Here is a 263,129-nt window from a genome sequence, read left to right as displayed (position 1 = left end):
CTTCTTCTTCTTCTTCTTCTTCTTCTTCTTCTTCTTCTTCTTCTAACCTAACCTAACCTAACTTCTAACACAACTTCTTCTAACCTAACCTAACCTCTTCTTCAACCAACTTCTTCTAACCTAACCTAACCTAACTTCTTCTTCTTCTTCTTCTAACTTCTAAGCCTTCTTCTTCTTCTTCTAGCCTAACACAAACACAACCTTCTTCTAACTTCTTCTTCTTCTTCTTAACCTAACCTAACCTAACTTCTTCTTCTTCTTCTTCTAACTTCTTCTTCTTCTTCTTCTAACTTCAACCTAGCCTAACAACACAACTTCTTCTTCTTCTTCTTCTTCTTCTTCTTCTTCTTCTTCTTCTTCTTCTTCTAACCTAACCTCTTCTTCAACCTAACCTAACCTAACCTAACCTAACCTAACCTAACCTAACCTAACCTAACTTCTTCAACCTAACTAGCTTCCTTAACCTAACCTAACTTCTCTTCAACCTTCTTCAACCTTCTTCTTCTTCTTCTAACCTAACCTAACCTAACTTCTTCTAACCTAACTAACCTAACTAACACTAACTTCTTAACCTAACTTCTTCACAACTAAACTAACCTAACTTCTCAACCTCTTCTTCTTCTTCTTCTAACCTAGCTTCTTCTTCTTCTTCTTCAACCACTTCTTCTCAACCTCAACTTAACTTCTTCTTCTTCTTCTTCTTCTTCTTCTTCTTCTAACTTCTAACCTAACCTAACTAACTTCTTCTTCTTCTTCTTCTAACTAACTAACTTCTTCTTCTTCTTCAACTTCTAACTTCTTCAACCTAACTTCAACCTAAACTTCTTCTTCTTCTAACTTCACAACCTAGCCTTCTTCTTCTAACCTAACCTAACTTCTTCTTCTTAACCTAACCTAACCTAACCTAACTTCTTCTTAACCTAACCTAAGCCTAACTTCTTAACCTAACCTAACCTAACCTAACCTTAACCTAACCTAACTAACCTTCTTCTTCAACCTAACCTAACCTTCTTCTTCTTCTTCTTCTTCTTCTTCAACTTAACTACAAACACAACCTAATCTTCTTCTTCTTCTTCTTCTTCTTCTTCTTCTTCTTCTTCTTCTTTCTTCTTCTTCTTCTTCTTCTTCTTCTTCTTTCTTTCTTTCTTCTTCTTCTTCTTCTTTCTTCTTCTTCTTCTTTTTTCTTCTTCTTCTTCTTCTTCTTTCTTTCTTTCTTCTTCTTCTTCTTTCTTCTTCTTCTTCTTCTTCTTCTTCTTCTCTAACCTAACCTAACCTAACCTAACCTAACCTAACCTAACCTAACCTAACCTAACCTAACCTAACCTAACCTAACCTAACCTAACCTAACTTCTTAACCTAACCTAACCTAACCTAACCTAACCTAACCTAACCTAACCTAACCTAACCTAACCTAACTAACCTAACCTAACCTAACCTAACCTAACCTAACCTAACCTAACCTAACCTAACCTAACCTAACCTAACTAACCTAACCTAACCTAACCTAACCTAACTTCTTCTTACTAACCTAACCTAACCTTAACCTAACCTAACCTAACCTAACCTAACCTAACCTAACCTAACCTAACCTAACCTAACCTAACCTAACCTAACTTCTTCTAACCTAACCTAACCTAACCTAACCTAACCTAACCTAACCTAACCTAACTTCTTCTTAACCTAACCTAACCTAACCTAACCTAACCTAACCTAACCTAACCTAACCTAACCTAACCTAACCTAACCAACCTAACCTAACCTAACCTAACCTAACCTAACTTCTTCTAACTTCTTCAACTTCTTCTAACTAGCTTCTTCTTCAACCTAACCTAACCTAACTAACCTAACCTAACCTAACTTCTTAACTAACCTAACTAACCTAACCTAACCTAACCTAACCTAACCTAACCTAACCTAACCTAACCTAACCTAACCTAACCTAACCTAACTTCTAACCTAACCTAACCTAACCTAACTTCAACTAACTAACCTAACCTAACCTAACCTAACCTAACCTAACCTAACCTAACCTAACCTAACCTAACCTAACCTAACCTAACCTAACCTAACCTAACCTAACCTAACCTAACCTAACCTAACCTAACCTAACCTAACCTAACCTAACCTAACCTAACCTAACCAACCTAACCTAACCTAACCTAACCTAACCTAACCTAACCTAACCTAACCTAACTAACCTAACCTAACCTAACCTAACCTAACCTAACCTAACAACCTAACTTCAACCTAACTTCTAACCTAACCTAACCTAACCTAACCTTCTTCTAACCTAACCTAACCTAACCTAACCTAACCTAACCTAACAACCTAACCTAACCTAACCTAACACTAACCTAACCTAACCTAACCTAACCTAACCTAACTTCTAACCTAACCTAACTTCTAACCTTAACTTAACCTAACCTAACCTAACCTAACTTCTAACCTTCTAACCTAACCTAACCTACTTCTAACCTCTTCAACCTAACTAACTAACTTCTAACCTAACTTCTTCTTAACCTAACCTTAACCTAACCTAACTTCTAACTAACCTAACCTAACCTTCTTCTTCCTAACCTAACCTAACCTAACCTAACCTAACCTAACCTAACCTAACCTAACCTAACCTAACCTAACCTAACCTAACCTAACTAACCTAACCTAACCTAACCTAACTACCTAACCTAACCTAACCTAACCTAACCTAACCTAACCTAACCTAACCTAACCTAACAACCTAACCTAACTTCTAACCTAACCTAACCTAACCACAACCAACCTAACCTAACCTAACTTCTAACTTAACTTCAACCTTCAACCTAACTTCTTCTTCAACTTCTAACTTCTAACTTTTCTTCTTCTTCTTCTTCTTCTTAACCTAACCTAACAACTTCTAACCTAACCTAACCTAACCTAACCTAACCTAACCTAACCTAACCTAACCTAACCTAACCTAACCTAACCTAACCTAACCTAACCTAACCTAACCTAACCTAACCTAACCTAACCTAACCTAACCTAACCTAACCTAACCTAACCTAACCTAACCTAACCTAACCTAACCTAACCTAACCTAACCTAACCTAACCTAACCTAACCTAACCTAACCTAACCTAACCTAACCTAACCTAACCTAACCTAACCTAACCTAACCTAACCTAACCTAACCTAACCTAACCTAACCTAACCTAACACAACCTAACCTAACCTAACTTAACCTAACCTAACCTAACCTAACCTAACCTAACCTAACCTAACCTAACCTAACCTAACCTAACCTAACCTAACCTAACCCTAACCTAACTAACCTAACCTAACCTAACCTAACCTAACCTAACCTAACCTAACCTCTTCTAACCTAACTTAACCTAACCTAACTTCTAACCTCAACCTAACTTCTAACCTAACCTAACCCTAACCTAACTTCAACCTAACCTAACCTAACCAACCTAACTTCTTCAACCTAACTTCAACTTCTAACTTCAACTTAACCTAACCAACCTTCTTCTAACTTCTAACCTAACTTCAACTTCTAACTTCTTCTAACTTCAACCTAACCTAACTTCTAACCTAACCTAACCTAACCTAACCTAACCTAACCTAACCTAACTTCAACCTAACTTCAACTTCTTCTAACTTCTTCTAACTTCTAACCTCTTCTTCTTCAACCTAACCTAACCTAACCTTCCTAACCTAACCTAACCTAACTTCTTCTAACCTAACCTAACCTAACCTAACTTCTAACCTAACCTAACCTAACCTAACCTAACTTCTAACTTCTTCTTCTTCTTAACTTCTAACCTTCAACCTAACCTAACCTAACCTAACTTAACCTAACCTAACCTAACCTAACCTAACCTAACCTAACCTAACCTTCAACCTAACCTAACTTCTTCTTCTACTTCTTCTTCTTCTTCTTCTTCTAACTTCTAACTTCAACCTAACCTAACTTCTTCTAACTTAACCTAACCTAACCTAACTTCAACCTAACCTAACCTCTTCTTCAACTTCAACCTAACCTAACCTAACCTAACCTAACCTAACCTAACTTCTAACTTCTAACCTAACCTAACTTCTTCTTCAACCTAACCAACCTAACCTAACTTAACCTAACTTAACTTCTTAACCTAACCTAACTTCTAACCTAACCTAACCTAACCTAACCTAACCTAACCTAACCTAACCTAACCTAACCTAACCTAACCTAACCTAACCTAACCTAACCTAACCTAACCTAACCTAACCTAACCTAACCTAACCTAACCTAACCTAACCTAACCTAACCTAACCTAACCTAACCTAACCTAACCTAACCTAACCTAACCTAACCTAACCTAACCTAACCTAACCTAACCTAACCTAACCTAACCTAACCTAACCTAACCTAACCTAACCTAACCTAACCTAACCTAACCTAACCTAACCTAACCTAACCTAACCTAACCTAACCTAACCTAACCTAACCTAACCTAACCTAACCTAACCTAACCTAACCTAACCTAACCTAACCTAACCTAACCTAACCTAACCTAACCTAACCTAACCTAACCTAACCTAACCTAACCTAACCTAACCTAACCTAACCTAACCTAACCTAACCTAACCTAACCTAACCTAACCTAACCCAACCTAACCTAACCTAACCTAACCTAACCTAACCTAACCTAACCTAACCTAACCTAACCTAACCTAACCTAACCTAACCTAACCTAACCTAACCTAACCTAACCTAACCTAACCTAACCTAACCTAACCTAACCTAACCTAACCTAACCTAACCTAACCTAACCACAACACAACCTAACCTAACTCAACCTAACCTAACCTAACCTAACCTAACCTAACCTAACCTAACCTAACCTAACCTAACCTAACCTAACCTAACCTAACCTAACCTAACCTAACCTAACCTAACCCAACCTAACCTAACCTAACCTAACCTAACCTAACCTAACCTAACCTAACCAACCTAACCTAACCTAACCTAACCTAACCTAACCTAACCTAACCTAACCTAACCTAACCTAACCTAACCTAACCTAACCTAACCTAACCTAACCTAACCTAACCTAACCTAACCTAACCTAACCTAACCTAACCTAACCTAACCTAACCTAACCTAACCTAACCTAACCCTAACTTCTAACCTAACCTCTAACCAACCTAACCTAACCTAACCTAACCTAACCTAACCTAACCTAACCTAACCTAACCTAACCTAACCTAACTAACTAACCTAACCTAACCTAACCTAACCTAACCTAACCTAACCTAACCTAACCTAACCTAACCTAACCTAACCTAACCTAACCTAACCTAACCTAACCTAACCTAACCTAACCTAACCTAACCTAACCTAACCTAACCTAACCTAACCTAACCTAACCTAACCTAACTTCCAACCTAACCTAACCTAACCTAACCTAACCTAACCTAACTTCTAACTTCTAACCTAACCTAACCTAACCTAACCTAACCTAACCTAACCTAACCTAACCTAACCTAACCTAACCCTAACCTAACCTAACCTAACCTAACCTAACCTAACCTAACCTAACCTAACCTAACCTAACCTAACCTAACCTAACCTAACCTAACCTAACCTAACCTAACCTAACCTAACCTAACCTAACCTAACCTAAACTAACCTAACCTAACCTAACCTAACCTAACCTAACCTAACCTAACCTAACCTAACCTAACCTAACCTAACCTAACCTAACCTAACCTAACCTAACCTAACCTAACCTAACCTAACCTAACCTAACCTAACCTAACCTAACCTAACCTAACCTAACCTAACCTAACCTAACCTAACCTAACCTAACCTAACCTAACCTAACCTAACCTAACCTAACCTAACCTAACCTAACCTAACCTAACCTAACCTAACCTAACCTAACCTAACCTAACCTAACCTAACCTTTTTTTTTTTTTTTTTTTTTTTTTTTTTTTTGACGCAGGGGAATGCATTTACGCATCTCACCCCCGGGCTGAGGAGGCCCATTGGGGGGTGGTATGTGGGACTCCCTCCTCCCATATCCCCCCTCTGCTAGTCAGAGGGAGTGGGAGGAGAATACCCACTAAACCCCTGCGGCGTTTCCGTCCAAGCCGTTATAGGGGGGTGCAATGAGCTCGCTAGCACGTCATCACGGCACCCCCCCGGCAGTCCTGGACCGGTTAGGGAACCGGACTTCACACCATTTGTGTAGGGAGAGTCAGCAAACGCATAACTGGACTCTCCCCCCTTCCCAAGTAAGCCTTTTATGCAGGTCCTCTACCCGCGGCTCTACTGGGGCATGACACGGTTTACGGTAGCAAACCGCCTGCGCCTTCTGCCTATTCTTCTGCGACGGTTTGGAAGCGCGTTGGGGTCTTCCTCCCGCTCTCGCTCATCAGCCTCTTTCTGCAACATAACTGTGTTGCAGAAGAGGTCCACTGCATCCCAAGATCTCTCGCTGCTCAGCATGGCCGTCACGACACTGTGCAGCGAGAGATCATTCGTCCCTATAGTTGCCGTCAACGCATTCCGCTCCACGACCCAGCGGTTACAGTCCATCAATGTGTGCCGGGCCGTGTCATCCGCCTCACCGCACTGATGACAGACCGGGGTGGGCTCCCGACCTATCATGTGCAGGTAGTGACCGAAACACCCGTGTCCGGTCAACATCTGCACTAGTCTAAACCCCACTCTGCCATGAGTGCGGTCCAACCATCCGTCCAATGACGGGAGAACCGCCCCTATTGTGAAAAGTTTATAGAATCCTGGGAATCGAACGCACCTTCACGGCGTGACAGACGACTGTTCTCCAACGACGCCATTACATAACACAACCTAACCTAACCTAACCTAACCTAACCTAACCTAACCTAACCTAACCTAACCTAACCTAACCTAACCTAACCTAACCTAACCTAACCTAACCTAACCTAACCTAACCTAACCTAACCTAACCTAACCTAACCTAACCTAACCTAACCTAACCTAACCTAACCTAACCTAACCTAACCTAACCTAACCTAACCTAACCTAACCTAACCTAACCTAACCTAACCTAACCTAACCTAACCTAACCTAACCTAACCTAACCTAACCTAACCTAACCTAACCTAACCTAACCTAACCTAACCTAACCTAACCTAACCTAACCTAACCTAACCTAACCTAACCTAACCTAACTCGAAACTAACCTAACTCGAAACTAACCTAACTCGAAACTAACCTAACTCGAAACTAACCTAACTCGAAACTAACCTAACTCGAAACTAACCTAACTCGAAACTAACCTAACTCGAAACTAACCTAACTCGAAACTAACCTAACTCGAAACTAACCTAACTCGAAACTAACCTAACTCGAAACTAACCTAACTCGAAACTAACCTAACTCCGAACCTTACCTAACCAGTGTAATTGTAAAATCACCACATGATTCGGAGAAAAATCTTAACAGCGCCATTTAACTCGTGTCATTTTTAATGAGTAGTGCCATCTATCGGTTTTTTTTTTTTTTTTTTTTTTTTTTTTTTTTTTTTTTTTTTTTTTTTTTTTTTTTGTACTAAACGTAAAGACGTGCTAATGGTTAATTTAACTAGGGACCTACAATGCAAGGAAATTCGCGAACCTAATTTGAATCTATGTCACAGTTTAATTTGTTTTTTATTTAGGAACGAACGATACCTTCCATACTAGTTAGTTAGATACCTTCCTTCCTTTGGGTTACGATTTCATTGGAGTTATTTCGTACAGTTTGTACTTTGTAAACGTACTCAGGATGGGGAGTCGTAGCACTAGCAGAATAAAACAGAACCAGTAGAAATCTGAACACAGTTTTATTATTCACCAAGTTGCTGGTACAAAATTCAAGATAAAAGAGAGAGACACCCCCGGTTGCGACCCCTTTTATTAACAATCATAAACCCCCTCCACGAATCGTTTACATGCTTAAAAAAAAAAAAAAAAAAACCAAAAAAAAACCAAAAAAAAAAAAACCAAAACTCTAATACAATCAATTACACACATTACACATCATGAAATATTATTAAATAATTAATGACAATGTGAATATATTACTGTATGAGAATAAATCGGCTAAATGAAATAATTGCCAAAATACAAGTTATTTGGAAGAGATCTCAGTGGCGCCATCTTCACGACGCTGTAGTGACGTAACCTGACAGTTGCGATACCTCGTAATAGATGGCGCTGTAGTGGCAGGTATTGTTATGATCGGTTCATGTAGGTCTTATTATACTGGTTTGGCTGTCGGCAAGGAGGATGACGCTAACACTCGGCCTTCCTGCCACGGCCGTGGTCCACCGCGGCCTGCTGCTGGAGCCCTCGCGTTGTTGGCGGATGAGGTCGAACCGCCGGCGCCGTTTGCTTCAGGAGCCTGGAATGTAGAAATAACCAGCCAAGTATATTGTTATATTACATGACTTCATATTTTAGAATAATCATAATCTATAGAATAGACTATTATTTATTTGGAATTTCAAGTTGTTTTAATCCATTTTCATTTTATTTTGACCTAATAAAAATGTTTGTAATGATAGCTTCACACAGATAATAAACGTATTTTATAATGATTATCATTGTATGTTATTCTATATAACCCTTTTTTACACATAACCCTTTCCGACCGGTTTGATATAATCCTGCAAATTATTTTAAAAAACTCTTGACAGAAAGTAAATTGTATTTTCGGGCTCAAACCTATACCGATGGAATCTGCAGACACCTGCGACACGTAATAATAGTAAATACCTTAGGTTGGCCGGGTCAGTCGGTCGCAGGACATGGTTGAAGATGGCGCCGTATTTTGGTGAGAGTAGTGACCCACGTAAGTTTATAATTTCGTATATTTTTGGTGACAAACATTTTATTTAATGCATGATTTTTACTGTTAAAAAGCTACTGGTTTTATTAAGTATGAATTAAGACTAAAATTAAGTGATTTCGTGTTATTAATATGATCGTAAAAAAGAAGTGCACGAATTTGTAGGTTCGGCCGTAGCCCGTAAACCGTTTGCCATAAATATCTGCACGTTTATGTATATTCGGCCTTTGGGCGTAAAATGAATTTCGAACAAATAATCAAATATTTTCACTGTTTATTACAAATTCCGGTTTGTAATTCAAGATTTATATTATTTAGGGCGTCCATTAAGTGACGAATAAATCCTTGAAATTTTGGGCAACGGTGAAATATCAGATCTTACTGAAGATTTTGACGAGGGCCCTGAAGAATCACCTTATTTGCTTTTTGAATGGCGTGACAACGAAAGTTAATAATCAGATAAGATTACGGACCATTAAATTTGGAGGTTGACCCGCTGTTTTTTGAACCTTCGTCTTCAAATACTTTAACTGATTTAAAAATACACGATCCGTCAATTGTTTCTGAGATGCAATGATACATCCGACCAACATGATGCTGCGTCTCCCGCGAGGTCATCTAGAGACCGCACAAAATCGAGAAAAGGTAATAAAATCCATTTTTTACACAGCACCGTACCAGCACCTTTTATAAAAACAAAAAATGGACGCTGAAAGTTATAATTCATTGTATGGATTTAGCTTTGGTGAATGCATGGAGAGCATACGTACAAAATTGATTGCGACGCCATGGGCCTCCCTAGACGCAAAGTAAGTATACTAGATTTCCGCTTGGAAATCTTTGCAATGCTCATTAAAGCACCAAGAAAATGGCGTAGCGAATAGAGAAGCATGTCCGAGTGACGTTTCACATGGTAAAATACCTGTGAGGCCCAGAAAGTATCAGAGCTCGCCAGCCTCTTGCATCTATTATATTTGATAATTATTAATCATTTGCCTTCTGACGATATGAAATCCCCCAAAGCCTGCATTCCCCATTCGAATCCTGGTCCAGTCGAGCTAATACACGTTGCATCAACGTTGCAACAATTTGTACCTTTGCATTACTCTCAAAAATAAATGTTTTAAGATTTACATACGAAGTAAGATAGTTGGAATGAGTTTTTTTTTGTCAATTGTTTTTTTTTTAATAATTGTTTTGTAATCGTTGTATTATGTAAAAACGAATAAGAGATGATTATAAAAAAAGTTTTAGTATGTAAAATAAGGTATTTAGTCATTTTTTTACATGCCCTTCCGAATTTGCACGTTTGTGCATTTACATATAGGTCCTGAACGTCACTTTCCTGCATGCGATTTTTTTATTTATTAAAGGCAATAAAAAAATTTATATTATTTTTTACGAGTATTTGACGACCATTGAAAACTGTTCTCTTGCATTTTTTATGAGATTTTAGAAAATAATTTTCTCGGTCGTAAAGGGATATGGCATAAAGCATCATAATTTGCTTTTACTTTGATTAAATCAAGTACCAAGTTAAAGAAAACGAACTGTTATTTTTTTCAAATGAATCACACAGTCAAGTGTTACACAGTATGTATATTCGATGTGTTTATGGAATCTTTATCTATTACACGTGAATACATACTCTAGTATCCACACACAAAGATTGTTTGGAAAAAAAAACTTACGGGGTCGTCACACAGATATTATCACATAGTTTTTACTACACAGTTAGTATCAAACACACAGTCTCTGTTGCTGCACACAGTTATTATCTCTCACACAGTTTATCTCACAGAGTCGGTAGTAGCCATCACACAGATCAGGGCATATACTTTCTATAATTTCCACACAGTTAATTTACTACTTAGACTTGGGTTACTTGTATGTTTTTTTTTGTCTGTTAATAAAGACCGTCTACCGTCAAATAATATCTACCCTTTATCACAATAACGATTTTTGTGAATTTGTTGTTGTCTAGCTACGTTAAATGTACTGTACCTACCCTCTTATAATGCTTATAAATAAAATTAAGAATGTATGACAGAAAACGGTAAACAATAAGAATAAAGGTTGTCTATATGTTGATAAAATAAATAAATAATAAATAAATAAATAAATTCTTTATTTGCAATGGAATGGATGTTAAATTTTTTTTTTAGGGTTCCGTACCTTAAAGAGGAAAAACGGAACCCTTATAGGATCACTCGCGTGTCTGTCTGTCCCTCTGTCACAGCCGATTTCTCCGAAACTACTAGACCGATTTACTTGAAATTTGGCACACGTATGTAAACAAGTGGCCCAAAGACGGACATGTAATATAATTAAATGAAATTAAACGAAATTTAATCATAGGGGCCACTTTTGGGGGGTAAAATTGAAAATTAAGAATCAAAGTTATTAGAACTATATTGTGCTACATATCAAATGAAAGAGCATTTTATAAGCATCTCAAATATATTTTTTTTATAGTTTTTATTTTGGTAATTTAGAAGTAATTTAAGAAAATAAGCAAAAAATGACAATTCCCCCCCCCTTATCTCCGAAACTACTTAGCGTAAAATTTTCAAAAAAATACACGAGATAGCCCTCTACCTGTAGATTACAGGAAAACCTATTAGAAATCTACAGTCAAGCGTAAGTCGGACTTAAGAGAAAAAAACTCAAATTGAGATTTTTCACTCACTGCCGCTGCAAGTACTTACTAAATGTTTTGAAATTTTGTGAGCGCCATGGACAGGTAGAAAGAAATTCATTTCTGTTTAGAAATTATTAAAAATTTTAAGCATTTGCCAAAATGACTTAAGTTCCTACTAAAAAAGAAGCGCTTACGACTGTTTAGAACTGCACTGACCATAATATTGCCCTAATTGAACACAAACAGTAGTTGTTAACAAAACTCGCTCTAGCGGGACTGTAGTCCAATTAGGAGTGCCACAAGGCTCAATTTTAGGTCCATTCCTGTTTTTGGTTTATATAAATGATTTGCCATGTATAGTGAAAAACTTTTGTGAAATAGTACTTTTTGCTGATGATACATCACTGCTTTTTAATGTTGACCGAAAATCTACGGATTACAATGTAATTAATAGCACGTTAGCTGATGTACTGCAGTGGTTTACTGTCAACAATTTACTTCTTAATTCTAAGAAAACCAAATGTATTCGATTTTCTCTGCCGAATGTTAAACCAATCGATACAAAAATACTTTTGAATGATGAATGCTTAGAGATGGTAGATACAACACTGTTTCTTGGTTTAACATTGGACAAAAATCTACAATGGAGTCCTCATATAAAGAAACTAGCAAGCAAATTAAGTTCAGCCGCATACGCCGTTAGGAGAATCAGGCAACTGACTAATGTTGAGACAGCTCGCCTAGTGTATCATAGTTATTTTCACAGTGTAATGTCATACGGTATTCTGGTTTGGGGCAAAGCAGCTGACATACAGACTATCTTTGTATTACAAAAGAGAGCCATTCGTTCTATTTACAACTTAGGAACACGTGAATCAGTAAGAGAACTCTTCAAAGAAATTAATATCTTAACTGTAGCTTCCCAATACATTTATGATAGTATAATTTATGTTGTTAAGAATTTAGACTGTTTCACTAAGAATTCTGATATCCATAATTATAACACTAGAAACAAAAATAAGCTTGCCATAAAGAAGTTTCGTGTCCGTAAAGTACAGAAGTCATTTGTTGGGCAATGCATTCATTTTTATAATAAGTTACCTGACACTGCTTTGAGATTACCCCTCCCAGCTCTTAAGAACTACTTAAAAAAATCATTGATGTTAAAGGCTTATTACAGAGTCGAGGACTATTTGACAGACAAACATGCATGGCCCGAACCAGAAACTACAAAAAACGAATAGCAATTAAAATAATTGTATTATGTATAGAGGACACAGTTCAGATAAGAAAGCACATCAAATATTTTATATTTTATGTTGTGTAGGTAAATTACATATTTAATGATATTGAGATTCATATTATCTTTTTCTTCTATGACAATTTGATATGTTTTCTCTGAAGAAGAACGACGTATTATTAAGCAATAATATAATTTATTGAAATTGATTTCCATAGAGTACCTAGTCTGTTCATATTCTTTGATGAATACTTTTGCATGTTAAATTGTATGTTGTTATTTAATGCATGTTAATTATAAGATGTATTTTAAGGGGCTACTAAAGGAGCGACTGACAGCTCATAGGCCACGCTTGTCAATTACCTCAGCCCCGCAAGCACGCACACATAGAAGCGCCGAAATGCGTTCCGCGGAGCAATAGCCCAGCTAAAGCTCCATCTAGCTTCATAAATGTAAACTACAACTATCGGCAGTCAGCCAAAGAAAAATATTTCGGCAAAATGACATTGACAATTTCACGCTTCACAGATGGCGTTGTAACTAATATTGTATTCAATTCATTCGCCCAATGTCAAATAACAAAACGAATGGTTCTTAATGTTTCTATCAAAGCTACTATACGTTACTATAGCTTATGGAGTTTTTTCTACACTCCATATTATGCGCCTTAGGAGATTTATAGAGACAGCTATAATATCTATATTAACGAATTATTCTTGGGTATAGGTTTAAGTAGTTTATTTAACCCCTCTTACAAATAACATTTCCTTGCTACCTAGGTATCTAAATCGCGTTGTATTTTTTTTATTGTTTTGCAATACTTACTTTACTTACCCTTTGGAATATACCATACGTTCTGCAACACTGCTAGCCCCGTGATGTAGGTAAGTGCGTTTTCACATTATCCTATCCGATATCACATGTAGGACCGATATCCCATATACTCGTATTTACGCCGTCATCTTTAAATTTTTCCTTGTACTTCTTTCCTACATATATCCGATGTTAGATTGGATAATGTGAAAACGCACTACGTACCTACAGCGAGTCACTAGTCACTAGCCCCGCAATTCCCGTTTACTTTGTACATTTGGATCACGTCTCTGATTTGGATAAAAATTGGTAGGCTGATAGTCCATGATGCTGAGCAAGATTCACTAGGTTTCCCAAAATGTCCTAGATTGATTGTATGAAACTTTCCTTTTTTGTTACCGAAAATGCATAGAAATCTGGTAACAACAAAGGAAGGTTCTTGCTCAGCATCATGGACTCTATCAGCCTACCAATTTTTATCCAAATCGGAGACGTGATCCAACTGTACAAACTTAATGGGAATTGCACAGCCGGCCTCTTCACCATTTTTTAGTTCTATTGTTCACACCCGTGGCGCAGCAGCTACCAGATCTTGCTATGCCACTATGCGAATACAGGTGATGCTATACGGAAACGGTCTAAGGAAACTTCTAGATTTGAAATTAATGAAAATTGGCGTAATTTACAGATTTTGCAAGAAAAAAACACTTCATTTTAATAACTGTCAAAATAAATTTTCTGAACTTTTTGCTGATACGGAATTAATATGAAATTGAGTCTCACTCAATTGTTCTAAAATGATCAATGGACTCTATTGTCAAATTAAAGGTGACAGCTAGTAACTAGAGTTGCCAAAAGCAACTGAGTAGCTACTGACGCCACGGCCAACTCATTTATTTACTTTACATATTTTTATCAGACTTAATAAAATTTTAATTCAAAATGTTCATGTTTCTCGAACAGTTGTCCCTTATGTTTTATTTCTGAATGGTATATAGTACCTACATTACGATACAAGTGCAGAAACTCGTGTCGAATTTTTGACAGCTTGTTTAGGATTTCCTCTTCGCACGTGTATCGTACGATGTTTTTCAGTGCCTACCCTACATATGACCCTTTGAAATTTCGACCTGACAGAAATAGCCTGGTATGCGAACTTGTTCTGAAAAACACCATACATGTAAGAACTGAAATAGTAGGTATATTATTAACATTTGGCATTTTCGCGAGAATAATCAGCAAAAATATTTTTTCTAAGGTAGATAAAATTTATGGTTTTCCTACTCAGAATCACGAGCCCTTTCGATCTGGGGCAAAAAACAAGAGATAAAAAAATGGTCCCGAAATTTTCTATTATTTCGCATACTTTTCACTTTGTAACCGCAGCACAAAGTGTTTGAAAAATGGTAACGAAGTGGGAAAAATTAAGTTTTTTTTGCAAATTCAACAAGCTGCAAATTCCACTTCATGCCAATTGAAATTTAAGAAAATTCATCTTTAGGTATGCAAATTCGTCATTTTAACACAACATGCTGCAAATACTTTTTTTTTTGCAAATGCAACATTTCAGAAATTCAACTTCTGGCTGGACACCACCTCAACTCACTGGCACCTCAGATACTACGCGAAGACCAATCAACATAGACTTACATTAGATTATAATTATATTGTCTTCGGTTAGGACGATAGTTATTTATTACTCATGAAATAAAACTAGCTTTTAATGTCGTCGTCGGAAAACATCAGGATATATTTATAAGTAAATTAATTATACGCGATTTAATCTCTTTTCATTCTTAGAAAGAACGTTGAGTTTGCGGTCCCTTCATTGTTACACGGATCCGAATTAGGGTCCATGTAATGAACGTCCGTGTACCCGTGTTACGTCGTATTTCCAAATTCATGGAATTTAATTTTGAAATGAATATTGCTAATCACAACAATAAATTGCTGTAATATTTAAAAAAAAAGATGATAATTGCTTATTAATAACAATAAATATGGCAGGGATGGAACTTGGCAGGAAGAAGAAGTAATAGCTTGTATAATTAATTAATTATGCAATCATGCGCTTATTGTTTTGATTTTTTAATGTAAGGTACAGCGGGGCAAATCTCGACTGGGGACAAATGTAACTGATCCATTTTTTTCATGTTTTACAATGCTTGAATTATTAATTAGAGTGTCCACTGGGGGCGATACGGGATTTTGTCACTAAAATACCGGTTGAAAATAAGAATTTTCTGAATTCGAACGCGTGAGACTCAAAAGCCGGCCCGCTTATATATGGTAGGCGTGTGCAGTGGATCTATGTAGAACTCATCATCATGTATGTAATAAATAAACGTTTCTTAGAAATAAACAGATTTTTTTTTATCATAATATAAAATGGATCAGTTACAATTTCCCCCCAGTCAAGATTTGCCTCTCTGTACCTTACCTGGTACTATGATTATAACAGATATACCCATTTTAGACTAGCGGTCCCGTATGGTATCACTTAAATTCATTTGATTGAATTGATTGAAGTTTGTGTGTCTTGTAATTCGATAAAAGCTACTAACATTACGTACACTTTGTTTTATTGTAAATTATTAATTTTCTGTATTTACATTCCAATTAGGGAACAAATCAAATTATTTTATTGAATATTTTTCGATTTGTTTTTTTTTTCAAGTAGTCACACTAGTTCACACTACTATATATAAATTATAAATTTAAATAGATATCATACACGAAAGAAAAAACGACAGGGCCCACCAGGGGCCACTGGTGGCTGAGCCGGGAATCGAACCCGGGTTTTCAGCTTACGCGGCTAACGTTCTTACCGCTAGACCACTCGCCCGCCCCCGGGTGGCGCCCCCGGCTATATTTAAATTTTATTTAAATTTATAATTTCTTTATTTACATTAATTATCGCCTAGCCAACTTACTCCGAAGATGGGGTAGGTTAACTAAGAGTCTGGAGTTTAGAAAATCGAATAGATACGTGTTATAATTGCAAATAAATACTTGCGTCAAAAATAAAGGGTTTAGAGACCCGAATAGTTCTTCTATCTGTAACAACAATTATTTTCATTAAATTGATTCAAACATCAAAGATACTTATGAGCTGAAGCCAAAAGTTAGTCAACTATCCCCGGTCTCCCCTAACCTACTTTTTAGGGTTCCGTAGTCAACTAGGAACCCTTATAGTTTCGCCATGTCTGTCTGTCCGTCCGTCCGTCCGCGGATAATCTCAGTAACCGTTAGCACTAGAAAGCTGAAATTTGGTACCAATATGTATATCAATCACGCCAACAAAGTGCAAAAATAAAAAATGGAAAAAAAATGTTTTATTAGGGTACCCCCCCTACATGTAAAGTGGGGGCTGATATTTTTTTTATTCCAACCCCAACGTGTGATATATTGTTGGATAGGTATTTAAAAATAAATTAGGGTTTACTAAGATCGTTTTTTGATAATATTAATATTTTCGGAAATAATCGCTCCTAAAGGAAAAAAAGTGCGTCCCCCCCCCCTCTAACTTTTGAACCATATGTTTAAAAAATATGAAAAAAATCACAAAAGTACAACTTTATAAAGACTTTCTAGGAAAATTATTTTGAACTTGATAGGTTCAGTAGTTTTTGAGAAAAATACGAAAAACTACGGAACCTTACATTGAGCGTGGCCCGACACGCTCTTGGCCGGTTTTTATTAAATGTAGTCTAACATGTCTACCTATTACATATTATTATGTTGAAAAGGTCTGTTTGTTAATAAATAATTATAACAGATTTTTATAGTATTTTCTTACTTTTACCAGGGGCGGCTCACTCCGCGCTTTTATCGCCGCGCTACAAGTACATGTCGGCGGACGCGAATTCGCGGCGACGATTCAGTGGTGACGACTTTCGCGCCGCGCAATAAAATTCAATGTCGCCTGCTCGCGTGCGGTCCGTTTGTTAACACTTTCGCTACCAAGAACCCGACTGTCGGGCACACCGCTCGTAGAAGCGTAGCCGATTACATGGGTTTCCCCGTATGTAGCGAAAATGTCGTAGCGCCGCGTAGAGCCCGGTTTCGAAAGTGTGTAGGTAAAAAATTAGAATGGCGGCATTTTGTGGACATCAAAGGAGTGAGCCTTCTGTACTTGTACTATTATATATTCTGTGCTTTTACCTCTGTGTGAGGCTAGCGGTCTCATATGGTACCAGCAATCATTACAAAAACCGAAGGTCACACATTTTTTTACTGAAATATTGTTACCTTTAGTCAAATAAACCATAGATATATTTAAAGAACTACAAACATTGGATTTAACAAAAAACACTCACTCAATGGGGCTAAGTATCTTGATTGTGTACACTTATGAGGACACCGTGAATCAATATACATTTTAAATAAAGAATAACGATTAAATGGCGGTATGGTCTCAGTCGTTGGAGGTATACATACAGTACCTGTACAAGATAAAATATACTACTGTGTATAATGTATAATACAAACTATGCCAAGCATAACCAAATAAGGATGTAATTCTGAAAATAAGTGATTGAAATAAACAATTTGGTAGTTATGTTGTTTTATTTTATATGTGTTCAAGGAGATGAAGAATACAGGTATGCTATGTGCAAATTTCTTTTTTGATGATTTTTAATTGCAAGAATCCATTTGGCCTCAATGGTCTGGAATCCAATTAAAATCGTAGGCAAGCTCGGGTGCCAAGTAAATGATATAATAAGATTAGGAATAATAGGAATGCATCCTTAAAATTAACGTAACTAAGAAAACACCGTGTAGAATATTCATAATTATGTCTTGAGAGAATCTGTATCTCTCTCAGTTTTTCTCACTCAGAAGGTGGATCTTCAACACGTCTCGGGTAGTCCGGCGGTTCCTCTTTCTGCAGCCAAGATGAAAGCGAAACCTTGTCCTGATTGTTGACATTTAACTGAAAGTTTAAAGAAATTTAGTAGGTAAGGTAGTAAAATCACGTTTTTAAAACAAAGATGTCAAATCAGGAAAACAGCTGAACATAAAAAAATCTCTTTAATCGAACTGAAAGAGAGAGAGGCTTTATAACAACAAAAATAGAGTGTGAAATTATTGAAGAATTCGATACGACTGGACGATAATTTCAAGAACAGAGGATTGAGGCCCAAATTAATAAGTAGTTATGACTTATGAATGCTAATTGTTACCAGAACTGGTTTCAGACAATACGTATGTTGTCCCATAAACATAGTAAAAAATCTAGGTATTAGGAACCCTTTTACTCAAAAACTGTCCGTAGTTGAAGCTGTAGACAGATCCTTAGTCATTAACATATTATCTTCATTAATTTTCACAGCTAGGTAGTACCTATCTAGTACGTATAGAGTACCTATCTCTGCTGACATTAGAATCCCCTTAGTCAAAGTCCAATCCATCAGAAAGGTATTAATTTTATTTATTATTTTAAGCCAAGCTCAGTTTAGTCAAGACTAATTTAAAACTGTAAATTAAACATAAACGCACTGGCTAGCTCAAACTAACGTACAAGGTAAATCAACCGATGATTATTTTATTTTACATTTTGTCAGAGTTTCGTTTCCTTTCAACCCCTTATTTGCCAAGTCTGGCATAGAAACATGAGTAGTTTCATGCGTTCTGCCTACCTCTTTATGGGATACAGGCTGATTGTATGTATATTTGTAAATATTATTTTATGTAAACTTTATTGCACAATTCATTAAAAAAGTACAAAATTCGAACTTATTTACTGACAAGTTTTATGTGATAGATCAGTAAAAAACCTGAAGCTGTAAAAACAACCTAACAAAACCATCATATTTAGAATAAAACTGATGTAATATAAAACAAAATTAAAGTTTTTGAAATATAGAACGTTAACTAAGGTTTTTTTAGCAAAGTTATTTTTTAATCTTTAGTATAGTATGATTTAGGGAGTGTACAAGTTTGTAATGGGGTGGCAACGCGCATGTGACACTCTTTGAGTTGCAGGCGTCCATAGGTTACGGTAACCGCTTTCCATCAGGCGGACCGTATGCTTGTTTGCCACCGACATAGTATAAAAAAATAAATAAAAAAACCTAGATTATTTAGTTAAAAAGGTACAAATTTTGTTTAGTTTTTTTTTATATTGTGAGATGTGTATCATAACCTAGAGGAACTACACTGTTCAGTTTTATAAATAGTGGCTAAAAATTAGTGGAAATTAATATATGAAATAAAAGTTTATCCTAATACAGACTTAGGTATATACCTACGCTTACTTTGTACCTTATGCTCGTTTAGCATGTCGTGTACTGGATATAATGAACTAATAAATATTATGCATTATTTGTATAAAATCCTTTAACTGATGGTATCTGAAATAAAAACTTAGGTACACAGTAAATATAGACTAACTTAAAAATAACCAAATAATCCACCAAAATGAATTCCCACGGGAAGTACGAGTAATTAGTCAACTATGCCTATTACATCAATATTACTCGCTAAATTCTATGGCCAAGGAATGGACCAAGCCTAGGGTTTCCTAGTACTATCGAAGAGGACCTTTTTTATATATTATCTGAAGTAACTCTCTAACTTCACCATACCAGTCCAGTCTACTACATATTAGTAATGATCAATCCTTCTAAGTAGTACTAGTACCTATCAAATACCAGAAGTGATGTTATGCCTTATCGTATACTCCTTATGCTAAGAAATGAAGATGGTTACACGTCGTCCTGTAGAAACAAACCCATTCGTTGTTTGTGAAATTTCTTAAAAATATTTATTAACATGTAAATATTTGTCTCTTAACTATTTAAAAACGCACTATAGAATAAATAGCTTTTTGGTTTTTCACCGAGCAAGTTGCCCAGAGATTCCTTGTACTTACTTACTTACTTTTACAGACATGATTTATGTTTTAGTTATGAAGATGACGGTTAATGCAGTACAAGGATATTTTCCATACCATCTTCGATTCCTATTTCTATATACCTCTATATAGAAAAAAATGGAGTAGGTATATATAATTGGTCGCTTATCTACCTAACAAATAAATAAAAAGTGGTAACGGTTCGGGAATCAGCAGATATCACATACGTCAGTATACCACAGGTCGATATTCAAGTCTCTACACTTTTTATTGCATTTTTCTAAACACTCTCTCATCCGTCACTATCCGATGACATCACGGCGCTTTTTAGTGGCAAGGACGAACCTGTTTAGTCGGACCTGATTACAGTCTTCTAATCACATGTAAAAGCTACCACATAAGTACCATTCTTTAACACATGAGCTTCTTCTACTCCATGCTTTTAACATTGTGCTTAAAACTATAAACTTAAAACTATACATACATACATACAACATACATACAATCACGCCTGTATCCCATGAAGGGGTAGGCAGAGCACATAAAACTACTCAACTCCTCTACTTAAAACTATGTGTATATTAAAAGACGTAGTACCTTGAAGTTTCTGGGCCTTATAGTATTGTTCGAAAATAAATGAATATTCTATTTCGGAACACCTGAACCTTGCAAAAAAAATTTACCGGATTATCAAATGAAAGTAAGAAAACTAATTAACGTTTGCCTCCTAGATAGTTATGATTACCAAGACCTGTTCTCTGTCAAAAGAAAAAGGTACCCGTTCTAAATGTCTGCTTGTGTATTCGTGTAGTCCCGGCAGTGCTAAGTTGCCGAGGTACCGAACCCGTCCTTTACAGAATGATTTACATTCCTCACTGTTATAAAATTAAAAACGCATCCATTCTACTGTACGTAGAAAGCAAACTGGACTGTACTTAGAATCCGTGAATCCGGACATATTAAACTTGGGTACCCGGACCTTGATAACACGGACCTAGCCACAAATCCGGATTTATATAACACTACATAAAAGCGAGCCAGGCACCTCATACACGAAACGCACATGCGACTGCGATCGATACTGAAGAAATAATAAACTTTAATGTTTAGAGACACATGAAATGATGACGACCGGTCTGGCCTAGCGCGTAGTGACCCTGCTACGCCGCGGTCCCGGGTTCGAATCCCGATAAGGGCATTTATTTGTGTAATGAACACAGATATTTGTTCCTGAGTCATGGATGTTTTCTATGTATATATTTATATAATTAAGTATATCGTCGTCGCCTAGCACCCATAGTACAAGCTTTGCTTAGTTTGGGGCCAGGTTGATCTGTGTAAGGTATCCCCCAATATTTATTATTTATTTATTTATTTACATACACACAAACGCATAAATGAGCAAATCCCTAACATGAGCTATGTGTCACTGAAGGGCTCCTAATCGGATCATCATCAGCAGTCCTTTCATCAATCTCTTAACACGAGCTATGCGTTTTTGAGGAGTTCCGTTCTGATCATCATCAGTTCCACTTCGTCAAATGTAAGTCCTTGTCCTTATTCATAATCCAAAACATTAGAGAGACTTTGGTGATAATACAAAAGTCACTACAAGTGTGCCGTTCAAGTTTGAGAAGTTCCCTTGATCTTTTATGGATTGGTATCCAAAAGAGATCACCAAAACTCCAGCATGATCGAAATCTGACTTGAAACCTCAAAGTGCTTAAAAAACTTAACTCGTTAAATTCGTCGTTGAAGAGTTCCGCTCTGATCATCATAAACTGTTCCACTTCACCATATGTGACTGTTTTGAATGGAAATGCATGATGTTCTAATAAAACACAAAAATCACTATATATTATGCGCCTTTCAGACTTTAGGAGTTTTCTCGATTTCTCCAGAATCCAATTATCAGAGCTTTCAATAATATGTACATACACTAAAAAAAAATCGAAACCTGTCTACTTAGTAACAAACATCAAACATTACACACGAATTGATAAATGATAACCTCCTCGAATTTGGAAGTTGGTTAAAAACACAAGTTTTTAAAATTGATAATTAAAACTAGGTACCTTATATTATTTAAATTACCTTTTACAATTTTTTTATACCACGTCGGCGGCAGGTAAGAGGAAAAGAGGTCACCGGAAACTATGGACACCTGCAACTCAAGGGGTGTCACATGCGCGTTGCCGACCCATTAGAAACTAAGTACACTCCTTTTTTGAAGAATCCATACTGTAGTTCATCGGAAATACCAAAACTATGCTTTATTTCGTGCTACCCTAATAAGGAATTCTGGTAGTGATCGCATACATCGATAAGACCGCCTGTTGCTGCCTTTATTTTCAATGTAATTCTGTTATTAAATTTGTAAACCTGTTATCTTTGTGGGGCAATAAAGAAGATTAACTTATTTACTTACTTAAAAAGTAAAGTAGTGTGTAAGTGCGTTTTCACATTATCCGATCCGATATCGGATGTAGGAAAGATTTCAAAATAAAAAAATCAAAGATGGTGGCGTAAATATACGGGACATGGGATGGGTCCGACATCCGATATCGGAACGGATGATGTGAAAACGCACTAAGAGAAACTATGTAAGAGACATAGAGTCATCGAGTATTTTGCCGAACACGCAGAAAATAGACGGGCCGAACCGCACCAGAAAGGTTCCTTTTGTGCCTATGTTTGGTATGAAACCCTAAAAAAGAGAAAGCCAATTCTTAGGTTTATTATACAGTTCTGGATTAAGCTTGAGTCTAGCTATATATAAACAATAATAATAACATTTGTCGGACACTATCCCGGTGAGTCACTCGGGCACATTGCACAGACATGACCTCATAACTAGGATAATTCACCAGCAGTTAGTATTTTCCATACAATCTTGTGGACCGCGAAGTACCGTACTACAAGTAGGTACTTACCTGCGCCAGTTCTCGAAAATGGTCGAGATACTTGGTTGATTCGACGATCATCGTCGTTTTGGCGAACGATCTCATAGGCAAAAGTGAGCGGCACTCGCTAGGGGTGAGATGCAGAAGGCGGTACTAATGTACACGGCGCGTAGGTCGGTCACCTTGGGCCCTGCCTGCCCCGCTGCTGGATGTATTTAAAAAATAACCATGTACCTGGGAGTCTGTCTTTTCCCTTTCTTATACCATTGTTTTTGTATCTTTTGTATTTTTAGCATAAGCTACAGAAAATATTTTGACATACCAACGTCAACGAGTTTTAATCACAGACAACCGCAGAACAGAAAGATCACTGCACAGACCATACAGGTTGTTTGATAGCGAAGTACGTACTAAGTAGAAAATATCAAAGAATTATAGCAGAGAACGACATAATTACTTATGTTTTAATAGCCAAGCAGAAACGGCAGATTTAACATTTTAAAATTGTACTGAAACACATCCAACTTATCAGTACGTATAAAACCATGAGTCGTTTATGTAAATGGCCTTGGAGATGATGAAATGAGAAAATGAGCCAAATAAATATCTGTAAGTACTCCTCACACTAATAAATACCCTTGGCGGGATTCGAACAAGGGACATCAGCTTTAGCAGGCCGGCAGGGCCAGTCCAATCCAATATGTACAAGGATTTCACTCCAGAGTTGTGGGTTCAAATCCCGTTGCGTGGCCAACCAACTTAAACATTGTAATTTTTTTTATTGCAATATCTATTCTTATTCTTCAATGAATGTATTTTTTTATTTTTGTTTTATTTTATTTCACTTATAATTGTGTAAATTATGTACAACACACAAAACAACATTGTATACATTAGGTTAGGCTCCCTCAGAAAAGGTTTTCTTCTTTTAAAGATGAATTAATATTAATTTCTTTATTTTATAATTTATTTGGTATAATAAGAAAGAAAAAAAAAACAAAAAGTAGAAATTTCGAAATAAAATGGAAAAAAATCACCTAGAAGTTAGCATATTTAGCTGATGGCTGGTACCACAGGGCCACGGACACATTATCGTTCCTGTCGAAATTTCATAGCATCTTGTAACTCAAATAGTATAGAGTTTGACGTAGCTTTGGCAATACGCACACATGCGTATATATAATAAATATACAAAATGAACGTAGTTTATGGAAAAGGATCTAACCCACAAACATTGCCAATAGAATTTAAACTTTCTGACAATAACAATAGTCATTCATTTCAATGGCAATTTTATGGAGATAAATCCTTTTCGCTAAACTACGTCCAAATTTTCGTAATTATAAATTGTCAAAACGCTGCGCGATTTGACATAGGTCTTGCCTCCTCGAGGCCCGCCGGCCGTCTGACATTTTTGACAATAAGGACACATGTATACGATTGACGTATGAAAGAAAGAGAAACGAAACCGCATAAAATGGCCGTTTTCTGTTGAATTCATGATATCGTAAATGATGATAAATCTTTGTATATACGATAATAAAAAATATTTCCTTCTACGAGAGACTAGATAATTTGGAAACCTTCACTTTAAAGTAGGTTAGACTGATTAAAGTTGCATATTTTTTTCACAATGTTAGTTAAACGAAAAATTAAGGCCTTACTTTGGATTAAATTTCTATCGAGAAAATTGTAAGCATTCGTGTTTCGAGCTGTACAAAAATTTCAATCATATAGTCAAGATATACATATCCAAAAATCAGATCTCTAGGTTTCCGGGGCTAAGCACACCAGTGAATCTAAAATCCTAATATTTATCGATGCATGGCCAATCTATTGGGTTGGTAAGAAAGTAATGAGCGAATCATAACCAATATTGTAATTTTTATTTAATTTATTATTTTAATCATTTATCAAAAATATAACGGCCTTCGTTATCTACTACTTGTCTCCATCGTTCTGGTAAAGAATGAATAGCATCGGCGAAGAAGTTCTTAGGTTTAGATTCAAAAAACTCAGCTATGTACTGTCGTAGATGGGCTTGATCATCGAACTTTTTTTCATTCAAGGCATTGTTTAGCGATCTGAACAATGCGTAATCCGTAGGTGCCAAGTTTGGAGAGTACGGTGGATGAGGTATCACTTTCCAACCTAGCTCCAATAGCTTTAGCCGAGTCACTTTTGCAATGTGTGGGCGAGCATTGTCGTGTAAGAAAAAACTTTAGCATGCTGTGGACGATTCTGACAGATGTTTTGGTTTAAATTTTCAAGCTGATTACAGTATACTGATGCGGTAACAGTCATTCCACTTGGTATGAGTTCCCAGTGAATAATACCATGAATATCCCACCAAACGGACAGCATAACTTTTTTCGGGTGAGGCTCTGTTTTTGGTGCCTCTATTCCTTTTTCGTTTGGAGCTAGCCACTGACGTTTGCGTGTGTGATTTATATATAAGACCCATTTTTCATATCCAGTGATAAGATGGTCCAACCAGTTGAATGTGCGGCGAAAAGACAGAAGTTGTATGCAGATATCGGCACGGCGGTTTAGTTGATGTCTATGAAGTTCGTGCGGTATCCAAACACTGTATTTGTAGTTTTTTCCCAACTAGTGTAAATGTGTTTCTATGGTGACATGAGAGCAGCCTAACTAGGTAGCAAGAGTACTACTCGTTAGCCTCGGATCTCCTTCAATTAAGGTTTTTAATTTGGCTACATCAATCTTCACCGGTCGACCAGACTTAGGTTGATCTGATAATGAAAAGTCGCCACTACGAAACCGCTGGAACCATCGTTTCACCGTGGCCTCAGACACAACTTCAGGAGCAACACGCTGACATATATTACGCACTGCTTCGGCGGCTGAATGGCCAGACTGAAATTCATATAGTAAGCAATGCCTTACATGCACTTTTAATTCGTCCATTTTCTTCCTTATATTAGCTCGGCGACAGCTAGTGAATGACTGACGAGAAACTGTGCGACTTGCCCTTTATATACTTTCGACCATAGAAGATTCTAGAACTCTCTCAAAAATTTTATGTGGAATTCAATCGATCGCTCATTACTTTCTTACCAACCCAATAGTATACGTTGCCATCACATGTCGTCAGGCGCTCATGACCTTTTTGTATGGAAATGTCGAAATCCCACTCGCACTTTACCGATTTTCATAGAAAGTTGTGTTTTATTATAGTTTTGAAGGAGGTTTCTTGTTTTTAACCACCAACGCAAAAATATTATAATAATAATAGGTTTGACGCTTGACATGTCTGTCTGGCATCATAGCTCCCGAACGAATCAATCGATTTTGATTTAGTTTTTAATGTTTAAGGTGAATTCGTCGAGAGTTTTTTTTTGTACCACGTAGGTGGCAAACATGCATACGGTCCGCCTGATGGAAAGCGGTGACTGTTATATATGGACGCCTACCACTCAAGGAGTGGCACATGTGCGTTGCCGACTCGACTCATTAGAAACTTGTACAAACCTGTACTTAGAAGGGGCCTGGGTGCCGACGACTCAAAGGACCGAAGGAAGGAGGGGGAAGGAAGGAAGGAGTACCGCACCCTCGTTGAGCTCTGGCTGCCTTACTCACCGGGAGGAACACAACAATGAGTAAAGTCTAGTGCTACTTGATTGCGGTCTTTTGTAAAGCGGAGGTATTAGACTCTGCTCTACCTTAGAGTATATTCAATTTAGTATTAGAGTTATCAGCCAAGAAATTTAAATGCAGCGCCATCTATTATTAGTTTCGACAACTTTTCATGTGACTTTCCATGCCTAAAGGTTCGCACAAGTCTCAAGTCGCGTAAATTACTTAGTAAATTTTGCCGAGAGACGGCGCTAAATACAATAATACTCATTAGAGTACCTGTTAGCGACGTGCTCAAACGGTTTATTTTAATTTGTTTTTAGGGTTGTTATTAAGTAATATTACTTTATGGTTGAAATTTGGAGGTAGATATACGTGTGACGCAGCGACAAGGTTGTAACGGTTTCTTTTCCGACCGCTCGTCAGTCGGCTTGTCTATCCGCGCGCGACACACGTACATACTGCTCTCATTTAAATATAACGTGGTGTCTGTAACTTTACGGAATTAAACTTTCTTTTCGTGTCCAGTACTGTGTGCTTTCATTGTGGAACACCCTCACCATCAACAGTGGTCACTTCGACCGGATTTATGTTCCATACTCCGCCTACGAAGATGGTTAATACTCGCAGTACAACGCGCAAGGAACGCGAAAGAAAGGCAGAAGAGGATAGACAGCGTCAGCTGCAAGTACCTTCGCAGCCAACTGAAGGAAATACAAACCAGAACAATGACGAAATGAAGATTAACGTCCCCGCGTTCAAACTGTCGGGTAGCAGCGTAAAATCAGAGCGCCGCCTGGCGCCACGTACGGCCGCTTCGCTAACGGGGCCGAAGTCCAAGTCGTCATCGTCGTCTGTCCTGGCTCGAAGAAAACAGCTGGAACTAGAAGCCGCTCAAGAAAAAGCGCGTATCCAAATGGCCCTCATCGACAAGAAGCTCGAGGCTGATTTAGCTAACCTAAGAGATGAGGAACAAGAAAACTACAGTCCACATGATGATCTGCACACTGACAAACAGAGTGAAGTGGAGAAGTGGCTAGAACAGAGCCAACGCGAGCTGGAATCCGCCGCGCAGCAAGTCCCCGATCATGGTACACAGCCGGACCTGCCGTGCCCGCCGCCGGTCGTTGACCCCGGCACCTCTAATGGAGCGATCCATATGCTCGCAAGTGCACTACAAAATCTAACCGCAAGTACAGCTAAACAAAGTACAGACAAAAACCTGCTAAGCCGATTATGTACTCCCAGAGACCTGCCTAGCTACTCTGGCGACCCTTTGGACTGGCTACAATTTAAGCAGGCCTATCAAGAGTCTACAGAAGTGTGCGGATTCAGCCCGAAGGAGAATCTATGGAGACTGAGAAAATGTCTACACGGAACTGCCCGAGAAGCAGTTTCAGCTTTAATGGTTACTGCCACGTCGCCTGACATTGTGATGAAAACCTTGGAACTGGTATGTGGAAATCCAGAGAGCATCTTAACTCGCATCATGCAAGGATTACGGAAACTACCATCTATGTCAAACGAGTACAGTAAAGACATCGTATCATTCTCAGTCAAAGTTCAGAACTTCATCGCAGCCGTACATGCAGTCGGCCGCAAAGAATACCTACACGACGTAAACATGGCAAATATAATTTTATCTAAATTACCTACGGTCATTATATCGAAATGGTCTGACTACAGTTTCCCTATAATAGAAGAAGGCAAGAAACCACGCTTGGAGATACTCGGAGACTTCTTAAACATCGAAGCAATCAAAATAACTACTACAGCGAACATTCACGTCACTGACCAACGGAATAGTTATCAAAATCACTCTAGAAACAAAAGTGATAATAATAACACAAACCGCCAGCAAACGGTATTACTACAATCGGCGGCGCCCAGTGACAACAAGTGTTTATTTTGCCGCGGTGCTAATCACGAGTTAACTAAATGCAAGATGTTTAAAAAGGCGTTAAGGAAGGACCGGTGGCGTCACGTGAAACGCCACGGAATTTGCTACAAGTGCCTGGTGTCCCGCCACGACCGCGAGACGTGCCCCGCGCCCGCGTGCGACAAGGACGGGTGCGGCGAGGCGCATCATCAACTATTACATTATGTGCAAAGTCGCGATAACGATAAAGATGCAACTGTGGAATCTTCACGTACACCGGAAACAGCTGAGTCGGGCCCTACCACGGAAACGGTATCCTTTATAAACTTAAATACCCAAAAAGTGTTCCTAAAAGTAGTGCCGATAAAAATACGCGGACCTAACGGTGTGTTTACGACAGGTGCATTTTTAGATGACGGAAGTAGTATCAGTCTTATCAGTAAATCGTTCGCCGAGCGCGCCGGCCTGCGCGGGCGCACCGAGACTATGCGAGTGAACGGTGCATGGAAAGATAGCCAGTTAGAGTGTACTGCTACAGTTATATCTATTGATGTATCTAGTTATAATGGTAACGATGTATTTAATATAGATTTCCGTGCTGTAGATAATTTAGACATTCCTAAGCAGGACTTTAGGTCCATTGATTGTAATAAATTTGCCCACTTACAAAAATTAAAGGACGAATGGTCCCCTAATGTAATTTCTAGTGTACCTGAGGTTTTAATTGGGCAGGATAATTATAATTTAATTAAGCCGTTAGAAATATGTGAGGGTAAACCCTTTGAGCCGTTCGCTACACGTACTGTCTTAGGTTGGTCCATACATGGGAAGGTGCGCGGGCCGCACGGCCGAGCGACCCGCCCCGCTCACAACCTGCTGCTGGTGGCGGCGAGCGGCGGCGGCGCGCCCAGCGCGAGCGCAGCCGACGGCGCGCTCCAAGACCTTCATGAGGAGGTAAGACGTTATTTTTCCATCGACTCCTTAGGTGTGTGTAACAAACCTCGTCAGAACAGCGATGATATTCGCGCTTTAGCTCAGCTAGACCGCACGGCGACCTTCGCTGCCGGCAGGTGGCAAGTGGGCCTGCCGTGGCGCGACGAGAATAGCGTGATGCCTGACAGTTATCCTAACGCTCTAAACAGGTTAAAGGGAGTTGAAAAGAAAATGGCGGCGAACAGTGAGTATGCCCAAAAGTACACGGATCGAGTAAATCATTTGTTCCAAAATGATTTTGCACGAGAGGTCATTGACCCACAGTCCACGTCCCCTCACACATGGTATTTGCCACACCATGCTGTGAATAATTTAAACAAAAAAAAACTACGTCTTGTTTTTGACTGCGCAGCAAAAAGTAAAGGTATGTCCTTGAATGATTACCTACTGCAAGGCCCCGACCTACTCGCGTCCCTATTCGGCATCATGGTACGATTCAGAGAGAATAGGTACGCTGTGGCCGGGGATTTGCGTGACATGTTCCTAAGGGTCAAAATACGACCCGAGGACCAGGACGCACTCAGGTTTTTATGGAGGACGGACTCTAAACAGCCAGTCAAAACATATGCTATGACGTCACTAGTGTTCGGCGCTAATTCGTCCCCTTTTATCGCCCAGTACGTCAAAAATAGGAATGCACAGCGTTTCGCGTCCACAATGCCTGCTGCAGTTGCCGCCGTCTGCGAGCAACACTACATGGACGATTACTTGGACAGTTTGCCAGACGAAGCCGCGGCCATACAAATGGTAAAAGATGTTACTTTTATTCACAAACAGGGCGGGTTCGACATGTGTAACTGGACGAGTAACAGTAAGGCAGTATTGGACAGCGTGCCAAAAGAAGCCTTAGGCAGTGCAGCCTTAAGGTTCAAATTAGATCGGCAGCCTGAAGGTGAGAGAACGCTTGGTCTTATCTGGTTCCCCGCTACAGACGAGTTTGGGTTCGATCTGTCGCTCAAACGTATACCTAGCGATATTATTAGCGGTAAACAAGTACCTACCAAAAGGATCATGCTTCGCGTAATTATGTCGATCTTCGATGTGTTTGGTTTCTTATCACCATTCACAATTCAAGGTAAGATAATGTTACAGTCTTTATGGCAGTTATCCATTAATTGGGACGAAAATATTCCAAACAATATTTTCGTCAAATGGACCGAGTGGATTAAACTTTTAAGAGAAATGCATCATGTACGTATACCTAGATGTTATTTGAGTCCTGTAGGCACGAGCGGTTTAGGTATAGGTGTAGGTATAGGTAACCTATCAGCTGGGTCGCCGGTCAGTGCTACGACGCGCGTAGCAGATGACCCCTCTCCCGCGCGCCCCGCAGTCGCCGCGCAGCCGGCGCCTACTACGCCGCCACCTACCTGTCAGGGCTACGCGGCCAGTGCTACGCCGAGTATGCGGGCACCGACTACGAATATGGATTATGGTAATAATTTACAAATGCATATTTTTTGCGATGCGTCCACTAAAGCTATGTGTGCTGTTGCTTACTGGCGCTGGATTTATAATAATGAAATATACGTGGCCTTCATAGCAAGTAAGTGCAGAGTCGTACCAGTGAAACCTTTGTTGACTATTCCTCGCGCAGAGCTACAGTCAGCTCTTTTAGCAGCGAGACTTGCGGACAGTCTACAAAAGGATCACAGATTACCGGTGCAGCGCCGTTATTTCTGGAGCGACTCAACCACATTTCTTTACTGGGTTAAGAATGACGCGCGCAATTATAAAACTTTCGTAGCGAACCGGTTGGGGGCTATTGATGAGCTCACGCATAGCAATGAATGGCGGTACGTACCTACCAAAATGAACGTTGCGGATATCGCAACCCGCGATACTTACGATGACACTCTTTTCCAAAGCGAGTGGTTAAAGGGACCTTCGTTCTTGAGGAGTGACGAGTCATCTTGGCCGCATAACATCGTCAGCCCCGTATCTGATGAACCTGAAAGATCAGAAATAATAAATGTAATTAGCGACTTACCTGCTACATACTTACCTGTATTTAATCCGGAGCGTTTCTCTTCGTGGTTGCGGCTGGTGAAGAGCACATATCATGTGTTAGTATTCGTGCACAATAGTCGTAAGCAAACTTATGAAGACTCTGAGCTTATGCGTCGGGCCGAGCTGCTTCTGCTGCGACAGGTCCAGGAAGAATGCTTCGGCGCAAGGAGCTGGCTGCAATCAGAAAAGGTATGAGTCTCGATAAGAATAGCCGAATACTTACCTGGTCACCTTACCTGGATGATTGTGGGGTCCTTCGCTGCGGCGGCCGTATTAATGCCGCACAGGGTGTCACTGCCGAAACCAAGTGTCCGATTATACTGGACGGGCGGCACCATGTGACGCGATTGCTCGTGAAGCATTATCACGTGAGGGCTGCACATGATTATCAGGAGACAGTAGTGAATAATCTTAGGGAAAAATATGCAATCACGAGGATAAGACCAACGGTTAAACATGTAGCAGCGAGATGCATGTATTGTAAAATTCGCAAGGCGCAACCGCATGTACCTGTAATGGGTGAGTTACCTCCAGGTCGAATGGCGCATCACCAGAGGCCATTCACGCATTGCGGCCTTGACCTGTTTGGCCCGATGGAGGTGGTGGTCGGCCGAGGACGCCAAAAGAGGTACGGTGTCATATTTACCTGCCTTACTGTAAGGGCGATCCATTTGGAGATCGTGCATTCTCTCACGACCGACTCCCTTATTATGGCGTTACGACGCATGGCGTCGCGTCGAGGATGGCCAGACTGTTTCTACTCGGATAATGGTACTAACCTACGGGGAGCCGATTCCGAGCTGAAACGATCTGTCCAGGAACTCGATAACAAAGCAGTCAATGACTTTGCATTGACTAATGGTTCAAGTTGGAAGTTTATTCCTCCCGCGAGTCCACATTGGGCTGGAGCGTGGGAACGCCTCATACGCAGTGTTAAGAGGAGCCTTAGCGTTGTCCTGAAGGAGCGGGCGCCGAAGGACGAGGTCCTCAGCACCTTCATGGCTGAGGTCGAGAATATCGTCAACAGCCGCCCGCTAACCCACGTCTCCGTGGAACCGGGCAGCGATGGTGCTCTGACACCCAACCACTTCCTTCTCCACTCTTCTCCTAATACCCCCGCTTTAGGTGCCTTCGACGACTCCGATTTGTTTCTTCGGAAGCAGTGGCGAAAGAGCCAACGACTGGCCGACATGTATTGGCAGAGGTGGGTAAAAGAATACTTGCCGGAGCTACTCCCTAGATGGAAGTGGAACAGCGAGCAAACTCCACTCAAGGTAGGAGACCTAGTTCTAGTAGTTGACCCAGGAGCACCACGCAATGTGTGGCCGAAGGCAGTCGTCCAGCAGGTGTTCCCAGGTAGGGATGGTCGGATCAGACTGGTTGAAGTAAAAACCAAATCCGGTGTCTTCAAACGGCCTGCGGCGCGCGTCGCTAGAATCCCTTTGGTTAATGAGTGCTGAGCCAGCACTGGGGTGGGGCGTGTTAGCGACGTGCTCAAACGGTTTATTTTAATTTGTTTTTAGGGTTGTTATTAAGTAATATTACTTTATGGTTGAAATTTGGAGGTAGATATACGTGTGACGCAGCGACAAGGTTGTAACGGTTTCTTTTCCGACCGCTCGTCAGTCGGCTTGTCTATCCGCGCGCGACACACGTACATACTGCTCTCATTTAAATATAACGTGGTGTCTGTAACTTTACGGAATTAAACTTTCTTTTCGTGTCCAGTACTGTGTGCTTTCATTGTGGAACACCCTCACCATCAACAGTACCTATACTTCTAGTCAAAGACATATATAACTCCGTATAGACAGATAAAGTCTAAGAATAAAACGTACTTACCTCAGTACCACACAGAAGAAGGGCTCAGCTAGGGTCGTCGTGTATGTAACTAACTATGTAATGGAATCTACGGAGGCTAATTTAACCATCTTCCAAGGATCGTAGCGTAATGATAATTGGCAGCTGTATGTAGTTCTGATGACAGTACAATAATATGGTACTGTTGAACTGATCTGATGATGGAGCCGGAAGATATGAACTGGAACTACATGATGGAACATCGTATCATAGCTGTTTTTGGGTTTCTTAGAAAAGTCTTGTAATGAACTTTGACTACGATTAGGTTTCAAGGTCTGATGATGGAGCCGGAAAATATGAACTGGAACTACATGATGGAACATCGTATCATAGCTGTTTTTGGGTTTCTTAGAAAAGTCTTGTAATGAACTTTGACCACGATTAGGTTTCAAGGTCTGATGATGGAGCCAGAAGATATGAACTGGAACTACATGATGGAACATCGTATCATAGCAGTTTTTGGGTTTCTTAGAAAAGTCTTGAAATGAACTTTGACTACGATAAGGTTTCAAGGTCTGATGATGAAGCCGGAAGATATGAACTGGAACTACATGATGTAACATCGTATCATAGCTGTTTTTGCGTTTCTTAGAAAAGTCTTGTGATGAACTTTGACTACGATTAGGTTTCAAGGTCTGATGATGGAGCCGGAAGATATGAACTGGAACTACATGATAGAACATCGTATCATAGTAGTTTTTGGGTTTCTTAGAAAAGTCTTGTAATGAACTTTGACTACGATTAGGTTTCAAGGTCTGATGATGGAGCCGGAAGATATGAACTGGAACTACTAAAAAGATCAACGTAGTATTTAAAATAAGTTGGGATAGGGTTTTCTTGAGACCCTTAAGAGCAAATAAAGGGGGGCTCAGGGGCGATCGAAGCCCCCCACAAAAAAGACAGATCAACGTAGTATTTAAAATAAGTTGGGTTAAGGTTTTCTTGTGACCCTCCAGAGGAAATAAAGGGGGGGCTCGGGGGCGAAGCCCCCCGCAAAAAAGAAAGATCAACGTAGTATTTAAAATAAGTTGGGTTAGGGTTTTCTTGTGACCGTTCAGAGTAAATAAAGGGGGGGGGGCTCGGGGGCGAAGCCTCCCGCAAAAAAGAAAGATCAACGTAGTATTTAAAATAAGTTGGGATAGGGTTTTCTTGTGACCCTTAAGAGCAAGTAAAGAGGGGCTCGGGGGGCGAAGCTCCCCACAAAAAAAGATCAACATAGTATTTAAAATAAGTTGGGATAGGGTTTTCTTGAGACCCTTAAGAGGAAATAAAGGGGGGCTCGGGGGGCGAAGCCCTCCGCATAAAATAAACATCAACGTAGTATTTAAAGTAAGTTGGGATAGGGTTTTCTTGTGACCCTGAAGAGCATGAATAAGGGGGCTCGGGGGCGAAGCTCCCGCATAAAAGAAAGATCAACGTAGTATTTAAAATAAGTTGGGATAGGGTTTTCTTGAGACCCTTAAGAGCATATAAAGGAGGGCTCGGGGGCGAAGCCCCGCATAAAAGAAAGATCAACATAGTAGAGAATGCCTTAAAGCATGATTCCGCCTTTTGTACTGCAAGATTTTCTTTTATCACTGCTTCCAGTAGTTCCACAGGTGGTAAATGATCTTTATTACTAGATTCACCTACTTTTATCAATTTTAAAGCACTAGTGGATAAAATGCGTTTTTACCCGCTGGTATTAAAGGACAAAACACGTGTTTCCGAGCTAGTGAGGAGAAAAATTCAATGTTGGCTGCTCGCGTGCGGTCCGTTTGTTAATGTAGGTAAGAATTTAGAATAGCGTCATTTTGTGAACATCAAAGGAGTGAGCCTTCTGTACTTGTACTATTATACATATATTCTGTGACAAAACTAACAACATGTGTTCCAAGTACAACATTCGAAATGCCGGAAAGTTAGTAGGTATCGACCGTAAATTGGCGAAATCCAATTTACGGTCAAATTAACACATGTGATGGACCCTGCCGTCTATAATAAATTGCCGCAATATGTGGTTGAAGCGCCTAGTGTACCTATCGCTTAAAAAATTGGCTGGTCGAGCACCCATTCTACACTTATGACAATTTTTTTATTAAATACCTAATTAGAAAAATATTTTTGTGCATTTTTTATGTGAATATTGCCTAACTTTTTGTAATTTCAATCTTCTGTCTATTTATTCTCTAAGTATTATTGTTGTATGAATATTATTTTTTCAAATCTTGACGTGTAAAATGGCGTTGAATGAATAAATGAATATGAGTATGAGTAGTATGGTTATTTTAACCACTGAAAGTTTGTACGGAACCCTCGGTGGGCGAGTCCGACTCGCACTTGGCCGGTTTTTTTTTCATAACTATTAGTATGACTATTAATGAACTACGAAACGGAAATTATTTACCAGATTAGGTTTGGTATCAGACCAAACATTTATGTAATAAATTATAGTTTAATGAACTACGAAACAGAAATTATTTATCAGATTAGGTTTGGTATCAGACCAAACCTTTATTTAATAAATTATATTTTAATTTAAAAACGAAAGGAAAACTCGTCTTAAAACGATTTATGGTTTACCGGAAAAAGAATGTTCATTGATGTACCTTCTTGTTAGATGTACCCATAATAAAGGAAGGAAGGAAGTCTATTAAAGGTATCAGAATATATTTTATGACTTCTGTTATACAGACAATTTTAACAACCTTCTCAATCTGCATAAGTACACTAAGCATCATTAGTAATTAGCTTGCAAGCACATTTATACATGCAGAAGTTACCATGTGATAATTTTTAGCATTTCAAGAAATATAAACATGATAAACCTTTTTATTTTATTTTAATATTGTTGAGTGCCAGGCACTAATATGATTGACTATTTTGCTCTTATCATTGTCGTTGCTTAATTCTAGAGCGGCTCAGTAAGTAAACCCAAAACTGCCCCAAGAGCAGGAAACAGAGTTTCATTTATTATGCAATATGCATCAAATCTTAGAACTTAAGCCATCTGTATTTAAATTAAAATATTCGCTCTGAGGCGTTATGTTGTAGATTTAAAAAGCAATGAATTAATAACTTACTAGAAGTATTATTTTTAAATCAGCCCGGTATATTCACAATATGCAGGTAGGGACCTGCTTTTTAAACATGATGAAATTGTATTGCACAGTAGGCGACATCGTATTGCCAACGTCGTATTTATGGCATCTGACGACAGTTTTTACGGTTTCTACCCTCTACTCAATGGTTTATTTGAGGGTAATCTTAAAAAATAACCGAAGGGTAATCATTTTGTTGTTGAATACAACAATGTAAACAAATTATAATTAAATTTTAACTTCTGATTAGCAGAAACGTCTGCAATCGATGCCGTTAGGCTTAGAATAAATTTAAAAGTGGAAAATGTCTGCCTTGGGTGAGACTTGAACTCACGGCCTCTGGATCGATACTCCAGCGCTCTGCCAACTGAGCCACCAAGACTTCAACCAAGTCAGCGAAATTTTCCACTACTAAGGTCAATGGGACCCGCCGTGAGTTCAAGTCTCACCCAAGGCAGACATTTTCCACTTTTAAATTAAAATTAAAATTAATCTGTGTTTATATACCTACCCTTGATCTACAACCAAAAAATAATCACCAAACAACTGTGAGGGATGCAAACAAATGTCCTTAATATTCAAATGTTTTACATAAATATAACTCTCTAAAATGTACCGAAGCCGCTTTTATCATTAACACATCCCTCGCGGCTTGAGGTAGGTAGATCGATCCTCAAAAAGTGAAAATACATACACATTGGGCTTGATACTTTTCAGCTTCGACCAGAGCTGTAATGTTTACAATGAAGAGCATCTTTCGTAAGTATTTTAGTGCTCGGAAATTGTAATAAGCAGTGGTTTTATTAGATAAATCAAATTGAATGAGGAAACTCATTTATAATTCTCTAATTCGCTTGAATTACACTTTATTCTGATAATAAACATTAAGTACACATACTTAACTGTTGTTAATTTATTATCCGATATTAAAAAATCATAATGGTAATATTACAATGATTCAATATCACTTATAAAAAGTATTCGAATTAGATATCAAACAGAAAATCGCCCATTTAAAAGCGATATTATAATTGACTGAATTTCTATTTGGTCGACATTTTATGCAATAAATTTTTTTATACAGAAGGAAAAGTGACGCTGTCAGTCACATGTAACAGTATTGACGTACATAGACGTACATTTGTGTGGCTGAACGCATCAACCATAAAAAAAGTCGTAACTAAAATGTATGCACTGTCAGGCTCAAGGCACTACTAGCGCAAGAGAGTTATCATTTATAACATATGTTTAAATGGCTTACAGTTTAAAATCATTATATTATTGTGACGTGAGGTAGGTATACACCTACTTCACTTCCCACTTTAGAGACAAGCTAGCGTACCCACTGTATTAATTTGTTATTTATGTGGGTAGTAAGCTATTGCATTAACTTATTAAAAGTGAGAAAGTCTCATTTTTTACCGTACTATGGGCTAGGTGTGTGCAAAATTTCTTATTTCATTTCAATTACATTTCATCCTAAGTTGGGCCATAAAAAACCAAATAAAAATAAAAGTTAAAATTTACGGGTGCTATGGAAAAAGAAAACGATACTTTGAATACTTATGTATAGGCCCTTTGTTTCGTTGTGTTATGCGTTTTCCGATTAAGACCTTTGTGTTGGTTCACGACTAACCGTCGGGCGCCATCGGTGTTTGAAATGCGAACAGATTTTCCTTCGTCACGACCAACCCCCCAGGATGATTTATTCCTTCGTGTTGGTTCACGACCAACCCCCAGGATGATTTATTCCTTCGTGTTGGTTCACGACCAACCGCCAGGATAATTTACTCCTTTGTGTTAGTTCTCGCCTAACCTCTAGGATATGTGGGTATGTCCCTCAATTTGCGGGATTGCACAACGATTGTTAAAATAAAATACATATTTTTAATGCACCACGTGAAAAAAGATAATCTCAAAGCTAACACCATAGGACGAAACGAGATCGTTATTAAAAGTGCAATGTGGTCTTGTGCCGAATCTTTCCGTAACTAGACCGACGTGTGGACGCTACCACGCACAAGTAAAGAATGAGCAATGGAACGCCAACTGCCAACGGGGCGGCAACCGGAAATGACCGGAAGTTGGTTTGACAGTTTTAATCAAAACAGTTAAGTACTCTTAAAATATGTGCGATGCTACCAGTACAATGGGAAACTACATGGTTAATATAAATTTATATCTGAATAATTTTTAAGAAAAAAAAACCGTCGCCATTCGGGTTCTGGTGAAAGCTACTTGCGAATGTTGGATTATGTAGAAATGTGTAAGTATTTTTTAAAACTGCTTTTAATGCTTTAATTATTAGATGGCAACACAAATGAATATACGTATAACGTTAGGTTGTCTATTGTTTGCCCGACAGTCATTTAACATAATATTCATTTGCCCGAATCTAACTTGCCTGAATTTCATTTGCCCGAATGATTTGTTTACCATAAAAATCATATGACATACTCGTTGTTTATCCGAATATTACCTTCCATAATCATACAATGCCATACTATTTGTTAGCCATATTATTAAGTGCAATAATATGGTTTCATAGAATATTCAAACGCCATAAGCAATTTTTGCCATATTAATTGTTGCCCATATTATTACCTAACCTAACCTACTTTCTGATAGCAATTTCATTTTCCAGGGGTCACAGTTCTAACCTAACCTAACCTACTTTTCCAGCAGTTTCATTCTCCAGGGGGTCACAGTTCTAACCTAACCTAACCTACTTTCTGATAGCAGTTTCATTTTCCAGGGGTCGCAGTTCTAACCTAACCTAACCTACTGTCTGATAGTATTTTCATTTTCCGGGGGGTCACAGTTCTAACCTAACCTAACCTACTTTTCAAGCAGTTTCCTTTTCCAGGGGTTCACAGTTCTAACCTAACCTAACCTACTTTCTGATAGCAGTTTCATTTTCCAGGGGGTCACAGTTCTAACCTAACCTAACCTACTTTCTGATAGCAGTTTCATTCTCTAGTCCTTCTAGTACCTATTATAGTAGTTTTCGATTCTGCCAAAGCACATTATGGAAATTGACTTTTCTGGACGCTAATTTGTATGACAAATGATGGTATGGAATGTGGTAATTACGGATTTCGATGATTCTGACAAATTACATTATGGAAACTGACTTTATGGGAAACAAAGTTTCTGGCACTAGATTAATATAGTAAACAATGATTATGGCATAAGATGTTATGAGAAACAATATTATGATTGTTGAATAGGATGGCAAATAAAATTATGGCAAATGAAATTCTGGCAAATGGGGGTATCCCATAACGTTAAGGTTTGAGGAGTTTCCTCAATTCCTCATGAATCCGATTATATTATAAGAAATCGAATCTTGACAAACTTTGACATGAAAACTCAATATGCTTAACAAACATAACTAAATAAATGTCACTGTTCTGAACTTAAATGCATGCTTTTCTTACAAAAATACCAAAGTCACTATGAGATAATACTTAGAGAATAAATAGACAGAAGATTGAAATTACAAAAAGTTAGGCAATATTCACATAAAAAATGCACAAATATATTTTTCCTCTCACTAGCTCGGACACACGTGTTTTGTCCTTTAATACCAGCGGGTAAAAACGCATTTTATCCACTAGTGGGTAAAGTAATTTGACCTTGAATAAAGTCAAATTAACTGCTTTAAAATTGATAAGACTAGGTGAATATAGTAATAAAGATGATTTACCACCTGTGGAACTACTGGAAGCAGTGATAAACGCATTTTTTGCGTTGTAGTTTCCTCGCTATAGTGAGAGGAAAAGTTTTGTGTTACACTCGGGTGCAAATGTATTTTACTTCTCGTGTGTTACAAAACTCGCAAGTTCAGGATTCTATTCTCGAACCACTCGCTTCGCTCGTGGTTCAACTATAGAATCCTTTCACTTGCTCGTTTTTCAATTCCACACTCGGCGTTAAAATACAACTTTGCCCCCTTGTAGGTATGTAGGTGCCAAATTTGGATTTTCCAGCACCAGCGGTTTGGACTGTGCCTTGATCTTTAAGCCAGTCAGTTACTCAGGACTTTGCCGATTATATATATATATAGATAACATGAAAATAGTCCATGATATCAAAAAATATTATATGACTTTTTTATTGGGAATTTCATGAGCATTATTTCTTTAATTGACAACCAGTAAATATACACTTTCTCCCAAAAATTAGAAAAAACTGAATTTTGGGACATATGTCATGGTACGGGGGGAGGGGGAGGTTGCATCAGATGGGGGGATGGGACGCTAGTGTGCACAATGCACCTTACCCTACTGTATCAAACCGCATTTTTTTTATTTGGATTTAATTATTTATTAAACACATCAGCTTGATCGAATCATTGATAGATATCAAAAAGTAACTAGTGACTGGTTGCAAAAAGTTGTTTTAAAAAAAAATGTAAATTTTTATTTTAAGTGCTAGTTTTACGAATAAAATTTTCTTTTTATGTGAAAATACATTTAAAAAATACACAAAAACAATTGCGAAATTTGCTTGACGTCATATAACATTAAATGTTATCTTTATTTAGCCCTCAGAAATGCGTAGTTGAAATCTTGCGGTTTCCTCGTGTCGTGTTACACCGCGTATAATCCAAGCAACATCGTAACTACACAACTAACCAGAAGTTAGAGTTGCCTTCATGAGCCTGAATTCGATTTGAATTATCTTTTATCTTGCGTTTTACAGTTTCCACATGTGAACATTGATTAGTTGAAGTTGGTTAAGTTATTGGATTTATAATTCAATACTAAATCTAATCAAAAACATTATTATTAAAACATTAGTACCTATATATACCTACAAGTTCTATCAGCGAACATGTTGAAAGCACTACTGGCAGCTATTTGTACCTGGTTACTATGTATGTATAAATAGATAAAACAAACTTCTTGATGGTTTTTGTGTTAATCATAGTATAACCACTATTTATTTTTAGAGTCATAGTCCAACTAGGAATACATACCGATTTTACAATTCTTGTCAAAAAAATTTCATGATCAAACCATGTTCATCATCCTCATCCTTGTGTTATCCCGGCATTCTGCACAGCACGTGACGCGTGGTGTGTGTCCGCAGGTGCGAGCGTGCTGGTCCTTGTGACGCGTGGTGTGTGTCCGCAGGTGCGAGCGTGCTGGTCCTTGTGACGCGTGGTGTGTGTCCGCAGGTGCGAGTGTGCTGGTCCTTGTGACGCGTGGTGTGTGTCCGCAGGTGCGAGCGTGCTGGTCCTTGTGACGCGTGGTGTGTGTCCGCAGGTGCGAGCGTGCTGGTCCTTGTGACGCGTGGTGTGTGTCCGCAGGTGCGAGTGTGCTGGTCCTTGTGACGCGTGGTGTGTGTCCGCAGGTGCGAGTGTGCTGGTCCTTGTGACGCGTGGTGTGTGTCCGCAGGTGCGCGCGTGCTGGTCCTTGTGACGCGTGGTGTGTGTCCGCAGGTGCGAGTGTGCTGGTCCTTGTGACGCGTGGTGTGTGTCCGCAGGTGCGAGCGTGCTGGTCCTTGTGACGCGTGGTGTGTGTCCGCAGGTGCGAGCGTGCTGGTCCTTGTGACGCGTGGTGTGTGTCCGCAGGTGCGAGCGTGCTGGTCCTTGTGACGCGTGGTGTGTGTCCGCAGGTGCGAGCGTGCTGGTCCTTGTGACGCGTGGTGTGTGTCCGCAGGTGCGAGCGTGCTGGTCCTTGTGACGCGTGGTGTGTGTCCGCAGGTGCGAGCGTGCTGGTCCTTGTGACGCGTGGTGTGTGTCCGCAGGTGCGAGTGTGCTGGTCCTTGTGACGCGTGGTGTGTGTCCGCAGGTGCGAGTGTGCTGGTCCTTGTGACGCGTGGTGTGTGTCCGCAGGTGCGCGCGTGCTGGTCCTTGTGACGCGTGGTGTGTGTCCGCAGGTGCGAGTGTGCTGGTCCTTGTGACGCGTGGTGTGTGTCCGCAGGTGCGCGCGTGCTGGTCCTTGTGACGCGTGGTGTGTGTCCGCAGGTGCGAGTGTGCTGGTCCTTGTGACGCGTGGTGTGTGTCCGCAGGTGCGAGTGTGCTGGTCCTTGTGACGCGTGGTGTGTATCCGCAGGTGCGAGTGTGCTGGTCCTTGTGACGCGTGGTGTGTATCCGCAGGTGCGAGTGTGCTGGTCCTTGTGACGCGTGGTGTGTGTCCGCAGGTGCGAGTGTGCTGGTCCTTGTGACGCGTGGTGTGTATCCGCAGGTGCGAGTGTGCTGGTCCTTGTGACGCGTGGTGTGTATCCGCAGGTGTGAGTGTGCTGGTCCTTGTGACGCGTGGTGTGTATCCGCAGGTGTGAGTGTGCTGGTCCTTGTGACGCGTGGTGTGTATCCGCAGGTGTGAGTGTGCTGGTCCTTGTGACGCGTGGTGTGTGTCCGCAGGTGCGAGTGTGCTGGTCCTTGTGACGCGTGGTGTGTATCCGCAGGTGCGAGTGTGCTGGTCCTTGTGACGCGTGGTGTGTGTCCGCAGGTGCGAGTGTGCTGGTCCTTGTGACGCGTGGTGTGTGTCCGCAGGTGCGAGTGTGCTGGTCCTTGTGACGCGTGGTGTGTATCCGCAGGTGCGAGTGTGCTGGTCCTTGTGACGCGTGGTGTGTATCCGCAGGTGTGAGTGTGCTGGTCCTTGTGACGCGTGGTGTGTGTCCGCAGGTGCGAGTGTGCTGGTCCTTGTGACGCGTGGTGTGTATCCGCAGGTGCGAGTGTGCTGGTCCTTGTGACGCGTGGTGTGTGTCCGCAGGTGCGAGTGTGCTGGTCCTTGTTACGCGTGGTGTGTGTCCGCAGGTGCGAGTGTGCTGGTCCTTGTGACGCGTGGTGTGTGTCCGCAGGTGCGAGTGTGCTGGTCCTTGTGACGCGTGGTGTGTGTCCGCAGGTGCGAGTGTGCTGGTCCTTGTGACGCGTGGTGTGTGTCCGCAGGTGCGAGTGTGCTGGTCCTTGTGACGCGTGGTGTGTGTCCGCAGGTGCGAGTGTGCTGGTCCTTGTGACGCGTGGTGTGTGTCCGCAGGTGCGAGTGTGCTGGTCCTTGTGACGCGTGGTGTGTGTCCGCAGGTGCGAGTGTGCTGGTCCTTGTGACGCGTGGTGTGTGTCCGCAGGTGCGAGTGTGCTGGTCCTTGTGACGCGTGGTGTGTGTCCGCAGGTGCGAGTGTGCTGGTCCTTGTGACGCGTGGTGTGTGTCCGCAGGTGCGAGTGTGCTGGTCCTTGTGACGCGTGGTGTGTGTCCGCAGGTGCGAGTGTGCTGGTCCTTGTGACGCGTGGTGTGTGTCCGCAGGTGCGAGTGTGCTGAGCGCACCGCCGGCTTCGCCGCGGCGTCGCTCGCGCGGGCGCACCAAACTGTACACCGTGTTCGACCCCATATTCGGAACCGTAACCCCCTCTTCAGACATAAAAGACTTTGCAGATTATGTGTTCGGGTAATTTAGTTATTACTAGATATTCATTATTATATACTACCTACGGAGACGAGAAAATGATTCAGTATAACTTTATACTTAGCGGTTTTTTTATTTTATTTATTTACTCAAAAAAGGTTACACGAGAGAGTAGAAAAAGATTGTTATAAAAATACACAGAATTTAGTGAAAATAGAATTGAAAACTCATCCAATTTTTTCTGGAATTTTGTGAAATCTTCAACTTCCAATAGTGGTATACCTACAGTAAATAGGTACCTATACCACTACAGACTATGCATTACAATACAAAGGTGTGTCAGCCTCGGACGGAGACAGTACCTATTCTGCCGTCCTATCACTAAAACCGCTCGAAGCTGCATATTACCAGTTTTCATTTGGAGAAATATTCTAAATCAGGAAAGAATTCCCCATCGAATGGTCTTGGAATTATATTTTTATCATTTTTAGTTACCGAGATACAGAGTCGACATACCTCGCTAAGTGCACTATTTTATAACCCTTTCCAATAGTATAAAACCGCAAACCCACATTTGTCTTCTATAACTTATATTAAAGCGCTTAGCGGTTGTTTATCTTCATATTTTTATTACACGATACATAACTAAAACAACGTTACTTGACATAAGCTTCATAAATTCCCATTAAAGCCGTTTAATTCCGTTATTACATTTCATAACATTTACTTTTTTAAATAAAATACTACGCTTAAACATGGCTAAAGTCCTTTAACCGTGTATTTAAAGACTTTCATTGTAATTTCGGTTACAAATACATCACTAAAACCTAGTTACTGCGCTTTACGGTGAATTTATTACTAAAAAATATTCATAATGCGACAATGAAACAGGACAAACCAGCAAAGCTACGCTAAAACCCTGGTAGTTGTAAAAGTATACAGCAGGTTGTGCGAAGGCTGTAGTGACCGATGAATGAACATTTTCTCCTTAAAATGTTAAGAAACCGAAGGTAAGTGTTGAATATCTTTCTTTTAAAGTTTTTCTCGGTTGTCTATTGTTTGCCCGACAGTCATTTAACATAATATTCATATGCCCGAATCTAACTTGCCTGAATTTCATTTGCCCGAATGATTTGTTTACCATAAAATTTGTATGACATACTGGTTGTTTATCTGAACATTACCTTCCATAATCATACAATGCCATACTATTTGTTAGCCATATTATTAAGTGCAATAATATGGTTTAATATAATATTCAAACGCCATAAGCAATTATTGCCCATATTATTACCTAACCTACTTTCTGATAGCAGTTTCATTTTCCAGGGGGTCACAGTTCTAACCTAACCTAACCTACTTTTCAAGCAGTTTCATTTTGGTTACCTATCAAAAAGTCGAAAATTGTAATGATTTGTCGAATATTAGTAGCCCGAAAACGCTTCCCATTTTATTAATTGCCCTAAGTTTTTTTTGCCCGAAAGTACTTTTCCCCTATTATTATTTTCCCCATTCTTATTTCGCTGTAATTTTGTTTCGCTTAAGATTCGAATCAACACTTATTAAAATGCCTAAGAATCATTTGACAACTACTTTTTGTCGCGTAAAGTTTCTAATCCGAAATATTATTTAGCCGCCATATCAAAAGTTCGAAATTCGAATTAACACTTATTAAAAATTCCTAAGTATCATTTGACAGCTATTTTGTATGGCGTATTATAGTTTTATTTAGTATATCAAAAGTTCAGTAAATCCTTAATTTTCTAACAAAAGTTTGTTGCCGACCCGGTCGCAGTTCTTACTTGGCTTAAGAATCCTTGCCATAAGGGTTTATGGCAAAGGTTTGTTTCTGTATGATCGCAGTTCTAACCTAACCTAACCCACTTTTCTAGCACAAGTTTGTTTCTGTATGGTCGCAGTTCTAACCTAACCTAACCCACTTTTCTAGCAGAAGTTTGTTTCTGTATGGTCGCAGTTCTAACCTAACCTAACCCACTTTTCTAGCACAAGTTTGTTTCTATATGGTCGCAGTTCTAACCTAACCTAACCCACTTTTCTAGCACAAGTTTGTTTCTGTATGGTCGCAGTTCTAACCTAACCCACTTTTCTAGCACAAGTTTGTTTCTGTATGGTCGCAGTTCTAACCTAAACTAACCCACTTTTCTAGCAAATGTTTGTTTCCGTGACGTAACCTAACCAATTTTTTTTGTATTTTTTGTACAATAATATTAGGGAAAATGACATTTCGATGTCGCGTTAGCATCAGATTTATGAAAAGGTGGTTAACGAAACGGTTGTCAAATGATAAGATTGGCAACCGTTCTTCTGGTTATTGAGTTTCTATAAAACGATATTAGGGAAAATGACATTTCGATGTTACATAGCATGGGATTTATGAAAAGGTGGTTAACAAATCGGTTGTCAAATGATAAAGTTGGCAACCGTTCTTCTGGATATTGAATTTCGGGAAAACGATAATGTGGGATAGCAAACTAGTGGCATATTAAAAGTATGGTAAACAATGTATTTGGATTATAAAAATTCTGTCAACCGTTTTCGGACAAGTGATAATCGGACAAAGGATTTTCGAAACATCGATAGGTTACCCTAATTTGGATGACAAATGATGGTATGGAATGTGGTAATTACTGATGTCGATGATTCTGACAAATGACATTATGGAAACTGACTTCATGGGAAACAAAGTTTCTGGCACTTGATTAATGTAGTAAACAATGATTATGGCATAAGATGTTATGAGAAACAATATTATGATTGTTGAATAGGGTGGCAAATAAAATTATGGCAAATGAAATTCTGGCAAATGGGGTTATCCCGTTTTTCTCAAGCACAACTTGCGTTTTGCTTACGTATTATCACACGTTTGCCGCGACAAGTAAACCTAGCTCGTAAGTTATTCTACCAAATATTCGATCCCGAGCCCAGTTAAAACTATTGTGTACAAATAAAGCGTAAACAAAAAAGTCAATTGCAAAGAAATTACATTGTACCATTCTATTGCTATGTAGACAATTAGACATTGCCATAGCCACATACATTTTGTAAGCATTTATTTAACTTACAATGTTTTAGTACGGTTGTCTATTGTTTGCCCGACAGTCATTTAACATAATATTCATTTGCCCGAATCTAACTTGCCTGAATTTCATTTGCCCGAATGATTTGTTTACCATAAAAATCATATGACATACTCGTTGTTTATCCGAATATTACCTTCCATAATCATACAATGCCATACTATTTGTTAGCCATATTATTAAGTGCAATAATATGGTTTCATAGAATATTCAAACGCCATAAGCAATTATTGCCATATTAATTGTTGCCCATATTATTACCTAACCTAACCTACTTTCTGATAGCAGTTTCATTTTCCAGGGGTCACAGTTCTAACCTAACCTAACCTACTTTTCCAGCAGTTTCATTCTCCAGGGGGTCACAGTTCTAACCTAACCTAACCTACTTTCTGATAGCAGTTTCATTTTCCAGGGGGTCGCAGTTCTAACCTAACCTAACCTACTGTCTGATAGTATTTTCATTTTCCGGGGGGTCACAGTTCTAACCTAACCTACTTTTCAAGCAGTTTTCTTTTCCAGAGGTTCACAGTTCTAACCTAACCTAACCTACTTTCTGATAGCAGTTTCATTTTCCAGGGGGTCACAGTTCTAACCTAACCTACTTTCTGATAGCAGTTTCATTCTCTATATAGTCCTTCTAGTACCTATTATAGTAGTTTTCGATTCTGCCAAAGCACATTATGGAAATTGACTTTTCTGGACGCTAATTTGTATGACAAATGATGGTATGGAATGTGGTAATTACGGATTTCGATGATTCTGACAAATGACATTATGGAAACTGACTTTATGGGAAACAAAGTTTCTGGCACTAGATTAATATAGTAAACAATGATTATGGCATAAGATGTTATGAGAAACAATATTATGATTGTTGAATAGGATGGCAAATAAAATTATGGCAAATGAAATTCTGGCAAATGGGGGTATCCCGTTTTGGTACCTATGTATGTATGGATTACTTGCGCAACATTATATTACCGTCAAGCTGATTTAATAATGCCCACTTTACAGTCAAAAATCAAACTAATAAATGTTATTTCTTTTAGGCTTGCTACGAACTCCAGAATACAAACGATAATAGAGATCTGCGAATTAAATAAATACCGTAAAACCGACCACAAGTCATCGCACCAGCAGCAAGTTTAATAAATGTAGAACAGAAGGGGATTGCTAAACTCGATCTTTACCAAGGAACATTCTATCGCTTTGTATTGTTTCAAGAATTTTTAAGATTGATACCTCAGAATTCTTTGCCTAACTTAGCCACGTCGAACGTTTCTGCTTTAATTTTCAATGCTGACTAAAATACATCGATTTTAAAACTTCCTTTTACTGGTCCAAGCTAAAACCGTTGCTGACGATCATCGAATTTGGTTTATCCTTCGTTGTAACAGACTCGATCAACGTTTATTTCTTTAATCATTCGTAAAATGCTTCTCATTTTGATATAAGGAAAGAAGATTATTAACCACTCCGTCGCAGCCGCATTGAAACTACACATGTAAAATGACAATATATGTATTATCCAAAATAAAGCTTTATCTTGATTTATCCGCTCCAATTCATACAAACAACAGAGAAACAGACTTAAATTCAACCTAGTTAATACAATTTTACGCTACGATGCACCTGATTTACCAGAAATTGGTAACAAAGATCCCTATATTGATTCTAGTTTAAAGACCAATTCATTCAGACCCTTCAAATCCAGAAGTTTTACATACAGAAAAGGAGGACAGACCCACACATAAGTACATATGTATAACCATTATCGATGTAGAACCACCGTCGATATAGAGCACTCCACTCGTAATATTAATATTAATAATATTCTTCTTTCGTCAAATAAATCCAAACTGTCGAAAGCTAAACGCTCAAAAAAAGAAAGAATAAATTTTAAGAAGAACGGAATCAAGCGGAAAGGGAGAAAATTATTATGTCAAACAATCTTAAATGCATTTTGAATTTTTGAAGTATAAAATAAATATAGATTGCTATTTTCACTTGCTTGGCGCATAATAAATGAAATCCGTGTTTATTTTCGTAAGAACTGCCAATGTCAACCGTTTTTAACATTATATAGTTCGGTGATAAAAACATTATTTAAAGTAATAGTGTACCTATTATAGTAATAATACGAATAACTTTGTATATCCAAGAGCGACACCTTTCGCCGTGTCGGTATAGCGAATTGATTTGTTGCAATGTAAAGAGCGAATTTTATTGTTACATATTAATGTTATGTTAGTTTTCACTGATGTTAGAATATTATGTTAGGTTTAAATATGTTAATTTGTAACATAACTTATAACGAGGTTTTTTATGCATGCAAATAAATGGTTACAATATCATATAGTTGTCTTTTATTCATTTAACAAATTGAATTGCTCTTGAAACTTAGTGCAGGTACTGCAGGTAAATGGGATATTGCTAAAATGATAAACTCCTTTTAAAAAGAATGACAATGCTAAACCCTAGTAATCGTCGCTGGTTTGTCATATAGCGGGCTTTTAGATTAGGAATGCATACAAATGATTTCGATATTAGTACTCATTGCATAGCTTAAAAACGGTTACAGCATTTTTTTAGAGCATATACGATAGTATGAAATTGTTTAGTATCTTTGCCGTTATTAAGCTATGTTTTTATATTACATAATTATACAATGGTCAGTTACGATTACTATAAACACGTAGATTTACTTTGCCGTTATTAAGCCATGTTTTATGTATCATTCAATTCTAAAAAACGGCTAAAGTATACTTAACCGTGTTTTAAGAGTAAAATCATACATATTTTAGGAATTATTTGCATAACTTAAACACAAAATGGCGAATTTCTAATAAATTAAACAATATTTTATTAAATTGATTTTAAATAATGTTAGCGTGAATTTAGTTTTAATTTTAGAATAAAAGAAATCTGGACTAAATCGACACATTTCCTAGAGATATGGGTTTTTATGTTTTTTGCTCATATCTCAAAACTATCATTTGTGGGTTCGATGGGTTTTAATGATAGGACGGCAGTATTTTTGACATACAACTAGGGAACAAATCAATTATTTTATTGAATATTTTTTGATTTGTTTTTTTAGGGTTCCGTACCAAAAAGGTACAAAAGGAACCCTTATGGCGCCGCTCTGTCCATCTGTCTGTCTGTCTGTCTGTCCGTCTGTCACATTGCTAAATATCTCGAGAACTACTTATGCTATATTCAAATTCATGCTATCGATTTGAAATTTGGAATAGTTATGAACATTGTTAACCTCTACAAATTGAAGGTATAATTTTTTTAAAATTAAATATAGAAAATGGCAAAAATGAAAAGGGGGGGGGGGGGGGGGGGCAAACTGTAAATGTCAAGTTACTAGATCAAGTGGCGTATCGTTAGAAAGACTAAAGAGCTCAAATTGTACATATCAAAACTATTTTTTATATATTTTTTTGTAGTGGAAAAAAAAAGAATTTTGAAGGCAAATGTAAAAAATACCGTCGCCCCCTTATCTCCGAAATTTACCGACGAAAAGTTATGAAAAATTTACGAAACATTGATTTTCTGCTAAATATTACAGGAAAAATAAAATCATGTCTGTATTTTGGAAACTTTTTTTTAATTAACAAAAAACTTTTCAGATTTTAAATTTCAATTTACCCACCTTTCCATATATACATCCGTATATCGTTCTTGAAAAGAACACAAAATATTACGTAAAATATCTTCTTTCAAATAAAATAAAAACTATCGAAATCTGTTAACATTATAAAGAACTAGCTTTTACCCGCGGCTTCGCCCGCGTAATAAAAGTATTCATTAAGATTTTGATTTGGATCCGTAGGGACCGTAGGTTTCTCTGTAGGTATATTTATCTGCGATTATTTCGATTGCACATAATACTTTTGCTTGCAATGATTGTAGAAATATTACACATCGACCACAGCGTAGGTAATTCTATATACGCTGGGAAAACCTTTATAAACATCCCACATAGCCCGTATTATATGGTAGGCAGGAATATTCTGTCAGACCGTCAATACGCCTACCGGGCGGGACGTGCCACTACTGACCTGGTTCGAGAAGTTGTGTGGCGCGTGCTGAGCGCGCGCGAAGCTGGCCTGCGCGTGGCGCTATTGTGCTGCGACCTCTCGCGCGCGTTCGACACCGCCGATCACGCTCTCATCGCCGACAAACTCCAGTTCCACGGGATTCGCGGTCCAGTTCTCTCCTTGCTCTCCTCATTTATGTCCAATAGAATTCAATGAATTGAATGAATTGAATTGAATGGTGGGCGACTCAGGGCGTGTAACCTCCGCGGAGCTGGTGAATGTCCTCGGGGTGCCGCAGGGATCGTGTCTCTCGAACACTCTATTCAGCCTCCTACTGAACGACCTCCCTGCGGCGGTCGATGGCGTCGAAATTTATATGTACGCGGATGACGTGGCTGCGGTGGTCGAGGCTCCATCGGACGCCATTCTCGAAACCAAAATGAACCAGGTCATTCGGAAGCTCGAGGACTGGTTCTCCGCGAACGGCCTCGCGTTAAACCGAGACAAGACCTGCTTCATGACATTTGACTTGAACGGCAAGAGTCAGAAGTCCATCAACGTGAGAGCTGGCGACACGGTATTACAGCAAGTACGATCGACGAAGCTGCTGGGCTTCCTGGTCGACAGTTCTCTCACCTGGGACGGACACATCACGGAGAAAAAAGTCTCGTCCATGATACCTGAATAGTGTAATCTGAACGAGAAAATCTAGTAAATTCTGGGACAATTGTTCACATAGTATAAATAACTAAACTAGTCTGTTTAAATGCGTTGAGCTTAGTGAACTAGTTATCTTGTAATTGCTACACATTAAAATAGCGTGTATTACTAGAATATTTAGTAATCATAACACGTGGACCGTACAAATAAATAATATTTTCTTGCAGAGCATAAATGAAATGTGACCTTGACAATATATTCTTGTAAAGGTAATATATACATTACGTATCATAAAATAAAAATATTGTAAGGGTCACACAGTCAAATTGTGTGTATTACTAGATTATTCAGTATTTATAACAAATGGAGTGTCTAAATAAACAAAATAATGTAAACTCCACAAGAAATTCTTGTAAAGGTTATAAAACTTTAGTTAGGCCAATAATAGGTATCGTTAAGAATACAAGTCATCTGATATATATTACATTCTCTTCATTTATGTAAACTTCATTAAATGGTTGATAGAACAAGAAAGTTAGTTACAGCAACTGCATTTATGGTACTCTCTAATAAATATACAATTGCGTTAACGTGTTATATTTTTATCGGTACCTATGAATTTGTCTGTGCACTGTATAGACAACTAACATTTCTTGTAAATGTAAAAAAAGGTTTGTTGTCTATACAAGGTGGTTCAGTAGGATTAAAGACCGAGCCACGCCAGATACGTGTACGTAGACGTGTGCGTGGCGTGCGCGCTGTAAAGTACGAATCTTCAAAAGAGATGATACACCGCTAGACACACACGGGTAACACGTCACACAAGCGGTGTAATCTCTAATGAGGATTCGTCATTTACACCGCGTACGCTACGCGCACGTCTACGTACACGTATCTGGCGTGGCTCAGCCTTTAATCCTACTGTACCACCTTGTATAGACAACAAACCTTTTCTTACATTTACAAGAAATGTTAGTTGTCTATACAGTGCACAGACAAATTCATAGGTACCTACCGATAAAAATGCAGGTTGCTAGGACCAGTTCCAAGAGACAGAAGCCTAGAGTTGAAACTGGGATCCGGAAACCTGGGTCACCCAGCATATGGAATGGATGCTATGAGCGGTGAAAATTGGTGAATCTGAAAGTAAATAAAATAATTATATAATTTGTTAAAAAATATATTTCAACGATCCTTAGTGCAAGACTTTGTTCATATATTCGTCAGTGTTAATAGAACCGTCCTTCATTTCGTCCAAAATTTATATTTTGCAGAATTTTTCCACTTTTGTTCCACAGTATGGCATGGGTCACAGGAAACTTGCAACCATTGTAAATCATCTGAAAAAGACATTAAAATTTCTATGAATAAATTTTACAATAAGTAATATTCTACGTCCACTTCAGATATATATAAAGACTGTCCACGATAAAAAGTTTTCATATATAACATGGTAAATCTTTTGATACAATGAGAATTTATAAGCAGCATGTTTGTCAAATAATTTGTAGATATCAAACTACATTATAAAAATACAAACAAATTATAAACTTTAGGTGGCCTATGAATTTTAGCAGTATGTATCTCATGATAACAATATTTTTTTGTACAGTGTCTTCTTGCAGTCTTTAAGTACAACAGTTTTAATGACAAAAATATTTTTTTAATGTTTAATTATAATAGCCAAAATATACCCTATTACATACTGATTTTACGATAGTAATCATTTTTCTGATTGTAATCAGATTAAGAAAGTACTGAGATTTTCTAACTTTGCTGAATTCGACTTTTTGACACTTTTTGGCTCTCCATACAAAAACAACTGTCAGTGCTTGGAGTAGAAAGTCTTCCTGACTCCCAAAAGTCGAAATGAGTTTCAAAAAGTATTTTTTTGTCTGCTAAGATGTCATTCTAATGTGTGTAAAACAGCTTATAAAAATATAAGTATTTATAAAATTGTGCCAGGAAGCGTGTGAAGTTTGTTAAAAAACACTGTACAAGAAATGAAATGCTTGATGGTATACATTCGGCGAAACCTCAGACACACTAAAGCATTATAAGGAATAGCTTTAATTATTATATAGTTTTATGTATACAGATTTATCAAAATATAATATTGCTTCAAAATGTGCATTCAGGAAGAAAGATTTATCATGTTATGTATGACCACTTTTTATCGTGGACAGTCCTTATTAGTTCAGTATTTAGATTTTGCCCACGTAATGTCGTATGAATTTGTGTACAATGTAAAATGAATACAACATTAAATGCCTTTTTACTCACCATTCTAATTATCTACTAAGTTCTACATGTACGGTACATGACTCACCTGCTTTTGCCAACTCTGCCATCTCCCATCCTTGCAAGAGTTTTTGCACCTCTTCATCCATTTCCTAAAATGGTAACTACCAAACGAATGGATAATACGTAGTGAGTACGTTTAACGATAAATAATATAACCTATTGCGATTCGCGTCCACGCGTGATCTCTCATGACACGTAAATGGCCGCCGACCACGCCGCAAGCGCTTTGACATTGCGTTTCGTTACACAAGCAAAACATTTATTTATGCGGACAATATTTTTGTTATAACAATTATTTTTCGGTGTATATTACGAGAATATCATTGTTATTTTTTACAAGAGGCGCAAAGTAAAATCAACTATACTGCTATAGCATTCACTAAGATATACAATGGTACTTAAACATGGCGTTTCGTTACAAAAACGAAACATATATTTATACTAACTAAGTGCCGAGGTGTGGGCCCGCGGGGCTGATTCCGTGCGTGTACTAAGAATGCAGAAAAAAGCAATACGTGCCATTCTTAAAGTACCTTCCGATACCTCATGTAGGAACCTCTTCGAAGACCTAGGGGTCCTGACATTGCCAGGGGAACTTATCTACCAAGTCGCACTATTCACTTACACTAATTTACATCTCTTCAAAACACGCGGCACAAATGAGAGTCATGCGCTCCGTAGTAACAAATTTAGTTACCGTCTTGTCACCCCCAAACACAAACTGTCTAAGTCAGAGCGCTCGCCTTACATTATGGGGCCGTCCGTTTATAACAGACTACCCGCAGCGGTCAGAGATGCAGCCTCCACTGGTATATTTAAATGTAGACTGCGAATGTGGTTACTAACCTTGTCCTTGTACAGCATCGAGGAGTTTTTTAACCTACCCTATACATAAATTTATATAAATAATGTGACAATAAGTTATTACCTATTTATTTTTGTAAGGTTACTATTGTACCTGCTTATGATTATTGTAATGTGTATTGAAATGACCTGTAACTTTGCCGTTATTAATAAAGTTCTGTATCTGTATCTGTATCTGTATTTGTATTTCGACACTATGATCGGTGGGTAAAAAGTACTTTTTTCTATTATCCCTTACAATTTTTTACATTTTGCTTATACTTATCGCAAACGTAATCTTCAAGCAAGCAAACAACGATCGTCTTAGAGCACATTGATTGTAAGAGACCGCCGACCGATTATCCGTATCCCGCTAACGATACCCATATTATCCGTATCCGTATCCGTATCGCTATCGCTATCGCTATCGCTATCGCTATCGCTATCGCTATCGCTATCGCTATCACTATCGCTATCGCTATCGCTATCGCTATCGCTATCGCTATCGCTGTCGCTATCGCTATCGCTATCCCTATCACTATCGCTATCCCTATCGCTATCCCTATCGCTATCCCTATCGCTATCCCTATCGCTTTCCCTATCGCTATCCCTATCGCTATCCCTATCCCTATCCCTATCCCTTTCCCTATCCCTATCCCTTATCAAGATGTTTAATGATATAACACTTTAAGTTCTCGCGCTTTGTACACATATTTAAAGTCACATACAGGTCGAACGCGATTAACATTATTTTTACCTTTTTTCCCAACGTTTCGGCCAGGTTGCACTGGCCGTGGTCGCGGAAGACTGACGTCCCAGCAAAATGTCACCGGAGATGTAAACAACACAAAACTACCCGATATTAATTTATATAAATGTTCGGGGTAGACAAATAAATATAATCTACCCGCTTTTAGTTAATGTTTATTTCCCACCATGTTTATTTTAAAGGTAAACATAATGTTAATTAATCGCGTTCGACCTGTATGTGACTTTAAATATATGTTTAATGATTTCTTATCAAGTGCTAAAATATAAAGTTTCATGGTTTTATCATTTAAAATTAAGAAATCCCATACAAACTTTCAACCTCTTTTTCAACCCCTTCATCCCTTTTTTTCGAAATAAAAAGTAGCCTATGTTCTGTCTCAGGGTCTAAAGATTGTCTGTTCCAAATTTCATCAAAATCGGTTGCGTGGTTTAAGCGGGAAAGCGTAACAGACAGACAGACAGACAGACAGACAGACAGACAGACAGACAGACAGACAGACAGACAGACAGACAGACAGACAGACAGACAGAGTTACTTTCGCATTTATAATATTAAGTATGGAATAAGTATGGATTAGTATGGATTATCCCTGAAAAACGCGCAAATTAGTTAACGAATTCACCGAGAGATGGCGTTGCACACAATAATACTCATCATTAGTACATATTGTACACAGTCTTTGAAAGTTTTGAGATATGATGAAGTTGGAGGGTTGAATGGAGGTTAAGTAAAACTGGTAATTATGGATGATGTGTGTTGTATTGCCAATAATCAATACAGAAGAGAGAGACAAGTAAAACTAAACATACCTTATAATATATAGTAAATTATTGCTTACATGCTATTTTATTCACATACGTGCGTCACATGTATGTTGCAGACAGTAACGTTAAGTTACTGTTAGTGTTAATTAGGGATATACTACATCTCCCCGTAAAGTTACTCTTCTCCCCCACAAAGGAAGAAAAAAAAAGTGACATACGTGTATGAATTTACATTTTTTTTACTTATTTATTTTCAAATAACATAAACTGTAACACCAACAAAGCATGCAGCGAACGCAGACCTACTAGCGTCCAAGACGCCGAGCGGAGACACCGGTTTAGTTACCAAAAAACCCGCTAGATGGCGCTGACCGCATCCCATAGAATTCGTACATCGCGGTGTTAAGATTTTTCCCGATTTGGTTAGGCTCGCCGGTTGAAACTTGATATGTATCGAATCATAGATAGCGACAATATTTACCTATAGTCCCCTGCTTCCCTCGTGGAACTACGCACTATGGGAAAATAACGTCTGACAAACGTGCTTCCGCTGCAGTTCTCACTCTCGCTCTAACTGGTTGGGGAAGGTTGGTATTTTTAAAATCGGGACTTAATCGCGTATAACTACATATTAAACTGACCTCCAACGTTTCAAGGACGGCGTTGTCCCCGTGGTCTCGGAGAAGACTGGCTTGAAATGACATCAACACCTTCTGACAGCCGCGCGAGTTTTTCGAACTACCCGCACTTGGTTTTGATTATCAACTTGAACTGTTTGCGCACTAGGGATGTTACTCTGTCGACATACAACACTGACGATATTCGATTTAACGACTGTCGATATTATTTTCCACTTACACTTATTAATGACAGGATTTCATGTGGATGTGATCCTAAAACCTTCGTTCCGATTGAAATTGCGATGTTTTTTGATTTCAATGACTTCACGCACTTTTCTACTGTAGAAAGAATTCAGGGTCACACAGATCATGCGCTCTATTCACCAGCGATGAGACAACTGACTGCAGGTGGCGCGGGTGATGGTGAGACAGGGCATTCAAATACCTGTCAGTGTGCGTAGGCTTTCTGTAAACAGTGTGAGTTAGGGTTCCGTCCATTCGACCAATCACTTTCACGTCTAAGAACGGCAAACTGCGCTGTGATTCTAATTCGTACGTAAACTTAGTCCTTGGATGAATAGAATTAAGATATTGGAGAAGTTGCTTCACCTGCTGCTTACCACCCTTCATAATACAGAAAACATCATCCACATATCGCTTCCACAACTTCACTGCCCAAGGCTGCAGATCTACACTGGCCTCGATATGCTCCATCCAGATGTTTGCCAGAACCGGTGCCACTGGACTACCCATGGCAACCCCATCAATCTGGAGGTAATATTTTCCGCAATACAAAAAGTAGCTCCCTTCCAAGCAGTTCCTCAGCAACACCATTATTGTCTCCGACATGCCACTATCGCTCAGTTTCCTTCTGACAACTTCTAGACATTCTTTAACGGGAACATTGGTGAAAAGTGACTCCACATCAAAACTCACCATTATCTCATCTAGTTCCAGCGTTACTTCCTTGAGGATGTCTATAAAGTGACGAGAGTCCTTCACGAAAGACGACGTACCACCCACAAGCGGCTGCAACACCGATCCAAGTGATCCAACATGCTTTGCAAGATCGTAAGTGGGAGAAGAAATCTGACTCACGATAGGCCGCAACGGCACGTTTGTCTTATGTACTTTTGGCAAACCATACAACTTAGGCGGTAGCACAATCTTCGGTTTGTACAAACGATTGAAAACGTCTTCCTCGAAAATCTCTCTGCAGTCTCTGATGACAGCCCTAATGCGACGAGTAACCCTAGCAGTAGGGTTGTACGAAACAGGTTTGTACACAAGATCGTCATCCAGCAAGTGTCGTATTTTACCATCATAAGCCGCTGTGTCCATCACTACACGATTTTAAAAATAATTATGTGTAATAATCGTGAAAGTTTAAATCAGTACTAGCTTTTACCCGCGGCTTCGCCCGCGTAATAAAAGTATTCTTATAGAAACGTTTACAAAAAATAAGATTTTCATTTGGATCCGTAGGTTTCTTTGTAGGTACATCTGTCCGCGATTATTTCGATTAAGGTAAAGCGGGGCAATTCTCGACTGGGGCATTGTAACTGATCTATTGGCTGTACGGTCAGCCAAGAAAGTGGTTTACCACTTTTCGATTCTATTGATCGAAAAGTGGTAAACCACTTTTTTGGCTGACTGTACCTTATACATATTACTATTGTTTTAAAAGAAATTCTTGCAATGATTGTAGAATTGTTACACAGCGACCACAGCGTAGGTAGTAGGTACGAATATGTATGTATTTTACCTATATAAACATTTATACTGGGGAAACTTCATACAAACCACATAGCCAGTATCTCGACGCTATGGTCGGTAGGGTAAAAAGTACTTCCTTGCATTATCGCTTACAATTTTTTCCATTTTGCTTATACTTATTGCAAACGTAAACATATAAAAGGCAAGCAAACAACGATCTTCTTACAGCACATTGAATTTAATAGTTATTACGGATGCAGGATACTCGCCGATGCCTACTTACTAATCCCTTCCCACTGAGCCACCTGCATTTTACACTGCCTAGATATCGATTGCCGCCCGATTATTCCGACCCCAATCCATATTCTTATCCCCGTCCCTATCTCTATCCTTGTCCCCGTCCCCGTCCCCGTCCCGTCCCTGTCCCCGTCCCCGTCCCTCCCCTATCCCTATCCCCGTCCCCGTCCCTCCCCTATCCCTATCCCCGTCCCCTAATTCTATCCCTATCCCTATCCCTATCCCCGTCCCTCCCCTATCCCTATCCCTATCCCTGTCCCTGTCCCTGTCCCTGTCCAATTGTCCATGTCCCTGTCCCTGTCCCTGTCCCTGTCCCTGTCCCTGTCCCTGTCCCTGTCCCTGTCCCTGTCCCTGTCCCTGTCCCTGTCCCTGTCCCTGTCCCTATCCCTATCCCGTTCCTGTCCCTGTCCCTGTCCCTGTCCCTGTCCCTGTCCCTGTCCCTGTCCCTGTCCCTGTCCCTGTCCATGTCCCTGTCCCTGTCCCTGTCCCTGTCCCTGTCCCTGTCCCTATCCCTAACCCTATCCCGTTCCTGTCCCTGTCCCTGTCCCTGTACCTGTCCCTGTCCTTGCCCCTGTCAACTTATCATGCTAGGAGGTGAACTTTGAAAAATCCATTCTCAGTGCTCCTCTAAGGAACTTCCGTGTCAATTTGAAATCTCTTGAACCAGAAGTAAAGATAAAAACTAAACCTATACTTATGGCTATTTTGGATATTTTAACCCCATTGCACAACAACAGGGGAGAAAATTTCTTTTCCACCTCATTAGATTTTAAAATCGTTGTGTTTATCGTGATCAGCGACCCGATAAACCATAAAAACGATACCCATATTGTGTTTTTGACTTTACCCCCATTGCACCCCTTTATCCGGGTCAAATTTTCAAATAACCTGAAACATGTATTTAGTCATATGTCTTTAGGACTCCTCCTGTGAAGTTTCGAATAAAATAGTCAAACTAATCTTGTTTCCCCATACAAACTTTGAACCCCCATTTCACCCTTTTAAGAGGAGAATTTAGAAAAATCCTTTCTTAGTGCTAAATCTCTAAGACCAGCGGTTTCGGCTGTGCGTTGATATGTCAGTCAGTCAGTCAGTTTCTTCTTTTATATATATTATTTTTTTGATATTTAAACCCCATTGCACCACAACAGGGGAGAAGGTATTTCACTTCCGCCTCGTTAGATTTTAAAAACGTTGTGTTTATCGTGATCAGCGACCCAATAAACCGTAAAAACGATACCCATATTAGTTTTTTGACTTTATCACCCCCTTTTCACCCTTTTAGGGGTTAAATTTTCAAAAAACCTGAAACACGTCTTTAGTCATATGTTTTTAGGATCCCTCCTGTGAAGTTTCGAATAAAACAGTGAAACTAACATTGTTACCCTATACAAACTTTGAACCCCCATTTGACCCCTTAGGAGGCGAATTTTGAAAAATATTTTTTTAGTGCTCTTCTACACTATATGAGGAATCTACGTGCCAAATTTGACATCTCTAGGACCAGCGGTTTCGGCTGTGCGTTGATATGTCAGTCAGTCAGTCAATATCTTCTTTTATATATTTTTTTGATATTTAAACCCCATTGTACCACAACAGGGGAGAAGGTATTTCACTTCCGCCTCGTTAGATTTTAAAAACGTTTTATTTATCGTGATCAGCGACCCAATAAACCGTAAAAACGATACCCATATTAGTTTTTTGACTTTATCACCCCCTTTTCACCCTTTTAGGGGTTAAATTTTCAAAAAACCTGAAACACGTCTTTAGTCATATGTTTTTAGGATCCCTCCTGTGAAGTTTCGAATAAAACAGTGAAACTAACATTGTTACTCCATACAAACTTTGAACCCCCATTTGACCCCCTTAGGAGGCGAATTTTGAAAAATATTTTTTTAGTGCTCCTCTACACTATATGAGGAACCTACGCGCCAAATTTGACATCTCTAGGACCAGCGGTTTCGGCTGTGCGTTGATATGTCAGTCAGTCAATCAATATCTTCTTTTATATATTTTTTTGATATTTAAACCCCATTGTACCACAACAGGGGAGAAGGTATTTCACTTCCGCCTCGTTAGATTTTAAAAACGTTTTATTTATCGTGATCAGCGACCCGATAAACCATAAAAACGATACCCATATTGATTTTTTGACTTTATCACCCCCTTTTCACCCTTTTAGGGGTTAAATTTTCAAAAAACCTGAAACACGTATTCAGTCATATGTCTTAAGGAATCTTCCTGTGAAGTTTCGAATAAAATAGTCAAACTAATCTTGTTTCCCCGTACAAACTTTGAACCCCCATTTGACCCCCTTAGGAGGTGAATTTTGGAAAATCCTTTCTTAGTGCTCCTCTACACTATATAAGGAACCTACGTGCCAAATTTGAAATCTCTAGGACCAGCGGTTTCGGCTGTGCGTTGATATGTCAGTCAGTCAGTCAGTCAGTCAGCTTCTTCTTTTATATATTTAGATTTAACATAAACTTATTTTTATTTCAAATACATCTTAGTGTTATTCTTATGAGTTATATATATCTGATCATTTTTTGAAATCTTAACATTAGGTAACATATCTTCTATAACCTCATAAGGTCCATTATAATATAAATATAATCTAATTTATTGCCTACTTGATTTTTCAAAAGTACTAAGTCTCCTGGTTTATATTGAACAGAATTCATTTTCTTATCATACATTAATTTTCTACTAAATTTACTAGACATTAAATTATTTCTAGCTTCTGATTGAGCTCTTTGTAACCTATACTTAAATTCTTTAGGATAACTATCATACAACTAGGGAACAAATCAAATTATTTTATTGAATATTTTTTGATTTGTTCTTTTTTCAAGTAGTCACACTACTATATATAAATTATAAATAGTTAATTATTATAGTGGGCCTTGTCGTTTTTTCTTTCGTGTATGATATCTATTTAAATTTACGATAACTATCATAATTATAGAGAGGGTCGACAGAAGAAATTAAATTATTGGGCAAACGGCAGTGTTTGCCGAAAACTAATTCGAACGGCGTATATTGTGCCTCGGTATGCACGGTGGTGTTATATGAGAAACACCAATAACTTAACCAAGTGCTCCAATCGGTGCGATTGAATCCTAAGGTATGCACCTAGATTTTTGTGTGTTTTCAAGCGCTCCTATGGTTTCGTGGTTGTGGGATGCTAGCAGGTATGCAGGTAAGGATGGTAGTACTTACAGGAAAGATACGCAGATTCTATTTACAGATGTATTTACATTAAAGATATGTACATTATACTACAATATTTATAATTATTTATATGCAACGAGAAATTGAGAAACGCGATTTTAGCTCTCAGTTGAAGTAACCGTTTTTCGTCGTTGCCACGGCAGCGGTGGTGGAGTATCGCGCAGGCGCGCGGTCAAACGCGAGCCAAGCAGGCCGCCACATGGTGATAAGCAGTGGAGTGGAGTGTAGCCAGAGTGTAGCTTATTAACACCTAATAATTTACAAATATCGCTAAATACACTAGACATAAATTCGGTACCTTGATCCGTTATAATGTCGCTTGGAATGCCATATCTTAAAACGAAATTATTTACAAAAGCTTTACTTATAGATTCAGTGTAACGGGTATGCTTCTACGAACTTAGTCAGTTCACACTGAATTTGACCTAATATTTTTTAACGTTTGACCTAATATTTTTTAAATCATCACTATTCATCGGTAAACGACTCAATGCGTCTGCAGCTGCATTGTTTCGTCCCGGAATGATATCAATGTCAAAATTAAATTCCTCTAAATATAACCTAAGTTTGGTTAATCTACTTGAAGGATCAGTCATTCCGAAAAGATAAATCCCAACTCAGTTCTTCTGGCGTAAAAAGAGTTGAGATCCCTGTAATACCAAGTCGGTTAATTTATTCAGTCCCTACTTAAAGGACCTTCTGCCACAAGTTATTACGTAGTTTACCTATAGCTAACCTAATAACATAATTATTACTTATAGCGATCATATACCAACCGTACTTGTAGATTACAGGAAAACCTATTAGAAATCTACAGTCAAGCGTAAGTAAGTAAGTAAATATTCTTTATTGCACCATTTTACATATTATAAATATACAGAATGTTGAGTAAGTCGGACTTAAGTGAAAAAAACTCAGATTACGAATTTCACTCACTGCCGCTGCAAGTAGTTACCTACTAAACGTCTTAAAATTTTGTAAGCGCGTTGAACAGGTATAAAGAAAGTCATTTCTGTTTCGTTTGTTCTAGAAATTGTAAAAAAAAATTTCATTTGCCAAAATGACTTAAGTTCCTACTAAAAAGGAGGCGCTTAATATAAATTTACTGCGCCTTTTATAAATTTACTGACCGAAATTTTGCCCAAATAGGTCCAAAAAAAGGTGTATATATACGAAAACAAAAAAATTGAGCCACCAAAAACCAAAATCTGAATTCTATTTTGCTCTATCTTATCGTTTCCGAAATATACGCAAAATCTTGAAACTACGAAATTTAGTGTACTTTGCCATCACATGTATTCAGGCGCTCATGACCTTTTTGTATGGAGGTGTCGAAATCCGACTCGCACTTGACCAATTTTCATAGAAAGTTGTGTTTTATTATAGTTTTGAAGGAGGTTTCTTGTTTTTAACCACTAACGCAAAAACGACGGAGTGTTATAATAATAATAGGTTTGACGCTTGACATGTCTGTCTGTGGCATCATAGTTCCCGAACGAATCAATCGATTTTGATTTAGTTTTTAATGTTTAAGGTGAATTCGTCGAGAGTTTTTTTTGTACCACGTAGGTGGCAAACAGGCATACGGTCCGCCTGATGGAAAGCGGTCACTGTAACCTATGGACGCCTGCCACTCAAGGAGTGGCACATCTGCGTTGCCGACAACTAACAGCGTATGTATCTAAAAAATTACAATAAAAACACAAAACCAATTACAGGTTTTCACCTATAGCTACATAATAAATTATGAAAGAAAAAATGTATGCCCAATTTAATCATACAGTCAGCAGCAGATATACCTGAGCGGGCAGGGTGTCCAAGAAAACCTACACTCTTCAATCGTCACAAAAATAGTGACGTCTAAGTTGTCATTTTCACGTAGACTTTCAGTTCGTCACATATATCTTAACACCTGAGTTTTTCTTTAACACATACACTCTTATTTAATCACAATGACAATAACGGTTAGAATGTCAGTGGTAACTAAGCAGTCGAATACAAGCCGCTGTCATTAATACCTGCACGCCCTGTCAATCACGCACGTCAGCAGCCAGAGTGCCACCAGTTGCTAAGCAGTTGTTATTTCAGTGGTAACTAAGCATCAACATTTTATGTGATTAACCTGGATTAACCAAAAAATACTGCAGCCGTTTATTAGCTGCTGCGGTATGCTAGCGAGTTGATGAAATAATTTTAATTGAGCGTAGTGCGTGTATATTGCGTAATATAATTATTTATTTATTTTCGAGCTCGTGGACGATAGCCTAGTTGCTTATGCTCCAACTTAATTTAAAAAAATTCCCAAAATGTCAAAATTGACAAATTATATGATAAATACTTTTACATATTATTTTACAATTTTCATCAATTAAAAACGGTTCACAAAAGTTATTGTGCTGTAAATAGCAATATTTCGAATATTTATTTATTTATTGCTTTCCAGAAGTTAGTTGAAAATTGCAGGAAATCAAGAAATAGATAGTTGCAGTCAAAAGAAAGTAAGGACAAAGCTTTATTTAAATAATGTATTTTATAGTAATCTAAATCAAAATGCAATTTGAATTATCTCTTTTCGTTTCTGTTTCAGTATTGATAGCTCGCCAAGGCACCGAAAACTAAATGCAGTGATAATTTTATTGGTGACAAAAAGTGAAAGGAATAGTTCCCGTCATAGCTGTTATCAACAAACAATATTTCCTATAATCTTCACAAAACATTAAACTATTTGCCATAATGCATACTTTGCAATTGGCAGGAGGTACCAATGCTTAGCATGATAATCAAGAAACTTTTCAAAGAATTTGATGAATAAAATTGGCCTATAAATTTATTGTTTTATTCCCCATTAAGAATATACGATATTTTAAAAAATCCAAGCTGAGTGTGGGATTAAGTAATGCTCGATAAATTAGCCGTAAATCGTTTGACAACTTTTGTCTCATTCTGATAATAGTGCCATCTGAATCTGTCGTGCTGATATATATGTAAGGTACAGCGGGGCAAATTTCGACTGGGGGGGCAATTGTAACTGATCCATTTTTTTATTATTACACTATGATGTTGAGCTCTACATGTATCCATTTGTTAAGAATCTCATAACTTCACAAATTATTGATAAGGCAGTGTTAAATATCTCATAATTTTATTTTACCCAAAGATTGATATATTGTTGTAAGTTGGCAACCCGAACGGCGGGCTGTCAGTTAGTTTTTTCGCGTGAATAAGTGAACTTTGTTTCTGTGACGCTTCGTAAAATAATAATAAATAGCACGAAGAACCCGCTTTGGAGTATTAATTATTATGTCGGTAAAACACTGAAGACGCCTACCGCCTACCATATAATAACCGATGGACACTCTATTTACTAATAATGCAAACATTGTAAAACATGGACCAGTTACATTAACCCCTCAGTCGAGATTTGTCCCGCTGTACCTTATCTGTTTGTGGTAAAACATTTTTAAACTAATAAAAATAAAATAATCTGAAAGTAAAACTTCCGTCTTAGTGCGTTTTCACATTATCCGATCCGATATCGAATGTAGGACCGATACCGATATATTTCAGCCGTATATTTAAGCCATACATCTGATATCGGTAATATTTTACGTAGCATATTTTGCCTATTCTGGAATGTACGTTCAAGATAATTTAGAATTATCGTTAAAACTTATGCAAAAAAAAACTCAAAACAAATAAAAAAACGAAATAAAAATAAAACCAAAAAAAAACTATTATCTTTACGCGTGTCTCCGCCGAGACTTGAACCAGTGACCTCAGGATTGAAAAGCAAACGAACTTTAAATGAGGCCATAACGTGCCTTGACAACTGTCCCGAAATTCGGCATCATTTAGCTTTCTCTATGTGTCAGGCGTTTCGATGTTCATGCTGAAAAGTAAATTAAATACTTACGTTAGTAAATTGCACCTGTCAAATTATTGAAGAGAAAAACGTGAGACTGATGTATGGGATGACAAGACTGCACTGCTTTCGATGGCTGTCAAAACGCTTGCCCGGAACTATTATTCATTCAATATTTGGCCATATTTGTATGCGCTAAACGTCTATTTTGCCAGATTGTTCAGGTATATTTGACACGTTAACCGCTTAGATACCAATGGTTTTTTGACAGCTCAGGTAAGAATGACTTGTTGTAAGTATAGCAATTAATGAATAGCGACTGTTAAGATATTTGTGCCATGCTGAGCGCTCACAAATAAATGCTAATATGACAGTCAACAACTTTTTGACAATTTAAACGCTAACCGCTCTTTGAGCACCCTGGGTGTATAGCAACTTCTGCTGCTGACTGTACATATCCAAATTCCCATAGCATGACAGTATACGTAGGTAAAAGGTTATTTTATATTCATACTTATTCATAAGACTACTTGTTTCGAAATAAATAATAATAAAAAAAACAATCTAGTAATTTTGCTCTTCTTGGCAGGGGCTCAAATAACGAGGAGCCAACTTTATACCTTCACTGTTGCAGCCGTTACGCGGTTCTGCGGGATGACAACGAAAATGACAACGACAACGATTACGACGATACCGAGGCGACCACAAACAGCGGCGAGGACCTGCGCCCCTCCAAGTCCAACATCGCCGCGAACGTGGGCTTCGAGCAGTACTGGCCCAAGGGCGAGTGGGTGTACAGGTGAGTCCACATCTCCGCGCACGTGGCTTCGAGCAGTGCTGGCCCATTGGCGAGTGGGTGTACAGGTGAGTCTACATCTCCGCGCACGTGGCTGCGAGCAGCGCTGGCCCCGGGGCGAGTGGGTGTACAGGTGAGTCCACATCTCCGCGCACGTGGCTTCGAGCAGTGCTGGCCCATTGGCGAGTGGGTGTACAGGTGAGTCTACATCTCCGCGCACGTGGCTGCGAGCAGCGCTGGCCCCGGGGCGAGTGGGTGTACAGGTGAGTCCACATCTCCGCGCACGTGGCTGCGAGCAGCGCTGGCCCCGGGGCGAGTGATGTACAGGTGAGTCCACATCTCCGCGCACGGGGCTGCGAGCAGCGCTGGTCCCGGGGCGAGTGGTGTACAGGCGAGTCCACATCTCCGCGCACGGGGCTGCGAGCAGTGCTTGCCCATTGGCGAGTGGGTGTACAGGCGAGTTCACATCTCCGCGCACGTGGCTGCGAGCAGCGCTGGCCCCGGGGCGAGTGATGTACAGGTGAGTCCACATCTCCGCGCACGGGGCTGCGAGCAGTGCTTGCCCATTGGCGAGTGGGTGTACAGGCGAGTCCACATCTCCGCGCACGTGGCTGCGAACAGTGCTGGCCCATTGGCGAGTGGGTGTACAGGCGAGTCCACATCTTCGCGCACGTGGCTGCGAACAGTGCTGGCCCATTGGCGAGTGGGTGTACAGGCGAGTCTACATCTCCGCGCACAGGGCTGCGAACAGTGCTGGCCCATTGGCGAGTGGGTGTACAGGCGAGTCCACATCTCCGCAAGTGCTGGCCCATTGGCGAGTGGGTGTACAGGCGAGTCCACATCTCCGCGCACGTGGCTGCGAGCAGTCGAATCATAGTGTCTCTCTCAAATTCATGGCACTATCTCTCTAGCTTAGACCTTTTTCGGTTGTCAAAAAATCTACCTATGATTATTATCTTATGGTGGACAATAACGAGTGTGTTTGCTCCCTTGGTATCTGGTGTGGTGGACAATAACGAGTGTCTTTGGTCGGCAGGAAAGCGGAGTTGGACTTCTGCAACAGCACCGGCAGCTGCGGGGAAATGGTCAAGGAGTGAGTACTGCTGACTGCTGGTCACGCGTCACGCGCCGCGCTCGAGCTGGTGCGGTAGTTGGCAAGGAGTGGGTGCTGCTGACTGCTGGTCACGCGTCACGCGCCGCGGTCGAGCCGGTGCGGTAGTTGGCAAGGAGTGGGTGCTGCTGACTGCTGGTCACGCGTCACGCGCCGCGCTCGAGCCGGTGCGGTAGTTGGCAAGGAGTGGGTGCTGCTGACTGCTGGTCACGCGTCACGCGCCGCGCTCGAGCCGGTGCGGTAGTTGGCAAGGAGTGGGTGCTGCTGACTGCTGGTCACGCGTCACGCGCCGCGCTCGAGCCGGTGCGGTAGTTGGCAAGGAGTGGGTGCTGCTGACTGCTGGTCACGCGTCACGCGCCGCGCTCGAGCCGGTGCGGTAGTTGGCAAGGAGTGGGTGCTGCTGACTGCTGGTCACGCGTCACGCGCCGCGCTCGAGCCGGTGCGGTAGTTGGCAAGGAGTGGGTGCTGCTGACTGCTGGTCACGCGTCACGCGCCGCGCTCGAGCCGGTGCGGTAGTTGGCAAGGAGTGGGTGCTGCTGACTGCTGGTCACGCGTCACGCGCCGCGCTCGAGCCGGTGCGGTAGTTGGCAAGGAGTGGGTGCTGCTGACTGCTGGTCACGCGTCACGCGCCGCGCTCGAGCCGGTGCGGTAGTTGGCAAGGAGTGGGTGCTGCTGACTGCTGGTCACGCGTCACGCGCCGCGGTCGAGCCGGTGCGGTAGTTGGCAAGGAGTGGGTGCTGCTGACTGCTGGTCACGCGTCACGCGCCGCGCTCGAGCCGGTGCGGTAGTTGGCAAGGAGTGGGTGCTGCTGACTGCTGGTCACGCGTCACGCGCCGCGCTCGAGCCGGTGCGGTAGTTGGCAAGGAGTGGGTGCTGCTGACTGCTGGTCACGCGTCACGCGCCGCGCTCGAGCCGGTGCGGTAGTTGGCAAGGAGTGGGTGCTGCTGACTGCTGGTCACGCGTCACGCGCCGCGGTCGAGCCGGTGCGGTAGTTGGAAAGGAGTGAGTAGTTGTGCCTCGGATGCTCATGCTGGTCGCGCGTATTACAGCAATGTTGATTCGTGCACGAAGCCAGCCTAATATAGTCGATAATGAACGGCTCCAACGTTCAGAAATGGTTTCGGCCATGTGTTTCACAAAATTTGACATTTGGGGTGCGAAAACTCCATCTACTGAAATTACGAGTGGAGTAAAGGTTGTGTGTTGCATTTCGCAGGCGTTGTTGTATTTCCTTTGTTTTTCGGTTTCGGCTGTTTTCAAGACGGATGAGACGGGTTGTGAGATGTAAGAAGGAGCGTCGGTGTCAACAACACGGATGTCAAAAAGCGCCTCCCTCTGAGCGTCCCACACCCCACGGCAGGATAGGTCTGCGCGTAGTCCGCAATCTTTTTCTGAGATGATGGGTTCTTTGGTTACGTTGCCCCAGGCATGCTGGCATAATTCGCAGAAGAGGTCTCTGATTTCATTGTGTCGCCTTGTGATAAGGCCGCCTGTTTTGCAACAGAGCGCATGGTCAATATCGAAGTGGTTACTGCCGCAGCCATCGCACGACAGCAGGCCTAGCACATGATGGCCGCGAGAGTATGTCGCCGCGAGATAGACTACCTGTCCTTATGTCATTAATACAATTAGGCAAAGACGTGTCATCTATCTCGCGGCGACATACTCCCGCGGCCATCATGTGCTAGGCCTACTGTGGCATGGCATTAGGGGATCTGTGGTATCGTATGGATAAAGCATCTCTAAACTCCAATGGAGATAGGTCGAAGTGGTCTTTTTTTGTGGGAATAACTGAGAGCCAATTTGAGCATTTTGTCTTCATTTTGGATGCGATGGACCTTTCGATTGCCCGTTTCTTATTGACAGGAAATTTTTTCAAGGTGTTTTCTAAAAGGTTGTCTTCGAGGGCTTCTTGTTTTTTGCGGCAGTCTTTGCGAGCGTCACTAAGAGATATTATATGGTCAAGTAGAGCAATCGGTTGTTTCTCTATTAGAGCATCTGTGAGAACCTTACAACCTTTTTTTGAAGTTTCATGGTTTAAATTAGTGGCATTAAAAGGGTCAGTAATCGCTAAACCACCTTTGTTCACGGGTGTCACGTTAAGCGTCGCATAAACTAGGGTAGAATAAAAAAACTAGAGAGAAGAAAAAAACTCCGATAGAAAAATTTTACAAACTATATTTTAAATAAAAAAACCTATCTATTTATCCAGGATCGTGGGTAGGTATTTCCTGAGCTGGCCGGTTACAATAAAAGAAGAAACAAGCCCTTGTTAGGGGTCACTTCCCTGCACTACGCCGCCGAAGTCGTACTGGGCGTGGCCGTCATCAGAAGCCGTTCCGGACCGCCAGTCTTCTTTCCGGAACCTTCCGGAACGTGTGCAGGCGCGCGCGCATCCAAATTGTGGGTCCAGTTAACGACCCCAGACTTGTTCCCTGGAATTCCGGTAAAATGGCCGTTTCAAGAAAAGTCCAATTTCGAACAAGTGACTGCGACATCCGGAACTTTGGCCAAATTAAAAGTGCTAATGAGATGTAGGCTGGTTTAGTGAACCCCAAAGCGTTAAAAAAGGTAATCAATGATGTGGCAGTCACAAGTTAAATCATCATTTTTTTTTTTTAACAAAAAGGAAGTAATTTTTATTTAACTAAAAGTACTTTTGCTAATAAAAAAAACTTTTAAAAACATTATTAATGTAGATTAACTACAGATTGGTTTCTATTTATATGCATTTAAATTAAAATTAAGCGAAAATTCCACAAGGATGATTAAGATTTTTATAAAGCGGGTAGAACCATATTTCTAGAAAGATCGAGAAGCTTGTTAATTCCAACATTGTTTCTAAGGAAAACATATTGTTACTAAGCGGATAGAGAAAGATGAACCCAGAAAGAAATAAATGAATAATGATTGAATGAAGAAAATGATTCCTTATTAAGACTATGAACTATGGAAGAAACCTTAAATCTAGTTCTACAAAATATTCAAAACACTCACCCTATTTGGGGAAAAACTGGCACTTAACACATTTAATTGTAGTAAAAATTAAAAATTAAAATAAATTTGTCACTCCATGTCGTCTGACGTTATGAGAGTTTTAGGTAACTTGACCTTTCGCTGTCGGAGCCGTGGTAGGGAATGCGAGCGCGAATGCGCCTCATACGTTGACCAGCGCCTATCGCTTATCTGGAGCGGTGACGTAGTCTTTTGTATTCGCATCTAGTTTTAACTAATAACAAATGCAATCGTCAATTCTGTTTGTACGTATATTTATTTTACATTGTTTTTTATTTTTTAAGTTTTAAAATATTTTATTTAGAAGAATGTATGTAAAAATGTATTATAGTAGTTTATAGTTATATTTTGGTTAATTATTTATTTTTATTTAATAGGATTTTTGTTAGAGATAACGGTAAACCGTTACATACCCCTCTTTTTAGGTTAGGGTTTTTTCTGGGAAAACCCGCTATTTCTGTCGTCTGCTCAATATATACACAACTATCAAACATACCTCCATCTCATCATACTCCTCCACTTCATTCATTCTTCACACAAGCAGATAAGCAATAAACATTTCTATTTATGTTTTCGCGTCCTAACAGACTGAGTATTATACTTTTACGATTGTATACATACTCTTATGTATATATTAATGGTTCTTCACTTAGTTTAATCATCAACCTCAGTTAAAATTATTAATGGTGTAATCGAATCCATCAAATTAATGTCTCTGTAAAAAACTTGCTAACCAATTTATTTTGTAGGTAATAACCTTTTCAAACCGGTAGGGGTTTGTAATGTTTAATAGTGATAGAATATTAGGATATTTCGGAAGTACACTAGCGTTTACAAGCACGTGTTATGAGATTGATAATTAAATTTAGACAATTAATACAGAAATTATTGATAGATGATTATTGCAGTCCAGTTAAACTTTGTAATTAGTCAATTTAAAATCTTTAATATGCCAGTCACCTAAATTGTTCCCTTGCATGTCTTCTAGTTCATATACTAAATTAGATTTCTTAGCTACGATTTTACACTGGACATACTTAGGAGCTAGTTTCTTGGAAAACATGTTGCTTTTGTCACTAAGGTAAAACGTTTTCTTCCAAACTACATCGCCAACTTTGAAATGGTGATCCCTACGGCGTAGATTATAGTGTTCACTATTCCTAGTATGGGATTGAACTAGAGAGGATTGGACTTTGTCGAATATTTTTCGCAAATGACCTATATTCTCGGCATATTCATCTCTAGGGGCAAAAATTATTTCGTCGTCCAGTTCAACATCGATATAGTGTAAACCGCTAGTGACTAATTCTCGGCCATGGACAAGAAATGCAGGACTATACTTTGTCACCTCATTTACAGCTGTGTTCATAGCGAATTGAATTTTAGGTAGATTGATGTCCCAGAACCTATGATCATTTTCTATATAAGATGACACTGCTGTAACGATAACTTTATTGTAACGTTCAACGGTGTTAACTTGTGGGCTATATTTAGGCGTGAATCTTACATTAGGCACATTATAATCACTAAACAACTTCTTTAATACATTACTCGTGAATTGTTTACCATTGTCCATGAGAACAGTACTGGGAATGCCATGAACTAAAAAAACTTTTTCCTCGATTAGTTTTGCTATAATCTCGGAAGTTGCGCGTCTAATGGGAAATAAAAGAGAATACTTTGAAAAACAGCATGTCACAACGAATATAAAAGTATTCTGTTGTCTAGAAGGAGGTAGAGGACCTATGAGATCCATGCTTAACATTTGAAAAGGGCGTGAGCAGTCTTTAGGACGGCCCATGACGCCAAGAGTAGCATGAGTAGCATGCTTATGAGCACAACAGATATCGCAACTTGAAACGAATTTAACTACATCGCGATGCATATCGGGCCAAAAATAATTTAAAGAAAGCCGTTTATGCGTTTTATATATTCCTAAGTGGGCAGCGGTAGGTTCCGAATGATATTTAAGTATAGTATTGAGTCTAAATTCTAGAGGAATAACTTCTTTCCATTCGAACTCTCGTGTTAGCGGATTTAAGCTTTTTTAAACCTAAATAGTTTGCCGTTGCTTACTTTGTAGTTTAAAAATGAAGTAGGAGTATTTTGACAACCGTTGTGTATGTTTAAATACCATGAGTCACTCGTAGAATAAAACATGTCACCACTTACTGGAATCTCGTCAATATCGGCAATAGTAACAGAACGTGAGAGACTGTCTGGTACCACATTTTCCGAACCGCGACGATGTTTGATCTCAAAGTTAAATGAGGACATGCGCACTCCCCAACGAGCTAAGCGACCCGTAGGGTTATTTAAATTTAGGAACCACTTTAAGGACGAGTGATCGGTGTACACCACGAACTTTTGGCCGTTCTCTAAGTAGCATCTCCAGTGTTCGATCGCCGTAAGTACAGCCAGTGCCTCTCGTTCCGTTGCGCTGTAGTTACGCTCTTGACTCGAAAGGGACTTACTCATGTAGGCTATAACTTTTTCCTCATTGTCTAGCTGTTGTGTAAGAACCGCGCCAACGCCGTAATCACTCGCATCTGTATGTACTTGGAAGGGCTGCGAATAGTCTGGGCACGACAATATAGGAGAAGATATTAAAGCTTCTTTTAGAGTACGGAAAGCATTTTCAGCTTCTGTAGACCAATAAAAAGGCGGAGAGTTTTTAGCTTGAGAAGTAAGTTTATTTAGTGGTGCCGCTATTGTACTAAAATTTGGAATGAACCGACGATACCAAGATGCCGTTCCAAGAAATCGACGAACTTCCTTACGGTTAGTAGGTGTCGGATAATTCACGATCGCCTCTATCTTTTCTGGATTTGGTTGTAGACCGTTTCTATCCACTACATAGCCTAGATACGACAGTTTATTCCTAAAGAATTGGCACTTTTGGAATCCAATGGTTAAGTTTGCCATTTTAAGTTTCTCCAGAACTCTAACCAGCAGGGAGATATGTTCTTCAAAGGATGACGAGACAATGATAATGTCGTCGATGTAGACGAATACTTTATGCTCAAAATCAGGCCCATAGAACAACATATCAACCAGTCTTTGTTGCGTTGCCGGAGCATTGGTTAAGCCAAAGGGCATAGAAACAAATTGAAAAGTACCGCGCGAAGGAATATAAAACGCTGATTTACACCGATCCTCTTTCTTGATTGGAATTTGCCAAAAACTTTTCGACAAATCCAAACTAGACAGATACTTAGCGTCACGCAGATTATCAAGTATCTCTGAAATGTAAGGAATGCTGTAGGCATCTTTGATAGTAACTGCATTCAGTTTACGACTTTCCAAGCACAATCTCATTTCGCCATTTTTTTTAGGTGTTAAAAGAACTGGGGACGACCAAGGGCTCTCGCAAGACTCTACAACATTTTCACGTAGCATTTCATCAAGTTGAGCATTTAGTATTCTCTGTTTTTCAGGAGACATTCTATAGTATCTCTGACGTATAGGCAAAGCATCACCCGTATCTATACTGTGAGAAATTAGAGAAGTTCGCCCTAGACCGCGCTCTTCATATGAAATATTGCGAAATTGAGCTGTAATATGGTCAGCCGTAACCTTCTGTTCAGGAGAGAGATGATCGTAGTCACACAAGTGTGTGGGTTGAGTGTCAAGTGTTAAGGTATTTAATTGATCGACATCCTTAGGTAAAATAACAGCATCTAGATGTTTAGGGAACAAATCAAAAAGTCTCCAGAAGTCCATACCTAAGATTAAGGAGTTTTCTACCTCTGGTACTATGTAAGCTTTCAAAATGTGAGTCTGATCTAAAAACGAGACAGGCAGATTAATCATACCAATATTGTTCAGTCTATGCTTGCCAGCTCCATACAAATTCAGAGTTTCTTTAGTATTTAGTTTGAAACCCGCATCCAAGAAAACCTTATGATAATTATTGCCGAGAATTGTGTAACCACTACCAGTATCTAATAAAGCATGTAGTGTTTTACCGTTAATTTGAACTGACACAAATGGTCTGCTATTTATATTACCTGAATCGTGGATTGCAGTGACTGAATAGCAAGTGAAAAATTTTGATATAAAATTGAGCCAAGATTTCCACTCTGTATCATTAAATTTATCACTGGATATATTAGAAGGCTCTTTCGCACTACAATCCACCGAATTTAGTTTTTTGTGTCTTTCGAGTTACAAGATTTACACTCAGGATAACGTACACCTTTCTGGCCGCATTTAAAACAGATTGGGAAGTGAGGTTGTTTACACTCTTTTAAGGAATGTGTATCAGTGCGGCACCGAGGACAGTACTTACGCGAGCCATAAGTGGCGCTTACTTTAGTTAAACTGCTCGGTGAAGCTTGTACAGCATTAGTAGTATTAGGTTTTTCATCTGTAGGTTTAGGTTTGTTGTAGTTATTGTAACGTCTAGGACTGGTAGGGCATAAATAAAATTCTACCAGTACGTTAACAAAAATAATTTATTAAATAAAAACTAAAATTTGAAATAGGGTCGTGGGTGGTCAAGGCCCGGGTCTAAAATTTGCCACCGCGGAGCGGTACTGCCCTGGCTGGTGGTTATGACGGTGGTCCGCAGCAGGTGTGGGGACCAGCGCTGAAGAGGAGCAGGGGCGACGGCGGGCGAACGACTCAGGCTCCAACCCAGCCGTCTGGATGTTGTGTGTGGATGCTGGTGACGGTGTGACACGTCGGCCGAACGGTCTTCTTTTTTAAAAATAACGGCGCACCCTGTAAATTTCCACGCATAGTCTTAGTGATGAGACCTTGTTCTTGCTCGCTCTGATAGGTGAACACCCTGTGACGATGATGATGATGAAGGTGGGACCAAGAATAAGCCGGTGCACCAGCAGCATAAGTGCATAAGCAGATAGCGTGTTTGTGTTCACAAATCAGAGCGGAGTTACAAGCACAGCAAGGAAAAGCACAGAAGTAAGGAAGAAAGAACAAAGAAAGTGACTAAATTAAGAAGGAGGTACGCACACATACTTATTCGTACCCGCCATTACATTACTTAGCACTAACAGAACAAAGGAAATTGCAAAGTCATTCTCTCTAAAAGCGTTTAGCATAAAATGGGAATGAGTAATTTAAATTAAGGATCTAACACAGTTAACAAAAGATAATTTACAAGTGAGCTCACATTAGGATTAAAATTACACTATGTACTATTTTTTAAAATAACGTTCAACACTTTGCACTTACCAGTACGTGGGTGCGGGAACTCGTTATTTCGCGATTACGTCGCCGAATATATTTAAATTAAATAAATTTGCAGGTGTCCGCGCCCACCAGAAAATAATTAAAATTATAATTTGTACAGCGCGCGAGACGACACGGGCTGGCCCGTGTGCGCGACGGTACGTACGTGCGTAACGTTTGGCGGCTGGCGCGGACTGATGACTGGGCGGCGCGGCGGGGCAGCGCTCGCGCCAGTTCCAGATTATTCCGTGACGTCAGCTCAGACCGGTCGTAGTACAGTTGATACGAATAGCGCATGGACGGTCGGATTAACCTTGCGATGTCTATTACAGAGGTTTTTTAAAACATAATTATTTTATTTTATTCTTAGTCGTACTTTAAAATAGAAAAGTAGAATAAGATAATTAATGTAAATATAAAATTGATTGTTAAATTTGTAAAAATAAATAGTTAGTTGATTAAAATAAATAATAAAAATAATAATTGATTAAAATAATTCATGCAACTATAATTAAAATTAATTTATAAATTAGTTATTTTATTAAAATTTGTATAATTAAAATTGTAAAAATAATAAAATTAAAGCTTATAATTAAAACATGTACGTGCAACGTTACATTACCCCCTCGCGCCGGAAAAGGATTTTGTTCCTCAGAATAAAATCCGCGCAATATACGTTTGCGTATTTGCATTTACTACTTCATACTATCTTTCATACTGTCCATCATACATCACGCAATTATAAAAAAACATTAGTATCTAGTTTTAAACTACAGATGCTAATGCGCCCAGACTTTTGCAGGTAACCAGTTATCGTTCAACCAGAAACCAATGCAAATACATTTTATGCACTGTAATAGATGGTAAATACGCGCGACTTGGGAAATTAATGTAACTTTTATTATATTATTTATTAAAACTTGACAATTTTAAATCTTTGATGTGCCAAGTCCCTATATTTTTTCCAGACATGTCCTCCAACACATACACCAAAGGTGACTTCTTTTCAACAACACGACATTGTAGAAACTTAGGAGCTAATTTTTTACTAAAGTACTTATCTTTGTCACTTAAAACATAAGCACGTTTCATGACTATGTCCCCAACTTTAAATTCTACATGTCTACGGCGTAGATTATAATGTGCGGTATTCTTTGCATGAGCTTGATGTAACTTCGCCTGTACATTATCAAATATTTCGGACATGCAACCTAAATTTTCGGCATAAATGTCACGTGGTAAGAACATTAAATCCCTGCCAAGGTCATTATCGACATAATGCGTACCACAAGTCACTAGGTCTCGACCAAATACGAGGAACGAAGGACTATAACCTGTTACTTCATTTGCAGAGTTATTTATGGCAAATTGTACTTTCGGTATAAACAAATCCCAGGTCCTATGATCTTCATTGACAAAAGTTGATAAGCAAGTAACGATCGTGCGATTCTGACGTTCCACGGGGTTAACTTGTGGCGTGTACCTAGGCGTGTAGAAGACATTCGGCACATTATATTTTTTAAATAAATCTACGGTCATGCCGCTAGTGAACTGACTGCCGTTATCAAGAAAGATTGTTTGAGGAACCCCATGAACTAGAAAGAGTTGGTCCTCTATAATTTTGGTGATTATAGTGGAAGTAGCATTACGAATAGGGAAAATGAGGCAAAATTTTGAAAAACAACAAGTGATGACCAGGATATATTGGTTTTGTTTCCGAGTGATAGGCAGAGGGCCCATGAGGTCAATCGAAACCATTTGAAAAGGTCGGCAACATTGTTTAGGGCGACCCATTTCACCAAGCACCTGATGATTTTGATGTTTGTATTGTAAACACTTATTACAAGATCCTACAAATTTCACGACGTCATTATGCATCCCTGGCCAGAAGTATCTCAACGCCAATCTACGATACGTTTTAAAGATACCTAGATGTCCAGCCATAGGCTCAGAATGATTTTGTTCCAAAACATCGTGACGAAATTCGCTTGGGACAACTTCTTCCAAGAGAACTCGGAGGTTTTCTCGTGTTTATTTTTGCAAAGCCTATACAAAGAGCCATTCTTGATGAGAAAATTAGGAAAATTTTGAGGTTTAGTTAAGCAAGAATTATAAATATTTTTGTACCATGCATCTGACGTGTTACGAAAAGAATTGGACAAATCAATAGCGCTAATCGGAACAGCTCTCGACAGAGCGTCGGGAATCACGTTATCCACTCCTCGACGATGTTTAAGCTCGAAGTTAAAACACGATAAACGTACGCCCCAACGAGCGAGACGACCGGTAGGATTACTTAGAGAAAGGAACCATTTTAAGGCACTGTGATCTGTAAAGACAGTGAACGGTTTACCATTCTCCAAGTAACACCTCCAATGCTCGAGTGCTATAATTACCGCGAGTGTTTCACGCTCCGTTATGCTATAATTACGCTCAGCCTGTGTTAACGATTTGCTCATGTAAGCTACTGGATGCTCCTTACCATCAATTGTTTGAGTCAGCATACCACCTACACCATAGTTGCTTGCGTCTGTATGAACCTCGAACGGCTTACTATAATCAGGGCAAGACAATACTGGAGCCGAGACTAAACATTCTTTTAGCTTGGTAAAAGCAGCATCAGCTTCAGGAGTCCACTTAAAAGACGGTCTACCCTTCCTAGTAGATGTCAGCTGGTTAAGAGGGCCCGCTATCGTACTAAACTGTGGCACAAACCGACGGTACCAGGTGGCAGTTCCTAAGAATCTCTTTATGTCCTTAACACTGGTAGGTGTTGGATAGTTTAAAATAGCTTCTACCTTACCTGGGTCCGTGCGAAGACCATGGCTGTCAACAACGTACCCTAAATACTTAAGTTGACTTCTAAAGAATTGACACTTCTCCAAGTTCACCGTCAGATTTGCTTGGCGAAGTTTGTCTAATACCCGAAGAAGTAGCGACACATGAGAATTAAAGTCCTCCGATATTATAATAATGTCGTCTAAGTAGGCAAAGACTTTTAAGTCAAATTCTCTGAAGAGAAGGTCAACTAAACGCTGCTGCGTCGCCGGTGCGTTGGTTAAACCAAACGCGGTCCTTTTGAAACGATATGTACCACGAGCAGGAACATAAAACGCGGTCTTGTCCCTGTCCTCGACAGCAATTGGAATTTGCCAGAAGGCTTTCGATAAATCGATACTCGAAAGGTAGCGAGCGTCACGTAAGTTATCTAGGATTTCCGATACGTAAGGTAAACTATACGCATCCTTTCGAGTAACGGAGTTCAACTTACGGCTGTCGAGACAGAAACGAGGTTGACCGTTCTTCTTGGTGACAAGCAGGACAGGTGAAGACCAAGCGCTTTCGCAGGGCTCGATGACGTCGAGACCAAGCATTTCATCTACCTGTTCAACGAGGATCCGTTGCTTCTCCGGTGACATTCGATAATACCTTTGCCGGATCGGTTGCGCATCTCCAGTATCAAGATGGTGTTCAATAAGACTGGTCTTACCTAAGCCTTTCCGTTCAGCAGAAATATCCTCAAACTGTGCAATGATGTTGTCAGCTATGGATTTCTCCGAAACGCTTAAATGATCATAACCGTGAATGAACGAAGTATCACTAGACTTCGGTTCTTCAATATCGACTGTAGCATTAGGAAAAGTAATACTACTTAAATTTGGAAGAATGTTAAATTTAAGCCAAAAATTTACGCCTAATATAAAATCAGTATTAACTTCTGGGACAATATGAGCAGTAATAAAGTGAAACTTATCACGAAAATGTACAGGCAAGTTAAAATAACCCCGGCTCTGCATTATACGACCGCCAGCCCCAACGGCTGTGATAAATTTATCTTTAAATAAAGGTAAACCTTGTAATGCTGTATGAGCATCACTCTTTAAAACAGTTACGGCAGCACCAGAATCTAGCAAACCCTTCATCTCAATACCATTAACGTGTACCGTTGCATAAGGACGATTATCAATACTAGGATCATCATTCAGAATTGCGTCGATCTTATACGAATTGAAATAAATTTTAATAGTTTTCAACCAATCGCTCCAATCTACAGGATCAAAATGATTAATGTGATGGTTGGCGCAATTCTGTCCTTTTAGTTTTTTGAAGAGGAAGGCTTCGCCTTCTTGCAAGTAGGGCAATCAGGAGACTTGACACCTTTATGACCACACTTAAAACAATAAATGTCATCCTTATTAGCTGGGCATTGACGCAAGTTGTGGCTATTATTACGACATCTAGGACAAAATAAGGGTTTGGCCGAGGGTGTAGAAGTAAGTGCATGTACCTGTTTCTCGTTGCCGTTGTTGTTGTTGTTATATTTGTTAAAATTATTAGTATAAGACCTATTATTATTGTTAGTATTAGCATTAGCGTTATTATTATATTGTTTATTATTGTTATTCCTGTATGTGAAATTCTTGTTATTATGGAAGCTATTATTTTTATTAGTACCACTATAAGCAAACTCAGGTGCCAAAGTGTCAGCTGTACGCCTGGGTGGTTCACGAAAGTCAGCAAGACGTGCCTGAATACTTTCGTAATTACGACAATGATTACGCAATGTATTTATGTCAGTAATCGCAGACGCTGACGCTAAGGTACTGGCATAGCAAGGCCTGATGTTATGGAGAAGGATCTCCAACTTTTCGTCCTCCGGCAATGGCTTAGAGAGACGCGAGAATAAACCAGCCATGATTGATAAGTATACGGTAATGTTCTCGGATTCACCCTGCGTACGTGACCGAATTTCATTACCGAGCCTATAATCATAGTCCTTCTGACCAAAATCTTGCTTGAGCAATGTGGAGAGTTCAACCCAGGTGGACACTTGACCCTTAATATTACGGTACCAATGAAGTGCATCACCAGTAAAAATCTCTGTCGCATACGACAAAAGCTTCGAATCCGAAATCGACCTAGCTTCACAAAATTCCGCTATACGTTCCACGAAGGCACGGACGCAAGACTTGCCATCGAACTTGATCTTACAAAGCTCGTTATGACTACCGCGGTCGCAAGTGACGTTAACATTTATCGGTGCCGTGCTAACTACATGCTCTGCGCTCGGAGCTGGCAAGACGGTCGCGGTAGCCGTGTCCTTCATAGAATTAAACCTAGCTGTCAGAGTTCGAAACTCCTGGTCACAAACATCAAACATGGGCTGTGTCGATTCATCGCAAACAATACGATTAAGACGATGATGCAAGTGATGCAAAAGGTTTTGTGTGCGAAGCAAAACGTTCCTATCAGGTCGTGAATCTAAGTTCGACTGAACCTTCGCGAGGGCATCACTAACACCTCTCAAATCGGCAGCGACAGTGAAATTACTCTCTAAAATATCCTCGGAAGGAAACAAAGGCCCTAACTTCGCAATCTGTTTCCGCAAGTCCTGGACTGTAGAACCGGGTGTCTCACCACGAATGCTAACCTCATACTCTAACTCTGGCTTTTGTAAAGACAAGAATTTCACGGGAAGCTCCATTTCCATGAAATTTAAAATAAAATAATAATAATAACGTGCACAAGAAAAAATTGGCAACCGTGGAAAGTGTTGAACGTTTGTCCCTAATTAACACTACTCCGTCTGTTACAATGTTAACTAAGTAACGTTTTGGTTGGCTAAATTAAAAAATAAAAAAAATCAAGCAAAATCAAAAAAAATAAAATAGACACTCACAAAAATAAAAAGAAAAGAAGCATTAAAATATTGCAACTAATGTGTACCACAAACAATTTAAAATATTGCACCATAAAAAAAAAAATATTCATAAAATATTCGACCGACTGTACTAGTCTACACTACAATAGTACAGGGTGATGATAAAATTACAATAAATAATGTCATTCAAAATAAAATTATTATTAAAATTACAATTCCACAATAAATAAATAATTACAATTATTATTATTAATGAGGTACACCTTAGTTACTTGCAACCAAAAAAATAAAAAACGTTTCACAAAAAAAAACAACAAACACACAAATTCTGCGGGGCAAATTTAGACCTTAAGACCACGTTTTAGGCGCCAATGTAACGTCTAGGACTGGTAGGGCATAAATAAAATTCTACCAGTACGTTAACAAAAATAATTTATTAAATAAAAACTAAAATTTGAAATAGGGTCGTGGGTGGTCAAGGCCCGGGTCTAAAATTTGCCACCGCGGAGCGGTACTGCCCTGGCTGGTGGTTATGACGGTGGTCCGCAGCAGGTGTGGGGACCAGCGCTGAAGAGGAGCAGGGGCGACGGCGGGCGAACGACTCAGGCTCCAACCCAGCCGTCTGGATGTTGTGTGTGTGGATGCTGGTGACGGTGTGACACGTCGGCCGAACGGTCTTCTTTTTTAAAAATAACGGCGCACCCTGTAAATTTCCACGCATAGTCTTAGTGATGAGACCTTGTTCTTGCTCGCTCTGATAGGTGAACACCCTGTGACGATGATGATGATGAAGGTGGGACCAAGAATAAGCCGGTGCACCAGCAGCATAAGTGCATAAGCAGATAGCGTGTTTGTGTTCACAAATCAGAGCGGAGTTACAAGCACAGCAAGGAAAAGCACAGAAGTAAGGAAGAAAGAACAAAGAAAGTGACTAAATTAAGAAGGAGGTACGCACACATACTTATTCGTACCCGCCATTACATTACTTAGCACTAACAGAACAAAGGAAATTGCAAAGTCATTCTCTCTAAAAGCGTTTAGCATAAAATGGGAATGAGTAATTTAAATTAAGGATCTAACACAGTTAACAAAAGATAATTTACAAGTGAGCTCACATTAGGATTAAAATTACACTATGTACTATTTTTTAAAATAACGTTCAACACTTTGCACTTACCAGTACGTGGGTGCGGGAACTCGTTATTTCGCGATTACGTCGCCGAATATATTTAAATTAAATAAATTTGCAGGTGTCCGCGCCCACCAGAAAATAATTAAAATTATAATTTGTACAGCGCGCGAGACGACACGGGCTGGCCCGTGTGCGCGACGGTACGTACGTGCGTAACGTTTGGCGGCTGGCGCGGACTGATGACTGGGCGGCGCGGCGGGGCAGCGCTCGCGCCAGTTCCAGATTATTCCGTGACGTCAGCTCAGACCGGTCGTAGTACAGTTGATACGAATAGCGCATGGACGGTCGGATTAACCTTGCGATGTCTATTACAGAGGTTTTTTAAAACATAATTATTTTATTTTATTCTTAGTCGTACTTTAAAATAGAAAAGTAGAATAAGATAATTAATGTAAATATAAAATTGATTGTTAAATTTGTAAAAAATAAATAGTTAGTTGATTAAAATAAATAATAAAAATAATAATTGATTAAAATAATTCATGCAACTATAATTAAAATTAATTTATAAATTAGTTATTTTATTAAAATTTGTATAATTAAAATTGTAAAAATAATAAAATTAAAGCTTATAATTAAAACATGTACGTGCAACGTTACATTATAAGAGCCGGAGTAGTTAGGATATTTATTTTGATTGTAATAATTTTTCTGTCTTTCATTTGTATTTGTACTTTGATAGTTTTTATTTGTATAGTAATTATTATTTTTATGATGTTTAGTGTAGGCAAAATCTGGGGCTAGGGTTTCAGAAGTCACTCTGGGTGGTTCGTGAAACAAGGACAAGCGTGATTGAATGTCCTCATAGTTTGAGCAAAGATTTTTAAGAGTCTTCAGGTCCTTGATTTCGGGCGAAGCAGCCAGAGTGCTTGCATAGCATGGCCGGATGTTGTGTAGAATAATTTCGAGCTTTTCGTCCTCAGACAACGGCTTAACCAAGCGCGCGAACATGCCATGCATAATAGACAAGTAAATAGATATATTTTCCTGCTCCCCTTGCGTGCGAGATTTTATCTCATTAGTAAGGCGATAATCGTAATCTCTTGGGCTGAAGTCTTTTTTTAATAGAACCACGACATCGTCCCAACTTTGGAAAGCCTCTTTATTACATCGGAACCAATGTAACGCGTCCTCCGTAAAAATCTCGTACGCAAATTTCAAAATACGCTCCTTTGATATGTTCCTAGCCTCCACGAACTCCTCAACTCTTTGAATGAAAGAAAACACGCAGGCCTTGCCCGAGTATTTTAGCTTTGCTAAGTCGGAGGTTAGGTTGCGATCGCAATGAACCACTGTAGCCTCAGGTTCCAGAACTGAGACTGCGTTTGTATTAGAAGTTGAAGATGCCGGTCTCAGCGTTGTAATTTCTTTATATTGATTGTTAAAGGAAGTGCAATAATTTTTGTGCTGATCAACTAACGTGGCACCGACATTCGTGATTCGCCTAAGTCTGTGATATATATGATGTAGTAGGTTTTCAGTTCGTAAGAACAGGGTCTTATCAAATTTAGACTTGAGTGAGGTCAACATCGTTTGGGACTTAGCAAGACTGTCCTTCACAGCGTCAAGGTCAACCGCAGGCTCTAAATGGGATTCTAAAATGTCCTCAGGAGGTATTCCTAATTTAATTATCTGGCTTCGAAGCTCCTGTACCGAACCAGTTGAACCACCTCTGAGAATCACCTCATATTCAAGTTCAGCTTTTTGGAGTGACAAATATTTAATAGGATACGCCATGTTTTGAGACAAGTGTGTGTTTTGATTACAATTGATTAAAAGCAGTTAGGTTTAGTTGCTGAGTAAGTGGAATGTAGGACTCGATAGACTTTTATAACGTATTTAGAAGTTTTATAATAGGAAATATGCAATATTATTTTATAAATAACACACAATGTAAATAACAATAATAATGTAAATAGTACAACCACGTACCAAGCAACTGCAGAAATCAAACTTAGAAACTAGAAGAAAATTACAGGTGAAAATATTAAAAAGCCACCAACACCAAAGAAAACCAAGAGAAGAAAAAGGCCAAGGACTTGCTTCAAACATGCACAGCTCAGAAAATAACCAGTGTGGGCGCCAATGTCACGTTTAGCGTCGCATAAACTAGGGTAGAATAAAAAAACTAGAGAGAAGAAAAAAACTCCGATAGAAAAATTTTACAAACTATATTTTAAATAAAAAAACCTATCTATTTATCCAGGATCGTGGGTAGGTATTTCCTGAGCTGGCCGGTTACAATAAAAGAAGAAACAAGCCCTTGTTAGGGGTCACTTCCCTGCACTACGCCGCCGAAGTCGTACTGGGCGTGGCCGTCATCAGAGGCCGTTCCGGACCGCCAGTCTTCTTTCCGGAACCTTCCGGAACGTGTGCAGGCGCGCGCGCATCCAAATTGTGGGTCCAGTTAACGACCCCAGACTTGTTCCCTGGAATTCCGGTAAAATGGCCGTTTCAAGAAAAGTCCAATTTCGAACAAGTGACTGCGACATCCGGAACTTTGGCCAAATTAAAAGTGCTAATGAGATGTAGGCTGGTTTAGTGAACCCCAAAGCGTTAAAAAAGGTAATCAATGATGTGGCAGTCACAAGTTAAATCATCATTTTTTTTTTTTAACAAAAAGGAAGTAATTTTTATTTAACTAAAAGTACTTTTGCTAATAAAAAAAACTTTTAAAAACATTATTAATGTAGATTAACTACAGATTGGTTTCTATTTATATGCATTTAAATTAAAATTAAGCGAAAATTCCACAAGGATGATTAAGATTTTTATAAAGCGGGTAGAACCATATTTCTAGAAAGATCGAGAAGCTTGTTAATTCCAACATTGTTTCTAAGGAAAACATATTGTTACTAAGCGGATAGAGAAAGATGAACCCAGAAAGAAATAAATGAATAATGATTGAATGAAGAAAATGATTCCTTATAAAGACTATGAACTATGGAAGAAACCTTAAATCTAGTTCTACAAAATATTCAAAACACTCACCCTATTTGGGGAAAAACTGGCACTTAACACATTTAATTGTAGTAAAAATTAAAAATTAAAATAAATTTGTCACTCCATGTCGTCTGACGTTATGAGAGTTTTAGGTAACTTGACCTTTCGCTGTCGGAGCCGTGGTAGGGAATGCGAGCGCGAATGCGCCTCATACGTTGACCAGCGCCTATCGCTTATCTGGAGCGGTGACGTAGTCTTTTGTATTCGCATCTAGTTTTAACTAATAACAAATGCAATCGTCAATTCTGTTTGTACGTATATTTATTTTACATTGTTTTTTATTTTTTAAGTTTTAAAATATTTTATTTAGAAGAATGTATGTAAAAATGTATTATAGTAGTTTATAGTTATATTTTGGTTAATTATTTATTTTTATTTAATAGGATTTTTGTTAGAGATAACGGTAAACCGTTACACGGGTAAAGTAAAGAGGTCGGCTTCTATGGAGGAGACTTCGCTTCCAAAGAGTGTTGGCAGGAAGATCGTGCGTAGTGCATGAGTTAGTGGTTCAAACAACTCGTGGGAGTTGTTTAAGGCTCGTAATATGAATGACCATTGGAATTTTACTGCTTTAGTCATAGCAGTGTAAGCGGCTTGTGGGGAATCTTTAGAGATTTCTGATATTTTTTCCACGGTGGACACGAAATTATTGACTTTATTTTTTATGAAATCTTCTTTGCCTTCACCGATGTAACTTCCTAAGAAGCGAGATCCAGTAAGGATGGTAAGGTTAGTACCTTTGAAGATCTGGTGGGCTGTTTGTTTGTCAGTTTCGGAAACGAGGAGTAATGTTTTCTTGGCTTGAGGGAAATATCCGAAGGACAGAATGACAGCCTGTTCTGGCGCCTCTCAGCTCCTCGATCAGGCCATTGACATAGATGTTGAACAGGTCCGGAGAGGTTAGCCCTCCTTGGCGCACGCCACATTCTAACCTATAATCTTTAGATAGTACGTCTCCCCATCTTACATTGTTTATTTGGTTCTCGTACCAAAATTTCAACAGACTCACGACATTTGATGCTACCCCAGACTCAAGCAGTTTTTCCCAAAGAAGGTTGTATTTAACCAGATCGAAAGCCCTGCTCAAGTCTAGGAAGCACGCAGAAACGTCTGCGAGCTATATTGCATATTTTTAAATTAAAGGAAAAATGGAAAAACAGAACTACAGTATGTAATCTTGCTTCAAAGTTAAATGCCCATTTCGCATGGCGGATCTCCCCTACCTAATTTAAATAAAACAACAATAATGACTAAGGTAGGTTCATCACACAAATGCATGCCCTTAATCTGCCTGGGATCTCAGCTTCGCAGGAAGGGTCACTACTAACTAACAGAAACCCATGCAGGTCTTCAAATAGCAAGTAGACAGTGCAGCACCTGACCGTTGCAGGTACGGGGTGATCTGCGCCGGGAACCACGACTTGTCGGCGCACCACACCTTCGAGAACATCTGCGAGATGGACGACGCCAACTGCCGCGACGGATCCTACAGTGAGTGCTTCCTCAACCCACCTGCCGCGCAGCACTCAGTGCGAGCGTGAGTGCCGGCCGGCTAGCGCGCCCTCCTCAACTAGATTCGCGGCACTCACGGTGCGAGGATGATGGCCGGCGGCTGGCGCGCCCCTTCTCAACTAGCCTCGCAGCACTCAGTGCGAGCGTGAGTATACCTATGGTTAGAGTATGAATAGGTACTCATACAGGATGTGATGTTATGGAGGATCAATGAGGGCAACTACCAGATCCCGTGCTGCTACACGAAAACGCTCGTACCTTTTCTTCGATTTCAAATGAATAAAAATTGACGTTTACAAATTTTGGAGAAAAGCATATAAGTTATGACCAGCCTTTTCTATCAGAATTAACAGCACCCTTAGTTACACAGCCAGGCCCACGTTACCAATAAGTGAGGGCAGTTTGAAGTAGATAGATATTAGATAGATAGATAGGCCTCCTGCTTAGTTATTCGAGGCAGATGTGATAATATGTAGCCACCTGAGTGTAGTGTTGTGTTGATGTGTCGCAGCGGTGTTCACCACGAAGGACGAGCTGAAGAACGAGAGCCTCACGTGGATCCCGATCACCACGTCGGGCCAGATCACCATGAAGATCTCCTCGAAGAAGCAGCTGTGGTTCATCCTGACGCGCAACAGGAACTTCTTCTCCCGCCCCAAGAGAGCGGTAGGTGGCGCTGCCAGTGACTACTACACAACACAATACACTCTACATTCCTGTTCGCGACACGACTAAAAGTGCGTTTTCACATTATCCAATCCGATATCGGATGTAGGACCTATATTCCGCTTTAAGCCGCCATCTTTGATTTTTGCCTTTGAAATCCTTCCGACATCCGATATCGGATCGGATAAGGTGAAAACGCACTAACTCTCATCTATCCATACACAGAATCAATTAGTAGTATTTTCAACCTGCTCAGTGCTTGTTTTTAGGGTTCCGTAGTCAACTAGGAACCCTTATAGTTTCGCCATGTCTGTCTGTCCGTCCGTCCGTCCGTCCGTCCGTCCGCGGATAATCTCAGTAACCGTAAGCACTAGAAAGCTGAAATTTAGTACAAGTATGTACAATTGTACATCAATCACGCCAACAAAGTGCAAAAATAAAAAATGGAAAAAAATGTTTTATTAGGGTACTCCCCCTACATGTAAAGTGGGGGCTGATTTTTTTTTTTCATTTCATCCCCAACGTGTGATATATTGTTGGATAGGTATTTAAAAATGAATAAGGGTTTACTAAGATTATTTTTTGATAATATTAATATTTTCGGAAATAATCGCTCCTAAAGGAAAAAAAAGTGCGTCCCCCCCCCTCTAACTTTTGAACCATATGTTTAAAAAATATGAAAAAAATCACAAAAGTAGAACTTTATAAACACTTTCTAGAAAAATTGTTTTGAACTTGATAGGTTCAGTAGTTTTTGAGAAAAATACGGAAAACTACGGAACCCTACACTGAGCGTGGCCCGACACGCTCTTGGCCGGTTTTTTTGAAGGAGTTGCCGCTGGAGAGATTAGTGAAGAGTGGGTGTAATGCGGGGAGTGGGTGTGTGGTGTGTTGCAGTTCGTGTACGGGTACGCGTGCTGGAACTTCGAGACGTGCGTGCGCATCGTGTCCGGCGACGGCGTGTTCCTGCCGCACCCCTACTACTGGACCATACACGACACGCGCTCCCTCGCGCAGTACTGTCAGTATTATGCTATGTGCAGACCATACCATACTGCGTCACCAGCACCACACCAGCACCACGCTGGCTGTCCGCCGTCATCAACATTATATTCATACTACTTCATCACCCTGGGGCCCATTTCTCTAAACTGAAAGTTACAAGTTACAAGCGGAAGTCTCTTGCCATCTTGTCATATTAGACAGTGACTACCATCATAGAGGAATAAGTCAGGGAAGAGTTGTAACTCCATACATCAGTAAATGCGAGTTATTTGTATAGGCATAGTTAAGTGACCTCTAGCGACAATCACGCGTCAACTAGCGTAAATTATCAGTACTTGTCAATAGATGTCGCGACGAACGAAGAGTCTATTACTCACCAATTTTTAGCTAATATTAAAATAGTATTAATCAGTATTCTGTTTTCAATTCCTTCTGCTTGTAATATAAGTTGTAAACTGTTCTAATATTAAATTTTTGGCAGACGAGACAATGTTGCCACCTAGTATCGAGTAGTGGTATTGATATCATCATCCTTCTTGCGTTATCCCGGCATTTTGCCACGGCTCATGGGAGCCTGGGGTCCTCTTTGACAACTAATCCCAAGATTTTGGCGTAGGCACTAGTTTTTACGAAAGCGACTGCCATCTGACCTTCCAACCCGAAGGGTAAACTAGACCTTATTGGAATTAGTCCGGTTTCCTCACGATGTTTTCCTTCACCGAAAAACGACTGGCAAATATCAAATGATATTTCGCACATAAATTCCGAAAAACTCATTGGTGCGAGCCGGGGTCCGAACCCGCGACCTCCGGAACGAAAGTCGCACAACGTACTTACCGCTAGGCTACCAGCGCTTCGTGGAGTAGTGGTATTGATAATTCACGCTATTTGACGCGTTATTCTTCCTCTTACCACTTGTAAATTGTAACTTGTAGCTTCGAGAAATGGGCCCCTGATCGTACCACATTTATGGGCACGGCTAAATCATAATAATAATCATAATCATAATCATAATATTTATTTCTAAGAATATGGTAGGTACAATTGAGATGTTAACAGGTTGAATTGTAAGGTTCAGCATATTCTGTCAACATGGCACAGCATGCTAAATGGCATGGCTAAATGGCACAGGGCAGCTGTCAACATCGGAGGTAGACCATATTTCTAAATAGTTAAAATAGTATAGGTATTTGTTTGCATTTTCAGGGGACTACCGTTTGGCCGACCCCGAGTATGACTACTGGAAAAGCAAAAAGTTTTTACTAAATCAATACGTACATCAGTGGAGATTGAGTTGGAATGAAAGCACCGGGTTCGTCGGGTTCACGTAAGTATATCAAGAGAGATGGGAGCGAATTCCGGCCGCTGAACGACACCAACCAGTCCAAGGCGTTCCCCGCGCGCTACCTGGGGCTGGCGGGCGGCTCGCCGGCCGAGCCCGCCTGGTGGGAGCTGGACGGCCCCGGTGACTACCTTTGTTTAATACACCTCACGCTACCGGGGGCTGGCGGGCGGCACGCCGGCCGAGCCCGCCTGGTGGGAACTGGACGGCCCCGGTGACTACCTTTGTTCATACACCTCACGCTACCGGGGGCTGGCGGGCGGCACGCCGGCCGAGCCCGCCTGGTGGGAGCTGACGGCCCCGGTGACTACCATTGTTCATACACCTCACGCTACCGGGGGCTGGCGGGCGGCACGCCGGCCGAGCCCGCCTGGTGGGAGCTGGACGGCCCCGGTGACTACCTTTGTTTAATACACCTCACGCTACCGGGGGCTGGCGGGCGGCACGCCGGCCGAGCCCGCCTGGTGGGAGCTGGACGGCCCCGGTGACTACCTTTGTTCATACACCTCACGCTACCGGGGGCTGACGGGCGGCACGCCGGCCGAGCCCTCCTGGTGGGAGCTGGACGGCCCCGGTGACTACCTTTGTTTATACACCTCACGCTACCGGGGGCTGGCGGGCGGCACGCCGGCCGAGCCCGCCTGGTGGGAGCTGACGGCCCCGGTGACTACCTTTGTTTATACACCTCACGCTACCGGGGGCTGGCGGGCGGCACGCCGGCCGAGCCCGCCTGGTGGGAGCTGGACGGCCCCGGTGACTACCTTTGTTTATACACCTCACGCTACCGGGGGCTGGCGGGCGGCACGCCGGCCGAGCCCGCCTGGTGGGAGCTGACGGCCCCGGTGACTACCTTTGTTTAATACACCTCACGCTACCGGGGGCTGGCGGGTGGCACGCCGGCCGAGCCCGCCTGGTGGGAGCTGGACGGCCCCGGTGACTACCTTTGTTTATACACCTCACGCTACCGGGGGCTGACGGGCGGCACGCCGGCCGAGCCCGCCTGGTGGGAGCTGGACGGCCCCGGTGACTACCTTTGTTTATACACCTCACGCTACCGGGGGCTGGCGGGCGGCACGCCGGCCGAGCCCGCCTGGTGGGAGCTGACGGCCCCGGTGACTACCTTTGTTTAATACACCTCACGCTACCGGGGGCTGGCGGGTGGCACGCCGGCCGAGCCCGCCTGGTGGGAGCTGGACGGCCCCGGTGACTACCTTTGTTTATACACCTCACGCTACCGGGGGCTGACGGGCGGCACGCCGGCCGAGCCCGCCTGGTGGGAGCTGGACGGCCCCGGTGACTACCTTTGTTTATACACCTCACGCTACCGGGGGCTGGCGGGCGGCACGCCGGCCGAGCCCGCCTGGTGGGAGCTGTACGGCCCCGGTGACTACCTTTGTTCATACACCTCACGCTACCGGGGGCTGGCGGGCGGCTCGCCGGCCGAGCCCGCCTGGTGGGAGCTGGACGGCCCCGGTGACTACCTTTGTTCATACACCTCACGCTACCGGGGGCTGGCGGGCGGCACGCCGGCCGAGCCCGCCTGGTGGGTGCTGACAGCCCCGGTGACTACCTTTGTTCATACACCTCACGCTACCGGGGGCTGGCGGGCGGCACGCCGGCCGAGCCCGCCTGGTGGGAGCTGACGGCCCCGGTGACTACCTTTGTTTATACACCTCACGCTACCTGGGGCTGGCGGGCGGCTCGCCGGCCGAGCCCGCCTGGTGGGAGCTGGACGGCCCCGGTGACTACCTTTGTTTATACACCTCACGCTACCGGGGGCTGGCGGGCGGCACGCCGGCCGAGCCCGCCTGGTGGGAGCTGACGGCCCCGGTGACTAGTTGATCACCTTTGCTTTATTTATACACCTCACCGTATCACTAGACACACAGTCGTGTGTAATATTACCTACACCAACCATTTGGAGCCACTTTTCTTGACCCCCTCATAACTCAAAAACTATTTTACATAAACGTGTCAAATTTGGATCTAATATACCTAGGTATGTACCTAAGTATATTAGATCTGTCTGTCTGTCTGTTTTTCTGCCTGTCTGTCTGTTTGTGTGTGTGTGTGTGTGTGTGTTTTATACGGATAACAATTTCAATATAAATTAGAACTAATTTATTTGAATTATTGCGTTATATGCTTACAAGGGTTGCAAGACAAGTTTAGGTTATCAACATAAAATGGCTTCGTTTTTTTAACACTGCTTTTTTTCTAGTAGCTTATCAGTTTGAGTTCAGCGTACTGTTTCAATAGCAAATGATATTGGTTGGACCTAAGCATAGTAACATCATCAGCATCACACGGACCTTTAATAGTTCCTATGTTTTGCAGGAATCGGCAGAGGTGAGTAAGTGTATAGGATTCTCGTTGTACCTACGTATTTGCCTACAAAAACATTTTCATGTAAAATGCTGACAAAATGCTGAAAGCTCAGCCCGCCTGGGTTGGGCGTTCCTGCGATGTGATCGTCATCGTCAGCGTCACCGTTGTGACCGTCAGTAGTTAATGTAGTTAATTAAATTAATTATGTACCTATATTATGTTATGAAATTGCTTCCGAGGTAGGCCGCAAGCTCTTGCTGGTCTCGGCCTACTCAACTCAGTTCAACATAACCTTTAAATTTGACTTGGTTACAAGACCTCCCCTCCCCTCCTCTGCTTATAGATGTGTTCCGCGATTAAATCCCGTTTTCATTGATGATGATGATTAAGTTATTTTTCGGGAGCCGGGAGTGTTCTTAGCCATGTTTGATGGACATGGGTGAAAATCGTGTCAGCTTAAATATCTACGTATTATTGAAAAAGTATGCGGTTTGGGCGATATTCGTCGATGCATTCATGTTATTTGGGACTTTTGGGAGTCAATTAAAGAGTATTTTGTTTTCGAATAAACAAACATGTAGGTATGTAAACGTAAGGTACTTGAATGAAACAACAAACGAAATATAGGTAAAGATGCCGCAGGATTCTCACGATTTTCATACAATGATTCCTATCCGTTGTCCAAGGACACCGTACCGTAGCAAGGAGTCACCGAGTCAGTGGGCGCGGTGCGGGTACAGTGTGGGGGCTTGGGTAGTAACGAGTAGTCAGTAAGTCGGGCGGTGGTGGTGTCCGACAGGGTACCTGATCGCGTACCGCGGCCGCTGCCGCGCGGACCTGCCCACGCTGCGCACGGAGCACCCGCCGAAGCTGCGCCACAACCTCGACATCGACCTCTACAACTTCGCCGAGCGCGTGGCCGAGTTCGGCTACAACATGTCGCGCGTGCCCAACGCCTCCTACCACTACTACGACCAGGACGACGACCTCACATACAGCCCGGCCTGAGCGCACGCTCGACGCGCGACGGCGCGGCGTGTAGCGAGCGTGGCTCCACCCTATGCTATGTTCGACAAACACGGAACACGGCCGGCGCCGCGCCGCTGCGAGCGCGCACTCAGGCCTTACAACGTCACGAGTCCGTGCCGACTGCTTCCACTGCAAGAGCCATCGGAACGACTCGTTCTTGTTGGCCTTTCGGCTGGGAAGCAGCTTATTGCCAGATGTCGTGCGTGGCTCTCTTGGTGTTACGCTTTAGATTAGATATTCTCAAATCAGCTATTTAGATAACATAAAGCATAAGACATGGAAAGCAGCACACGGCCATCTGGAACTAAGGTAATTTCCAGCCGAAAAGCCAATAAATATGAGCTGGAACGGTTGTTAATGCTTATTGTTATTGCACTCGAAGCACTCGGCATGGAGGAATGCTGAGCGGCCCGGCGCGCGGCGGCAATCACGGCCGCTTCTTCGATCTTACATCTTACTAATGTATGCCATGGAATACCTATACCTACGCAGGTATTCCACAAAAAATGTAACATGTAGGTACATGTAACATGTAGGTGGGTTTGGTTTACGCAAACATTAGTTTTCACAGCTTTTATATTTTTAACCCCCCACGAAAAACCGACGGGGTGTTATAAGTTTGACGTGTCTGTCTGTCCTTCTGTCAGTTTGTCTGTCTGTGGCACCGTAGCTCCCGAACAGCTGAACCGATTTAGATTCAGTTTTTTTTTTGTTTGAAAGCTGAGTTAGTCGGGAGTGTTCTTAGACATGTTTCATGAAAATCGGCCACTATGTCGCGGTCGGGGTTTTTTCAAAATTTTAATTTTGTGGTTAGGTTATTCATTTATTTGTATTGTACCTACAATAAAAAGCAAGTAAGTAAAAGCTGTGAATGTTTGCGTAAACATACAGTGTGTTATCAGCACCTGGACCTTTATTAAAACCAATAATAACCACCAAATCATAGTTATTTAAATTAACTGAAAAAGTAATTTTCCGAAATCCCAATATTCAATGTAACTCGTGCACTTCTTGATTGTCAAATACTCACATCGCTCATACTAAACTTATGAGCTGTCACTGCATGTCATTGCCCTCACTTGACAAGTATGTACATTGCTGGCAATACAAAAACATTTAGAAAGTTTATAAAGTCAACATGTAAATGATTAATTAATTAGGGCGTGGTTAAGTTATGTAAGATTACGTTCCTTTAAAAAAGTCCACTTGTTGGTAACACACACACGTATATGTTGCAAATGTAAAAGCTGTGAATTAAAATTGTCATAAATACGGTTTGAATTCCTTTATTAAAGCTTAGCTTATTCCTTTATTAGCTGCTTTTGACAGTTCAAGTGGTGTTTTGTCCATCATTAGGAAATAAGAAGTCTTAAGTTAAAAGATTCTCGCAAAATATTATTTATTGTACATAATCGTGACGAAGTAATGCCGTGTATTTCATTGTTTGGTTGAATTTTGAGCACGATTTGTCTACAAATTATTCAGGTTTGTCGAACTGTACCAAAATCACTAAATACATTGCAGCAGATGCCACCTTCTGAAAACATTCACGACCGGCGTGTATTATTTGACGAATTTGATGGCGACATTGATAGCTCACCACTGGACGAGTAACTATAAACATCGCCGTGTCTCTTTTATTTACACGGGTGTGATTATCTTTTGTTTGTTTTTATAGCTCATAGTTTATTAGCTCGCGGTGGGACCAGTGCCTAAAGAGCGACGTGAAGGGAAAAGGTGACGGAACCTCATCCTTATACAGAGTGTAACAAAAATGGTGGTGATCCGTTTAAGGGCGTACTCAGTATCGTATTCTTATCAGGAAAAAGTAGAAGAAAATTTTTTTTTCGCTAAAAAAATTTTCACTTTTGTATGAGCCGGGCCGCGCGAATCGGTCGAATCTCCATACAAAGATAAAAAAATTTTTTGCGAAAAAAAATTTTTATCATACTTTTTCCTGATGAGAATACGATACTGAATACGCCCTTAAACGGATCACCACCATTTTTGTTACAGCCTGTATTCTGTGTTAGGATGGTCCTCATTTTATCGAATTTAGAAAGTTCTATGTAGCACCCCCTTAAATTGTTCTCTGTCGCTAAAAAACGTTTGTAATTGCTTTTTCAGAATTTTTCGTTTCATTTTAGGGGTCGCTATACCACACATTATTTATTCTGTAAAATAGGTTGAAAGTGTTTACTATCCCAGTAGCCAATACCGATACATTACAAATTACTTTCATTACTTCAATAACCGACTAGATGAAGTGATCGACTGCCGCGTGACATGCGATGTCAACTACACTCGAGAAGGCGTGTTCGATATCTGTCTAACCTCGCATTGGAACAACATACAAGAAGCGCACGTCGAGACCGCACTAACACACTCGTCTGCTCTAAAGCCATTACTTACGGGTTTAATTACTGTGTTCACGGACAGTGCATGACGCATGACGTATGTACCCTTGAATAATAAAGCGTGAACTGATGAGTTTTGTGTTGATGCACATCTACTTGAGTTATTAGTAGCCCGATGAACGCGTCACATCGAACGCGTTGCAAGCGCAAGTCAAACCATGTTTAATTCGCTGCGTCTGTACTTCTCCCCTTTTGTCAAAAGGAACGAGGAACTACGCCTGCTCCAGATCTTCAAGCCCTTGTACCTTCTTCTCTCCTTCCTCGGACTTATCCCGTGTTCGATTGAATTTCCGCAGGGAAATGTGGACTGCATACTTTTGCACAAGTCCGCTTTTAAACATTCGTGCTGCGCTTTCTTAACGCTGCTCACCGTCTACGTGTTTTTTGGCCTCCACGTATACGAAGTGTTAACCTCACACGAAGATACTATAGCTGACGACAAAATGGCGAAGACCAATTACATAATCGAGTTGGTGACACAATTCACGTTCTGTAACGCTACGTATTTCTGCTCATTCCGTTACAAAGACGTATATGTGTCCATTCTAAAAGAGATCACTCGGTCCTGGGACGACCTGCCTCACGTCAATAGAGGACTCATTCTGGGCCGCGTTCGCATACAAGTCAACTGCGTTGTGATCGGGACCATATGCCTGATCCTGATCACGCTCACGGCCGTCACCTATACCGGCTCATCTAGTTTATGGAAGAGGATATTGATTACGATTTCTTTCAATTTACCGGAGATGATACAATACATCGTGGTCGGTTTCTATTACGTGATGGTGTTGATGGTGGTGGCGCTCCTGACGAACATCGACGAGCACTGCAGGATGTTGGTGAAGGCGCGGAGCAGCGTGAGGAGCAGCAGCAGCTGGAAGGCGCCGGCGCCGGCGCGGCTGGCGCAGCTGCGCGACGTGTACGTGCGGGCGCTGCGCGCCAAGCGGCGGATCAACGCGGCGTTCCAGGCGCCGCTGCTGTTCGCGCTGCTGCAGACCTTCCACACGCTGGTCAGCGAGTCCTACGACATCTGCCAGGGCCTGCTCTACCAGGACGACTTCAGCGCTCACAACTTAACCGAGTGCTCCTATTGGTTTATGCTCCAGTTGTTGAAGATTTATGCTCTGTCACGTTCAGGCTCCTTGTTAAAATCTGAGGTAGTCTCTTGTTTGTTCTACATACAGTCATATAATTATTTGTCATCTACAGAAATAGTCGTACTTCCATAATTGATCTGATTTTGTATTTCAGGCGCTCAAAATTGGACGAACGATACATAACATTAGAAGTGACGATGAAGATATGAAACTATTTGCTGAGGTATGAACACTCGCATTCTTATTTGAAACATGGCGTTTGTACCGGCGGCGGCGGCGGCGGCAGTAGCAGGGACTAGAACGCTTGGTCACTCGGTCATGCGTTGTGCATGGCGTCAAAGTTTGCTATATGTTGAAACTACCCAAAACGTTTAGTCGAAATTATCATACCTACCCAAGTAACATTTTAGTGCTATAATTTTGGTTTTCGACGCCAAAAGCTACTATAGATGTCGTATAAAGGTTTTCGGCGTGACCGCTTGTCGTATAAAAGCCTCCAGTAACACCTTTTAGCTCTATAAGCTTATACCGCTAAAAGGTGTTATTAGGAAGTGATGTAAACGTTTATATCACCATTTTATAGAGCCGCTATAGGCCTGGTCTATAACAGGATCAAATATGACTACTATAGATCTATATTATTGTATAATAGTGTTAGGAATCACTGCTATGCAATCAATTTGCGCTATTAAGGTTCCCGACAAGCCGCTATAGTTGTTGCGTTATACAGCTAAAAGGTGTTATTAGGAAGTGATGTAAACGTTTATATCACCATTTTATAGAGCCGCTATAGGCCTGGTCTATAACAGGATTAAATATGACTACTATAGAACAATATTATTATATAATGGTGTTAGAAATCACTGTTATGCAATCAATTTGCGCTATTAAGGTTCCCGACAAGCCGCTTTAGTTGTTGCGTTATACAGCTAAAAGGTGTTATTAGGAAGTGATGTAAACGTTTATATCACCATTTTATAGAGCCGCTATAGGCCTGGTCTATAACAGGATCAAATATGACTACTATATAACAATATTATTATATAATGGTGTTAGAAATCACTGTTATGCAATCAATTTGCGCTATTAAGGTTCCCGACAAGCCGCTATAGTTGTTGCGTTATACAGCTAAAAGGTGTTATTAGGAAGTGATGTAAACGTTTATATCACCATTTTATACAGCCGCTATAGGCCTGGTCTATAACAGGATCAAATAACCTACTAAAGAACAATATTATTGTATAATAGTGTTAGGAATCACTGTTATGCTATTAATTTGCGCTATTAAGGTTCCCAACAAGCCGCTTATAGTATTTTTAGTAGTCGTATTTTAACAGAAATTAAAACCTAACTATACCACTATTTTGGGATATAGTGGCTTTGGAAAACACTGCTACAGTATTTAACACTGTAGTAGTGATATGAATACCATTATAGAGCTATTTTGCTGTATAATGAAGTTTTCAGGATACGTTTATATAGCTTTGAAAAGCGTTAATAGTCGTTTTCTAATGCCTTTTATATCTCATCGCCGTATACGTCACAATTACTCTTTTATATCACAGAACTGTGGAATAATGGTTTCGGTATCTCTTTTAAAACACAATAGCGTTATAGCTGAGTTTACTATATGTTTTATAAAAAAAAAAACTGTTTAGAAGATCTTTCTATAGTAAAACATTGAAAACAAGTATTGTTTTCTATATAAAGAACTTATAAGTTAAACTGGATCATAGTTAAAGTCTCATGCAACCCTAATTGAATCCACAATGGCGGGCTTATGGCAGTGAATGCGTATGATAAGTGACATAGTCGAACTATAAAAGCGTATGTTTTACTTCTTGGATTCATAGTAGAAACTATGGTGCCAATAATTTTATTGTATTAAATTATATTTATTTATTTTATTCAAAACAGGTATAAATCGAGGGCGCACTTAAAATACTCCATTAAACTAATATTCTTTTAACGGTAAAATTTCCATCGCATACCTTTTTGCAGTAATGATGGAATTATACGAAATCCAAATTATTTTGATTGACACTAAACTTCACAAGTTCACACGCCACTTTTCATAAAGTTCCTCGTTTAGAACAGTTTTTGTTAAATATTACACACATAAAATTTTAGAAATTTCATTCATTCGCATTAAAAGGGACGGCAACTGCTATTACAGAACAAAAAACCTGTATAACGGAATCTCAAATGCTACTATAGCATAAATTGATACTATAATAGCGTTACTGTGTCCTCTATGTCAACAAATTAGCACAATAGTCATCATCACATCACCATTATAGACCTTAAACGTCACGGATGATACTGCTATAGCCCTATTATATCACTAAATGGCTGCATAATTGCGCCAAATCGGCTCTACAGTACCAATATAGACTATTTATAGGACTATTTAATGTGATTTAATTTGGTGCTCACGACCACTATAGGACCAGAAATTGTTACTTGGGTAACTACTGGAACAAAATAACTTGTGCCAATACAATACTTATACAATACGATACGTATAGTTCTAAGATATACCATTTGTTTAAATAAGTATACCTAAGAAAAGCCCCAGATAAAAGTAAACCATACTAAACGCATTGGATTTGTAGAGCATAGATGGATAACTATAATTATTTAGTGATTTTACGCTACTTTCTGATAAATATTTAATTTCAAACGTCAATTCAGGTGAACATTAGAGTTTTGGGCGAGCCCGTTCCATCGTAGGCCGTGTCTTCGCCTCGGCTAGTCTATGGCCACGAGTAAACCAATTTATATTAAAAAACACTTTAACATTAAAAACACACACTCGTTTGAGCCAATATTTATTTCTACATAATTATGTATACGACATTACGTACGCGACAGTAATTGGTACCATGAATGGTGTCCCCAGGTTCAGCATTTTTCAACATTGATGGCGTTTCAAGGCACTGAGATCACAATTTTCGGCTACTTCCCATTAGAAGCCACGCTCATGTTCAATGTAAGTCACATCACGTCGCAAGGAGTCCATTCAGTTCCGTTCAATAACATTTTAGTCTTAAACCAAGTATTTTAGGCGTTTTTTTTTATTTCTCTTACTGCACCCACATTTGCGAATTTCTGTTTTGCCCTATGGTTGACTGGTAGAGAATGCCTTAAGGCATTAAGTCCGCCATTTGTACTTTTTTTAAATTGTGCAATAAAGTTTAAATAAATAAATTTTAGACCAAAATCCGCTCCGCTCCGCGACGAGGAGTTTCTTCACAGTACCGTTGTATTTTTATAATATAACCGGCAATATTTTCTGGATATGTAATGGCCGGTAAGTAATTGCTGGCTAATGTAAAAAATAATAATACATCAAATATACTTTTACTTTATCTTCCTAATTCTGTCCACATGATATTACGCGCGGGGCGGGTTGATGAGTGATTTGGATGTTTTTTTTTTTACTTTAATAGCATTTATATAAACTTTGGTTAAAATGTATCTAGGTTCAGCCGTTTCATTGTTTTGGGTTCAATATCTGATGACTATTTTAAATATTTCCGGTTATAAAAATGACAACCAGTATAATGAATTATTGTTGTTTTATTTCAGATGGTCGCAGCAGCAGCAATGTACTTGGTAATACTCGTGCAATTCGCTAAGGCTCATTGAAACTGTTATAAAGGATGAGAGGAGTCGCGCTAAACTAAATGAGGCGAGATAACAGACAACGTCAGAATCGCTTACACATTGTAGCTGGCTCCCTCTGTCGCTCTTCTGCAGCGGCGCGACAAAGCCAGACTGCGCTCTGATCGTCACTTAATTAGCGTCACCGAACTCACCGATTGCTAGACTTCGGCTAGGCTAAATTTGTTTAACCTACGTGCCTTGGAACCCTCGCAAGCCTCAAGATTCTATATTCTCAACCACTGGCTACGCTCGCGGTTCAATATTGGAATGTTTCGCTGATCGGGTATCAGCATTGGCCTCGCATTGCCACACGCGCTTAAATATTTGTCCCCCAAATAACTATTTATGAGGTCAAATTGAAAACCAGATAAGTACAAATTGTCAAAATCCATTTCCTTTCCTCAAATAATTAATAAAATGTGTTTTAAATAAATAAAAGTTGGATTGTGTTCGTTTGACCTTTTTTTACTATTTTAATTAGAAACTTACTAAAAATGGTAGTATGGATGGATGGAAGTTTGTACGAAGCTTTGACGATGCTACATGACCTGTCTACAAGTTGATAATGTTGATATACGATACGAGTAGGAAGATTTCATCTTTTTGACTAGCAGAAAAGAAACGTCACTATAGTATAAATACTATACTATACTATATATATATAAATAGTATAAATACTATAGTGGTAGTTCGAATCTTTAGGTATTTAAATAATTGTAAACAAAATCTACTCTCAATAGGCTTATATATCTACTGTGTATTTTTATCATGACACTGTTTAAAAAATGTAGTTTTTCTTTGCCGTTTTTCGTCCAGGCAGGCAAGTATGACTAACTAACTAGTATGGCACTGTGATCCAAAGAGGATCTTGGCCTCCAAAACGAGAGCACGCCACTTATCCCGATCCTGCGCAGGCAAGTATGGTCGCGCGATAAATGATAAAACATCTGGCCATCCCTATCGCACTTACAAATAGTGCGATAAGCACGCCCTGATGTTTTATCATTTATCGCGCGACCATGCTTGCCTACCACGACTAGGAAAACACAAATTCTCCGTGATCATACATTTATTACCAAATAATACACAAATATTTTTTGAAAACGCATATGTCCATTGTGATAACTTTAAGCACTATCAAACTGTACCAATATTACCAGATAAGTTACGGCAGTAGCGATCATCTGAAAACAAAAGACACTTCTGGTATGATAATGTAGGCAATAGGGACTCTACATATTTGGTTGATTCATTGACATCATTCAGTTGCACCATTCTTTCACCGGATAAGTCTATACTCCGTTAAATGTTGGTTGTCAAATACTTACGCTGAATAGCAAAGTTGCGTCCAATGAGAAGTAGTCGTAAACGGTCACTACGGGTTTACGGAACGACATCAGAGTGGCAAAGTGTTGTATCTGTAATTTAAGCAATAAGTGATTAAGTGTATTTGGACAGAATCTAAAATACCCTTAATTAATTATGAGAAAGCAGGCAGGTTGTCATGACAACAGAACTTTATCCAATATGTTTCACCTAGACCCCATCTACTGCTAATTATAATTTGTTTTGTTTGTCCCTATGTTTGACTGGAATAAAATACTTTCAGTTGAGGTTGGACAAAGCAGAAAAGTCTAGGCTGCGCTCCATTGCTCGCTGACAAATCCTGAGTCGAGACTTTTGGACTTCTGTCAATGGACATATCGACGAGTCTGCGTTTTAGTGCAGTTGGAAGGTTGCCCTTCATTAACGCCTTCATGGACCAGATCGATTCTCATATCACAATAAAAACGAAAATATCACGTTTTATAATGGTTCTTAATAGACTCACCTCCATTAAAAGTCGATTGTTCTGATTTGCCGTCGGAATATTGTGCAATGCTTGACCGATCTTGGTGGCCTGAACCAAATAAATTCACACTTAATAATTTACGTCCACACGAAAAAAAACATCGCTTTGAAATTTATTTAAATTAGTTACAAAATTGATGACTACATTTCGGTATTCTGGGAGCTAAAAAAATACTTCACACAAAAAAGGTACTTGCCTCATCTTTCAAAAGAGATCCAGTGAATATGATCGCATATATCTTTGCCAAAGAATATAACACCAAGAAGGTCTGTTCCACCAGCAGGTGGGCGTCGAAGCTCATGTCCACGACGAGGCGGCTGTACAGCGCGTGCGACTCGCTCAGGAGGCCGTGGAAGCATTGGATGATGATCAGAGATATAGGCGCTTGGAACGCGTTGTTTATGTCCTGTTTTATCTCCAACACCTTTACGTAAACTTGCTCCAAATTGTCAACACGAACCCAATCTTTTCCCAATCCGCCACAAGTCACTCTTCTGTCAATACTTTCAGAACTATTTGTGGCGAACGCTGTTCTCACTCGATCGGTGCTGACTATCATTTGACAATGTTCTTCAATATTTTTCAATAAACAAACCACCAACAGCACCATGGCGCTATAAAACGCGACCACCAGGCTGGGTATGGCGTCGGGCACCGTGGAGAATATCAGCTGGTTGTACACTTTCTGAGTGCCCACGACACATAGCGTAATTTGCACGCTTGAAAATATCACAAGCCAAATTATAGCCGGATAGATGAATAATCTGCGCAGAAACACAAGAATCGAAGTTACGTTCACGTGACACAGTTGAGCCCAGCAAGAAGCTATATCATACAGAATCTGTACATATGTTTTGGCGTTTCTAAATGCTGAAAAATAAATAACAATCGCACATAGCAGTGCTAATGTAATTTCCATGATATTTGTGACGTTTGTCACTGAGCTCATAGCGGCCGTATTCATTAATATTTGTATCTTTTGAGTGAAGTAGAACCCAAGAAAGGCTATGAATGAAACAGCTCCCACAGAATGTACAATCAATGATTTCCGTGTTATTGTGGTGTCGCGTCTTCCTCTCGGGAACTCCACGGCGTAGGGAAACAACCCCGTCACTGACAGCAACATGTAAAGCGGCTTGAAAACCTCAACAACGTTTCGATCATAATTATATCTTAAATATTTTTTGAAACGGGTAATCATTTTTAGCAATCAGTCCTTTGGGGTCGCTGAAACTATTATGACTAGCCACTCCAAAGCTAAGTTGTTATGTTATACAAATACAACTTTATTATACTTACACAAGAATGTTTTCCGTGATATTTTTACAGACATTTCCCGTTACATCGTCGAATTACACGTTTTGATGTTAATGACTTCGGTTCGGAAAGAGTTGTGAACAAGATAAAAGTGTTTTTCCATCGTTTACAGAGCTACCTCGGCACAACTCTATGTGAGTTGAATACCTATAGTTAGCACGTTATCATGTATTATCAGCTGCAAAAGTGCATGATGTTCTCAATGTACTCATTCATAATTTCTCCATGCACTTTTGCAGCTGATAGTACATTCAATTATCTCAAAAGCGCTAGTATATTCTGAGCATGTCTTCAGATTTCCGACTCATCAATACTAAAACAACAACTTCTTTCTTTTCTTTTTTAGGGTTCCGTAGTCAACTAGGAACCCTTATAGTTTCGCCATGTCTGTCTGTCCGTCCGTCCGTCCGTCCGTGGATAATCTCAGTAACCGTTAGCACTAGAAAGCTGAAATTTGGTACCAATATGTATATCAATCACGCCGACAAAGTGCAAAAATAAAAAATGGGAAAAAATGTTTTATTAGGGTACCCCCCCTACATGTAAAGTGGGGGCTGAATTTTTTTTTCATTCCAACCCTAACGTGTGATATATTGTTGGATAGGTATTTAAAAATGAATAAGGGTTTGCTAAGATCGTTTTTTGATAATATTTATATTTTCGGAAATAATCGCTCCTAAAGGAAAAAAAAGTGCGTCCCCCCCCCTCTAACTTTTGAACCATATGTTCAAAAAATATGAAAAAAATCACAAAAGTAGAACTTTATAAAGACTTTATAGGAAAATTGTTTTGAACTTGATATGTTCAGTAGTTTTTGAGAAAAATACGGAAAACTACGGAACCCTACACTGAGCGTGGCCCGACACGCTCTTGGCCGGTTTTTTTTGTGATGTAAGTGTATTTTATTTGTAAAGAGTCTTATAAGAGCTGTATCGAGTTGTAACTTTGATTAAGACATTATTTTCTTTATTCTTTATTTTATTTTTATTATACATGCAAACATTTTATTTATTTTGTTAGTAGTAATATGATTAGAACAATTTGACATTTGATCTTTTTCCGACCGTCTTCTGTACTCCTTCTTTTATACTTATATTTGTAATTTAATGTACCTAATAAATATTTGAATGCTGAAAATTCAGCCAAGCATGTAAAGATCTCAAATGTACATATTAACATCTTTATATCACTCGTGTTTTATCAAAAAAAGAATTATCTTATCTTATCTTAACATTCGATGCTATGTTTTTGTCATCCATTGGCTACTCTTGGTTACAGTGGTTACTGCATTAGTGCATTTTTACGTCAATAAAAGTGTACTTTCGGTAGTCACAGCAGTCATAATCGTAGAGATCTGATACATAATGATTGTTAGCAACTGTCTTCAACATTGCATAATTTTAATCAGCTTCCCGGCTTCTGGTATTGCGTACTCTTATCGAACGCGTCATTCATTCATTCATGTTCATACTTATTGCATTCATGGTCTTATAAATAAAGATGTCACATGGAATATGAACGTAACACAGTGTTTCACCACGACCACACCAAACTCGTCCGCTTCACAAGTAGCCGTTAGCACAGCGAGGGCAGTTTCAGCTGGTACTTAACATCAACAAGCAAGGTCAGCTGACAGTTGCTCTCGCAGCTGGCATAACGGCTTTGGTCTATGTTGCTGTGTAGCCATCCGCAGCATGCGCCAGGTAACCGTCAGCACAGCGCAGGTAGTTTCAGCTGGTAACAGCAACAATCAGGACCAGGTGACTGTTGCTAAGTTGCTATAATAAGCGCAGAAGCGGTAAGTCGGTAACCGATTGCCTGTGTAGCTTCTGGGCAGTAAGAATGTCGTGCACCGCTCGCGCTCGCTCGGCTGCTTGCTAGGTAATGACAATATTACTCTGTCTAGTCTAATCAGTCCAGCTTACTTTACAGACCCGCATCACAATGTAGTTGAATATTACTAACGAGAGTAATGTTAAATCGCGACGGCTTGCCGGAGCGATTTAAAGACTCGAGTTAGTAATATTCATACTTCCCGAGTTACACACAATGTTTTTAATCACACTTGCATTATAAAAAATATGCAAAAAAGTAAAAAAGAGTTCAATACACTACTAGAAATTTCTTAACTCCCTATGGAGAACGATTTTTCTATATCTCACGCTCTGCCTGCGTGCAATAGCATATATAGTGTGCGAATGTGATGAAAAATATCTTATGTACAAAAACGAATTTACAATATTTAAAAATCCATAGTACGGATGATTGATAAACCTAATAACCATTACTATAATGATCCATTAAAAGCTGTTGAAATCATTTTATAAAACGCTTTGGTAATGTGCTTTTAATGATTGTTGTAATGTTACACGTTACACGTATAAGTATCATTACAAAATCTCTGCCTATTTATGTTGAAAGTAGTAAAATATAGTAAACAGCTAAATATATCACGCTTTTTTAACCGACTTCAAAAAAGGAGGAGGTTCTCAATTCGACTGATTGTTTTTTTTTTGTATGTATGTATGTTACTCGATATCTCCGAGAATCGTGGACCGATTTTCAAATATTTTTTTTGATCGAACGGGTATAACCCCGAGATGGTCCCATTGGCACCAAGTCGGGGTCTGATGATGGGATCTTGGAGAAATCGAGGGAACTCTTCAAATGTTATAGTGTAGGGTTCCGTAGTTTTACATATTTTTCTCAAAAACTACTGAACCTATCAAGTTCAAAACAATTTTCCTAGAAAGTCTTTATAAAGTTCTACTTTTGTGATTTTTTTCATATTTTTTAAACATATGGTTCAAAAGTTAGAGGGGGGGACGCACTTTTTTTTCCTTTAGGAGCGATTATTTCCGAAAATATAAATATTATCAAAAAACGATCTTAGCAAACCCTTATTCATTTTTAAATACCTATCCAACAATATATCACACGTTAGGGTTGGAATGAAAAAAAATTCAGCCCCCACTTTACATGTAGGGGGGGTACCCTAATAAAACATTTTTTTCCATTTTTTATTTTTGCACTTTGTCGGCGTGACTGATATACATATTGGTACCAAATTTCAGCTTTCTAGTGCTAACGGTTACTGAGATTATCCGCGGACGGACGGACGGACGGACAGACAGACATGGCGAAACTATAAGGGTTCCTAGTTGACTACGGAACCCTAAAAATAATAAACCTTTGAATTCAGATTTCTTATCGTAGGTATTGCAATAATCTAAACATCCAAATTATAAACAAATCAATTATTTTTGGAGTCGGGGCCAGCCTGGGTATGGTTGGGTGGGGCCAAACAGGCAATAGCAAGGCGACGAACAGGCAGGCAATTATGGTCGCGCGATAAGTGATAAAATAGCAGGCCGTCCCTATCGCACTATTTGTAAGTGCGATAGGGACGGCCTGATATTTTATCGTCTATCGCGCGACCATGCTTCCCGTGCAGGTCTGGCACCGACTACAAAAATAATTGATTTGTTTATAATTTGGATGTTTAGATTATTGCAATACGATAAGAAATCTGAATTCAAAGGTTTATTATTTTTTGCTTTTTAGTTTCTCCGTGTTTAGTAACGCGCTTATTTTTGAAGGCGGTTTTATTTTTTGTTAGTGAATAGTAACGTACATTGGCTAATATTGAAAGTGGGGTAACTGAAAAAGAGAATAAATAAGAGAAAGTAAAAAAGAAAATTGTCTACAAATTAGTTGTCTTTCTACTTCAAAATTTATTTATTTGTTTATTATTTATTTAAGAAGTATCAAATAAAAATATTAGTATGTATTTTCCATAGATTTACAGATATTAAGCTAGATTGAGTTGTTAGGTCACAGTTTCGTTTTCTTTCAACCCCTTATTTGCCAAGAGTGGTACTGAAGATTTAGTAGTTTCATGTGCTCTGCCTACCCCTTTATGGGATACAGGCGTGATTGTATGGTTGTATGGTATGGTATGAGTTGTTAGGCCAAAAAGTGTGTCCACATGAGAGGGTAAAGTTGGGGCTGGTGTCCCTCTCGCACTTATTGCCACTATCCAAATCATTTGAATGACGTCATCAATGTCATAATTTGGGGATATCAGTCAATATTCAAAGTTACTACCAAATCTACTAATACCCAATTAAAGGTTTTTTTTAATTACGCAAATCTTTGGTTTTATAGCTTCATAATAATGACTTACCAATTCGTTACAAGGTCACCCTTACCTCGATATAATACAAAAATAATTTAAGAAGTTTATAAACTTAGTTATTATACAGGAAAAAATACTACTACTATATAGTAATCTTTTAACACTGGTCACACGTGCGAGAGGGACACCAGACCCAACTTTGACCCTCTCATGTGGACACACTTTTGCTAGTCTGACAAGAACGCCTTTCTGCACTGGTGATAAGGTTCAATTTAGTATGGCAAAAAAAGTGTGAGCTCAGTCCCTATTGAAAGTCCATGGTATTTTCTAAAATAATTTAATATGCTTTAAAAAGTTTACAAAGCTTACCTTACCTATACGTGGTAGTTGTTCCGTATAAAAATCAATAGTAAATAAATGATCGTTTTCTTGCAGTTGCAGTTACTTCAGTGGCTTTGTGAGTGAGGAAGGGTCCCGGCAGCCGACCCGAGGACCCTGCGTGTGCCCGCCAGTCGGCTTCTCCAGGACGGCTCTTTAAAGGATGCCATTGAGGATCAGATCGCCCGACAGTAATGACATTGTGTCGCGTTCTCTAGCGTTCTAACTCTTATCATCTCGTTAGGTATGAGGAAATTTAAATGAGGAGTCAGAAGAACGGTAAAACAATATTTATTCCCATGAAGCTCAGCCGGTAAGATGGGTAAAAGTCGTGGTTCGTAAAAAATACTAGTCAAGATCGGATTCCGCTAGTCGATTGTAGCCACAGTACTCCCCTGACGATGCCGAGGTGGTAGGCGCCGTTTTTCTGATCGGCGCTGAGTTCAGCGCTGCTCGAATCTGCGTGGCGCTGAGTCGGGGAAAGGGGCCAGAAGCAATACGGCAGGCGGGCGGCAAGCAGGAAGCCAAAAGAAGTCACTCTGGACTTGGGACCCTGGAACGCGCCATCATACCAAGCGTTAGAAACGGTTTATAAGCCTTTGTGAACACCAACGGCAAGAGGGAAAGCACTAGAGTAGTTGTGTTGCCGTGGAAATTCACAATTCAGATACGGAGATTACAAAAAGGCAATGTAAATTAAGAAAATGAGAAATTAAAATGCAATTATTATTTTTATCACAAAATGGAGGGTTGGTTGACAAAAGGTCACAATGACTATGAGCAAATATATAATTAGGAAGATTACTTCTCTAGTTAAATGAGTACCTATGCATATTTAAATAGTGGCTATGGAATAGTTACTATTTCAATGTGCATGATAAAATTCCAAAGCAATAAAATAGCACTACGATATTCTAGGCAGCTAGCAAATAAAATATATCCACTTACCCAATTCGGGGTACACTATTAAACGTAATTAAAACACCACAGTAATTTAACAAGTTGAGGAACACGTAGGGACGCAGTTAAATTCGATAACGAATTTCGATAGGTATCTGATCCGTAGCAGAGATCGATAATTAACGACGTGCGTTCCACTCAACTCCAAAGATAAAAATGGACGAGTGAGTGATGGGCGCAATGACACAGCGCCTCGACCCGTGCATTCATTCATGCACTCGCGAATGTGAACATTATTGAGAGTGAATGTTTACCGCGGCGCGACATATTTAAATCAATCAGCGTGATGATGATTTTATACTTGTAAATACGTAGTTTTAAGACATTATTGTTGTATATTTTAATATGTAATATAGTTTATTAGTAGTGTAGTATTTTTAGTTAGGTAATTTAGTAGTTTTAAATGTTTATTTTTTAAGAATGTAACGTATTACGTTACAATTGAGCATACAGTTGTCATTGTGTGATGCGTGATGACACGATTCGTTGGTTGTTCGCATGTACTATCAGCTACAAAAGTGCACGGAGAATATTGAATGAATTCATTGATAAATTCGCCATGCACTTCTGCAGCTAATAGTACAGTCAGCTGCAGAGAAAAATAGACCCCCTTGCATGTTGTAAGAGGGTCTACTTTTTTCTGCAGCTGATGCTGACTGTACACAGGCATAGAAATGATGCGCGTGTATTCCGCGTAAGGGAGCGTCCATTACAAGACAAGCGTGCGTGGGTTCAAGAAGTTGCGTCAGGCGACTCAGGCGTATTCAAAACAATCCACCTGGCATGACCGATCTCCTCCTTTCCTGCCTGTGGGTGGAAGCACCCGGACCGCGGACGGGCGTTGCGTTGCTATGGTGTCAGTTATGGGTTCTTATTGTTTGTAGTGTCGAACTGCACGAGCATCACTATGTACATGACAGCTGTTGACACCACCTGCAAAATAAACAGGCGACATAAGTAGCCATGTCGTGGCACTGTGTGAGAGAGGATATTCAACGAGGCGGGCAAGCACGGTATCGTGATGAAGCCTATCATGTCAGTCGGTCTTTTTCACATGTATGTAAGTGCAAAAAGGATGCACCAATGTGGTAGGCTTTATCAATCTAGTGCGCTACGCCCGCAGAGCAAATGAATGATGAGTTGGCGGACGGTAGATGTATGGGTGATGTAGAATGCATCTATAGCAAACGACTGGGATGAGAGGAATGATGATGAAGATTATTAAGTAGTAATATATGTCTACTTAATAATCATTTATACCTTAATTAGGCATGTATTAGGCGGAATAGCTCTGTTAATACGTTTTCGGTCATACTACTCGTGCATCGTCGAACATTTAATCTAGCACAATAGGCTACTTGACAATTCTTTACTTAATCAGGCGAAAACAACACAGTCATGTTAATCTATAAGATTATCTGTGTATCAGGTCATTATATTCGAAAAGAACATTTTTTGACTTTCAAGTATGCTGCATAAAGTTTGTAACATGTCAGAAACTTGCTTCCATGTTTCATCATATGCAAGCATAATAATTATATTTTTTGTTTAGTTGATTAAATTCCTGTTTTGGTCTCACGATAATTAAAATTTTGTTTGTCTCAAGTAGATCGTATTTTAGAAATACGAGATGGAGAGCTTGGAGATTTATAGTGAACCAAAATATTTAGATGCTTATTTGTAGCCCAATTTGAGTCTTGTTTCAAAGTCATAAAGGTTTTGTAGTAGGGATTTTAAGAAATGCTGCCTGGTCAAATTCAAATCAACAGGAAGATGTGTCAAATTTCAAACTGTACAATTAAATGATACTAGCCAATAAAAACAAATTTAAGCCATATTGAACCATATTACAAAGAGCGTTGATTGAGACAATTTTTAAAGCATGTGCAAATGGAAAAAAGTCTAGTGAGCCAATCCTGTGTCGAAACATGTGGAAAAAAACTTAGTTCGGCCACGCCCTATGAGTAGATCAAATTGGACCTTATTCTGATCAGGAAATAAAACATGTTTTATTTAAATATTGTATGAAATTATGAATTTCAGCGTTGGTTAAGAAATACCAATCAGGAGTGAGGAAGTGAGAGCTAGTGGGGATTTCAGAGTCTTGGAAGGGATGTTTGAAATGGGATGCAAGGCATTGCATGGGATTCATTCTTTGGGATTCGGGATTGAGAGAGCCTTCTGCTCGACCGTCAGACTGGTTCTATTTAGGTTTATTTGGGTAAATCTAGATTACCTATATTATGTCCTAGCCTTGATTTTGCTAGTATTTCATGATACTGGTATGGTTTGGGTTGGAGGATAATATAGAGTATTTTGTTAATAAGCGTATATTTCAGTGTTTAATTGGTGTAAATTTAAGTGTCTTAATTGTTATTGTTTTGGAGCTCGATCACTGCTAGTATTATAAAGTGTACTAGTAGAGTTTAGAGTTGTAGAACAATAGTATTGCTAAAGTTTTAAAGTTTTGTTACATTTGTGAGTGATTCTTATTAGTTAAAGAGTTAATTGTGTTTTAATGTGTGAAATGTTTTAGCTTGGATTGCTTTAGTGTTATTTTACGCTAGAATAATCTTTGTTGAAGGATTTCATATATTACTTAGTTCTGTTAGTTAAATAATAACTTTTGTAAATAATTATTGAGATAGATTATTTTAGTAGGATGAACTGGTCTGATATTTTGCAGTTCTTTGGAGGGATAGGGCGGGTAACCTAACGGTGTTCAACTATAGCCCTAGTCAACCAAGGGACATTTCTTGGGTTATTTTAGTAGAGTCCAAGTGAGCTCTTGGCAGTTTCCTGCGTTTATTAAGACAGGATTTTGCTCCTGGAATCTGGACGATTTGAGTTGTTATCTAAACTTCTTAAATTTGCCAGGTTCTTGTCCAACTTTCCTATTTAACATTACCCGTCTGGCTGACTTCTTGCTGTCCCAATCCCTAGTGTGAGAACCAGCCCACGTGAAGAAATAGGGAGTCAGGTCAAAGGGTTATTCTTCGCCCGTCTTAGTTAGCTTTAGCTAGAGATTTTCCATTGCACTTTCGGAAAATCACGCGAGTAAATTAAATGTGCGATCCGGATCGCTAGTTTGCTAATATGTCGGTAGAGTAATGGTTAGTTTAGCTGTTAGGGCTAGGATTTTGTTTGGTATAGGAAATATTAGAATTAAAATTGTTTTCTCCTTTTCAAGTCTTTATTCATTTTCTAGAAAGTTCAATTATACATTTTTAACACGGGATTTGGTTACTTAATATGTTAGACTTTAACTGTGTGAGTGAATTTATAAATAAATAAATAAATGAATGTTGTACATTTGTGCATAGATTGAGTGAATCCCACGGTAGGCTCAGGAAGGCTTGCGTTTAATGATGTTCAATTATTGAATTGGGATTAGTAGGGCTTATAGGAATTTATATTAACTATGTTTATTTATGACAATTGACAAACTCGACATATACATTTATGACTTTATATATATTTTTGATCCCTTGTATACCTACTGGTAGTAAATAAATATATTGTGGGAATAATAAAATTAAACAACTCACAATATAATGTAAGATTGTAAATTCATTTTGTATTGAAATAAAATTGTTTTATTTTTTAATTAGCTTGTCCCTCAGCAGTTTGTCTGTCTATTCTGTTATTTATGAACCTGTGATTTTACATAATGGCTTTCAAATATAAAGTCATATTATTCCAAATACCTATCATAAATGATTTGTCTAGACTGGATCGAGGCAGAAAGTTGCAAGATCGTGGTTTATTTTGGTCCGAAAGGTGATACAAAATGACTACATTAACAGTTTGGATAATATTATTTTGATAAATACCTACAAAAACAATGTTGTACAAAATTACAGAATTCTGGAGAATTGGAGTGGTCAGATACACTGCTCTACTACCAGTATTTGATATTTTAAAGTGTCTCTTTGAAAATCCTCTTTATGGTGATGAAAGTGTCACAACATAATGGCTCGGGCAAATGAAAGTAGTCCTGTCATTATGAAAAGATGTCCCTTCAGGACCACAAAATAGTTCCTTCAGAACTGGGGCAGGGGTCTGACCCGTAACTGGATGATGGCCATGGACTGTCGCGGAGGCGGAGCGACATCTATAACCCCAAAAATAAAATATTTTAAATTGTATTATATTTACTATTGATTTTCTATATTATAATGGTGACATTTTAGATTATTTACTGACAAACATTAATTATTTTAATTTTGACATAATTATGCTCATTTGTTTATTTGTGTTTATTTAACTAAAACAATCTGACTATATTTGAATAAATCCCATCTTTTAATTATAATTTATTATTCACTCTGATTGTTGTTGTGAACTTAACCCATTTATTTTGGCTATTGACTTTTAGAATTATTAGGCGTAATAGGGCATTACTGTTTCATAATATGCGAAAAGGACTGGTTACTATTTGCGGCTACAACATTGGGTTCTACATAAACCCTAAACGATCACTAGGTCAAAATACTGATCCAATATAAGATATTAACTTAATTGATTGAATTCGTTTCATGGTAATTAATTTTATTTAATAAATTTTAGAGTTTCAATTATTGTACAGTTATATAGGTTAACTAAATAGGTAATTGGTGTTAGTTAGGTATTTATAGGGTAGGAATATTACAAGTTCATTATGTCAGTGATGGTTTTGACATGAAGTTAGTTCGAATTCGATGACGTCATTACATCGTTGAGAGCGTTTTCGGTGGCCAAAATTTAAAAAAAATTACACACATTTCGAAAATACGTAGTCATCATACACTTTTAATACCCAAAATATATAAATATTGTTTTTTTAGGGTTCCGTAGTCAACTAGGAACCCTTATAGTTTCGCCATGTCTGTCTGTCCGTCCGTCCGTCCGTCCGTCCGTCCGCGGATAATCTCAGTAACCGTTAGCACTAGAAAGCTGAAATTTGGTACCAATATGTATATCAATCACTCCGACAAAGTGCAAAAATAAAAAATGGAAAAAAATGTTTTATTAGGGTACCCCCCCTACATGTAAAGTGGGGGCTGATATTTTTTTTCATTCCAACCCCAACATGTGATATATTGTTGGATAGGTATTTAAAAATGAATAAGAGTTTACTAAGATCATTTTTTGATAATATTAATAGTTTCGGAAATAATCGCTCTTAAAGGAAAAAAAAGTGCGTCCCCCCCCCTCTAACTTTTGAACCATATGTTTAAAAAATATGAAAAAAATCACCAAAGTAGAACTTTGTAAAGACTTTCTAGGAAAATTGTTTTGAACTTGATAGGTTCAGTAGTTTTTGAGAAAAATACGAAAAACTACGGAACCCTACACTGAGCGTGGCCCGACACGCTCTTGGCCGGTTTTTTTTTATGTCAAATACTACAGAAGACAATCATTTATTGTGCCAAATTCGATATGAGTCTAGTAGCCTATAGTCTGCCTACGGGTCGTCGTAACGTTAGAGTGCTGGATTCGATCAGTTGACCGAATAAAGAATAGATGCAGTACTCTACTGTACGATATAGTCATACTTGTTATGGAGAATTTTTGGCCAAAAGCTGCACTTTTGGATGGAAGCAAGCCGCTTTGCATGGTGATAGTAGACATCATAGTAAACGATTTTTTCCGAGGATATCGAAATTTCATCCCTTAGGAAGCCGAGCGTAGCGAGGTGTTTTATGAAAATTAAAAAAATTCTATCTTTTTATTGTATCGTCCGATTTTGACAAAACGTATCTCAAATGAAAGGTATTGATTTTTTTAATTAAAAAAAAATACAAAGAAAAAAAAATTGAAAGAAAAGTAAGAAAAAAATAAAAAAAGTAAATTTACGTCTCGCACTGAATAACTTCAAAGAATGACAGACAAAATGTACAATGTCGATATACGAGTTTTTTTTAATCTAAGACAGATACATTTTTAGTTGAAAACTGAAGACCGCATCGAAATCAGATTAGAATTTTTTAAGATACAAGTTGCCAAAGTTGGGAAAGATCGCTTTATATGGCCACTTTGAAATTCCTTTGTCAGAAAGTCAGAAATAATATGTTTTTCTGACACAGAAAAATACATAGTAACAGTACACATCAAAATAAAATTAAAAATTTCGAGGATATTATAATTTCATCCCTTAGAACGACGAGCGTAGCGAGGTTGGTTACGAAAACCGAAAAAAAAATCTCATTTTTCTGTACGTCGTCCGATTTTGACAAAACATGTTTCATTTAAAAGGTATTGCTTTATGTAACTTAAAAAAAAATATTGAAAAAAATTGGAAAAAAAATGTAAGATTTAAAAAAAAAACTTAATTTTCGTATCACTCTGAATAACCGCAAAAAACGGTAGAAACGGTGTATAATTTCGATATATGATTTTTCAAAATTAAAAACAAATAAATGCATGATTATAAACTAAAAACCGAATCGAAATCGAATCAGTAGTTTTTAAGATGCAAGTTGTCAAAGTTGGCTTAGTTTGTTTATATGGTCGCTTATAAATTCCTTAGCCAGAAAGTCAGAAACATTATATTTTTCTTACAGTTAAAAGTATGCATAGGTAATAGACATCATTATAAACATTTTTTTACAAGGATATAAAAATTTCATTCCTTAGAAACCCTTAGAAAGACGATCCAATAAAAAGAAACTGCCTTTTTTTGTTTTTCGTAACAGACATCGCTACGCTCGGCTTTCCAAGGGATGAATTTTTTATATCCTCGTAAAAAATTGTGTGTATACTGTTACTATGTATTTTTCTGTGTCAGAAAAACATATTATTTCTGACTTTCTGGCAAAAGAATTTCAAAGTGGCCATATAAAGCGATCTTTCCCAACTTTGGCAACTTGTATCTTAAAAAATGCTAATCCGATTTCAATGCGGTCTTCAGTTTGCAACTACAAATTTATCTGTCTTCGATTAAAAAAACTCGTATATCGAAATTGTACATTTTGTCTGTCATTCTTTGAAGTTATTCAGTGCGAGACGTAAATTTACTTTTTTTAATTTTTTTCTTACTTTTCTTTCAAAATTTTTTTCTTTGTATTTTTTTTTTAATTACAAAAATTAATACCTTTCATTTGAGATACGTTTTGTCAAAATCGGACTACACAATAAAAAGATAGAATTTTTTTAATTTTCATAAAACACCTCGCTACGCTCGGCTTCCTAAGGGATGAAATTTCGATATCCTCGGAAAAAATCGTTTACTATGATGTCTACTATCACCATGCAAAGCGGCTTGCTTCCATCCAAAAGTGCAGCTTTTTTTTCATAACTAGTATGACTAATATAAAAGCAGCACTAAAGTCGCTGTCAGATATATCGAAGCGACCAAGGTGCTCACAAATGACGCATTGACACTAAAGGCAGTAAGAGCGTATTTAAACATTTTTGAGCCCTTCGGCCGCTTCGATATGTCTGATGGCGACTGTACAGTCAACCAATTGGAACCCTAGGTCACTGTAACCATGTCGTAGTGACGTTATAAACCAGATTGTAAGAAATCTCTTATTGCTTGTCATTTTGACATGGTTGTAGAGTGGCCTAGGGTTCCAATTGGTTGACTGTGCCTACTGAATAGGTTGGCGCGATGGCCATAAAAGAGGCAACCTCCGACACAAGAGCCTCCACTTTTCTCGGTCCGGAGCGACAGCACACCAGCATTCGCCGATGCCAGGTTAACGGAGATTTCATACACTTTACCCACCCATCCCAACGATATCTTTTATGAAGAGGTGGAAGTATAAAACTTACATTAAAAGTAAAAGTTGCATCCAGCGGGAAGAAATCATAAACGGTCATCTCGGCATTTTGGAACAATATCAGCGACGAGAAATGCTGCACTTCCAGATACATTCTAGCGTCTTCTTTGCCTGCCAGTACGTTATGCAAGCTGCGCCCGATCTCTGCCACCTGAGAGAGAAAAATGTACCGCGGAACAATATTATCATTTTGATGGCATGGCACCTTTGGTTGATGCTTGATAATAACTTTACTGTTGGTAGCATTTATATTTAAGACATACGAGTAAGTGACTTAGTTATCAGGTAAAGGATCCGATCAAATTGCCAAAACGGAGGTTCTAAATGTTTTAAATCGTGTGTCGTCATGTGTCGAGAAATAAACACTAACAGTTTTCTTTAACAATAATCTTCGATATCCATTCTCTTTGGTAAGATTTGAACATGGTTGAGTCTAGTTCGAATGGCTGCTTATTCTAGGAACAAAATTTATTTTAAGTTAACTTTTATCCCATAAAAATGACGATATTAAATATCGCCAAATATATCACGTACTTACCTGTTCTTTCAACATGCTCCCTGAACACGATATAGTGTGAACCTTTAGTAACTGATACACGATCCAGACCGAGCAGTTGCACACGTCGTGCGTGGTGAGGGTGTAGTCGACGACCAGCCCGTGGTACAGGATGTGCGCCTCGCTCACTATCGAATGGAAACATTGAATCGCTGTCGCCAAAATAGATGCTTCAAATGCTCTATTTATCTCCCGTTTCATCTCCAACATATTCACGTAAACTATTTCTATCTCATTCAAAGTAATCTTCTTTTCCGCTTTTATAAACTTTGCATTGATCTTGTTACAATTGCTTAAACTTTTCATTTGCTCATTGATGTTCTTCAGAACTCCGACCACCATCAACACTAACACGTAGTAGAAGCCGATCACAGTGAACTGTATCATCTGTGGCAAAATGAAGGTCGCGGCCACCAACATCATCTTCCTCACTGCGTCCAGTCTTGTGAAGTTTATCGTAATTTGCAACACCAATAATAAAAACAAAGTTAAAGCTACTATCTTAACCTGCATTTGTAATCGACGTATAACTTTGTAATCGAAAAACTTGTTACTCGATGAAACAACAGCGTTCAATATTTTTACGTACGTGAATCTGTTTTTATAAGCACAATAATAACTGACAGTAGCGAATAGTATGAGCGTGAGCATCTCAAACATGTAGTTGAACTTTGTCGTCAGCACTTCAGTCATCGTGTTGCTCTCCGTCGAAGCGAACACTTGCTGCGTGTGGAGAACGAAAAAGGAGCATAAAATTAATAACACGGATACCGAACAAAGTGAATTAAAGTATATAGACTTGTGTATTATTATAGCGCCTCCTGAACCCTTCGGAAACTTCATCGAGTAAGGTAACAACCCGAACAATGTTAATATAAAATACAAAGGCCTAAACGCGCTCCAAATATTATTTTTCTCACTTTTAAGCCTTGTGCTTTTGAAATACGACATGGTACTGCCCTGTTGCATTACATTCAATGAACTAGGGGAGTGCCATTCTGTTTTAAGATTAATGGCTTTGATAGTTTTGATGATAGCCGCAGCGTGAATTACGAGCACTATCAGCAACACATTGATTTAACTATAGACGAACCTTATGCATTTCACAATAGGGTTTTAGAATTGCCGGTGCGGTGGGCGATGGTACTGTAGTGGAAAAAAATTCTGATAGCTAATGGCAAAAGGCAATAAAAAACCTACGTTGAGCTGCAAGCAATAAAAGTGAGTGTCATAAGCACCCCCGACTGCGCTGCGTCGCGCGTCGCGGCTCGCGGCGGAGGCGGAGCGCAGCCGATGGTATCGCTCGCTGAAATATTTACAGAGTGCTCATGTCTGCGTCATCTATTTGTAATAAAGATTTTTATCTTCGTGTAATTTATAAGGTTTTAGTTGTGGCCGTTAATTATACGAATTATATTTTTCAAGTGCATTTAAATACTTCTGAAAGTAATTATAAGTTTAAAATAACAATTAACACGTGAAAACATGTAAGTAGTCAGGGTACTTACTATTCTTTGCTTCACATATTTGCGTTCAAACTTCTGTGCAGGGGAGGTCACTTGTCTCTGCTGAGTGTACTATCGACTGCAAAAGTGCATGGAGAAATTATGAATATTATACACCGTATTTTTATTGTTTTCCGTTAAATTCGACATGTTGCTAAGGTTCGTTATTAGGAACCACCCTGTATATCACTTTTAGTTAAATTCGCAAAAAAATCTTTTTCATCGTTTTCATACATAATAAATGAGTTAATTAGTGTGAGAGACCCTTAAGAATACTATTCAAGATAGTGTCAAGTGATTGACGGCACATGTCAAATAACTCGATAACCGTAAGAGTTAAGACGCTAGTTTCTTAGATATATTAACTGTATTTGATCTAAAGAACCATCCCTTAAAGTTAACGGAATTCAATAAAAACAGGGTGTATTCATTCATAATTTCGCCATCATTGATAAATTCACCATCCACTTTTGCAGTTGATAGTACATACTCGTACAAGAGTGTAGGTAATTCCTTGCTATAATACTAATTCATCCATTCTCATAAGATTCCGCTTAGCAGTTTTGGTTGTAGATAGAACACGAGCACAAACGGGTCGAACGCGATAAAATAACAAGGTTCCATAACAACAACCTAACACACAACGACAACAACAAACAACCAACAAGAACAAACAACAAACAACCAACAAGTTCCAAAGTTCTCTCCACCGAGCGTCACTAATTATGCTCGGATCGTGAGAGAGGCGTTTGAAATTAAAAAAACAGTGCAACTTGGCCGAAACGTTAGAGGAAAGGTAATAACTAATAATGTTATTTTATGGCGTTCATCCCGTTTGTGTCTTTAAAAAATGTGTACAAAATGCGGGAACTTGGAGTTTCATTTATCCTGGTCCTGGCAGAGGTGGAAAGTTCTCCGAATGTCGTCCACCCCACGATCCAACAAATGCCAGGCGACATTGGCAATTTACGAACGGGTATGGCTAGAGAATGAGGTTCTAGAGAAAAATTATAACACTTGATAAGCTTGATTGCAGGCATAGGAACTATAGACCTTAATACTAGAACCTTGGTCATATTTTACCTTTAGGTCGCGTCGTATAGCTTGCAGATTTTCAAACTTGCAAAAATATTCATAGACGCTCATATCACCCTCACTATAAGTAAACACGTACCTGACGTACCACGTATCTATACATGCCTATACACAACAACGCAACACAATACAATACAAAGAAAGATACTAGTCGTAGGATGAGTTGTGGGAGCTTAAGTCTTGGTTCTCGTAATACCTAAGTAATTACTTATTTGAAATCAAAGCCTGAAATATGGAGATTAGAAATATATCTCTAGTCTCCCTGGCCTGAAAAATTATAGAATTTATATTAATGACACTTATGTTATGACCAGAGAAGTCAATGCGTCAATGTAAATAGTTTTCAACCAAACTCTATGTTAAATAGACAGAGTTTTGACACTTTTCTCAAAAGAAGAAGAACTGTCGGTACTTCAAAAATGTCAGAAACCTAATTTTTCTGTAGCAAGATAAATAATGTAAAAAAATATTAAAAATTTCAAGTACGAATAATGGTTCTGTGTGTATTGCGAGTGTTAAGTCGAGGGATCAGGCTAGTCAGCAATGTGAAGGCGGAGCGATTGAAGGGTGGCTGCCACCCGGGCGGGCCCCGGTACAGCACGTGCCCCGCCGGGATGAAGGTCACCATTTGCGGAGCTGCTGGTTGTACTGGTAAGTATGTTGTTTGCTTTCGAGGCCGATTGTAGTTCTGGTGCCTTTGCATGGATTACTTTTTCAACTAAACGTGTCTCATACGAGTAAGTCATAACCATGCTACTCTGTTAGTTTTAGAATAGCGTAATATTCACGAAGACTGAAATAAACAAACACGGAAGGACGAAATTGGTAATTTTGACAAATTGACTCAATTTTAGTACCTAACTGGTAAATGAAGTCCACGACTTTACGGAGAGCTACGCAATTATGAATGTTTTTATAAATGTATAATGCTACGTAACGTATTCAAGCACCTCCGAAGTCAACCCCTACGTTGTAGGATTTAAAATAACTTCTATCCATTTTGTAACAATCTTTTATTTATAAACAAGGTCGAATTTCATTTATACTTGTACGTTTCCTACGACGTAAAAGGCCAACAGTTTGTTCACATTGTAAAATAATTTATCAAAATTGGTTCGTTCCAGGCCAGCCGCTCGCCCTGCTGCTGAAGCAGTGCCCGCTGCTGGACGAGGTGGCGCTGTACGACCAGGTGGCCACCTGCGGCTGCGGCATGGAGCTGAGCCACGTCGACACCAAGTGCAAGGTGTCCTCCTACTCCGGCCGGCACATGCTGTGCGACGCGTTGAAGGTGGGTTGTCTTCTTTACTAGACCTAACATCGTCAACACAACGATGAATATAGGTACCTAAGTACTTATTGATGTGTGACGTGGTACATATAAGTCGTCATAGAGCTGAGTTACCTAAGGATGGAACTAACTGAGTGACGTTGGCACTCAGTGCAGTGTCCTCTTACTCTGTGCGATGCATTGACGGTAGGTGCTCTACTTATAATACTGTTAGGTTTCTTACAGGCAACGTAATAAATTGGATGACGAGTGTTACGTAAAATAGACTCATATGTAAGTATGTGGGTAGTTGTATGTTTTTTGGATATAAACCAGTCTGCTGCGGATCTCGACCTTCTATTCATCAAACACTGGCGCAGTCGGTAGGATCAGTCGTTGTCTAAGTAGGCGTTGAGATAAAGTACCAAAAAGATGAGGCATGGAATTATTTGGGTTCTGTTGACATCAAGTGCAAGTGTCCTCTTACTCTGTGCGTCGTAGACAGTGTGCACGCGGCCTCAAAGAGCAAGGCGGATAACAAAACTTAGATATTCCTACGTCAAAAGTCGCCACTTCAGTTTATAGTCACACTACGAAGTTCTTCGTAACTCTGATACAAGTGCATGGCAGTCAGATCAGCGTCCGTTTTTTTACATTTATAATGTATTAAGCTTGCGTATAAGAGGGAATTAGACACGAGCTACCTTCCTCATCTTCGCACTTGTGTCGTACGATGTTTTACATATTTGGCCATTTTAATTTTTGACATAACTAGTCCCGGATTTGTATGTTCACATTTTTGACACATTTGTTTTGAAGTATGTTGCGATGTGGCTAACATATGTACTAAAACTATATTATTATCATCACTGAAGTCATCCATTTAATTCTATATTTTTCTTAACCATCAACAATTGTCCAATCCACAGGACTCCAAGATCGTGGTGATCGTCGTGAGGAATGAATGCGACTCGTTCGAGTCCAACGCCCCCGCAGTCTCAGACATCGCTATTCAAATCTGCAACGCTTGCCCAAAAGTAAGTTATTCAATTATATAATACTAGCTTTTGACCGCGGCTTCGCTCGCGTTAAATTCGAAAACTGGAATGCTTCATACAAACTCCACCCCTACCTTAGGAAAGTGGGGGGTGAGCCGGACGCTCGTGGCTTCTCTTTAAAGACTCCTGCAAGCGTGGGATGCGGAAGCACTGAATAGAGCGGACTGGCATCATCGTTTGCAGGATGGCATGAAGAGGCATGGCGAAGTCTGGCTTGATGACCTGAGGCAGAAAGGATTTCGGAATTCACAGAAACCATCAACAGATTCGCTATTCACCTGCGATCTATGAGGCCGGAAGTGCCGTGCTGCCATTGGAATTTACAGCCATAGGAAAAGATGCGCCGTACCTTCGATCTCTGTCGGCGCACATACCTCGTGAAAGTGGCTACAAAAATCATCTGTTAAAGATGCTGTGGCCTATGATGGTTCTGGCGATGGTAATAATGATGATAATCATTTTGTATGATATGTTGCAGGCATTCACGATAGTGGCGACGGAGCCGATAGAGAGCATGGTGCCGATCGTGGCGGAGATCCAGCGCCTGCGCGGCTGCTACGACGCGCGCAAGCTGCTCGGCTGCGTGGAGCTCAACTGCGTGAGGGCCAACACGGTGATGGCGGACTTTCTACGAGTGCCTCCTGAGACGGTAAGATCCAGCGGCTGCGCGGCTGCTACGACGCGCGCAAGCTGCTCGGCTGCGTGGAGCTCAACTGCGTGAGGGCCAACACGGTGATGGCGGACTTTCTACGAGTGCCTCCTGAGACGGTAAGATCCAGCGGCTGCGCGGCTGCTACGACGCGCGCAAGCTGCTCGGCTGCGTGGAGCTCAACTGCGTGAGGGCCAACACGGTGATGGCGGACTTTCTACGAGTGCCTCCTGAGACGGTAAGATCCAGCGGCTGCGCGGCTGCTACGACGCGCGCAAGCTGCTCGGCTGCGTGGAGCTCAACTGCGTGAGGGCCAACACGGTGATGGCGGACTTTCTGCGCGTGCCTCCTGAGACGGTGAGTCATTTATGAAAAAAGAAAGTCATCTGTATTCCCGGCCGAATAAAATCTGAGTGTATTCAAGTGAAGAGTAAATTTACAGAACCAGTTAGCTAGAACTTCCGCGTTGTCGGCACTTTCCAGCCTATTGCTGTTGCTACCACTGTTTGCTTATCTTATACCACTGGGTTCTCTTCCAAATAAGTTACTAAAGAGCTGCGTCGGGAGAACCATGCTTTTAGAGTCAAATGGGAGATACCATTCTGTAGGCCTAGCACATGATTGTCGCGAGGGTGTGTCGCCGCGAGATAGACTACCCGTTCTTATGTCATTAATACATTTAGAAGAAGACATGTCATCTATCTCGTGGCGACATGTTCTCGCGGCAATCATGTGCTAGGTCAACAGCATCACAATGGAACCCAATTATAAATTAAGTATAGTGCTATCGTGGAAAATATCACCTCGGTAGACTTCGGTAACTTTTGTGTTATTTTCCTGGAATAAAGGGAACATGAGAACTATTTGCAATTTGCATACAGAATTGTTTGAACCCTAGCCTAAGATATACTCGAAAAATAATGTGTTTTAAATGTCAGGTGCGTGTGCCGGTGATCGGAGGCGCCACGCCGCAGACCATGGTGCCGATCCTCTCCTCCGCCGTGCACCCTTGCCTGCTCACTGAAGAACAGGTACCTACTTTATGTTACCCGAATGACTTCCGATGGTACAAAATAATAACAACTGTGACGTGTGATTTGCCCAGACGCGTACCTTCACTGTAAACTTTAGCACACGAATTTTTGAATTTGAATTTAAAGGCTGCACTGTGACTTAAAATTTAATTTCTCTGCTAAAATATTTGGCTCGAGAAGCCAGTATGTTCTACCTGAAATCATAAATATTGTAAGGATTATCGTTATAATTATAACAACACTAGCTTTTGCCCGCGGCTTCGCTCGCGTTAAATTCGAAAATTGCGGAATGCTCCCTTCAAACTAGGACTCCCCATTTTAGGGGAGTGGAGGATTACAAGGAGACAAAAAGTAGGTAGCTAACGTCACTCTCCATCCCTTCGACTACTTATATCCACTTAAAAAATTACGTCAACTAAAAACTTTTACTTAAATACAAGAACCTTGCTTATAAAAAAAATAATTTGAAAAACATTTGGCGAAAAATAATAACCACTATTATAAATATTGCGCTAGCTAAATTATAATAAGTTTTATACTATTATACCTCCGTTCAGCGTATGGTCGGCTGCGCTGGGCTTGTATTGTATTGGGCTGGTACTGCGGCGCGGTGCTGTCGTGCGGAGCCATGGTGCTGTGACGAGGAGTAGCGGGTAGACGATGCTGCGGTGAACTGGCACATTGCTACCGATTGGCACTTGATCTTCTTCATGGGCCAGTGGAGCTGGCTGCTGGAGCGGCGAAGCTTAGCGTGGCTGGGGTGACTTGGCACGCATGGTCGGCTGGGGCGACGTAGTAGCTGGGTGATACCGTTTCAGAGCGTTCGGCGTGGAGGCTGAGCTGGCGCGGTTGTAGTCCGGGGTGAGCGGGCGGGGTGGGCTGCCTCGAGCAAGTGGCTAGTGCTCGAGCAGCCCGACTGGCAGGGTCGCCATATAATGGTCGGCGGTAGGAGTGGTAAAATAATACTCTTGCTTCCAGTGCAGTAATGAATGAAAGAATGGTTTATTTGAAGATGGTTAGGCTTATATAGTTGATGCCTACGTGCGTGACATTTAGGCTGACCTTTATGTATTGTTTTAACATAGATATTAATTATGGTTCATTTAGGTCAGGCCTTTACAATGATAAACAAGCTACGTCACGACTACACTACACGTCGCTCCGTTATGTTATGACATGAAAGACGGACAGACAAAGAGACACACACACTTTAGCATTTATAATATTAGTATGGATATGCTGCATTAGTTCACAAGGGTTCCCGGCGTTCAAGATTAACCTGCCTCTGAAATCCGTTGATAACAAAATGTTCCAGGTGGAATGCCTGACGACGTGCATAATGAGCGGCGGCGAGGCGGTGTGCGCGGCGAAGGGCTGCCTGAAGGAGTCGGCGTGCCTGGCGGGCGCGTACGCGGTGGCGCGCACGGCCGTCAACGTGGCGCGCGGGCTGCAGGGACAGGCCGGCGTCGTGCAGTGCGCGTACGTCGACAGCCTCAACACCTGCGCGCCCTGCTGCCAGTTCTTTGCTAGTCAAGTCAGTACTAATACAATACACAATACAATACAATACTCTTTATTGCACACCTTAATAAAATAGGTACAACAATACAAAACAAGGAAGCAACACGAACAAAGATAAACAACAGGCGATCTTATCGCTAAAGAGCGATTTCTTCCAGACAACCTTAAGGTAGCGGAAATTGAAACTACTAATATAAACAATCTAATGCCAAGTTTGCAAAAATTGGTTCTAAGTTCTAACTATTAGCTTGTACGGTGCGATGTACCATTTTATACATGTTGCACTGCAACGCATGAAATTCTGACATGAATAACAGTTTGTAGGTGATTTATTTATTTACGATCAGTCAGAGGACTCACAGGCTCCTCCTAATTATGAAAATGAAGTTTTCAGCAAGATTCATGGTCACAGTTCTTTTTTTTTATTATTATTATAAGGACATTCTTACACAGATTGACTGAGGCCCACGGTAAGCTCAAGAAGGCTTGTGTTGTGGGTACTCAGACGATATATATAATATATAAATACTTATATAGATAGAAAACATCCATGACTCAGGAACAAATATCTGTGCTCATCACACAAATAAATGCCCTTACCGGGATTCGAACCTGGGACCGCAGCGTAGCAGGCAGAGTCACTACCGACTGCGCCAGACCGGTCGGCCAGGTCGGTCGGGAGTTTACATTCAGTCATCAAAATTCGCCTATAATAATGAACCCTGTAGTAACTGTAGAAGCAATTCCTTTTTGGTAATGTACACCTCATACATCATGCCCATTTTATAACATACTAGCTTTTACCCCCGGCTTCGCTTTGTTAGAAAGAGACAAAAAGTAGCCTATGTCACTCGCCATCGCTTCAACTATCTCCACTTAAAAAAACACGTCAATTCGTTGCTCCGTTTTGCCGTGAAAGACGGACAAACAAGCAGAAACACACACTTTCCCATTTATAATATTAGTATGATTTAATAAATGTCCAAAAATAGATATCAGCATGATTTCGAATCCAATGCGACCTTCTTATAAAATAATACAGTTATTACCATTATCTTCAGGTGTTGTTGGGGTCGTCCGGCGTGACGAAGAACTTTGGTGTCCCGGAGTTGTCCAAGTTCGAGCATTGTCTTCTGTTGAACTGCCTGCCGTACATCCGGAATGAAATAGCACGAGCCATCTGGCTGGTAATATGTTTTCTTTTTCTTCTTCTTCTAAGTCGTATCCCCAAGGCTGAAGGACGTGACGACCGTGGGTACTCTTCACCAGTGCTCTCCACGCCACTCGATCTTTTCTTTTAGAAGCGTTTAATCACCACTAAGCCTGGAACCATGATAGATAGGACCTGGTTGAAGCCTTTGAACACCAAGGATCACATAAAGAGTTTCGTTCTTAACCAGCGGTGTCTACACTTTTTGACACGGCAGGAAGAGCATTGAAAAGCAAAACGTCGCAGAATCCGAGACAGGAACCTCTGGTGGCGTGAGTCATATCTACCAAAAATATGGCGGATCATGCACTCCACAGTCAGCAACTTGTTGTCTAACAACAATACATAAATTTTCTGCAATAGACACAAATGTGAACATGATAACTGATCACAAGATTGTGTGTTCACGAGAATAGGATTTATTCCCGAGCAAAATTTGGCATTAATAAAATCTCTCCCTAAAAGTAATTATCACTGTTCTCTTTAGTCGTAAATCACTAAATATTTTTGGAGGCCCTCGCCTTATTCAGTTGCTCACTGTTTATACGGCGTTGTAGTGCATAATCTACCAAATAAAGTAAACATCGTACACTGGTTCCAGATCAGGGTCTATGGCCTGCGAACAGCCAGCCTCAAGCAGTAGCAGTCGTTGCGCACCCGGACTGGAACTAGTGTAAGATTGTTTAGTTTACGTTTATTTTAAGTTATTTAACTTGTCGTATGAAATTCATGAGAATTGCATTTGTTTACGAATACATCTCAACTTTTCACTCTAATTAATTTTGGAAATTGTCATTTCAGTAGCAAATTTTTGGACATGCATTTTGACATTTGGATTTAATAGTACAGAAAAAACGCTTTCAACAAGGATTATATGATAATGATGAATGAATGAATAAATTAGACTGGTAATGATGGTGATGGTACGCGACCTAATGTTGTCATGCCCGCAAATGATAGTGGTACTAACAGCCAACAACATGACTACGGAGACAGGAAATTGTATTTCATATCTTTAATAAGTAATCTTATAAATACAGGCGTTATTGACATTCGTGTTTGCCACATTTTAAAGTCAGCAGTATTTCATGTCCAGATGAAGTTGTGACCGTTCCCAGGTGTACTCGATCTGCAACTCGTGCTGCTCGCCGGAGTGCTCCGTGCACCCGTGCTTCTGCCCGCGGCCGCCCTGCATGCCCTGCGTGCCGCCCGTCAACTGGACCTGCGACTGCCCGGACGCCTGTCGCGATGATTATCTAGCTTCGGTAAGCTTCAGATATTTTCCAGGTGTTCCTCAGAAGCTGATTTAGCATTACATGCTACATGTGGCTTAGACCTGCGATTGCCCGGACGCCTGTCGCAACGATTATCTAGCTTCGGTAAGTAAGCTTCATATATTCTGCAGTTGTTCCTCAGAATTCTTGATGCTAGTGCGACAGGTGCTGATGTAGCACTACATCCGGACTAGACCTGTGACTCCGAGACTCGACAGTAAATGTACGACAAATTTAAAAGCCAGCAAAACTTATTATTACTAAAATTTCTACATTGTAGATTTGCCGCAACATGACTTGCACCGACGGCCCCTACGACCTGTGCTGGCGCCCTCGCCCCCAGGACTACGACCAGGCGCGCGCGCTCAGCTTCAAGCACCTCGCGCCTGCCAAGAGCTGCGCCTGCAGCACCTGCAAGGTCCCGAGGAGCGTGCGCTACGTGCAGGATTACCTGCAGAAGCATCGGGACCCTTGCTGTGGCAGGAACGTGTAGACTCAATAACGAAACGGCCTAACGCTCAAGCAAATCGTTAGAGTTGGGTCAGTTTCGTTCTAAAGGTGCCTCATACTGGTATAGCCTTTGCATGAAACATACAACTTGTACAGAGGCGTAGAAAGATATAAAATATGCGATGTGACTTCAACTGGTTGCCCTTGAACGTGCGTGCAACAAAAACGAGGTGTGTAGTTTGAGAAACATGAGGGCTAGTCTGTTAGCGGCGCCGTTGAAAACTTTGACCCTATTGTTAAAACAATAATTGTTAACTGAATTCTAGACAAATATAAAAACGTGTTGATGCCCAATGACACCCTTTTGTCATATCTATGGACAATGAGTTTAGATTGAAACTGTCGAGCACTGGTCCTTTAACCACACTAGTTCTAAACTAATAAAAAATGTTGTCAAACTGAATATAAACCAAATTAAATTACTTTTGTATGGTCGTTTAATGAAAGTAACTGTTTAGATAAGTAAATTTATAATGTTTTTGTAAATGTATTAAAATTTAATAAACATTTTTTTTCATTTGAAATAATCTATTATTTGGAGCAGTAGTATGTCTAGCTTCTCTCGTATCAGGCTGAAGCAACGTGGCGTCGTTGGAAATTGCTGTGAAGAAACAAATTGTATTAAAAACACTTTAACAAAAGAGAAGTAATGTGACATGATGAATATCCTTCCTTATATGAAACGCTCAATTTCTTCTCTTCAGATTGATATCTACTTTTCATGTTGGCAGCCCAACAACATGTCATGTTACGAATTAAGTATTTATGGATAGGTGAGTAGGTAACCAATATCTACAAATAACATTTTCCCCGCACCAACTGGTAAGTAAACATTCTCTTGATTCTTTGAAAACTGCACAAAAGCTTTGAAAACTAAATAACAATTTTGCTTCCTTTTAAAACAAATAACTATTATTTTAGCATAGTACATGATTTCCTATTAAGTAATTAAGTCAGTTTTGTACATCTAAAGTGGGTGATAGACGTACGAGCAAGTACGCGTACGTAAAGATCAAACCGGTTGGATCCTCTACGACAATGCGTGGCGGTTAAGGTGGCTCGCTTTCCATACAAAAAACATCTACCATTTATTTAGTCACCGCACACTACAACTAAATAAAAATATGCGCATACATCTACTATACATTATCCATCGTCGCAGTATTGAACGAAATACATTGTTTCATACAGAAATCATGGACAAATCCATGTGAATTTTTTATTAATTTTACGAAAATGTGCGTGCCAAATTTTGTGTACAGACACAGAGCCGTCATATTTCGCGCATTTTTAGTTGACATTGTCATCAGTGACACTTGGGTCTTGACAAGTAATTATTTAAAGATATTGGTTTACTTAACTCAAGCAGACTCAGAAATAATGACGCATTTTGTCAATAAAGATACATATCGTGTATTCCGACACTGCTAGTGTAAATCGAAATGGCGTCTCGGTCAAATGCATCGACTATGAAGCAAGAGATCTCGAGTTCCATTCCGGAGTCTTTTTTTAATCATTTGAACTTTTTTTGGATTTATTAAGTTTTTTTTATATTTTTTAATAGAATAAATATTCTATTAAAAAAGACTCTTACTATATTTCTTTCCTATTTTTTATTTTGATACAAAAATACAATACAATCTTTATTATGCCTTTGTTAATAAAATAAAATATTACACGTCAGGTCAGGTACATAGGTCATAGTGTGGGCATAGTATTAGTAATGTGCTGACTTCCTTACATTTACTGAGATAGTTGACCTATGTTATTGTTGTGTGAATGTTTTTCTTCAACAACTAAATAGTTTTAACTATAAAACTCCCGTGAGACTCATACATATTTAAAAATATTTTAAGCGGGTTACTCACGTATTAAGTCGATATAGCGTTCGACATGTTTCGGCTCAATTTCGAGAGCCTTTCTCAAGAGTAGCGAACATCTCGACAAGGCTTTCTGAACACATACGTAGTATGAAGGGCCGGGACACCCACAGCTCTGCGGTGACAGAACACGTATTGGATTCGGACACGACGCACTATGTAAGATTTGATAGGGTAACCGTACTGGCGCGAGAAAAGTTCTTCGTTCAGCGGAAAATACGGGAAGCTATAGAAATTAGTCGTCATCCTAATTTCAATCGTGACAGTGGTTGGTCGGTGCCACCGAGTTGGAAAACAGTTCTAGGCACTACGTCGGTCCCCAGTGTAAACGCACCCTTAACAAGTGACGTAATAAGTGTTGTGTGCAATCCTGCTTTTGACAAAGGTAACATAGTGGGTAGCTCCGATCTCGCCACGGTGACGTCGCCCGCGCCGCCGACCCCCCCTGCGCCCGTCCTCAGCAGCCGCGCGCACCGAGCAAGCGCCCGCAGTATGCGTCGCGCTCTCGACATGTAAAGGCGGGGTGTCGCTACTCTTGAGAAAGGCTCTCGAAATTGAGCCGAAACATGTCGAACGCTATATCGACTTAATACGTGAGTAACCCGCTTAAAATATTTTTAAACTAAATAGTTATATATATGAATATGTATGTAGGTATGTGGGTAGCTTTTGCACATTGTAATTTTTCCTCAGTCACCCGTTGAGCTCAGAGACCACGAACGCTGTAGTGTTCGAAACGTCGGGATGAATTGTAAATTCATAATACACGATTTAATCCGTTTTCATAGTTTTTATTTCATGAGTAACTATCGCGGTAACTGAAGACAATATTAACTAAATGGTTACAAATAATAATTATCATCAATATAATCTGGTCCAGGCAGGCAATTATGGTCGCGCGATAAATGATAAAACATCTGGCCGTCCCTATAATCGCACTTACTAATAGTGCGAAAGGGACGGCCTGATATTTTATCGTCTATCGCGCGACCATGCTACCCGTGCTGTACTAGCTTTTGCCCGCGGCTTCGCTTGCGTTAGAAAGAGACAAAAGTAGCATATGTCACTCTCCATCCCTTCAACTATCTCCACTTAAAAAACATGTCAATCCGTCGCTCCGTTTGGCCGTGAAAGACGGACAAACAAACAAACACACATTATCTTTGGTGAAACAACGAATTCTTCCACTTCAGATTATAGAGTAACCAGCTTTTCCCATTTATAATAAACTAGCTTTTGACCGCGGCTTCGCTCGCGTAAGAAAGAGACAAAAAGTAGCCTATGTCACTCTCCATCCCTTCAACTAAATCCCCTTAAATAATCACGTCAATTCGTCGCTCCGGTTTTGCCGTGAAAGACGGACAAACAAACAGACACACACCCTTTCCCATTTGTAATATTAGTATGGATTTGAGTTTTGACATTATTATTTATATTTAAATAATTATATATGTATAGTCCAATTTCGTCGGTAACAGCGTGTTATGTAATGGCGTCGTTGGTGAATAGTCGTCTGTCACGCCGTGAAGGTGCGTTCGATTCCCAGGATTCTATAAACTTTTTGTATTTTTTTGGATATAAATTTCGTATTTTTTATTGACCGAGCAAGAATGGAGAGCCGAAGGTATCAATTTTATCTTAGAGAACATATTGATTTTTTTATTGTCATTTTGATTTTCTATTTATTAAGTTGAGATATAAAACACAACTTTTAATACCCTCGCTAAATATAATTTTATTTTATTTATTTTTATTTCAAATATGTTACACAGTATGACAGTAAAAACCAAAGCACCTGAGTAACTAAAAATACATAAGAGCATAAAAAATAAACACATAAAAGTAAGAAACGTCATCTAGATTTAGGTGACAACGTAACGTCGAGGCTTCGTTGCGTCGTCTGTCCGGGCGTAGAATTCGGCAGGTTGCCCCGGAACCGTCGAAAGACTACACCCTTCGGCCAGAAGTCTGCACTCGCGATGGTGTCCTGCAGCGGCCGCGGCACGCGCACAACAAACGAGCTGAAGTGCACGTAGCGGCGCGACTGCAGCTGCTGCACCCTCAGCGTGAAGCCAGTCTTCCGGCGAACGTACTCCACCACTTCGTCGGCCACGGCGGAGTAATGCAGGCGAGACACGTAGAGCGGCTTACTTGGTGTGGCGACCCGAAGACCAGAATTAACCGGATCCGCAGTGCCACTCACAGTCTTACGAGGCGCCCTACGCGCCTTGCTTTCCTTTCCACCAATGTGAATCCCTCCGTATCTACATTGGTGCGGGAGGACTTCTCCTTAAAGAGAGCCCGTGATTCACATTTTTTAGAAGGCGTGCTGACCCGGTCAGCTGCTGGCTGCCGGCCGGTGACGCTAGCGTATGACCGCTGACGTAAGCTCGAAGGGGCAGGCGGCTGCACGCGCGGAGGGCGCGCGGGCGGCGGAGCGGCGCTTGCGACACTTTTTACAGCGTCAACAGGTAATCGAACTGACTTGACACGTGTGTCAGGTCGCGAGTCACGTTCGAAATTTGAAGCGGCCGGCTGAGTTAGGACATTCCGCAAACATGTTATTTCGTTGCGTAAATCAGCAATGGTAATAAGGCTGGCTTCAAATTTGCTACTCATTTCGGCTAAACTTGTTTTAAGGACCTCGATTTCCTTAAACAAGCTGCTAATGTCGAGATTTTCCGGAATACACGACGCCGTCGCCACGAACTCCGGAATCCGGTCTTGATTCTCCCTGAGGATTTTCTTTATATCTTCAAGGGTCTTCTGTCCGTTTTCATCCCCTCGTCGATGTGGAACATAGGTGCCGGCAATCCCAAGGGACTGGCACAGCACTTGCTTAGCTTCACAGATGTCATCGATGGTGAAACAATAATATATTCTCGAAATTACTCCTTAGATAAAAAAAGTCCACTTGAGTTTTTAAAGCACTACGATACTCAGTTAACTATTGCATTTTCATTTACTAATTTAAGATTTCAAAAGCGATTTGAATACCCTTGCTCCATCGAAAATAAATAATTAGAAAAAAAATCATTCGAATCGTACTTTAGAAACTAAAATTTATCTATACTTTTTGGAATTTTTAAAAATATCAGATTAGGATAATTATGTTAGAAATTCTGAGTTCGACGAACCCAAAAATTATTTCCATGTAAGAGAATAGGTTTTTAATCTTTTTTGTGGAAAACGCTCAGTAACTACTGTACGAGTACATATACATTTATCGGCGACAGTCGTCGGCAACCCAAACCTTCCTTTGAACTTGTACACTCCTTTTTGCTGTGCACACACAGCAAAGGGGAGTGTACAAGTTTCTAATGGGGCGGCAACGTGCATGCGACACTCTTTGAGTTGCAGGCGTCCATAGGTTACGGTGACTGCTTTCCATCAGGCGGACCGTATGCTTGTTTGCCACCGACGTAGTATTAAAAAAAAAAAAGAGAAAAAGTCCTGGATTCGAACCCAGTACTTCCATGCAAATCATGCGATGGCACGTATTTACCGCAAGGCTATTTAAACAAGCTGTCGCCGCGTGAAATTATCGACTAGAAGGAATACAAAAACACTATTTGTATGTGTGAGTGGCACTTAAAAATAGTGTAAAATAGTAAATTTATCTACATTAAGGGGATTAACGTTACAATGAGAAGTTGAATGTATGTTGTAATACGTCAATTTTAATATTAAATGTTCGCAAAGCATAATTGAAAGTATATAAATGCCTGTACGACTCCACAAAAAAAATAAGACCGGTAATTTGCAGATTAACGCCATCTAACGCAGCCTGAGCTTCGGGTAACCTAAGCGAGCCACCTTAAGTAGGTACGCGTACTTACGGTGACAATCGATCGAAAAAGGTCGTCGAGCCATAAGTATGCGTACTTGTACAAGAAGAAGAGTACCTAGTAGAAAACCGCATTACCTCCGCAGACCTTGCTGCCGGAATCTTTACGTCGTCCATGTCCTCCACTTCGGAAACTGTAAATTGGCTTCTAGATCCTAGTACAGATCCCTGCCAGAACCAGAACACAGTATGTCAACTAACGAAAACACATTCACTGAATCCTGTTCATAGTTAGATCACACTGAGAAACCCCAACCCCCACAGCGCGAAATAAAAAATGTTATCTCCCAAAGGAATATTATTAACCTGGTCCTATCTATCTATGAAACTGAATGTTACTGAGTATGACCTGAACATTAACGGGTTGCAGTAAATAGTTTTCGATAGTTCACAAAACGGGTCTCCCCAAACCTATCGGCGCGGAATCGGCTTTCAGCGACCAAAAATCGAACGTGAACATGCGTACGCATGTGCTCACCTCTCCGATGCTTAGGCGTCTTCAACTCTTCATACCTACTATCTATCGAGCAATTTTTGGTCGGCGAAAGTCGATTCCGCTTCGATAAGTTCAGGGAGACCCTAAATGTGCAATTTATAAGGCAGGCAGAATGGTGATTGCACTGGTTAGGGTTACCTTACAAATTTCGATGTGGATTCCTGTCTTAGCTGTGCCGTTCAAAGGTGTTGAAGATTTCTGAAAAATATGAGTTATTGTATAAGTGTTAGTGCGTTTTCACATTATCCGATTCGATATCGGATGTCGGACCGATATCCCATACATTACAGGCGCCATCTTGGAGTTTTTCTATTGAAATCCTTCCGACATCCGATATCGGATCGGATAATGTGAAAACGGTCTTAGTTGAACAGCATTTTGAGTATTATGATGAATTTGATGTAGGGTCACCCAAAACTTTTGAGCCAAAACATTTCTGCGCGAGAGCGACCGAAAGGACACGAGCAACAAATCGGAAAAGGAAAATCGACACGAGTTACGAATTTCCTTTTCGCACGAGTATTACACGACGTTTTTCAGTGCAGATGGCCCTCCGAAGTTTCGACCTGACCTGAAAGAAATGGACTACTTTGCGGGCAAAAAGCACCATCTGTACTGAAATAGTACATTACATCAGAGGCCGAGAAAATGAGGATTTCCGGCCAAGTGGGTATATTGTCCTTTAGAGCATTTTTTTTTCTATCATTGTATGTTTGAGAAAAGCACTATACATGCCTCGGCGTGAAAACGGATTCCCGGCCTCGTATCCCTATCCGGCCTCGCTCGCACGCTCGCTCGGCCGTATATACCCACTTGGCCGGAAATCCTCATTTTCCCGGCCTCTGATGTAATGTACTAATAAAAAAAAGTTACTTTGCAGGCCTAGGCTTGAAAAATAATATGAAATCTCTTTACAGTCCTCTCGAGTTGTTGCGCCCAAAAAGCGATACTTCCCAGCCCATTTTAAGGAACGTAAAGACAATATTTCATTGCATGTTTGAGAAAAGAATATTTTGATTAGAATTGCATTGACGTGAGTGTCTTACCTGAGGTAAGCATAGAGCTATGCCGCATGGTTTCTGGTTTAGCATGCCTCTCGGTGGCTTGTCGCATGCCACGTGCGGCTCCACGGTTGACACGCATGGCTCGTCAGCTTTGGACGTCGTTGGGAAATCGCTCAATATCTACAATACAATACAATACGTATTTTGGCGAACTAGTAACTTTGACGACCGGTCTGACAGAGCGTGACCCTGCCTGTTAAGCCGCGGTCCTGGATTCGAATCTCGGTAGGGGCATTTATTTGTGTGATGAGCACAGATGTTCCTGTCGTTCCGGAATCATGGATGTTTTAGAAGTATGTGTTTATCTATATCGTCGCCTAGCATCCATAGTACAAGCTTTGCTTAGTTCGGGGCTAGGTTGATCTGTGTAAGGTCATAAGATGTCCCCCAATATTTATTTATTTACTCAGCTCTCACTCCTAATGAGTAAGGAGCTAGAAGGTTTTAAACGTACCAATATATGCCAATTTCGTACTTGTCGTATTTTTAAATTATATCAGATTATTGTTCATGCAGTACCTGCAATTGCACTTTATCAAGATATTCAGGATCATCCCACGAAAGTTCACTTTTCTTTGTTAAGTCAATGTCCGTCATCTGAAATATTTGAATACCGAACACTATAATATAAACTCTGCTGCTTTATACACGGTGTAACTTGAGGATCCCGAAAGATTTTAACCACACATTTCTGATGTCAAAAGGAGGAAAAAAATGTTATACTTAATGAATAAACGTGGAATAAACTCATTAAGGGCCACTTGCACCAACGAAAATGGAAGTTTAACCCGAGAGTTAACCCACCATTTTATATGGAATTTGACAGTTGACAGCCCAGTAACCCTGAGTTAAGTGGTTGGTGCGAGTGGGCCTTATAAGTAGTGTAAGTTAAGAAAACTTTCCTTTTTATGGGATAGGATGCAAACGAGTAGACAGGTTGCCTGATGGTAAGCAATCATTGCTGCCCATGGACACCCGAAACACCAAAAGTGTTTGTATTTTTTTTTCTCGAATATATTGTGATATTTTCAACTTAAAAGTAAATGTTCTCCGTAAACTAGGCACTTTCTTAAATGGTTATACTTAACTCTGAAAACAGGCGTAATTCAGAAAAGTTTAAAATGACAGATTAGTTTTGAAATTTGATCAGAAATACGGCTTCCTCATAAGTATTACACCGTGTATATTCTGTCTTTCCACTGAGATGAACAGTAAAGACGCAGCTTTGTTTAAACATTAATATCAATATCAATACTTGTGAAATATTATTTTCATTTGGATAGATGCATTCTTTAGACAATAAGGATTGTAGTAAGTTCGAAGGTTTCAAATTCAAATTTCGTCTAAGGCACTGGTCCCACCGTGAGCTAGTAAGCTATGAGCTATCGGCTATAAAAACGAACAAAAGATAAGCACTCCCGTGTAAATAAGAGACACGGCGATGTTGATAGTTCACCGCTGGGCGAGTAACTATAAACATCGCCGTGTCTCTTTTATTTACACCGGAGTGATCATCTTTTGTTCGTTTTTATAGCCGATAGCTCATAGCTTACTAGCTCGCGGTGGGACCAGTGCCTTATGAAGGAAAACGAATGCTGAGCAGAAACTAGCGCAGCAGTGCAGCCTTAGCCTTAGGCACGAGTACTATACTAGACACTAACTATCTACATAACTAAAACCAGCGCTTATTATAACCAAAACAAACTTTTTATTACATTTACTGTTATGTAAATTACAATATACAATATGTACCTATTCTTATGAGTAGGTTACGTAGTCCTAATTATATTTTAATACATGCCTGGGTCTTGTCATATAAAAACTAGATCTGGGATTGGGGCCCTCACCTAGCAGCACAGTTTGATCAGTGTAGTTCATTATATGAGCGATGTCCGATCGGTCCTCATTAACCATAGCAATCCACTTCGTTTTCAGGTTAGTCAAGAGTATTCAGTTACTGAACCATCAAGCATCGTTTAGAAACGCTTCTTTTTTTTTCAGAAATTGGTTATAATTTATTTTCTGTTTTTCTATATTGTTAGAAAACTAAAGAAGTAAGTGACTAAAGTGACCCATTATGTTATTGCACTTATTGCAGATAAATAAAATAATTTTATCAATATGATAATATTTTGTACCGAATTAATGTTGCACCGACAGAGTTCAGTGATGAATTGATGATTATTTGACTAGTTTGATAAATTAAAGAAATAATAAAAACCTTTAGGTAATAATAGCTATATTCAACATTTTATTGCATTTATTTATATGCATCTAATATTTTAAACCAAAATCTGTTAAACTTCTTTTATATTTATCCCAATTAACATACTTTTCTTTGACACAACCAGGATAGGCAACTTTTTGCTCTTGCTTTTTTTGCTCTTTAAAATGAGGTATGAGGTATATAAACTTTATATCAGTAACGTATTTTTATAGTTATCTTAGAATGGAGTCCGCTACAAAAATGTCTAACGACTTTGTTCGTCGACTTGCCGTGACTCAGCTTTGCATCGTCAGTAACTACTACAAAAATAAGCCTGATATGAATAAATAATGAATAGCTGTAAGTATTTATGGGCATGAAATTCCTTACTTTATATTATGCCTCACTGAATTAAGAAAGCCTAAGAAAAAAGATATGGGAAAAATAATTTAGGTGACTTTAACTATAAAACTCCCGTGAGACTCGGATATATTGAAAAATATTTTAAGCGGGTTACTCACGTATTAAGTCGATATAATGCTCGACATGTTTCGCTCCATTTCCAAGGAGATTGTTTCAAGAGTAACGACCCCGCCGCGCACGTCTCGAGCGTGGCGCAGACTGCGGCCGCTAGCCCTGCGCGCGCGGCTGGCACATGTCGAGCGTTATATCGACTAATACGTGACTAACTTGCTTCAAATATTTTTAAATAAGTTAGGTGACATTTTACAGTTTTTGGTATGAAATAATGAAAAATGTTGAATTGAATAAAATAATTTGTTAGGCAGTTTTGTAGCGGGATTAAAGGAATACTCTGCTTTCAGCAATTTTGTGTAATTTGATTGCCATCTAATTATTTATATTCTACCAGTATTAAGTCAGTTGTGCTCCTAGCTGTAAGATTTTTGAATATATTGGGAACTCCAAATAAATTTAAAAAAAAATTCAAAAGTGGTAAAACTTAAAAAAAAAAGAAAAATTCAACGAAGTGGCATAGCTCTGGAGAGGATATACTGCATCATGTCGCGTACAATGATTGTCTGTCTAGGTCTAATGAGGGACAACAACTGTGTGTGAGTAAACTTTCGTTCACTATATCCTGTAAACCTTTTGAACGCCAAGACGCCGAACAGGTACTAAGTAAGTCATCGCTAGAATATACAGCGCCGAGGATAACTATAGCTTACTTATACTCATGGGAGTCTTCGCATAGGACCACATTCTTGTAAAGTGTAAAGGGGCTAAGTGTAGGTATTCGTGTGCGTGTCGTGTTTGTTTGTCGTGGAGCGTTCAGAAAGCCTCGGGGTGGTCAGATGCCGGAGGGCAGCCGCTTGGTGGAGATGTCGTCCTCGGAGGGCGGCGAGTAGGCCACGCCGCAGCAGACCAGCTGGCGCACCGCGCGGGACACGCGCGACGACACCGACGCGGTGCGCGGCAGCCCGCCCGCCACTTGCTCGTCCGACTACAACAACACGACACACAACAACTAATATTCCTCTCCTCTACTTAGTCAGCTTCAACTAGGAACTAACGCACAAATACCAACTCTTCTAATCAACGTGTGTACATGTGTGCGTGCCGTTTTCGTACGCAACACATGTAAGCGAATGTGAATCAACTATAATGAATCTTTCTCATCCGCTTACATGTGTTGCGTACGAACAAGTTTTGAAACACTTTTATTGTAAGTTGGAAATAAGAAAAGTTGGATGAAGTTGTAAAAATAACTTTTGAAAAACTTAACAAATTAAATAATTATACCAATCTCAAGCGGGCTACCGCGCCATACTAAATATTGTACTTTTCCATACCATCGGTCGGAACTAGAATGCGCTACTTTCCGATATGTGACGTATATGTACCATGCATGGAGTGACTTTATGACCTTAATAAATCTAAATTCTGTCTTTTACACTTTTAAAGTCATCAGACGCTGCCACATTAAGCTTCTCAATTTTATTAGGAGTATTAATAAATAGCGTCACATACCCGAGACATTTTTAGGATTTTTTTGGAAGTAGGACTCCTGTAGGAGACTTGACTAGGCTGGAGATTTGAACCATTTAATTTATTTATTTTATGAACAATATTGGTTCAAGTCTCCTGACTGCCCTTTAGTAAGGCCTGAGAGGACGCCCGATGCGGAGCATGCCGCGGGGCGGGCGAGCGTGCATGCAATCCTACCAGCGTCGACTCAGGACACTTGTATGAGCTTCAATAGTTTGCCATGCACGCCGCACGCCGCGCCCACACCGCACTGCACGCCCAACACGAGCGCGCACTCAGGCCTAACACTTGGTGACACAGTGGATCCCGCTCACCCAGTCGGAGATCCTGGTGAGGGTGTCGCCGGCCGTGGTGTCCTCGTCCGGCGCCTCCTCCCCCGCCCGCGCGCGCAGCGACGGCTTCGTCACGGAAGGCTTCACCTCATCAGGAATTGGGTGGCTTTGTTTTGCTTTCTGAAATTTACAATCCATACTAATATTATAAATGGGAAAGTGTGTGTGTCTGTTTGTTTGTCCGTCTTTCACGGCAAAACGGAGCGACGAATTGACGTGATTTTTTAAGTGGAGATAGTTGAAAGGATGGAGAGTGGCATAGGCTACTTTTGTCTCTTTCTAACGTGAGCGACGCCGCGGGCTGGTTCTTCATAAACAACACAGTTAATGAAAAAGCTATAAGAAAGAAACTGGTATGATATATCTGCGGCGGCCAAACGATTCCTATAAGGGTCAAAGTCGCGCATACTCGAGTGCTTTTCGAAAAAACGTGACAAATAAATAAATAACAATGGTTTAACCGTTTTACCTCTTTACACTTTTCACAGAGTCCTGCCTTCGTGTCGCCGCCGTTAGTTTGCAGAATTGTCTTATTTATCAGACTTCGGCGAAAAGGGCTGGATATTGTTTGTCTCATATATCGGTTTACGGTGGTTAAAGGGTTAAATAATTATATTTCAACTTACTTTGACCATTTCTGATTGCATGTGTTCAGCTTCCTTAGTTTTTACATGACGAACGGTTTCAGACGCAGTGGGCTCCACTTCCTTACGCGGCGGCGTACTCTCGAAGCGTTTGGTCACCGACACGGACGCCGTGGGCTCCGAGCCCGTTTCTGCCGGGAACGTGGTCTCCAACCGCTTTTTGTTAAGGTCATCTTTTTTTGTGGATGTCTGTTTAGTCCCTTGTTCTATTTTGGCCAGTTCTATCGTCTCATATTGTTTCATTGTCGGTGTGTGAGAAGTTGTGGAGGACGGCATCCCGGCCGCGTGCTGGTTGAACACGTCCTTATGCACTGAAATAGACGTCTAATCTTGTAATTATCCGAGGATAATGCACAGAGGGGCTTGATGTTACAACGTTGGCTTGTAACTAGCTTTTATAGATCGCGGGGAAGTATCGCGCGGGAGGCGATTGCTCATGGACACCCGGCAAGCATGATCTATCCTACGTCCTTCCCAGAGGCCCAAACCTCGAATATAAAGAAGTACAGAAAGTCATACATATATGTAAAATTATTTTTTGCATTTAAAATAATTATGAAATAGTGAAAAGTATATTAGAAGTCTAACCTTTATTTCGACCAGATGCTTTTGAAGTATATTCAGCTTTCTCTACCTCTTTCACTTTCTCGGCTATGGCTGACAAGAAACAGAAAAGTTAAAACACAAACAGATTTGGCTACGCTTGGTATTTGCTTTAAAAACACATGACAGACACGGCCTAACTTATTAAGAGCATCTGCAAGTGAACTGTGAACAAGAGCTCAGTGAACGCTACACGGGTACTCGTAAATGTTTTATAAACGTTGAAGTAAACAAACAGTTCGTACTTGGGATGTCAGGCACTCTCGGCCGTTTGTGTATGCCGTCATTGGGCCCGTCCTTGCTGGAGGTCCTGCTCTTGCTCTCCGCCGAGGTCTGCCGATCCACCACGACTATGGTCTCCGCATTCTTCAGCCTATCTTCTTCCTGATCCGCCATTTAATGGACCTTAATCGTACAAAAATCACAAGGTTAAGCCATCGGGAAATCGGCTATGAAATTGTATAAAGGAAACAAAAGTGTGAAATGTCACTATTTAATTTTGACAGAAAAATGTACTTTTTATTGAGCTGTCCATTTCAATATGAAACCTATGTTGACAGGTTAGGTTTGATAACTTGATAACATTATTTATTTACTGCTTGATACAATTTAAATTGCTTGTTTATTTTGATGAATATAAAATAATTATTAATTTTATTATAAAAATAAACAACATTTTAAAGTTAAGAACTGGTTGGGATAATTTTCTGTCATCGTTTAATCTTTTTGACACATTATTCTTCTTTTCTGTCATGTAGAATTTTTATCTTTGCACTCAACACCAAATTCTAGTGAGTTTAATATTTTTTATAATTTTGACGAAAAATTTAAAAGTATGCCGGGGAAGAGAAAAATAAAATGTGATGGAAAATAGAAAATCACCATCAAAAGAAAAGCTGCATGACCAAGAAGAAAAAGATCGTCAAGCAAAGTGTGATTTACTGGCTGCCTCGGGCTCCACCAAAAAACGAATTCCTCTAGGTAACATAGGTTTATTTATCACATCAATATTTAAAATTATTAGTTAAGTAGTACTGCGTTACAATTTCTAATATTTGAGCAATTTGTTAACTAATTGCGTTGATGTAATGAGTTGATCATTTTAGCGTCTAATTTTAGAGGATATAAATAAATAAAAAACTGGATGTGTTTAAACTCGCGAAGTCTCCAAATTAAAAACGATAAGTGTTTGTAATCGAGAGGAATAATTAGTGTTATTGTAAAATTGTGATTTTATTGAGTACACACTGCACAGATACTGCATTATGAAGCGTTTACGAGGAGCGCGTAGTAACCAATCCTATGTACTATCAGCATTAGAGAAATTATGAATGGATTTATTGATAAATTCGCCATCTACTATTGCAGCTGATAGTACAATGTTACCTACTCTCCTTATCGTTCTGCTTTAGTGGCGCATTTTGATCTTCAACGATTGTCATTTCGGCTAGGCGGGATACCCCCATTTGCCAGAATTTCATTTGCCATAATTTTATTTGCCATCCTATTCAACAATCATAATATTGTTTCTCATAACATCTTATGCCATAATCATTGTTTACTATATTAATCTAGTGCCAGAAACTTTGTTTCCCATAAAGTCAGTTTCCATAATGTCATTTGTCAGAATCATCGAAATCCGTAATTACCACATTCCATACCATCATTTGTCATACAAATTAGCGTCCAGAAAAGTCAATTTCCATAATGTGCTTTGGCAGAATCGAAAACTACTATAATAGGTACTAGAAGGACTAGTGAATGAAACTGCTATCAGAAAGTAGGTTAGGTTAGGTTAGAACTGTGACCCCCTGGAAAATGAAACTGCTATCAGAAAGTAGGTTAGGTTAGGTTAGAACTGTGAACCTCTGGAAAAGGAAACTGCTTGAAAAGTAGGTTATGTTAGGTTAGAACTGTGACCCCCCGGAAAATGAAAATACTATCAGACAGTAGGTTAGGTTAGGTTAGAACTGCGACCCCCTGGAAAATGAAACTGCTATCAGAAAGTAGGTTAGGTTAGGTAATAATATGGGCAACAATTAATATGGCAATAATTGCTTATGGCGTTTGAATATTCTATGAAATCATATTATTGCACTTAATAATATGGCTAACAAATAGTATGGCATTGTATGATTATGGAAGGTGATGTAGTGTATAGGTGTCTCGAGTACATATGGCAGTCGGTCTCCGAGTGAGATAGAGGACGGACGTGCGGTGTGTATTGGCGAGCCAACCCAATGTATATAGCGTAATAGGGAGACATTACAAGTGGCGACGAGGATAAAAGCAAGTACTTACCACGTGAATCTAGTATTCGGAAAAGATGGGATAGAAACATAAGTAACATAACCTATAAAATCGAGTAACGATGCGCCATGATGCACCGTTATCTTTTTGTAAACAGGTTTGGTTACCTGCCGTTTTAAATTACTGGCATTCTTAGTAGTTTCGAAACGTAATGAAGCTAAATGAAAGTGTTCATTAAATACTACAAAGCGAAATGATTATAACGGCAGTTTTTCAAGAATTAAGTCAAAACCAAATAAAAATAAATGAAATGTTATTTCTTTCAACCGTGCGAATATAAACCTTAAGCAGGTAACCGAACGATGCAATTAATAAAACGTTTGAGGTAATTGTCAACATACGGCCAGCCTTCCTAGATTGTCATGCCTATACAGGTGTTGGTGTGTGGCTCCTACCTACCTAGTAAACAGTTTGGTTACCTATCTAGATTGCAAAATGTTTTTAGGTACCAAAATGTTATTTGAGTTTATGTGTAGTGGGTTTATAAAATTGATTTATTACATAAATCACAGCCCGGAATCATTACAATAATTTCCGTCCAACCAAAATAAATGATATTTATTTTTAATTAGTGAAGTTATCATCTACCTATTGGTTGGTTTAATACACAAAATTATGTGATGTTGCTAAATTTATGAATGGTTAAGTTATTTACCTAAATAAGGCATTTACTTGAATGATAAAATGTTGTACAACCATCACACTTAAATGTCCTATGGTAGCATTAGTCGATGTTTGAGAGTAAGGTGAAAACCAAAACAAACTAGATAAATACTTACCTAAGTATACTTACTTACATGGGTGAATTTACGTAAAAGTAACGTAAGTCACGACTTCATTAAGTGGTTATTTGAACTACATCTGCAAATGAAAGGATCTATGCATATGTCGGGAAAGTAACACTTATTTAGAGATAGATTATCACTTGAACGTGAATCTTGAATTGATTGAACATGCCATAAAATCGTGACTAATACTCTTGTCGCGGATTGACTTACGTAAACATTCCTAACGCCGATGTCGAGCAGTTTTATCTGAGTATTTAATTACTTAAAAACCAGAAAACCAGATGGGTTCACTTTAAGTGCTAAATATACCTACTTATAATAAATAAAGAAATATACACCCTGTTGTTATTGGATTACGTTAATTAAAAAAAAAAAAAAGATTCATTACATCAAATACAATTAATTTATCTAAGAAACTAGCGTCGTAATTCTATCGGTTATCGAGTTAAAAAAAAAGTGCTGAACACAACAATTCCTAATGTTATTTGTTTTGACATATGCAGTCAATCACTTGACTCTAACTTAAATGTTATTCTTAAGGGTCTCTCACAATAATAAATTAATTTATTATGTATGAAAAGGATGAACATTTTTTATTGCATATTTACCTAAAAGTGATATACAGGATGGTTCTTGATAATGAACCTAACGACGTGTCAAATTTAACGAAAAAAAAAACACATTTTTGAAGCACTTATGATAAGCAGTTTCCATCTGAGTATTAAATTACTTTGTCAGTAAAGTCGGCAGAAAAAAAAAAGAGGCATTAAACGGAGGTGCAACTCTGTACATTCAATTGTATCGACCATTTAATTGGCACCTAAGTACTATGAAATTTTATGCCATTCGTGGCTGAAAATAAAGCATTAAATTGCGAATTTGGAAACAGCACATGGAGGTGCACTCTGCACATTCAATTGTATTGTTTAGTATCGACCATTTAATTGGCATCTAAATACTATGAAATTTTATGCTATTTGTGGCTGAAAATAAGGCATTAAATTGCGAATTTGGAAACAGCACATGGAGGTGCACTCTGCACATTCAATTGTATTGTTTAGTATCGACCATTTAATTGGCATCTAAATACTATGAAATTTTATGCTATTTGTGGCTGAAAATAAGACATTAAATTGCGAAGTTGGATACAGCAGATAATACTGATCATTAAATTGTTATAAACAGTAGTTAAATAGCAATACGAAAAAAAAACTGAACATTGAATTGTTGCAAATATCAGCTTAATGATAATAACCTAAACACGAAGTAAATTACGGTTATACTGGTTGAACGTGCGCTTAAATGACGCTTAGATCAGATGATAAATACTATCTGAGCCTTCAATTGTCATAATAGTAGATTGACGTCGGTCAATAAATATCATTAAATTGAAACCGAAATAAATTACACATATGAAAGAAAAAATACCAAGGCCTCCAGTGCCAGAGAGTCTGAGACAACTACCCCAGTAAAACACTCAAGTACAATGACTGAGTACTTTGAGATAGCATAAGTTGAAATATTTTCAATAGAATTTATTTTGACTTGTGTTAGTTAGAATCATTAAATTAATTGGGTACAGGTTGCCCCAAGAAAGTCCAGTATGGCTTCTTAATTTTCGTTGGAGGCATTTGACAGCGAAGGTGATCCTACATCAGTAGGAGTTCGGTGGGAGCGCTGGAAAAGAGCACTCTTTATATACCTAGATGCCGCTAACGTCAATCAGAGTGAAAAGAGTAAAAAAAAAAGACAGTGCATTGGTTTGACATTGCATTGTATATAAAAACACGTAGTGGAGCAGCTGAATTGAATAAAATTAAGCGAACGCTTGATATATTTCAAAGCGGAAAAAAAAAAAACAAGTTGCTAACTCTGCTTACCGTCAACAAGGCTTTGTCAGGTATGGGTGACCTCAAGAGAAAGACATGCCTATTTAAGTTGATCTATGATAGATTTTCAAAGACAATCTACGTCAGTTGAAAATCATTACAAAAATATATTGCTACTGAAGGTACTCGTTATCAGTTAGGGTAATAGGTACATACTGCAGAGATTCATGTAGGTGAATCTCATATAAGTCAGGTGTCCAGTTAAAACAAATAAACTAATGGATCTGTGAGCCTCTATTGAACTAATATAGAAAAAAAAATAAGAAATAAAAATGCTGAACTTGTTTGCGTAATTTCACGGGAGGATATTGAAATGTGGTCTCTCTTTCGTGAATACATATTAAAAATTTTCCAAGCGAACTAGTAACCTAAGTTTGTAAATTTATAAAATAAATCTCACTAGTGACCTTATTTCGTCTGGTCAAGAAAATGAACAAAAGGACAACAATCAGCGGCTGAATCAGCTTTGTTTGTAGTGATTGTAAAATGTTAAATAATCACAAATTTCAATGCTTCACGTCAATTATCTAGGTACCTACCTACCTACCTACAATGCACATTATTTAGAGGTTAGGGAACGTGATTCTATATATAAATGGATTGATAGACGGATGTGAAGTTAAGGGTACAACTGAGAGAAATTTGCCTTGTGAATCTAACAAACTCGTCTTGTTGCGTGTTTATCTGTTTGAAACAATAGTATTTTAGTAAAGGGAATAAATCACAATATTGATGATACAAGTCGAATTTGTACGAACCAAACAACAAGGTCAAACTTGTTAAAATATATTTTATTGAATCAGCTAAACATATGTTTAAAACAATATGTGACATGTGCTTTTACAAAATCGACTTGTTGGTTTAAATAAAACATTGGTTCAAAAAAAAAAAAATCAATAATAATTCCTCCCACGAACGCTCCGGCTGTGGAATGAGCTATGTCAAGGTATTCCCGATGAACTACAGTATGGGGTTCTAAAAAAAAAAGGAGTATACAAGTTTCTAATGGGTCGGCGACGCGCATGTGACACCCCTTGAGTTGCAGGCGTCCATAGGTTACGGTCACCGCTTTCAATTAGGAGGCCCTATAACTGTTTGCCTTTGCCACCGACGTGGCATATAAAAAAAAAAATTCTAGAAGGTAGTTACACTTAACAACATCAAACTTGTAGTTGGAATGAAAGAACACGTAGGCGCAATTTTAACAAAAAAAAAAAAAAAATAGAAATGTTTAACGAACATGAAATCTAGTTGTTTTTCTCTCCGTGTGACACATAAATAAACGCTGAGTCTGTCAAGATATAACATCTCCTGCAGGAATTTAAAGACACAGCTGCAAAAACAAAATCAAATCGTGGTACCTTGGGAGAAACACTGTGCTTACCTACCAAACTACCTCGTAGTTCGGTGAGCTGTATAAGTATTCTGTTACTCCTGTTACTCCGGTCAATTTCAGTATGACTTGATGTCTTGTAAATGGGCATGCTGATTTGTTCGGTTAACAGCGCAAAGAAAGTAAATCAAGGAGATAATATTTGGGTAATAATTTAGATAATATTTTATCAAAGGAATGGAATGCACCACCAATGCCTCCCACCATAGATGTTCCCAGAAAAATACGACCTCGGTCTCTTTAAGATAAAAGTGAATATGCTAAGTATTACTGAATCGGTGAGCTCCATCTTCGACTATGTCTTCACCTTCCATCAGGTGTGACTATGGTCAATCGACAATCAACCAAGAAAAAAAAGAAAAAAAAGTGGTTTTGTAATTTCTTTAATAATCATATTATAAAATAGCCTAGCCTAAAAGAGTTAAGATCTTAAGATAGATAAAGAGATAATAATAATAAAAAAAAAAGATGTTAATAAAATACTTTAAAAGAAAAGTGTTATCTAAAATATATACATACTGTGTAGATATAAATCGGATGTTAGTATAATTGGGTCAATTGGGTAAGCACTTCTTAAATAGTATATGAACAGCTATCTATTTTAGAAAATTAATCGTTGATTACTTTGTGTGGTACAAAGTATCTACGAGAAAGAAAGCTGATCATGATGAAACAAAATCAATAAAACGATAAAGTGGATACGTGACCCTGAATCGGATTTTAATGCATATTCTATATAGTATTGTATTACATTGAAATGAATCACGAGCCCTTTCGATCCAGAAGAAAAAAACAGGAGACAGTAAAAGTTTTAATAACTATGCACTGCAATTTATAATTAAATTTATGAGTAAATCTAACTAAACATTATAATATCCGTAAGTATTATGAATTGCATTAGATGAAATGAAAAATGAAATAAAATGAAATAAATGTTTATTCAAAAACTAAACTTACAACTAAATTTATCTTCTGATAAACCAGAGTATGGTTTGTCGGCAGACGAGGCTCCAAATACATTAGGTTCTATAACTAAATACTTATATGTACTATTTACTAGTTACTAGCAATAATAGGTGCATATAATGAAGTATAGGGCCGATACAATCAGTTATCATCAATAATTACCTAATATACATTAGACGCCTGACAAGCGACCTATTAAAAAAATGTAAATCATGAAAAGGTATGAAATTAGTGAAATATTATTGTACGAGCCGTACACCTTAGATGATATGATTCTTGATGGTTGATTGTAGTCTTGATAGAAACACTGATTTTTGATACACTTATAAATTTATTGATAACCAAGGTATACTGAGTACTAGCTAGGAGCACGTATAAACGTAAACTAATGCATAAATCGATGTATAGCGTAATCGTAAATACAGCAATCAATCAATCAATCAATCATTATTTATTTGCAATAAAACATAACTAAATGCATGCAAATGCAATCAAGCAATGCAAAGCAATTCTAATCAATTCATAATTATATTAATTTTAATGCTGACGCGAGAAATGTGCGATGCTTGCATTGTACAATTATATTGTATGCTATTGAAAAAAAAAACACTCATATATGTATATAAATATAAAAAAAAAAAAAAAAGATACACGGCACAGCATGGCAAGTATTTGAATTAAAACTAAATTGACCTATTATCTAAATATTTATAAATAAAAAAAAATAAAAAAAATTAAAACAAGAAAGGGATGTAGTGTATAGGTGTCTCGAGTACATATGGCAGTCGGTCTCCGAGTGAGATAGAGGACGGACGTGCGGTGTGTATTGGCGAGCCAACCCAATGTATATAGCGTAATAGGGAGACATTACAGGTAATATTCGGATAAACAACGAGTATGTCATATGATTTTTATGGTAAACAAATCATTCGGGCAAATGAAATTCAGGCAAGTTAGATTCGGGCAAATGAATATTATGTTAAATGACTGTCGGGCAAACAATAGACAACCCGGCTAGGCTGGTTACGCTTTAACTCATGATTTCCTGCCGCTTCTAATAAAATACCATTAATTCTTTCGCCCTGCCTTTAACCTGTGTGGTGACGGGTTAAGAATTTCACCACCCCCTTTCTTCCCGTGGGTGTCGTAGAAGGCGACTATGGGATATGGGTTAAATTGTGGCGTAGGCGAGAGGCTGGCAACCTGTCACTGCAATGTCACAGTTTCGTTTTCTTTCAACCCCTTATTTGCCAAAAGTGGCACTGAAGTTTTAGTAGTTTCATGTGTTCTGCCTACCCCTTTATGGGATACAGGCGTGATTGTATGTATGTAATTCTTTCGCTGACAGTGCTACGCCTGTCGACCTACTGTCAGCGAAAGGGTAAATATTTTTTTCTGTATTTAGGAACTCTCCTCAAAATAAACCAACAGTCGGTGCAGCAAGTACACGTGACTATCCACCCGCGAAGACCTGCCATCAAGACACTTTTCCTCGCCGAAAAGAGCCGGTTCAAGTCCAGAAAGGTTAGTGCCTGAGTACACGTTCATATTCTTCATTTTTGCTTTTTCAAAGCATGTCGCGAAGGTCTACAGCTCTCTCTGAGCCACTAGATTTAATAGTTTTATCTTGAATATGATTTGACTATTTGCAATTAAATCCTATATTCTTTCAGGGATCAGAGAGATCTAGGTCGGTACTTGCAATTGGAGATCACCTGTCTTTCAGTACTCGTGAGTAAAAGTTGATTCTGCTTGACGTGAAACATTAGGTGAATGGCTTTAAAAAACCGTAGTTGACACCATATCTTTTTGACAGATTTCGCTGAAACACATCCAAAACCTGACAAACCTATTACCGAGGAAAAAAAACAGACGAAAAATCAAGAAATAACTGACAAGGCCCTCAATGAAGAGTTTTGCCAGCTAGTAGAAAATCCTCCTGAAAAACTTAATGATGTTAAGACAACATTCGAGGCAGCGGAAAAATGCTATGTGCATGTGCAGCGTCACGAAACAAATCACCACAATCTGAAGCAAAATATTGAGAAAAATATCCGGAAATTTTTAAATGCCGATGACTGGAAATATAACAGATTGTCTGCCTCAATAATCCAGTTAAATAAAAGAGTAGAGATCCTAAAAAGTTTAGTAAGGAGACAAGAAATGGTCCTAGGTGATTGCGATTCTCACAATTCTCTGTCGTCGTCAGATGAGGAGTCCCGGGACAACATGCCTAGTCGCTGCACTGGCCAGGCTCGGCCCGGGTGCAGCTACACGGAGCACTACAGCCACATCCCCGAAACGTCAGCGTTTCAGAGATATGCCCAGCAATCCAGCTCCTTGTCGCCTAGCAAGGGCGCGACTATAGAAAAAGAACATAACTCGGAGCAATACGGCCGGGACTTTACAACGTACGACGGGCTTACGGCCCGGGGACGGCGCCAGACCGCCTCCGCCACCTCCAAGCGGGACGACGTGCCGCAAGCCGCCGAGAGGATGGTCAAGATACGGCACAAACTCAACCCGGTGCGCGACTACAGGCTGATGGACACTGTACATTACTTGGCGCAGGGCGAGTTCGCTCCGCGCAACGACGGTATAAAGCTAACTCCGTCTCGAGAAGCCGTGCTGAGTGACATCATCTGGGAGGACGTGTGCCGCACGCATTGGCCTACGGCCCGCCTGGGGCGCCGCCACACGCAGGACAGGAGCAACACGAGATCCGAGCTGCAGCGACTGATCGACAGCCTGCTGAGAGAGCGCGTGGCGCACGTGGAGCGCAGGCGCCGGCGCCACTACAGGATAGTGAAGCACACGCAGCACAGCGCGGGCCGCGTCGGCAAGACCGGGGACATCATCGTGGCCAGCGGCAAGCACAAACATCACGACGAAGAGCCACCGAGTGGCTATACTCATCACGCCTCTGGCTTGATGATGTGCAACAACAAATGGCCCGATCATCGGACTCACAGAAGTGACGACCGGTTGATATCTCCCGAGAGACGGCGAGTGGTGCAGGAGGAGTGCACGCCGGGGCCGAGCTACGCGGTGCCGCGCAGCCGGCGCGAGCCCACGTGCTGCTACCACGCGGCCGGCACGTCGCGGCAGCCCGACAGGACGAGGAACATTCGCGACACCAAGGAGAGATACTCCAGCTGCAGTACCGCTTCCTCGGAGAAGCACAGGAAGAATCCTCGCTTAGTCGTCAGGAAAGACTCTTCACGCAAAAAGTACCACGAGAAGGAACTAAATCTTGAACATTTTATTTTGCTTCCAACTTTGGTGGTTCGTACGCCTTCTAACGTGAGGCGTCAGAAGAAGTTTAATGAACTGTATCACCGTATTTTAAATCAGTTAAGCACCGGTGAGTATACACTATTACTTAACTTGGCATTTTTAAAACTAAATAGACAATTTTACGCGTAAAGTTTAAGGGTGCTCCTTCGTCGAATTTAAAGGTGTTTGTTGTAAGTACTGGTGATGCAACTTTGGTGATTTTGTAATCTTTTCCTGTCAAATAACGATATCGATACCTACTTGCATCTGAGTCGCCCCTATGCTTTCAATTCAAGTAAGATTTTGGCTTAGTTTTAAGAGTTGAAATCATTTTTACTACATGTTATTATTTTACTTATTATTCTTTTTATCCTTAGGATAGGTCGTTAATGAATTATTTGTATTATTTATAGAGCAAAACCGCGGCTCCAAGGAACAGACGGACTCTCGTGGTCGTCGCAAGTGGAAGGACTCCGTGACATCGATGGACTTTGACAAAAATTTGTAACAACTAAATAAAAAGTAAGATCTGAACTGTTTGAAGAAAAATGTGTGTGTAAATAATGCAAATAGGTAAATAAATTATTAATATCACACTAGTTGTCTGGCGGGCAAGCACGGTTGCGTGATATGATGTCTCAATTTCTGTTAGTGTGAAAAGGACGTTATATCACACTAGCGTGCTAGTCCCGCTGGTTTATCTTTACATGGAGCATAGCCAACGTGGGATCCGGTCACTTAGGGCCACTTTTATTTTTAGGCCAAGTTTTATGAATGGCCACTTCCCCGATAGGCCACTTCCTTTAAGGCCACTTAGTGACAACGTTCCCCGAAGGGCCACATTTATCTAAAGGCCACTTCTTCTTATGGCCAATTCCTTTAACGACTTGTTCCTCTTATGGCCATATGGCTCTAATGGCCTTTTCCTCTGATTGACACTTCCTCAAACGGCCTGTTCCTCTTATGCCCACTTTCTCTAATAGGAACTTTTGTATCTGACAACCTTCCTCGTAAACGCATTCTCAACAGGCTTTTTAATGACCACCACCACTAAAAACTCTTTATCATAAAAAAAATAAAACCGCCTTCAAAAATAAGCGCGTTACAAAACACGGAGAAACTAAAAAGCAAAATATAATAAACCTTTGAATTCAGATTTTTTATCGGATTGCAATAATCTAAACATCCAAATTATAAACAAATCAATTATTTTTGGAGTCGGGCCAGCCTGCGTATGGTTGGGTGGGGCAAACAGGCAATAGCAAGGCGAGGAACAGGGCTGGTACCGACTACGAAAATAATTGATTTGTTTATAATTTGGATGTTTAGATTGTTGCAATCCGATAAGAAATCTGAATTCAAAGGTTTATTATTTTTTGCTTTTTAGTTTCTTCCTAATTATTATGCGTTGCTAGTTGCTAGCATTTCTCCACAACAAAGAATTAGGTTATACCAGGCTCGGAACATGATTAGATAAATGTCAGTACTGGCATGTACTGAACATTATCAGTCAAAAAATCGGCCAAGTGTGAGTCGGACCACGCATATGGGAGGATTCCGTAGCTATAGATCTGTATAAGTAGGTACGTATATATGCATACCAGCTCAGGTTATAGTGTAGTAAAAGTAGCCAATCAGGGAATAGGACAAACTAGTAAATGTTGTAGTGGCCGATCGAGGAATTAGACAAACTTGTAATTTTAACGATAGTCGTTCGGGGAATGGGTGGCCCCACAAAGAATTTTCACAGTGGCCGTTCGGAGAACTGGACGTAGAAAGAATTCCAACAGTGGTCTATCGGGGAAATGGTCGGACAAGGAAACGGCCGAACCAAGAAATGGCCCATATAGGAATTTGCATATTGGTCGTTCGGGGAATGGGGCCAACAAAGAATTTTCACAGTGGCCGTTCGGAGAACTGGACGTAGAAAGAATTCCAACAGTGGTCTATCGGCGAAATGGTGGGACAAGGAAACGGCCGAAATAAGAAATGGCCCATATAGGAATTTGCATGGTGGTCGTTCGGGGAAGTGGCCGTAGGTGACCGGATCCCCAACGTGCCTATTTGTTGAGGTGACTACGCAACCGAACGAAGCTGAGAGTTAACAATTGACACGTTGGAAACTCAGTGATAGTCAAATTCATACACACCATACTTTGTTTTTATTTTTTTATTAAAAATCATCCGATTTTTGTCCGTCAGTCCTCGGGTCTAGTGCGCAAACTGCCATACCATACAAATAGTAGTTGTACGGCTATGACGGATGACGGATCTTATTTTTACGGATTCGGATCGGACTTAGTGCGAAACCGCTCTTACAGATTTTTATAACTGACACGTTATCGAAAAAAGCATTTTGCGAAATACCTACCCCTTTCAACTTCACCTATTTATAGCTTAATTTGATCCAACAGCCTAGTTTCGGGGCGTTTAGCGGAATTAAAAACGCTCCGGATCATTAATTACGCTGTCGGCGAGCCTTTGTGATGATGATTTTCCTTTTATTTAACATTTTGCTGAGTCAATGTACAGTCGTGATGAAAAGTGGGAAATATAATAGTAAAAACTAGTCCTGGAGAATTGTAAATATATTGTTATGTCTCACAAATAGAACGCAGCTTGGTTAAACAAGGGTTTGCATGCAGTTACGTAAGATTTTTTTACCTACTCGTAAGTGAGTCAAAGCTTTGAAGTTTAAAGTAGTATATCTATTATTTCAAATCGAAGTCTCACAATTTCTAGGCTGTTTGCTTTTCAAAAAAGCCTAACCTACTGTTTTACACCTGCAACAAGTTTCCTATAACGGATAAAATCTCGATTAGCAACTGGTTTCATAGAAAACATAAAAAATGTTCGATCGCAACTGGTTACTAACTCGCCGAAGGGCATCAGTTTCCCGCCACGACTTCCTCCATCGACTGTACCTACTGTCGCGAAGACTTGTCTCGTGTGAACCTCGGGGTGTGTATAATGGTGCCAGCCGGCTGCAGCTCACACCCGAGGTGCCACTTCAGTGAGTACCGTGCTCTAGCCCATGCAGCTACGTGTGTTTAGGTTGGGACGCTAATGTGGCTCAACGCTCAACATCTGCTCAGCAAAGGTCATTTTCAAATCCTATTATTCACTTTTATTATTCTGAATCATTCAGCTTTGCCTGCCGATAGTCCACTATCATATGTTTATCATAGAAATATGATCATTAGGTCTGTATGCCTGCCATTCTCTCCAACGTGAAGAAAAAGGAGGGCATGTTCCCTATGGTCATATTTCTATGATAAACGTATGATAGTGGACTATCGGCCTTAGTCTTTATCCAGGCCCCGCCAAGCTAGAAAGTTTTATACAAATCCAACGTATCAATATCCTAAATAGTGATGTCTTGTCGAGGCGAGTCTCTTTTTAGAAAAGTCCAATCTAATTTGTACACTGAATTGCAGTGTTTAGAGTGTAAATCGCGCTGACTCGTATGTGGTCGATGAAATGTACGTGCCTGGAAAAGGGTTAGAGGGCCAGTAAATTCACTAGGTAGGTACACTACTGGTGCTGCCCTCTCTTTGTAGACGTTTATGTCAAATCTTGTGAAGTTAAAATAGTTCCAACGGCCGCCGCTAGCATTAGGGCCGGTTGCATCAAACCGTCTGTCACCGTTAAAGCGTTAGTTAAATCTAATTGTATGGGAAGTTCCATAGACGTCTGCTGCGTGACGATGATGTGTCTGTCAAATGTGGTTGATGAAACTGGCCCTTAATGTGTGACATGTCCATGAGATGACGTGTATTGTGATAATCAGGCAATTATTTTTCTTTTCCACTACATCTGTATGTGGAATCTTGAGCGTTGCGAGGGTTTCAAGTCACGTAGGTCAAAGGAGATCCTTTAGTGCACATAAGTAGCGGAGAGTTTTATTAAGAACTAGCTTTTGCCCGCGGCTTCGCTCGCGTTAGAAAGAGACAAAAATATAGCATAGGCTACATGCCACTCTCCATCCCTTCAACTATCGCCACTTAAAAAATCTGGTCAATTCATCGCTCCGTTTTACCGTGAAAGACGAACAAACAAACAGCCACACACACTTTCCTATTTATAATATTAGTATTTAATAAGTATGTTTAGTATGTATATTAAGAAATAATGTTAGACCGAATAAGAAACATATATTATAAAGGTTATGAACCCCTGTTATCCATGTACATATTCTAATTGAGCCGATATTTCGGTAATAGGTGAACAAGTTTGAACGGTGTCAGTCTGGCCGGCCGCGGCCGGTAAATATTTAATACGGCACATATCGACCGGCGCGGCGCCGGCAATCCATGACACGGACGTTGCCATGCTGCGTCATGACATGATATACTGGGAATTAACCATGTCTGTGACACTTAAAGGTGTTGTAACTGAACAACTTCATCTAGCTATAAATAAGAAACATTGCAAAGAACAAATGTTTAAATTGATGATTAAATGTAACTTTGTATCTATTTATTCATATAAAAGTATGTCAGAATTCGAATGAATTAAATGGTTACACAAAAATAATCAGCGTGTTATCGTCTATTGAAATTAGCGCCATCTTTCAGCAAATACTAAACGTTAAGAACTACTGAGAGACGTACATGAATAGCGAATAGCGAGCGAAGTTATTGAACGGGCGAGCGATTGTAAAACAACTCCGTTAGATGGCGCTTGTTCAACAAAACACCTTATACAACGTGTGTCTGCTAATACTCAAAACCTCACACTACACTTAGTAAAATAAAATAATTGCTAATTACCATCATAAACTATAAAACTATTTATTTATGTGCGTTACTGCGGCGACATAGGGATTGCCAATGGACAGCTGAGGTGTCATTGTGGGGCACTTTGAGGTTTTGTCACGGTGGATTTCGCAATTGTAGTAGGCGGGTTTGAGCCAATATTAAGAGTGACAAAGGTTATGATTAGATGCGAGTTTAGTTTGTAGTGACTTATGATAAGCATTAGGATTGGAATGACAAACAACGTCAGGCTCGTAGCGGGAAGGAGAGTTCGCCCAGGTAACTGGCCAGTATTGACAACCCTAAATATTGAAAGGGGTGAGCAGCCTCTGGCGGTGCGATGTGTACATTGTTGTGTTGCAGGTACGGTGGAATAGACTTGTAAAAAGATGATTAATCATGTTGATTTGAATGGAAATATTACTTCCATCGGGATATGGTTCAGTCGATTCTGCTCTCGATTCTGAATAGGCGGTTTTCATATTTTTAGTGTTGAATGGAACACGGTGTATTTCAAGTATTTCAACTATTGCGCAATGCAATAAGTAGTTTAATTAGGTATAAACAATGATATATCTGTCTCTCTCTAAGTCAGGTGTGGAAACACCTGTGATAGGAAGCATCTTTTGCTGAGAAAACGTGGACTTTAATTCGTAGAGCGTATGAGTGTAAACAAAGCACTTATGATCTTTCTCTTTGGAGCCGATACATCAAACAAAAGCGCCTGCAGGTGCGTCTTCGAGGCGAGTCCATTACCAGGAAGAAATGTCCAAATAAAATGTCTGGACAAAATTTCCTAGAAGAAATGTCTAGAAAAGTGTCCAGATCCGTGCCTTTAAATAGCTCCGGGAGCATTGTTTTGAATCATTATTTTTCGAGCATCAGGGACCGACAGTCGACTCTGGCCTAAAGTGTAAATTGTTTTAAATAGTGAGGAACCTCTGCCCAAATTTCTAAGTGTTTGATTTTATTGTGAATAAAATCTATGTTTTATTCTCGTAGAGTCAGCATTTGGGATAAGTGCTTAGAGTTGTTTAACTCTGGTACTAATGGGTAGTGATTTCTGCTAAGTTTAAGTTATGTTTTACTAGAAGTATTGGAAGTTAGTGAGTGTTTACTTTATTCATGCCGTCTATCGTTTGGTTTTGTGGGGAACATATGTTCTTTTCAGAGCTTGATTTTGGATGGTAGATTCTGATTCGGTGGTGCAGGTTTATTGTCTTGTGCTATTGAGTTGGAGTTTATATGGGTGAAGTGAGCCGCTAACGATTCGGTTCTTCTTGTCAGAAGTTTCATTGTTATTGTGATAATCAAATTTAATGGTTAAAGTAAATAATACCTAATCAGTTCAAATTAAGTGAAGAATATTTAATTATAAAGCCAGATCGCTGCCCAGACAGACAGTTTGTTTAGCCTTGCATCGATTAACCTAGCGGCTGTTAAACTATTGATGCAAGGAGGTCCGTAGTTTTACCAATACAGAGGGTTAAATTGGCATTTTTCTCTTTACCAACATAGAAAAATGAAAATATCTCTCCCTCCCTGGTTCTTCAATGCCCAGCTGTTAGCCGAGAGCAAGGACATTATATGTGTCATTTGGAGTAATCCATGCTTGTTCAAAGCGGCAGTATTTGAAGACCTTGTATATTTATTGTCATAAGTATATATCATATACACAATAGGGAACTATCCTACCCGATTGCCTCCCTGTCCACGGACGCCTGCATCGGGGGGGATAAATACACAGACTTATAGGGTTTGCTTTCTTCAGTCTAGTCTGCTGAACTCTAGCGTAGTCAGTTTAGGTATACACCGCGTATATCTTAAAACTCTGGTTCCATGGTGAGTACGAACAGAGTTTTTATCGTTTTAGATTAGGGAACTTTCTGTCTAGTAGGGTAGAATCACACATTTCGATAGGTAGGGAAATAAATAAAGTTCTGTAATATAAAAACCTATCTTATCTAATAACTAAAAATAAATTAAATTCAAGATCTAAAATCATTGTGAACAAAATTACTGGGTGTTAGAAGGTATTTTATAAATAATATCGTGTGTTTATTCTTGGTATAATGAAACTTCAATATCATATTTATTATCAAAGTGTGAAAAAGCTTTGAGTTATTACTGTTTAATTCATCTAAGTGTAATTTGTAATTGTGGTAGCAATTTCTGATTCTTCATGTGACAGCGATCATTGAGTGTTAGCTGGGGTTTGTTTAGGGACCAGTGGCATGCGGGCGCCGTCCACTGATGGGAAGCCGAAAACTCCGAGGAGTGATTAAGCTTACTTTTCTTGGGTTTTCAATTGGAAGCTTCTTACTCGATGTATCGTTGAAACAGTGAAAGGGTCGAGAAGTTATGGTCTATTAGCAGTATTGGGGAAAAGGGGGGTTTAGCTAGGGAAAATGAAACAAAATAAAAGGGGGGTTAGTTCATAGATAGATAGCCCTTCTGGTTTGGCATAGGATTCTCAACAGAGCAGTTTGGTTGAGATGAGGAGTTTCAAACCACAACGCAAGCTTCGAGCCCAATTGAAACTACTAATAGGGCGTAGTGGATGATTACTAAATATTTTTTATATTATTTACCATTTATAAACCAAAATTATAAATAAAATGTCTGGCGCCTATAGTTTTTTTTTGTTCAAGTTCGTATGTTACTTTGCTCGCGCATCTTTCACAGGCGTTATTTAGCGTTAACATAATCTCCACGTCTTTTGCCTATTCGTCCAAGTTAACGTAATTTTCACAAAATTATGCTGAGATTTAATTAGTGGGTTAAGTTATAATTAATCATATGAGTCCAATAGTCGTATCTACTTCGCATTAAAGAGTTTGGGTTGCTATGGTTCATATCGAGGGGTCCTTCTACTACCATTAGACGATCACAAGGCCAAATATACGGGGAATTTTTAAAGGATGGTTGGTTGTAAGAATGTTTAGTCAAGTAAGTAAGTAAATAAGAGAGTGGGTGCAGAAGTTCGGTACATTTTGGATAGGCCGTAACCAGGATGTAAGGTATTACCATAGGGTTTTCTTTTAATTACATGAGGTATATTTCATATACATTACAATACTAAACAGTAGCTTTTTTAGTTATAATTGTGAGTGTGTTTGGTGGGGCGTCTCGCGTTGTCGTTTGGTGGGACGCTTTGCCGAGGACACTCACATTTTGTTGTTCGTGAAGCGGAGTGCGAGTGACTTTGACTATTGGACTCTAATTCCTTATTAAATATTTGTCAGATAGTCAATCACAAAATTTTGACATGCCTTGAAGTGCAGACTCTGACAAATATCATCTAATGCATGCAGTTGAGGGTTGATTAAAAAGCAAACAGTTGTATATCTTTAATTAAAAATAAACATAAATATGAAATCTACATTATTATTTTACAACTTAAACTTTTATTATATATTCAGTATTCTAGTCTTAATAATGTAAGGTAGTGCTTTAGTCATATTGCTATTCGAAGTACATCTGTTGTCTGTCTTTTGCTGGCATAGTCCTCTTCATCAGTCATCAAAAGTTAGTCGGCCTTTGTAAAACTCAGGAACCATTTTTTTATTCTACTAACTGCTTCTAGTCATCTGAAAATAGAGATAAATATGCATTAGTTGGTTGTAGGTACCTTTTACATTTCAAATTAAGTGGGTTTTATCTAAGTAGGCATAGATATAAGTAGGTATAGGCATAGAATATTTACAATAGTACAACTATAGGTTAGCAATATCTGTAGGATGCCATATACCTAAAAATCAGTCATGTACATACATGAGTTCCTTATTTTAAATAGCAGGGGGTGAGGCATTTCAAAACATTAGTACAATTTGCCAAAGTAGGAAATGGTTACAAGTAGATCAGCGGTAAACAAGATATGTCTAGTGGTCTAAAGACATGGGGGTGAAAGTCTACCTTATTAACAGCTGTAATGTCCTAGTGGCATTATATTTCATATTTAAATACTTAATGTCATATTTATCATAGTTAGGAAACAATTTAATGGGGGTGAACATCTCCATAATCATTACACAGATTATTTTGGAAATTTACTACAGGAGCGTCAATATATCATAATTTCAACTAGTTCTGTTATTGTTATGGAGTAGTATTCACAATAATACTTCATTTCTACCTTTGCCCAAACAAGAAAGATAGGATGTGTACATACACACATGTGTAGTAAGCCATACTGTGACTTGGGGCTTTTTCATACAATTTTTATGTCATTTCTCTAACAGTAGGCTATACATGTACTTATCTACGGCTATAATAAGCTAAAGTAAGAGTAGTTTTAGTCTAAGGAAGTATTTAAGTACCTAATATTAAGCTTAACAACACATTTGTAATTTTCCTTGTACCGGGGTAGACAACGGTAGACAGTTGTCATGATGATCATATGGGCCAGTAATATGGCAGCATTCTTCACATTCTAGAAGTGGAAGGGGTTCATCTTGTAGTCTGTAAAGCAAAACAAAGTAGAACATTAGATTATAGGAAGACTAGACTAAGTAGTTATAGATTTTTAAGAATTTCAATTTTTTAGTATGAAGTTTCCGAGGAACTATCGATGATCAGTCAATGTGACATATTGACATGGGTTTTGAGTATCAACTCAAATAAATATCTTAGCACCATTTTCAACACTATTTCAACTATAAATTTATGGGAATATACGCAGGAAATATTAAATTTCATGGAATACGAGTAAGCTGTATGTACCAAACTTCTCTCCGAGTCTGTCTGAGTAACTTTGACTTCTAAAGTATACCTGGGTGTTTAATTAGGTCATAAATAAGTTATCTAAATTTAGTTTAACTGGTTTAGAGTAGAATAGTGTTAGCTGACAGGATTAGAATACTATATTTAATGCTGAAAATATTACTCTTGGGAAGATATCCGTCTGTCTTGAACGGCAAACATGAGTAAAACTTATATAGGTATATACAGTTAAAATAAGGATTTGCGATATATTAAGGTCAGGTCTAGGCACAAGTTTAGCAGTATAAAAGTAGGTACTTACTTTGAAAGTTAGTCATCACTCATCGCCATCAGGAATATCTTTATCACATTGTAATATTGCCAGTTTCATTCCATAATCCCATCAAGTACCAAGGGAACATTTCAGTGGGTAGTAAACTTGCTGAAAACCAAACAAACTTGTAAATATCATTCATTGAAACAGAACAAAGTAGGTTCACTTAGTATCCATTATTTTAGAAGCATAAAGAGTAAGTTTAAGTGACAGATTTTATTGATAAATAATCTTAGGGGAAAGTAGTGCAAATAACAGTCTATTACTATACGTTATAAGTAGGTCTGGGATCTTACCTTCCTTGCAAAGTTGCTTTTCGAGTAGGCAACTTAATTTACTTTGTCAGTGGAGGCATAGCTCTTTAAGACATCTTTTGTATGGCTGTATGTTCATTAGATCGTGAGTATAAGCACTAGATTTCTATTGATGAGAAACACAGTAAAACACATGCCAAGGTTCCAATTCATTCATATCCTCCATCGCGATCGTTCACATTGTTTATAAATAGAGCTATGTCAATTTCATAACCTCAATTTCGAAGATCACAATTTGCATCATAATTCGGAGTTTCAGTTTCATAAAACAGAACGATCTTGTAGTATGCGTCATTTAAGAGCAACGCGTGTCTAGGGCAATGATTTCTTTGCATTTTGTTATTTCGTCTACTCTTGCATTTTCTTGAAAAAATGATAAAATGGCGTATACGCTGTCTATGAATGGACGGATGATCAGCGTAGACGCTGTTTTTGTTTGTCATTTGTTTAAGCAGATTTAAAATGACGCGGTTATTTAAGTAATTCTAATTGAAGATCACGCGATTAATGACGAGTTTAAAGAAAAACAAAAGCAATGTCGATCCAAGAAAATAATATTAAGACACATTGAAGTCAAAGGAAGTTAGTACCGATCTGATATTGCCATAAGTCAAATTATGTCCCATTAATCGGGCGTAAAATGAAATATTTCTTCATTGTAGAAATTAGAAATCATATTTTGTCATAATCTTATTAAAATCGACATATCATAATGAAAAGTATCTAATTTCGAGAAGTATTTGCTTATTTTACCTTTTTCGATTGAAATCTTTAACTTCCGCAATCGAAACTACCTTTTAACTACGGATGTCTGACATAGATGGCGCGCAACAACGATTCTTTACTTCGACTTTTTTGATCGTAGAATATTGATGTCGTTAGTAGTCACGAAAAATGTCGATAAGTTCGTGTAGTTTGACGTTTTCAAAACAAACAAAAGCCGGCTAATTTGAGGTTAGTTTGGATAAATTACGGTTTTGTGAAAGAAAGTAATGTAATTTAGTTCAAATTCAGTGAATATGTGTTTATTTTATCTGTACAAATGGTTGGTAGCGTTATTTCCCTGTCGCGAGAGGCAAAAGTGTGTGTAAAAAGTGTAAAGTGACGACCCGTTTACAACCAAAACTTGTGTTTGACGATTGTTCTAAAGAAAAATGCAGATTGTGTGTGAGGGAAGGAAGTATTTAAAATAATTATTATTTAGCATCAGTGAAGTGCAATGGTCAAAAGTGGTGTTCAGTGTCTAAAATTCTGCAAGAAAAATGCACAAAGCAAGTGAGTACAAATACAAACAAATATTACCTAGTATTTAGTCGAAACAGTGATTGATTGTGTATGATTTTTAGAAACTGATTGTATATGATATTTTATTACATATTATTCCTTCTTATTACATACAATTTTACGGAAATAGTGCGCTGAAATCACTTCAAATTTCAACAATATTGATTATTTTAGATTTCGATTGTGTTTTGTATCTTAGAAAAGTTTAAATCGTGATATGAGTATTCATTACATATTATTTCATGTTCGTGAATTAAGTAAAACAAAATGTTTGAGTAAACTAAACATTAGTAACGTAAAAATAATAATTGGGAGTTTAATACCTTCGTCCGTTAGTTCTATTTGATTGCTAAATTCGATCCTTTTCATAACTTGTTCGTAGCTCAGGCAGTATAGGGGTGGACTAATGTATGGGACGGTACATGCGACGGTGGGTGTTCGAATCTTACTTTTGCTTCACTTTTTGTAATTTTAATTTGAAATACCATTTTATTTTGTTTTATATTTACGACTTTGTTTTGTTTATTATTTTCAAAAATAAAAATAAAAATTACTTTTTTTGTAAATTATGTTAAAAAACTGAAGGAAGGTGGTTTTCACAACAAGTTTTAGGGAGTAGTTAATGTTACTCATGTGGTATTTCATTAGTTACAATTCAAGTGAGAGATATTTTTGGAAAACTGGAAGTAGGTATTGCTCAAAAACTTGCCATTGATTGGATAAATAAGGACTAGTCAACTTTGGAGATGAAGAAAATATTGATTGGTTTGAAGTTGCTTGCTGTGTTCAAGAGTAAATGACTGGATCTTCTGCGGTTATCTTAATTGTGTTCAAGTTTGCAGCATGTCTTCAAGAAGAGATTCATGTTTTCCTGAGTTATGACACCGACTGAGAAGAGAATAGATAGGAAAAAGTTGAAATACCTACTTATCTGGAACCAGGAGCACTAGAAATTCTTTCTAAGAGCCTTATGCCTCTAATGAGGACTAACAGGATCTAATCATCATCATCATAACTATCTACTCAAGAACTCATCATTGAACAAAAAGGACTTGCCAAGTAAGAAGAAAAAACTAGGGAAGAAAATAATTTGGCTGGTCTTCAAGCTGCATGCTGTACCTATTCAAGATAAATGACTGGATTTCTTGTTGTAACATTAAACTCTACAGCATACCTTCGAAAAGGACTACACAACTTCTTGGGCTATGGATATCATCTGAAGAAATTTATAAGTAGGTACTTATGTACTTATGTTAGGTAGTTGTATTGTTCTCCTATGCTAATAAATAATAGAATAATATTGATCCTAACGGGTGGGCAACGCGCATACGACCTCGGGTGGACCGTTTGCCTATTTGCCACCAACGGGATATGAATATATATATGTAATTAATCTGTTGTTTTTTATAACTTATCTCTGCCATTTTTAGTTTCTTTTTCATTCGGTCCATTGTTTGCTGGGAGTGATACTGGGACTGGGCTGGTTTCGTGTGCTCAGCCTACCCCCTTTTTGTGACGTGCGGGTGTGATTGCATGTATGTATGTATGTTGACCCAAACCTATCCTCTTCACAATATATTTAGAGCGAATATTTCACGTATCTTAAATTTCGAATCAAACCGTTTATCTTTACTTAAAGTTTCATGTCATGTTTACAGTTTCATGTCGTATTTCGAATCTTTTCCACATTATTGGAAAAAAAAAATATAATTAAGTATGTATGCATGTTAATTCAGTCTTTTGGTGTATTAAATATTATTTGACCGAGTATTGACTTGTGATATTTGTTGACGAATAAGAGACAATTTAGTTAGGCATGTTGCTATTGCTTATCTTTGGCAATATGTTGAACACGTAAAATCAAGATCTTGATGATGATGATATTGAACATCAACTTCATTACATTAAATTATTGTTCAGATATTCATTTTTATGCCTTAAAAAAAGGGGAAATAGAGACAACAGTCTAGATATCAGTAGGCAAGGAACTATGTTACTTTCCTTGTGTATTGGAATACTTTTATTTATTTGATATTTTATAATTAGTGTTTTCGTAGTTAACCAAATAGGACCTTCATATATTTCTAATATTTTATACTTTTTTCTTTGGGACTGTACTTTCACCTTGGCAAGATAATGATTACATTTTTCACAGTTTTTCATTCATTACCTTTTCTGCATATTAAATTAACTATGTAGTTTTTATCTTATTTTCACAGTACATGTAGGTACAGTTGCGCATGGGCATAGGGGAAGATGTGGAGGAATCGTCCTGTCTGGGGAAAAACAGAGTTTTTGGTGACATATTTTACTTTTATCTTTTTACATTTATTTTTATATGTTTGTGTGTCTATATATGTGTGTAGCTCTGGTCGTGAGAGATTTGCGGGCTGGAGTATTTTGATTTCTTTGGCGGAACGTCGCGATTTGACTTAAACCAGTTGGCGATATTTGATTTTCGTCCCACGTTGCACAAAGTACTTAAACGTTTTAATGAAATAACAGCAGCGGGGTATTCGAAATTTGTAATTGGATAATTTGCGTTTAGTAATTAAAAAAAAAAAAAAATAATAGAAGACCACATAAAGTTAGATTCTTCTTATTTTATGACAGGGTAGAATGGGGTAGGATGGGATAGGTAAACTTTTAAAAATATTATGTAGTAATTTATTTCCATTTTATTATTTATTTTGATTACTTTTAAAAGTTCTGGCTGTCTTTAGAAGTCGTGTAAAAGCGTGAATGAGGAGGATTGATTGTGTGTATGTGTACAAGTTAGAGATGATGAATGCTTACAGGTGTATGAGAGTTTGTGAATGGCTGGATTTGATGGATGTTAGATAAGAAGGATGTCTCCAATTTATTTTTATGGTATGAGTGGATTGATAGAGACAGACAGGGCTTGAAAGTGGTCAAAACTAGGTTGGTCGGAACTTGCAGGGGAAAATACAACGGGGGGAAATCTGGGAACACATTAGCCATAAAATTCTTATTGGTTAGGTTAAAATCCAATGGATTCGACCCATTTCAAAGGGTAGTATTTTGTGGTTACTACTTCACAAGGTATGACAACTCGAACGAAATCCACACACCTCATCTTGAATGGGATGCATTTGACATCTGACATATATAAGAGCCATAATCGTCTGGTGAGAACGAGGCTCTTATTACTAATTGTTTATCTGTTATGAGTTCAAAGATGTGAAGTTTAGTATCATCAAATAATTTTGTCATTTGTTCCAATAATTTTATAGCATCGGCAAAAGTGATATTGTACCATATTGAGGTACGTGCTTGTCATTTAAGGTTTGTTTATATATAAAAAAAAAATACACTCGAACAAGCCTTAAGTCGATTTATCTTATTCAAGTATGAGACATGCGCCAAGACATGTGACTGGGGGTGGTTAAGTAGAGAAATTGGTTTGAGTTTCGACAATGGAAATTGAAGGCTTTGGTCTTACAAGGAAGGATCAAAAGGTTTCTTCGTATCTGCATGAGAAGTTTTTGTGATTCTCATTGGAATTACTAGCAGGAGGGTAATAATTCTGGTCCAACAGTGTGGATGGAAGGAAAATTCGCCGCGACCAGGGGATGAGCTAGCAAAAACGGGTTAATAGGACCTAACAGATTCACAACCTGTTATCTCTGGCAGAGAGAAGTGGCTGGGATCATGGTTCTCAGGGTTCATTGTCGAGATTCTGATAGACTGATTTTAAAACTGAGTCATTGGCAGTCGCGTAGTATTGGAAAACACACTACATGTTTAGAAAGGGAGGGACATTTTCGACCAAACTAGAGATAGGTATATATTTTTATTTTTCAATTACATTCATGGTATTGGTTCTTTGAGTACAATAAGCTGATGTATAGAATAGATTAAGTTTATTTCATGGATAACGCTGTGATCCATTAAATTAACTGAATCGGGGGTGAAACTGTAACTGAACAACTTCATCTAGCTATAAATAAGAAACATTGCAAAGAACAAATGTTTAAATTGATGATTAAATGTAACTTTGTATCTATTTATTCATATAAAAGTATGTCAGAATTCGAATGAATTAAATGGTTACACAAAAATAATCAGCGTGTTATCGTCTATTGAAATTAGCGCCATCTTTCAGCAAATACTAAACGTTAAGAACTACTGAGAGACGTACATGAATAGCGAATAGCGAGCGAAGTTATTGAACGGGCGAGCGATTGTAAAACAACTCCGTTAGATGGCGCTTGTTCAACAAAACACCTTATACAACGTGTGTCTGCTAATACTCAAAACCTCACACTACACTTAGTAAAATAAAATAATTGCTAATTACCATCATAAACTATAAAACTATTTATTTATGTGCGTTACTGCGGCGACATAGGGATTGCCAATGGACAGCTGAGGTGTCATTGTGGGGCACTTTGAGGTTTTGTCACGGTGGATTTCGCAATTGTAGTAGGCGGGTTTGAGCCAATATTAAGAGTGACAAAGGTTATGATTAGATGCGAGTTTAGTTTGTAGTGACTTATGATAAGCATAGGATTGGAATGACAAACAACGTCAGGCTCGTAGCGGGAAGGAGAGTTCGCCCAGGTAACTGGCCAGTATTGACAACCCTAAATATTGAAAGGGGTGAGCAGCCTCTGGCGGTGCGATGTGTACATTGTTGTGTTGCAGGTACGGTGGAATAGACTTGTAAAAAGATGATTAATCATGTTGATTTGAATGGAAATATTACTTCCATCGGGATATGGTTCAGTCGATTCTGCTCTCGATTCTGAATAGGCGGTTTTCATATTTTTAGTGTTGAATGGAACACGGTGTATTTCAAGTATTTCAACTATTGCGCAATGCAATAAGTAGTTTAATTAGGTATAAACAATGATATATCTGTCTCTCTCTAAGTCAGGTGTGGAAACACCTGTGATAGGAAGCATCTTTTGCTGAGAAAACGTGGACTTTAATTCGTAGAGCGTATGAGTGTAAACAAAGCACTTATGATCTTTCTCTTTGGAGCCGATACATCAAACAAAAGCGCCTGCAGGTGCGTCTTCGAGGCGAGTCCATTACCAGGAAGAAATGTCCAAATAAAATGTCTGGACAAAATTTCCTAGAAGAAATGTCTAGAAAAGTGTCCAGATCCGTGCCTTTAAATAGCTCCGGGAGCATTGTTTTGAATCATTATTTTTCGAGCATCAGGGACCGACAGTCGACTCTGGCCTAAAGTGTAAATTGTTTTAAATAGTGAGGAACCTCTGCCCAAATTTCTAAGTGTTTGATTTTATTGTGAATAAAATCTATGTTTTATTCTCGTAGAGTCAGCATTTGGGATAAGTGCTTAGAGTTGTTTAACTCTGGTACTAATGGGTAGTGATTTCTGCTAAGTTTAAGTTATGTTTTACTAGAAGTATTGGAAGTTAGTGAGTGTTTACTTTATTCATGCCGTCTATCGTTTGGTTTTGTGGGGAACATATGTTCTTTTCAGAGCTTGATTTTGGATGGTAGATTCTGATTCGGTGGTGCAGGTTTATTGTCTTGTGCTATTGAGTTGGAGTTTATATGGGTGAAGTGAGCCGCTAACGATTCGGTTCTTCTTGTCAGAAGTTTCATTGTTATTGTGATAATCAAATTTAATGGTTAAAGTAAATAATACCTAATCAGTTCAAATTAAGTGAAGAATATTTAATTATAAAGCCAGATCGCTGCCCAGACAGACAGTTTGTTTAGCCTTGCATCGATTAACCTAGCGGCTGTTAAACTATTGATGCAAGGAGGTCCGTAGTTTTACCAATACAGAGGGTTAAATTGGCATTTTCTCTTTACCAACATAGAAAAATGAAAATATCTCTCCCTCCCTGGTTCTTCAATGCCCAGCTGTTAGCCGAGAGCAAGGACATTATATGTGTCATTTGGAGTAATCCATGCTTGTTCAAAGCGGCAGTATTTGAAGACCTTGTATATTTATTGTCATAAGTATATATCATATACACAATAGGGAACTATCCTACCCGATTGCCTCCCTGTCCACGGACGCCTGCATCGGGGGGGGATAAATACACAGACTTATAGGGTTTGCTTTCTTCAGTCTAGTCTGCTGAACTCTAGCGTAGTCAGTTTAGGTATACACCGCGTATATCTTAAAACTCTGGTTCCATGGTGAGTACGAACAGAGTTTTTATCGTTTTAGATTAGGGAACTTTCTGTCTAGTAGGGTAGAATCACACATTTCGATAGGTAGGGAAATAAATAAAGTTCTGTAATATAAAAACCTATCTTATCTAATAACTAAAAATAAATTAAATTCAAGATCTAAAATCATTGTGAACAAAATTACTGGGTGTTAGAAGGTATTTTATAAATAATATCGTGTGTTTATTCTTGGTATAATGAAACTTCAATATCATATTTATTATCAAAGTGTGAAAAAGCTTTGAGTTATTACTGTTTAATTCATCTAAGTGTAATTTGTAATTGTGGTAGCAATTTCTGATTCTTCATGTGACAGCGATCATTGAGTGTTAGCTGGGGTTTGTTTAGGGACCAGTGGCATGCGGGCGCCGTCCACTGATGGGAAGCCGAAAACTCCGAGGAGTGATTAAGCTTACTTTTCTTGGGTTTTCAATTGGAAGCTTCTTACTCGATGTATCGTTGAAACAGTGAAAGGGTCGAGAAGTTATGGTCTATTAGCAGTATTGGGGAAAAGGGGGTTTAGCTAGGGAAAATGAAACAAAATAAAAGGGGGTTAGTTCATAGATAGATAGCCCTTCTGGTTTGGCATAGGATTCTCAACAGAGCAGTTTGGTTGAGATGAGGAGTTTCAAACCACAACGCAAGCTTCGAGCCCAATTGAAACTACTAATAGGGCGTAGTGGATGATTACTAAAATATTTTTTATATTATTTACCATTTATAAACCAAAATTATAAATAAAATGTCTGGCGCCTATAGTTTTTTTTTGTTCAAGTTCGTATGTTACTTTGCTCGCGCATCTTTCACAGGCGTTATTTAGCGTTAACATAATCTCCACGTCTTTTGCCTATTCGTCCAAGTTAACGTAATTTTCACAAAATTATGCTGAGATTTAATTAGTGGGTTAAGTTATAATTAATCATATGAGTCCAATAGTCGTATCTACTTCGCATTAAAGAGTTTGGGTTGCTATGGTTCATATCGAGGGGTCCTTCTACTACCATTAGACGATCACAAGGCCAAATATACGGGGAATTTTTAAAGGATGGTTGGTTGTAAGAATGTTTAGTCAAGTAAGTAAGTAAATAAGAGAGTGGGTGCAGAAGTTCGGTACAGTGTTATGGTGTCATGCAGATATAAATAGCGTCTGACAATGCTAACTAGATACGGAAAGGGGGCAGAAATAATGCTTCCCTCTACCCACGTCATGATATACTGTGAATCAAATTGACAGCATGTCAAAATTCAAATTTGATTAAATCATTAAGTCATGCATTTAAGGGTGACTTAGATGCAAAGACATATATAATTCCGAATAGACAGAAAAAGTCTAAGAAAAAAACGTACCTCAGTATCATACAGAATTAGCTCCCTTAGATTCCATTACATAGTTAGTTACATACACGACGACCTAATAAAAGCGTGTTAAAAAGGTACGGTGGCCTAGATGGCATTACACCTTTGGGGTACGCTCGGCTAGATGGCGCTAAATTAATATTTGACATTTTAAAAGATATCAAGCTAAGAATATGGGCCAAATTGTCAAAACTGAGGTTCAAAAGTTTTAAGCCTGTGTCGAGAGATGGCAGTCTATGCACTGTGATTACACATTTTACTTTGACAGTAACTATCTTTAATACTCGATCCTCTTTGCTTAGATGTTATGGGTTCATGTAGGTAATTTAATTAAACGGTAGTTTTAGTTTAAGATAGTTATTGGTACGTATTTTGTGCTAAGAAATGCTTTTTCTTTCTTTCTTTCTTTCTAAAATAATCTTTTCTCAAATTTATCCCAACATCGTAATATGCAGTGCAGATGTTCCAGTGAAGCAGCCGGCGAGGAGGGGGGATGGAGAGCGTCAAGAAGTGGCTGCAGGAGAGAGGCGCCAGGAACGGGATGTACGTGCACCGCAGCCCGCCTAAACGTGAGTTCATTTTAGACATTCAGAAAGTAAATGAAAGAAAGAAGAAATAAAATACATTTAGACATTTAACGTTACAAAACTCACAAACAAAAGGAAATATATATATTTTTTTATATATAGCCTATAATGTGTCCCACTGCTAGGCAAAGGCCTCCCCTGTTTTCCGCCACTGGTCACAAAAAAATACATGAAAAAATATGAGATAAATAATCCCTCAGCCCACTCAGCATGGTGCCGCGTGCCGTGGTAATCCGGGGACGGTGGACTAGTCTGTTCGGAAAGTACAGAGTCGTGGAAAGTATTGGATCCCATTCATTTCACCACTTTTCACTTTCCGAACAGAATATCAAGTTTCCAACTTTTCGCAATTGCAGAGATTTCCAGAAAAGTAGGTAACAGTCCTAGACTTATAAGAAATTGCCCACGAATTACTACTGCAAATAAAATATGTTGCAAAAACAATCAGGGAACTATAAATTTCTATGGTGCACCAACATCCATCGTTGTTTTCAAAATGTCCGTTAAACTAGAAAAAAGCAACAACACAAAATGGCTATAAATGCTATAATGTGCAACAAACTGCCAGAATGAAAGTGTCGAGCAAACACCGTGTCAGCCGAAAAGCCTCGCGTGTTGCATACAACACTAACATAACGTCATTTATAACCTCGACATTCCGTCAAAATTTACACTCTGAAGTGTAGGTATTAAATCTGATTTTTGCTATGAAGAAATATGTGACTTAAAGCATGGATGTTTGGCTCGTTTAGTTTACGAGTAAACAGCTATAAGACCCGTGTAACATTTCCTCACTAACGGGAGACTATGACACATTTAAAATACTGAGTATTCGCACACCTTATATCAAGTCATTAGGTTTGAACAAAAATTTGAAAACAATTGTTATAAATGAGGTTTGTTGTTTGACGCACGCTCATATTGTGCGTGCAGCGGGGCGGGACGCGGGGCGTGCGGCGCGGCGTGCATGTCACACTATTGAAGCTCATACAAGTGTCCTGAGTCGACGCTGCATAGGTACTCGTAGCTTGCACTTAATGCTTAAAAATCCTGTATTCATAGGACATCATAGTTATGAATCATAAATGAAAATGAAAATTTTTCAAGTAGGCATATTATTTACAATGCGCATATGAACGTCAAATAAAATTACGCCAGCTGAGGAAAGGACATCATAACATAAGATTCAACACGTTTTTAAATTATATTCATTGTCAACCTGTAGGGCCAGCACATGATGGCCGCGATAGTATGTCGCCGCGAGATAGACTACCCGTCCTTATGTCATTAATACAGTTAGAAGAAGACGTGGCATCTATCTCGCGGCGACATACTCTCGCGGCAATCATGTGCTAGGCCTACTGAGACACACGACGGGGCTTAAATGATCTTTTTTTGCCAAACTGCGAAACTTCAACTGGTTTTGTATGGCAGACACTTTATGGATTTATAGATTTTTTACCACGTGCTACAACTGAAGTGCAAGAGAAAAATAGTTTTAGATTACTCAAGCAGTGGCATATTTTTAATTCAACTTGCTAGTTTCAATAACTAAGCGAAGGTCAGTGCTTATCTTAACTACTGCAAAATGTTTAAAGCTTGCCACTGATTTCATTATGCTACATGTTGCAGGCATGTCTCGAGACTAGGCAGATAATAAATCGGATAAAAATGTTTTGGTGGAAATATATTTATAACTATCGTTCTGAGCTCTGAGTACGTAGCCGAATGCACAAACACTCACGAAGCGAAACGTTCGTAGATATCTATGGCTTATGTTTAACTGAGCACCTAATTTAGTAACATTTCACACCAAATAAAATCCATTCTAGCACCAATTTTAGTAAATGAGCACCAAAATCAGTGTACCAATTTAATGAAAAATGATAACCAAATATTGTAACTTTTGTTAAAGAAATAATAACTAATTACCCAAAAATTGTAAAATGATCACCAACATTAAAACACCATTTTAATGTAAATGGAAACCAAAATTGTAAGATTTTGCCGTGCTATTAAAGTACATAACACCCAAAATAATCGTTGTCAACCCAAAAATAATTAATGAGCACCAATGTTGTTACCGCATTTTATTACAAAATGATACTCAAATACTATTGGCCTAAAAGTAGTCTGTGTGGGGGGTCGCAGTTCTAACCTAACCAATCCCACTTATTGTAGCAGTTCGTCTGTATACGGGTCGCAGTTCTAAACTAACCTAACCCACTTTTTGGTAGCAGTTCGTCTGTGTATGGGTCGCAGTTCAAACCTAACCTAACCTACTTTTTGGTAGCAGTTCGTCTGTGTGGGGGTCGCAGTTCTAACCTAACCCACTTTTTGGTAGCAGTTCGTCTGTGTAGGGGTCGCAGTTCTAACCTAACCTAACCCAGTTTCTGGTAGCAGTTCGTATGAGTAGGGGTCGCAGTTCTAACCTAACCTAAACCTAACCCACTTTTTGGTAGCAGTTCGTCAGTGTGGGGGTCGCAGTTCTAACCTAACCTAACCCACTTTTTGGTAGCAGTTCGTCTGTGTAGGTGTCGCAGTTCTAACCTAACCCAACCCAGTTTTTGGTAGCAGTTCGTCTGTGTAGGGATCGCAGTTCTAACCTAACCTAACCCACTTTTTGGTAGCAGTTCGTCTGTGTGGGGGTCGCAGTTCTAACCTAACCTAACCCACTTTTTGTTGCAGTTCGTGTGTGTAGGGGTCGCAGTTCTGACCTAACCTTACCCAGTTTTTGGTAGCAGTTCGTCTGTATAGGGGTCGCAGTTCTAACCTAACCTAACCGACTTTTTGGTAGCAGTCCGTCTGTGTGTGGGTCACAGTTCTAACCTAACCTAACCCAGTTTTTGGTAGCAGTTCGTCTGTGTATGGATCGCAGTTCTAATCTAACCTAACCCACTTTTTGGTAGCAGTTCGTCTGTGTAGGGGTCGCAGTTCTAACCTAACCCACTTTTTGGTAGCAGTTTGTCTGTGTAGAGGTCGTAGTTCTAACCTAACCCACTTTTTAGTAGCAGTTCGTCTGTGTAGGGGTCGCAGTTCTAACCTAACCTAACCCACTTTTTGGTAGCAGTTCGTTTGTATGCTGGTCGCAGTTCTAACCTAACCTAACCCACTTTTTAGGAGCAGTTCGTCTGTTTATGGATCGCTTCGCTGTCTCATGAGACTGGTCAAAAGCGCTGTGCATGAGGTGCGGTGTGCAGGGGGTTTATCGTGAGGAGCTACTAAATTTGGTGTTATTATATTTGGTAATATACCTATATGCATATTTTTTGGTAATCCATTATTTATTTAGGTTACAAAAGTGCATTAATTTGGGGCTCAAAATCTGGTGCTCATTTACTATTTTTGGTGCTACTTTACTATTTAATGTAAACGGTTTACTAAAACTGGTGGCAGTTGTATAATTTTAAGTAACATTATTCTGGTGCTCAACTACTTTTTTAGGTCGCAATGGTTGGGGTACCAAAACTTTTTTTGGTGCTCATTTAAATAGTTGCCGATATCTATCTCTATCGCTCTTGCGTATTGGCGCGACAGAGCCAGACTACATTTCTGCGGCGTTTCGGTGGCGGTTCGCGTCGCAGAAATGCCGTACGGCTACGCCCCTGGAGTTGCATGCGTCTACGCTACGGTGACTGCTCAAATGAAGCGCGCCGTATACTTGTTTACCACTGTATTATAGAAAGTGTCTTGTAGAGCCGAAGGTCCTGTAAGGGCATTTATTTGTGTGATAAGCACAGATGTTTGTTTCTGGGTAATGAGTAGTTTTTTTTTAGTTTTACATAGCTGAAATATTATTTAGTAACAATAAAATAAAATAAATATTATAGGACATTCTTACACAGATTGACTGAGGCCCACGGTAAGCTCAAGAAAGCTTGTGTTGTGGGTACTCAGACAACGACATTTATAATATACAAAATACTTATACATAGAACACACATACAAAAAACAATAAGAAAATAAAAACTGTTATTTTACCTAAATCAAACAATCTTTTTGCTTTTTAGGTTTTTATAATTTGGTTTTGTCAGGAATACTGATGTGCAAGTTGCGGTTTTCCAAAAAATTCTTTAATTTCTTGCAAAATTCACGAAACATTCACGAAAAGTAAAGGGAATTCAAATTTATGAAATGGAAAGTTTCCATCCATACAATTGTCCATACAAAGTAGGTATGGAAAGTTTCCGAAGTTTTGCTATGTGACAATTTCAGAGTTTTGGAAACTTTCCGTCGGCACATCAGTAGTCAGGAATATGGCGTTGAAGAGCCCCTTAAAAATGTTATTCAAAGGTATTTATAACATGTATAACAAAAAATCGTGTCATTAAATAACACGAAATGTAGGTTTTCCATATTATTAAGGGTTTAAAGCTCCACAAATAAATAAGCAAGTAGCAGGTGCTAGTGTTTATTCCAGTTCCTAGCGCAGTTTAAAATAGTAATACAAATAATACAAGGCTATTATTGAAGCATTTGTTCTTGTCCTCGTTTAGCTGTGAACGGAGGCAGATGCGCCGGAGGTTCTTCAACAAGGCTTCCGGTATAATGTGGATAATTGATTAATCCAAGGAAACCTCACGGCGCGTGTGCCTCTTAAGGCTTTATAGTAAATATAGAAGCAAGATAAACTACATACATACTCGTATTATAAGGTTATTAAGGAAATTGAGTGACAGATTGCCAGCCTGTCACCTACGCCAAAATTGAACTTATATCGGGATTATAGGGAATTGATATTATACGGGATTATAGGAGGTGGTGAAACCCGTCACCGTAGATATTTAGATAAGCCACCAGTTCTGTACTTATAAATATTTAATCCATTTAACGGTATGCCCCATCATACGATAGGCCTAGTACATTAGTGAACGTTAATTCGACGTTTCTAATATTCAGTCCATATATACACTATTCAAAAAGTCTGACTCAGCTCATGTGCCGTGGCTGGCTAGGTACTGGCTAGTCACATCAACAACTCGACCTTAGCGTGATGGCGTGAACAGAGCGAACATTTTGCACGCTTTTGCCTGATATTCCCACCACTAGCAAGTCACTACTTGCTCGCAGAAAACTGAGACAGTAGTTCAATTCGCACGAATTGCTTTGCTTCTTCCTTTTTTATGCGCACTGCGAAGGAGTGGAATTCCTTGCCGGCGGCTGTACTTCCGAGCTCATATAACCCGGAACCTTCAAATCAAGGGTGAACAAGCATCTTCAGGGCTAGCTCACTCCAACGTAGGCCACATCTTTGGCTAGTCTATGGCCAAGAGTAAGGCCCCATTTAGACGGTACGAGAACTCGCATACGAGTTTTATTACATTGCGGTATTTGATGGCTGTGCAAGATTGTACATGTAATTGCAGCCCGCAATGTAACTATAATCGCATGCGAGCTCGCACGCCGTCTAAATCAGGTCTAAGCCTATTTATAATTTTAGCAGTAGGGGTTGGGTAGGGGGTGGTTGAGGCAGTAGGAGTAGGGAATCAGAAATATCTTTATATATATAATATATATATGTATATATAAGATATCCAGAAAATCTGTCGAGGTTGTTGGAGACCCTTATTCTGTGGTTAGATATCCGTTACAAATAATTATTCTCATCGGAGGTCAATTCAATACATTGTCTAGTCTTAAAGTAATGCTTAGTTAAGCTATGTGAATAATGTTCTAGGCGTGCGCCCTGTCTCGGGTGAATTACACGAAATATGCCCGACATTTTGCAATACTTTCACCTTTTTATTTACAAAATGACATGTGTAAGTGGAAAATTGTCGTCACTTGGACCTTCTGTCAGTGGATTGACTTAATTAATTAAAAAGCACACCCTAGCAAGTCTGGGATATTTGAAGTATACAATTAAGTAAAATATATTTTAAGGACAAAATAAATGTGCCTTAATAGTGTCTGTGCACTATTTACTTTACACCGCCTCGTCTTTACGTGACAGAGGAAATGCCGCTATACGAGGTGGTCTAAAACGCCAACATCTAAATTTTATTGTGGAATATTGTTAAAAGCGATAGCGAACTAAGAACTAAGACAATATTTTAAAGATAATATCAAATATGCTTTCAATTATTCTATTTGTATTTGTTGCAAACATAAAATCAATGAAAACGTTCATATTCTTCACAGTGATTAGTTATAACGTATCTACGGCCGCCGCCGCCGTACAGAAGATGTAGTGAGAAAAGGGTTTCCGGAAACGTTCGCATTTGTCTCGCTAGTTGTACTGACACTGACACTGACTGAAATAGCATGGATCGGTACGCATTCTTGTGAAACTATAAGAAATTAATATTAATAAACAGTGTTCCTTTAAGCAGCCTTTTATTTACTACTACATGGCGCAGTCGGTAGGATATCATTTATTGAAAAGGCCTCTTTTCTATCTAGGTAGAAACTGTTAAAACACCACCTATAGAGATACTTTATAGGCTCAGGTGAACAGCCTACTGGTCGTCGAACTTACGAACCACATTATGAACCTTAAACCCTTACAATAAGCCCCACGGCTCAATTAACTGTTCGTCGAACCGACATCAATATTCATCGTGTCCACGTTGTATTTACATTCGCGTCTAAAACATCTGTACGGTAAAAGTGCCATTAATAAGTATGCACGATCCTATTACCCATATAGAGGGTGAAATACCGCGTGGCTGCGTTCGTGTCTCGCAAATGGTCTCGTCGGAAGATCAGCGCCGACCTCCGGGTCGGCATTATGCTGAGACGGGACCATTTCGTGATAAACTTACCCATCCCTTGTACATTTGTAGTTTTTAGTCATACTTTATGCATAATGTGTAGTTTTAAGTTTATTCCGAATAAATATTTTGATTATGATAATGATTATGATTATGAAATAAAACCGGCCAAGAGCGTGTCGGGCCACGCTCAGTGTAGGGTTCCGTAGTTTTCCGTATTTTTCTCAAAAACTACTGAACCTATCAAGTTCAAAACAATTTTCCTAGAAAGTCTTCTACTACGTTCTACTTTTGTGATTTTTTTCATATTTTTTAAACTTATGGCTCAAAAGTTAGAGGGGGGGGACGCACTTTTTTTTCCTTTAGGAGCGATTATTTCCGAAAATACTAATTTTATCAAAAAACGATCTGAGTAAACCCTTATTCATTTTTAAATACCTATCCAACAATATATCACACGTTGGGGTTGGAATGAAAAAAAAAATCAGCCCCCACTTTACATGTAGGGGGGGTACCCTAATAGAACATTTTTTTCCATTTTTTATTTTTGCACTTTGTTGGCGTGATTGATGTACATATTGGTACCAAATTTCAGCTTTCTAGTGCTAACGGTTACTGAGATTATCCGCGGACGGACGGACGGACGGACGGACGGACGGACGGACGGACGGACGGACGGACGGACGGACGGACGGACGGACGGACGGACGGACGGACGGACGGACAGATAGACATGGCGAAACTATAAGGGTTCCTAGTTGACTACGGAACCCTAAAAAAGACCCTTCAAACTTTGCATAGTGACTTTTGAGGTCATAGTGAACAACGTTTATGATGGGAGCACTGCTGCAATCGCGAGAAAAATAGACCGTTCCACAGAAAATGAAATTAGTTTGCGATTTCAGCATCGGTCCCATGATATATCTTGTTCATTATGTCCTCAAAACTGACTATGCAAAGTTTGAACGGTCCGTTTCATATGCGCTAGTTTCAATAAAAATGGTACTTTATTATTGGTTGTCAATAAGGCGTTATTTCCATAATAGCTATAATATGAAATCGATCTTAACGATCACCGATAAGTAGTGAAGTTCCCTTTTGATTGAAAACGTTACATACTGTTGTAGAGTATAAACTGAAATATTTCATTTCATTTCTTTATTTCTTGAACAATATAAATTGTGTTAGATAGATACTATACACTAAAGAAAAAGCGATCAAGCCTACTGGTGGCGAAGCCGGGAATCGAACCCGGGTCTCCAGCTAACGCGGCTGACGTGATAAACCGCTACACCACCTCGACCGCCGAGGTACCCGTCGAAATTTCTCTAGTGTATGTTATCTCTGAAGGCTAGGCGCCTATGACCAGCTCTAAGGGCGAGCAATTTGTGCTTGCACCTCCTATATAAATCCTTTTGCAGGATTACGATATAGCGAGAGAGATGGTGCTGCCATCAATCGATGTAGGGAACAAATCAAATTATTTTATTTTATGCTTTTTCTTCAGTGTATGGTATCTATTTCAGTTTATAATTTATATATAGTAGTGTTACTACTTATAAAAACAAATCACAAAAATATTTAATAAAATAATTTAATTTGTTCCCTATGTCGATCTGTTGTAGAGTATACAAATTTAGAGCACTTTGTTCGTATAGATGTTTTCAGACGTGACGGTACAAACGTCATGAAAAGTTGAATTGTGCGAGACCCATTAGTTGGGCACGAAGTATGATCTATTCACGATAGTGGAGGCCAGAGACGAGTAACTAATAGACTGGTAAACTGAAGATAGATTTTTTAACTACACTGGTTTTTGCATACTTATATTTAAAAACTACTGACAAGAATATAACTCCCGTAATGATTATCATGGACCGTAGCCTACCAGTCAAGATTCCTCAGGAATATTTCATTCAGTCGTCTCACAGCATCTTACAAAACTCCTTGTTAATTTAATCCTATGGCAAACAATATTTGAGTCGAACCAGTTATTAGAAAATTGAGAATCATAGAACTACGACTAAGTACTTTATGGTTTATCTTAAGGCAACAGAGTATGAACATTGAACAGCCTGAGCTGCGGTATTGCCCGACAGATATCACAGAATATATAATAGTACAAGTATAGACGGCCCACTGCTTTTATGTTCACGAAATACCGCCTTTTAAATGCCTAGAAAACTCTAACAAAGAAATGAGCCGCACGTGCGTCTGCGTCTGACGATAGGGTTGCCTATGGATTAAAACGAATGAATACTCAGATAAATATATTCCAGTCTTGGGTACTTTCTAGGTATACACAGAGTATTATTTAAATCCCACCATGACAAGCCTTATTGAACTTGGGACTTAATCAATGGATGTCTATTTAACTAAGCATTATTAGCCATTCACACGCGGACATCGCATATAAAACTTTAAAAAAAACTCGCGACGTAAAGTAACAACAGAAAGTGCGAACGTGCGTTCCGACTTCCGTGAGAACGCGCGCCACCCCTGATTAGGCCGCAAACTCACGGCCAGCATGTACTTGTAGCGCGGCGATAGAATCGCGGAGTGAGCCGCCCCTGCCGATACGAACTTTAAATATTCTAAAAGTGCTTATTTTCTCCCATATAAAGGTGGCTTGTTGGTGAAATATTTCTGATATATTGACAGTCCTTTCTATACAAGTCTCTGGTAGCCAATTGTGTTGTTTGCGTAGTTTTGTCTCTGTCATGGCATACGGGATATTAGGGCTTGGTACATTTATTTTATAACCTAACCTAGTATTAAGGTAGTGTGGAGTATCGGTGCCAGAGTAGTAAATGAATTGAGGTCGCTGGCCTGCTGTAGGTACTTACAGTACCGTAGTATGGTATTTCAGTCGATGCCTAAAACATCTTTACGAGCTAATGTTTCAAGATTATTCGCTTCGGATCATAATCGTAATCGATTCCCCTCTTAAATAATTATATATTTAACCCTTCTTTGCATGGTGATGGAAATTTTCATCACATTAGTAGTTATTTAGGACATTTAATTAATTTTCGTGTTTATTCTTCGTATGACATTTATTAATACAACGCGGCAGTAATTTGCGAAAATTGCTGACATTTTACACACGCTTCCGAAAATAGACGTGTTTTTCATGAGTTTTTAAGTAGTGTTTTAGCGAATTCTGTACAATTTTATTATTCATGCCAGTTTCAAAACATTATAAACATTGAGTAAATAGTACATTTAGAAAAAAAATTGACGATTAAGGGCCGGTTGCATCAAACCGTCTGTCACTGTTAAAGCGTTCGTTAAATTTTATAGTATGGGAAGTTCCATAGACATTTGCCGAGTGACGATGATGTGTCTGTCAAATGTGGTTGATGCAACAGAACTGGCCCTAAATAAGCAATTTCCGAGTTTTTAACATTCTAGTAAAAGAAATCTTCTTATGTAATTGGCTATTTCATATGAAAAAGTGATAATATTTTTTTCCCCTCACTAGCTCGGAAACACGTGTTTTGTCCTTTAATACCAGCGGGTAAAATCGCATTTTATCCACTAGTGGGTAAAGTAATTTGACCTTGAATAAAGTCAAATTAACTGCTTTAAAATTGATAAAAGTAGGTGAATCTAGTAATAAAGATGATTTTACCACCTGTGTAACTACTAGAAGCAGTGATAAACGCATTTTTTGCGTTGTAGTTTCCTCGCTATAGTGAGGGGAAAAGTTTTGTGTTACACTCGGGTGCAAATGTATTTTACTTCTCGTGTGTTAAAAAACTCGCAAGTTCAGGATTCTATTCTCGAACCACTCGCTTCGCTCGTGGTTCAACTATAGAACCCTTTCACTTGCTCGTTTTTCAATTCCACACTCGGCGTTAAAATACAACTTTGCCCCCTTGTATAACAAATAACTATTTTTTAGTGGTCACTTTACCCCCAGGTAACGAGTATATGCTTAAATTGTGAACAAAGAAAAAAACATGCACTTAACCCTTAATTGCCTGACTATTGCAGGTGCCTGTACAACCTAAATGGCATAATACACGCTTGCATGAAATGGCACCCATTATGATCAAGTGTGATGAATAAAATTTGCATAATAACACACGCCTTCCGTATAAAAATAATTAAGCGATTCACTTAAGTGAATTACTACAAAGTTAAATTGGTGATTATTGTTTGCCGCTACTTAACATTATATAAATGTAATAAAAAATATAATACGTATTTATGTATACAGGATGGCCTGGATGGTATGGGTACTAATGAGTAAATCGTTTATACTACATGACAATTAATAAGCATACCTACAGCCCACTTGGTGGAAAGCTGAATACGTAGCCTATGGAAGTCTGCAGGTCGAGACTACGAAGAATTTTATATCGCTGCGATTTAATTATTTAGGTAGTATTTCTCCAAATGTCTTCCAAATTAAAAGCAGTGCTGCTTTTAATTTGGAAAGGCATCCGCTGTGTTAGTATATAGGACACACAGAGCAAGATGACACAAAGAGTTTTGAATGATTCACGGTTATTTTCATTAGACTTATATTGACCGGGATATAGACCGTGATTACCTTTTTGATTTTTGTCGAGCTCCCGATATTTCGAAATATCGGGAGCTCGACAAAAATAAAAAAGGTAATCACGGTCTATATCCCGGTCAATATAAGTCTAAAGATGACACAAAATCCTGAAATTCGGTAATTATTTGTCAACTTAATATTTAAATATACGGCTGTACTGTACTCACATTAATACATCGCGTTTGGCGACATATTTCGAGCAATTTGGAGACCCGTCATCAGGCATGAGTGCTCGCGGCGTCTAGACTCCGTAAATATGTCTCACAAAAGTTTAACGTCTATATTTGCAATGAGTTTGTGGGTCACCCTGTATAAGTGCAGGTACAATGTCGGCTGTTGGGGCATAAATCCAGCAACCTCAGCGGGTCATAAACATGCGAACAACAGGGTGCGCCATTTGCATTTACATGTCAAGGGCACATTTTTAAAACTACCTACTTACTCGTACATCATAGTGACCGCTAACTAAAGTCTGAGAAATATTATGTAGGTATATGACTACGCGCCATGTTGCGGAATTTCATTAGAACTATTTTGTTCATACTAAACTGAACCGCTACCTCATAATATATCAGAATAACAGCGCCCTCTTGACAATAGTCATATATTCTGGGCTTCACAACGGTATGTAGTTCGTGGAACGTGGGAGTTATGGAATGTAACAGCGTTCATGAAGTGTGTTTAGTTGATACGTTCTAGGAAACGGCATGAAATGACTAGCTAATTGCCATAATTTTCTACTAAGAAAACTGTTTTTACGCAATTTTATCATTATTATCAAAATTCTCTCTGGGTTTATGTCTAGTGACTGGGTTCAGGCGCTTTTTGCGTACATAATTAAGTATTTTTCATACCGTAACAATATAACAAGATTAACAAGGTTAATTTTCTTTTGTAGGTATTAAGTTTATTTAATATAAAATAAGTTGTAAATTTTTGACACGATTTTAGAGGTAAAGGATAGGAAGTTATAAGATTAATAAATTAATATTATACAAAGAAACTTACTTACTAACGACTTCAATAAAGGCATCTGGACGCAGTGGGCAGGTTTCTACACTAGAACTTATTTAATTGAAAGCACAATTTTCACTTATTCTAGAAATATTACAATTTTTACCATTAAGCTCATACGTCTAGGCAATTGACATGACCAACTAGACTTTACGCAACTATGGGAACGAATCAAATTATTTTAACACATATTTTGATTTGTGTTTTTAAGTAGTCACACTACTATATATATATATATTAAAAATCGAAATAAGATGTCATAATATATTAAAGAAAAAATGACGGACACCAGTGGCGAAGGAATCCGGGCTAACGCCATGAACCCCTAGGCCACCCCGTCAGCGAAAGCCGTCGAAATTTCTCTTCTATATGCCATATTTTTAAGACTAGGCGTCTTTGACCAACTCTAAGGGCAAGCAGTATAAGTGCTTGCACCTCCTATACGAAACCTTTACAGGTTTACGTTATAGCTAAAGAGACTGGTGCTGCCATCTATACGCAACTATGGGAACAAATCAAATTATTTTAACAAATATTTGGATTTGTGCTTTTAAGTAGTCACACTACTATATATCAATTAAAAATCGAAATAACTTCGATTTTGATTTTCAACTAGACTTTATTAAAATAATGTCATTTTTGTAAGCAAAATAACGTCTACATCCCCGGTGTAGTAACGGGTTAAGAATGTTATAGCACCGCGCCCTTGGACGGGCCGCACTGAAGCTTGAGCAGTTGTCAAACTGTAAATCATTGTCTGAAATTGCGCAAAAACTGTCAAATTCTTACCTGTGATTAAGTAGCTTTCTGCTATTACTTTAATACTCATAATATTTTGGAGCTCTTCTTACTTCTAAAAATAAATAAACAAATGTGGTCTCAATCCTAAAGCACCCCGTATTTAATCTAGCGAGATGTAGCGATAGCAGACGCCCATAGATCATTTCATCACGAATCAGGTGTAAGTATCTGTGGCGCTGCGGACTTTACCCAGTTTTCGTTGAAATGTTGATAGTGATAGGTAACTAACTAAGGTTAATAGGTAGGAAAAGGTAGGGTTTTTAAAGCCTTATTAAAAAAATAATAAGACATCATCAATTGTTAATTTTAGTTACCTAATTAAAAAGTACATGTTAACTTCGTTTCTTTCGGTAAATTATTTAATACTTAAAAATCGCCTTATTTTGTGATTCAAGTGTTTCTTTTTACAAGATTCCAATCTGTAATAAGTATCGATTTTCTGTGTCTTTTAAGATTTAAAATCAATGCGTTAATGCTCGTATAAAGTCGCAATAATCATTTAATAACGCCGTCGTGAAGTCTTGATAATGTTTTATTGCCAATAATTATTGTTTGCCGGCTCACCAGTGGTAAAACCGCTTTGTCCGAGTCTGTCAGGTTTATACTTTTAATGTGGTCAGACGTGAGTCATTTTCTTCCCCTGTGGGACAATCTACAAAAAAATCCTAGATCCTTTTGAAACTGTAAAATTATCAAAATTATCATCAAAATAAGGAATAAGTATCGACATAAAGAAAAAACTATTTTTGTTTAGTATTAGGCACCGTGACAGGGGCCCAACTGCGGCAGCTAGCCCGCGGCGGCGCCGACGGCGGCCTGGAGCGCGCCGTGCTCGCGGGGCAGGGCCGCCGGCTCCTCCTGGAGGCGCAGACGTTGCCCCTGCCTGCACATATTGCCGCCTTGGTTAACAAGTGCGAGGCGCTTCATGAGGCGGTGGAGAAGGGCTCGCTTCTGGAGTTGCAGGTACAACTGGTAATTGTATATTCATCTTTAGCATTAGGCAATCCAAACGCCGTCAGCTGAAACTGGAGCGCGCCATGCTTGCGGGTCAAGGCCGCCGGCTGCTCCTGGAGGCACAGCCATTGCCTCTGCCGGCACGTACAGCGGCCTTGGTGAGGCGCTCCATGGCTGGTAATTGTACATTTATCTTTAGTATTAGGCAGACCAAACGCCATCAGCTCAAACTAAAACGTGCCGTGCTGGTAGGAAAAAACCCGGAGACTCATATTAGAGGACGAGCCTTTGCTCTTACCAGCGCATATAGCGGCCTTGCTCCCCACGTACCATAACTTACTTGATATTTACTAAAGACAACTCAAATAAATAAATAAATAAATATTGGGGACATCTTGCATAGATCAACTTAGCTCCAAACTAAGCAAAGCTTGTACTATGGGTGCTAAGCGACGATATACATACTTAAATAGATAAATACATACTTATTTATATACATAGAAAACATCCATGACTCAGGAACAAATATTTGTGCTCATCACACAAATAAATGCCCTTCCGCCGGGATTCGAACCCAGGACCGCGGCTCAGCAGGCAGGGTCACTACCGACTGAGCCAGACCGGTCGACTCAATCAATATATCTACTTAATATTTACTGTATATTTTTTATCGACAGGAGTTGCTGGACGGCGAATACAACCGCAAGAAAACGGTGACATGTCGCGACGAGGCCGGAGCCGGGCTGCTGCACAAGGCTGTGTACTACGACTTCACAGACATCGTCGAGTGGCTCGTCGCCCACTACCCGCAGCTGGTGCATCAGAGGGACTCTGTGAGTACATACTAGAAATATATAAATTGAAACTCTGAAAATGGAGCTCAGGTAAACTCGACAACACTGGCTCAGAGGGCCTACCGTCGCAATGGCCAACATTTTTCTCTGGTTGCGCTGACAGTGTTCGCCTGGCAATGATTCGCCCACACTAGGGGGTCTACCACGCACCGTGTTTGTCGTGTTGGCTCTCTATTGCCCTTGTTTTGTATGTGACGCGTAAATTTTATCTTGAGGCTACACATCGAAATGGTTCACGTTAGACTAGAGTTGTGCCTGGTCGTTCACTGAAAAGATCGCTCCCAACTAGTACGTTCTCCGAAGTGTACTAGTTCGTTCTTTTAGGACATTTAGTACAGTAGTACTAAAACTAACAGTAGTACACCGAGAGAGCAAGAGACAAATTGTGCATATGGCGTACAGTAACGCTCGCTCGTGCTAGCCCGAGAGCTGATCGGCCGTTTTCGCGCGCTGTCGGTTCGAGTCAGTCGGTTCTAATTCGGTTGCGGTCGGATCACATGGATCGCTTTGCTATCATTGTCACTTCTCGGCTCTCGCTCCCATACAGTTGCGCGTGTGTGAGTTGTACTAAATGTACTAAAGCATAGTTAACATAGTATTGGCACGCGTATAGCGACGAATAAAAAAAATATATTTAAAAATTAAAAAAAACTGATAATCACATCTTAATTTTAATACGTTGATAACTCTATATTAGAAATTTGGTTGATCTAACTTTTTGCGTTTGTAAGTTATTGATGATGGACGTTGACCGGCGAAAATGCACTGTGAACAAATACGTGAAAAATCCCCTTGGTCTGGGTCAATGATTGCTAAATTGTTGAATTTCTAGAAAACTACTAGGCAATAATTATTATTGCCCACATCATTATTTCATTAAAGGATAATTAAATAATAGTGGCAAAATAATTCAAAATATCCACTCCTTGCGGTCCACACGGAATCAACAGACAAAAAAGATGGATGAAAATCTTGTTCAGAGGATGATGAATACTATTTTCAGAAAAGTCCGTAATTTTGTGCATAAACATACTGAATGATTGAAATATATGTGACACGCTATAAATTAATAAACGATCTTTTATATTCTGCAATAAAAAATATTGTTTACTTTTTCTTTTCATTTAAAAATTAAATTCCTCCCATCGCGTACCAATTCTAAATTAACTATGCTTTAGAGAGCAGAATCATTTGGGAGTCGTTCGGTCTAGTACAGTGCAGGGAATCGTGTCTTTTGTACTAATAGTACATGTACTACACAAGCCTACGTTAGACTCTCAGATTCTACAGGTTAGAACCACTTGATTATACAACTCTATTCTTTGAAGGTTGTAATGGATTTTTAAAACAAATGTAGATGGCACATTGAGCATTTTTTTTTAGTATTCATCCATACTATACTATACTATCATGATCATTCTCTTGCCCTTATCCCAGTCACTTGGGGTCGGCGCAGCATGTCTTTCTCTTCCATACTATATAATATTATAAATGGGAAAGTGTGTGTGTCTGTTTGTTTGTCCGTCTTTCACAGCAAAACGGAGCTACGAATTGACGTGATTTTTAAAGTGGAGATAGTTGAAGGGATGGAGAGTGACATAGCCTACTTTTGTCTCTTTCTAACGCGTGCGAAACCGCGGGAAAATCCCCATATTTGTCTAATCTAAACTTGTATCTAAACTTAGAAAAACAAACTTCATTAAAATGTAAGTTTAGGGGAATTCAGAAGATGTTAATGTTTTAAAAAAAACTTCTTAAGTAGATATCTAAGTAGGTATACAAAAAATAAATATCAAACCATTGATTTCAAAACCGTGTTAAATGTCACATAGGTGAAATCCATTAAAACAATATCACAACAACTTTAGCTCGACCTGAACCAGTCAGTTGTTATTCCAATTATCACTATCTAATGGCCGACAAATTACGACCTGATTCTAGTTTTATTTTATACATACACACATAAACTCACTCCTGTATTCCCAAAAAGGTAGTAAAATACATGAAATTGCTTAACTTAGTGCCACTCTTAGTTATGAAGGGGTTGAAAGACGGTATTGTGATATTGCAGTGCCAGGTTGTGGTGCTAGCCCGTCGCTCACGTCTCAATTGACCAACATCTCATAGTAAACTTCTACGATGCCCACGCAAGAATATGTGGTGAAATTCTTAACCCGTCACCACACGATTTCCAATTGTAATACTTATACCTAGGTCAACGTGTATCTCAACTCAACAAAGTGGGGATTTTGTTTGAAGAAACGAAAAGTTATCCAAATCGATTTTTAAGTTTCTTAAAATTAGAAGCATGTTGGTGCTTAGACCTTTTAAATATGTACATAATAGGTGCGCAGTTGTTTTGATACTACTACTATGAACTATAATTTATTTATTTAATCGTATGGCTACAAACTGATCGCTTACTGAACTAGAATGATAATGTTTATTATGTGCCTAGTTTTTGGTATTATCATAAGTAACCAATTGTTATCCTTATTTTAAAATCCATAGTCTATTTATTTTAGTAAAATGTTGTTACTAGTATGCCTGGTCTAATAGGTACGAGTATGTATAATAAATAGAGCGATTGTCCACCTACGCAGTTACGTTACACGAAAACTATTTAGTACTAGACACAGATGTAATTGTCATGTTATTTGCTTGAATCTACCTAAAAGTTTTACAAAATGTCGTTTGAAAATGACAAGTGTAACGGTTGCATATTTACGGGTTGTACAGCGGCGTAACCACGACGAAACTATTCTAGATACCGATACATGTCGACATAGGGATCAAGTACGTTGATAATTAGCTTGGAAAATTTTAATTATTATGAAAGTTAATAAATAATAAAAGACGAGTGGCGTGTGCGTTTGGCGTAATAAAGACGTTACGAATATTTTTTATCTCAGTTAAACACCGTTGCATACAATACTTTATCTACGACCATGCACTTACTTCTTTAAATAATTTTCCAAAATAACTTTCGTGAAATACCCACTGTTTCCTAGATTTTGACGAAAAGGCCTCTCCTCTTTTCCTCCACCCAACCCTGTCGCTTGCACTCCAAAGCCCCTTTACGTCTTAACAGTGTACCTGATCATCGATGGTACCGTGTTGTACATGCGTCGATCTATCAGCTATCGATTGATGACAAGCGAGCTCTTAGTCTGAACTCGGAATGTAGCACATCACAGGTTTCCTCGTCGGTTCTAAATGTATGCTTTTTAAAGGTATTATTCGACTCCAGCACTGATTTGGTCACTGGTCTTATCACAAGTCCGTAAAAAAGGGGGCTAGGTACAGAATCTTAAGGGCAGTAGTTTTAGGAAATATCAAGCAATATTATCAAGAAAACGCCAGTTTACGCTTGTTTCCTTGACCTATCAAAAGCTTTTGATATGGTGTCTTACGACCTTCTTTGGCATAAGCTTCGTACGGAGACGGACGTACCGGAGGATGTTATAGGTATTTTTGATTATTGGTATAATAACCAAATTAATGTGGTCAAGTGGGGAAATGCCTTTTCTGAAGAGTACAGGTTGAAGTGCGGGGTGAGGCAGGGGGGGTTAACCTCACCGCGTCTCTTTAACCTGTACATTAATGCGCTCATAGAGGGTCTCAGTAGCACAAGAGTCGGATGTGCAATTGCCGGAGAAATGGTAAATAATATCAGCTACGCTGATGACATGGTGCTCTTGGGACCCTCTGTCTGTGCAATCAGAAAACTCCTAAATAAGTGCGAGGAGTATGCGTTGACCCACGGACTCAGGTACAATGTGGCTAAAAGTGAGGTTCTTGTCTTCCAGCCGCGTGAGCATAAGGTGGATAGGGTACCGGAAATCTCGCTGTACGGGATACCTCTGAATAGGACCAATAAGTTCAAGTACCTGGGTCACTGGGTCGATGAGAGCCTCTCAGACGATCCAGACATCGAGAGGGAGCGCAGGGCGTTGGCTGTCCGGGGTAACATGGTGGCTCGCAGGTTTGCACGTTGTTCAAGAGAAGTTAAAATAACTCTGTTCAAGGCATATTGCCAATCTTTTTACACGTGCAGCCTGTGGGTCAACTATACTCAGAGGGCAATCAACGCCTTGCGCGTTCAGTACAATAATGTACTCAGGATGTTGTTGGGTCTTTCGAAGTTCTGCAGCGCTTCAGGTATGTTTGCGGATACACGAATAGATGGCTTCCAGGCCATTATCCGCAAACGGACTGCTTCCCTTATGAGCCGCGTTCGTGTGAGCCCCAACAGCATTCTGAGTCTGGTGGCTAATAGGCTGGATTGTCCTATAGCAAGGCACTGGGATAGTCTCCATGTTCCCCCACTCCCTTAATTTATGTTCTATATTTTAGTTCTTAAGCTTCGGACATTTGAATAGAATTTGACTGCGCATGCTTGCAAATTTTAATGTTTTATAAATTATTGAATATTATTAATTTATTATTATTATTGGTTGTTATACATTTTTATTTTTGATTATAAGAATTATTGAGTTATCGAATTATTTGATATATCAGTGCACAGTGAAATTGTTTTAAATGTATATCCTTGATTTAATTTAATTTAATTTGATATAAGTACCTAAGTTTTCATTGTAATTTTCTTTTCTTTCTTTCTTTTCTTTTGTGAATATGTGTATCTATGGACTAAAGTTGCCTGAAATAAATGATTTAATAAAAATTATGCAACTTTCTTTTGTTTCACCTTAACTGCTAGACTAAGATCTAATGCTTTGCTATCTTTAAAAAACATTTTGCATAAGACTTTAAATTTTTTGGGCTTGTATTTACAAAACTAAATTTCGTTTCTTCATAGGTACTAAGGTAACTACTATTATCAGAATTCATATAAGACTTTCTATCGATTTGTTGATAATCGAGTTCTAGTTAGAAGTGGTAACGTGCGTCACATTATAGGCTTCCATGTTGGTAGTTAGGGTTACGGCTTCAAAACATATTTACTTGTAATTAGATACACATTCATTTCGTAGGAACATTCGAAAAGTTACAAATTGATAGGTATTTATTCATCAATAATTATTTTAAGCCAAAGGTACAGGTTGATAATCGGCAATAACCGTATGAAGAAAAAAGGATAAGTATTCTAATTCATCGAAGTCTAATTCTTTCACTTTTGTGTTTTCAGTATATTATGTGTGAAGTCTCTTAAAATGTGACATATGTACGAGCCGTACACCTTAGATGATATGATTCTTGATGGTTGATTGTAGTCTTGATAGAAACACTGATTTTGATACACTTATAAATTTATTGATAACCAAGATATATTGAGTACTAGCTAGGAGCACGTATAAACGTAAACTAATGCATAAATCGATGTATGGCGTAATCGCAAATACAGCAATTAAAATAAAGTCATAATTATATTAATTTTAATGCTGACGCGAGAAATGTGCGATGCTTGCATTGTACATATTCCCGGCCAAGAGATGAGAGATTGATAAAAGATGCTGATACATTATTCTTATATAAATCTGATCATTACAGTGAAATGAATTGAAATATTAGAATCAAACAAATGAAATAGGATTTAAGCTGCAAGGAATTATTTGATTGAAGTAAATCCCCTAAACATAGAAATGTTTGTAGAGTTAAGCGCAGTCGCCGCGACGCGATGATCTTGTCTCTCAGGGGGTTGTCCATTGTGGTGGTGCTCGGTCGCTGATGGGATAGAGCTGCGCGATGTGATGGACATCGAGGTTAGTCTGCGGCCGCTCTCCCGGGGGGCGGCGGCGGCGGCGGCGGCGAACGGAGGGGTGAGGCGCGCGACGAGTTGCCGTCGACGAATGTAGCGGCGCACGTACAGCACTGCTAACACTGCGACAATGCCCATGACCACGTAGATTACTGTGTAATGATGAATGTCGTGGTAGTTGATTCTGTCTGATAGGGCTCCCTCGTTCTTCATATGTTCAATTTGATCTTTGATAACCTTGAAATATTTGTCGTTGTTTTCAAGAGCTGTTGATTCGCCTTGCAAGACTGGTACTGTTAGGTTTATAACGTTGTTGATGGAAGGCACGTCGAACTTAACAACGTTTGATTGTGTTTTGATTTCGTTCGAGAGTTTCTTCTGGGGAAATATAGTAAAGGCGTCTCCATTCAACACGCACTCTGTTCGAAGGGTTATGATTCCTGCCTTGTTCAAATGCTCAGCCTTGACCTCCTGTCCGCATATGATTCTCGCAGTACATTCGTCACAACAAAAGTATAGGTATGTATTCATAGTGCTTAGTTCCGTTCGATAAGTGTCAGAGTCAGCTGAACACTCGTTCGACATTTGATCGGCGATGCAGAGGTGTGAGTCAGACTTTAGTTGATAAATTGGACCTTGTAGCGTACAAATGAGAGTATATGAATCGTAGTGCGAGCATTTATTTACAGTTTCATCCAACATAGGTATATATGATTCTTTTTTGATGTTTATAGCCACTTGTTTTGCTATGGGTCGTATTTTGATCATATTGTTTCCAACTTGACGTGGGATTGATATTAATCTGAAGAGTTCATACACATCTTGAAAAACTAAGGGAATCTTGATTTCGAAGATAAGGTACTGACGGGTCATTCTTGTTCGCACTTTCATTAATTGATATAGTTTGTGTAGATCAGTGTTGATGTTCTCGCAGGGTAGAGTCAAATCCTTTGGCATCTGCCCGGCTATGATGTTCAGCTCATCTTTCAACTGTTGTGGTGTCAAGAGATGCACGTTAAATTTGCCATAAATTACGTTAGCAATGGTGTCCAATAAAGTGTCTTGTATGCTCTTCAGGTTTACGAGTATGTTGTTAGCGATGATTGATGATACGGTGATTTCATTTATGTGGGTTGATTCTTGCATTTCAGTTGCCTGCTTGTTAAGGCTCTTCTCGATGTTGTTTATGTGTTGATTGAACGTTTTGTGCTGATTTTGCATTGATGTTTCAACTCTTTTCAGTAAGTTAGCTTCCGCCTCGATAACCGAAGTTTGATTCCTCCATAATTGTGCTAAATGTTTCTCATTAGCTCTGGTCAGGTCGATGTCCTTCTGATATTGTTCGGCAAACTGTTCATCGAGCACGCCGAACAGGCTGTGAGCGACGTTACCGACGCCGTTGAAGAAGGCCCTTCTCTGTCGTGGGGACTCGACGCGTTGACCGAGTAGCATGCTGTCGTAGTATTTTAGTTCCGAAAAGGCGTGGCGCAGTTGAGTTAGGACGATGTTGCACTGTTGTTTATTTTCGAGGGCGTGACACATATTTTCCAAGTGTTTGATGTATTTGGAAAATAGTTCTGATCCTTCCCAGTACGGATTGATGTCATAATAAACTACAAGTTTCCACTCGTCTCGGGCCAGCTTCATGTTCGTTATTTTATCAAAATAAATGCCTTGTCCCTCTTTGAAATGTGACACGCTATGATTGCATTGTGCCGGTGATATAATTAACATAAACAGCATAAGCGCCATAGTGATGTAATTGATGAGTTTTGATCTTGTTTTCCTTTGTTTTGTTTGTTTTGCTGGGGGCGCGACCGACGAGGGCAACGTGTCTTCTTTCTGTACTTCTTTGGTTGATGATGATGATTCGTTTTCTGATACTGGCAGTTTAGACAGTTTGATAATGGGCCTTTTGATTATTGAATTTTTTGTCTTTACTGAGGCGACACGGACAAGTCCATCCTTTCCTTCGTGGACTTCTGATACCCTGCCAAGGGCCCACTTGCCAGCAGGTAAGTTTGCGTCGTGAATGATTACGACGTCGCCGATCTCAATGTTTGGCTTGAGTTGTGTCCATTTACAGCGTGATTGTAGCTGACACAGGTATTCAGTTTGCCATTTCTTCCATATATCTTGGAATATTTTCTGTGTTAGGCGCCACCGAGTGCGTTCGTCCCTTTCTGTTTCAACGATGTGGAGAGTCGGCCCGCTCGATAAAAAGTGTGCCGGCGTGATGTAATCCAAATCGTCAGGGTCTTCGGTCAATGCACACAGGGGACGTGCGTTTAAACAACCTTCTATCTGTGCCAATAGAGTCGAAAATTCTTCGAAGGTTAGATGTTGTTCTCCCAGCACTCGGTGAAGATGATGTTTGAGACTCTTCACCGCTGATTCCCACAGGCCTCCTGCGCTGGGCCAAGAAGGAGCGTTGAAGTGCCAGCTGATGTTCATATCGCTGATGGCGTTGAAGAATGATTCATCAAGCGAAGCAGTGATCTCTTCATATTCTCTTCTGATTGCTTTGTTGGCTTTAGTAAAATTTGTGCCATTGTCACTGAAGATGTGACGTGGTGCTCCACGCCGGGCGGACATCCTCCGTAGAGCGGCCAGAAATGATTCCGAGCTTAGGTCTGAAACTAGCTCTAAGTGCACTGCCTTTGTCGCCATGCAAACAAACACAGCAATGTAGCCTTTAGTCGTTTTGATGCCGCGACCTTTGCTTGCCTTCACTGATACGTATCCCGTATAGTCAACACCGGTGTTAAAAAACGGCCTTGATGGATTTGATCTCGACTCAGGTAAGTCTCCCTTGAGTTGTGATTGCTTTGGGGGTTTCTGCTTGAGGCATGTTATGCAACGACGGAGGCGATTTTTTGTAGCTCTATTACCTCCTATGATCCAGACTGATTCTCTTAGCTTCGAGTGAGTGAGTTTGGCAGTTCCGTGCAAAGTAGCTTTATGTGCTTGATCTATAAGCAACTCGGTCAAACGACCTCTATGTGGAATTGTTAGATCTCGAATAAGGGAGCCGAAAGCGGAGACAAATTAAACACCGGCCATTAACATTGATAGCTGTATTCGACTGATTTCGGTGGGTGCGCAGCCCGCCGTCTTTCTAAGACTACCCACATATCTAACATCCCTCCACCAATATTCCTAAAGTTACAAACTTTCCTTTAAGTTTAAGTTAACTAAAACTAGCCTAAAAGAATTGCTTATAGTCTACAATTTTCCTTAACCGCTTTCCAATAGGCTCAGTAGCCTGCGGTTCGACAGGAGGCACAGTTGTCTCGCTATTACTGTTGGGAGTCTCGGGTTGAGCGTCTTCGTACTCCTGAGAGCGGTCGCCGTCTGCCTCTTGCTCGACCTGGTCCGGCTGGTTGTCTACTGTGCCAGCATCTGGTATGTGATCAGTCGGAGGTGCTGTTTGTGACATCTCTGTGATCGCCGGATGCTCCTTCAAAATAACGGGTATCTGGAAGTCATCTGCCACGGAGTCGGCTGCCGGTGAAGGCTGTGACAATTTAGCCAACTCAGTGACCCTTGGTTGCACCGTCGCAGGAACTGCCGGTTGGCTGTCATACAACACGTGTTCCTCCTCCCCCTTATATTTCAAAATTTGATTCGTGTGTTTTTTTACATTTCGGTTAAGGTTTACTAGCTGTACTATATATACTGAAGAACCAAGTTTTTTTAATATTTTTCCTTTAACTAACTGTCTATTTTGATTAATATAAACCTGCACTAACACTTGCTCACCAATCGCAAAATTCACTTTACGGGAACCACGATATTGTTCAATCTGTCGACATTGTTTTTCTTTGACGAGTACGTCGAGTGGTGCGCTGGATGATGCGACTGGTGGAGCTATCAAGTCCAATCTACTTCTTAATTTCCGCCCAAATAATAATTCAGAAGGGGATCTGTCTGTAGTGCTGTGTGTGGAATTCCTGTAATGGAATAAAAATTCTTGAATTTTTACATTTAAATCCTTCCCGCTGCTACCCGACATTATTATACCTTTAATAGCCCGCTTAATAATCTTAATATAGCTTTCCGCTTGACCGTTGCTGGCCGGGCTATAACTAGGTGAAGTTATATGTTGTATTCCATTACGAGCGCAAAACTCCTTAAATTCTTTAGATATGAAATAGGACCCGTTGTCACTGCAAATAACGTTAAATATTCCAAACCTTGCCATTACTTCGCTTAGCCGTTCTATAATTACGCGAGTACTATAATTATTAGACACCTCGAAACATTCGACCCATTTTGAAAACGCGTCTACAATGACTAAAAAAGTTCTATTGTTTATGGGCCCCAATAAGTCCATATGTACCCGATGCCAGCTGTGCGGCGGGAACGGCCACGGCGTGAGCGGCGCCCGCGCCGGCGCCGGCCGCAGCGCCGCGCACACGCGGCACGTCGCGACACACTCCTCGATATCCTGTGAGAGGCGTGGCTACCAAAACCTGTCACGGGCTTGCGCTTTCATTTTATGCGCACCTAAATGGCCCCTATGTAACTCCTCAATTATTTTTGTTCTCATAGACTGCGGTATTACTAGTTTATGACCTTTCAGAACTAGGTCGTTTTCTACAGCTAGCTCATTACGGTTATCATAATATGGTTTTAGCAGTGTGTTTTGAATTTTATTAGGCCACCCATTTAAAATAAAATTAATTACTTTTGAAAGCGAGTCGTCCAGTCGCGTGCCCATTTTTATGTCATTTAATGATAAAAAATTATCGCCCTCATAAGCAAAATTGACGTAATTATCTTTGGTGGCTATGTCGTCTACGTGCAAAACCGGTTTCTCGTGCGGCGCTCGGCTCAAGAAATCAGCTGAGTTACGTGAACTTGACACATATTCAATCTTATAGTTATATGCCGATAAGAAAATCGCGTATCTTTGTAGCCTATTTGCCGAAACTTCAGGTATTCCTTTCTCAGGATTAAATATAGATAAAAGTGGCTTATGGTCTGTCCTTAAGGTAAATGGAATGTTTCGTCCATATAAATATTGGTGATATTTGCGAATTCCGAACAGAATAGCACTTGCCTCTTTCTCTATCTGACTATATCTTTTTTCTGCAGCAGTCAAGGATCGCGAAGCATATGAAACCGGTTTTTCAACCCCTTCTACTATTAATGACAAAATAGCGCCAAGTCCGTAAGGCGATGCATCTACAGTCAAAAATAACTCTGCGTCCGGATTAAAATGTGCTAAATTTTTATCCGACGATAATTCCTTTTTTATCTTGTCGACTGCATCGCTGTGTTCCTGTTTCCAAACCCATGATACATTTTTTTGCAACAGTTCGTGAAGCGGGCTAAGTATACTAGATGCATTTTCTACAAAATTTCTATAATAGTTAACAAGCCCTAAAAATGATTTTAACTCAGATACGTTACTTGGGATTTTTGCTTCTAATATAGCTTTCACTTTTTCAGGTGATTTATGAATGCCGTGCTTATCTATAATGTACCCTAAATACGATATTGAGTTTTGGAAAAAGGAACACTTTTCTTTTGCAACACCAGCCCGGCCGCCTCCAACCTGCGGAATACCTCATCTAGCTTATTTACATGTTCACTTGTGTTTTTTCCGGTTACCAGGATGTCGTCCAAATAAACAAGAACTCCATCTAAACCTGCTAGTAGGGTTTCCATGGTCCTTTGAAAAATGGCCGGTGCCGATGCTAAGCCGAACACGAGCCGGGTATACTTGAAAAGCCCTTTGTGAGTATTTATGGTTGTTAACAATTGCGAATCTTCTGATAAGACTAACTGGTTGTAGGCGCTCGACAAATCAAGTTTAGAAAACTGTTCGCCCCCATTTAGTTTAGCAAATAGCTCATCTACGCGGGGCAGGGGGTACTTTTCTACAAGTAAATGTTTATTTAGTGAGACTGAATAGTCCGCGCATAACCTTAATGACTTATCGCGTTTAATTACTGGCACAATCGGACTTGCATACTCCGAATAATTAATAGGAACTAAAATGCCTAGGCCCGTCAATCTAGTTAGTTCTTTTTCTACAAGTTCTCTTAACGCGAACGGTAAAGGCCGTGCCCTACAAAAAATGGGTTTTGTGTTAGATTTTATTTTCAGTTCAACTTTTGTATGTTTACAGCAACCTAATTTATTTGAAAATAGTTTTGGATACTTTGACGTCAATTCATCATATTTGAAATAATTTACCTGACATAGTTCCAAATTAAATGCTGAAATAAAATCTCTGCCTAATAATAAGGCCCCATCGCCCCGTGGTACCTGAACCCTAATGACATTAGTCACCGACTTATACCTAAATGGTAGGCTTAATGTACCTAAAATATCTATAGGCCCTCCGTTATAGGTATGTAAATGCTTATCGGGCGGATTCAGCGGGAAGTTATAGAATAACAACTTATAAGTACTTTCCGGTATCATAGTTACCGGAGAACCCGTGTCTAACTCAAAAGTTATAGGACTTTCATTTACTAAGACAGATTCCTTCATGGGTTCACCACGTACTGAGCGAATATTGCACACCACATGCTTACCAGTTACATCGACGTCATCATCAGCGCCGCACTCGACGTAATACTGCCGAGACATTCCTTTCGAACACACCCGTTTTAAGTGTCCTTTAACTCCGCAACGTTTACAAACGTGATGCTTAAAACGGCAAGAATCCTGCTGATGGCCCGTGTAGCCGCAAATTCCGCATGCGACGCCGCCGCTACGCGCGTCGCCGGTGCCGGCGCCGGCGCCCGCGTCGGGCGCGGCGCGCGCGGCGGCGCCCGGCCAGCGCTGCCCGCGCGGCGGCCCGCCGCCGCTGCGCGCCGGTGCCGCTGACACTTTCAGGACTTGCAGAGGGACCTGCGCGGCTTCCGATGCCGCGCCCGCTGTGGCGCTCCGACCTTGCTGTGATCCTATTCGCGCACTCCTCATGCCTTCTGCGATTTGCAATGCTTTTTGCAATGTGACGTCCGCCATTTTCGTCGTAAACAGCTTATCTCGCTCAGGCCCGTGCGCCATGCCGAGCACGAACCGATCTCGCAGCAGGTCATCGAACGAGTCCGCGCTGAACTCGCAATGCGCGGCCAGGCCCCGTACGCGAGCTGCCCACTCCGCCATGGACTCGTTTGAACTTTGCACTGCACTATGAAATTTGTACCGTTCCGCAAAACCACACTTTTTACTTGTACTCGCAAAATGTTCATCGAACAATTTAACAACGTCCGTGTAACTGTACTTCGCGACTTCCTTAGGTAATGCTAGATCTCGCGCTAATTTATACGTTGCTTCCGTTAAACAACTTAGCAAAATAGCGCGACGTTTTGCGCCGGATTTGTCTCCATCCTCATCGAGTTCGTTCGCGAGGAACCATTGTTCCAACCTGTCCTTATACACTGACCACTCATGCACTTCGTGGTTAAAGGTTGTAAGTGTGCCAACTGTTACTTTGGCCATTATCACACGCGTAACCGATAAATATTTTCGTCGTCGCCACTGTTAGATCTCGAATAAGGGAGCCGAAAGCGGAGACAAATTAAACACCGGCCATTAACATTGATAGCTGTATTCGACTGATTTCGGTGGGTGCGCAGCCCGCCGTCTTTCTAAGACTACCCACATATCTAACAGGAATGATAAGAGGATGCTTCATTTCCCAGCTGATGTGTGCGTTGTGAAGGCGTCCTCGAACGCGTAGCATTCCATTTTGATCCAGGAAAGGTCTTAATTTCACAATATTGCTTTTTAAATGCACTGATTGATTTGTTTTCAAATTTATTATTTCATTTGAAAACTCTCTTTCTTGCACGTACTTGATGATTCTATTTTTAGCTGTGTTTAACTCGTCAGCTGTTAGGTAACTCGAGCTTTGCTGACGCCGCGAAGCCACTCGTAGTATCCAGGCGAGTACGCGGGTGCAATGAGTCATGTTGCTATGCTTACATATTAATTCATTGATAATATCGCCGTCTGTTTGTTGACATGTTACCGCGTGGCTTTGTTTTGATATTTTAACCTCTTGATCCGTAGTGAACGTGGGCCTTTCTTGATTTTCACTGTATGATGACAGCCAGTTTGGTCCATTCCACCAAAGATGGTGTTTTAATAACTGCTGGGCCGTGATTCCGCGACTAGCGCAGTCGGCCGGGTTTTCTTCGGACTTGACGTAGTTCCAACAAGTCGGTGGTATGATTTTTGTAATTTTCGTAACTCGGTTAGCTATAAATGGCTTCCACTTGCTAGGTTCGCCGTTTAGCCAGCCCAAAACTGCTGTACTGTCAGACCAGCAGACCATTTTGATTTGGTTTTCTGACAGAGATAGCTTAACCTTCTCCATGAGGGCTGATAGAAGTAGAGCTGAACACAGTTCTAGTCTCGGCAAGGATACAGCTTTTTTCGACGGTACAAGTCTTGATTTTGCTGCTATCAGTACCGGCGGCGGCGGCGTTGCTTTTTTGTCGTCGGTGGAGATAACACGGCAGTAGATTGCGCATGCGTATGCTTTAGTTGATGAGTCACAATAACCGTGTAGTTCGATTTCTTGATTCTTGCAGGTATTTAGCCAACGCGGGATTTTGATATCTTTGATAACTTGGAGGTCTTGTGAAATTGTGAACCATTCTTTCTTGATATTTTGGGGTATTTGATCGTTCCATCCGATGTCATTTGATATGACATTTTGAAACAGTAACTTCAGTTTCGTGGTTACTGGTGACAGCCATCCCAGAGGGTCAAATACTTGTGCTATATTCGACAGCAACTCTCTCTTCGTCATTGTGATTGATGTTTGAGTTGGGAGTGGTGCAATTTTTAGTTGGAAACTGAATACATCTTCCTGAGGATGCCAGCGTAGACCCAGCGTTTTCGTTGTTTCTTGATCTTTAAATTCGAACGTTTCTTGCTGATCTTGAGTCTTACTAGCTCCTTGCAGTAGTTCGGGCGTGTTTGATGCCCATTTGCGAAGATTAAATCCTCCTGATTTTAATAAATTGATCAAATCTTGTTTCATTTTCTTCGCTGATTCGAGATCGTGACAGCCGTGTAGCAGGTCATCCATGTAAAAACTCTCTTCAACGACTTTAGCCGCTTGAGGATAGTTGTGGCGTTCGTCGTTAGCCAGCTGTCTTAAAGTCATCATAGCTAACCATGGAGCAGCCTTGGTGCCATATGTTGTTGTTGTTAGAGCGTATTCACGGAACCTTTGATGTTCATTGTCTCTCCATATGATTTTCTGATATTTTTGATCTTGAATGTTCATACCAATCATTCTAAACATTTTTTCAATGTCTGCCACATACGCGACCTTATATTGTCTCCACTTGATGATGAGTGACAATAAGTCGTGTTGTAAATTGGGTCCGCTGTACATGATGTCGTTCAGACTTGTCCCATTTGACGTTTTGGCAGACGCATTGAAGACCACCCTATGAGATGTAGTTGCTGACTCAGGTCTTTTCACGCAATGATGTGGCAAAAAGCACTCCTGTGTCGAGTTGGGTGGCCCGTCGACTTCGTCTGTACATTCGCGCATGTGGCCTAAACTAATGTATTCTTGTATAAACTTCTTGTACTCCTTTTCGATATTGTGATCCTTTCGAAACTTCATCTCGAGTTGCCTGAACTGTGCTATGGCTATGTTCTTTGAGTATCCAAGCGCGTCTTCCTTCTCTGGCTTCAACGGCAACCGAACGACATATCTTCCGTCCTCTTGTCGAAAAGTAGTTTTGCGGTAGAAGTCTACACAATGTTGATCTTCTGATGACAAATTTGATGTTTCATTGATGTCTTCAATGGTCCAAAAGCGCGAAATATCACTCATGTTGTTGACGATGGTGCAGCATTGTTGATACGATGGCAATGGGACCTTTCCGTTAATGATATACCCGAGTTTCGTTTTCTGGGCTACGGGGAGGTCATCGTCTTTTACTATGGTTCCATTCTGGACGAATTTGGCGTAGATTTCTGTTCCTAATATGATATCAATCTGTCGGCTGATGTTGTAATCCGGATCTGCCAGTGGTGCTGCTCTGGTGTGGTACTGACTGCTCTTAAATATGACAAATCGGGCTTGACGAAGGTTTGATTCGGCAGTGGCAGAGTGAGTTTATTCATGATAAATAACTCTGCGTCAAATTGAAAGTCACAATGCAGTGATGACAAAGTGACGTTTATAACGCCGTTACAGGAGTTTCCATTAATTCCCAGGCCGTACATAGTGTCATCACAGCTTTCCCGGGGTATTTGGAGAAGTTGAGCCGCAGCCTCCGTGATCAATGACATCTGTGCTCCAGGATCAATAAACGCCCTCAAAGTGTGATACTTTCCATCTACTGCCCTTACTTTGATGAGGGCGGTAGGTAATAAAACTTCTATATTTTTTCTACATTCTTGCGTAATACTTGCAACAGTTTTGCGCTTATTAAGTGGATCGGAAGTCTCTTGTTTCTGACTGTAGGCATCATGCACGAGCGTGTTATGTCGTTCATGACACGTGCGGCATCGACTCGTTGAAAAACATTCCTTATCGTAATGATTATAAAGGCAATTTTTGCATAGATTCAATCTTGCAATAGTGCTTCGTTTGCTTTCTGGTCTTGCACTTTGAAATGTTTCGCAATTAAATATGCCATGATTTTTATTACAAACCGGGCAATGTTTTCTTTGATAATAACTTGATTTAACATCATTTGATTTATTTTGTGATAATGATGAATCTTTTATGCCCATAAATGATTTGTAATAAGGTTTTCTTGGTGCTTCTGATTGATGAGATGTTTTTGGTGTATCCAACTTGCGGCGGCTCGCTTCATATGATGTAAATTTCATTTCTAGAAAATCTAGGAAGTCCTTTAAGGTCGGCAAGTCACGTGGGTTCTTCAATGATTCGACGTACTCCGTATGACTTTCGGGGTCCAATTTTTGTGATAGAATATGGACGATAAGGGGATCCCATGACACGATGTCCACGCCTAGGTTCCTGATGGCGTTTAGGCACTCGTTGGTGGTGTCATGTAGGCGCTTGATTTGTTGATATGATTGTTGTTGCATTGTTGATAGCGAAAGCAGGTTGTTGAGGTGTGCGGTGAAAATTAGTTTCGTGTTGTTGTACCTGTGGTTTAGGATATCCCAACAGGTTTCATAGTTTTCTGAGCTGATGTTCAGATGTTGAATGAGTTTTTCAGCTTCACCTTTGACCTTATTTTTCAAAAATTGCATCTTCTGTGCATTGGACATCGACCGGTTTTGATGTATGGCTTCATTAAATAAATCCTTGAATGAAACCCACTGTTGATAGTTTCCACTAAAGGGCGGGATGTCCATGACGGGGTTGATTTTTCACGGTGGACCATGGACCATATTTTGGAATTGATAGATTTTTTCATATCTTGGAATTTCTTCTCATATTTGCAAAACGTTTGATTATAAGTTTCGTCGTCTTCGAAAAGTTCACTGTCGATGTCCCAGTGAAGAGTGTCAATAGTTGTCCAACGAGACTGTACTGATTTAAGTAAATCTTCCAATTCCCACTTTTCATTTACTGTGGAGAGGTCGATGTAATGTAGAGTACGTGCGAAGGCCTTGAAGTTGCTCTGTTGCTTTCTCATCTTTTCTGACAACTTGGCAGCATCGACGCTTGGTTTTTCGGTGATATTGAAAATAGGTGCAATTGCGAAAGCAGAATTGATTGTAGCCTGGGTGGCCGACCTTTCTTGATCTACAGATTGATGGGTAGGGACGGCGCGGCTTTGAAGATCCGATGGCCCAGGTTGCTTTTCTTCATTTTTGGTTCTTTCTTCAGCCCAGTTGGGCATCTCTGACGAAGGAAGTGGTGAACGTTCTGTTGGTTTCGGTGAAATTGGTCTCGGTCTCGGTGATAAGGCAGCCTTTTGAACTGTATCCAAATGATCAAGCAATACAGACCGAGCTGATTCGTAGAAGGATTTGGTTTTGATGTATGTTTTTTCGGCAAAAGAAGCGCAGTCCTCGTTCTGGAATTCTAATAACCTTGCATGATTGCTTTGAAACTCCTGCCAGAACCCGTCGAGGCCGGCCAACTTGTTATTGATGTTAGACATAGTCCGACGGCTTGGACCATCTTTCTTGTAGTTCTCAAATAGCCTGTTCATATTGGCCATGAGCTGATTTTGATCACTGCAAATCGCTTCCATTTCCTTGTCTAAACTCATCTTGATTTATTGATATGTAGTAGAGTAGACTGATAATTTGATAGTGAGTATTAATCAAAATATTTAACAATACTGTGGCCACTGATGTATGATATTGATATTGATTCCCTTGGTTAACTGATTAAAAATTGATGATAATTTGATAATAGCTGCAGCACTATAATGATGATTTTACAAGTTCGAGATTCCTCTTACTTGAATTGATAGTAGACGTGGTTGTCTATTGTTTGCCCGACAGTCATTTAACATAATATTCATATGCCCGAATCTAACTTGCCTGAATTTCATTTGCCCGAATGATTTGTTTACCATAAAAATTGTATGACATACTGGTTGTTTATCCGAACATTACCTTCCATAATCATAAAATGCCATACTATTTGTTATCCATATTATTAAGTGCAATAATATGGTTTAATATAATATTCAAACGCCATAAGCAATTATTGCCATATTAATTGTTGCCCATATTATTACTACTACTTACCTACTACTAACCTACTTTCTGATAGCAGTTTCATTTTCCAGGGGGTCACAGTTCTAACCTAACCTAACCTACTTTTCAAGCAGTTTCATTTTCCAGGGGGTCACAGTTCTAACCTAACCTACTTTCTGATAGCAGTTTCATTTTCCAGGGGGTCGCAGTTATAACCTAACCTACTTTCTGATAGCATTTTCATTTTCCAAGGGGTTACAGTTCTAACCTAACCTAACTTAGTTTTCAAGCAGTTTCATTTTCCAGGGGGTCACAGTTCTAACCTAACCTAACCTACTTTCTGATAGCAGTTTCATTTTCCAGGGGGTCAAAGTTCTAACCTAACCTAACCTACTTTCTGATAGCAGTTTTATTTTCTAGGGGGGTCACTGTTCTAACCTAACCTAACCTACTTTCTGATAGTAGATTCATTCTCTAGTACTTCTAGTAGTGTCGTCTCTGTGATAATTACGCATTTCGATGATTCTGCCAAATCACATTATGGAAATTGACTTTTCTGGTCGCTAATTTGGATGACAAATGATGGTATGGAATGTGGTAATTACTGATTTCGATGATTCTGACAAATGACATTATGGAAACTGACTTTATGGGAAACAAAGTTTCTGGCACTTGATTAATATAGTAAACAATGATTATGGCATAAGATGTTATGAGAAACAATATTATGATTATTGAATAGGGTAGCAAATAAAATTATGGCAAATGAAATTCTGGCAAATGGGGGTATCCCAGTAGACGTCTTTTGTTGATCTTGATATCTTCGATGATGAACTGATTTTTCTATGACAATGAATATAGTCAGGCTTTGATGATTCACTACGCCTGTTTCATCCGCACGGTGAGACCCGCTTGTGGGAGGCCGATTGGACGAAATCACTGTCACAGTCACTGATGGCTTCGAAGGACCATTAAGATGTACGAGCCGTACACCTTAGATGATATGATTCTTGATGGTTGATTGTAGTCTTGATAGAAACACTGATTTTGATACACTTATAAATTTATTGATAACCAAGATATATTGAGTACTAGCTAGGAGCACGTATAAACGTAAACTAATGCATAAATCGATGTATGGCGTAATCGCAAATACAGCAATTAAAATAAAGTCATAATTATATTAATTTTAATGCTGACGCGAGAAATGTGCGATGCTTGCATTGTACAACATATTTAGGACCGATACAGACAAAATATCACCAAGCTGCAATTTTTATGGATACATTCAAAAATTGCAATCTAGGTATCTGTACCAGCTCTTGAGGTGATCTTAGACCGAACGATACAGAAATAGTGATTTGCTCTGTTTAGCTCTTTGTTAGTTCGGTCTAAACCCGCCTTTAGACAAACAGTCGAAGTTAATCTAGCGTTCTCCGTGGCAATCGTATTAAACTTTATTTACGTCGATACGGAAGAGCTATAGAGAGAGATGACCACAATACGCTACAGAGCGTTATCGATTGTACTCGATTGACTAGAAGTTGAGGGGATCTAATATCTCTTAAATTCTAACGTAGATGTCCCACTCACGTGTTCTTAACTCTAAAATGCAGTATTGTATTTTTTATTAGTTCGGGCGCACACCGCTCCACTACGCCGTCGGGCGGCGCGCCGGCGCGGCCGCGGCGTTACTGGAGCGCGCGGGCGCGGCGCGCGGCGCGCGCGACGCCGCCGGCCGCACGCCGGCCTTCTACCGCGCGCAGCGCACCGCGCTCGAGCTGCCGGAGAAGGCCGTCGTCGCTGACACGCCAGGTTAGACACAGTCATGTCTAGTAGAGGAGTTAGGGCGCTCGTCCGCTACGCCGCCGCCGCGACGCCGCAGGCCGCACGCCTTCTACCGCACTCGAGCTGCCGGAGAAAGCCGTCGTCGCTGACACGCCAGGTTAGACACATGTCTGGTAGAGGAGTTAGGGCGCTCGTCTGCTACGCCGCCGCCGCGACGCCGCAGGCCGCACGCCTTCTACCGCACTCGAGCTGCCGGAGAAAGCCGTCGTCGCTGACACGCCAGGTTAGACACAGTCATGTCTAGTAGAGGAGTTAGAGCGCTCGTCCGCTACGCCGCCGCCGCGACGCCGCAGGCCGCACGCCTTCTACCGCACTCGAGCTGCCGGAGAAGGCCGTCGTCGCTGACACGCCAGGTTAGACACATGTCTGGTATTAGAGGAGTTAGGGCGCTCGTCCGCTACGCCGCCGCCGCGACGCCGCAGGCCACACGCCTTCTACCGCACTCGAGCTGCCGATGAAGGCCGCCGTCGCTGACAAATCAGGTTAGTTACTGTATAAATATAGAAAAATACCAAAGAAGACCAGGTGCCGCAGCCAAATGGCATTTCTGCGACGCGAAACGAAAACGAAACGCAGCGAAAGGTAGTCTGGCTCTGTCGCCCTAGTACGCACGTGCGATAGAGATAGATATCTACGAGAGTTTCGTTTTGTGAGCGTTTGTGCCGTGGTTTGTGCCATTCGGCTACGTCCCCAGAAGTAAACCAAGTTAGAAACTAAACAAATGCAGAAAAAAATGTACTAATATATATTAGATGTATTTTAGAGCACGTCCCTAGAACCATTAAAGAAGACTCCTGCTGTAGGTACTAAACTTAAGCAAATGAGTTCTAACTTATATAAAATTGGGTACCTAATCATATTGTTATGTTATTATTGGGTTGGTAAGAAAGTAATGAGCGATCGATTGAATTCCACATAAAATTTTTGAGAGAGTTCTAGAATCTTCTATGGTCGAAAGTATATAAAGGGCGAGTCGCACAGTTTCTCGTCAGTCATTCACTAGCTGTCGCCGAGCTAATATAAGGAAGAAAATGGACGAATTAAAAGTGCATGTAAGGCATTGCTTACTATATGAATTTCAGTCTGGCCATTCAGCCGCCGAAGCAGTGCGTAATATATGTCAGCGTGTTGCTCCTGAAGTTGTGTCTGAGGCCACGGCGAAACGATGGTTGCAGCGGTTTCGTAGTGGCGACTTTTCATTATCAGATCAACCTAAGTCTGGTCGACCGGTGAAGATTGATGTAGCCAAATTAAAAACCTTAATTGAAGGTGATCCGAGGCTAACGAGTCGTACTCTTGCTACCGAGTTAGGCTGCTCTCATGTCACCAAAGAAACACATTTACACGAGTTGGGAAAAAACTACAAATACAGTGTTTGGATACCGCACGAACTTGATAGAGATCAACTAAACCGCCGTGCCGATATCTGCATACAACTTTTGTTTTTTCGCCGCACATTCAACTGGTTGGACCATCTTATCACTGGAGATGAAAAATGGGTCTTATATATAAATCACACACGCAAACGTCAGTGGCTAGCTCCAAACGAAAAAGGAATAGAGGCACCAAAAACAGAGACTCACCCGAAAAAAGTTATGCTGTCCGTTTGGTGGGATATTCATGGTATTATTCACTGGGAACTCCTACCAAGTGGAATGACTGTTACCGCATCAGTATACTGTAATCAGCTTGAAAATTTAAACCAAAAAATCTGTTAGAATCGTCCACAGCATGCTAAAGTTTTTTTCTTACACGACAATGCTCGCCCATACATTGCAAAAGTGACTTGGCTAAAGCTATTGGAGCTAGGTTGGAAAGTGATACCTCATCCACCGTACTCTCCAGACTTGGCACCTACGGATTACGCATTGTTCAGATCGCTAAGCAATGCCTTGAATGAAAAAAAGTTCGATGATCAAGCCCATCTACGACAGTACATAGCTGAGTTTTTTGAATCTAAACCTAAGAACTTCTTCGCCGATGCTATTCATTCTTTACCAGAACGATGGAGACAAGTAGTAGATAACGAAGGCCGTTATATTTTTGATAAATGATTAAAATAATAAATTAAATAAAAATTACAATATTGGTTATGATTCGCTCATTACTTTCTTACCAACCCAATATATTTACCCTGCCTGTGTGGTGACAGGTTAAGAATTTCACCACCCCCTTTCTTCCCGTGGGTGTCGTAGAAGGCGACTATGGGATATGGGTTAAATTGTGGCGTAGGCGAGAGGCTGGCAACCTGTCACTGCAATGTCACAGTTTCGTTTTCTTTCAGCCCCTTATTTGCCAAGAGTGGCACTGAAGCTTTAGTGGTTTCATGTGTTCTGCCTACCCCTTTATGGGATACAGGCGTGATTGTATGTATGTATGTATTATATTTACCTTGAACATATTAAATGAGCCGGTTAGTGTAGTGGATACTAATAAAGTTACTTATCTAGGTATCTATCTAAGTTACAAGAGTCTATTAGCAAACCAAACACCTATACATACGTGAGGAGCTGAGAAGTATAGCTATAATGGCCAAGGGAGCACGCAGGGTGCGCGATAGTTTTCGGCGAATGCGTTCTAAGTTCTACTAGTTAATTAGAATTCACAACATTGCACGCTCGAATGTCCACACTCGACGCCTTATTCCGTGGCCCCGATCGGCCTAGCCGACGTGACACTCGTCGACGCTACATGGCGATCGAATAGAAACGCAGTTTAGTATAATAAAGAGTACCTACTATCGTACAGTATGGCCACTCCCACTCCTTGCTGAAAGTGCCACCCTTCCGCTCTCAGCTACTTCACAGTTACCGCCTGTCAAAAACGTGACTAATCGACCTGTCTTATCTCACTTATACAAGCATGGTACGCGTTCACTTACACGAGCTTAGACTGCGTGCGTAGGATCGCCATTGTCCGAGGTGTGCCACTACAGGAGAGCGATGGGGAGCGTAAGCGATTGTGACGTTGGCTAGGTGGACAGAGGCGATAAAGGGCCACAGGGGTGGTAAAGCCGCGATGTTGGTGGCTCCAGGGGTGGCAAAGCGCGGGGAGGCGGCCGCTGCCCGCCGGCCGCACTCCGTTCCACGCGAGCCCCGCGCCATGCCGCCTGACAAGCCAGGTTAGACACTTTTTATTACTTTACACTTTTTATTTAGCACAACGGGAATAAATCAAATTATTTTAACAAATATCCGGCCTTCGCCACTGGTGGTGTGCGGCGTGTTTTCTTTAATATATGGCATCTTATTTGGATTTTTACTATTTATTAAGTTTTAAGCGGCAAAGTGTATGGGAATTTACATAGTTGTACGTCCTCCATCTAAGTATAAACTATGTAAATTATATAATTATGATAAAGAGAGTGGAATAGTTGGCTCTTCACAAAGTTTTAAAATATTTAGTTAGGCATTTTGAAGTTTTCGTTATACACATTTTCATATGATTGAATCATTTTGATATGATTGAACTTGACTAGGTATTTAAAGAAAATCAATGCAAATATTTATTTAAATATAACTTTCCCCAAAGAAACGTTTTAAAACAACGATTTTAATTTAGTGAGTCATTCTTAATTTCACAGAATAGATTTCATAGTAAATGTTTTCTCTTAGACTTTTCTCAACAGAGCACATGGAAATGATAAGAGAATATTTTTAGCCATTTTGATATCTTCTAATATTATTCTAGGTTTAAAGTATTTTAACGTTAAGTTACGTACATATTAGTTAGTCATTATTTAAGTAGGTACTTATTTCGTTAATGTTTTAAAGTGTTACATATACAACATTCATGCAATCTCTCAAACAAAAGCGACCCAATTACAAAGGCTAATGAAAATAATGTTGTGTCAAGGAAAAAATAAATAAATTTAACCTACGTGCATTGTCGGCATTATGCAGTTATTTTTCTAATAACTGTATTGCACAATTACTTAAAAATTGCGTACACAACACCCACCCCATTTTTTTACATAATTATAATCACGCCTGTAAAGGGGTAAGCAGAGCACAAGAAACTACTTAAGCTTCAGAGCAACTCTTGGCAAATAAGGGGTAAAAGAAATCCAAATTGTGACATTGCAGTGACAGGTTGCCTCTCGCCTACGCCACAAGATAACCCATATCCCACAGTCGCCTTCTACGACACCCATGGGAAGAAAGGGGTGGTGAAATTCTTATCACGTCAAGGGCATTTTCTTTAAATTGATTTTTTTTTATTATGCCACTTGTCACTTGGCCACTAGCCAAAGGCAAAGATGTGGCCTAGGATGGAGTGAGCTCGCCCAGAAGATGCCTGTTCACTCTTGATGTGAAGGTTGCCGGCTTATATGAGGGTGCCGGGTATTTAAAAAGCCAAATCCTTTTTGTGGGCCCTAGTTTACATACATTTTCCAAACATCGCGTAATTCGATACAAGTACGCGTCTCCTATTACTAAGATTGTAACTGTTTAATAGATGTAAGGAATTATTTCTGTTCGTAAAACATGCTTTAAAATTCCATCTATGCTGGGTTCGACATGTTACCGTCGTAGAAACGCCGCTGCGTATATAGCTTAATTTTACTGAGAATAATGAAAATGTTCCATTGAGTTTTTATGCGTTTCATGACTTTAGAAGTAATGTAAAAAACCAAACTTTTTTTTTAAACAACATAGATTATAACCAGTAACTAATCAGTTGTGTGCACCATGTGCTAAAAATTCACATTTTTGGCACTTTGTCGGATTATTATGTTTTATACCTCGGCTATACCGTTCGTAGACCTGCTACGAAAAGTCGTAGAGGCGTATAGGTTACAATTCTATTATTTATAGAATACGTTATTTCTAAAGCCACCATGTTTCCATTAAGTTTTAAGCGAATCGATATAGTATATTAGTTTGTAGTGAAGTGAAGGCGATAGTGGTTTATGACATACGTGAGCATTTTAGTGGCGCATTTCAGTTGATTATTAGTATTTGTGTATGTAAATGGGTGGGCGGGCGGTCGACAACAACCTCTTGTACAGTCACCGGCATAAATAAGTGATGATTTATGTACCTTGTCTTAACATCTTGTTTGAAATGTCGTACGAAGTTGTCAAATGATTAAAAGAGACAAGGTACAAAAATCATCACTTATTTATCCCGGTGACTGTACTATTACAGGGCGAAACAAAATATTGACAACACATATAAAACTATATACAACTAAACCTAAACAATTTCTTTAAAATTGTTACCCGGTTTAAGTATTTTACGTCAAAAATGTGTTTTGTTTCATTAATTTTACCAATCTTGGTAAAATAAAAAGAACTATTTAGATAAACATTATGCTACAAACTGGTACTCGTACATACGAGTACATAACGATTTGAGCTATAACTTAAATTTATATAGTTCTAAATTGCAAACGAGACGTAGTCCCATATTATATTACTACACATATTTTAAACACTAACCTCCGACGTTTCCGTTATGTTCATTTTAAGTAACTTCTCAAATGCTTCCATTAATAAAATTAAAATATAATATTTGGATAGAACGAGTAACACATAGCAAACACTTTTTACCATACGTAAAACATTAACAAAATACCCATCATTCTAGCTACATGGTATAGTCAGCCCAAAAGGGGGATATTAACAAGTCTAAATGTTTACTAGTGAAGGCCCTCGATCGATCAAATGTTACCAACCAACGCATCAGGGAAACTCGTATAAGCACCATTTGTTTTGTGCCACTAATTGTGTAAAGTATTCTTATCTACGCTTTATCTAAATAACTCCTAATTTACATAGGAAAAAGTATTAATTCATGCGTCAGAGTGATTAACCGATCCGTAGCCGATTCTGAATTTAGCAATTTGGTACAGTCAGCAGCAGAAGTTCCGTAACGGGCAAGGTGTTCAAAATGAACTTGACACGATCTTATTTTTAAGACAATAAAAGCGTGTTAGGATCATTGTGAACACCTTGCCCGTTACGGAACTTCTGCTGCTGACTGTACGGGTGTGAACTTAATTTGATAGGACTTAAAAATTTGCTTACAGTGTTTGGTGAAAAATGCACTGAAATTCATGCTCGAAATGAGAAGCATGGCTAAGGCTTTTATAATACTTCGTCGATGGCAAGCGTTGCACATGAGCAGTTCCCGGCAACTTTGTACATAACCACGTCAGCAAATTTTAATTGATCCTATTTTGTTACCAACATTTAGTAATATAAGTAGATATTCGTAACATATACGCAGGTTAATTGTTATAATTAAGAAAATATAGATACTAGAGAACCTTAATGACGAAATAAAACTTAATAAAATCTCAATTCATCAAAAAATCTTGGTAACAAAATAGGAGTAATAAAAACAAATTTAATTTTTGTACAAACTTTTCGAGAACTGCTGACATGGACGTCTGCAACTCTAGAAAGTCCAGAAATATGTCGTTGCTGACCCTAATTGATCCTATGACATTCCAATTGACATTGAATTGTATCACGGCTTTTTTTAGACATACATAGTTTTAGGACAAACTGGAAGACCTAAAAAAGTTTTGGAGGATGTTATCTAACCAATATCACCAGTCCACTTCTAAAACGCCGGTTACGCACAACCTACCCAATAAATTCGAGGTTAGCTCGTTTGTTTCCTATATTTACCTCAAAAAAATACAATAATCGGCTTCCATCATTCGTGTTCTACGTCGAATTGCTCTTTCCCCAATCTGCTCGTGAATAAATTATTCTATTCCTGGCTCGACGCATAAAGAGTTCGTTATAACACGTTACATAATTGTGCCCATTAATCTACGGGCAAGTGTTTGGGAAATTGCGTATTTCGTGAAAGAATAAGCCGTTTGTCGATTCGAATGTAAAATGATCTTAGATTGATATCATACTGATGTCATTGAGTTACAGAGACTCATACATGTAATTTTTGTATTTTAAAATACGTTACTCATTGGCGTAACCGTCTCAGTGGAAAAAGCCTGTCGTTGACTAAAGGAGCCTAAGTACTTTATCGCACTAGTACCAGAAGTGGTCCCTTATGAGCATATGCCTAATATGTACCATATTGCCAAGTACAAATGTAAAGGTGTTAACGAAAAGTATAACCTCCGCAGTAACAAACATAAAAATAGGCTGGTAGTCGAAACACACCGACTCGCCAAATCAGCAAAATTGACACAAATTTTAGGACCATGTGTATACAAGTAATCGGTTGCCCGACACTATTAGAACTGCAGCTACCACCGCACCGCGGCGTTCAAAAACAAATTAAAGTTGTGGCTATCGACCCACTTGTTTTATACTCTTGAAGAGTTTTTGAACCTACCTATCCTGTACTTGTTGTTGTACTTAATTACTCTATAAGAATCTTGATAACTTTTAAAATTATTATTTATTATTTAAATCAATAAATGTATAAAAATCTTATACATAATACCAACCTGACGTGTAACTTTGTTATTAATAAACTATTTCATTTCATTTCATTTCATTTCATTACTGAAAAACGTCGTACAATAATACGTCGTACAGTAGTTAATACACTTGCTCATAGGAGACTCGCAGCCCGCGCGCGCCCGTGTCGATTTAAAACACTCTTTTCGGTCGTCTTTTAAATGATCACCATTTGAACTTTCTCTTTTCCGCACCTGTATCGTAATGTACATCTGTATATATCTTATTTCGTACTTGCTCTCGTACGGATGATACATATAATAACTATATAACATGATTGAAATATCGTTCTAATGTCAGTGTAAGTCGGAATTGTGCTAAACGTGAAGGAGTAGAGTTTTCGTGCCGCAGGGAAGTTTCCGAGCGTCCGACGCGACACGCGAACTTGTTGCGTTGCTGTGTGAGCTGTGTCTCAGGAAAATATATTATTGGGAGAGGGCACGTGTTATAAAGTGCTTGTTTGAGTGGTAGTGCCATTATGAGTTTTAGGTTCGATTTTATGTAAATTCCACGGGTTGGTTATATCAAATTGAAAACTTTTGAAAATTAAACTTAATTCTTGAGAAATTATTATTAATCGTACCAATTAAATGGCGTTGCCGTGTATCAAATGAGGTAAATGAGGTGATGTGATGAGATGAGGTGTTCTACTTTGTATTCCATATTGTTAGTCATTCGATGGATTATAATATGTTTTACCCAATCTTAAAACGTCATAGAAAATAAAATTATTGCACTAAATCTAACCCATCAATCCATTGAAAAATGTTTTATTGCAGTCACAGAGGAAAGGGAAATTCTAACAGATACAAATCGTCACTACTTTTAAAAAATCTCTTATCGCACGCGTTCTTTTCATTCACAGACGAAGATACAAGTTTTTTTAAAAGTACTGACGAAATGTCAAATAGATAACAAAAATAGAGACACAAACAATAAAACCTAAACAAAAAGAAACATCAGCCACTAACGATTTTCCGCCCACCACCATGCTCTGACCACTGCCATTAGCTCTGGCATCTTTGCTATGCTATAAAACACGTTAATAAAACCAACAAAAAATCTGCACTGCCTAGCCGAGGTGACAATTGTTGACGATACTCGTTAATTGTTTTATTAATTAAGGTTTTACCGACATTTATTTTAGTTCTATTTGATTTAATTTCGCTTCCATGGTTTTCAATCAATTTATTTATACTAATTTTGGTATGGCATTCATGTTGATTTGTTTTCTTGTGTAGTAACACTACTATTATAAATTATAAACTGAAATAGATACGATACATTAACGAAAAAGCGATCAAGCTCACTGGTGTCGAAGCCGCGATAGCTGGAGACCCGGGTTCGTTTCCCGGCTTCGCCACCAATGGGCTTGATCGCTTTTTTTTTAGTGTACGGTATCTATTTCAGTTTGTAATGACATTGTTAGATAATTTAGATTTGTAGAATACTAACCATATATTTAAGTTATTTATTGTTATGTAATTGCGTACTAACAACAATGATCTCAGTTGGTCTTAAATAAATGCAATGCAATTGAAATTGAAATTGTTACGTGGCGTTCGAAACGCAGTCGTCCGTCTGGCTCCGTCGCCGTCGCACCACTACAGAATAACCTAACCACAATATTAACATTTTGAAAAAACCCCGATATATTGAACCGATTTTCATAAAACATGGCTAAGAACACTCCCGACTAACTCAGCTTTCAAACAAAAAAAAAAACTAAATCTAAATCGGTTCATCCGTTCGGGAGCTACGATGCCACAAACAGACAGACAGATAGACAGACAAACAGACGGACACGTCAAACTTATAACACCCCGTCGTTTTTGCGTCGGGGGTTAGAAACGATAATGAGAGCTAGCTAAACGCTTGCGAAGCGTAAGCGAGTGTGACGTTGGCTAGGTGCCCCGGAATAGAATCCTTTTAGTCGGGGCGGGTTGTTTAGATAATGTCATCGCATGAGCTTCACTGCCCAGCGCCAGCGCCAGCGGTCACGCTATGGGCGCGGCCCGAAACCGCCATTATCTATGGCGTACTCATTGTTTATGTCTTTATTCTTTAAGGTACATCGGGGCAAATATCAACTGGGGGGGCATTGTAACTGATCCATTTTTAGGGTTCCGTAGTCAACTAGGAACCCTTATAGTTTCGCCATGTCTGTCTGTCCGTCCGTCCGTCCGCGGATAATCTCAGTAACCGTTAGCACTAGAAAGCTGAAATTTGGTACCAATATGTATATCAATCACGCCAACAAAGTGCAAAAATAAAAAAATGGAAAAAAATGTTTTATCAGGGTACCCCCCCTACATGTAAAGTGGGGGCTGATATTTTTTTTCATTCCAACCCCAACGTGTGATATATTGTTGGATAGGTATTTAAAAATAAATAAGAGTTTACTAAGAGCGTTTTTTGATAATATTAATATTTTCGGAAATAATCGCTCCTAAAGGAAAAAAAAGTGCGTCCCCCCCCCTCTAACTTTTGAACCATAATTATGTTTAAAAATTATGAAAAAAATCACGAATGTAGAACTTTATAAAGACTTTCTAGGAAAATTGTTTTGAAGTTGATAGGTTTAGTAGTTTTGGAGAAAAATACGGAAAACTACGGAACCCTACACTGAGCGTGGCCCGACACGCTCTTGGCCGGTTTTTTCTATTATTACACTACTGAGTTCCACATGTATCCACTAAACACGCGTGCCACATATAACCGGTTGACACTCTAACTAATAATGCAAACATTGTAAAACGCGGAAAAAATGGATCAGTTACAATTGTCCCCCAGTCGATATATGCCCCTCTGTACCTTACCAGAGTCTATTTACACTTTTGTTCTCATTTTCACATCCAAAGCCAGAGGTAAGCTACTTCGATGTGTTTGATAGCCACCAATCATGATCCCGTACCTGTCAAAATGCTATGAGACAGCTGGTTTCTTTCTGCTATGTGATATCTGACAGCGAATTGACGAGGTGGTGTTAAATATAAATTTAGAAATCGATTTTTCCAATAACAAGTTGTAGAAGTCAAATTTAGGTTATCGAGGTCACATGATTAAGTAATTTTAACTGATAGAAATACAATTTATTTTGTGGAAAACCTTTAGGCCATTAGTTTAGGTAACTTGTTTATGTCTGTCATTAAGTTAGTCTAAAATATTTTGCATACAGAGTTACTGATTAGACTCTAAGTTCGTTTTCACATTATCCGATCCGATTTCGGATGTAGGGCCTAAATCCCATACATTTAAGCCGCCATCTTTGAAATCCTTCCGACATCCGATATCGGATCGGATAATGTGAAAATGCACTAACGGCCGAAACAGACGAATTGCGATTTTCTCTATTCGTCAATATGCATTATTTCTGAGCGTTTCTGTATTTTTTTCACCTTGTATATAGGCACAGCTAAGTGCGTGTATAAGTTAATGATGAGATGACGAGTGACAGAGATGTATGGAAGAGAAAGACATGCTGCGCCGACCCCAAGTGACTGGGATAAGGGCAAGAGAATGATGATGATATAGGCACAGCTAAACTGTGTGTAAAATAATTATCACCAGTTTTTATATTAACCTGATACAATGACGATGATTAATTTAAGATCTAAAAAATATATATATACATGCAATAAAAATCGTAATTACTAATGAACTAGACAGTACGCAGAAAGTAATTAAAAAATATAAATAACCAACCAAAATGGCCGTCATCGTCTAATTTAGAACACCAATCAACCCCTTTATAGTCATCGATGGAATCTTCTGATAGCAGTAATTAAAACGCTCTATTTGCAGCCTGGAAGGTTCGATACGTAGGAAATTATTGAACGAAACGTACGTTTGAACAAGCGTTCTATTTTAAACGCCCACAAGTTACGTTTGCCCACTTTCATACTAGCCCATAGACTGGATGTGAGAGACATAAAATTTGCCCGTGTGGGCGCACACCTACCCTAAGCGTTCGACGAAAATAACCAGATTTTTAAAGCAGAGGCCGCCATAAGCCTTCAGAATTAGTCATATACCTACTTGATGGAATATTCGACCTTCGCCACCGTGTCCAAATGGCTGGGATGAGGTATCCGTCCGGTAAACAGAGGACGTTGAATCGGATCCAGCTCTGGGCACATAGCCAAATACACAAACGCGGACACCTTTAACTTCTAATTCTAACATTTCGGTCGGCGTCTAGCGTCAACGATTGTCATTTCAGATCTTGTATATAACTGTAAATGAGTCTGTACCCACTAGTTGTAGGTATCTTCTTATAAACTGAAATAGATACCATATACTAAAAAAAAAGCGATCAAGCCCACTGGTGGCAAAGCCGGGAAACGAACCCGGGTCTCCAGCTATCGCGGCTGACGTGTTCGACCGCTACACCACCCCGACCGCCGAAGTACCCGTCGAAATTTCCCGGCTTCGCCACCAGTGGGCTTGATCGCTTTTTCTTTAGTGTATGGTATCTATTTCAGTTTATAATTTATATATAGTAGTGTTACTACTTTAAAAAAAACAAATCAAAAAATATTTAATAAAATAATTTGATTTATTCCCTACATCGAGGTATCTTCTTCCTTGGTCTCTCATCGTTGAGGGTCGCGACCACATGAGGTCGTAATTTTGTGCACCAAAGCTCAAATCCAAATTCAGCACGGTCTTCTGCAGTCCTGACCCTCTAGCACAACTTGCCTTGTCACGCGCGAGTCCATACTTGAAGTCGCGCTTGATGTATGGACTCGCGCGACACGGCAAGTTGTGCGAAAGGGTCTGATGAGGCGCCTGTGTTACGGAGTTGTAGGTATAGACAACGATATTCGAGCTGACCTCGCACGAGTCATACGCTTCAACAGCGACAATGAGTCTCCAGGTGTGTGGCATCGATCGACATTAAACATTAACCCGCTGTCTGTCGGAGCCGTGAATAATACACGCCGGCCTTGACACTTCAGTCTTATCGACTGATTGGAGAATTGGAAGTGACTCATCGGTTAGGGCCGCTACAGGCGACGGCAATCCAACTGCAACTTGAATGGGAACTGCATGCTGAGCGTCGAATCGCAGTCCGTCTGTCTCGCCCGTTAGGGTCTAACCAGTGAAGCCTGTGTGCGTAGCCGAAGGCACAAACGCTCACGATAATATCTGTTTCGTAGCTCGTAGCTATTTATTTATGTCGTAGTTGCGTATTGGCGCGACAGAGCTAGATTGCATTTTTGTCGGCGTCTGGCGTCGACGATTGCCATTTGGCTACGCCGGCTGACCAGAAATATATGACTATTGTCAAGACGGTTATTCTGATGTATGCGGTGACAGTTCAGCGTTTTATGAAGAAAACTAGTTCTAATGAAATTCCGCAAGATGGCGCGTAGTCATATATTTAGGGTGCGTAGCCGAATGACACAAACACTCACGAAACGCTTACGAAACGAAACGCTCGTAGATTATCTATCTCTATCGCTCTTGCGTATTGGCGCGACAGAGTCAGACTACCTTTCGCGGCGTTTCGTTTTCGTTTCGCGTCGTAGACATGCCATTCGGCTACGGCACCAGGCTTTAACTCTGTATGCAAAATATTTTAATAGACTTAATGACAGACATACACAAATTAGAAAGAACGAATGGTTGAAAGTTTTTCCACGATATACAATATAACATTTTATCAATTAAAATTAATGTAATTACTTAAGTGACCTCGATAACCTTATTTTGACTTCCACAACTTGTTATTCGACAATAAATCGATTTCTAAATTTAGTCAATTGAATACCGCCTCATCAATCCGCTTCAAACGTTATGGACTCCGCGACAAACGAGGCTCAATCGCGTTAACGATACAAAAAGCCATTTACGTAACTTGAATTGGAAATTCACACGCAATTTATTTAAGAAAACCCTTCTTACGTAACCCCCAACGCAAAACGACGGGGTGTTATAAGTTTGACGTGTCTGTCTGTCTGTTCGTCTGTCTGTCTGTCTGTCTGTCTGTCTGTCTGTATGTGTGTGTCTGTCTGTGGCATCGTAGCTCCCGAACGGATGAACCGATTTTTTTTTGTTTGAAAACTGAGTTAGTCGGGAGTGTTCTTAGCCATGTTTCATTGAATTCGGTCCACTATGTCGAGGGTTTTTTCAAACTTTTAATTTTGTGGTCAGGTTAGTTAAATTGCTTCTTTTCGGGGTGCTTAGCAAACGCTGCAATCGCTTGTGCGTCATAAGCACTTCCTTTGCTAGCTTTCCCTATTGCTTTTGTGTAGTGGAGCGACCCACTTAATAGAACAGCGTATTGGTTACTATGGAAATCTCAGCGCGGGAGTCCCACTTGCAGTTTGTCTTTTCTTCTTCAATTATTTTACTCAGAGACCTATAATTTCGCTAACGTTTCAAGACTGCTGAAGTGTGCGAAAGAGAAGTTATGTTTATATACATCGTACGAGAGAAAACGTGACCACTATACGATGGGTGATTTCCATTTCGATTAAACAGTTAGAAAAACAAATGATTCACGTAATCATATATCATTTCTGAGTTTATTAGTACAACCAAAGACACTTGGAATTGTTCTAGTTTTGGCCGCCCTTTTGATATTTGAGAGTTGTTCCTTGACATCCTATTTCTATGGTTTTACCTTGAACCTTATAATTGATTGCAATTTCCACTGAATCATACCCCTTTGTTGTCTGCATTTTGTCTGTTTCCTTTCACATTGCGGCTTTGACATGACTTTTCCACATGTCTAGTTGCTTTCACACCGTGGCTTCGACATGAGGTGACGTTATTGTGGTCTACATGAAAGTTCGTGCAAGTCATGAGCCTGATTACTTCACACGTGAACACGTGAGACATCACGCCACCAACACGAACGATGACCCTCAGTAAATGGAACGGAATGGAACTATCATGTAACCGCAGACAATATTAAATGGAACGGAATTGTCACAATGAAAGTTATGACTAGTTATTCTCTGTTGCTCACAAAATGAGGGTCATTTTTAATCTTATATACATATAAGTACTTACTTTGTCAAATTAGTTCCATTGGACGTCGATAGCATTTACATAAATATTTATTTTGTGGCGATCTACTGAAAAACGGCCGGTCGGAAGGCCCAGGTACCGATGGATCGACGAGGTCCAGAAAGACCTGCGTGACCTTCAAGTGACTGAGTGGCATCAGATCGCACAGGATAGGAGCGAATGGCGGAATCTAGTGTCGGAGGCGAAGATCCACTTCGGGTCGCTGAGCCATCGCAGTAGTAGTATATCAGCTTTTTATTACAAAGACACCACCAGTAAACATCCGAAAGGAAAAGATTACACCACGCTGAGAATATATAATTTTTAAATGACAGTGAAACGATATCGAGGCAAAGTATAATCCTGACTCCTCGAGATTGTCATAAAACAAATGAAATTGTATCGAACATTGAATCTATCTACTGTCGCTTGAATAGTTGAAGTTCAAAGTGCGTTGCGCTAACCCTTTCTGCATACGAAGTCATTTATGGATGATATCATCAACACTATTGACAGTTATTCAAGTTCAAATTGCTTTATTGCATTCAGTGAAATACCCATTTATCCTCATTCAGCAATGCAAAAACTAACTATCCACCCGTCTGTTCCAGGACTGGTGATAAAGCGGCACAACATCCGAATATGGTGCCACGACTGCGACATGGCGCGTCTGCAGCGCGTCGTGTGGGAAGGGCACGGCGCGAGACTCCTGAGCGAGGTCTCCAACCAGCCGGTGGTCAAGAAGTTTCTAGAAGCCGTGCCTTATTTGATGGTGAGTGGATATAGAGACAACATGATGATGTGGCTTCAGAGCTTCGTGTGGGAGGGGCACGGCGCGAGACTCCTGAGCGAGGTCTCCAACCAACCGGTGGTCAAGAAGTTTCTAGAGGCTGTGGCTTATTTAATGGTGAGTGGATATAGAGACAACATGATGGCATAGCTTCAGAGCTTCGTGTGGGAGAGGCACGGCGCGAGACTCCTGAGCGAGGTCTCCAACCAGCTGGTGGTCAAAAAGTTTCTAGAAGCCGTGCCTTATTTGATGGTGAGTATGAATACCTTCCGTTACAATTAGTGACTTATAACTATATGCTACGAATTAAAAAAATCATTTCATTTCATTTCCTGTAGCGCTTTTCTGTAGAAGTTACGAGATAGAGATGAACAACATCTGTCAATCTCTTGAATGTCATTACAATATTTCCTTGTGGATGGGTTGAGAAACTTGAGAACCAAATAAATAAATAAATAAATATTGGGGACACCTTACACAGATCAACTTAGCCCCAAACTAAGCAAAGCTTGTACGTGCTTGTACTATGGGTGCTAAGCGACGATATGCATACTTAAATAGATAAATACATACTTATACATATACATAGAATACGTACATGACTCAGGAACAAATATCTGTGCTCATCACACAAATAAATGCCCTAACCGGGATTCGAACCCAGGACCGCGGCTTAGCAGGCAGTAATTAGTTTAATTTAGCATTTTTTTGGGATTTAATTTCTTTAATTTAGCAGGCAGTAGTTAATTTCTTTGTGGGGGGTCCAATTAGTTCCTAGTCAAGAAAAACTTTCTTGACAGTTCTACGTGATGTAGTGATGACTGGGACATACCATGCTGTTACAGTCAACGACTCATATCTTAAATACTCTAAAAAACCTTCGACGTTCAGTTGGTTCTTGGTTGTTGTTTCTACTGCAATGTTTAATTTTTATATCTCACTTGTCATTAATACTTACTTGTTATAATGTTGTCTTCTTTCAGAACACTATACGAGACATCCACGAGGCGGTGATCCAGAACGACCTGGAAGGGCTGATGAAGCACTCGGGCGACCCGGTGACGCCGCAGGCGCTGTCCAGTCGGGACGCCAACAACATGACTGCTCTGCATAAGGTGAGATCGCTATCTTCTAATACAAAACTCAAAGGATTTAAAATGCTCTTTTACAAGCAGAAAAGTCTGCAATCGAAGACACTAAGGCTTAGAATAAATTTGAAAGGGAATCAGGATCGATACTCCAGCGCTCTGCCAACAGAACCACCAAGACTTAAACAAAGCCAGCGACATTTTCCACCATACAGTTTAAGCCTCACTCAAGGCAGACATTTTCCACTTTCAACTTTATTCTAAATACTCAAGATGTTCTGCACCAGTTACCTTCACACAATCATCAGATCAGATTATTAGTTTATCTTGTTAAACGACTTGAAAAGCTCAATAAAGAATTCTGAACACCCACGTAACGCAACTAACGCTGTCCAGCTGAGACGCAAAATATGTGAATGCTGTATGCAAAAATTTATCTATTATATCAAAAAGGCCGTTCAAAGGATCTTCACAGAGACCCTTCATGGCTTCAATTTAATACTTTATTTATTTATTTGGTCGTATGGCGTCAGATTCTCCAAACCAGTTTATTGTTACTTACTGGCTATTGCTCAGAAATTAATCCAATGATTTTTTCAACTTGAAACCCTCAAATCATTAAATCTTCAATTCCTTCCAGGCTGCAGGCTTAGGCCACGTCAGTATACTGAAGTACATCGCCGACCGCTACCCGCAAGGCATCAACGACGTGGACAACGACGGCCGCACGCCCTTGCACTACGCGGCGATCGTGCGAGACGAGCAGCACACGTTCAGCACGCTGGTGGGGCTCGGCGCCGATGAGTCGGTCCTCGATAACGTGAGTCGCATGCGCACAGTAGACATGACACACATTAAACGCACCACAGGATAGTACAGTATATACTACCAACAACGTCATGAGTTTAGTCTGATGGCACTCTTTTTTGTCAGTTCCTCAGAGTTAATTGTAGACATGTACTTTTATTAAATGATCAAGTTTAAATTATAATTGTTAGTTTAATGCACAAGTTACTTATTCTTGGTAAGGCATCGTTATTAACTCTTTACGGTCAATTTGTTCAGGGCAGTTGGTTTCAAGAGGGTTATACAAAAAATACAAAAATTTTCTACACAAGCAAAATATTGTCTGTAAAACATCGGGCTTAGGCTTGTCTTGTAGGCTCTAGATGACCCAAAAAATACCCTTCAGACTTTTAAATACTTCACATATAAAATATGAATGACGAAGAAGTACCAGTATTTGGCTGGAAAAGATAAATTCAAGAACATTTTAGTTTTAATAATATTTTTACTTTGGTAAGTGACGAAAGACGTTAAGGTGGTTGAGGTGTCGAAAGACAGTGCAAGAACCAAGTACTAATAGCAACACTCTTAACTAACCATCGGTAGACTTTATGCCCTTTGTAATAAGGATTACAAATATACAGCTAACAGTGTTGCCGATGGTACCTAAAGTTAAAATAAAAGTTTCATTATTAATAAGCAGAAGCACACACAAATACCTTATGCCTAAAATGCGTTTATGACTCGCTACAGTTTAAGTAATCGATTTGTACTGCTACCTAGACAAGACTATGAGAATATTCACAAAATATTGTCTTTTTGTAGAAAAACAAGACTCCTGGCTATTATATAAATAGACCTCAGGAAATCGACAAAAATATTCTAAAAACACTTCCTGACGCACCTCGAACCCCGTCTAGCTCCTATCCATCTTCTTGGGATTGGAAGTTACTGGACACAGAAGTCATAGCTGAACTTAACAAAAAATCGAGGAGGAAAATGAAAGCATCCAGTGAAAACATTTCTTCGAAAAATAATACAACAACCATCTCTGAAACAATAGAGAATAAAGCAGGGGCTATGAAAAATAGTAGCACGCATGAATTCATAAAAGACTTACCTGATCTAGATGATAACCCCAAGCCTAATCATAAAAATGGCGATACGAGTGATAATAAATTAGAGGTGAGAACTGCATGTCAAGCTTACACTGTTGTTGTCATGGTTTATTTGCATAGCTTGTCGATAAGCATCTGCATGAAATTTTATTTTTGCATTTTAGGATTCACAAATAGCTGAAGAAACAGATGATGTAACTGAGAACCAAACTGAAGATGAAGAAAAAGAAAAACAAGAGGAAGAACCACCTGAAGACCCTGTTGAAGAAAAGGCTATTGAAGGTGACGATAATCACGAAGAGCACAAAACTGAAAATGGGGAACATCATAGTAATGAAGAGCAAAAGCACGAAAATAATGAAATTGACAATAGCCACAAAGAAGAAAAAGACGATGAAAAACATCAGGATGATGAACAAAAAGATGAAAAGAATGAGGCCGAAATACAAAACATAGAGAAAAATGATGAGATAACAGAGACTAAAGATCATTTACCTGACGTAGTTGAAAGCCACGAAGAAGGTAAAGATAAAGCTGAAATTGAAGAGATAACGCACGACGCCTCTGAAGAGCATGAACCACATGACCATGAACATTTAGAGCAGAACGAAGATGATGCAACAAAACATGCGAATGAAGAAGAACAGGCAGATACGAAAGAGGAGGAGTCTGCAGTAGAAAACCACGACGAACATAATGGTGAGTCACAAGTTGATGAAAATGATGAGCTCACACACAAAAACAATGACATTCATGAAATCATAAAGGATACTAGTAATGAGTCAGAAGACGAAGTTATTGAAAGTCCAAAAGAAGGTAATAACAAATATGACCACAACGAGGATGACGATGATGTACAAGTACAAGGAGACGCTGCTTCTGAATACAGCGACACGAATCTCAGAAGTACTGCGGAACTCTCCGACACAAATAGTGCCAAGAGAGGTAAAAGTGCCATCTCTTCTGGTACCATACACGAACCAATAAAAACATAATCACCACAACACCTATTTAATCATTTGTAAAAGGGTCCCTGACAAGCTCAATATTTTTAATTATTTTGCTGATTAAGGAAACCTGACTGACGGAAGAAGTACGCAGGACAGTCTTATTGAAGGAATAGTGAACGGAGAAGCCGAGTTGGACTCCCAAGATGCAAGTATACAAAGAGACGGATCAGTGCACGGGGACGGGCTCGCAGTTGTAAGTATAACTCATACCGTAGCACCCCGTAAGACAATCGAAACAGATAAAGGTAACGAGTCCGTAAATTAATTAGTTGATTGTGGTGTTGTTTAGAATATAAGCATCATTGTAGCACTGTGTATTTCCACAGGCACACGTAACACCACTGTCATAAATTGATTTGCCAGCTTTTTAGTTAGAAACTCTATGTTTGATAGTACTTCTTAGTACGCGAATGCCTTTCACTTTATTATTTACGAACTCACTTTGCTGGAACTGATTGTAATCGTGTAATATTCAACAGGACAGTGGAATTGACCCGGAAGTGACGGAGCTTATAAATAATGCAAACATGGAAATGTTGGCGGCATTGGTTCTGAATGGAGAAGGATCAAGATTAGTTGGTAGACGTTCAGGGAATTCTGAACTGCAAGCGTTTTTAGACAATGTTTCAACTTACATGGTAAAAAAGTTTAATCCAACCAGATGTTCAAATATATTTTGATACTACTTCAGAGCTCTTACCATCTATTTCCTGTTTTTAGCAAAAAATAAATAAGGTTCACCTGGCAGCCAGGGAAGGTAATATTAGAGAGCTTCAAGCAGCGTTAGACCGGCGGAAATTTGCCATAGCAAGAGATTCTATCTCACCCAATGGTGCCACACCTTTGCATATAGCAACAGTTTTTGGAAAAACTAATATTATGAAATATTTAGGTGGAAGGTAAGTATAAAATCTATCAACAAATAATAATGCTAAAAATATTATCTAATATAAATTATATACTAATTTTTCAATCGTTAACAATAGCACAAGATTTCATGTAGATCATACCTATTACAGATTCCCTGAAACGCTCTCAGCGGTGGATTTTGAAGGCAGAACAGCATTACATTATGCAGCTGTGTTGCCAGACAATGGTCACTATTATAATTTACTGCAACAGCTAGGAGCCAATGCAAAGGATTTAGATGATGTAAGGTTATTTTACATTCAACAAACAATACATTCGTTAAGTTGTGATGAAAGAGATAACTAGGTAACTCATATTTTTTCACAGAATGGTCGATCGGCGGAAGATTATTACAAAACTCCAAGTTTATTGCCGTTTAATCAGCTAATTGCGGACTTTGGCATAGACGAGGAAACAGCCAAAGAAATGTTATCGGACAAAGGTAAGGAAGAAGATTTAATATCTTAGAATTTTTAATTTATGCGTTTGCTTACTTTTAATAAATATTTGCACAAAATCTGTTTGAAAATCAGTGCCAGAGGACCAGGTTTCTTCAAGAAGAGTTCTGGATATACCCGAAGCATTGGAAACGCTCGAGCGGTGCTATCGTTTGCTGGCTTCTGCTCGACCCGCGCGCACTCCACTCTCGGCTTCCTCTAACAGAGCTACACCACCACTGGTATTGGGCAGATTTCTCAAAAGACCCGTATTTGACGCACTCAGGTATAGAGTAACAAAACTAGATCACGATTTATTCGACGTCATTTGGCCGGCAGTCAAAAAACTACCAGACAATCGGAACGTCGTTCAAACAGTAGAAGAAGATTTTCCGGGAGGAGTGACGGCCCCTGACTATTATGTCTACGAAGTATTTCATGAATTTTTGACCCCCTTAGTTAAAGACTTACACAATATCAATGTGCACTCTGATTTGCCACTGCATCCACCTTCTGATTTTGTGACGCATCAAAGACCACAAACGAAGTCCTCCTCTTCGTCATCTGAGCCACTAGTCGAATTAAACATAGACCCTAATGATGAGTTCGTGCTATCGGGCACAATAGAATGTACAAGAAACCTACAAGGATTCGAGTTACCCATCAATTTGAAAATCGGTAAGCTGGAAACTATAGAACGAATCATAACCACAATCCTGATGAAAGAAGATTTTGCTAAAATTACCGCACAATCTAATCCCGAGTCTGACCAAAAGGGAGGAACATACTACACATTGAATGAAGTGTTGGAAAAACCATCGGAAATATCAGCAACCTTGGCATCTGCTGGGTTACTTATCGCACTTTGTGACAGAGAAGAAATCGATGACTATACCCGTTTGCATGGAAAACACTGGCCTTATGGTCGTGGAGTTTACATCAGTGATGACAAAACTCTAGCTATCTGGATAAACGTACACGACCATATACGGGTAATGACGTCTACACCTGTAGAATCACCTGGAGAGGTGGGGCTCCCGTTTAGCAAAATGTTTACGATCATGGCATACCTTCATGAGAAAATTGATTTCGTATTTGATTATAAACTTGGCCATTTGTCCAGCAGACCAACATTTTTGGGATCGGGCATCCGTTTCAGTCTAATAGTAAATTTTCCTGGCCTGACAAAAGATCCTGATAACATGAAGCATCTATGTGCTATGAGAGGTTTACAGTATAGAGAGACTTTAAGTCCAGATATAGCCAGAATCAGCAACTATCAGTGTCTTAGTGTTACCGAGTCGAACTGCTTCAACGATTTTACTACAGCAGCTTCAAATTTATTACACTTGGAGAAAGATTTATCGATGCAAAACTCAGCGCACATCGCTACAATGCTGTCCAATATTTTCCGTCGGAAGAGAAGTAGTCTGACCGGCGCGGACACGTCCGACTACGAGAAGCCATAAAAAATTTAATGAATAAGTTTGTAGATTAGAAACTTTAGAATTTACTTTATAATGATTATAATCGAATGTTGGAAAGATGTAGGTGCAGATTGTCGTCGGAGTGGGATCACCGTTAGTTTCCATGAGTGACCGCTGTTAATCTTTTAGGTCAGTACAGTAATTAAGTCACCTCACATGTGAGTCGTGTTCGTGTGACTACCAAGTGTTGTTTCGTTGGCTTCACACCGAGCAGTTCATGTTGCACTCACCACTAGCAATGCCAGTCTTTCCAACATTAGATCAACTGGGTCATCGAGGCTTTATTTTTGGACACGCGATCTAATCTATAGATAGTTGATGAACCACAAATAAAATGTACCTATGCATTTACATAAATCGCCATGGCTTGTGGAAGTTGTGGAGTCACGCGAGATACGATGTCCATTAATGAAGTTTTAGACTTTGATTTTTTATTTCCTGTTTCCGATAGTTAAGGGTTCTGTATGAGCTTATAAAACCTACCTAACATACTATAAATCTTTCAACTCTGTAAGGTATACATTAGAAATAAAGTTACACCTCTTTACCTTTTGGAAACAGGAGGGGCATTTTATTTATTTAGTATTTTTGATCCAAATTATGGCGTGTCTACTGTGTTTGTCTTCGCACTGACGGTTTTATACTAAAATTAGATAAAGGTGAAGGTAAAATACCATGAACTATACCTCCGTCAAAAATGATTAACCAACATTGTAACTTATGAAACGTGGACGAGGAGTCCACGTCGTTGAATCTTAATTAAAAAAATTTGAATGAGTCATTTATTGCCTCATATCAGTACGTTAGTATTGATTCATTGTTTAAATATTATTTAATTGGCTACCACGTATACGTATTCTACAAGGTCATAATATTAATAACAGTTCAACAGTATGGATATCGACGTTCAATAGCTTCGTCATATCAATTATTAGCTTCAAAAGAGGGGTTTCTATTTACCAACGCTTTTTCCGCGGCACAAATTGCCCCCTCTACGCCTACAGTGCCGCGCGTGTGTTCACACGCCGCAGCACACAGACGCACCGAAGGCCGACTGCTGAATTATAAATCAATTTCAGGTACGGACCACGTCGCCAACGGCCATATGGACACTCCCATCTTTCGGACCGACGAGGGCAGATACCTCGCCAAGTGTAAGCTCTCAGATAGTAGTAGTTTAAATAGAATTAAAATGGAAGAAACGAAGGACGTTTATACGGACACTGTTTTTACAGCTCTCGGCGATCCTTTGATCAAAGGGTTGACCGAAGTGGCTAATGTGAAGCCGAAGGACCCGGTGGCGTTTCTCGCGAGTTTCTTGCACAATTTCCCGGAGAATGAGAAACCACGATTAGGTACGCAGGTGAGCGCTTGGATATATTTAATTTTATTAGCTTCTGCTGGTTTTGGGTCGGAGAATGAAGTTGTATTTTATCTACATACTTAGCACAAGTTGCTTACATAGAGTAAGAAATAGTAAGAGTATCAACTGGTATCAAGTTTATTTGTGCCTGTAAACGAACATCATGGAATCTTTTTAAAAATTAAAAAAGTGTCGATAGTTTGTTTCAGTTATTGTCTCATATCATGACTTGTTTTAATATTCCTCACATACATATTATATAGTATAGAACAGGTTTTAAGTACGTTCTTTACTACATGAAATATTTTCATCATGTCTTTAATACTAGGTAAAATACAACATAGTCCTCTTGTTCTGAAACCTAAGATTCTGCTTTCATTGCTCTGTTACTTGAAATTAGAGATGGGCCGAATATTCGGTAAATATTCGGTATTCGGCATATTCGGCAAGTTTTTCAATGTTCGTATTCGGCCGAATAATTCGGTTGCATTGCCGAATATTTACCAAATAAACAAAGTAAATAACTATAATGAAGATCTTACGTATTCCATTGGATAATAAGCTCCTATTTTAGTAGGTTTCTAAGGAACTACTAAAAAGAGATAATTACCTACCTATGCGTCAAAATATAAATAGAATTGTTTTGTAAAATAGTTGAAAAAACCGTAGTTTAAGAGTTGAGAAGAGTTCAGAGTGAACATATGTAGTTCTAGTCACATATGTAACCGTTATCAATCATTTAATAGTTTTAATCTTAACTATGCTTTCTAAATATGGCGTAACCGAATAAATGAAATGAAATGAAATGAAATATTTATTTTCCAAGTAGGCATATTACAATGCGCTTATGAACGTCAAATAAAGCTACGCCAGCTCTAACCCTACGCCTCAGCCTCGAAAAGATTTCAGTCCCCCCTCAGTTGGAGGGGGGTATCCACTATGGGACCGGCAAGAAACTCGGCGGGCCACTTCTTTTCAAAACATTACATCTTATAATTAACATGCATTAAAAAACGAGATACAATTTAATCAGCAAAAGTATTCATCAAAAAAATAAATATTAAATTAACAGACTAGGTACCTACTCTATGGAAATTCATTTCAATAAATTATACAAAGTACAAAGCTACTATGATTAATAAGAGATTTTAGAGATGTATAGTCTCTAAGTGTTAAAGTACATCAAAAAAAAAATATACATGATGAAAATATTCGGCCGAATGTTCGGTTCGGTAAGAGCTGAACCGAATGTTCGGCCGAATATTCGTATTCGGCAAAGTCCATATTCGGCCCATCTCTACTTGAAATATCACATAACCTCAGGTTACTAAGAAGCTTGTACTCCAAAATATCTAATAATAGGCATGGAACCATAACCTATAACATTAGTTAGCCTCAAGCCATTGATAAATTTGATCTTCATATTACGGTTCACCCCAATAGTTTGCATCAGCACCTGACTTGCATGCTTAGCCACAACTCTGTAAACAGGAATCAAATGTGTTAGTGACACACGGGCCGCCCGAAGTGGAGAACGAGCAGCCGCCACCAGAAACACACGCCTTGTCGAGAAGCGCGACGCGCACGGCGACCAGGCCACGGCCTATTGATGTTATCACTGTGGATCCCCGGACGGAGAGCAGCCCAGATGCTCCAGAAGCAGCGTTCAGCAGCGCTGATAGGGTTAGTTGCGTTCCTGTGTCTGTCTCTCCTACAGGTTGGTCGAGTCAAGGAGTGCGATGCGAACGGCGTCCAGGCCACGGCCTATAGATGTTATCATTATGGATCCAGGAACAGAAAGCACTCCAGATGCTCCAGAAGCGGCATTTAGCAGTGCTGATAGGGTGAGTTACCTTTCTGAATACCGAAGTGTCCCGTACGGGTCACCAGAAGTGTAGACTGGAGAATGACACGCGTTGTCGCGGAGCGCAACTCCTCTCCTCCCCGCAACTCAACTCGGATTATGAAATTCGGTATTTCAAGGTTGGCTTCGGATCGACCAAAGTGGAGACAACTTCATCCAAGCGCGGATCCAGCTTCGTGCCCAGGGGGGGTCACGTGGTAAAGGCCCAGGCCCAGAGGGGGGGTCACGTGGTCTATTTGTATGGCCAACCTAGGCTCCAGGGGGGGGGTCATGACCCCCATGACTCCCCCCCCCGGATCCGCGCATGACTTCATTAAGCTGCGCCGACAAGAGCCCTGCTCTTAAATTGATTTGAATTATTTCAAGGTTACAAAGTATATGGAGATGGATGTCAACGGTACATCCTATTTTGTTTAAATAATAATAATAATATAAGTAATGGGCGCTGCCCCGCTGCTGGCGGCACCCTAGGTTAGGTTTTTAGGGTTCCGTAGTCAACTAGGAACCCTTATAGTTTCGCCATGTCTGTCTGTCCGTCCGTCCGTCCGTCCGTCCGCGGATAATCTCAGTAACCGTTAGCACTAGAAAGCTGAAATTTGGTACCAATATGTATATGAATCACGCCGACAAAGTGCAAAAATAAAAAATGGAAAAAATGTTTTTTTAGGGTACCCCCCCCTACATGTAAAGTGTGGGCTGATTTTTTTTTCATTTCAACCCTAACGTGTGATATATTGTTGGATAGGTATTTAAAAATGAATAAGGGTTTGCTAAAATCGTTTTTTGATAATATTTATATTTTCGGAAATAATCGCTCCTAAAGGAAAAAAAAGTGCGTCCCCCCCCCTCTAACTTTTGAACCATAAGTTTAAAAAATATGAAAAAAAATCACAAAAGTAGAACTTTATAAGGACTTTCTAGGAAAATTGTTTTGAACTTGATAGGTTCAGTAGTTTTTGAGAAAAATACGGAAAACTACGGAACCCTACACTGAGCGTGGCTCGACACGCTCTTGGCCGGTTTTTTATAATGTGTTTATATGTTTTTTATATTGTTTTGTATGTGTTTTTGTATTTTACTTTTATATTCATATTATAAACAGCCTAACCTAAGAAGGAAAATAAATAAAGGAATATAAGTAAGACATATTATTATAAACAATCAACGCCACTGTCAAAAACATACCTTTGACCTTGTATGAGCCTCGACTCCTCCTTTCCCTGATATCTTTCCTTGTGCCTATATTATCTCTGCGATAGGTACCTACTGTCATTACAGCAACGTTAACGACGTCCTCGAAGTTATCGTTTTGTAGCCATTATTTATGAATGAAAGGGTGGTGTGCTGTGTACTTATGCACGCTAATATTACACGCGCTGTAACAGTTTGACGTTGTAATTTTCTACTGATTGTCCATAAGGTATGTAATATTTAGGGAATCCTCATCCTAACAAAATGTCCTTTCTTATCACTGGAGGTCATGTAGAAAGGCGTTCTTGTCTTTTACTTAATAATTTTGCACCACATGTGTTTGTCCTTGGCGGCTAAAGAACAGATATTAAACATTGGATGGGTACGGGTATAAACTAGCTGTCGGACTTCGAATGAAGTCTATTAACGGGCGCATATTAGGCTAATTTGGAGGCTTATTTATATCCAACAACGCTGACAGGTTTTGTCTAATATGGCTGTATTTTCAGGACGAACACGGCCAGTCGATGCTCCACTTCGCGGCCGCACGCACACACACGCGCAACGCCCTGTTCCAGCTCCTTCAAGAGTCTGACGTCAACCTCGCCTTTAGAGACGAGTTGTACCGAACTGCGAGGGATGTGTCTCTACAGGCCAATGTACCAGAGAACACTGCTGAGATAGATCGATGGGTGCTGCATCTAGCTGCTAGAGGTAACATTACTTATCCAGCCCAGCTATTAAAGTATATGACTCTGAAGTTAACCTTACTTTTAGAGATGAGTTGTACCGAACAGCTAGGGAAGTGTCTCTACAAGTTAATTTGCTGAATAATACAGCTGAGATAGACCGATGGATGTTGCATCTAGCTGCCAGAGGTGAGTTGATCCAAAAGTCCGATGTCAATCTTGCCTTTAGGGATGAGTTGTACCGAACAGCGAGGGATGTGTCCCTACAGGCAAATGTGGTGGAGAACACAGCTGAGATAGACCGATGGGTGCTGCATCTGGCCGCTAGAGGTGTGGATCCAAAAAACCGATGTCCGATATCAATCTTGCCCTTAGTTTAGAGACGAGTTGTACCGAACAGCGAGGGGTGGGTCTTTACAGGCGAATATGCCAGAGAATACTGCTGATATCGACTGGTTCTGCGTCTGAGGCTCTTTCTTTCTGACTGTCAGCGACATAAACAACCTACAACAGTTCCTAAAAAATCTTGCTGCACGACGATCTTCCTTGCAATTATTTTTCCATGCCTGCTCATACTTATTGCTCCAAACCAAACTGTGATTTTTATAACCTCTTCACACCTAACAATTTGTATAATGTGTATTCCCAATACACAATGGCACAAAACATGGGAACATGTTTCCAGGTAACAAGGAGAAGATAATGGAGCTGTTCCTAGAAGGCTACGACCACATACTGGACGTCGTGGACGACGAGGGCGTGCCGATCACCGACGTCGTGGCCAGTCGCGACACCGAGATGAGCAACGTGCTTGCTTCGATACCTGCTTTCGAGGTTTCAACTGATTTTTTCTACTTATAATATTTGAATTCGATTAAATGTTTACTTGTTGCAAAGAAAGTTTTTAGGAAAAAGTTATTTGTAGTTCTTAAATTATATCTTTAGAAGCATCTATATCATTTGTAAACTTAGCTTTGCAACATCCAAAAAAATGATACTAACAACATCAAATTCATCGACTAGCTTGTAAAATATCACTGAGCATGACAAATAACGACGCCTTTGAGGTTATTTGCGTCCAAAAGACTAAAAATCCAGTCAAAAACTTAAAGTTTTTTACACACCAAAGTATTTAAATTACTATTTAGACTAGAAAAAGTGATAAAGCTCTCTTGCAAAAAATCTTGACAGAGAGGAATGTCCTAGCATAACTCTACATTATCCCTTTAGGACTCCCGAGACGCCCTTCACAGCGCGATAAGAAGAGGAGACCTGACAGCGGTGGAGAGCACGCTGGCTGCCGAAGGCGGGCGCACCCTGGCCCGGGGGAAGAGCTCCTTCGGCAGGACAGCGCTCCACGTGGCCGTGCTGGCGCAGCACGAGGAGATCGTGGCGCTGCTGGCTTCCAAGTGCCCGGAGCTGCTGCGGTTTGGAGACAATGTGAGCTTCCATCAGCTTCTAGATACATTTTTGCTAAGCCTTTTTCCATTGGTACACAATGCTGCCTGTATATACAGCCACTACTATTAGGTACTTAGAAAATTTGAAAAAGATTTATTATTACTTTATTAGTTATTACTTTCATCCTATTATTAATACTCCTCCACCACTTAACCCACTGTGACTTTACAATTCCATGTGTTTTCCTGTAAGTCCAGGGAAATTCTTATAAACCGAGCGTTTCGTTGTGGTGTCGTCTCAGATGCGTGGATAAGTAGACAATCGTTCACGTCACTTCACGCTCCCTTCCTAAGATACTCGTTAACGATAGATGAATGGCCACTTATCTAAGTGCCCTAGAGTCTGATAGTTTCTTGGCTCAGTTCTATGCGTATTGCGAGTGTTCAACTGTAAACCAAAACTACCAGTACTTTTAAAAGTTGCCAATCTCCTTTCCAGCTGGAGCGCACACCCCTCCACTACGCAATGGGAGTGGAAAAGATGGAGTCCCTAAGCCGCGTCCTCATCCGAGCCGGCGCCAAGCGTGTCCTGAAGGACCTGAAGGGGCGCCAGCCGTCCTACTACTTCATGAACAAGTCCGATGTCCTCAGGCTTAAGGAGGAGGAGGAGATTTACTGACAGAAGCCGGCCTAGTTGCCGCGCATCGTGGTCGAGGATCTGGGATGATTGTTCTTGTTCTTTGTTGTCTTCTAATCTGCCTTTGCCACAGAACTAGTATAGGAACACGAATTATGCCTGAATTAGACGGCGTGCGAACTCGCATGCGATTTTAGTAGGGCTGTTGAGGTTACATACAATTTCTCGTCTCGTATGAGAGTTCTCGTACCGTCTAAATGGGCCCTTATTCAGTGGCAAAAATCAGGACTAACCTACTGTTTCATGAATAAGTCAAACATCAGGCTCAAGTATGAGATTTACTGAGAATTATGGATTTCGGATGATTATTCTAGTTCCTTTATGGTCTTCTAATGTTCTTGCACAGTTCCAAAGGGTAATCATATCAATATCAATAGTTATGTCCGTATTTCTAATACGTATTTCACTGCTATCATAACTGAATTGAGATTGAGAGAGATTGATTGAGATATCATAACTGGATTGAGACGTGAATTGAGATTTTTTCTAGCAAGAAGCTTCAAATTGGTAAATATCGAATAGCTCTCTAAAAATCAAACAATTTAAGACGGCATGATCAATATTATCAACGACCCGGGGCCCGTTTCTCGAAAGGTACAAGCCTTGTATTACAAGTGTGTTTCCATGACAACCCATACGATTTGACAGTTCGCGCACTTGTAATACAAGGCTTGTACCTTTCGAGAAACGGGCCCCAGCAATGTGAATATCAATCGGCAGAAGACGGTATCGGGACAAGGAACCGAAGGAACAATAAAATTCTCATTTTGATTTTAAGATAAACTATGAATCGTGTTTTGGACAGATCGTCTTTTATTCTATGCCATGGGACTCGTGTCGATGTTGTCAGCAAATTACAGAATAGATGTATGTAATGTATCGATGAGCTAAGATTTTAGCCTTTCCTAGTGGTCAATTGATTGGTTAGATATTGAAATGGTGAAACCGTGTGACTGTACGGGTATTTTTTGTGTGGGCGGGCCGGTATCTAAAACGAAACATTTGTATAATTTGCTTTTCATGTCGCACTTTAGATATCTAAATGTTTCGATGAAACTAGTCGTGTGCCGAATTTCTTAGAAAGCGTAACGGAACGCACGAAACGGATTTTATATAAAAAATATAAAAATAAATAGGTATTTTTCTAATTCACGTCATTCTTACCTGAGGGGACCCTGTAGATATTCTAAATTTGTTAAAACTATGAAATAATAAACGTTTTAAAATAAAGGCTTTTATTATTTTTAAACCCTGATGATAAATAAAATCAAGAGCAATGAAATGGGAATTTGCAAGTTGGAAGCAGAAGTAGTTAGACGGACAAGGTGTGCAAAAGGAACTGAACACTTTATGAACACGATTTAGAACGACTAATTCGCATAGCTACTTCTACGGTTGATACTATTAGATGATTCCTACGATAGGTGCTCAACGTCCTCAACGAATGAAAGCACGTAAGCATCAACATAGGTGTAAAACGTAACGAATTCTCATTGCTCCTGAACGTACAACAATGTTAGTCTAAAAATCCAAAATTTAATCTAAAATAAAGTACATTTGTTATCAATAGAAGCTAGAATCTTTTGATTAGATATAGATATGTCGGCACAACTGGATTCGTCAAGTGGGCGACTGCCAGGGGATGGGGTTGATATACATCTTGGAGACTGATCCTCGCATACCTGTGTTAGGTTGAAAATAGATTCATCAGAATAGAAGATGTAAATCCCAAAAGAAATTGAACCACCGAATCTGACACCTAAAGTAGATGAAACTTTGGAAACTCTGGTGGCCATAAGATGTCGTATGTACACTTCAATGATCACAAAACATGATGGTGCAGTAGATATGAAATTATTTACTTCAGCTGAAATATTAGGAAACAGGATTTTTGGTAAGAATACTTAAGGTGATGAAGGTAAAAGTACGAGTGTCATCGAATCGACATCATTGGTAATCATCACAAATTCCTGTTTCTATTTAAAAGGATCAATAAATACCGAAAATTTAAATTTTGCGTTTGTCTCTCTATCCATCTTACATTCAACGGACACACAGTTTTAGGAAAATAGACATTATAGACAATGAAAATAATAAAGTAGGTACTCACTGAGCTCTCCCTGGGTTGAGTGGCACGGGCAGCGGCTTGTTCCTGCTGGTGCGCTGCCAGTCCCGGTAGGCGCGCTCGCTGCAGCCTGCATCACTGCGGACAGTACTCACTGAGCTCTCCCTGGTTGAGTGGCACGGGCAGCGGCTTGTTCCTGCTGGTGCGCTGCCAGTCCCGGTAGGCGCGCTCGCTGCAGCCTGCATCACTGCGGACAGTACTCACTGAGCTCTCCCTGGTTGAGTGGCACGGGCAGCGGCTTGTTCCTGCTGGTGCGCAGCCAGTCCCGGTAGGCGCGCTCGCTGCAGCCTGCATCACTGCGGACAGTACTCACTGAGCTCTCCCTGGTTGAGTGGCACGGGCAACGGCTTGTTCCTGCTGGTGCGCAGCCAGTCCCGGTAGGCGCGCTCGCTGCAGCCTGCATCACTGCGGACAGTACTCACTGAGCTCTCCCTGGTTGAGTGGCACGGGCAGCGGCTTGTTCCTGCTGGTGCGCAGCCAGTCCCGGTAGGCGCGCTCGCTGCAGCCTGCATCACTGCGGACAGTACTCACTCAGCTCTCCCTGGTTGAGCGGCACGGGCAGCGGCTTGTTCCTTCTGGTGCGCAGCCAGTCCCGGTAGGCGCGCTCGCTGCAGCCTGCATCACTGCGGACAGTACTCACTGAGCTCTCCCTGGTTGAGTGGCACGGGCAGCGGCTTGTTCCTGCTGGTGCGCAGCCAGTCCCGGTAGGCGCGCTCGCTGCAGCCTGCATCACTGCGGACAGTACTCACTCAGCTCTCCCTGGTTGAGCGGCACGGGCAGCGGCTTGTTCCTTCTGGTGCGCAGCCAGTCCCGGTAGGCGCGCTCGCTGCAGCCTGCATCACTGCGGACAGTACTCACTGAGCTCTCCCTGGTTGAGCGGCACGGGCAGCGGCTTGTTCCTTCTGGTGCGCAGCCAGTCCCGGTAGGCGCGCTCGCTGCAGCCTGCATCACTGCGGACAGTACTCACTGAGCTCTCCCTGGTTGAGTGGCACGGGCAGCGGCTTGTTCCTGCTGGTGCGCTGCCAGTCCCGGTAGGCGCGCTCGCTGCAGCCTGCATCACTGCGGACAGTACTCACTGAGCTCTCCCTGGTTGAGTGGCACGGGCAGCGGCTTGTTCCTGCTGGTGCGCAGCCAGTCCCGGTAGGCGCGCTCGCTGCAGCCTGCATCACTGCGGACAGTACTCACTGAGCTCTCCCTGGTTGAGTGGCACGGGCAGCGGCTTGTTCCTGCTGGTGCGCAGCCAGTCCCGGTAGGCGCGCTCGCTGCAGCCTGCATCACTGCGGACAGTACTCACTGAGCTCTCCCTGGTTGAGTGGCACGGGCAGCGGCTTGTTCCTGCTGGTGCGCAGCCAGTCCCGGTAGGCGCGCTCGCTGCAGCCTGCATCACTGCGGACAGTACTCACTCAGCTCTCCCTGGTTGAGCGGCACGGGCAGCGGCTTGTTCCTTCTGGTGCGCAGCCAGTCCCGGTAGGCGCGCTCGCTGCAGCCTGCATCACTGCGGACAGTACTCACTGAGCTCTCCCTGGTTGAGCGGCACGGGCAGCGGCTTGTTCCTTCTGGTGCGCAGCCAGTCCCGGTAGGCGCGCTCGCTGCAGCCTGCATCACTGCGGACAGTACTCACTGAGCTCTCCCTGGTTGAGTGGCACGGGCAGCGGCTTGTTCCTGCTGGTGCGCTGCCAGTCCCGGTAGGCGCGCTCGCTGCAGCCTGCATCACTGCGGACAGTACTCACTGAGCTCTCCCTGGTTGAGTGGCACGGGCAGCGGCTTGTTCCTGCTGGTGCGCAGCCAGTCCCGGTAGGCGCGCTCGCCCTCGGCGCGCTTGCGCTTCTCCTCGATGGCGAGGCGCGCCGCGCGGCGCTCTTCGCGGGTCTTCATTACTGACATAGGTAAAATTAAGCTAAAATACGTCATCTGTATTCGCGAATGATGGGGTGTGTTTTGATCCAAATATTATGTGTCTATTCTTTGTCCATATTTTGGTTACAGTGGTAGTTTCATTAAACACAATGAAGTAAGTAAGGTAGCGAAATATTGAAGGGTTTTCTTGAGGGGTATAATGAAATATGTTCCATATAATGTGCTTCATTATACGGGCGGTCTTTTCTAGCTTTCTATAAAATTAAAACCACTTACGTTTCATGTCCTCCTCTTTTCTCCTAATCCACTCGGCAAGTTTCTCCTCCTTCGCTCTCTCGCGCATATTCCTCTCCTCCGCCTGTCTCTCCGCGTTCTTGAACTTGTGCACGATCTCCTGCGCTTTCCGGCGCTCCGTCTGCGTGCGCTTGCGCTCCAGCCAGCGCCGGTACGACTCCTCGCGCTGCTCGGTCGTCGTGGTCGGCGCCGGCTGCCGCTTCATCTTCTCGAGGCGGGCTTTCTCGCGTTTCTGGCGGGATAGAAGAATCCTTTGAAATGCCACCGCAAAACTTGCACAAAGAATTAAAAAAAGACATTGTAAATTTGTTGTTGGAGGTAGATTTTGAAATTTGTTAAATCAAATTAGGTATGGTGCTTATCGTCCTTGAGAGACTCCCAAGTACGCGAGGGCAGTCAGAACACTATTTAACACGCAAAAGTCAAACTTGCACCAATGCACTTAGGTACTGCTACACTAACAACATACAAGGCAATATACCATAACCCAAGAAAAAGCACAAAGACCAAAGGCAAGACACAAGGCAATAGAATAAAGGAATCAAAATCAAAACGGTAGTGTGTCTAATCTAGTTTTTAGTTATCCCTCACCTAACCTCTTTTTCTTTCCGTGCCAGCCACTAATCAAACACTTAGACCATTTTTTCAAAGTTGTCCACCCTTTCACCCTTTTTTTTGTAACATGGGTATTTTTTACGCAAACCTTCCATTCCGTTACCGCCATACAAAATGTATGAAAAAATGGTAACGGAATTAGGAAAAAACCTTGGGACGCTTTTTCTCCTATTAGGATTGAAAGAGCTCTACTCGTGATTCTGAGTGAAAACCACAAAAATTTCCAAATCCAAAAAAAAGTGGGGGTGGACAACTTTGAAAAAAAAGGCCCACCTGCCTCTTCTTCGCTTCGTTCCTCTCTCTCCTCTTTCGCCGTAGTGGTGGTAGATACAGAAGCAACAGAGAGCCTGAACGTGTCCTGTCCCTCTCTGTACGTCCTGTCATCCAGGCTCCAAAGCACGCGAAGCCGAAGACCGAGCTTCGGGCAGTCAGTGCTCCCATGGAGAACACTATTTCAAACGCAAAATCTAACTTGAACCACTTACCACAACTCCTCTAAGACCTGTAAAAGAGCCTCACCTCTTTTTCTTTCCTTGCCAGCCACTGCTCAAACACCTGCCTCTTCTTTGCTTCATTCCTCTCCCTCTCCTCTTTCGCCGTAGTTGTGGTGGACACCGAAGCCACAGAGAGCCTGAACGTGTCCTGCCCCTCCCTGTAGGTGCGGTCCTCACGCGGCGTCTCGTCGTCCTGGTGGTGGTCGAGCTCTTCGAGGCGGCAGGACTTGCGTTTGATGCTGGACGAGGAGGACGCGCGCCCGGAAAGGAAGGGGGTCGAGTTGCTTCGATAAGAGCTGGAAGGTAATGGGGGAAATTGAGGGAGCAGAATTAGGGAATCGTGATTGAAAATCAGAGTTGAAAAAGTATCATGTGGCACCTTGGTACTTATTCTTCACGAGTGGATCTATCTTGGCACACTGGCGATCAATTTATGTAAGACCGTATGAGTGAGATATGACAGGTCGACTGTTCGCATTTTTGACAGACGGTAACTGTGAGATAACCTAGAGGTCCTAGAGCAGGTGCGCGGCACTTTCAGCAGAGAGCGAGAGTGGGTACGATAGTAGGTACTCTTTATTATACTGTGATCTTGGTATAAAATTAAGCAATGCTGGTAGCCGATTGGTAAATTTTCAGGAACCGTTTGGTTTTTTATACCTAATTACCGCGTATTTGGCTAACGTGAGGTGCGGACTGCTTCAGTCCAAATAACCTTCTTGTGAGAGGTGAGAGTTGTCATATTTGACTTAGAATGAGCATTAGGTATCTATAACGCAATGACTTCAACAAGGTTACCTGTGAGGGTGAGGCGTGACATCCACACAAGAAGGCCCCGAGAGCAGCGAGGTTACAGACTGCGACGCCTCCACCTGCTCCACGTATATCGCGGAGTTTATATATCGCGTCTTGCTCTTCCGGGACGCCACGGAATCAGAGTCGCTGTAGTAGTGTACGTTCTCGCCGGCTCCATCAAACACGTGGTTCGAACCCTTCCTGGCCGTCACGCACGCGCTGTTCCGCGCGCTGTCCCCGAAATTACATTTATCTATGTCGCTTGCCATCTTTGAACGTTGCTTTAAAAGATTTCGATTAAAAATAAATTATACAAATTAAACATAAAATAGTAGTGACAAATAGGTAAATTGTGAGTGTCAAAAAGATTTGTCCAACGTCGAAGTAGCGATGTCAGTGGGCATTCTAAAATTGAAATTACTAGTTTTCTAGTGTTACAAATAGGTTTCATACAAGCTTTATATGAAACCTATAATCTTGTTTATGAAGTGACAATTAAAATCAAATTTAAAACTTATCTTCTTGTAATAAGGTTGGTATCTCAATGAAATGTGATTTTCAGCATATTTTGCACCTCAATGAGGAGGTACACACATTTTCTCCCGCCAGGCGGCGCCTGTGCAAGTGCCGAGGCATGTTACTGCCATTCATATATTATGTGAGAGAAAAAAAAATATCTTTTCGCTCTCAAGTATGAAATTCTTTATATGTGCAATGGACTAATAAGGTGGCGCCATCTGGAGTGTGCCTCCCCTCGTCCTGCCATCTATAGACAGTGGATGTAACTGTGGCGGTATCTTCTGTTTGGTCGATAATCCATCGCAAATAATTTGTTTTGCTGCCTTATAATAATATGTATCTTTCATAACTTCGTAGTATACCACCTCAGGCATACCACAGCCACCACAGCCCTACAACATTGGCGAAATTGCTAGTAACTGGTCTCCTAATAACTGGCCACCTTGTACTTGTACAAGTTATTGGTGAGGTGGCCAGTGATAGACATTTGTGTAAAATGAACTCTATCTAGAGGTAAAGAGAAATCATGTTTAGGGTGGCCAGTTACTGGCAATTTCCCCTTCCCTACTTGACCTAATGAGGAGGCACACTGACGTTTTATCCCGCCAGGCGGCGCCTGTGCAAGTGTCTAGGCATGTCACTGTCATTCATATGCGAGAGAGAGAAAAATATCATCTTCACGCTTTCACGTATGAAATTCTTTATCTGTGCAAAAGGTGGCGCCGTCTGTCATAACCTTGAGTGCACCTCCGTGCCTCCTGTTATGACTGTCACATTTTTGACGTATAACACTGTCTACCAGACTGTAAATAGGGTTACTATTTACTATAATAATTATAAAATGTACCAAGATGCATAAATCACAGAATTACAGTTAAACCAGAATGAGTAGTTAGGTCAAAAAGTGTGTCCACATGAGAGGTCATTGTTTGGGCTGGTGTCCCTCTCGCACTTACTGACAATGTCAACATTATTCAGTGACGTCATCACTGTCATACATTGGGGATACCAGTCAATTTTCAAAGTTACTACCAAATCTACTAATACCCATTTGAACATATTTTTTAATTATACAAATCTTTGATTTATTGCCATTAAAATAATTACATTATAATTATTTTCCAACATTTTTATCGTACCATCGTATATAGTTTTAAGGTTTCAAACACAATACCTGTATTGTTTCTTGAATAAATATATGAGTATGAGTATGAGTATGAGTATCGAAACCCTAGTTTGAATATAACACTAAAATAATATAAGAAGTTATAAAGTCAGGTAATATACAGATAAAAATACTACTACTATGGTAACCTCATTAACACTGGCCACACGTGCGAGAGGGACACCAGCCCAAACAATGCCCTCTCATGTGGACCGTTTTCGCTAGTCTGATACGATCACCTTTCTGTCTCAGTGATAAGGTTCAATTTAGTATGGCAAAAAATGTGATTCCACAATCTAGTTTAATAATTCTAAATCTATGGCATAAATAACAAACACAAGTACATATTTAGAAATGTATTATATTTATTGGTAATGGGTACATATTTAAATTACTGCGACTATCGACATCGCTCGACATATCACGTCATCGCTCGGACCTCAACGATCGTTTTAGAACAGGCACTTCAAATGAAAATGTTCACCAATATGTATACAGATTTGAGCTTCACATATTCGGCGGAAAGCGAGAAAATGAATACATGTTTTTGATTCGGGACATTTCAACTTATAGAATAAGAGATGGATCGAATGTATGGTATGGAGGCGGGTGAAGATGCATTTTATTGCATGTAGCTTAGTTTTAAAAATAAAAATAACTGTACCAAATAGACATTTACAAAATAATTACCTAATGAAAATCCTTAAGGTGACTTAAAATACATACAAATGTTATTTTTGAAATAAAGATCCTTTGTGAAAAATGCCTAATGAAAAACTTCAAAATTGTTATTTTCTAGTCACATTATGCCTTCATATTACATTAAAATCTCACACAGTTTTTAACGTTAGACATTTTTAACTACAGGTGAAAATTGGTTAATCAACTTTTTCTTGTCTGTTATTGCTATGGTTACGGTCTCCTGAGTCACGCTGGCTGGTATACTACTTAAACTATGCAAACATGCATTTTTCTGGTGTTAACAAGCCTCTTCTTTAATTTGCCACCTACAAACAGTGACTACATGCATGCTTGCATAATTTTGCATAAAACCCGCGTGACTCAGGGGACCGTACCCAAGGCAATAACAGACAAGAAAAAGTTGATTCACCCAAATAATGGATTTTTTCGTAAAATATCATAATTTCCTAAAATATATAGGTACTTTAGTTATTTTAACTTCCAAACCAGCTACATACGAAGAGAGGATTTCAGCATCAGCGTACAAGTATCGAATAGGCCTAGCCCATCATACCGAAAAAGGTACAAGGCATTACAAATACTAATATTAATACATTCGTCCCATTGAACTACATACTGTACCGCAAGCATCTATTTTTTACTCACTCAGGTAAGAATTCAAATCTATGACATTTTAAAAATTACATTCATTCAAATATTTAGTCTGACTAAGCTAATTTTGCACTGATTTTTCGGCTTCAAATTCTCTTGCAAATTTTGTATGACAGGTTTTTAACTGTCATACAAAATTTGTAGTTTAACCTCTAGCAACCTTACCATACAACAATTTTTTAACCAATGTTATTAGAAAATATAATATTTATCCGTTTTAAAATCGAAATAAACGAAGCAGATTCGACTTTGTGCTTATTGAGTAACGATTTAAATTTCATTGGAGGTAATTTGTACTAGTTTAAGGACGGTGGGCCGTTAGATGTTGAGGTGGTTTGACAAAAAGATGCAGAGTTAGCTTAGTCAGAGTATTGGCTTAGGATTATACAGATAAGTCAGTTTCATCAATATATTGCTTATGAATGAGTCATTTTGAACTCAATTTCAGTTTAAAAATATATAAACGGCTGGTTTTTAGAACCATAAAATTTAGGATTTCATATTCTCATACATCGCAAAAAATAGGCAATTTCATACCCTAGGGACTCTTCTAAACTTAGTATTTCTACTGTTTTATAATAATTATAATAGTTTACAACGGACAGGCAAAAAGTATTCGGACTATTTCGAACCCAAGAAATGTGAATTTCATTTAAAAAAGTTATTTAGTTTTGCATTGTGTTTCCAAAATGCCCCGCAAGGAGCGCTGTTCAAAATCCCATACAAATTGAAATTTACCGAAATGTTTTCAGAAAATTCATGCTACTCGTAGAGGGACCTCTTACGAAATTATTGCAAAGTAGCATTAAGTATTGTTTTCAGCAGTAAAAATAATGTCAATTTGTACTGAAAGGCAAATCAGTGAATAAAAAATGAGACCGCTTGATATCAGGTTGACAATCTTGCATTACATTATGTGACTAAATCGTTTTATATGACCTTTTTTACATAAGCATGTGATGTTTTCTACAGTGTTACATTTGATTATTATGCTAAATATTAATTTTGACTCTCTTTTCAGTATAGAAAATGAGAGTTTTTTTTATGCAATTTTGCAACTCTTACATTATCAATATTGCAATAATAGTTGAGTAGACTAGTAATATTACATTACGATACATGTGCGGAAAAGATTAAGTACGGAACAAGTGGCGATACATTAAATAAGGATTCCTTTGGTACCTTTTTGGTACGAAACCCTAAAAACGACCGAAGCCGAAGGGAGCACGAACATGTTTCTGTTTACCTGTATATTTCGTTTTTCATATGATACTATCAGAGATCGCACCGATCTGCGACGTTATTAGTGACTTATGTTATTTTGATGATATTTTGTATGAGACGACCATATGCAAGTTATTTGTAGTGACATCTAGCGTCATCCATGCATCGACTAGCGTAAATTATCAGTACTGCTACTTATCAATAGATGTCGCGACGAACAAAAAGTCTAATGCTCATCAATTTTTAGCTAATATTACAATAGTATTAATCAGTACTCTGTTTTCAATTCCTTCTGCTTGTAATATAAGTTGTAAAATGTTAATATTACATTTTTGGCAGACGCAACACTGTTGGCACCTAGTGTCGAGTAATGGTACTGATAATTTATGCTAGTTGACGCTTGCATTTACTAATGTATGGAGTTACAACGATTAATGATTTCTGTACCTTGCCTTGTCATATTAACGCCTTGTTTGAAATGTCAAACGAATAAAAGCGACAAGATACAGAAATAATCACTTCTTTATGCCGTGACTGTACATATGTGTTTGCTATAGAAAACATGGCATGTTTTATAAAAAGGGTCATATAAACGGTGTGTTATTGTTATAGTACGGTAGGGGTGTAGTGTAGTCTAGTAGAGGCTCTCGGCGTTGGAGGAGCGCGGCTTCTTGATCTTCTCGAGGTTCTTGATGACGATGTCGTGCAGCGAGCAGTAGCGGTTGCGGATCTCGCACATCACCAGCCACAGCGACAGGTACTCCTTCTCGTCCAGCTCCTAACACCATATAAAGTGTTATATCAATTCAATACGTAACACATACATTGACAATTTTAAATGTACATATTATTCAACTTATGTATGTTAGTTACATATATAAAATTTAAACTTTGAAATACCCCTGACATAGTGGACTGATTACCATCATTTAACAATATACCTCAGAAGTCCCAGAACACTCCCAACTAATTCAGCTTTCAAAAAAAAAAAACGAAATCGGTTTATCGCTTCATGGTTAATATTCCGAAAATACGCACTAAGCGTTTCACTTTAACATTTCTTTTGCGAAAAGAATGGAATGCCCTGCCTGGGTCTGTATTTCTGCACGAGTACAATCCAGGTCTCTTTAAAGCAAGAGTAAATAGGTATCTCTTAGGTAAGCGTGCTCCACCTTAGACCGCATCATCACTTACGCTTACACTTACACAGACAGACAGACAGACACGTCAAAATTATAAGACCCCGTCGTTTTTGCGTCGGGAGGAGGGGGGGGGGCACTTTGGAGAGAATCTTCACCCTCAATATAAAGTATCTAGATATCTGGTCGAAGTACGCAGCAGCCTCAGATTCGACCAACTAAATCTCTGTCACTAGTATTAAATATATAAAAGAGTGTACTCACTCTAACTGCTCTTCTGTAGTCATCAATATGTGGATATTTGGCGACTTTAGACACGATCTTCGCCCTGGAGATGAAGTATCTGGAGATCTGGTCGAAGAAGGCGGCGGCCTCGGACTCCACCGACTGGACCTCCGCCAGCGTGTCCTCTTGTATCGACACGCCGAAGTTGTTGCCGTCCTCGATCTTTGGGATCATGAACGAGATCCACATTTTCAACTGGAAAAAAATTGTTTATAAATACTTGACGACCGGTCTGATATTTTCTATGTATATCGTCGCCTAGCAAGCTTTGCTTAGTTTGGGACTAGGATGATCTGTGTAAAAGTCCCCTGATATTTCTTTAATTATTATTTATAAATAACATTGATATGAGAGAGAAAGAGGTTTCGAATATCAACAACAACAATTTGAGCAGTAAAGTCCATGATGAGATGAGGCAATAGAAAACCTGTGTAAATGCTAAAAATATTTTTTTAACTTTGCTGTGCATTAGAGATGGGCCGAATATGGACTTTGCCGAATACGAATATTCGGCCGAACATTCGGTTCAGCTCTTACCGAACCGAACATTCGGCCGAATATTCGGTTACGCCGTTTATAAAGCGGATGTTAAGTTAAATCTATTAAATGATTGAGACAATGGTTACATATGTTACTACAACTATCTTCTTATTAATTATGCTTTAGTCACACCTCGGACACTGGCGATCAAATATATGACAGAAGCGCGTTCCTAGCACACATTCTAAGCTCGTGTAGGTGAACGCGTACTATGCTTGTATGAGTGAAACATGACAGGTCGACTGGTCGCGTTTTTGACAGGCGGTAACGGAGAGGGGGTGGGCGGCGCTTTCAGCGGGGAGCGTAAGTGGCCATACTGTACGATAGTACTCTTTATTATACTGTGCTTTAGTGGATAAATAAAAGTCAGTTAAAACAACTCTGAACTCTTCTCAACTCTCAAACTATTGTTTTTTAACAAAATACAAAATCATTTATTCAGCAAATAGGCCACGGGGGCACTTTTACATGTCAACATTACAGAGTATTCATTAAAGTTAAACAAATGAAATTAATAGAAATATTAACTAAAAATATTAATCATAAGCAAAGTAGCTATACACTGATATAGAATAAAGTCTCTAAATGTCATATTATTACTAACTATAATCAATACATAAAGAAAGTGCAAACAGATACAAAGATAAAAGAAATCTATAATACTTCAATAGTTGTAAAAGACTGAATATTACAAGTAAAAATATTATACTTAATCAAATAATCCATGGAGATGTATAGCGTCTCCAAGAGTCAAATTTTATAAAATTAAAATATTTTTACAAAACAATTGTATTTACATTTTGACGCATGGGTAATTAATTATCTCTTTTTATTAGTTCCTTAGAAAGCTACTAAAAACCGGCCAAGAGCGTGTCGGGCCACGCTCAGTGTAGGGTTCCGTAGTTTTCCGTATTTTTCTCAAAAACTACTGAACCTATTCTACCCGTTCAAAACAATTTTCCTAGAAAGTCTTTATAAAGTTCTACTTTCGTGATTTTCGGCATATTTTTTAAACATATGGTTCAAAAGTTAGAGGTGGGGGGACGCACTTTTTTTCCTTTAGGAGCGATTATTTCCGAAAATATTAATATTATCAAAAAACGATCTTAGTAAACCCTTATTCATTTTTAAATACCTATCCAACAATATATCACAGGGGTTGGAATAAAAAAAAATATCAGCCCCCACTTTACATGTAGGGGGGGTACCCTAATAAAACATTTTTTTCCATTTTTTATTCTTGCACTTTGTTGGCATGATTGATATACATATTGGTACCAAATTTCAGCTTTCTAGTGCTTACGGTTACTGAGATTATCCGCGGACGGACGGACGGACGGATGGACAGACAGACATGGCGAAACTATAAGGGTTCCTAGTTGACTACGGAACCCTAAAAAAGGAGCTTATTATCCAACGGAATACGTGAGATCCTCATTAGTTATTTACTTTGTTTATTCGGCAATGCAACCGATATATTCGGCCGAATACGAACATTGAAAAACTTGCCGAATATGCCGAATACCCAATAATTACCGAATATTCGGCCCATCTCTAGTGTGCATAGTAGGGTTAGTATAAGCGCTCAGCTTTTGCTGAGATCTAATGACTTCTTTACGGCAATATCTCATGGATGCAAATGGTAATTTCATTGAAGTGAATTTAGTGAATTGTCCTACTTTGTTGACTACTATAAAGCCGCTTTCTCACTTTATTCATATAAATATGCAAGCAAATCTCGTCTTTATAGTAAGCGACAAAGTGAGACATTTCACCAAATCAAACACATTATTAATTTAGCACATTTTCTTATATCATATCACAGCTGGATGAAATCATATTGAATGATTCATTAAAGTACACACACGTGTCGCCAACATGTGTACATTTTGAACATGTCAGAACAAGTCACATTAGGTCATTGTACTCATTGCACAAGTAGTGCGGCTGATATTAAAGTTCAAACACTCAGTGTTTATAAAATTATTATGAAATATTAATGTTACTTTAGCATTAATTATTGTTTAGAAACAATAATTAATGCTAGGCACACTACTTTTTTAACACTGGATGCGGAGTATAACGACACTGACTAGGCAATCCCTAACTGACCCCTTTTGTTGGCACACAAATTGGATAAAAAAAAAGGGGTTGGAAATGATCGGCATAATTTACATAAATAGTCATGGAATGAATCCACTTGCCAAAATATTTTTTATAATGCATAAAACCTTTTCCCTTTCCTCCCTTCCTTCCTTTATTTATATGTAATATGAAGAACAGGAAAGTAGTTGCATTTTTCCTCAATCATGCAAACTAATTTCTTACGCTGTGACACAATATATGGACGATGCCTTTCAAATCGAATGAGCCAGAACCAACCAAGTTACATTTTCAACTAGCTTCTAAACAATTTTCCTAAATAGAATAAAATTTTCACTTACCAAATTGGAATCCTCAACTAGCTCTCGAATGTGTGGTTTAACGAGATGTATGAGGTCGCTCAGTGGCTTGTTACATGGAACGGAGCCGTTCGGCAAGGCGTACACTCGGGTCCCGTCGAGTGTCGACTGACTGGAGGTTTCTGAGGAGTCCACTCGGGGTCTCTTGGCTTGTGGCTCATTCTGGGAGGCGGCTGGCGGGGGTACTGGAATGTTTAAGTCCTGGAAAAAGGTGGTGTTTTTATTTGTCTGTAACACAAGTCATATTTAGCTAAGAAAGTGTTTGAGATGAACGGAAAAATGTGAATATTAATTATGAGGTGTTTATAATAACATGAAATACAAAGAGCTGCAATATGCTAATTTTATTTCATTCATTCATTCATTCATTCATTCATTCATTCATTCATTCATTCATAGGTTTTTGTTTTTAGCGGTAGGGCCTCAGGCTATTCGAAAGAAAATTATCATAATATTATATGTATGATTGTATGTAAATGTAGTGAAAGTTGTAGTTAAGAGTACTATGTTTCTAAACACAAGTAAACCAAAACCTGAGTATATGTATATAATTTTGAAAATGCCTATTTACTCCTAGTAATACATTTTAATGCACATACCTGATGAACATCAGCGAAATCTCGATTTTGGAAATTTGACGTTTCGAGAAGTTCGTTCAACTTCACTATCTTTTCGGGGAAGCCTTTTATTATTAAATGCTCGGCCTTCTGCTTGAGAGAATCTTTGTACTCCTGCACCTGAAACATTGCACGTAGGGGTAAAGCGATCGAGTGCCCAGCGACGACCTACTCGACGAGGACTACGCGGCACGCGCATCCTCAAACAACTCCGATGGCCGACCGAAGAGGTTATGTTGACTTTCATAGACATCATACTACTACCCTGACATACAACAAATAACTTTACAAATACTCTAAACTCTGTAATTTAGCCACAGGTGTCACGAAATTACGCTACAGTTATATTTAGACGTACTTTACTATGAAAGTGTAAGGTCACGCACACTTCATTGTCCCTAACTCGTGTCAAACAAAATAATGCTGCTAAGTGGAACAGTTTACCTTTTTTGCAACGTCCGTCATTATTCTAACGATATTTATTACTACAACACAAGTTATTCGATACACTTATTCTATTAGAAGGCGTAGAAATTCACTAAATATAATAGCTAATTCAACTATTCGTCACTGCAAACCATGAATTGAATTTGGTTTGGTTTAGCTGCGTTCAATGATATTAACCCACCGTAATCAATTAATTTTAGATATATAAATATAACGTTATATGTGCATGTCCTACCGAATCTAAAAGCTTTTCCAGTTCCACATCATTATGTACAGGTACGGACATTATAATGTAACGAATTGATAGTGAAAGATAGGGGCAGACGCTAATACAATTTATTCTAATGTTTTTTTAATTTTTGTGCATTTCGTGACTTTTGTGACATTTCCGTTAAAACTCTTCGTACAAATTAAGAACAAATAAAGTGCTCTGTGAACGCATCCAAAATAACTGAATACAATACAAATCAAAACGTTTTTAAAGTTAGCTCGAACATACTGGCAAGTGTTGCCATATGAAATGGAACTTTTTTTTCAAATGTCAAATCAATAAAAATGTCAGGATGTCAGGTTTGTAGAGTCCACGTTCTGTCAAATACACGTGGTAGTGTTAATAGTGTATTCGTCGCTCTTCACCGATAATAAAATGAAGGTTTTTTTAGTTAATATTTAAGAAATCACAGCCATAACAATGTCCACTTTCAAATTTAACTTCTCCAACGATGGGGATGCTCCGGCAGATAATATAGACAAGGCAAATGAACAAATTGTTTGGTTAGAATGTGAAGAAGTTACACCAAACAAACAAATAGAGGATATCGAGGAACTCTTAGCCCATGCTAGGATGTTCGCCTGCGGTGATGTGGAGATAGGTCATGTGGTGGCTACGGAGGCACTCAACAAAATGTACACTGGAGATAGTGAGTTCAAAAATGCTGTTGAACTAGCAGAGAAAGAACACAAAGACCTAGTTGCCGGTAAATACGAAGGTGGGTTAAAAAGTTATAATTATTTCTTTATTTCAAATACGTTACATAGCATGACAGTAAAAACTAAAGTACTGTGTAATTAAAAATACATAAAAGCATAAATATATAAAAGTAAGAAAAAATAAACACATCAAAAACAGAAAAAAAAAACAATATTCTATTTAGGCGACGACGTAACAGCGTGGCTTCATTGCGTCGTCTGACACGGCGTAGGGTATTATATTAAAGTCATTTCTGAATCGTTTTGTTGAGTATTTATTCCAATAATGATAAGAGAATTTCATAGTAGAATCTTATTGGAATATTTACTACAAATATTAGTAGTAAATCCCTTGACCAATCTCAAGGGATTTACTATATTTGTTTTAAGATTTCAAGGCTTATTTTCTTTACAGGTGGTCTGAAAATCTGGGAATGCACATATGATTTAATAGAATACCTCGAAAATCTGACGGGAATCCAGTTTGAAAATAAAAAAATACTAGACCTTGGTTGTGGTGCTGGTATTCTCGGCATTTACACATTTTTAAAGGACGCCTCTGTAACATTTCAAGATTATGTAAGTATAAAAGCTTGTGGGAAGAACTTCAACTACTTATTTTTATGCTTTTAATCCAAATTTAAAACATGATTTTGTTTTCAGAACAAAGAAATTCTTGAGTGTGTGACAATACCCAATGTTTTACTTAACATTGAAGAAAATGAAAACACACTAGACATAAAGAAATGCAAATTCTACTCCGGTGACTGGGCCTCATTCAACAATAAACTGGAAGACACTGAAGTTTTTGACATCATATTGACATCTGAGACCATTTATAATACCACAAATTATGATAAACTAATTGATCTCTTTGTAAAAAGATTAAGCAAAGATGGAGAAGTGTATATTGCGGCAAAAACCTGCTATTTTGGAGTGGGTGGTGGCATGAGACAATTTGAAGCAACTGTAGAGAAAAATGGGCTTTTGGAAAGCAAAGTCTGTTGGAAAAGTTCAGGGGGCATTCTTAGAGAAATATTAAAACTGACCAAGAAGATGTGACATTTATTTATTTAAATTAAGTATAAAAGCTTTGTAAAACAACAACATTGTAAATAAAATTGATTCACTATACTAATGGAAGACTTTCTTACCCATAAAATCCATAACCATCCACTAAAATTATTACAACTACCAGAAACACAACCTGCTATGATTGCCACTGATTACTTTACTGCAAAAAAAAAATGCTTTGGATCATATACTGCAGTATAAAGTTATGGCGAAAGTCTCTCGTAAACCCATCCATCCTCTCCCTCATGCAGCAGCTTCCCGTCCGGCTGCTCACCGACGTTAAGCTTCCTGAACTTGATGCGGTCATGCAGACGGTCCCGCTGCCCTTGCCAGAACTCCACGGCTTGGGGCCGAATGATGTAGCCTCCCCTAAAACAAATAATTTCTTTTAATGGATTTCCCGAGGGTTTACAGTATCTATTGAGTTCTTCAAAAAGAGTACAGATTTCACACAGACAGCATGCGCAAGCAATACCTTGGAGTTGCAACCTGCAAAGAGTCTATTGGGAGCGTTCAAGTATTATGTAACGCAATTTGGGGGGGGGGGGGGGGGTCTCGTAAAACGTTACGATGCGTTACAGGGGCGGGAGGGGGTCTTTCTTATAACACGTTACGTAACATTGTTTTTTTTTAATTAGGATATTAAAACTCCCAAATTGGCAACCCTTTCCATTTACGTTGTACGAGGAATCCCTCGATTCGATTGTATTAGTCTGGTCGTCATTTTTAATTTGCTCTCGCAAGTTGGAAAGCCTTTTCGTTTCAGTATTATTACTGCAAATGCAGTGCCACTATACTTGATGGGCTATGATGACTGTTACCATCATAGAAAACCATTGAGTAATATTTTTAACTTACCAATAACTTGGCTTAGGAACTTCCTTTTCAGGTACGAGATACTGAGCCTCCAAGACACTCTCCCGCTCTTGCAACACATCTCTTGACTCTATCGGAGTGCTCTGATGACTCGCACAAGCAGCAATCTGGCTTGGGACCGGCCGGGAGTGGAAGTAAGTTACTGACTCCTCTTCTGATAATTTATCTACTTGACCTTCTATCCTTATTGATCGGTTTAGGACTTCCCAGTAAAATGTTGCTGCTACATTTGGATTCAGATCCTGAAAAATTTTGAAGTGTTATCAACTTATCAACTCTTTTATCAAATTGCTTTAGTTTTAATTTTTAAAATGATTTCTACCAAAAGCCTATGATTCAGAGTGTTTGTAATTGTTAACAACTATTATCTTAATATCAGCAGAACATGTGATGAAATGTTATCATCTTGATTGGGGACTAATATATTTCATATATCTAAAATTTAAATAAAATAAGAAATTTAAATAAAAACAAGGAAAAAGTTTGGATTACAGCAACTAAATAGAGTAAAAGGTAGCAATATTACCATTTCTCTAGCCTTCCTACTTCCATAGTTAGTGAAAAACTTAAAGCCCTCCTTTCCATAGCCTTTCAGCAAAACAAATCTTGCTGAAGGAAAACCTTGTCTGTAACAAAAAAGCTGTTTTCAGTCATTCTTTTTTTTGGTCATCAAGTAGTTACCGACTCAGATTCAATTTCATGCCTGACTAACTAGGTTGATTAAAGGTTGTGATTCAGAAACTGATCTGTAATGATTATAAAAGAATATGTATAAATGACACCGATCATAAAACATATCAGAGTTAACAAGAAGGCAAACTCATTCCCTTATGCTCACACAGCTATGTATGCTGCTTTGGTGTGCATATAGGACACTGACTAGTGACTGAAGATTTAAATGCCACAAGTCCCTAGTCTGAGGGGCTTAGAGCATAGACTTCTTTAAGCCTTAGACATTATAGTGACAACTCTGGTTAATATGTTAATAAATGGTAATAATCAAAACTTACGGTGACACAGTGGCTAAACACATAGCATTCGGCTCAAGGATTTCCTTCTTAGTGCAAGCCTCTTCAAACCAAGCCTTAAATTGGCCAAACGGCTCCTTCGACACTAGGTGCTTTTCTAGAAAGGTCTCATCCTTGTCCTTGTATTTGATTCTCATTCCTGTAAAAATATTTTTACTTTATTCAGTTATCAACAAAAAGGAATTAAGTATAAGTACATTATGATTTTTTATTATTCAATCCACAATTTTAAGCATAACAAACAAGTCAGATAAGGATTTAAATTTACATCACGCTAAGGTCTACAGATAAGGTCAATTTCATGTCAAACTGATATTAAACCCAGCGTTCTATGTTACTGTGAAGTCCAAGAAATTGTTTTGTATTAAATTTGAAATTTTTACTTACCTCCAATATCGATGCTCATCTTGCGAACGCTTCGTGTTTCCGACAAGAACAATACAAAAGTTCTAGCTAAAAATCTTCCCATCCGGCCATTTAAAGCTACAGAATATTATTTTACTGTTAAATCTTGAGTACCCTCGCGAGAATAGATTTAATTAAACTTCCTCTTTCTAGTATGTCAACAACATCAGTGGAAAGAAAAATAACTTGAAATGACGCTCATTAAGAAAGACAATAAGATAATTAAAACATTTGATAACGCGATAAGATAATGAAAACAATTGACCGTAAAAAACTTCCCTTTTTCGCTGTCGAAGCTGTCAAAACTTCTTGAGCTTATTTCAGTTTCTGCTAAAAACGCTACCTATACAAAAATTTAACCAAGTCCACCACTTCCACTTTATGGCAACACTGAATTTATAAAAAGTTAATTTCTTCAGTATCTGTGATACGCGCGAAGTATAAAACTTGACCAGAAATGGTAAACTTTATTTAAATTTCCGTTTTATCTTTTTACAGTTTATCAATGAGCGGCATCAATTCCCGGCGCGGCTCAGCTAATCGTGGGCACGTTCAGTTTTAATTTGGTGTATGATTTCTTTTTATGTAAATAACTATGAGCTAAGAATTAATTAATTAAAACAATTGAGGAAGTCTCCAAAACAGCACAATAAATAAATGAACGCCTGTGGTAATTCAATAGCAATGCTTCGTAAATAAAACGTAGTATATACCTACATAGTTGCAAGAAGTTGACAACGGAATTTCGCTTAATAAATACCTACATAAAATTTACACACTAGCTGTTTCAGTAAATCATACATCCCGACTGATGATAAGCAGAGAGCACCCTAGCCTAAAGACGCCTGCACCATGCCTGCACTATACACTCTGTCAAACAAGTCTGTCAGTTAATAAGAACAAAGAAAACTATATGCATCCTTTTCTTTAGGGTGCTATAGAAAAGGATAACTATAGTTTTCTTTCTTCTTATTTACTGACAGACTTGTTTGACAGAGTATACATGCTCATTGCTCATTGCCATAATACACTAGTGCGAGCAAAAAACACTATCTGTACTGTGTGCGTAGCCGAATGCACAAACGCTCACGATAATAATTATGTACCTATATCTTTCGTTGCTATCTACTCTATCGCTCTTGCATTGGCGCGACAGAGCCAGACTGCATTTCTGCGGCGTCTGGCGTCGCAGAAATGCCACGGGGTCTGAAAAGACAGTTTTGTCTTTCGCAGGTGAGTTGGTACCTTTGTCCTTCCTTGCACATTGCCGCGTTGAAATTTTGAATAGGTACCTCTCAGAGTAAGAATTAGGAATGAGGTAAGATAATACATACGGGTGGGCCGCGGCTGAATCCTATTATGCATATGCAAAAGAGTCCGTAACACACAGTGTGTAGATAAAAGTAGTATTCATTTACTTAAGTTATTATTCGTTCCATTACTTACAATATTTACAATCACAAATAACAATAACCGACTAAGTAAGAGTCTCTGTTGCCCAAAGGGAGTCCCTTTTTTAGGGTTCCGTAGTCAACTAGGAACCCTTATAGTTTCGCCATGTCTGTCTGTCCGTCCGTCCGTCCGTCCATCCGTCCGTCCGTCCGTCCGTCCGCGGATAATCTCAGTAACCGTTAGCACTAGAAAGCTGAAATTTGGTACCAATATGTATATCAATCACGCCAACAAAGTGCAAAAATAAAAAATGGGAAATTTTTTTTTATTAGGGTACCCCCCCTACATGCAAAGTGGGGGCTGATATTTTTTTTCATTCCAACCCCAACGTGTGATATATTGTTGGATAGGTATTTAAAAATGAATAAGGGTTTACTAAAATCATTTTTTTATAATGTTAATACTTTCGGAAATAATCGCTCTTAAAGGAAAAAAAAGTGCGTCCCCCCCCCTCTAACTTTTGAACCATATGTTTAAAAAATATGAAAAAAATCACCAAAGTAGAACTTTGTAAAGACTTTCTAGGAAAATTATTTTGAACTTGATAGGTTCAGTAGTTTTTGAGAAAAATACGAAAAACTACGGAACCCTACACTGAGCGTGGCCCGACACGCTCTTGGCCGGTTTTTTTTTTAATTATAGTTTTTCGAAATAAACCTACTACGGAAACAGATTACCTAATAAATACCTATATCGCAAATATTGTCTTGCGTTTTAAGTATAGCTTAACTTTTTATTTGTGGTACCAAGTAGTACATAACTAATATATTTTCCAACTTCATAGTCGTATAGACTATCTAGGACAAAGGCAAGCCTTAATACCCTATTTTAAGTAATTTTGTTTACCTTGAGAGTGTGGAAGTGCCAGCGGCAAAAAAGGCTCCACCTTTCTTCGGGTTAAGTAACCTATTATAGAAGTTTTTTTTAGTTTCAAGGGATAGATATACCTATGTAATTTAAATTTCAATCGATACCTCCGTGCGTGTGATCAACTAACAGAAAGACAGACTAAGGGCCAGTTGCGTCAACCACATTCACATCATCGTCACGCTGCAGACACATCATCGTCACGCTGCAGAGGTCTATGGAAATTCCCATACAATAAAATTTAGTGAATGCTTTAACGGTGTCAGACGGTTTGGTGCAACCGGCCTTAAGGACGGACAACAAAGTGACCCTGTAAAAGTTCCAGTTTTTGCTTTTGAAGTCCGAACCACTAAACACGTACGTAGTATACAAGTCAAGAAAACCCTTTTTTACCGGATATCTTTAGCTTTCTTTTCCCTAGTTAAACTACTGTCACACCACAGTCGGCGGTTGCTTTGAAGAGCCGACAGACGCGAACAAATTTATGCGCCGTGTCAATACATTAGGCGGCGAGATGCTGCTGCCAAGTTACTGTAGGTCACGAGAGTTGAGCTCTCATCGGACTAGTGTAAGTTGATCTAAGTATGTACCTGCAATTAGGACTAGGTACTTATCATTTATGAAGATTTTCGATTTAACGAGTAGAGCGATTTGATTAATAGATACTTTATGCGAGTTATGCGATGTGTCAATGCAGTACGCCGTGGTTTGCGTGGATGACGATCGCGTCATCATATCGTCTATCATCCGTCGACGTCCCTTACCTGAGACACTTCCATAGTGTAAGAGTAATTATTTATTAATGCCTTATATTATGCTTTATTTTACTGTTATTTATGATGAAAGTTTTAAAGAATATCAATTGACTCATACTAGTCACTGGTTCCCGCCATCTTGGATTGTTATAAAAATGGCGGCAATGCAGTGACAGTGGCCAGTTCGAGTACAGACGAGTTGCAGTGAAGAAGTCTTGAAATATTTATTGTAAATTGGTTGTTATTATGTTTGTAATTAACGAATAAAGTAAAAGTGTTACAAGTAATAGTTTTCATTATCAACCTGGTAATATCCCTTATATTGGAGATCGACGGTTTGATTTCGTCGCGCCGCGTCGCATCGCATCGCCGTCGCGTGCCCGTCGTTCACGCAAACCAACCACGGCGTTAGGCGGATAGATGCAACTGCGTAGACTTCATGGTTGGATGTAGCTGCAGTTATATAATCGTTGAATCAAACTATCCGGTAAGCGAAGCGAAGCGACGCAACGCGTCAGTACACAATGCGTTGCGATAGGGCGCGATGCAGCGCGATTGCGACGCGAAATTGAAGTGGCGTAGATGATCCCTCTCTCGGCAAATAAAGTAGGTAGGTATTGCTTGTTTGTTTGTTTGCATAAACAGTAAGCAAATATACTTAATTCCCTGTCTCTTCCTACAGTTCCGACTCCATTCGCGTTTAAAATGCCAAATGCATTCCCGGGACAGTATCGCTTGTAGGACTTACCATAACACGATGCATCAGCGTGTACACTGGTCCATTTTAATATTTGACTCAAGTACACAACACATCTAGCGTTCGGAATTTTGCGGGTGATGTCAGCATTTAAATAGTGAGCGCGTGCGCCGCCGCTATGGAGATAAAGTCACGTTGCGGGTACAACACACCTGTGGTTCTATAGCATACCTACTACCTACCTACACTACAGTCCTACATGTACCCATACCTACTGTATACGAGTACATAGACTCATACAGAGTGTTAAACCAGTAGGGGCCACTTGAACCCGCCATTTTATATGGAATTTGACAGTTGAAAGCCCACTAATCCTGAGTAAAGTGGTTGGTGCAAGTGGGCCTAACTGAAAACCTCATCATACTATGCAACTTTTTAGGTAGGTAGGAAATCAACCCCCGAAATCAACCTTGAGCCGGACAACCTTAGAAAACATATTAAGGTTGACATGGTGGATGCAGTGGCCATCCACCAACCTGCCAGGGATGAACACATCAGGCGCCTATTATTAGGACTGCAGAAGACCGTGCGGAATGGAGAGCTTTGGTGCACATAATAACGACCCTATGTGCGCGACCCTCATCCATGAGGAACCGAGGAAGAGGAGCCCCGAAATCGTGAAAAAATCGAAATGTTATTCATGACAACGCAACCAAAATTTATGAAACAGACTTTATTTCGTGGTTTGGTCCCCTTAAAGTTGCTTAATAAGCTATGTATTTGAGGTTTCCAGTAGGTAGCTGTTGTAACAGATTGAAGATACACTTTGAAGGTTCCGTTTGGCTACACGCGGGTTACACCATAGAGACTACACTCACTGCAATTTAGATAAAATCACGTTTAGTGTGCGACCACACCGGTCGTTCCGTACGATTGGCTATAGATTAAACCACACACCACACCTGTGGTTTAAACCTAGGTGTGGATTGGCTGCACCTTAGACTAAACAAATAACGCAAATACTCAGGTCATTGCAATTTGTTTCTAAACTGCTACGCCTGTGTGGTCCGGGTAGAGTTGCAAAAAACGGTTTTTTTTCTGGCTTGAAAAAAAAAAACCGTGAAAAAAACCAGTTTTTTTTCTAGAGTATGTTTTTTTTCTAAAGTACGAAATCTCAAAATTTGCAAAGTAGTTAATACTTTTATACGGTTTTTTAGACTTAATGTTAACTTTTAAACGAATTTAATCAAATAACTTTAATTTCTGGTCTTATAAAAGTAACATTTACGAAATCTGTACTTGGTAGTTATCACTATTTACTGTTGGCAACACCACCGCCTCTCCACGCTACACGCAGCATCGGGAATTCCCCAATAAACGTTTGTATACTGAATGTTAATTGAATTAAAATGTACGTTATTGTTATTGAAACACGTTACAACTCACGAAAAACCGTTATTGTCGTATTATTTGTTCATCTGAAAAAAAAACCATATATAGAAAAAAAAACCATGGTGCTCGGTTTTTTTTCATGTTTTTTTCAAAATTCTGAAAAAAAAAACATTTGGTTTTTTTTCTATTTACAACCCTAGGTCCGGGGTTGGCGGGGTCGTGCTACTGTTGCTAGAGTATTGGTCAATAAACGATTGTAAGAATTTCTCAGAGATGAGTCCAAGCTAGATCGATTTTACGTTTAGGTACGCCTCCGCAAATGAGAACTTCAAATACTTGCATACACAACAATTGCTTGTTTAGGTATGAAATAAATAAAACTGACTGAAAAGAAGATGGCGCGATGATTTGAAAACATTTTATCCGAATTGATGGGAAAGTGTAAGCGACAGGGTTAAGTGGAGGAAACATGGCTTCTAAGAACACTCCCGATCCCGAATAATTCAGCTTTCAAACAAAAATAACTAAATCTTCATCCGTTCGGGAGCTACGATGCCACAGATAGACACACACACAAAGAGACAGACAGACAGATAGACACGTCAAACTTATAACACCTCGTCGTTTTTGCGTCGGGGGTTAAAATAGACTAAATAA

At 39.6% G+C, this 263,129-nt stretch overlaps 16 protein-coding genes, 4 long non-coding RNA genes and 1 other non-coding gene across 25 annotated transcripts; 10 read left to right on the top strand and 11 right to left on the bottom strand.

Moving 5' to 3' along the window:
* Positions 1–37,023: 37,023 nt before the first annotated feature.
* Positions 37,024–37,096, bottom strand: Trnad-auc. The gene has a single exon. It is a non-coding gene; the product is annotated as a tRNA-Asp (tRNA).
* A 4,433-nt stretch (positions 37,097–41,529) lies between these two features.
* LOC125230021 lies at positions 41,530–93,936 on the top strand. The gene is made up of 10 exons (XM_048134940.1): positions 41,530–41,596; positions 43,968–44,109; positions 66,921–67,085; positions 68,119–68,175; positions 87,652–87,752; positions 88,285–88,439; positions 89,337–89,460; positions 90,651–90,909; positions 93,124–93,135; positions 93,801–93,936. The coding sequence occupies exons 1-8, from the start codon at positions 41,554–41,556 to the stop codon at positions 90,773–90,775; spliced, it is 912 nt and encodes a 303-aa protein (XP_047990897.1). The 5' UTR covers positions 41,530–41,553; the 3' UTR covers positions 90,776–90,909; positions 93,124–93,135; positions 93,801–93,936.
* On the top strand, positions 64,858–65,250 carry LOC125230024. Its single transcript, XR_007177478.1, has 2 exons — positions 64,858–64,922; positions 65,012–65,250. It is a non-coding gene; the product is annotated as an uncharacterized LOC125230024 (long non-coding RNA).
* Positions 70,527–73,251, bottom strand: LOC125230020 (uncharacterized protein K02A2.6-like). The gene is made up of 2 exons (XM_048134939.1): positions 71,191–73,251; positions 70,527–70,628 (listed from the first exon to the last, which is right to left on the bottom strand). Exon 1 carries the CDS (start codon positions 73,091–73,093, stop codon positions 72,122–72,124), a length of 972 nt encoding a protein of 323 aa, XP_047990896.1. The 5' UTR covers positions 73,094–73,251; the 3' UTR covers positions 70,527–70,628; positions 71,191–72,121.
* LOC125230023 lies at positions 75,648–77,138 on the bottom strand. Its single transcript, XR_007177477.1, has 2 exons — positions 76,408–77,138; positions 75,648–75,933 (listed from the first exon to the last, which is right to left on the bottom strand). It is a non-coding gene; the product is annotated as an uncharacterized LOC125230023 (long non-coding RNA).
* LOC125230022 lies at positions 82,482–83,674 on the bottom strand. Its single transcript, XR_007177476.1, has 2 exons — positions 83,244–83,674; positions 82,482–82,769 (listed from the first exon to the last, which is right to left on the bottom strand). It is a non-coding gene; the product is annotated as an uncharacterized LOC125230022 (long non-coding RNA).
* A 926-nt stretch (positions 93,937–94,862) lies between the features above and the next one.
* Positions 94,863–104,379, bottom strand: LOC125230736. The gene is made up of 5 exons (XM_048135996.1): positions 104,215–104,379; positions 103,438–103,863; positions 103,158–103,226; positions 102,655–102,744; positions 94,863–95,680 (listed from the first exon to the last, which is right to left on the bottom strand). Exons 1-5 carry the CDS (start codon positions 104,377–104,379, stop codon positions 95,621–95,623), a joined length of 810 nt encoding a protein of 269 aa, XP_047991953.1. The 3' UTR covers positions 94,863–95,620.
* Positions 96,613–101,771, top strand: LOC125230019. Its single transcript, XM_048134938.1, has 4 exons — positions 96,613–97,717; positions 97,812–97,880; positions 100,560–100,649; positions 101,249–101,771. The coding sequence occupies exons 1-4, from the start codon at positions 96,719–96,721 to the stop codon at positions 101,306–101,308; spliced, it is 1,218 nt and encodes a 405-aa protein (XP_047990895.1). The 5' UTR covers positions 96,613–96,718; the 3' UTR covers positions 101,309–101,771.
* A 4,907-nt stretch (positions 104,380–109,286) lies between the features above and the next one.
* Positions 109,287–110,048, bottom strand: LOC125230621. Its single transcript, XR_007177539.1, has 2 exons — positions 109,960–110,048; positions 109,287–109,564 (listed from the first exon to the last, which is right to left on the bottom strand). It is a non-coding gene; the product is annotated as an uncharacterized LOC125230621 (long non-coding RNA).
* A 784-nt stretch (positions 110,049–110,832) lies between these two features.
* On the bottom strand, positions 110,833–119,244 carry LOC125230735 (gustatory receptor 68a-like). Its single transcript, XM_048135995.1, has 3 exons — positions 118,276–119,244; positions 117,730–117,888; positions 110,833–110,904 (listed from the first exon to the last, which is right to left on the bottom strand). The coding sequence occupies exons 1-3, from the start codon at positions 119,242–119,244 to the stop codon at positions 110,833–110,835; spliced, it is 1,200 nt and encodes a 399-aa protein (XP_047991952.1).
* A 1,956-nt stretch (positions 119,245–121,200) lies between these two features.
* LOC125230455 (malate dehydrogenase, mitochondrial-like) lies at positions 121,201–129,875 on the top strand. Its single transcript, XM_048135593.1, has 9 exons — positions 121,201–121,544; positions 122,018–122,181; positions 123,090–123,197; positions 123,697–123,867; positions 124,806–124,898; positions 126,217–126,435; positions 127,484–127,609; positions 128,751–128,897; positions 129,187–129,875. Exons 1-9 carry the CDS (start codon positions 121,385–121,387, stop codon positions 129,397–129,399), a joined length of 1,401 nt encoding a protein of 466 aa, XP_047991550.1. The 5' UTR covers positions 121,201–121,384; the 3' UTR covers positions 129,400–129,875.
* Positions 129,876–129,886: 11 nt separating this feature from the next.
* Positions 129,887–185,005, bottom strand: LOC125230458. Of its 4 annotated transcripts, XM_048135595.1 has the most exons (10): positions 184,926–185,005; positions 142,741–142,900; positions 142,481–142,549; positions 141,875–142,203; positions 141,231–141,368; positions 137,223–137,300; positions 136,686–136,823; positions 135,778–135,837; positions 135,222–135,311; positions 129,887–130,017 (listed from the first exon to the last, which is right to left on the bottom strand). In XM_048135595.1, the coding sequence occupies exons 2-10, from the start codon at positions 142,889–142,891 to the stop codon at positions 129,931–129,933; spliced, it is 1,140 nt and encodes a 379-aa protein (XP_047991552.1). In that variant the 5' UTR covers positions 142,892–142,900; positions 184,926–185,005; the 3' UTR covers positions 129,887–129,930. The 4 variants fall into 4 exon arrangements, with proteins under 4 accessions (XP_047991552.1, XP_047991553.1, XP_047991554.1 ...); XM_048135596.1 differs by lacking the exon at positions 142,481–142,549; XM_048135597.1 differs by lacking the exon at positions 135,222–135,311 and having other exon boundaries at positions 129,892–130,017.
* LOC125230456 lies at positions 143,420–153,716 on the top strand. The gene is made up of 5 exons (XM_048135594.1): positions 143,420–143,476; positions 151,247–151,365; positions 151,515–151,572; positions 151,658–153,205; positions 153,531–153,716. Exons 4-5 carry the CDS (start codon positions 152,005–152,007, stop codon positions 153,623–153,625), a joined length of 1,296 nt encoding a protein of 431 aa, XP_047991551.1. The 5' UTR covers positions 143,420–143,476; positions 151,247–151,365; positions 151,515–151,572; positions 151,658–152,004; the 3' UTR covers positions 153,626–153,716.
* A 5,917-nt stretch (positions 185,006–190,922) lies between the features above and the next one.
* On the top strand, positions 190,923–192,177 carry LOC125230506. The gene has a single exon (XM_048135679.1). The coding sequence runs from the start codon at positions 190,938–190,940 to the stop codon at positions 191,871–191,873; it is 936 nt and encodes a 311-aa protein (XP_047991636.1). The 5' UTR covers positions 190,923–190,937; the 3' UTR covers positions 191,874–192,177.
* Positions 192,178–210,780: 18,603 nt separating this feature from the next.
* LOC125230533 (protein starmaker) lies at positions 210,781–226,976 on the top strand. The gene is made up of 6 exons (XM_048135716.1): positions 210,781–210,854; positions 222,809–222,969; positions 223,971–224,102; positions 224,716–224,895; positions 225,687–226,046; positions 226,144–226,976. Exons 1-6 carry the CDS (start codon positions 210,836–210,838, stop codon positions 226,972–226,974), a joined length of 1,683 nt encoding a protein of 560 aa, XP_047991673.1. The 5' UTR covers positions 210,781–210,835; the 3' UTR covers positions 226,975–226,976.
* Positions 226,977–227,071: 95 nt separating this feature from the next.
* Positions 227,072–237,594, top strand: LOC125230534. Its single transcript, XM_048135717.1, has 12 exons — positions 227,072–227,182; positions 227,469–227,627; positions 227,710–227,888; positions 228,009–228,141; positions 228,226–228,340; positions 230,902–230,976; positions 231,058–231,185; positions 232,677–232,868; positions 234,750–234,954; positions 235,615–235,763; positions 236,160–236,369; positions 236,829–237,594. The coding sequence occupies exons 2-12, from the start codon at positions 227,517–227,519 to the stop codon at positions 237,006–237,008; spliced, it is 1,677 nt and encodes a 558-aa protein (XP_047991674.1). The 5' UTR covers positions 227,072–227,182; positions 227,469–227,516; the 3' UTR covers positions 237,009–237,594.
* LOC125230314 (arginine kinase Lit v 2.0101) lies at positions 228,379–229,916 on the top strand. The gene is made up of 2 exons (XM_048135443.1): positions 228,379–228,382; positions 228,432–229,916. Exons 1-2 carry the CDS (start codon positions 228,379–228,381, stop codon positions 229,802–229,804), a joined length of 1,377 nt encoding a protein of 458 aa, XP_047991400.1. The 3' UTR covers positions 229,805–229,916.
* Positions 237,595–238,252: 658 nt separating the features above from the next.
* Positions 238,253–243,635, bottom strand: LOC125230535 (vicilin-like seed storage protein At2g18540). Its single transcript, XM_048135718.1, has 5 exons — positions 243,210–243,635; positions 242,437–242,707; positions 241,285–241,534; positions 240,882–241,028; positions 238,253–238,708 (listed from the first exon to the last, which is right to left on the bottom strand). The coding sequence occupies exons 1-5, from the start codon at positions 243,473–243,475 to the stop codon at positions 238,647–238,649; spliced, it is 996 nt and encodes a 331-aa protein (XP_047991675.1). The 5' UTR covers positions 243,476–243,635; the 3' UTR covers positions 238,253–238,646.
* A 4,099-nt stretch (positions 243,636–247,734) lies between these two features.
* Positions 247,735–253,093, bottom strand: LOC125230476 (proteasome activator complex subunit 3). Of its 2 annotated transcripts, none has more exons than XM_048135619.1 (5): positions 252,955–253,093; positions 252,493–252,630; positions 251,876–252,094; positions 248,871–249,086; positions 247,735–248,245 (listed from the first exon to the last, which is right to left on the bottom strand). In XM_048135619.1, the coding sequence occupies exons 1-5, from the start codon at positions 252,973–252,975 to the stop codon at positions 248,102–248,104; spliced, it is 738 nt and encodes a 245-aa protein (XP_047991576.1). In that variant the 5' UTR covers positions 252,976–253,093; the 3' UTR covers positions 247,735–248,101. The 2 variants fall into 2 exon arrangements, with proteins under 2 accessions (XP_047991576.1, XP_047991577.1); XM_048135620.1 differs by having other exon boundaries at positions 252,493–252,624.
* A 445-nt stretch (positions 253,094–253,538) lies between these two features.
* LOC125230208 (histidine protein methyltransferase 1 homolog) lies at positions 253,539–255,033 on the top strand. Its single transcript, XM_048135292.1, has 3 exons — positions 253,539–253,946; positions 254,342–254,505; positions 254,590–255,033. Exons 1-3 carry the CDS (start codon positions 253,649–253,651, stop codon positions 254,986–254,988), a joined length of 861 nt encoding a protein of 286 aa, XP_047991249.1. The 5' UTR covers positions 253,539–253,648; the 3' UTR covers positions 254,989–255,033.
* LOC125230209 (pyridoxine/pyridoxamine 5'-phosphate oxidase-like) lies at positions 254,980–257,585 on the bottom strand. Its single transcript, XM_048135293.1, has 5 exons — positions 257,292–257,585; positions 256,887–257,043; positions 256,403–256,502; positions 255,859–256,118; positions 254,980–255,369 (listed from the first exon to the last, which is right to left on the bottom strand). Exons 1-5 carry the CDS (start codon positions 257,371–257,373, stop codon positions 255,204–255,206), a joined length of 765 nt encoding a protein of 254 aa, XP_047991250.1. The 5' UTR covers positions 257,374–257,585; the 3' UTR covers positions 254,980–255,203.
* Positions 257,586–263,129: the final 5,544 nt, after the last annotated feature.

The sequence above is a fragment of the Leguminivora glycinivorella genome, chromosome 10 (genome assembly GCF_023078275.1).
Source record: "Leguminivora glycinivorella isolate SPB_JAAS2020 chromosome 10, LegGlyc_1.1, whole genome shotgun sequence".
Classification (NCBI taxonomy): domain Eukaryota; kingdom Metazoa; phylum Arthropoda; class Insecta; order Lepidoptera; family Tortricidae; genus Leguminivora; species Leguminivora glycinivorella.
This window is presented reverse-complemented; position numbering and strand designations above follow the sequence as displayed.

Bases quoted from the DNA above. Each gene is read 5' to 3' on its own strand.
- LOC125230021 (XM_048134940.1), top strand. From the start codon at position 41,554: ATGTTGAAAGCACTACTGGCAGCTATTTGTACCTGGTTACTAT. The intron at 88,440-89,336 runs GTAGGTGGCGCT...GGTGTGTTGCAG, and splicing joins TCTCCCGCCCCAAGAGAGCG to TTCGTGTACGGGTACGCGTG. The intron at 89,461-90,650 runs GTCAGTATTATG...TTGCATTTTCAG, and splicing joins GCGCTCCCTCGCGCAGTACT to GGGACTACCGTTTGGCCGAC.
- LOC125230020 (XM_048134939.1), bottom strand. From the start codon at position 73,093: ATGCATCGCGATGTAGTTAAATTCGTTTCAAGTTGCGATATCTGTTGT.
- LOC125230019 (XM_048134938.1), top strand. From the start codon at position 96,719: ATGTTTAATTCGCTGCGTCTGTACTTCTCCCCTTTTGTCAAAAGGAAC. The intron at 97,718-97,811 runs GTAGTCTCTTGT...TTTGTATTTCAG, and splicing joins GCTCCTTGTTAAAATCTGAG to GCGCTCAAAATTGGACGAAC. The intron at 100,650-101,248 runs GTAAGTCACATC...GTTTTATTTCAG, and splicing joins AAGCCACGCTCATGTTCAAT to ATGGTCGCAGCAGCAGCAAT.
- LOC125230736 (XM_048135996.1), bottom strand. From the start codon at position 104,379: ATGATTACCCGTTTCAAAAAATATTTAAGATATAATTATGATCGAAAC. The intron at 103,864-104,214 runs GTACATTCTGTG...GTGGGCACTCAG, and splicing joins TAACACGGAAATCATTGATT to AAAGTGTACAACCAGCTGAT. The intron at 103,227-103,437 runs GTGTTATATTCT...TATTTGGTTCAG, and splicing joins TGGTGGAACAGACCTTCTTG to GCCACCAAGATCGGTCAAGC.
- LOC125230735 (XM_048135995.1), bottom strand. From the start codon at position 119,244: ATGTCGTATTTCAAAAGCACAAGGCTTAAAAGTGAGAAAAATAATATT. The intron at 117,889-118,275 runs GTAAGTACGTGA...TTTCTCTCTCAG, and splicing joins GGAGCATGTTGAAAGAACAG to GTGGCAGAGATCGGGCGCAG. The intron at 110,905-117,729 runs GTAAGTTTTATA...TTTATTTTGCAG, and splicing joins ATGCAACTTTTACTTTTAAT to GTGGTGTCAACAGCTGTCAT.
- LOC125230455 (XM_048135593.1), top strand. From the start codon at position 121,385: ATGGTTCTGTGTGTATTGCGAGTGTTAAGTCGAGGGATCAGGCTAGTC. The intron at 123,198-123,696 runs GTAAGTTATTCA...GATATGTTGCAG, and splicing joins TCTGCAACGCTTGCCCAAAA to GCATTCACGATAGTGGCGAC. The intron at 128,898-129,186 runs GTAAGCTTCAGA...TCTACATTGTAG, and splicing joins GCGATGATTATCTAGCTTCG to ATTTGCCGCAACATGACTTG.
- LOC125230458 (XM_048135595.1), bottom strand. From the start codon at position 142,891: ATGGCGGATCAGGAAGAAGATAGGCTGAAGAATGCGGAGACCATAGTC. The intron at 142,550-142,740 runs GTACGAACTGTT...GTTTCTTGTCAG, and splicing joins GAGAGTGCCTGACATCCCAA to CCATAGCCGAGAAAGTGAAA. The intron at 141,369-141,874 runs GTAAGTTGAAAT...TGTAAATTTCAG, and splicing joins TGCAATCAGAAATGGTCAAA to AAAGCAAAACAAAGCCACCC.
- LOC125230456 (XM_048135594.1), top strand. From the start codon at position 152,005: ATGGTCCTAGGTGATTGCGATTCTCACAATTCTCTGTCGTCGTCAGAT. The intron at 153,206-153,530 runs GTGAGTATACAC...TATTATTTATAG, and splicing joins TTTAAATCAGTTAAGCACCG to AGCAAAACCGCGGCTCCAAG.
- LOC125230506 (XM_048135679.1), top strand. From the start codon at position 190,938: ATGGTGTCTTACGACCTTCTTTGGCATAAGCTTCGTACGGAGACGGAC.
- LOC125230533 (XM_048135716.1), top strand. The intron at 222,970-223,970 runs GTGAGTGGATAT...GTCTTCTTTCAG, and splicing joins AAGCCGTGCCTTATTTGATG to AACACTATACGAGACATCCA. The intron at 224,896-225,686 runs GTGAGTCGCATG...GTCTTTTTGTAG, and splicing joins ATGAGTCGGTCCTCGATAAC to AAAAACAAGACTCCTGGCTA.
- LOC125230534 (XM_048135717.1), top strand. From the start codon at position 227,517: ATGGAAATGTTGGCGGCATTGGTTCTGAATGGAGAAGGATCAAGATTA. The intron at 230,977-231,057 runs GTAAGCTCTCAG...CTGTTTTTACAG, and splicing joins GGGCAGATACCTCGCCAAGT to CTCTCGGCGATCCTTTGATC. The intron at 236,370-236,828 runs GTGAGCTTCCAT...TCTCCTTTCCAG, and splicing joins TGCTGCGGTTTGGAGACAAT to CTGGAGCGCACACCCCTCCA.
- LOC125230535 (XM_048135718.1), bottom strand. From the start codon at position 243,475: ATGGCAAGCGACATAGATAAATGTAATTTCGGGGACAGCGCGCGGAAC. The intron at 242,708-243,209 runs GTAACCTTGTTG...ATTACCTTCCAG, and splicing joins GTCACGCCTCACCCTCACAG to CTCTTATCGAAGCAACTCGA. The intron at 238,709-240,881 runs GTGAGTACTGTC...AACCTAACACAG, and splicing joins ACTCAACCAGGGAGAGCTCA to GTATGCGAGGATCAGTCTCC.
- LOC125230476 (XM_048135619.1), bottom strand. From the start codon at position 252,975: ATGACGGACGTTGCAAAAAAG. The intron at 252,095-252,492 runs GTATGTGCATTA...ACCTTTTTCCAG, and splicing joins ATTTCGCTGATGTTCATCAG to GACTTAAACATTCCAGTACC. The intron at 249,087-251,875 runs GTAAGTGAAAAT...ATTTTTTTCCAG, and splicing joins TAGTTGAGGATTCCAATTTG to TTGAAAATGTGGATCTCGTT.
- LOC125230208 (XM_048135292.1), top strand. From the start codon at position 253,649: ATGTCCACTTTCAAATTTAACTTCTCCAACGATGGGGATGCTCCGGCA. The intron at 253,947-254,341 runs GTGGGTTAAAAA...TTTTCTTTACAG, and splicing joins AGTTGCCGGTAAATACGAAG to GTGGTCTGAAAATCTGGGAA. The intron at 254,506-254,589 runs GTAAGTATAAAA...TTTTGTTTTCAG, and splicing joins CTGTAACATTTCAAGATTAT to AACAAAGAAATTCTTGAGTG.
- LOC125230209 (XM_048135293.1), bottom strand. From the start codon at position 257,373: ATGGGAAGATTTTTAGCTAGAACTTTTGTATTGTTCTTGTCGGAAACA. The intron at 257,044-257,291 runs GTAAGTAAAAAT...ATATTTTTACAG, and splicing joins GATGAGCATCGATATTGGAG to GAATGAGAATCAAATACAAG. The intron at 255,370-255,858 runs GTAAGTTAAAAA...TATTTGTTTTAG, and splicing joins GTTCCTAAGCCAAGTTATTG to GGGAGGCTACATCATTCGGC.